At 39.8% G+C, this 288,358-nt stretch overlaps 1 protein-coding gene and 1 long non-coding RNA gene across 4 annotated transcripts; one reads left to right on the top strand and one right to left on the bottom strand.

Moving 5' to 3' along the window:
* Positions 1-5,404: 5,404 nt before the first annotated feature.
* CDH20 (cadherin 20) lies at positions 5,405-204,860 on the top strand. 3 transcript variants are annotated; one of them, XM_070630225.1, is made up of 14 exons: positions 5,596-5,987; positions 133,047-133,135; positions 134,650-134,740; positions 147,886-148,285; positions 156,432-156,726; positions 157,266-157,385; positions 159,853-160,020; positions 167,158-167,345; positions 175,946-176,199; positions 182,505-182,641; positions 184,743-184,864; positions 193,993-194,110; positions 199,076-199,327; positions 203,264-204,860. In XM_070630225.1, exons 4-14 carry the CDS (start codon positions 148,040-148,042, stop codon positions 203,767-203,769), a joined length of 2,406 nt encoding a protein of 801 aa, XP_070486326.1. In that variant the 5' UTR covers positions 5,596-5,987; positions 133,047-133,135; positions 134,650-134,740; positions 147,886-148,039; the 3' UTR covers positions 203,770-204,860. The 3 variants fall into 3 exon arrangements, with proteins under 3 accessions (XP_070486324.1, XP_070486325.1, XP_070486326.1); XM_070630224.1 differs by lacking the exon at positions 134,650-134,740 and having other exon boundaries at positions 5,456-5,987; XM_070630223.1 differs by lacking the exons at positions 133,047-133,135; positions 134,650-134,740 and having other exon boundaries at positions 5,405-5,987.
* LOC103559667 (uncharacterized) lies at positions 117,348-203,756 on the bottom strand. Its single transcript, XR_547028.2, has 4 exons — positions 203,608-203,756; positions 202,224-202,308; positions 123,277-123,388; positions 117,348-120,989 (listed from the first exon to the last, which is right to left on the bottom strand). It is a non-coding gene; the product is annotated as an uncharacterized lncRNA (long non-coding RNA).
* Positions 204,861-288,358: the final 83,498 nt, after the last annotated feature.

Below are 288,358 nucleotides of genomic sequence, written 5' to 3' on the forward strand. Positions count from 1 at the left end.
AGAGAGAGAAAGAGAGAGGGTTGTTGAGACAGAAGCATCCAGGACACGTGGAAAAATTATGCCAACGTAATATTGAAACACACGCTATGATTCTTTCCTATCCCTACTCCCCTTTCTGGTCCTGCTGCCACATTCCTGCTTCAGGCCATTATCACATCTTGCTTCAGCTACTGCAAGTCTCCCAGCTGGTCCCCATCCCTTCAGTCTCCCACCTCCGAAACATTACACATTCAAATATAAACACAGCTGTAGTTGTGTCACTCCCTGGCTCAAAAGCAACACCTTCTTCATTGCCTACAGAATAACACATACATTTCTCCACACGGTATCCAAGGCCCTCTGGGCTCCACCTACCTTCCTAGTTTTATCTCCTTTTAATGTCATGTGTGCTTGGGCTGATTGCAATCACAGCAGTCCCTCAAAATCAGGCTGTGCTTTCCCAGCCCTCTACCTCTGAGCACGGACGATCTCTCTACCCTTTCCCTCATAGCCAAATAATATCCACTCACAGAATCCAGACCAGCCATCACTCCCACCATGAAATATTCTCCTATCCCTTCTCCACTGAAAGGAATCTCTGTCTACTCAGGGTCCTCACAGCACTTCATTCTTGATCCTTTAATAGAAACTACCCATTTCTGCCTTAGATCTTGTATTTGCTAAGTATTAGGGCCCGTCTCCCAGATTATAAACTCCTTGAGAGTAGTCACTGGTTTTATTTCTCTTTGAAACATCTACAACAACTAGCAGGGCACCTTGCCTATAGCAAGGAGACTGTATGGAAGTTTGTCAGATTCAACTGAGTGGATGAGCAGTGTCAACTTTCAGAATATTGTCACAAGCACTGAATGTTTCTATGGCGAGTTCTCCTTGGAGGTGATGGTGGTGGGTGCATTTTTCTCTATTATATTCACAAACACAATGAAACAGACAGGAATTGACAGACATCAACAGTGAGGAAACTGATTTCTTCTGAGGATGACTGGAAGTCACTGATTAATCCACAAATTCAAAAGAGAATGCATGTATGTTACACAAAAGCAAAAGTAAGGTAACAGAGAATTCTAAATGGCCTTAGTAAAATCAGTCTAGAAACATTACCCGACTTGTACATCAATGCTACAAGAAAATAAAGAACCCGTAGATTAACAGGAGTTCCTGATTTTGTGAATGTTCGCATGAGAATGTTTTTCACCAAAACAACTGTTCCATAATGAATATGGTAAGACCGGCTATGAAGCCATGAAAGTGTTTTTAGTGTGTCATTGTCATCAGTCTACTAAATAATTATCATTACAAGTCCAAAAATATCTTGAATGGATATGCTGAATAATATAGATCATGAAATTGCATTAGAAGGATATTAGCTGACTCAGGAGACTAATTATAATGAGGTATTGAGCTGCTTATCGCTCATCTCAATTGTAAAACCATACACCACACCGTACGGGCAGCGGCTGCCCATCAGGATCAGCATCAGGTAATGAAAATAACCTTGAACCAGGGTCAGGAGCTCCAGCTCTCTTGTTAACTGTGACCTTGGGAGTTCTTAATAAAGATCATCCCATAGGAGGAAAGTAGATCCTTTCCTTAGAGAAATATGGTTGTACCAGTATCTGAAGCTGCTCATTCACAGAAAACTCTCAAACTGCAGAAAGATCGCACACACGCACACACGCACACTCACACACTCACTCACCTTTCCCAGACTAATAACTTCTTGCTTAATGGGCCCATTTAGTACTACTATTAACCAGATGATTATAATTTGAGCAAGTGTTATCCATCCATGTCCTAAATAACTGTAGCTGACATAAAAATTATCAAACTGCTTTCTCACCCATATAATTTATCAGCCAGAGGTCAAGGCTAAAATTATTATTTTCATTTCTGAATCTACTTTTGAACAATAATAATAATAATAATAATAATATCATTACACGGTGTTTTTAAATTTCCAAAGCACCTGCCAACTCTTTCATTTAATCCTATTAGCCCAGTCAAGTCAATGGAACACATTTTCAAGAGTGTGCAGAATTAGTGTTGCTGCGCTTTCTGAGCACCTCCCACTAAGCTCAATTTGGGGATACAAAAATGATGAAGACAAGCTTCCTGACTTCAGGTTGCTTTTGGTTAGTGGTAGAGACAACACATTGTGTTCTAATTGTTTCTTTATGCATCTTGGAAGTCCTAGGGGAGCACAAAGGAGGGGATTGTATTTCTACTGGAAAAAGAAGAGTGTGTGTGTGTGTGTGTGTGTGTGTGTGTGTGTGGCAGGGGAGGGGGCTGGACAGAGGAAGATGTCAAAGACGGCTTCACTGAGAAGGTAACTTTGTCATTGGATTGAAGTCCCTGTTCTATTGGTTCCTAGGAGAAGTTCTGAGTGTTGCTGAATCTCTGTGAACTTGTGATTCTTCAACAATTAAATCTGGATAACAAAGCTGACTTCACAGGGTTACCAGGAGGATGGAATGAGATGGCATACTGGAGAGCAATTTGTAAATAGCAAAGCACCCAATAAATATGGTATTATCATTTCCACCTTGCAGAAGCACTAACTAGGTTCCCTCCAAAGGTGAATGGTTCAATCCAAGATTGCCCCACACTTCGTATCCAGTGCCAAAGTCTCACCTCGGACTCTCGTGGTCCTCCCCCGACACGCTTACTGAAACTCTGGAGCATGTGGAGAGCGCTCATCCTGATGGCATTTTTATGGGCCCTAAAATCATGTTAACATTTTCATATAAGCAAACATTCCAAAGTCCTGAAGACTTTTTGGGTGAAATGTTACCTAAAAATCCTAAGAAGATACTCACCGTGAAAGAAGGATCCAACAGAGCATTATAAGGGAGGAATCGTGACGGGGAAAATATTCAATATTTAATACAGGCATAAAACAATATGTACGTTTTCCCAAAGGGTTTTTAACTACTCGGTTTCAGAGAATAAAACAACTGTTTTGAGTGATTTAACTGCGAACTTCAAAAGAAAATGTTTGAATAGAAATGTGCCTTGCATTTAGTAGATTCCCAACAACTGCTGAATTCAGAGATTTAACCTGCTCGTTTTTACCCCTAAAATTGTAGTAGACTAAAATTTCTCTTCTCATATGATATCTATAAATCTTGCTTTAAGCCAATCTATTATAGTCCATTTTTCAGTTCTTCAAAGATAAAATTTGATTTAAATCTGATTGTCTCATCCACATAAATAATATATATATATAACTGTTCCTCCCTTATTAATAATAGGTTTGGAAAATCTTAAGTAAAAAATTGTATCTTATTGTATACCATGTACCGGACAATGTGTTGGGAGATGGAAATATTCAGGCATTCGTGGGAAATTCACAAGTAATAGTATTTACTGAATGTATCCAACCGTACTAGTCAGGGTTCTCTACAGAAACACAACCAATAGGAGACAGATAGATAACAAGGAATTGGCTCATGCAGTTATAGAGGCTGGCAAGCCCAAAATCTGTACAGCTCATGTCCCAGTTCCAAGGCCATCAGGCAGGAGTATTCTCTCTTTCTCAGGGGAGGGTCAATCATTTTGTTCTATTCAGGCCTTCACTTGATTGGATGAGGCCCACCCACACTGAGGAGAGCAATCTGCTTTTCTTACTCTACCAATTTAAATGTTAATCTCATCCAAAAACAACCTCACAAAAACACCCAGAATAACGTTTGACCAAATATTCAGGCACCCTGTGGCCCAATCAAGGGGACACATAAAATTAACCACACCTAGGGCTGGCCCCATGGTGTAGTGGTTAAGTTCAGTGTGCTCTGCTTCGGCAATCCAGGGTTCACAGGTTGGGATCCCAGGCACGGACCTACACCACTCGTCAGCCATGCTGTGGCGGCTGGCAACCAAGATTGGCTCAGGGCTAATCTTCCTCAAACAAAAGAAAAAGAAAGACTGGCAATGGATGCTAGCTCAGGGCTAATATTCCTCAGCAAAAAAAAAAAATTAACCTCATCATCCAAAAATAAAACTAACCACACCATCCAAAGAAAAACCTCTTTTTTTCCTCTAAAGTTTGATAAAGAATTAATCATCAAGGACAAGTCACTTCAACAAAACACCAAGAGACTGGTTCTCTTTTTAGATGAGGAGGCACTATGGGCTGCTAGTGACCTGAAGGTTCTGGCATATTGATTAGACTGCTTTGGGTCAAACTTTATCTCTACCACATATGAGCTAGGTGACCAGGACACACTGTGTACCTGTCTGAACCTCACCCTCCTCATCTATTAAAATGCAGAAATAATAGTATGTATTGAATAGAGCAGTTGGAGAGATTAAATGACATAACTAACCTAATGCACGTCTGTCACATAAGTTCTCAATAAACACTAGCTGCTCTAATGTTCATAATTACTGTTCTGTGAGTTCCAATTCTAGGCCTTGCCGAAACCTATTAAAATATGCCACAATTGCTTTAACTAGGATATTTATTCCCATTGGCACACATGTGGGAATTATTGGTTACTTAAACGCATAGTTTTATCAGTTGTTTATACACATAGATCATTTGGCCACAAGTACAAGTAGCTCATTTAGTAACCAATCAATTCAATCAAAATAACTTTCTGTATTTAGAAAATTAGTGATGGGGGAGGAAACCCAAAAAGCACCCCACTTGGGGTTTATAAAGAGATGTGATGCGGAACTAGGCAAAGATTTCCCCTCCTCCCACTGGCTACACCCAAGTTGTAATCAGTAACTGTGAAGAACTCGGCATTCCAGAGTAGGAGACAGGACAAGAGAGAGGTTGTCCCTCCTGTGGATCTTGCCTGTTTGACCTCAGAACAGAGAATCTTGGACCATAGTCGGGAATTCCCTTCTGGAATGGCTCTGTCATATTTACTGTGTGACTTGGGGGTCTCTCTTCATGCAGGGGTGGTCTCAGCTTCCCCCTTTGAAACTTCTGACCTTGGAGGTACCTCTGTCCCATCCCTACTTCACCCAGAGGCTTAAGACCCTATGGTTTTGCTATGAGGACAAAGGAAGGCAATCTGAGCATTTGGAGGAATTCTTAAGAGCAGATGACTGGGGCTTCCTTCTCCGCTGTCTCTCCCCAGCCCTCCTATTGAAAATGAGTCCTCTTCATCCTCAAGGTCAAAGTTAAACCCAGGTTGATACTCATCTCCTTTCTGATCCTGTTCCCCGTTTTTGTTCTCATCAACTGCCTCTTCCAGAATCCATAATCTGTGCAGAATAAGTCATTTCAACTTGAGGGGGAGTTTGGGGATAGATACGCCCCCCCTACGCCTACCTACCCGGTTTCTTGTCGCACCCCCTCAACATTTTCTTACTCTCTCAGCCAATAAAAGAGTTTAAACATTTAAATACGGTATCTAAACTGCATTTAAAGAATTAACCCATTTTGCCCCTCACTGATCTAAACCACAGGGTGCCAACCGGACGCTAATTGCTTTCATCTGCTGGGGCTCCAGACAGCTCCTCAGAAGGAAGGAGCGCACATTCCTGGCACCAATTGGCTAATTCAATTTACTTCAACGGCATTAGCCTCTGTCAGAATATTCATGAGCAGGGGAATGAGGACCCGTGGCACAGGCAGGCGGCAGGCACTCAGGCTAGAGAAGGCGCGAGGGAGGGGAAGAGGACCGCGCGCCGCGCTCGGGGGACGGTGACCGCGACGAGGTGGCTCTTCTCCCCGGCCGGCCGAGCACAGGGCGCCGCGGGAAGGCGGGACAGGCAGCGGCGGGGTTGGCGCGCCTGCCATTGCCGCCCAACTCCTGGCGACTGCGCGGACTTTGCGAAATATCCGAAGGCAGAAAAGCTGTGACACTTTTGACAGAGGGGGTAGGGGGGTGGGGGGCGGGGGCAGCACCGAGCGGGGGCGAAGGGACCCGAGGGACATCGGCTGCCCGGTGTGGGAGGCAGCTATGTGAGCTGGACGCCCGCCCCGGACGAGTCTGGACCAAACGTCCCCAGAGAGTCAGCGGCCCTGCCAGGTAAAGCGGAGAGCTCGGGTGGGGCCCCGCGTGTCTTGTTCCCGGGCTCCGGGAGGCGCGGGGCGCCGGGAGCCCATCCTCAAGCCGCCTCCGGGCGCTGCGCGCCGTCCTGCTCCGCGCTGCGCTCTCCTCCCAACTAGCCGCGGCCACGGCGAGCCTGCGAGCCGGCCGGAGTTGGACTTCCTCGGACTTCGCGGGGAAGGGGACGTGAAGGGGCTGCCTGGGCTGGGGAGCTGCTCTCAGAGAGAAGGAAGCTGGGGCGCAGCGGGGCTGGCGGAGGACGCAGCGCGCTGGCAGCGGGGACTGCGCGCGCCGAGGGATGGGGACTGCGCGCGCCGAGGGATGGGGACCGGGGACCCAGGAGCGCGGCTCGCGGGGGCGCTCGGCCCAGTCTTCGCCCCTCGCTTGCCCCGCTGGCGGCGGCGCCTCATTCCGGCTGCCGAGGGCAGAGGGCCGGCTGCGTCCCCCGCGCGGGGATGCGCGCCGGGAAGCGGGACCAGAAACCAAGGCTCCGGGGAGGCGCGGGCGCCTGCGGGGCTGATGCCAGTCCGCGCCTCGCGCCGTGTCCCCACCCGAGTTCGGCTGTGGGAGGAGAATGTGGTGATGACTCGCGTCCCCGCCACCTGCCGGACATCGCCGGCTCCCCGGATTTCCTGTCTCCTGGCCCTGACACTCCCAGGGAAAGCTCTGAATTGCGCTCGGGTTGTTTGGGCTTTGCTTGTTGTAGTTGCCGTGCGGGGACAGCCGGGGTGAGGGGGCGGCGAGGGGGTCAGATGGGGTGAAAGTTGCAGAATTGTAGAGGAAACCCTACCGCGGAGTCCCAACCTGCCCTTAGCAACAGGAGAAACTGTGGGGCTGGACTTAGGCTGAAGCAGAAGCCTCTGCCTGGCGATCCACCTCGGGGGCGGGGGTGGGGGCTGGAATCTGGAGGGCAGCCCCGAGGCAGCGCCAGAGCCTTTTCTCTCCTTAGACCAGGCAGAGAGTAGGAGGGCTGACAGCAGAGCACTGAGGGGTTGGTCGCCTGGTAGATTCGGAGTTTCCTGTGTCATTACTATTGCCATTATTGTTACTGTTATTAATGCTGTTGATGTTATTGGCACGAACACCAGGAAGGATTTTGTCTTGATTGTTATAGGTCGCCTGGAAACTGAATCTGCCACTCCGCAAATAAAATGTCCCCTGACCCCCTCTAGTCTCTGATGTGTATCTCTACCAAAGGAAATTACCCCCCAGAGCCGTGGCAGTGTCAGGGACCCAGCTAAGGAATTTGGATCTACCTAAGGACAACAAAAACCACAAGAAGTCCTGTCTAACGTGCTTGCACCCAAGCTATGGATGAATATTAAATTTCTATCAGCTTGCCTTCCTCAGCCTCCTCTGGCTCAGAACTGTGCAGGCATTGCCAATCTTGAACCCCATACTTGACCTAGCTTTTTCCTTTCATGTATTTATACAATCTGGACATTTATTTTTCTCTTAGTGTGACCCTTGCTGTCCTACTGGGCATGTTACCTGCCACGGGCAGGCTTCAGTTCCCAACACTGGAGGCAGCCACAAGGGCACCTGCCGTTGCCTCCTCTTGGCTCGCGCCCCTGGTCAAAGCTGTTCCAGGGCGCAGGCTTGCCCAACTGATGACACAGAAAACAAGACAAGAGAGTGGGAGAACAGCATGTCAGAGTTGAGCCGAGTACAGGGTGTAAGGTCAAGCCCCCTGGCGGGCCACATCCCCTCCTGCCAGAGAAAACAGAGGCAAAGGAAGAGCAAGTGGGAAGTGGTATAAATTGGAAGCAAGCTCTCAGAGTCTACTTCGGCTGTTACCACTGACTTTGGTGTGACCTTTCCTTTCCGGTGCTTCTGATTTTCCCTATTTGCCAATGCACAAGCAGCATGCCTTTCTAATAGGACATTTGTCTTGAGATGATCTGATTTTGTATCCAAAAAATGCTTTGAACATCCTGGGAAAGGACAGTCTACAAAATACGCGATTTTAATGTTTTGTGAAAAGTTTGCTACACTGCAGGTTAAGGAGATCCATTTTTAGCATGTGTGCCATGTGGCAGTGTAAGATTAAAATGGAGAAGAAAAGTATGAACATAAAAATGACTTAGCATTCTTGACATGCTCATGCATACTTGTAGAAAAATTATCTTTCATTTGGGGAGAGTTGCCCGGGAATTTAATCAGTGTTTATACTACTGAAACGCCCCCTTCTACCTTTCTCCCCTGTAAAATTTTATGAGCCAGTTCTCACAGGAAAGGCAATAAGAATGTAGTAAGTGGTGGGGGCTGAGAGGCGAGAGGGAAGGGTTGTTAGGGGAACTGTCACATAGGGTTTGGAGACTGGAGTGGGAAGATGCCATCATCCTTGCAGAGCAGGGAAATGTTCTTCTGGAAAAATGGTTAAGCAGTGTAGGGCAACAGACCCAGCATTGGCTGTCTTCTGCTCTCAGATTCAGGAAAGGGACTCAATCAGATGGTCCAAAAAGGGCTAACAAAGGTGTTTTTCCCTCCTCCCTTTGGTGAACCCTCTTATCTCTGGGTTGGTGTTAACTTCTTTACCCAGATCTATAGAGTGCAATAATTTCCCCTTGCCATTTCAAAGAGATTCAGATGGACTCTCTCAGCTCTTTATCTATTTGTAAATATTCCCCAAGTTCTGAGGCTTCTCAAAGACGTGCAGCTGTTGGCGAATTTAAGTAAATAGTTGGAAGTAATCAAGAGAGCCACTGAAAAGTGGATATGTTTTCCCCTGGTGGAGAAGGTATTGAATGCCTTTTGAGCTAGAAAATTAGCAGTTTAGAAAAGCAGGAGGGATTTCCTTGACTTCCCTCTACCCATAAACCAGTAGTTGTATTTTTCTTTCCCTCATAGTAGTGAGCACTGTTTGGTTAAGCATTTTTTACAGTTTTGGACTTAAAATGGGGTTTTGCCTGGTGGTGTTCTATGGAGAGGGGAAAAATGTAAAGAGATACGGAAGGAAGAGCTGCAGTGGCTAGAACATAAATCAGCCAGAATATATGGGGGAGTGATGAGAATAGGTCTTTTCACCCTAAAAAAAAATGTCCACTTTGGAAGAAAAAGAAGTCTGATTATTGGCACCCAGGGCTGAAACCAAGGCAGCTGATGCCGAGAAGTGCCAAAGGGCAGTTCTTCTTAGTTTAGAAACAGCAAGACAGTCTCTGCCAAAGATTGCTGTAAACACGGAATAAAGATTTCATTGTGGGCTGGTGTGACTAGAATAATTAGACAGTTAATTGTTCATTCTGATCTGGTGGTGGTGCAATCAGTAGTGCAGAGCAGCAAAAATAAGAGCAAGGGGGAAATAGAAAAGTAATACATCACTTTATCTTGTTTCATTGTGATGGTACTTTGGAAAATCCTGGTTAGTTTTCAAAAAAGAAAGTGCATATTCATATCCTCAGAACACTGGGACCAGTGGAGATCTGAGATCTATTGTAGACAAAATTGCTAATCTTCTAAAAACAGCATGGGAAACCATAGTAGGAATGAATGGATTAGGTAATTTCAGTATTAATAGGTTTTAGTTAGGTGCAAACCTTAATGTCAGCTCAATCAAAATATATGCAAATAGCACCAGATTTTTGTGCTTCTCCAACACTTTTTTCACAGGCATATAAGGTCTGAGAGGTAAATATTCCATTTTTGACATTTAATTATTTTCTCTTGTGAAACAAATTGCCTAGTGATTAATCTTTCACATTTAATTGAAGAAATAGCCTCCTCTGTATTTTCATACTAATATGGAGACAAAAGAAAACGTATTTTAAGTGATAAAGGTGACTTTAAGCAGCTGAGCATCTACAGTTATTATAGACCATAAACTGTGACTTATTGTTATTTACTAAAAGATGACACTGTCATAAATTCCTTCTGAAATGACTTCTGCAAATGAAGAAATGAGTGAGGGACTATAGAGAGCATGAAGGACTTGGTGTCTGGGGTGGGGGAAAGGAAGAACGGTGCGTGTATTCATCAGCGTCAAACCCTCCCTGAATCCTGCTATTGACATGGAATATAGAGCAAAATTCTCATTATTTGAATTAAGAAAGTAACATCTTTAAGTGTCAATGTTAAGTATAATAATTCTGGGAATAAAAGCACTATGTTATAAAGAAAGCATAATAAATTACATAAGGTCATAAAGTCTCATAAAGAGAAATACTTAGTTTCTCCAAGATACTCATTTTGTCTCAATTTGTTTAAGAAGTACAAGACTATCTTTGAATAAACTAACCTTTAGTTTCTTTTATCCATCATGAATCAAAAGGGATCGCCAAGGCAGAATACTCACTGAACTGCTAAAAGGCATAAGTCATACAAAATTACGGAACTATCTAGCTTTCCGAAGGCAAAAGTCTACTTTACAAAATGCACCGTCTACAGCAATTAAAAATAGAAAATCATATTGCCACAGTAAATTATGGCAACAACCCATTTTAAAGAGAAATTTAGCCTTTTCTCATTTAATTGCTATTCATGGTTTGCTAAATAGTTTTTCAGAATAATCTGCCAATCTCTTGCTAACCAGGACTGTCTAGTTAAGAACGTTCCTAATTACATATGGATTAACTTAATTTTAGAACCCCAAGAATATTCAACTCAAAGCATTACTCAAGTGCAACGCAAAACAGAAATGGTCCAATTCCCCTCAAGATAAATGTGATTTTTTTTTTTTTAAGTTTAAGGAATCATAAAAGAGAGAACATTTGGTATGGGACTACATCAGTGAATAACTACAATGAAAGAGTAATGGAAGCTATAAACTGTTAGGTCTTTTAAAAATATGCAAAGTAAAGTCATAACAAACAATACCACTCATTTCTTCTTCCAAAGCAGTGAGGGCTGCTCACGGAAAATACCGTGCAAAGTACAGATGTCAAAGACGTGCACAGCATTGCCTGGAATGGGGGTGTTTTTGCTATTATAGGAATGTTTGACAATCTAATCAAAAGTTTAGAGCTTTTTCTGACTAATGCTATGACCATGTTAACAGTAAAGAGGTATCGTGTATGGAGCAGATATTTCTTTATACTTCTATAGCACCTAGGTGGAATCTTATAGATAGTAGATTCTCAATAAATATGTGTTGATTTCATTTTTTATAAGGAAAATAAAATTGAATTAATAAATTTCCAAGTTAGATGGATTTATAATACCTTAAGTCAAATACTTGAACCGTCTCTGTTACTTCAGATTCTTTCTCAAAACTGGCAGGATATGCCTGTGACCAATAGTAACAATCATTGGCAATAGTCTGGTGTAGGTATGAGGGAAGTAATAAAAGAGGAAAAACTTTAAAGGCTTTCCAGTTTTTTTATTGTTTTTACCTAAATATTGAATGTGTTTATGCCTGTATGGGCTGTTAAAAATGCATAGTATCTCTTCATAATAAAGATAGCACTTCACCAAATGGTTATTAGTCACAAGTCGTCACACAGATTCCACCCTTGAAGTACTGAGTATTAGACTAATTATGATTAAATGGCTGCATGTTCTCTGCTGCATCAGCTAACTAAAGGGTAATTAATAAAATAATAATTTCATTCCATAGCAATGCCTACATCTGGTTGTCATACAAGTTTGTTTGACATATGACCAAATGGTCAGGCCCAACCGTGAAACTGCAACTCTGTGTTCCACATCTGGTAGGAGGACAGAAACTTACATTGAGATTACTTGTGGCCAACACACTTAAACTTATCTGCTCCTGCACCTGATTTATCACTAAAACAAACTATGTTAACCTTCCACCAAAATGAAAAACAGATGCCCATAAGGAACTAAAATGTCTATAGGTAAATCATGCACGTTTGTTTTTTTTTTTCTTTTAAGTCTGACCTTAGTTGAATGAACAAGGTGGTCTTAGTGTCTTCCTAGAGAACAGTACATAGTGTAATACGTTGGCATAATTGGGAGCTAGTAGTCAAGAGAAAACTAGGATAGAATTAGCATGAAGATTCAATTACCCCTTGTTCCCAGAGAGAGTTGTTTACTAGGATTAGCATTAAGGTTGTGGTCAAAAAAGCATGGAAAGATGTGCAGTGTGGCTTTCTTGTTCTCTGGCTGCTATCTTTGGATGGAACCAAACTTTGGTTTCCACTTTCCACCAATAAATTAAAATACAGTTTATTCAATAGTAGCTGGTGTAGATTGTTGGATAGACATTTTAAGTGTGCACCTGAGCCTAAGTATTTTAGATGTATTTGTAAAAATCTGTGGTTAAAGCTATTGTATACATAATATTTTCCAAGGAATAGTGTACACTTTAAAGCATATTCATTATTACTTTATTTCACTTTAAAAAGTCAATGCCTTTGAACCCCTTATCAAGTCCTAATATGGGGTTAATTTGTACATATTATGAATAATTGATGAACATAGCATAATTTGTTTTTAAATCAACAAAAGTAATTTCACTTAGCAATTTAATTAGAAGTTGGCTAAAGGAATTTCATTTAGAAGTAATTTCTAAAGGCAACCAAATACGTGTTTTTAATTTGAAAGATTATTAGCACTGATAGGAATATCAAAACAGATGGAAGTGAACACCAGTCCTTGGATCTAAACTCTTTTTCCATGCAACTGTTTTGAATAGACATGTACATTGACAGTATCACCTACTTGTCACCTTTTATGATGGGGGGAGGGGAACCAACTGGACATTACAGCCATCTCTGTGCCCATCAACACACAGGCCCCAAAGGCTCCCTTATCTTCATTTTCTAATGCAAGAAACAATTCAAATTCCAAAATCTCTCTTTGTCAAGTCCCTTGATTCCCTGCATTCAAGGCCTTATCTGGAGTATGAATTTGCAAAGGCACCATCATCACTGAAAGAAGCAGCCACACTTGAGAGCATGTGTCATGGAAGCTATTATTGTATATTAAATAAGAATCTAAATCTGTGCCCATACTCGGCACAAACTGGCAAGAACTACCAAAGATGCTTATCTTATCAATAAATACTAAATAAGATTTTGGTACTATCATTAATATCACCACAAATTGTATTTAAAGCAAATAGTATCTAGCAAAGTAGATCTTCATTGACATTATAGTTTTTAAGTGTAGCTGTGTCTACCTTTACTCTTAGCCTATGCTCTCATCTCCAGAATATTTGGAACATTTATTTCCATCTAAAAATATGAAGCAAACTCATATTTGGAAATAAAATCCTCGAACAGTCATTAAAAAATTAATCCATTTGGCAGTTCAGCATCTCTGTGGAATACTTCAGGCAGTAGGCACAGAGGCTATCATCCCGGAATTCACAGGCCTGGTGAACATTTGGAGATCAAATCGGTTGTTTCTTTAAACAGAGGAAAACAACAGATTTCTTCATGATATAGAAGTGCTCTCCAGTTCTTTGGATACATCTATATAGTTCGCTTGTGTCAATTAAAATGTGTGACATTCACAGGCAAAGCAGAGAGAGCAATAAAAATAACCCCCATTTGTTTAGTCCTTGCCTCTGTGCCAGACACCGTGCTGTGCTGAGTGCTTCGCATGCATTACCTCATTAATCCTCTTTGTGAAGTCAGTATTGTTATCACCTTCATTTTGCAAATGCAGAAACTGAGGCACAGGGTTAAGTGGTTACCGAGGCCACATTTCAAACCCAGGACTCGCTGGCTCCAAGTTTGTAGTCCTAACCACACAGTTACACTGCCTCCCTTTAGGACAGGGTTTCTTAACCTTGGCACTACTGACATCTGGGGCCAGATAATTCTTCATTCTTTATTGGAGGGGTGAAAAGGGAGTTGTCCTGTGTATTTTAGGATGTTTAGCAGTATATCTGATCTCTACCCACTAGATGCCAACATCATCCACTCAGTTGTGAACACAAAAAATGTCTCCTGACATTTGCTATATGTCCCCTAGGGAGCAAAATTACCCCTGATCAAGAACCATTGCCATAGAGCAAAGTTCAACCTCAATGTATTGCTTATCAAAGCACACATTTTCAATTTAAAGATAGGTCATCCATTTTCCAAATAATAATAAAGGTAATTCTCATTGTTATTTTACCCACATTATAGATGATTTGTGGGGAAAAAGGATTAGACAGAACTTCGGGGGGAAAATTATTGTCAAGCATGCTTTCATTAATATCAAGTCTGTTCCTACTAAACTAGTTTCCTTTAGGACCCAAACAGGGTGATCAAGAGATTGCTGTGATTATATCTTTGTGCCAACAAAGATTAGTACAGTGGTTAGAAAATTTTTAAACCACAGTGCTCCAAAATACCAATTAATAGACTATCCACTAGACTCCAGGTTCAAGGAGGACAGTGATGGGAACTCTCTTGTTCATCTTTATATCCCCTGAAGCCAACATCGTGCCTAGCATATAGTCAGTGCTCAATAAATGCTTCTTTGATAAATTAATGAAATTATGGTTAACTTAGTATAGATTTTGAATGCTCTGTTGTAGGGTTCTGTTTGGACTCGACATTTAATACATTTTGCTTTAATTAGTGGCATGGATGTGCACATGACAGTATGCCAATCATATTTATAAATTTAATGACATCAGAAGGGATAGATAATTCATTAGACAAATAAATAGTATCAAAAAGGCTGATAGGATAAGCTAGATCTAACACAACGAAATTTAACATGAACAAATGCCAGTGAGGAAAACATACCATGTGGTGGTGAGTGGCATGCCCAGGCCTTCTCTCAGCTAAGGAAAGACAGACCTGGGATGCAAACTCAGGCCCCTTGATACCCACTCTTTTCCAGGGATGAGTTGATCCTGCCTTTGCTTGTCTTGGTCAGGGTGCACTGAGATGTCCTGTTCTGTTCCACTCAGCATGCTGTACCCAAGTCAGGTCTACAGAAAAATAGCCACTAGCCTATGAGGGGCTCAAAAACATGCCTTTCAAATGAGACAAGTGGTTGAAGGCCTTCAAAATGGCAGACCTGACATATAAAAGATTTAGAGGGACCATAATAGTCATCTTCAAGAATGTGGAATATCTTCACGTGAAATAGAAAATAAATTTATTCCACATTGCCATGGAGAACTGAACCAGGGCCCTTGAATGGAAACTGCAGAGTAGCAAATTTTATCCCAGCATAATGATAAGCTTCCTAATGATGAATTGTCCTACCCTGGAGCGGGCTCCCCTGGGGAGCAGTGAGCTCTCAGTCATCAGAGGGGAACATGCAGATGACTGGCCTGTGGGCGTCCGAGCCCAAACAGATGGGAGAATGTACCAGACAGTCTGCAGGGTGCTCTCTAGCCCTCAGTGTATATGCACTCTTTCTTATAGGCTATTGTTGACCTTGTAAACTACTCTGTGTAATTCTGTTAATAAAAGCCAGATCTCTGTCTTCTCTAACCCACATATTCAGAGGCATAGGGGTAAAGATGATAAGCAGGAGTGAGAATCTTCCCTTGTGCCATAGAGAATAAGAATCAGTTCTGATGTGCCAAGCACTGTGTAAAGCACATCACCAGTGTTATCCCATCTATTCCTGATAAGAACCCCATGAAGTAGGAATTGATACCATCACCACTTTGTAACTGAGGAAACTGAGCCACAGAAAAGTTAAGTAACCTGTCCAAGATCACACAGCTAGTACTTCCAGCCTTGCTATTTGAACCTGAGTCAGTCCAAAGTTACAAAGTCTGTTTTATGACTGCTACAGCACACCACCTTGCCCTTTCAGGAGGGATGCACTATTTTGTTGGAAATGTTGGCAATTCCTAGAGTTTGAGACATTTGGCTATTTAAATGCAAATACCTAAGACACCTTCCAAAGACTAAAATACACCATTTAAAAAATTATTTGCTATTTTATTTTATCCAAGATGTTGCTCCTTTCAAATAGTGCAAATTGCTATGAGTCAATTTTAAGTAAATGAGCAAAATAGGGTTTTTAGGTTTTTAAAAAAACATCTATTGAAGAAAGATTGGTAATGGCATTTCAAACACTCTTCTGAAAATTAGAGAATTAGAACCTGGGCCTCCAGGCTGAAAGGACTAGTGTGAAAACAAGATTGATAACTTTCATTTCCACAAATTTAGGAAATTCTACTGGTCAAGTGTTTTTAGAGAATTATATCATTAGAGACTGTGCTCTCTTCTGATCACCATTATCTTGTTGGATTATCTTCTGTCATATGATTATCTTGTTGGATAGTTCATAAAACCACACTGATTTTTAAAACTACTTTCTCTGCCTTCATTATTTCAGTCAAAAAGATACTGAAAATCTCCAAACCATTCTCCCAGAGAGCACTGAATGCAGCCTATTTGTAACTCTGATTTAGTTGAAGATAACTTCAAACTTTGCAAATTAAATCTGGTGGCTTCCTATTCTTAGGCAGTGCTGCTTCATTCCCACCATTCCAGATAATAATCAGCAGAAGACTTAAAACACACTTCAGCATTTGCTTTAGAAACTTATTGCTGCCCTGGTGCTTACATGCACTTCAGCGCTTATTGAAATCCATAATTCTATGTTTATTATTCTTGCAGAGCATCAAGGCGGTGGTAGGAGGGGGCCCACACACTTATCATAGGACTTAAAATGGCACCTTACACAGCTCTCTGCGGGGCGGCTGCTTCGCCAAAAGCAGGAGGCTTCCCTGGACCCTGTGGCTCACAGCACCAAGGAAGAGCCTGTTCTTCATCTATCGATGATCAGGGTCAGCTGCTGCTAATGAAGTAGGCTTGTGCTCTATGTTCACAGCCCACCCAGGCACATGTCTAAAATAACTGCCTTGCTGAGCCTCTTCCAACATTTACTCATCAGGGTACCATTCTGCCACATCAAATTGTGACTTAAGAATGTTTAAATGATTTTGTGAAGTGGAATGGAGATTAGCACACTGGTGTTTTATTCGCAGATTTCTCCCTAGATTATTACATTATTCTGTAGTGGGGAACCTTTATAAAAAAGTGTGTTCTCGATATACTTCATGGTGGGAAATATTCTAAATCAAGAACCAAGATGTCTCCTAAATGAACATGAGTCATGGGAAACATCTCTATAACTCGAAGAAGTATGGAGCATAGCGTGTAAAGCCATGAAAGCATGACTTCAATCACACGTGAGCTACCCAGAATGTAGGATCTGATAGGTTATTCAAGGGATTCAGACAAAATAAATTAGAAATTGACCTGAGAAAGAAATATCATATAAGCCTTGGGGAATGTACCAGGCAAATGCTGCTGCCAGTACCTGAACCTAGACTTCCAAGCTCCTTCAGTCAAGGTGTGTAAAAACCCATGTGGCATCAATCTCTACCCTCATTATAGTTCTGAGAAGCGTAGCTGGTCTTAAGTCTTGGCACCTTGAGAAGTCACTGGCTAAGGGATCTGAAAAACTGAGGCTGGAGTAAGTGATGTATGGACGAGAAAAAAAGAATGACCACTAAGTGATGGCCTTATTTATCACAAGGGTAGAGAGGAAATGTCATCATTAGGAGTTCATTTCCTTAGGCTATGTAGCCTTTAAGTTAAAGAGATTTGCCACCTTCCCTTCCCCATCCCAACCCCACCACTGTTAATGTCCTACAGAAGATACCAAAGATAACTACTGCATCTTTGAGATAAAAGGAAAACTTTCATACATTTGATGCTGGATAAAAGAAATATTTAAGCCAAATTGAAGGTGTCAAAAATAGGTAACTATTAAAAAGTCACCACCATATTGAACGACAAACAATTTATAGAAGGAGCCCAGAAAAAAATTGTTTTTTAAAAAATTGAAAAGCATAGCTTCTGACAGGTATTCTTTATTTATGAGTATAAGTAGAATTTTTCAAGGAACACAAAAATACTAAAATAAATGCAAGTTTGACATGCATTTCTCTTTGAGGCTTGGCATAAAAGGAAAATCTAGGTAGATATGAGGTTAAATTGCATAGTTTAATTCAATCATCATTATCTACACTAATTGAGAAGACAGAAGAGGTCAGGATTATATGAAATTGTAAATAATCAAAAATCATTTATACTTGACTAGCGAAGTGTTTTTGGCCTTTGACTTGAATACAAGTAAGGCGGGGATCTAGCAATTCAGTTTTTAAAAAGATAAGGAAGTCTCGTAAGTGAAGTCTAGATGCCCAAGCTTAGAAACGTGTCTTGTTGCCCCTCCTCCCTTAGCTCAGCTCCTCCCTACCTGCCCTGGGTGCTTGTGGGCCATCCTCACCAGACCAGTCCTAGGCTGACTTTTCTCTGCACACGCCAAATAACCTGATGGTGCATTGGTTGTACTCTTGCTTTCTGTTCCCTTAGAGCTCCTGTGAATTTATAAATGTGTAGGATGAAGGGCAAGGAGTGAGAGGAGGTACTGAGATGGTTAACCTAAGAAGTTTTTGCCCCAGTAACACAACCCCAAGTTTAACAGAGCCCAGACAGTTTACCACTATCAAAAACACAAAAACAAAAACACCATCTCTCTTAAATGTTTCTCTGGTTCCAAGGCAAGTTGGAATATGAATTGTTTCAAAAGGATTCTGTGCATGCAAAGTGAATAGCTGTCAACAAAGCTATAATTAAGGAGATGAGATGCTGTCAATAAACTTGAAATAATGATTTTTCCTTGGAGCAGCCACATTATGTCTTTTCTCTACCCTCTCCTCATATGGCCTCCCTCCAGGATAATCGAGAGTTTTCTCAATATCATTTAGGAGGGGGAACTCCCTATGTAGCTCTTTGGAGACTTTGAGAAATTCCACAGACAACATTCTTCCTTTTTAGTTGGACATGTTGCTAATGTTTTCTTAAAATTCATGATGTATTTTTGGCCAGTTATTGTCAATTGTCCTCCCTCCAGTGTTCTCTGCATTTAAAGAACCCAACATAGTTTCATTAGCTGCTGCCTACAGCAATAAATAGACTTCCTGGGTGTTAGGTGCCTTGCCTCTGCAAATTAGTTTCACATGTGCTATTTCATTTTTTCAGAGCCATCTACCAACAACCCTTCTCCTGGCTACAACTTTTTCATATTGTATTTCTTTGGTCCACTGGAACATTTTAGGTCTCAACAAATGTTTTTAAATGAAGGTATGTACTTTTTGCACCAAAAAACATCATTTTCTTTACTCTTCCACTCTTAGAAACTATTTCTGCCACAGCCTTGCTCATGTCACCCCTACTGCTTGAGGAAACCACATTTCTAATGATCTCTGATCCTTTTTTCCTAAAAAATGGCTCGAAACTTCTGCTCTTGAATGAGACCTCAAACGATTAGCCATAGATTTCTCTAGCCAACCCCCCAAGACTCTGATGCCCTGCCCTATGTTAAATTACATTCGTGCACCATGTTTGATGGTGTTCTCACCAGTGATGGTGGTTGTCTCAGGTGTATATTTTCTCTCCCTCTGACATGAGTCATAACTTCTTCAAAGCAGAGATTGGATGGGCTCATTTTCTTTGGCACAGAGTTCCCTACTCTGAATGTGGGAGCTCATCAATGCCCACGGCCTGATGCTTCATGACACCCCTGAAGCATTCCACCGTGTCAGCTCGATGCTGGGAACGTTCTTAGTCCACACTCCCGTCAGCTCATTGTCTGATCCACAGCCACACAAAGATGAGAACTCCGGATGGTCACTGCCATTTTGGAAAGAAAGGGCTGCAAAGGTGGAAAGCAAGGGGCAGAAGGGCACAACTAGAGCTGAGAGAGGAAAAGGAAAGTTAGGAAGGGCATTGCGAGGGAGCAGTAAAGTCGAATTGTGTGGAAAAAGGAAAAGGTTTTCAGCTTTTAAAAAATATGAATAGCTCCATTTTATATTTACTCCCTGGAATCTAGGTGTAGTTTTGTGGTGTGTTGGGGAAAGTAAATTTATTTTTAAACTGCATGTGGGCTGAGCTTTAAAGGTTGAAGACTGAAGGAGTTGAAACGCGTTCTCTTTAGGAGTGGCTGTGAGAAACATCGGAATTACCAGAACAACTAACCACGGCCTCCATCTCTGAATTCCAGGCACCAGGTGGCATTTGGCAAATCTGTTCTCTGTGCCCTACCAGCTAAAAAATCTTCTGTTTGACTTCCACCATCTGCCTCCTCCTAGCAAATCCAGCCCAAACCCAAAATGAACAGGTGGATTGAAGTCCTGGAGATTGGCACTTTCCCGAGAAAAACTAGAGAAATTCAATAACCGTTAGCAGTTTGAAATACTCATTTACAAGTCGAACCTAAAGCAGAGTCGTCCTCTGAATGTGTCTTCCCAGGTTGAGATGTATGAATATGAGACATCCAGGAAATAGACTCATTTAGAAGGAATTTGAGTTCTTAATGAATGTGTCCTACAGATTCCATAATGACTCCATTCTGTTTTTGCCGTGTGAAGAAGTATGCCCTTTTCACTGTTATTAGCATGAGCTTTTTAGAGATTCACTCCTACACAGTACAGTGACAATTATTTTTCCATGGATTTCTACAGATTCAGCACCTGGAGGCTGTGCACTGAGAATGAGAACATGTTCATTCAAGCCGTATCTCTCCAAACCAAGAATAAAAACCAAATGCAGCAACATCCCAAATTAGGCCGAAGTGCTCTATAGACTCCTAAATTACCGCATATATGTGGTAAAAGAAAAGAAGGGTAAACAAAATCAAAATTGGACTTTTGCTCAATCTTACATTGTAGCTTGCCACAATATAATTTAATATATCTCTCTGCAAATTAACTTGAGCTGAAGATTTAAACGGATGACTACAGAGTCAGGGCAAAGGTGGTGTCTTAGTCTGCTTGGACTGCCATAACAAAACAACACAGACTGGGGGGCTGAAACAACAGAAAATTATTTTCATACAGTTCTGGAAGTCCAAGATCGAGGTGTCAGCAAGGTTGGTGTCTAGTGAGAGCTCTCCCCTTGGGTTGAAATGGTCACCTTCTCACTGTGCACTCACCTGATGTCTTCTCTGCGCATGTGTGGGGAGAGAGAGAGAAGAAAGAGAGAGAGAAAGCAAGAGATCTGGTATCTCTTCTTCTAAGGACACTAATCCTATAGGATCAGGGCTCTACCTTTATAAGCTCATTTAACCTTAATTACTTCCTATTTCCAAATATAGCCACCCTGGGACTTAGGAAATCAACATATGAATTGGAGACAGATACATTCAGTCGGTAATTGTAACATTTCAACCAATAAAGCTTCTTAAGGTATTTGCCACATTTAGATTGACTCAAGCATTAAGGCATCCTTGAATGCCATTTGAATCCACTGAGTTTAAGTGACTTTCCCAGTGGTCACACAGTAGTTGACTAACCTGAGACTGGATTCTAGGCCCCCGTGCCATCGTTCTTGCTGGTACAATACAGTGCTTCCCCTCCCCCACCGCCCCACCAAAGTGCCTCTGTACTGCGTAGGTGGCCATTGCATTTCATGTTGTTTAGCAATGTCTATTGCTGTCTCGTCTTAAGAAATATCCAAGGAATCTAGGTTTCTCTCCATTCTACTGCTTTATGTTCTGGCCTTTGTCATTTTTACATTTCTAGCATACAATTATTGCTGGACTCCAAGTCTCTACCCTCTTCTTCTAGCAGAACACTTAACTTCTAATAAGACTGTACTCCCTTCAATAATCTTAGTTCGAGGACTGGACTCCCAGGGGTCTTGAGTTGACATATCAAGGTAGTGTGAAAGAATTTCAATCTAAAACAGAACTGGAGGATATAATATGGAGAATCTCATGCATGTGCCCTCAGGAAGACAAAACTTAAGGAGTAAGACACCGATTTCCCATAAATACCTGATTTACAGAAAACTAATAGTGTTGGAATTTTCTTGCATAATGGGGGATTGATCAGAGGTTGTCTCATATCACCCTTGGGAAATTTTACCAGAGGCACAAACGGGAGATGACCCAGGTTGGGTTAGTCTCACAAAATGGGTTGAATTGAGCCTTGTTTATGTGACTGGACTGATTTTGTCTGCTTAAGAAGTTTTAAAGCTACATCTCTGTTTGGTTTTGATTTTAACTGACTCCAACTGAACTCTCCCCTCTTTACATTCCCTGCCCATAAAGCAACCTATCCCAAACCCTCAATAGACTTGCCTGTAGCTTGCTAAGTTTGCTTGTCCCAAATTGCATTGCCTTTGCTATTCCTGAATAAACTCATCTTTTTGAGCTTGCCTCAGTTCACCTCTTTATTTAGGTCAACAGTAGTTACGTAGATGGAGGGTGAATCCCAGCAAGATTCATTCCTCGATCAAAAGGAACCATAAGTGGATGACTGGAGTTTGTCAAGCATTGGAAAGAGAAAGGGTGCAGTGTGAGGGCTCAAGGCCATTACTGTAAGCAGTAGGTAGGGTAGTATCTGCTAGCTTCTGTAACAAAAACACCAAATGTCAGTGGTTTAACACAATGATAGTCTATTTCTCACTTACATCACAGTTCATCTTCACATCAGGTGGTCCTTCTGAGTGCTTTTCCTCCGTGTCTTTTTCCTCCAAGTGACTCAGAAATTCAGCTACTTCCATCTTGTGGCTCTGCCTCACCTAGGGGTAGAAATCTTTGCTTGAAGTCAGCTGAGGAGAAAAGACAGAAAGCATGGAGGATCTTTGAGAATGCTTTATAGTCAGTAATGAAAATGGTATATATCACTTCCAGCTGCCTTTTATCGACTAGAACCCTGCCACATGACCCCAAACTAACAGCAAGGGAGACTGGGAAATATGTTCTTCCTATGTGTCCAGGAAGAGGAAATGGGACTCATTAGCATCTGGTTTGTCTCTGACACAGCTCAAAATCTTTTTTCCACTACTAAGAAGCATCTTGGTGCTTAGGTGAACTCATCTGTTTTGGTAGCATTGGGGATGGGGGAGTGGGGATGGGAGAACACCAAATAGTTGTTAGTCATTCCACTTTAGCTGTAACATGAAGTACAAACTCCTTAACAAATCTCGGGAGACACAACATAGCAGTACTGTATAATGGTTCAGTGCATTGTCTCAGGAATCAGATAACCTGGGTAGAGCTGATGTTGCTGGTCCTAGGATCACACATTGAGAACCACTGCTCATAACCCATCCCACTTTCTGTGGATGTGGATGTCGTTCTCCCCATCTGATGATTAGCTGCCCTAGCATTGATTGAGGGTTTAGCCAACAGATGTCGGAATCTGGTTGGCTTTCTATCACTGTTCCTGACTCTCCCTGAGCAAGTTACTTAAATTCCTGGGCAAGTTACTTCATCTCTCTGAGCAAGTTGACCAATTTGAAAACTGGGAGTAATAATGCCGATCTCAAAGGAACTAAATTTGATTATCTATATAAAGCATTTTGCACCTTCTCCAACATGTAGGGAACTCACAATAAATGGTAACTGCTAATATTATCAGAAGAAGATAGGGACTATGTGTAGTTTGCCTCTATACTACTCTAACAAACAAAATTAACTGCAAAATCAAATTTTTTAAAAAATGATTTTTTAGGTGATATGGGGTGGTTTAAAAAGCAGCAGATTTGGAATGCCTAAATCTATGTACAACTGTGTGACTTTGGCCATGTAAATTGACATCTTTCTTTAAAATTACTCCTGTTATCTATGTCACAAGATTGATGTCATGACGACCTATGTCATGAGATAACAGGTAGAGGCATCTAGCACGGTTCCTTTAACATAGGAGGTACTCAATGCATGTTGTGTAGCAGTTATCAAGTTCCTCTCAAAATGGTTCCACAATGTCAAGTAATGTTTCAAACTATGTGAGTGAGAAAAAGCCATCTCAAAAGGACATGTTTTGAGAGAATAAATTATTATAGTTTCAAGCACATGCTTATTAGGGTGACTTTTTGATTTCTGACCTTCCTCACCCCCACCCCCATTTAAGAAGAGCTTCTCGAGGCCTCCATTCAAATGATAATCACTGTGCAAACACTCAGTGTCTCTTCATTCAGGAACTTACAGTACACATCTTAATAAACCATAATGAACTGAAGACGTGAGAATAACTGGATAAACAGGCCTCTCTCTCCAGCTGTCATGTCTGTTTGTGACAGCAACTGGTATTTCATTGTAAGAGATGCTAATTTCAATCTGAGCTGTGGCAGTGTTGAGAGGAGCATAAAAGGAATTCTTGATTACCTATATCAGTAACTGTGGTCCCTGGGGAGATGCTCGGAAACTTCAGATCACATATGGCAAGAGTGCTGTGATAAAATATGCATCAATGAAGCGTCATGATTTATGATGATAAAGAAATGGAAAGTGTCGCCCTCTGTGATAGCTGTTTGTGGCTGGTACTTCTCTCTTTACTCTTTCTGCAGGCGTTATAAATGGCACGCTGTACTAGTTATGGCATCACCCCGACCTGGACCCCCATCTCATTTCTGTAACTGTGCTGGCAAATTCCTGGGGGCTTATCACAATACTGTTTCAACAGCAATGATTTTCCCAATCTAAATTTAAGAAATAATAATTACCTCAGCTGCTGGGCCACATTAGCTGCCTATCAGAGTTAAACAAACACTAATTATTATTTCAACTTAAATATCATTGCTTATCAACAATAACCAGGCTAGAGAGGAGAAGAGGGAAGCTGAAGTTCTCAGAGATGCATAGCACACAACGTAGAGGGTGGGCGAGAGGAGTGTGGGGGTGAAATCAGGGTGACCACTATCTTTTCTTGGGAATCGGCCATTTTTCATTTTAAAATTATGTTCTTCCTATTTTGGGGATGTTGCAATGACCTTTCTGATCTTAAATGGTGATAATACTAGATGATAAGGTTTTGTTGGGGAGGGGTGTTTAACAGTCTTACTTGGCAAAATTGAAAGTTAGTAACTCTAACTCCTCCCTTTTTCTATTTTGATCAGTGTTTGAAATCTCAAAATCTAGAAGCCAGTTGGACTCTCTATAACATCCCAGCACAAAATCCTAAGGTAACCAAGGGCTTACTTGCTATTTTACATGGTATCTCTTCCATTCCTAGAAGCTCTCATTGTTAGAAAATGACTCATTTTATTGATCCAAAATCTGCCTTCATATATTTGTAACCCTATTTCGGTCCTAGTGCTACATAAAATAATCCTCATCACTTTTGTTATATCAGCTCTTCAAATATATAAAGAAAGGCAGCATGGTCTCCCAGTTAGCATCCACTCTAGAAACTTCATCTGCTGCCCATGGTTTCTGCTCTATGGTTACCCTGCTAGCAATTGCTCTCTCACTTCCAATCACCTCCACGATGTGTGCCCCTACAAATGAAGGGTCTGACACATCAATTTCCAACTTAGACACATTCATTTAATTGTCTAGAGAACAACGCCCAAAGTTTCAGAGCGGTATTAGCCTCTCCACCATCTGGATGTGCTTCCAAACAAACCTGCTCTCCCACAGTATTCCTTCTCGTACAACACACACCAGGACACATCTTTCTATTTTTGTACTTTTCTGACTCTGGGCCTTTTCTCCTCTAGATGCTGACCTCTATCTCTCTAAGCTGACTACTCTTCAAAGCCTACTTCTTCCACAAAACCTTCACGAATCCACAGGTTGTATTCACTTCTCCATCCCCTAGATTCCCATAAAATGGACTTTATATGGCAATACCAGCACCAATGATTTATTTACTTGTGTTACTGTCGGTTTCAATAGGACGTTATAAGATCTGTAATTGCACAGACAGCCTTACTTGCTTTTGAATACCCTATGGTGTCTACCACAGTACTTTGCACATAGTTTAATGTTCATTAAAATTTTCTTTAGTTGAATTAAATGGCCCTTCAAATGCACACAACCTATTAAATACCCTTCTACCACCATTCCCAGTTTGCCAACCCCAACTCCCACTGAGATCTCTCTTGATCTCAACCTACACTATCCAGTACAGTAGTAGCCACTAGCCACATGTGGCTATTCTGTTTTAAACTTACATAATGAAAGTTAAATAAGATTAAACCTTCAGTTCCTCAGTCTCACCACATTTCTGGTGCTCAGTAGCCACATGTGGCTAGTAACTACATACTGGCCGGCACAGATGTGGCACATTTCCATCACTGCAGACAGTTCTGTTGGGGAGCATAGGTCTAGACCACTATTCCAGCAAGAGAAGCACTGCCTTCCTTGCTGTGTGATTAGAAACATCACACTGTTGGCAAACAGCATGTAAATCTGACTAATTAAAATCCCCAGGTCTTTTTTGAATGAACAGCTTCTAAGCTGAACTTTCCTCGTACTCTACTTAGATAATTACTCTGGGGGATCTAAAGGTAATACCCCCCCAACATTAAACCTTAATACATTTTATCTTTTCTATTTTATCCCATCTGTCCAGTTATCAAGATCTTTAATTTTTGATTCTAGTATGATTTTGGCTATCCTATACATTTCTACACATTTCTAAGTAGTTCTGACTTCACATTAGTTGTTGATAAAAATGTTGTCTATAAATATGGTACTATACAATTTGTCACCCAAACCAGGACACTTTCTAGAGCTGGAATGCTATAAAAAATTATTCTAAGACATATGCATTAACTAGGACCATCCAAGGTTCACCAGGATGGATGGAATTTTATCCATGAAAGTTCACATCCACAGCTATTGCACTATCACCAGAGGACATCCTCCAGATTAAAACTGATCTGGTATTCATGGGGCCAGCCCCGTGGCTGAGTGGTTAAGTTCACATGCTCCACTTCAGCAGCCCAGAGTTTCGCCAGTTTGGATCCTGGGCACGGACCTATGCACCACTCATCAAGCCATGCTGAGGCAGCATCTCACATAGAAGAACTAGAATGACTTACAACTAGGATATACAACTGCATACTGGGGCTTTGGGGAGAAAAAAAAAAAAAAAAGACTGATCTAGCCTTCAAAAACCTGTTAATATGTTGACAAAATTATATCTTATTTCAGATCATATTACTCCATTTAATTCATGAGGCTATCATGAGAAATAAAATGTCTTACTTAAGTTCAAATTATCTTACTGTTTCAGCATTCAACAGATGAATCAACACAGCATTTTGGTTTTTTTATGAAAAAGAAGAAAACAATACAAATGGAAATAAAATTGATATATACATTAGATAAATATGAGCAGAATAAATGAATTTACAAAATTTGGATATAGTATCTTCCTTATTGTTATATAAGGATCCCAGTGGTTCACAAAATCTGCCTTGTACATGATAGACTAACAATGACTTGATGCTCCATTTTAAGAATTGAACAAAAGGAATGAACGCATAGTAATTTTACTTGGGAAAGTTATTCAACTCATATCACTTTATTTGTGAAAGTGTCAATTTGGAGGAACCCTACAGCTCCTAGTGGTCATGAACTATTGTCATTCAACTACAGCAACTGGGCCAACAAAATCCTTGTAAAACCCTAAAGCACAGAGCATGGGCCCTGACTTTTAAAAAAGGTAAAGACAAAAACAAGTACAGTGTAGCACTGCCAAACCCACATAAAAGTAAAATAAAATAAAGATTTATATGAAGTCCCTTTTCATGGATTTTTATGTTCAGAAACATGAATAAATTTGGGCAAAAATTGGACGAAAGTCCCATAAACTAATGCAGCTAAAAGTCAGATAAAGGTCATAGCATAAGATTGAAGGAAAGAGATGAGAAAATAATATTAGACTGAAACCAGAAGACAGAGACACAGTTTTGGCTCCACCTCTAGCCCTGGAACCTTGGTCAAGTCCTGCTTAATCCTCATTCATTCATTCAGGAAACAATCTTTAACCCTGAGGATGACCTGGGCAGGATTAAGAAGTGACCCCACCCCTCGAAGTTTACATGGACAGACTTGAACCCAAGAGTTCTTGGGTTTAAAATTTTGCAATGCTAGGTATAAGTTAAGATGGAAACACTGATGGCTTCTCATATCCATTGAAAATATAGGTCTCAATTATAATTAAAATAAACTCTTTTTGGAGTTGTCACTTCCTTCTTGGATCTCTACAATGTGTAGCAAGTGTGTATAATCCACTTTTTCTAGTTTCAAGACATTTTTAAGGCACTATTTATTATTACTCCACTTATGTCTTCTGCCAGTTTTTTCATGTAGATTATTTTTTCTGTAATCTTGAAATCAGATATTTGTAATTAGGTATTTATAAGCAAAATATTATTTCAACAAAATTTTACTTCTATTGACCTATAATAATAGTACTAAAATGAAGACGATATTATCTCTTAAGAAAATACTTATTTTCCTCTGCAGTCTAGATATATAGAGAAAAACAATTTCCTAATCCATAATTTGTAGGATTAATATCTGTTATCATTTTACTTTGGTCCTTATTTTTAATTCCCAAACTATAGCAACTCACAGGCAGTTAAGAAACCCAATTTGATCAATTTTCTAAGTCCTTTGTTTTTCATTAGGATGATCCTAAAGGCAGGTGGCCTTCAATTAGTTTGGCTGACAGCTCTGGCTAATGTTTTAATGATCCCTAGCAAGGGAAACAAAAAAGAGAAAAAATAAGGCGATTTACAATGGTGAGGATAAGCTAGATCAGGCAGGGGCCAGAGTACATAACCACAATTAACTCTCATCATTGAAAGATCTGCACACTAAAAGGAGATACCCAACTATCCCTGCACAGCTGACAAGTCTCGAAGTATCTGCCACACAGAGCAGCCCCTAATCCTATGTTCCCGGACACAGAGGAACTTGTCAAACAGCCTAACTAGCAATGTCATTACAACATTTAATTTTTCAAGGTGTAAGTAGACCAAAATACTTGTAAAACAAATGGAAGGAACAACACCATCTCTTGCAACAGCCTTTCTAACTGTTCTCTCTGCTTCCATCTTGCCTCTCTGCTGTCTAATTTACACACAGCAGACAGAACACTCTCCAAGAATAAACTAGATTGTATCACTTTTTTGCTTAAAACCCTCTGAAGCCTTCCTGTTGCAATTAGAACAAAATGCAAAAATCTTTACTGTGGCAAATAAACCCTACATGAGCTGGCCCCCACCACTTACACTTTCAGCTGCACGAATTAGAAACCCAGCTATAATGGCTTAAACACTGTAACACTTAAACAAGCAAGAGATGGAAGCACTTTACCCTTAGCCAGTAAGAGGTTTATTTTTTTTTTCCCCCATGTAACAAAAAGTCTAGAGATTGGCAGCACAGAGCTGGTGCAGCTGCACAACAAAGTTGTTAAGGAATCAAATTCTCTCTGGTTTCCTGCTGGGTCATCCTTAGCATGTAGCTTTTATCCTCATAGTTGCAAAACCGCTGCTGTATCTCCAGGCAGTATGTCTATATTCCAGGCAGGCAGGAAGAGAAACAGCAAAGGATGAAAGTACTGCATGCCATCTGAGTCTGTCACTTTTCATCAGGAAAGGAATCATTTTCCCAGAATCCCCACCCAGGAGTCCTCATCTTATTGTTCAGGATAATGTCACAAGGCTATTGCAGGGAGAAAATCAAGTGTTGTGGGTTTTTGCTACTTCATTTCCTCATCTCGTCACTCCACTCTCCATGCTCCAGCCATGCTAGCCTCTCTGTCCCTCAAACCTGGCTTCCTCATCCCCATCTCTTGATCTTAGCACTTGCTGTTCCCTTTGCCTGAGCTTCTTTTCTCCAAAGGCCTGCATGGGCCATGCCTTCACATGAGTCAGGCCTCTGCACGTATGACAACTGCTACAAGCAGCTTTATCTGATCCCCTGTCAAACAGTCTGCACCTCACCTCCGGTCACCCTCTATCTCTTATTTTGTTTCATTTTCATTGTTATTGTGGTTACTTTATTTTCTTCATAGCATTTCTTGATATTTGAAATATTTTATGGGTTTTGTTTATGTGCCTATTGTCTACCTTCATTAGAATAGAACCTCATAATAGTGAGATTTTCCTGTCTTTTCCCTGCTGCATCAGTGCCTGAGCAGCACCCAGCACAGGGAGGGGTTGAGTTAAGAGTTCGATTCTGACTTAATCAATTTAATTCATTTAATAAATGAATCAACAGTTTCCCTGACCAGTCCTGAATTTTCAACGCTCCTCTTCCCTGCATTCTTACTCACTCTTCTTTGACTCTGAAATGAGTGCTAGCATAATGCTGCTTGATTCTATTTGAATTTTTTAATTACACTTCACATTTTCTTAAATTTCCATATTGCTTAGTTGGCTTTTGTGAGCATGATTTTCTTGGTCATAAAATGTATTTAAGGTAATGATTTCCAATTGTGCTGCATATGCACTGGACTGTCCATTCCCCCAGCATTTATAAGCCTCTGCCTTCAATTATTCTAACTATTTGTGCCATGAACAATTTATTCACATTTTTCTGAGTGACTCTGTCTGTCTTCTAGGGGATATTATTAAAAATTGCTCCTGCACTTTTTTCTTTCTTAAAGTCCAAGAGCATACACATTAAATAATTTGTCACAAACATCTCTAAATCCTTTGTGAACTAAACAATTAAAACATTCAATTTTCACATTCTACTGTCAGCTAAATCTCTAAATCTTTGAATACAAATATTTTTGAGTGTCTTACTTTCGTTCCTGATTCAAACGTGGTAGTTTATAGTGAATGACTTTGCTGTGACTCTCCTAGTCTGTCTCGTTTGTGCAGCCCCCATAATACATTTTGCAGACCATTATAGAGGGACTCGACTTTCCTTACTCCAAAGATTTTTCATTTATTATGCTTAAAGCTTCTAAAGATTTTTGAGGGCGTAAATTTATCCTTTATATTCATTTGTCCCACTGCAGGGACAAAAAGCTAGGAGAGCAGAAAAAAAAAAAAAAAAAAGAGAGAAAGAAAGAAAAAAGAAAAAAAAATGCACCAAGCTGAGAAATTTTTTTCCCTTTCCCTCATGGGCATAAATGAGAACCTTTTCATGACCAATCTTCTAGGAATTCATTTTTCTTTTCACTCTAACTTCACTGAATAAGGGTGGGGAGCATGGATTAGCTGGTAAAGTAGAATTAAAAATAGTGCTAAACTAAGATATGTCCTTGGGAAGCCCGAGGAATAGTACAATGTTTTTTTTTTTAAAATCATCAGATTGTCCCATCCCTGAGGTTTCTTTCTAAAGAGACAAGAACATCTGAAGGAGAGTTTAGCGTGTGAAAACAAAGGCTGTTCCTCATAGATGAACGAAAATTGCTCTTTCTGGCCTTGGGTTCTCTTCACTGGTGATGACCATGCACCATCTATCACTACAGCTATTTCTCGGGTGGCCCCAACTCCGTGCTAAGTGCTAGGCTGCCCTGTCGACGCCCTGGGTTTAGCATCAGGCCCTGGCTCCATCTCTGCGCACAGAGTGACAACAGACACAGCAAGGTCAACTCTTCCAGAGATTACAGAATAATTGTTAGCAACATCCCAAGGGAAAAGTGGCTGTCAAATTTTAGGGTGTGCGAGAATCACTGGAGAGGGTGTTGAAAATGGAATCATTTTTACTTTTCACTCTGCTTTCACTGAATAAGGGTGGAAGCCTGGAAGTGGAAGTAAAAATAGTGCTAAACTAAGATTGAATATTCGATAGGTGGGATGTGGAACCTGGGAACCTGCATTTAACAAGCTCCCCAGGCAGCTTTGATGTAAATGATCTGTAGGAAGCACTTTGAGAAAAAGTACCCCAAACTATTTAAAGGGGCAAAAGGGAGGGGCATGGCTCATGCCTTGACAAATTAAGCCTGTTCTCCAAAATTGAGGATAATAGATACCAGATTGCCGAATGGGGGAAAAAAGCCAGCACAAATGTATGAATGAATGAATGAAATGCTTTATTCACTAACATTTATGGAGGGAATACAAAACGAAAGAAACAATCCCTGCCCTAGAAGTACTGAATGTCTTGAATGACGCACCAGCAGCTTCCACACCCAGTGATAAGTGTATAATGGAGAAGCGCAGGCAGGGGCAATGGGGAGAAGAGGGCTGAGATTTATTGAGCATCTAGGTTCTGCCAAGCGCTGTGGAGATAGGCGCCCTGCATGCTCTGCCTGTTGGCACTGAGTCAGGCCTCACAAGGGAGATGACATTTGAAGAATGAATAAGAATTTACCTGGTGACTAACATGGGAACATTCCAGGGAGAAGGAGCAGAGAGTACCTACGCACAGCCAGGCAAAAGGATCCAACACATTTCCAACTCTGCCCCCAGGCTTGGAGCAGGGAGAGAAATGGTGGGAGACCATTTCCTTAAGTTGCTATCAAAACCACGCATGTTTTTCTACACTCATAACTCTCTTACTGTGTCAGCTGTAATTTGCAGAAATCATACCATATTAGCCACACTCGTGTTAGCAATGTAGAAGCTGCCATGATTTATGCCTCAGAATTTTCAAGCAAGCATGCATGATAAATCTCAGTCTGGGTCCTTGGCACTATATCATTAAGGTGGACAATTATCATTCCCACAGACTATTTCTCTAAATATCTAAGAAGCCCTGTATAGTGACTACAAGTATTTCCAGTTAGTTTTGGAAATTCCATTCACTTTTTCCCATTGCTTCGTGGTTACCTTTCTGCTCAGCTGGAAGCATGCTGTGTGGTGGTAACAGAAGCTTGGAGATGGAGCTAAGGACAAGGAGGTAATGCACGCACTCAAGGACATCCCCCATGCCACATTTAAAGAGTCTAGAGTTGTCAGTGGTGTAGACTTGAATGAGATTTCCAAACAAGGCAGAAAATCGTCTTTCTAGAAAATTTTACAGTGCTTCTTTTTTTCTATAAGTGCTTTTTTTCCTATTTTTTCCTATCAGTTGTTCAATTTACTTGATTTTTGTTTATGAATTTTATCATCTCTTTAAGTCCATTAGCCTCTTGAAATATGTACATAGAAAATCTCACAACTGTCACACTAAAAACAGAAAATAATTTTAAAAAAATACACTTCTCTGACCAATCATTCATCGGTTCCAGTAACCAAACCAGAAGAATCATGAGAGGTGCCGTGAGTGCCACCAAGTGCCAGCCAGTGCCATTCCATGACCACCTAAGTACAGAAATTGGGAGTAAGTGTGTACAAACATTTATAGCAACTTGACAAAAGAATATTTTGTCTATTAAATCTAAAAATAAATTTAAAATTGGGGCTTCTATTTTCAATTTTTTCCATTTCATTTTTCTAGCAAGTTACTTTTACTGTATTGTATAAAAGCATCAGAACATAATAGATTAGAAAATAAAACCAGCCAGTCTATCAGCACAGATGGTTCAAGATGCCCTGATCCAAGATAATCCTCAGATCTATAATAATAATTACAATATTAATTTACAGTTGCAAGAGCTTTGTATTTTCCAAATATTCCCTTGGTGGCATTCTTGGGATAGCAACTCTGCTAATTATTAATTTCCATTTTACAGAAGAAGAAATGCTTCTCCAGAGAGGTTAAGAGAATCATCCAAAGGTCACACAGCAAGTTTGAGGCAGACCTAGGCTTAGGACTCATGGCCCCTTACTCCAAGGAGGGTTTTTTCTTTCCTACATAACTCAAAACCATCACTTAAAAAAATGAAATTTCTGAAAACTTAAGAAAATCTAACATTAGGAAGAAATGTTTGAAAAAAATTTAGGGCATGGTTCAATGTAGTGTTTAAAACTTCTTTTGTTTATGCGTTGTTTTAATGCCAGCAGAGACATTAAGGATCTGTAATTCACATAACTCTCCTCCTATTATATGGATGGGAAACACAGACCTAAAAATATAAGTGCTATTTATCAGCAGAGCCAGGGCTAGAAGGACAATATACATCTCCTCCAAGTTCCTTGCCACTTGCAAGCACCGCCTCTCTCATTAATTTATTTGACACATACTTATTGAGTGCTTACTGTGCGCCAAAGACTATGCTAGGTATTAACGATACAAATAAACAAAAATCCCAGCCCTCTTGCAGCTTACATTCTAGTAGGGACAGACAGAAAATAAATAGACAAAATAAGTAAACATGTCAGACAGCGATCAGCACAATGTAGATAAAAAGAGGAGGAAGGGGAACTGAAAGCAAGGGAAGCAGCAGATTTAAGTAGAATAATCATGGTGACATCATACAGTAGTCTTTCCTCAAATATCCATATTTATATTATATGTATATGCATGTATAATTTATTTATTCAGGGTTTCTCAAAAATGTCGTTTTTGGCCAATGATGGAAGTGCATCTGGAGCAAAATCATAGTTTACTAACATTCACAGAAGGAAAAGCCTTTGACAAGAGACTTTGAAGATTTAAATAGCCTGGAGAAGGCCAATGTCTTGCTCTTGCCGTCTTCATGATCCAAGGGGCAGAAATGAAAGCTAAGATGCCCCTTTTATGATTAATTAATGAGTGTTTATTCTGCTCCCCTAACATGCCCAGATCTGTGCTTGAAGTGTAGAGAAAACGAAAAGAAGATATTTGTCCCTGTCTTTGGGGAGTTTACAGTCTAGCGTGGGTGATAAAAGAAGAACAAACTTAACACATCCCAGGAGCCATTTGGGATGAAGGTAAGCAGTGGTGGCTGTAGGATGGAGCAAGGCTGCAGGGCACATTGAGCTGGTGGTTTACAGAAGTTCTGGGTGTGACTCTCTTTACTGGGCAGGGTACTTTTCATGGAACCCAAAATTCTACTGAAGAATTCTACTCTCCATCAAATAACAATTGCACAAGCACACTATATAACATCCTTTCCATCGTAGCTATTTCTCAAAGATAAGAAATAAGACTAAGAAAAGATGAATAAGAGACAGCAGGAAAAATAAAGACATCGCTTTAATGTATTTGGTATTATTTTAATTAACAAATGAAAGGGTTTCCTTCAATACATTTTAACTATTTTTATTCTTTTGGCTGAAAGAATGTAAATCTTGAACATTTGTGTGAGTTAGTGATGCTTATTTTCTGGGCTTGTGCTATATGTCACGGAGGAAATAATGACTTATTGTGGATTTATGAAGAAGGTCTATAAAAATTTTATTTTATCATACTTAACACAAGAGTCAGGGAATTCATCCCACCGGATGGTAGTAAGAGTCTTTTATTACATCGAAGTTGGTGGTAGCTTACAGAGGAGAAATTGGCCTTCCATGGTGTGTAACTTCGTGACCTAAATGAAATGAGATGGATAGTCCTCCCCTGGGTGATTCTTTATATTGTTTTTTAAAAATGATCAAGAGAATGCAAGGAAAAAAGAAAAGAAAGTGCTTATAGAGCTCATCTTCATGTAGGGCAGTTCGTATAGTGCAGCCCCAAAGAAAGATCGCCTTAGGGTGGCTTAGAACCACGCCATTAGTCCAGCTAACAATGACCATCTCTACAATTACTTTAAATTAATTCGAACTCCTTAAATTAACTAGTAGGAAAAATAAGCATGATAAAGCTATAGCTATAGGAATGTTTGGAGAACGAGTCATTCTAAATAGCTAAACTAGAGTTGAAGTTTTATATCTTTAAGCATCTAAACCATTTTTATTATTTTAATTTGGATGGAAATTCCATTTTCTTAACTAAGGAAAGCCTGTGCTTCCATACTATTTTGTCTCCACTTTCAGGGCATGTAACCTATCTGGAAATTACTTCTTTTCACATCTGTCTGCCACCCCGAGAGAGGGCACGTACACTCCTCAGGAGCGGGAAGTGTGCTTCATTCACCTTTGCTTCGCAAGAAGCAGGTGATCAATAAGCTATGTGGAAGGAATCAGCAGTGCCCTTACCATGACTACTCCCAATGAAGAGTGAGGCCTCATTACGAACATCCGTTATTGAGCGGGACTATAACACAGAGATTCCCTCGGGTCCTACCAAGGATTGCAGCGCTGTTTGCCTCTATATTAACTGGTCCCAGACGCCATGGGTTTTAAATTCCTATTTCAAGTTTTGGAGTTTTAGCTATTTCTAATCTGCTGGGAAACCAGATCACCACACTTTTTTCCGATGCCTTGGCATAGTAATGTATTTCCAGTGATAGTCCCAGGAGTAAAAAGGGTCCAGTGAGTAAAACTGAGAGCTTTAATGAAAGAATTTTGTGAACTCCTTCCCAGCAACCCAGAACTGCCCCTCCTCCTCTTTCTTAAACTTAATTTTTGGTTCTCAAATATGTGTCAGAGAGATTAGGTTGTTGATTGTATAGTTTTGATGTTATATTTTCCAAACCTAAAAACTCCTGTAATTATAGCAGGTGTACAGATTCCTGGAAATCGAGTCATTTAGCCAATAAATGTTTTCTTTGAACTCATGGCTTCTACAAACTTGTAAGCTACTGAAATAGTAAAAATCACATTTCAATGTAACACGATGTTTGGCCACACACTAGATATCGCAATTCTTCAGTCTTCTTAGAAATGAGAGTTGAGCTTAGGGGATTTATGTATTTAATATTTATAAAATATTTAAAACTCCTCAGGTAAAAATTTTCTGTGGGGGCCCGGCCCCACGGCCAAGTGGTTAAAATTCTGTGCACTCTGCTTCAGCAGCCTGGGTTCACAGGTTTAGATCCCGAGCACAGACCTACTCCGTTTACCAACCACACTCTGGAGGTGTCCCAAGTACAAAATAAACAGAGGAAAACTGGCACAGACGTTAGCTCAAGGCTAATCTTCTATGCCAATCTTCCTCTAGCAAAAAAAAAAGAAGGGGAGGATTGGCAATAGATGTTAGCTCAGGGCAAATCTTCCTCAGCAAAAAAGAAGAAGAAGAAGAAGAAAACTTTCTGGGGGCTGGCCCAGTGGCATAGTGGTTAAGTTCATGCACTCCGCTTTGGCAGCCAGGGGTTCACAGATTTGGATCTCGGGGGCGGACCTACACACCGCTCATCTAGCCGTGCTGTGGCAGCATCCCACATACAAAATAGAGGAAGGTTGGCATAGCTATTAGCTCAGGGACAGCCTTCTTCAAGCAAAAAGAGGAAGATTGGTAACAGATGTTGGCTCAGGGCCAATCTTCCTCATACACACACACAAAAAAACACCTTTCTGGTAGAAATATTAGAGTTTTATTGTTACATTTATAACTTAAAAAAAAACCACTACTTGTAACATTGAACATTTTAAGCCTCTTAAGGTTTTCATATACATTATCTAATTTGATCCTCATGATGATCATTCATAAATATAGGCTGTTGTGAGATCTTTATCAATTAATCTGTGATACTAAATTCTCAAATTTCATTTCGCTCTAAACCTGGTCTCCTGAATTCTCTTATCCTAGACATCGTTCATTTCTTGTGTAAATGTCAGGGGCCAGAGAAAAATAAACTCACATCCTGCCATTTGGTTTGAAGCAAGGAATCTAGACCAACATCATTAGTGTCATCAGTATTTGTGGTAAGCACTGCAAATACTGAGGATATGTTTTAAAGCTAACAGAAAAGGGCTTCTGCTTCCCTTATGGCCTTCTTTTGACCATTCTAAGTTTCCTTAGACTTTATTAATGATGACTTCTATAATGAGTAGCCAGCATCTCTGATTTAAGTATGCCTTAATTATAATTTTAAAGCATTTCTTATACAGCTTATTCTAGAAAAATTTGAATGCTACTTGGAGATTTGTAATGTTGCTTCACACATACACACACAAAACTCTTCACAATTACTTTTTCTAATTGCATTTCCAATAGTGAAACAAAGCAGAGAGAGTGTAAAAAAGAAAGTCTTCTGGCATTGTTGTATTTTACCTGAAGGTTATCTATTAACTGTTATTTTATATAATAGTAAGTTACTGTGAAAAACTGGAATTACAGAGGAGGCTTGTGGGAATACAGAATGAATATATTAGGACTCAAACAGGTAAAATCAATTCCTACTTCTCAGTATACTAATGGCCATCTGTGGTGTGACTTAAGAGGTACATTCAGGATTGTAAAGTAATTTCAGAGAAGACAAGAGGAATAAGAAAATGGGTCTACTGTGTGCCTTAGTATAAAGGGCTTCTCTAGTCTTTTTAGAAAAGGTGCACATTTTTAAAACATTTCCTGTTATGTAGAGCAAGGGAACATCCTAAAAGAGTTTGCAATTCTTGAGAAAGTGAGAAGAGAAGAAGCACAATTTCCTTTCAAAATGTTTTACATGTTCTCTAAAATGGCAGACAAGGGAAAATGAGCCCAAAAGCTTTGAACCCAAAAGAGGTAAAACCAGAACAAAAGGAAGCCAAGCAGGATCCCAAGGAAATCAGATTTCATACCTAAGAGAAATTAAACTCACTCACTGTATAAGGTTTCAATGGCTGCTGTGACAAATTACTCCTCAGTGGCTTCAAACAATGAACATTTATTATCTTATAGGTCTGTAGTTCAGAAGTCCAAAATGGGTCTCACTGGACCAAAATCAAGGTTTCGGCAGAGCAGCATTCAATCCTTTCTGGAAGTTCTATAAGAATCCGTTTCCTTGCCTTTTCCAGCTTCTGGAGTTTGCCTGTATCGTTGGCTCATGGCCTCTTCCATCTTCAAAGTCAGCAGTGGCAGGTCAAGTCTTCCTCACATTAAATCACTCGATGACTCTTCTGCCCCCCTCTTCCACATGTAAAGGACCTGTGTTAGTTTACTAGGGCTGCTGTTAACAAAGTACCATGAACCGGTGGCTTAAACGACAGAAACTGATTGTCTCACAGTTCTGGAGGCTAGAAGTCCGAGGTCAAGGTTGTTGGCAGAGTCTGTTCCTTCTGAGGGCTGTGAAGAAAAGATCTGTTCCATGCCCCTCTCCTCGACTTGCAGATGATGCTCTTTCCCTGTGTCTTCACATTGTCTTCCCTCCGTACCTGGCTGCGTCCAAATTTCCTCTTCTTATAAGGACACTGGTCATGTCCAATTAGGGCCCACTTTAATAACCTTATTTTAACTTGATTACCTCTGCAAAGACCCTACTTCCAAATAAGGTCATGTTTTCAGGTACTGGGGTTAGGACTTCAACATATGAATTTGAGGGGACATGCTTCAACTTGTAACAGGACCTTTGTGATTCCATTGTACCTACTTGGATAATCCAGGAGAATCTCCTTATTGTAAGGGCAGCTGATTGACAGCCTTAACCTCACCTGCTTCCTTATTCCCCCTTTGCCATATAACATAGCACATTCACAAATTCTGGGGATAAGGACGTGGATGTCTTTGGGGGGGGGCATTATTCTACAGATCATATTCACTGCCTCTTTTTTATTTAATGTCAAGTATTTGTTAGGAAATCTGGTGTATTTGCTGTATGTTGAGGCCTCAGATATTTTGGATGGTTGATAAATGGTGACTATTAAAAAGAACTGCTGTTTCAGTGAGGGGTGAAGCAAAGGGCCAATATACATTTTAGGGTTAAATAAATAATTTTAAAAATTATAGAGCTGGATGTAATATATATAATATTTTTAAAAATAAGTAAAAATTTGAATGTGTGTGTATATAGCCAAAAGTCCTAGAAGACTACTTTATCTTATGTTACTATTACATCTGAAAGCTAGATAATGTTAAAAAAATTTTATTGTGTTAATATTACATATCATATCTCTTAATAAAAAATTAGTAATCAATTGCATTTAAAGCATAAGTACACTATTAAATAAACATTACTTCAGAAAACACTCTTGTGAGGAAGAAGGCAAACATTTTCTCAAGTGTCAAAAAGGAGGCAAAATTTAAAACCAAAATGTGGAGTTCACATAAAGCCATCCTGGAAAAAAAAATAAAGGAAGTAGTTCTTTTTCAGAAAAAAATAAGTTCTCAATTAGTCGGGAGTTCTGTAAATCATGTTTCCCATTCTGCTAGTCCCACAGAAAAAGCTATGCCTCACATTTAATAATTTAAAAACCTAATTTCTGATAAATAATAACTTTAATGAAAGTCAGTCATAAAATACAAATAGTTCATGGGGCCTGGAAATGTTCTATACAAACTGGGATTTGGATTCAAACAAAAGAGCAAGGAAAGAGAAGCAGTATCACTTCCTATGTGGGTCTATCATGCAGGAGATAGATGCACATATTTCAAATAACACAGCTGCAAGGGAGCTGGGGAGTGTTTTAAAATGTGGAAACCGAGGCTTAGAGAAGTTGTGTGATTTATCCAAGCTCAGACATCTCGTAGGGCAGAAGTGGAATTTGAACTCAGGTTTGTCTGACTGCAGAGCTCATGTTCTACTCTGTGCTGCGTTCCTGAATCAGAAGAAAATATACCATATGAATCTCTCTAATCTCTTCAGTTGTAGGCTATACTTTTAACAGGAGTATGTAACTCTACACATACACATAATATACACTCTAAGTATTCTTTTTAAAAATATCCAGCTTATATGTTAGTGGTTGTAGCTGAGCCTGGTAGCCTTAAGTTATATATACATATATTTTTGGGGGGCGGGAGTGGTTTTGAGGAAGATTAGCCCTGAGCTAACTACTGCCAATCCTCCTCTTTTTGCTGAGGAAGCCTGGCCCTGAGCTAACATCTGTGCCCATCTTCCTCTACTTTATACGTGGGACGCCTACCACAGCATGGCTTTTTGCCAAGCAGTGCCATGTCCACACCCAGGATCCAAACTGGCAAACCCCGGCCGCCGAGAGGCGGAACATGCACACTTAGCTGCTGCACCACCAGGCTGGCCCCGGTAATGTATTTTAAAAGGTACATATTCTATGTTTAAATTTTCATTTCCAAGACTTGTCTCTTAATTGTGAATTTTTATAACTAAGTATTTCTGCTCACATCAGGACAGTTAAAAATTTATGGAGTGCTTGTTTTGTTGTTTTGTCTATTTGATTCTCTTAGGAAGTCCTTTGTGCTTAGGAAATAAAACAACATGAAGTCTCTCATCTTGAGTATAGCGTATCTTGTCAACAAGGATGCTCTAAAGTTGATAGGATGCTTGCTGCCTGGCATGTCCTTTTCCAAAAGCAATTTGGGATGTTATTGACAGTAACTCAGATTATTTAAAAGTGGGTACATCTCTGCTTTAGGTCCATGTAAGTCTAATGCCTACTGAATGTAGGATGCTTTCCATACTGATACTATTTCATCACCATATCACTTTTCCAGTATTAACTTTTACTTTTCAATATTGGCTGTTCCAACAATGGATCCACATCAAAAGTAGCTACTTTTAAAAGTATGATCATTCAACGACAGATCAATTTTTAACTTGAAAACCATAATCAAAACATTCTTTTAAAATAACAGTAGAATTTTCTCCAACTACAAAAATGTTAGACAAGGCAGGTAGCTCCAGCAGTAATTATTGATGGGTAATAAAATCAACTGAACAACAAAATTGCCCTTGAAATACAACCGTTTATTGGTACAGCTATGTTCTCCAATCAGATCTTCTGGATTAAGAATGAATTTTAAGAACAAGAGATAGTCATTAAAAAGAGAGATCATATTTCCTTGCATCTGTGTTTTCCAGGTTTGAGAAAAAAAGGGGGCATTAGTAACCTGCAATTAACCTGCTGTATTTGTATACTTCTCATTAATCAAAGCATTTTCTATTGTAACCGATGAGATGGAGCAGTGGGGCGATATTTCTTCATTATTGCTGGTTGGCTTGTTTTTGGTTTTCGTTTCCTACTGAAAAAAAATGAACTGGTGATAATGAAATGGTGTTTGCCTTGTTGTAGGTGCTATATAGTGAATCATTACAACCTTCTTTAGGATTGCTACCCATATTATTGGAACACGGCATTTACTAAATTGAGGAGACTAGACTCAGGGAAATGAAGTCACATGTATTTTGTAACCATTTATATTCATGGATATGAAATATACATTTCCTTAGATATAAGGAGAAAAAAACCCTTTTTTTAATAGAACTAAAGAGAAAAATGAGGTATTTTCTTTCCAAAAATACCCATGCCCTATGTGTCATTACACAATAATGATTGACAGCAGCCCAGAGGGCTTAGTCTTAGGAAAGGCTAATAAATGGCCCAAAGAAAATAGCTCATTAGGAGCTAGAAAGCAATGACTTTTTATATCCTACAGCTAAATTTGTGACAAATATGCTTATTGGGCTTACATTTTCCAAATGGTCTCCCTTCTTTCATTGCGGAATAGAAATGCACACTACTGCAAGTCAGCATGTCTTGTAGATGATTCCAGTAGAGGGATGCTACCTGTAAATAGCTTGGTTACTCAGAAATGTACCTACTTCAAGAACAATATTTCAATTGCAGTCATTTTCTCCTCATAATTGAAGGTCATGTTCTTAAAAATCCCTGTAGGAGTAAAATTGCAAGTTGAGAAACTATCACTGTAGAAAAATAAAGTTGGATGTCACAGTCAAGAAAGAACCTATAAAAACTGTTATATTTTTTGCTCACTAGGTATTTGTGTGTGTGTATAGTACACACTAAGTAAAGACAACTAGCAAAGATGTTTCACTCATTTAAAAATTTGAAATAATGGGTATTATACTACTAATTTCCATTTGCCTTTCCTAATGCTCTAGAAATTTCTCAGGATCTCTTTTTTTCCCATAATTTCAATGTCCTAGATTTTGTTTTGCTTTGTTGCACAGAATTTCCACGCTAAAATGTTTTTTGTGTCTGTTGATCCATTCAGTCGTTCAACTCATTTCTAATTTGATAATGCCTTATTAGTAAAGTGAAAATATTTTATAATAAAATAGCATGTATTTCAACATGTAAATGCTCAGGAAAGACTTTACTAGAAGACAAAAACTGTCTCTTACAATTTCCTGAATGCTTCCTAAGGGATGATATCTGCCCCAACAAGAACCTCTAATTTAGACCAGAGGTCAGCACATTATGGCCCACTGCCTGCCAGCTTAAGAATGATTTTTGCATTTTTAAATGGTTGGAAAAAAATCAAAAGAAGAATAATATTTTGAGACCTTAAAAATCGTATGCAATTCAAATTTCAGTGTCCATCAATAAAGTTTTATTGGAACACGGCTACATTCATTCATTTATGGGTTGTCTATGGCTGCTTTTGTGTCACAGCTGCAGAGTTGAGTAGTTGTGACAGAATGACGGCCCACAAAGCCTAAAGTACTTCCTATTTGACCCTTTATAGAAAATTTGCTGACCCCTGATTTAGACTACAACATCCTCCAATACATCAAATTGTATGTTCTCAGGTCTGTTCATGATAATCCCAAGACCAAATAGACGTCATCAGTCCTTCTTCACTGATATAATGTAATTCTAAGAGAGGATTTTATTTTGTCTTTTCTTCTTTTATCTTGACCCAACTCAGTTGATCTAACTCTTCTGCTTTGGGGTTTTGGTATTTTTGTTTTTGTTTTGTTTTGTGTTTTTTTAATTTTCTCCAATAGGAATGGCTTTTATTGTGCATAAAACTCCTATATACCTGACTCCAGTAGAAGATTATATTTATTTTATATCTAATTACTATTGCATGAAATTCCTTCCCCTAACTGCCAAAAATGAGCCCCCATCAGATTCTCCCACTATTTCTCAGGCCACTGTCCTCAAGAGCTCCCTAGTAAGTTCCCTGAGACTCCTGTTCCACCACAGGGAGTGCCACCTTGCTGGTCAGATGTGCCTTTAATAAAGGCTTAGGGATGATGGAGAACACATAACACAACACATAACTGACAACTGCCAAGAGAATGGCTGCCTTTAAAGCCCATGGCCCCAAACCTGCTGGGACCAGAACCAGCCATATCCAGGAAATCACTACCAACCTCCTTGCCTTGGCATCTGGGGCCAACTGAGCCCTGATCAGATGTGGAGGAAGTTGCCCTCCCCAGTCCAAGGCCCACTTCACGTCTCACTCCACGCCTGGGAAGATTAACCTTCTCCCCAGACATCCATGCTCCTCAAGGGAAACCATGTTCTCAAAGACTAGGGGCTGATTCGGCAGCAAGGCCCAGAAAACAGAAGTCCAAATCTGTCAGTACAGTTTTCTCAATGTCTGAATTGTCCCCTACTCTCTGCCACAATTTTTTCTCTAAGATGAAGTGACAAGAAAAATCAGGCATGCTCTTCTCTCTGAGTCCTGTCTTAACTTATAATCCTATCTAGATCAAAACATAATTTTCAAGCATCTGTATTTAAATTTAGAGTGTGTGTGTGTGTGTGTGTGTGTGTGTGTGTGTGTGTGTAGGGAGTGAATTTTTCACCATCTATACTCTATAGGAACATAAGTAAAACAGCCAATCTCCATTATTTAACACCACTCTTAACACCTCGGTGTGAAGCATGTCTGTTGAGTGGCCTTGCTGTCAACAAATCCTGAGAGTCAGGGGTAGGTGTTTGTTTTATATCTGCATAACTAACAATATCCACCATAGTGGATCCTCCAAGAATACAAAGATGTTCTGTTCCAAACAGGGGGAAATTCTTTTAATTCTTAAGAGCTAATTTTTCAATCTACCAAAAGAGAAAAAACAAAACCATAAAACTTTAGGTCTAGTACTTTTAATAGAAACTGTAACTAAAATTATTACCATTTACAAAAAGGTATTTAGAAGCACATTGGTGTATATTACAATTTCAAAACATTGAACTCCTTGTTGGAGAGGAATATTTTTATATTCTGCTTGCATTTGTTTTTCAAAATGTTAAGAGGTCAATTAGCATTTTAAATAAAATGATCTACCCACCCTTTTTAAAACTCATGCAAAATGTTCTGTTTAAACTATTTTTAAATACTTTCAGAGTTTTTAGATTCTTGTGGACTGGAATACTTTAGCTTCTAGTTATCTGTTCAAGATTAAGAATGTCCTCGCAATTTCAGATTTGGGTCACTAGGGCCCTGTCTACACAAAGCAAGCACAACCAAAAGACATGGGTCTCAGGCATTTTGTAAAGAGAGCTGCTTCCTTGATCTGTCCACTCTGGATACAACATCTTATTTTATCATCAGTTTTGTCCACCCAATTTAGGTGTCTTTAGCAATCCTCAAAAGGTTCAAATTTAAGGTGGGCCTTTATAAAGACAGCAAAAACATTAGATTAGTTGAGAACAGCTGAACCCATAGTGTAGGATAAATGTTATATAATTTAGTAAATGTTTATAAATATATATAAATCAAGTAATATATAAATTGGTCATAAACCAATAAATACTTTCTCTAACCCTGTAACCTCTCTTTTTTTCAATGAGGAATCAGTCTGGCCTCAAATCAGATCCAGAGGCAGTAGGAAGGAGTTACCCATTGACTTAAGAAAAGTATCTGCTGAAAACATGATTTATTTGATCATATAAGAAGCCATAAATTGCATGTAAACATTTTTTTGGCCTGAATACCAAATATCATCCATTCATAGAATAGGTTTTTTAATAAAATGAAGTTCTGGAATGCAGTTCTAGCTTGCAAACATTTTAAAAAGAAGTTCATAATAGCACATTGACACGTGCCCTCCATCCCTAAAATAGAGTAAGGCCACCAAGATTCTCTGTGGGCCAATCATGAGGCGTGAAATCAGCTCACCTCCAAGTCTATTCCAGCAGATCCTGTTCACACATCAAAGGAATGCACAGATCTATACATAGCAGTTTGCTCCTTATCCTGATTTTCCTATCAAATGTATGAAAGATACAAGGCAGCACTACTCAACTCTCTAAAGGCAGCATGTTTATAAGCCAACCAATTCCTTTCTAAAGAGAAAGAATTGGGGCTATATAGCTATGTGGAATTTTTACATATACATTTTTATGGGTTTTGGTTTACATTTGGATATAAAATATCCTTATCTATTTATTATTTTTCCATCAGAAAGTCACTTTCTTTCAAACTACTAGTGGTATTTTTGACATTATCTAAAAGATAGATTTCTACATTAAATATGAAACACAAATAGATAGTTTCTTAGGTGTTGATTCTCTTGAAAATTGAAGTTTTCCAATCTGATCTTTCCCTCAAAAAAATGTTTCCTCTTGTTGGATTTGTGATTAGCTGTTCTAATTCATTATTATTAAAATACATATAGTGTGTATATGTGTGTGTGTATATGAGACAGAGAAAGAAAGAGAGAGGCAGAGACAGAGAGAGACAAAGAAAGAGAATGAGAATAAAAAGAGAAAATAAATATGCTAAAAATCTTAAGGCTTGAACTTTACTGCTAAGAAAAGTTATTCTGCAGACAGTTTTTCTAAGACTAAAATAAGTTTAGCATATATGCATGTCTTAAATGTCTCTTTGGATATGTAGCTTTACCCTATTCACAATGTTCATTGTACAACATGTGAGCTCTTTCAGGGTGTAACAGCCCCCAGAAGATCAGCAACCAGAGAGAGAATGGTTAGGAATAGGTGTATATGCAGGCAGGGAGCTGGTTCTTTATGGAGGAGAGGTATCAGAGGGGACAACTGGGCAAACCTAGGGATTCTGCTACAGTTTCCTTAGGGAGGATAGTTAGCTGTATTAGCTAGGCTGGGTAAAGACTAAGCTGATATAACAAAAAAATACAGAATAGAAGTTAATTTCTCTTTCATAACAATTATTAAGTGAGGCAACAGTGCTCTGTGAAGTCATTCAAAGACATGGATTCCTTCCAACTTGGAACCTTTAGAATTTACACAGTCAAAGTTGAGTTCACCCCCACATCTCACAGGGAAAGTAAGAAAAGGAAATCTGGAACAAGTAATTTCCTTCTAGGTAATTACTTGTAGAAGTCACACTTGGTACACCCATTTACATAACAGTTGAGAGAACTGAGCCTCGTAGCTACATCTAGCTGCAAAGGAATCTGGGAAATCTGGTCTCGAACAGAGCAGTCATGCATCCAGATAAATTCCATTACAATGGAACAAGGGGAGAACACCACTGGGAGAAACCCTGCAGGTGCTTCTTTGAGCACTGTATTACGGGTTTCCCACTATTGCCATTTATCTGTTTTTTACATTGTGGGTCTAAATCTTAAGGGAAGAAATTATATCTTGGATCTATGGTATTCTTCACCACAGAAATCTGCACAAATTAGGCTACTTACTATCTTTTGGATTAGATTGAGTCCAAGTCCAAAAACATAACAGTTACTTAGTTCACATTTTTGAAATGTGAGGTCTTCCTTTAAGGAAGAATCTGGCCATGTCATAGAGGATGTCAAAACCTAGGTATCTGTTTCTCTGATGCCCCTGCCTTCCCTGCAGATTCCCAAGAACGAATAGGATTCTGATTACATCAGAAAAGACTAAAATGCTAAATAGATTGCTCCCTATTGGTTCATTCTACCAGAATCAGATTAAATACTTTTATGAGCATTCAAAATTAAATCTTAAGGATTATTAAATAGCTTCATTTTCAAAATTATGTTGACTTTGGCTAGCTGATGTATTAGTCAGGGTTCTCCAGAGAAACAGAACAAATAGGATATATGTATATATTATAAGAAATTGGTTAACATGATTATGGAGGCTCAGAAGTCCCAAGATCTGCAGTTGGCAAACTGGAGACCCAGGAAAACCAATGGTGTAAGTTCCAGTCCAAGTCTGAATCCCAAGGCAGGAGAAAACCAGTGTCTCAGCTCAAAGACAGTGAGGCAGAGAGAGCGAATTCCCCTTACTCAGGCTTTTTTGTTCTATTCAGGTCCTCAATGGATTGGATGCCAACCCACATTGAGAAGGGCAATCTTCTTTACTCAGTCTACTGATTCAATGTTAATCTCATCCAGAAATACCCTCATAGACACATTCAGAATAATGTTTAACCGAGTATCTGAACAACTTGTAGTCCAGTCAAGTTAACACATAAAATTAACCATTATAGCTGATGACCCTCCTTATTCTCTTTAGTAAAAGCTCTCAAGTAGATCAAGTATGACAAAAATATCAGGTGGATAATGAGAAAAAAGTTCTGCTTTTTTTTTTTTTTTTAATTTCTAAAGGAGTGGTACTTGGCACTTCAGCTTAGGTGTGACTTGGGATATATTTTAAGGAAACAACCACGCTCCAAGCAGAATTAATATGACACACACAGGGCTACTTACCAGGAATAGAATATATACTGCAAATAGTCAGTCTGAGAGAGAACATGTAGCAATTTAAGAAGATCTTGTGATAAATTTGGATAGTGGCCTTTTTTTCTCCCTCTCAATAGCTTTCCCACAGTATCAAAGACTTTCTGAGATACCTAGATAAATATGACATAAAATAAAAATCTAAGAATAACATCCACAATTGGGTTTTTCCCTTATAAAATAATTTTCAGACTTTTAGGCTGTCTGTCTCTCTTGAAATGATGTATTAAAATGATAATGACTCAGACAGTGTAACACAATCTGTTCAGATAATTATGGCAAAAGAGTGGAGTTCTTTTATTCCAATTGGCTCTTTTAATTGATCAGATAAGCCTAATAATCAAGCAATATCTCCTTAATTTTTGCTAGGCACATATAATTTCAGCAGCCTTGATGCATCATTATGCTCCCTTAAAATTTCTGTTAAGGATCTTTGGGAACCTATAATGTTGCAATTTTAATGGCTTTATTGAGGACACCAAACCTTATAACATTAATAGAAAAATCTCCTCATAGTTTTGCATTCCTTTCCCTCATTTCAAGACATAGTTTGTGTATTTCTCTTTCTATTCTTCAGGCTCACAGTGTAAAGCTTAATAAGAGTAAAGGAAAACCTACAAAATATTCTTTAGGACAAAAGAGATAGAACTTCTATTATTAACTGACAGTTTTCAATACTGTAAGATAGTTCCCAGTATGAATCTCAAAGATATCAAAGTTTTAGTGTGTATTAAGTAGCTAAGAAAACATCAGAGGGAAAACCTCGTCTGCAAAACTGTCGACTTGAGATTTATATTTGTCTCCCTCATCTAGTGTCTTTGTACATAAAAATGGTTATTGTTGGGGTGTTCTAATGTGATCTGTTAGCTGACTCCAAAAGTTTTGATTAAATGAGATAACTATTACCTCTGAGAAGGCTGCCAAGAGGGAGAAAGCAGGTAGGTATGCCTTTGATGATATCATTTGGATTTTAATGTCATGAACCATTCACAGTCAGACTCCAGGCCTTATGTCTGCTCTCCATCTGCTGCTGGACCAAGGCAATGAGCAAAGTGCTTCTAAGGACTATCAGCTCCTAGTTGATACAGGCAGAGCATCCTTGTCAGAATTAGTGATGCGGGCAGAAAAGTGGATGTTTATTTTAGATTATTCATTCTGACAAGACTGTCGATTTGGAGTTGCTGCAACTGTGGGTTATGGGAAGTACTGAAAGTGGCTGCAGGCAGAGAAAGCCCCCTAAAGGGGGCTTCTGGGGAAGAGGGTCAATATCCCGATGAAAAGCCTTCTTGGATTTATCCACAATTAACTTTGAGCTTGCAAAATCTAAAGTGAAATCAAAGTGTATTTCCAGGACTTGATGCAATAAAGAAGTAACCATGGCAATTTCCTGCATTGCATTGAGACTGAGGGAAGAGAGGAGGGGAGCGTGGTCTCCAGCTGAATGTATATTATAAATACCATAGCAAAATTAAGGAAGAAAAGCACTGGGAAAAGTGAAGGATGTGAAGAACAGATGACAGGGTATAGGCTGCTTTTTTTGGTTCACACAAGTAGAAACTAAAGTTAATTCATAGTTCCCCTATTTACATTTCTGAAATTTTTGTTCTAAGAATTAACCAGACTCAGGCTCAGGGAGAATCAACACAGAAGTATTTCTTGGTCAATTGGTGGCACGTAGTGCTGAAGTAAGATAAATGGGTTCTGATTTTGAAAAGCAATTATTCTGCAGAAAGGATACAGCCATCCCTCCCCTTAGTGTGATGAACAATGTGTTTACTATAAAATGCTAATTAGCCCTTAAAGTTATTAATGTAATTATTGTTCATCTAAGGACATAAATATGACAGTCCCTGAGGACAAGGGCATTGCTCATTTTGAAGAAGCAGCTTAAGGCACCTTTTGCTTACCTATTTGCTTATTTTAAACTAAATCACTCTTAAGAGAAAGAAGAAAATAAAATACCACTAAGTTGTCAGTCATTTGAAGAGGACAGAGATGCTTGGAGCTGAAATAGGAGGTTATGAGATACACTGACATTTATGTTCATAAGTAAGGCATTATTTTGGGGGCCTAACAAGAGCAGATCATGGATTTAAAAGTATGTGCTATGGGGCTGGCCCAGTGGTGCAGCAGTTAAGTTCACACGTTCCACTTTGGCGGCCCAGGGTTCACCAGCTCGGATCCCAGGTTCAGACATGGCACCGCTTGGCAAGCCATGCCATGGTAGGCATCCCACATATAAAGTAGAGGAAGATGGGCATGGGTGTTAGCTCAGGGCCAGTCTTCCTCAGCAAAAAGAGGAGGATGGGCAGCAGTTACCTCAGGGCTAATCTTCCTCAAAAAAAGAAAATTTATGTGCTATGAAAGCCTCATTTAATCTCTGATAGGGCATCTTACTTTGAGTATCGTCTGGAAGAAACATTTGGGCAGGGAAGAAAATGAAAAATAGTATTGCTCTGTTCACTAAATATAGAAGATTTTGGAGGAAATATAAATTTATTTATATTTCTTACAGAACTTCAAAGTTATGTGTCTCTAGGGCAATATTGCTATCTTGTTTTCATTGCCTTCTTCAAATAGAGAGGTATCACTCTAATTATCGGGAGTAAATAAAGTTTCCTTGTTATGAAGATTAAAAGCATATTAGAAATTTACCAACATGTTCAACATTATTTAAATGAAAATAAGGTTAGGACTCTTTGTTAGGACAGAAAGGAGTGGGAGGTGTCATTGCCCAAATTCCCAACCCTTTTATTATAAAACATCTTCATATTGCACTTAACAGAAAATCCAGTCTAACATGGCTTAAGCAAAAATAGAAAATGGCTTTTCTTTTATAACTGGACACCCTGAGGTATAACCAGCTTCAGGTACAGTTTGATCCAGAAGTGTATAATCAAGGCTCCTGCTATGTTTCACTGAGGTTCTCACAACTATGCCCTGCTCTGTGTGTTGTCTTTGTCCTCAGGCACACTCCCTTCAGAGCAGCAATACTGGCTGCAGCAGTTTTAGAAATCAGAGCCACATATCACGTGGTCCATAAAGAGAGTGTAGGTCTCTTGGGAGAGCAGGGAGGTGGCTTGCAAGGAGGATGCCCCTACAGAGATCTATTTGTGTCTACTGACTCACATGCCCAGTGCAACAGACTCTATATGTTGCCTATCCAGTAGCTGTTATCCCCTTCCTCCTTGATAACAGAACCTTGATTTTGTTCAAGTATCAAGCAGCAATAGGTTCAGGCAAGTGGGCCATTCCCTCAGCCTTAAGGGATGAACCATAACTGGAATAAGTTAATAATAATATTACTACTGTCTCCAGTAACTGGTTTAGGGCATGGATAATTCTGGCCAATAGAATCTTTAGAGAAGCCCACTGGAGACCTCTGGAAAAGGTTTTCCTCTATAATAATAGAGAGAAATTTAGGCAGACATTCTACTCTCTCTACCCTTCTTTGGTTGTTGTTATAAAAGGAAGTGGAACCATGGCAGCCATCTTGTAACTATGAGAATCTTGGAGAGGCTGATTCAGAGACTGACTTTGTTAAGCCACGGAAAAAACCTTGGAGCTGCCTTCTTCTAGAAATCTTGTTAGTTAGGGGTAAAATAACCTCCTGGTTTTTTTACAACATTTTTAGTCAGATATCCTGTTACTTACAGCTCAAAATATCCTAATTGATATTGAAACCAATTGAACCTAATTGAAAACCAATCCCGAGGAGTCAGGAGATGGATGTGGTGGTGAGCTTAAGTTCTCAAGGCCTACCTATTGAGTGAAGGGTGGGTTATTCCCTTTCAAAGAGCTTAGCTGAGCATAGAAAAGAGGAGTTCTCTAGAGGCAAATCTAAGAGATTTCAAGAAAGGCAAAAGGGAGAGTGGGTGCTGGAGAGGCAATCCAAACATGTTTGATACACATGATAATTGACCTCCATCAAAAACACCACTCAAGTTGTTCATTAGGAATTTGTAGAATTTCTATTAACTGTAAAGATAATCAGAACACAGACCCTTATTTTCAGATGTCTGCCCATCATTTTTTCCTGGATGTCCCACAAGTTCATCACACTCAAATGTTTAAAATGAAACTCACTTCCTCCCGAAAAGTCGTTCCACTTCTATATTCCACATCTCAGTGAATAAGATCTCTTTCACCAAATGAAACTTCAAAGCCATTCTTGACCCTTCCTTCATCACCACCTCCCAATCAGGTCAAAACTGTTCATTCATATGCAGAATGTCTTTTGGCTTCCTCTCTTGCTCATCATTCCCATTTCCTTGCCCTAATCCATATCCTATGTCTCACTGCCACAATGCCCACCTGGACTTCTGGACTTCAGACACATCTAACTCCAATCCATCATCGCATTGCTATTTGAATTACAAATATCATTGAATAATGTTGAAAACAACCCTTTCAAAAATTTCTTACATTGTTCCTAATATAAAGGTTCAGGCTACTTTGTTCTCTAAGTCTATGCTTCAAAACATAATCCTAAATACACCATGGTAATTAAGCTAACAACAAGCAAGAATATTTAAATAGAAACATGTTTGCTAAAGAAAACAGAATAATAGCTAAGGCAAAGAGTTGAATGAGGAAAGCAAGTGCTTTGGGGTCAGGAAGTCCTGGACCTGAGTGTTAGCTTACTAGCTGCCTGAAAATTGGTCAAGTTTCTTAAACTCTCGGAGCCCTACTTCCTTACTCTATCAACATGGGGAGCACAGTTCCCACTTTGGGAGCTGTCAGGAGCTTTAAAGGAGGTAACAGAGGTTAAGTAGCTAGTGTAGAATGACAGTAGAGTCTCAACAAATAACTGCTATGATTGTTGCTCTTATTAGTAGGCACTCATGAAATATTGGATTTTTTTCCTTATCCAGAACCAGGACTATTGCAGAGGGTTTGAAAAAAACATCCAAAGATTCATGTACTAATGCTCGTACACTTTTCTCATAAGAGAGCACCCTAGGTTCATACTCGGTGACAATACACAATTCTAATAAGCTTTTTTATTCTGATTTCCCAAGCCAAATCCAATGAAAAGCAGCAAAATGAAAGGCAGGAACAGTGAAAATGGGGAGAAATAGCAGGTGACAACAAGGAAGCTTATGGAGACACCTTAACAGGCAGATGTAAGAACTCAAAATGCACAACAGAGCAGGGTAAATAGTCTTCACAAGCCTGGAGGGATCCACCATGAGCAGTACAGAGAAAGAGCATCTGGTGGTTCAGGGCACAGATTGAACACTACTGCAGATGTTTGAACCCCAGCTCTTCTTCTAGGTAGCTTATGGTCTCCAACAAGTTTCCCAACCTCTCTGTGCCTCAGTTTCCTCTCTGTAAGATGAAGACAATCATTGTACCTATGTCATAGAGTTGTATGTAAGTAAACGTAGAAGTAAATAATTTGAAGCTGTAAGGCACTTGGAGTAATGCCTGACCTGGCGTGAGTGACCACAGAAGTACTCTCTTCAACTGTTACAACACAGTATCCTCAACGTTGCTTATTTGAAAGACTGACTCATCAAATACTATGCCCTTGTCCTCTGTTTTTAAAGGAAGCGGAATACCTTTGAAAACTAGCTCAATCAAAAATGTTACACTCTTAAAAAGGTCTGGTGCTTATGGTGGAAAATTTTAAGTATCTGAAATATTTATATATCTGAAATTCCACTAAGAGTAACAGAAAACTGAGATACTACATTCGGATGCAGAATTTTTAACTGGATGTTATTTTCAGTATATTAAAAGAAGTATTTTCCCCCCATGCCTTTGGAATTGAAAAGAGAGACGGGGAGAAAGACAGGCTCTTTTGAAAGGAGTTCCTGAGCAAGGCCAGGGGAGGGCTCAGCCTCAGTGGAGGTTCCTGGGGTGGGGAAGCTCTGGATACAATTCAAATGTTTCTAAGGGATCGAAAGATCCCAGCCTTGCCGTCTATGAGACTGCCAGATCTCAGAACAAGGCTTCCCTACCTCCCACACAAATCCATCACACAGGCATTTCTTCTCTTTTCTGAAAAGAAACCATAAAACAAATCTTTTTATTCCTATTCCCTTAATGGAGAGAAGCAGTGGGCGTGGTTCTTGCATTTTTACAAAGAATGGGTGAAAACTGCTTACTAAATTTTTGTGAATAGATTTCTCAGGCTAGAAAATCTGAACAAAAGGCTAGGCTTTTGTGGCCAAGAAGATTTCCTGACATTGTCCTTCAACTGCAGTTGTGAGCACTACATAAATATCCGTAGATAAATCACTGAGATACTGATTTTATTTTCTTCCAGAATCTTCAGGATTCTCTTAGCATTTAGGGCTTGACTCCAAATAATCAATTGTTTAAGTTAGTAAGATCCAGCTGAAGGATTTGTAAAAGCCCCACATTAATATTTACCTTAAAAAAAACCTAGAAGCCAATCAAATTTGAGAGCGTATAAAAATAACATTCCACAACAGTCAAGTCCTTTATCCCATCAGGGTAAGAATTTATTAGTAGGCAAATAATAAATTCAATATGATTTGCTCACTAGATACCAAAAATGAATTTCATAAAATTCCCACCTCCCTAAGAATGGTAAAAATAACAGCTACTATAGATTGAACGCCTCCTATGTGCCAGGCCCTATGCTAAGGTTTAGATATATTCTCTCTTTTAACCATCTCATCACCCTATTCAGAAGATAGCATCATATAACTCCACTTAAAAATTAGGGATTAGAGATGCTGAAGAATTTATCCAACACCTTACTTCTGAACCTGGACTTTAATTCATCATAATATACTACTTACACTCTTAGTAAAAAACGAATATAAGACAACAGTCTTAATCTGAGAAACTGTATTTACCTTAAGCCAACAGCCATTATCACGTTAATGGCAAGCAAGAAATCAATGCTTAAGAATATTAAGACCCTATGTAAAAGATATTAACAATCCATATTTTAAACACAAGTAGATAAATATGTGAAAAAATATCAGCTTTACTAGTAATCAAGAGTATAATTTTAAAAAATAAGATACCTTTTATATTAATCAGAACAGCAAAGATTTCAAATATAATACTCAATATTTTTTTAAGGATATACTGGAACAATTACTGGTAGAAGGGCAAATGTCTCTAACTTCTCTGGACAAAAATGTATAATAAATATAAAGATTCCTAGACACCTCACACCTTTGTTCAAATAATTTCTACACTACACATTTACCCTAAGGGAATAATTAGAAATTTGAACAATTTATATAAAAAGACATCCTTTTTGGAGCCAGCCTGGTGGCGTTATGGTTAAGTATGTGTGCTCCACTTCAGCAGCCCAGGGTTTACAGGTTTGGATCCCAGGCACACACTTACATGGTGGCTCATCAAGCCATGCTGTGGCAGCATCCCACATACAAAATAGCGGAAGACTGGCACAAATGTTAGCTCAGGAACAATCTTCCTCAAGAAAAAAGAGAAAAATTGTCAACAGACGTTAGCTCAGGGCCAATCTTCCTCACCCCTCCCCCCCCAAAAAAGGACATTCTTTAAAATGTTGAATCTAACACTGAAAAAATTGTAACCACCCTAACTATTGAACAATAGAGGAAAGGTTAAATTAATTTTAGTTTATCCTTTTGATAGAATATTAAGCTAACTTTTAAAACGCCATTTGAGTAATCACTTTAAAATGATCTATATCAAGGTATAGGTATCTAAAGCTAAATGAAAAAAGGATGGACTATTTATATATAATACAATCCCAATTAAGCATCTATATATTAAGAGAAAAAGATCAAAAGTTAAATACATCAAAATATTAACAGTAGTTATTTATATGTGGGAGGTGTATCATTGATTTTGATTTACATCTTCATACATTTCTGCATTTTGCAAAGTCTCTCCAGGGAACTTCATAGTTTTATGATAATGTTAAAAAAAGTTGTAAAAAACAAGAGGGTCTCAACTAATAGAATCCTATACATGGAAAATTTGAGACTATCTCAGTTTTTGTCAGCAAGAAGTTCCAGTATTAGTGATCTATTTTCATCCGTAGTTTTATTCAACTTATACAAATAAAACAGCTCCTATCACACTGTTGATGTTCATTAGGGTAAATGCATACTAATGATCATCAGTGTGGTCCCGATGGCAAGTACGCCTCTCCTGCTGTTCTGGCACCTGGCTTTCTTAACCATAGTACAAACTGTCAATCTTTCCAAAAGAAGGAGGGAATGGAGGAGTAGGAAGCCTGAGGTAACAAATTGCCAGGGTTCCTGCTCAAAGTTCTTAAGGGTAATGATAAAACTGTCACTGAGTCATGGTTCTTGTCCTCATAACCCTCAGACCATTAACTGTGAGAACCTCCAGGAGCACACATTCTCCCTTTGGGATACATGTCCATTTGCTCAATTCAATCAAGAAGCAGTTCTTACTTGGCAAAAGGGGTGGAATTCATTAAACTCTGCTAAATTTCTTGATACGATTTCTAGAGTCGAGTGCCTTGGTGTAATACTTTCTAGACAAGCTTGTCCATACTTGGGAGCAAATCTCTTCTCCAGTCTAAACATTCATAGAATAATGTATGTATACATATACATAGACATAAATATATGTCTGGTAGGTGACTATACTGGACATCAAGAGTCAGACAAGACAGAAAGAGATGTACAGTTTTCTAGCACCTTCTAGCATCAACAATACCTACCCAACTAAACTCAGCATTTACGTGTCCATGGTGGGGGAAACATTAGAATGAATTATTTCGTATTCTAAACATTGATTGTATTAGGGCAATGGGTCAATGAAATGATTCTTTTTCATTTTAATGTTTCATAATTTTTCCAAATTTTCTTTCATTGATTATATATTACTTTTATAATGGGAAAAAACCTTTAAAATGCTTAATGTACTCTGCCCTTGCAGAAATTAAAACCTAGCAAGGAAGGCAGAGAGTTTTACAACTAGCTATATGACAGTATAAGGAGTGCTACCCTCACCGTGCAAAGTTTTGGGGAACCCTCATGGGAGGGAGATTAATTCTGTCCAAGAAGGAAGAGGAGCCATGAGGTTGAGTGAGCTTCACAGAGGAAGAAGCTTCTGAAATGGGCCTTAAAGGTTGAGTAAAATATTTAGCAGACCAAAGAGAGCATTCCAAGGGAGAGGTCAGCATGAGAAATTCCAGAAAATGCTGGAGGAAGGGCGGTTAATCTGGGCTGATAGCTCTTATTTGATGTGGCTACCCCAATCATCATTCTATTCCAACCCAATGTTTAACCTTGATTAAATTTTAATTCTTAAATATGCATTTAGGTTAAAATTGATTTCTTATTTTAGTATGTTTCACATTAAATAAAACTGTATGCTTCATCTGTCTCAATGTGAAGAATATTTCAAAAATGAAACTGATTTCAAAATTAAACAGATTAAGTGTTCAGTCAATTCATTTGATTTGCATTTTAGAGATTTCTGTTGAGAAATTATAATGGTTCTTCACAGCTCATTATTTCTTAGCGATTTGATCAAAGGTTCTGTAACTTAGTTAATTCAGGTGTAGAACAACATTTAGGAAAACATATTTAAGCAGTTTTATGACATATGTGAGGATGTGAATTGTAATATAAGTATACTGTAATAGTTTCTGGCAAAAATCCTTTCAGATAGTTTAACTGGAGACTCCAGTGAACCAACGTAAAGCCAGTTAGGGAAAATTATCTGATAGTGACAGAAGGACTGCCCAAACAAAGAACAGAAGATGGGGCCCTAATCCCAGTGCCTCCATTTACTAGCCATGAGATTACAGCAAATGATAAACTCTGAACCTCAGTTTCCCCATCTGTGAAAGACATAACAATACTACTATGTTTTCCTTACTTCACAGGATTATTAAAATCACATCAGAATGTACAGTCATCAGTTATGCAATTGTTAAAGACCTTAGAGAAAATCTTATTAGGCTTCTAGATTTTGCTCCAACAACCCTCATTCAGGGGCCCCTAGCAAGATGTAGAAAGGGTGAAAACAGGATGAAGGATATTGCTGCTGAATGGATAGGGTCCTCTCTCTCACATCCCCCTTTTCAGCTGAGGAGTCCTAGATTATCTGCTTTATATATTGAGCTCCAGAAAAGCTTCCATTTGAAGCAAATGCACAAAGGTTTAAAAGGATTGAAAGCCACTGATTTATTCCAATTGCCTCCTATTACAATGAAAAAAGTAAAACCCAGAGAAGCTAAATAACTTCCCCAACTTTAAGTAACTATAAGGTGGCTGGGGCAATTAATAAAATCCAGGTCTTCTGTTTCCAAAACCAATGCCTTTTCTGCTATACAACATGGAAGAGTTAAATAAACATTATGTACTGACACGGAAGGACTAAGAAGCCACATAAGTTTACATACGAGATATATGACATCACCTGTATAGTATAAAAATTCTGTTCAGCAATATAAAACTATTTCACTCACTAATCTGTAAATTTATTCAATAAATAAGTGTCAGATACACGCCAGGCATTGTTCTAAACACTAGTTTTAACAATTCAGTGTCAAGCAAAGAAGTTATGACATCCCAGCTTAACACTGGAATAAAACACTCCATTTTTTTCCTGGAATTGATGAATAATAGGCAGAGTATTATACATTTAATTATTGCTCTAATTTCACTAGTGAAATAAACCCTAATCTAGTTGTATCGGGGCCCACCCTCATGGAATTTCCTCTTATTAATTTGTTCCTTCTGTCAAAAGCTAACACTCCATTTGTGGAGTACAGTCCGCCAATTCTCACCTTCAAGGAAGTGGAACCTGCAGACACCTCCTTTCTCTTCTATATGTTTATTTTCTTCCTTCCTGATGATTGTTCTGCAACATATAAATATGCTCTAGTGTATCCCATATTAAAAATAAAACAAAAAACTTCTTTATCCCCATGACCAACTGCGACTCTGTTTTCTTTCTTCATTTCAAAGCAAATATTTTTGGAAAGAGTTGTCTACAGCCCTTGTGGCCTTTCCCACCCTCACCCTGACCCACATCACTGGTAGAAGGCAAGCTCCATTGTCTCTCCCCTCTAGAATGTGAGAAAGGGGATCTTGTCTGTTCACTGTTGTATGCCCAGCACTTGAAATAGTGCCTACCATATGTCTAATTCCATAAATATTTGTACGAATAAATCATCTAGAACGATATAGTGATTTGGTGAATTATGTAACATATAGAGTGACAATTTCTCACATATTTCTGAAGGATAGGTCACAATATATGCTAAATTTTACTTGATCCCAAATTAAATTTCTTCAACCACTATTTGAAAAAATTTGTGATGACCCATAGTGCTAGAGTAAAAGTTAAACAAATGTAATTTTATTCCTACCACAATTGCAACAGGATATTTTTGTATAACTTGGCAAAATAATTCTAAAATCCATTTTAAGAAATAAATATTTTAAAGTAACTAGGAAAATTTGACAAAGAAGAATAATATGGGTAAAATTGCACTACAAGATATAAAAATTGCGTTACAAAATAACAGTAATTAAAACAGCGTGAATCTGGCACAAGATGAGAGATCAGAAACAGTTTACAGAGTTCAGAATTGAACTCAAATGTATTTGGAGATTTTGAAAATAAAAAAGATAACGTTTCAAATCAGAGAGGGAAATAGTGGTTATTCAATAAAAGATCTTGGGACTTCTGCCTAGGTGCTTGCTAAATGAATAAGTAACCCTTCCTTACTCCTTATACTGAACTCCAAATAAATCCATAATAGAAAATAAAGTATTAGAAAATAATTTTACAGCCTTGGAGTGAGGAAGGCTTTTTGAGTATATCAACAAAACTAGAACCATAAAGAAAAACACTGACTGATGACAGACTCAACTTCTTAAAAGTGAAAAAGTATATATGATAAAAACAAAACAAAATAAACTAGAAAACCCTGTCAATGAGATTAAAAGACAAACAAAAAACTAGCAAACATTTTTGCATCATACATATGATAAAGGATTACAAAAGAGTGATGTTAAATCAAGAGAGAAAAGAACATGCCGATAGATAAAAGGGCAAAGGAAACAGATAATTCACAAAAGAATAAATATAAATGGTAAATAAACGTGAAAATATAATCTCATTACTAATCAAAAGAATGCAAGTTAAATTCTAAACTTCCTTTTCCTATTATCTTAGCCAGCTAAAAGTAAAAGTATTTGCAATATACTGGGTTGACAAGGATGGATGGAAACCAGAATTCTTATGCACTATTCTGAGAGAGTAAAGTGATACAAAGTTCCTGGGAGTTAGTTTGGCATTAAATGTAACATATCCATTAAGGGAACAACCAGGCAATTAATACATAAAGGGTATTCTTTGCACAGTCATTTATAATTGAAAAAAAAGTCCATCAATAGGAGATTATTGAATATGTCGTTATCGATCCATACAGGGAACTACTATGCAAACCTAATTCTGTGGACCTACGTTTTTGAAATGTAGAAAGATATCCACAATATGTCAAGTGGAAAAGGTAGATTACAAAACTATTCTACCTTCTAAATATTTCTTGAATCAATCCCCTCGTTTCATCTCCATCATTACTCTGGTACAAGCTAACATTCTCTCATCTTCATCCCCCAGCTTCCTCTTGGGCCTTCCTCCCATGGAATTTCCTGATGCAGTCAAAGGCATAGTTTTGCAATGCTAATATCTGATTATCTTACTCCTTATTGAAAAAGCATACTACCCCTTGCCCTATCTGGTTCCTGTTGACTCTCTCTCTTGCCTCTCTCCCACTTTGTAGGTACCCCAGCCACAGTGGCCTTCTTTCAGTTCTTCTGTTCCCCCTCACCCACTCCAATGTTGGGCCCTTGCACTTGTTCTCTGTCTGGAACCTTCTTGCCCACGCTGCACCTGCCCCCTCCACACTATGCCTCTGCACCTTTCAGGGCTGAACACAGACGGCATTTCCTCAGGAAAGTCTTCCCCGACTGCACACCCCAGGTCAGCTCTCCCTTTACAGACTCTCATAGCTCTCTTTCTTTTTCCTTGGTTACCTTATCATAGTTTGCAAATATATATTTGTGGATTATATCATTACTATCCATCTCTCTCCACAGGCTGAGGACAAGGACCATGTCCATTTTCTTCATCATTATATATCCCTGACAACTATTAAGCACAATTGAGAGACTCACATGTATCAGGCACTGAAATATCTTACGAGTGAAGGAAGGAAGGGAGGGTAAAAGGAAAGGAGAGAATAAGGATTCAGTACTCTGTTCCTTGAAAATCAGTCACATCAAGAGCTAAAATAACTTCTTGATTATTATTTTTTAAAAGCGTACATCCATCACAGATTTTGAACATAAAAGTAGTAAACAAACACGTCCCAAAGAAGATATACAGATGGCAAATAAGCCTACAGAAAGATGCTCCACATCATATGTCATCAGGGAAGTACAAATTAAAACAACAATGAGATACCACTACTTACCTACTGAATTGCCAAAAACTGACACCACCAAACGCTGACAAGGATGTGGAGCAACAGGAACTCTCATTCATTGCTAGTAAGAATGCAAAATGATACAGACACTTTGGAGGAGAGTTTGGTGGTTTCTTAAAAAACTAACCATACTCTTACCATACAATCCAGCAATCATTCTCCTTGGTATTTACCCAAAAGAGTTGAAACTTATATCCACACAAAAACCCACACACAGATGTTTATAGCAGCTTTATCCATAATTGCCATAACTTGGAAGTAACCAAGTTGTCCTTCAGCAGGTGAATGGATAAATAAACTGTCATATATCCAGAAATATAATATTCAGTGCTAAAAAGAAATGAGCTTTCAAGCCATGAAAAGACATGAAGGAAACTTAAACACATAGGACTAAGTGAAAGAAGCCAATCTTAAAAGGCTACTTACTGTATGATTTAAACTATATGACATTCTGGAAATGGCAAAACTATGGAGACAATAAAAAGATCAGTGGTTGCCAAGGGTTAGGGAGGAGGAGGGATGAATAGGAAGAGTACAGAGGATTTTTAGGATATTGAAAATTTTTACTCTGTATGATACCATAATGATGGATATGTCATTATATATTTATGTATAATGGATGAATATATATAGAATCTACAACACCAAGAGTGAACCATAATGTAAACTATGGACTTTGGATGATAATGATGTGTCATTGTCAGTTTGTCAGTTATAACAAATATAACACTCTGGTAGGGGATTCTGATAAGAGGGAAATCTGTTCATCTGTGGAGGCAGGAGGTATATGGTAATCTCTGGACCTTCTGCTCAATTTCAATGTGAACCTAAAACTACTCTAAAAAATAAAGGCTAAAAAAAGTAGTAAAACAGTCTTTTTCTACCAAATTTATCTTTCCCAAATCAGAAAACCAATGGTGCATGTTATTATTCCTCACTGCCACAAACAAGATGGTAGATTCATCTCCAGTGGCATGATCACTGCCTAAGTTACAGAACCTCAGGAACTCTGATGTCAGGAACCAGACTCATATCTAAATCAGAGCCTTGATTTCCTAACTGTCGTCAATACTAAAGCTAGTTCTTTTTTTCATTCACATACAGGAATCATACATTTTGTGTTGAATTGATGATTCTAGATTTCTATTTCTTGCTCCCTCTTGCCATGAGTCCTAATATAGTTCCACTTTCTTGGGGAAACTTCACTGTAAATCCAAAAGGAGAAGATCAATTTCTTCTTCATCTTACCTTCTCTCTTTTTTCATAGGCTTTCCACACCATATACTACAATGCCCACCAAATCCACTCCTAACCATCTAGGAAACGCAGGGCAGACATTTTGCTCCCCACAGTTATCACTTTCTTTCCATGGCTCCCAGCTCAACACTGTATTTTTAAAATTTAGAATTCCATTAGAAATAATCAGTGTTTATCTGTCAATGCAGTGAAGAATCCAGGCCTATGTGCAGAGCCCACCCATTTCTCCCAGTTAGGTTATTCTAATCTCACTTAAGAAGATGAAAGATATTGAGGGAGAAGAAGACTATAGTGGTTCAAGGTGGCTAATGGTTTTATTTTTAAAGGATTCAAGAAACTTACTGTGCATTTTGGCATCGAATACATATTATATAAATTGTGGATAACTGTAGGCAGATTGGCACCTGTGGATAGTGGGTGGTTGAAGATTTATAGTCAATATTTACTCAACAGCTCAGTCATTTTTTCCTGGATAAAAATGTCTATGACTTCTTTTAAATATTATTTTTCACTGTGTTCCTAAATTCATATAATCTTTTTCCTGACCAGTTATATAAAAATAATTTTTAAAATAATGCATTTCAAAGACATTTGACACGTAGAAAATAGGTCTGCAAGTGTGTTTACATACGTGTAATTGAAAGAACAGACTTACAGTTGGTAGATCTTCAGCAGGTCATTTGACATTTCTGGAAATGAGATTCCTTACTTATAATAAAAAATAAGCCAGATCAGCTCCAAGGCCCCACTCCCCTTTTCATATAATCTTCTAATTTATGTAACAGTCTGCTTGTATCTCACTTACAGCATTTATCAATCCTGCTCGTGTTTTAGTTATCTGAATTTTTCACACTCTACCCATTCCCTATACACCCTCCAACTCCAGGGCCTTGAAGCCAGGGTTTTGTTCCATTCGTCTGTATATTCCCTGCTGTACCTAGTAAGGTGTCTTAAATGCTCAGGTGCTCAGGACAGATATTGAATTGAATGCGAGTGGCCAGGAGTGAGCAGTGCCCCTGACATTGACTGTTATGAGTTGAATTGTGTCTTTCCAAAATTCATATTTGAAGTCCTAACCCCTAGGACCTCAGAACATGGCATTATCTTGAAATAAGCCCATTGCAGATGTAATTAGTTAAGATAAGGTCATATTGGAATAGGGCAGGCCCTAATCCAATATAACTGGCATCATCATAAAAAGGGAAAATTTGAACACAGACACACACAAAGAGGATGCCATGTGAAGATAAAGACAAAGAAGATCAGGGTGATGCTCCTTACATCAAGAAATACCAAAGATTGCCAGCAAACCACCAGAAGCTAAAGGAGAGGCATGGAACAGATTTTCCCTCACAGCCCTCGGAAGAAACAACTTTGCCAACACTTTGATCTTGGACTTACAGCCTCCAGAAGTGAGACAATAAATTTCTGTTGTTTAGGCCACTCATTTTGTGGTTCTTTGTTACAGCAGCCCTAGTAAACAAGTGCCTCCACTGTATTACCACTCACTGTCTCACTGGCAGTGCAACAAAGCCCTCAGGGCCTCCGTAGGTGTTTACCGCAGTTGCTGCCAGAAGCCCAAGCTCACTTGGCCATTATCACCAATATCCTCATCTCCATAGAGTCTGTGTATCTGCCCAGCTCCCTCACTCCGCCTATCTGTCCACCATCCCATTGGGCCTTGGAGACTTCCAACATGCTTTACCTTTTCTTAGACTGTTCCTTCTTGCCTTAATAGAAATCTGTGCTCTCCCAGGAGGAAACTGCTATCTGGAACCTGCAACCATCTTAAGTGGAGGCTGTTTCTCTCATACCTCAAGGCCAAGACTTTGAGTTATTCATGACTACTTCTTCCTCTTCCCCTTGCAAACCCTCCTGTTTCTTTAAGGGTTACACTATACCCACTGCCTCCTGTTTGCTGCCATGATTGCACTATTCACTGGTACAGCAGAGCACAGTGGTAAGAATGGACATGCTGGGGCCAGACTGCCTGGGTCTGAGAACCAGCTCTGACACTGACAAGCAACGTCACTTGGCTAAGTTTATCAATCTTGTGAGCCCCATTTTAGTCATCTATAAAATAGGAGTAATGATAATATATAAAGCTCTTAGAACAGTGCCTGCACTTGGTAAGCACTGAATAAATATTAACTATTGTTATATTAATTTTTAACTCTGAGGTGTCATCTTCATCTGCACCTTAATGACTGCCTTCTATCTTGGTGCCTACATTCATATGGATGACCCATCCCAACTCTGGACTTTCAGTTCCTTGAGCTCTTTACCTCTGATGATCTTCTCTTTTACATCATCTGAGCCACTGACACCCCAGTCATATTCCAGGCTCACCAACTCCAAAATTGAACCACCTTCAACTTCCAAAATCAAAAAGACCCCATCCTCTGATCACAACCTCCAGTCTGTTCTGCTTACTTATTCAAGTACTCTCACCATAAAAATCCTACAACTTCCTATGACTTCTAATCCATAGATGCCATTCTCATTATTAATCATCCCCCTCCTGTCTTCATTTGCCTCTAGCATTCTTCTACTTTGTGCTGGTACACAATCGGGTGAACGATGCTAGAGAAAATTATAAAACCATTTTAACTGGTACAACGGGTTTAACCTTTTCAAATACTTCTCTCCCTTCTATTAGTTATCCATATAGCAGTAAGGCTGTTCCTTTTAAATACGTTAATAGGCATGACTCTGTTGACTTTCATATAACTGGGTGTGTGAGCAGCTGTCTCTGGCTGCTGGTTCCTAATCCAACCCCTAGTCGCAGACATTAATCCCAATAATGGATGTCTGTTTCAAGAAGCAAATGGGCACCCTCCAAGCCTAACCTCCATTCTCAGGTTTTTTCCTGTGACCCTCAGAACACCCTTTATGTCTCCATTGCCAGATGTGTGATCTATTTATGAAGATAATCTATGACAAAACATTCATTTCTTTTTAAAAAAATTCAAAGTAAATTTAAAAAAAAAAATAAAAAAGGAGAACACATACTTTTCCAATAGTCTTAGGAACCATCTTCTGTGCACCAGCCTTGTAGTGAAGTCTGGTTCCCCACTCTGTCCTCAGGCATCACAGTATCTCCACCCATGTGTGTACGTGTATGTGTGTGTGCATGTGCATGTGGAAGGGTACGTCATTGGCAAATTAGAAGCAAGCATCAATGAGGGGATATTTGATTCACTTTTACCTGGATAGCCATTTCTTAGAGAGACTAAAGAAGAGTTCGCTCACTTTAGCTGGTGGTGCTAAAACTGCCCTTTCTTTTCCTGAAAGAGTAAATATTAGTTCACTTAGAAAAATCATAATCCAAGTTAGAAACCATAAAAATTATTTTCAGAACTCCCCCTTTCTTCTAAAAATCAATAACTTAATTTACTAAAAATTAAAAACAATTTTTTTAAAAACCTCTAAGAGTACTTCATCTACTCCTCTCTTTCTTCTGAAGACCACCTTTTGTCTGCCCAGAGATAAAACATTCTCTTTTACTTTCTCAAACTCAGCCTCATCATAGTCCACTGATATTTCCAAAATCAACAGTGACCTCTGCAAGTTGACTTCACTTCTGTTCAATAGTTCTCCCACAGGTTACATATGTTGTCCCTCAATGACTTGTCGGGTTTTTAAAAATTATTTTAGTGAGGTCATATTGGTTTATAACATTGTGTAGATTCAGGTGCACATTATTATATATCAGTTTCTGTATACACTGCATTGTGCTCACCACCAATAGTCTAGTTTTTATCTGTCACCATACATATGTGGCCCTTTACCCCTTTAGCCCACACCCTCTTCCCTTCTGGTGACCACTAATCTGCTCTGTTTGTCCATGTGTTTATCTTCCACATATGAGTGAAATATGATGTTTGTCTTTCTCTGTCTGGCTTATTTCGCTTAGCATAATACCCGCAAGCTCCATCCATGTTGTTGCAAATGGGATGATTTTGCAAATGACTTGGCTTTAATCTTAGGGTTTGTAGTCAAACCACAGTGTGGATATTTGCTGTAGATGAATTTTTAGCAAATCGGAAGATAATACCACAAGAAGCAAGTAGGAGCTTCACTCTGCAAACTCAGATGTGCAAAAGATCGACTTTATTTTTCCATTATTCCACTTCCTCTGAGTCTCTGTTCTGTGAGGATAGTAAGCAACTAATCCCCAGCAATCAGCAACTCCACTGTTCCTGAGGTTGGCCTAGCTTTCTGGGGAGAGGGAACAGCTTTCACAGTAGCAAGACATTGCTGAGGATATTTGCTGTTCTTCTACCCAGAGCCTCCCCGAGACACCCCTAATGACGGTCTGAATACTCCCTTCAGGCCTGGAGGTTCTCTCCAATCTTTGTGTCCCTGAGGACCCAGGAACTCTTTGGACTTTGGTGCCATGCTTGGGTGCCAGAGTGCCTGTGAAGCTATCCATGACCCCATTTGCCTAGCTCTAACATACTGTCAGTTCGTCTGCTCAGGGAGGGGGTTGATACTTCTACGGACATCTACCCAGGGCACAGGGAACAGATCACCCCAATCTCAGCATCTTAGAGTTTCTTGATGGTTGGCCACTCCCCTAAGATTTTCTCTGGGACCCACCCACATCTCTGCATTCCTTACTTCCCCTCCATATACTTCCTCATCCCCATGCAAAGTCCCCATACTCCAAGAAATATTTTTCTCATGTGAGAGAATCGTTTTCTCTGTCTTGTACAGTTCCTTCCAGGCATTTTGTGTGGTTCCTCCTTTTCTGGCTCACTCTCCTCCTGAGGCAACAAGCACACCTTGCCTGCTTTAGCCCTCCTGGCCCCTGTTGAATTCCTTGAGCATTTGACCTTCCCTTGGCCTGGATACTCTCTCAGCCCTCCACTTGGCTGGCTCCTTCTCACCCTTCCTGCCTCAGTTTACATACCACCTCCTCAATGAAACCTTCCCTGATCACTCCAGCCACACATTATCACATTATCTAGCCACACCTTATCTTTCATCATGATTTGTTTCCTTCATAACCCTATCACAGCTCATCGTTTCTAATTTCTCTTTGTCTATCTGTTTGTTGTCTGTATCCCCTCAGGAGAATAAGTTCCAGGAGACCAGACTATATCTGTCTTGAGGTTGAGAGCTGGGATTTTGGAGTTAGCCAGCCTGGGTTCTAATCTCACCTCTGCACTTACTAGCTGTGCTACCTTGGGCAAGTTACTCTCCGTGACTCAGTTTCTTCATATGTAAAATGAGGGAAACACGCCTCATGAAGTTGTTATGACAATTAAATGAGTCAATGTCTGGGACATAGTAACTGCTATCTAGTGTTTATTAGACAAAGTACCTAGCATTTGGTATAACGCGTAAATTACATGGGACACCCAAAACATACTTGTTGAATGTAGAAGTTAAGAATGAATGAATGAATACTACAAGTCCAAACATATATGCAGTCTTACATCTATGACTCACTTGATCTGCCAGCTTAACTATAGTGCAACAAGATCAAGGTCATTTGCTTGAATCCTAAAAAGGGCAGCATACTTTATTGTTCCACAGCAACTAACTACATCTCTAAGCCTGTGTAGCTGTCCAGCAATTGAATAGTGCTGTTTTCGGCTGGAATGAATAAGAAAGTCTGAATGAGTCAATGTGTATTTGTCACCGTCAGTATTTAAATCATACATAGGACATGTCTTATTTACTATAGCTGCACAGGTTCACCTGCTTTATAAATGATAGCTCTTGTTTTTAATCATCCTATGTAAACTGTGTAATTTTGCCCACAATAATCCTAGAACCTGAAAATAGTACTAGCAATTTAATTTGGATCTCTTTAAAATTATTTATATATGTATAAAATTAATGTATCTATAGGCACAATTTACCTATACACCTGGTTATGTAGATGAAAATTTGAGTCAAGTATTTAACTCAAGGGATAGTCCACGGAAGTATCTGAAAATCTTTCTGCTGACCTACATGTTGACATTTTTTTAAAGGTCCAAAAATAAAAAAAAGAGAAAAGAAAAGCAAATGTATGTAAGAAGACACAAAATGATTCTTAAAGATGAGTCATTACTATGAGTTTGAGACCATGTGCCACATCTACAAAGCACAAGTGTTGTTTTATTGGCTTTGCGGGCTTTAAGACTCCTGCACATGTACTCTTCTCTTTGCTTTGCTTTCCCTCTGTCCACTCCAGGTCACTATGAAGGAATCATTGGCATAGAGAGTCGGTCTAGCACTGCCAGTGAGAAGGAAGATTATTCTGATATTAGAAAATAGAAAAGAGTTAGAAGGCTGGGCTTACTATGGGAAGATCCAGCCTACAAAGGCATGTCCTGGGTGGCCAGCACTCATCATCCAGGGAGGACAGGATGGTTCCTTTGACTCCCTGACAAGGAGAAAAATTCCATTTCCCCAGACCTGACCCATTATTAGCTCTTGAGGAAAGCAGGCTGCCATGGGTAAGTGAGAGTCTCTTAGTCTGTTTGTTTACATAGTACAATTGAAATTTAGTCAAGGGGAATATGAACCTTTTATTCACACAACTAATGGAATAAAGACATAAGATAGACACATTTCACTAAGACCAACCTGTCAGAGCTTGACTCACTATTCACTGCTAATCCCAGTTAGGTCCTCAGCTGGATTCACAGAGCACTGGCAATGGTGTCTAGCCTATTGAGTAGAATGTCTGAGAAGTTTTGAGTGATCAATGTGCCTAATAGCAAAATGTCCTATATTCAACCATTAATTCCATGATATACTCAAGTAGCCTAACTTCTAACACTTATCTCTCTTTTCTGCTTTCCTTAGGTGTCATGTCCCAATTTTAAAGTCTCTATGGCTATAAGGCCATATATAGAAATGCTATCTCCCTGTTACACTTGATTTTATGCCAATACCATGACTCATTTTATATAGGCAGCTCAATCTTGAATTTCCTCTCCAACCTAAAATCTCATCGTGTTTTGTTCAGCTCACTGGATCAAAAATATATTGCCATATCATTTTCCCCACTGGAAAATATTGTTACTATCATTATTTTTTTTTCATGGAAATTGGACTTTATCCTTTGCACACTGCTCCTCATCTCCCCCACCGATGCCTCTCTACCCCCTTGCCTAAAATTGTTCATCATTCCAATAAACTGATATCTTGGATTGTAAGAAATTTGGTTTCATTCTCAGGGATCCATTTATGATAATCTTAAATAAGCCTCTTTTTAATTGATGAGTCTACTGCAAATTGCATACTTCAGTTTACTCTGTAAGGAATACAATTAAACTAAGGCAAAGCTGGTTATGACTCATGTATAATGAAATGAAAACAGTATCGTCATTAAACACCAAATAAAGCCATTGATTCCGTGTATTATTCTGTCAGTTTTAATTGAATTGCATTTTCCCCCTTTCAGTTCTTAATTATGCAGTTCATGCTGAATCTTTATTTTTATGCACAGAACGGGATAATGTTCTCTTCCTCCTTACCTTAGTGTCTAAAAATATAAGCCTATTGAGAACAGAAAAGTCTTTGTTGGTCTTAATTAAAGCCAAACACCTGCTTTTATCCTGGGAGCTGAATGTGTTGCTGTACTGTGAGACTGTTACCAAGTGAGGGGACAATAAGGCTGCTTCCTAGTGCATGTCCCTCTCCCTGACCTGTAGTCTCAGCCTCTTTCCAAATTCTATCAGAAGAGGGAAGCCATGACATCACACTACCCAGCAAAGAAGATCCAAGGAACCTCTCCAGCCTGCTAATGAGCATTAACTCTGTTTAGACTGTCAAGTCTAGATAGTACAAAGTGACGTAGATGCTGTTTAACATGGAAGGAGATATGGTTAGTGAGATAATAATCTGAAAAGTCGTTCTTTTGTTCAGTTAACTTGTGAAAGATTTAATGGCAAAAGCCAGACTCTCTTCTCTGATATGTGCCACATAACCGAGCTTATATGCAAGAGAAAATGCACAAAGGGAGATAGAATCAGTGTAGAAACCTAGATTTGAAGGAAATCCTGCCAGTACAATGTAATTCCTTTAATTCAAAAGAGGGAAAGGGAACACAGTCTCTTCTCTCTTCCCATAAGGGTGTTGGCTATTTCTAAAGTGCTTCTGCCAGATTCAAGTACGCGTATCACTCTAATACCAACACAGTTTTATTTCTAAGATTCAATTCACAGGGACCAGATGTTCTTGTCTAGAGGTATCAAATGATAGTGAGTAAAAGACAAGTTATTTACCTTGGAGCATGTGATAAAGGCAAAATTGTGTATTCAGCTAGGACAGTGACCCAATAGAAACCCAGCTTGGTGAATAAACTCAGAATTGAGACTCAAAGAGTAATCTAGGGTCAGCCTTCGATGTCCCAGTGACATTCAATGTGAATTGAGTAAATAAAACCTGAAACATTATTATGATAGTTCAGAAGCCCAGATGACCAGGGCCTCAGTCATGGGGAGAGGAAGTGACCGCCATTTGGACATATCCAAACAGAGTTGAGGGACTGGCCTTGGACTGAGAACATCTGATCACCGTTGAGGAGCTGGATCACCCTGGGACATCTCCTAGTTCTGGCATATCAGACTCTGCCACCCGAGCAGCTGCATCTCCAGTATCCATGCTAATAGAGAAAGCTGTCTTGGAACGAGAAGAGGCACTAATCATTCTTGAACTCATTTTACCCATGTTGAAACCCATCTGCCAAGATTTCCTTGTATGATGCACTGCAAGGCATTCTAATAAGTTTATTTCAACTCCATCTCCTTTTTATTCTCAACCTACCTTTTGATGGAAGAGAAAGGAAAGTGCCCAAGAAATGAGAAGGGGGATGTAGGATGGTCTGAGGGAACTCGCATTTATTGAGTTCCTTTTATGTTATAGGTACTGTTTGGTTTTTTATATCAGTAACCAGTTTTGTTTTATTTTCTTTTTTTTACATCAGTGCTAAGTTTTTTAAATATAATTTTATGTGTAGGATTAACAGAGAAACAAGATAATGTCACTTAGATACTGGACAACCAAGGGTTAAATGTAAATGCGGGACATGGGTCTACATATTTTATAATATTCCTGACTCAGATTCTACAGTAATAGGTAGCTGGTAAGTCCATAAATAATGTTGATTTTCTATGTTCATTGTTCCTAATGTCGCAAACCAATGCTTATGCCATGGTAACATCTATTTCAAATCAATTTCCTGCAAACATCTTTCATAACTATATTGTTTTTATTAATAAATTAAAACAGCATATTTGGGGAATGTATTTTTTTTGTTCCACACAAATTCGAAGAGATCCAAAAAGATTATGAAGGAGATAAAACTGTCATTTACAGAGACTCTCCTTCAGAAGGGTTTATGAAATTATCCTTTCACCATTCAAAATGGGAAATCATAAAACAAGGAGATTATAATGAATCCTGGGCATAAATTCACATGAAGTCTGCCTGCCAATATTTTAATTAAGGAGAATAGGTTGGCTTATCAATCGTAGTTGAGCGAATATTGACCAAAGATTGGTTTGTCTAAGGGGCAGTTGATGGAACATGAGGTTCTAGACACTGCCTTCTCACATTCCCCCTTGACATCTTTTGAAAAGGAACATTCTCCTTAACCTTGTCTTCCAAAAGCTGAAACAGTTAAATGGAAATGCCTGGCTGAATCTGACAGCCAGGCTCTATGGAAGTATAAAGCCTCTGCTGCTGAAGGAACTTTTTGAAGTAGACACCAAAGGGATTCCCATGCCTTTGGGGATCAAGTAGTATTCCTGTGCCGGAGGATACATGCATCACCCTGGCTGTAACTTGGGCCTCAGCAAATGCTCTGATCAGATTTGCTGAACTACTTGTGATGCAGAATGACATGTATTTACCGTGCCAGCACACAGGAATAACTTCTTGAGATTAAAAAACAACATATATTCAGGGCTGGCCCAGTGACTCAGCGGTTAAGTTTGCACGTTCTGGTTCGGCAGCCTTGGGTTTGCCAGTTCAGATCCCGGGTGCGGACTTATGCACTGGTTGTCAAGCCATGCTGTGGTAGGCATCCCACATATAAAGTAGAGGAAGATGGGCACAGATGTTAGCTCAGGGCCAGTCTTCCTCAGTAAAAAGAGGAGGACTGGCAGCAGATGCTAACTCAACCTTAATCTTCCTCAACAACAACAACAACAAAAAATTTTTTAAAAAACCCAAACATATATTCAAGAAAAAGAACCAGACATCAACTGACAAAAATACCCTGTGAAATACATTCCCTTGATTCCTTAATGTCATCCTCTTTACAAGCCAGATTTTCTCATGGCCTAAACTGCTGCCTGATTGTAAATTAAGCACCATACTGATAACCTGCTTGACAGTATTCTAGTAATCTAAGGTTAATGTTTAACTATTAACAGAAAATAGGATTCCAGGTAGTAGGGCCTAGGAATAGTACCACTTAGCAAATTCTGTTTAAGTCTCATCATAAAGAAGTAACGTAAGTACTGGAGGAATCTGAGCCAATGAAGAAATTGATGTGAAAAGAATCTGTCCCTAGGCTGGGGTATTTTATGTTTCAATATTGAAACTTGAACATTTTTTGCATCAGAAAAGTTATTCTTAGTTGTTGGCAGAGTAAATCCATGTTATCCTGCATTCCGAAGCAGTTCAGCTGAATCTAATTAGAACATCTGCAGATTTATGCAGCTTTCTGTATATTAAAGTTCCTACCCTTGTGAAATAAATATTTCTCCTCAATCCTTTATTTTTACCCATCACAGTGTTAATCAGACTAATATGGTATAAATTTTAACAACCACATTTATGATCCTAGGATGAATGGTGCAATACAAGTCTAAAATATCAAGACCTTATAAATAGTGTCAGTGTGCACTGGATTTCAATGCCTTCCTACTGGCCATCAATTTTGGCTTAGAGAAAGGGAAACAATTATGAACTCAGTCATTTGCTTCTTGCCATTAGTTTTTCAGAGAGTTTCAATGTGACCCATACATTTCTGGGATATTAAGGAGAATCTCCTTGGTCTCAGTGTCTCTTGACAGAATTCATTGAACATGTAGGCAATTAGACAAAAAAAGTCCATTTGTTTTGCAACTTATTAGATAAATTACTCAGACTCATATAGAAAATGAGTGTTTTTCTGGAATTAACTTTAAAATACTCCGACCCCCTTGGTAAATCAGTCCACCATCTTTCTTGGGTAACAATGCACCTAGATGCTATACTTCACATTAGGACATTTTTTTTATTTAATCTAACCAGCCTTCTCTGTCAGATCAGGCTTACTTCAAGCTAATGAGTGATTTCCATCTTAGTCTTATAACACCTCAAGGCATTTAAATTAGTCTTACATTAAAATTAGTTTGAATTTTCTCAGGCTGAGAAGCAGCATAGTGAAAAGAGACCTAATCCTGGAGTCAGATAGCCCTGTTCAGATTCCAGCTTTATCACTGACCATACGTGAACCATTGGGTAGTAATCACACCACTGTGAAGCTTAAAATTCTTCTTGGGTAAAATGGAGATAATAATATTTACCTTTGTACACGATTATAAGGATTAAATGAAATAATGTGTGTAACTAGTACATGCTCAATAAATAAGAGCTGAACTATAGAGATGGGGGCCTGAGAAGGGGAGCCTGCAAAAGGGGACCATTTTTCTTGGCAATTAAAAAAACAGTAACATTTGTTTAATTTTTTAAAACAAGGCATTGTCAACTCCCAAAAGAATGTTATAAACAAACTCCATTAGCTTCTTCTAGTCATGCAACACTTTAAAGCAGTCAGTCTCAAAGTGCAGTGCCTTGGCCAGCAGTAACAGGATCACTTGGAAAATTGTTAAAAATGCAAATTCTTGGGCTCCGCCACAAGCCTACCAAACTGGAAACTTTGAGGGTGGGGCCCAGCAACCAGTTTTAAATAAGCTCTCTAATGTATGCCCAAGTTTCAGAAACACAGTTTTAAGCCTTCCTTCAAATGTCAGCATAACCTCTAAGGCTTCCTCTCTAAGGAGGTGAAGATTGCTAGTAGATTTGCTAAATGATGTGAATCCTCACTTCCTCCCTCTTGGCATTCATCTCCTGCTCTTTATTTGGGACTAATTGATGTTCACACTGGCCAATTAGTCAATGCTACAATTCAAATGGCCCCAGCTGTATCCAGAATTAACATGAAAGATTTCCTAAAATATTTGAGTGTTTTTTTTAAAAAAATTGCAGATTTTCCCATTTGAAAAACAAGCATTTGACCTATTTTTATTCAATATGAAGGTATATTCATGTATCGCACTCATCTATTGTTTCCTCTATATAATTATTTTACACATTCATTAAATACAAACACTGCTAAAACTAGTTTTTTAAGACTTCTCCAAGTTGAAAAGGAATGTGATTAAAACAGATGTATATCTTCATTATACAACTACCCTGACTGGCTGATCATGCCTATCTTATTCATTCATCGATTGGTTCATTCCACAAACATTCATCCAGCACCTATTAGGTGCCAGGCACTGTTCTAGTATAGGGCATTCTGCTGTAAACAAGACAGAGGGGTTGGGGGTTGGAGGAGAGTCCCTTCCTCCTGGTTTGCACTCTAATCAAGGGAAACACACTATAAAAAAGTCAGCAAGTAAATAAATACAGTAAGTACAGATTGTGTTAAGTACTCTGCAAGATATAAGAGGCTGATGTGCTAGGGAGTTCCTGAAAGGAGTGGCTTCCTTGGACAGGGTGGTCAAGAAGGGCCTTTTTAGGAAGATCACCTCTGAGCTCAATCCTGAAGAAGGGAAGGAACTGCTTATATAAAGTGGCGGAGGAAGGTGGAGGATTTCAGGCAGAGGTTAGTTACAGCAAGTAACAGCTTGGTGTGTTTCAAGACACAAAAGAAAGCCATAGTGAGTCACTGGAGAAGAGTGTTGGAGAAATATAATTAAAAACAAAATCTTCTCCCAATCCAGAAAAACCTCTCCACAAACTTAGAAGAGAAAGAAACAATTTTATTATTGAATAAGCATTAAGCCAGAATGTGATTCTCATTACAGGCAATCTGCTAAGAGATTACAAAGACTGAAAGACATCTCACCCTCTTATATAGCCAAACAGCTACAATCCATTATATACATGTTCTCAGATAAACAATAACTAGTCAAGGAAGAGGACCTGACAGCACCATTTGTCATATACAGTTCTTCCTAAATTTACTTAGTAGTTGGGGTGACCATCTGTGTTAGCTAATTGGATTTATCCAAAGGAAAAATAACTTCTCTTTATGACGAAAAGCAGTTTTGTAACTTGGAGAGAGGCATTGGCTGAACTTAGGCTCCTACACTCCCACTAAAACTGGGCAAAGGGGCTCTATCTTCTGTGATGATAACATTTTAAAGAGATGGTTCCCAGGTCCTTGAGAAAGACATTCTTGGGTCCTAAAGCTGGCAAGAGTCAATGTAGCTTTTACGAAAGATTTACATACATTCCAAAGAGAGAGCGAAAGAACTTACAAGCATTCTAAAGTAAATGCTCTAAGAATAGGGAATGGGAGGAAGTCTCTTCTCTTATTTTCAACAGGGAGAATTAAGGCTCTTACTTTTCATTTGTATTCATCCTGACAAAGAGGCATGAATTAAAGTACACAGGGTCTAGGTTCTGTACACAGACTAGATTCTGCAGGGTCTTAGAAAACTTTGTATTTGACTCTCAGAGAAACGGAAGCCCACTGAAGATTTGCGACATGATCTAATTTATATCTTTAACAAGACATTTAGCCCTCCTGATATGATGTACTGAGAAGGGGACAACGTCACTTTTATGATAATTCTTGCCAAAAATACATAACCTCAATCTAATTGTAGAAAACAACAGACAAACCTAAACTGAGAGAAGTTCTACAAAAGAACTGACCAGTACTTTTCAAAAATGTCAAGGCCATAAAAGAAAAGGAATGAGGACCCATCACCAATTACAGGAGACTAAAGAGATTTGACAACTAAATGTAATGTGGGATCCTGAATTGGATCCTGGGCCAGAAACATTAGTGGGAAAACTTGTGAAAATTGAATAATGTCCATTACCTTCATTAATAGTATTGCACTAATATTAATTTCCTGGTTTCCATAATTGGTCATGTAAGACATTAACATTAGGGTAGAATGGGTAAAGGATATACAGGAACTCTTTGCGCTATTTTTCAACTTTTCTATAGGTCTAAAATCATTTCAATATTTAAAAAATTTTTAATTCTAATTTTTTTTAAAAGATCATTTAAGTTAACTGAGTTAATAAATTGATGGTGGGGCAGTAGGAATAGAAGTGGGAAAGCCAGTTAGGATGCTAACAAAAAAAAGTCCAGGTAAGAGATAATAGTTTGAAGATAGTGGCAGCAAAGATGGAGGAAATTAGGAATCAAGGTGCATTTTTTAAACAGAATTGCCAACATTTGGAGATCTATTGAACGTGAGAAGTGAAGGACAGGGTCATTTCTAGTTTAGCTTAAGTAATTGTTTGGTATGCCATTTGTTCAGATAAAAAGAACTAAAGAAGACACAGGGTTTTAGGCAAAATAGTCTGTAGTTCCAACCTCTCCTCTCAAGGGTCACCTCATAAATCCAGTTCCCTGCAAATGAGCAGGGGGCACTGATCAATGTTATGATGGTCCGTATATATTATTCTAATATTCTAACATTCTAATATTAGATACTATTATATCTAATATATCTAATAATATCTAATATCTAATAATAGAATATATCTAATATTCTAATAATTCTAATATTATTCCTCATAGAGGTAGCTACAGACACTTCAAATCCCAGTTTAGACCCATGTACAAATCACAACCTGCAAGTGTAAGACTTGTTTCTTACCAATATTTAGTTTTGGATTCATCTTCTTTCCCTCTACTCCTCCCCAAATTACCCTTAAATCTTAGATAACAAACTAGTAAGAAATAAAGGGATAACAAGAACCCTAGGTGAACCTTTTGGTCTTCTTAATTTAACCAATTGTGGAAGCCAAAGGATAATCACCATCTATCTTTTATTTAAAGAGTCATATTGCATCAGGTGGACTTACCTAGTTTTAACTAAACTTCACAAAATTTCCGAGTGCAGATAAAAGATAACACTAAGAAAAATGACATAACTGACATTTCTAATTCTTGATTCAGCTCTTCATCAGATACATTACAACTTAGAAGTAAGCATAATTAAATCAGATAAAGCAGTAACATACCACTCTGTATTTTTTAAAAAATAAATAAGTAATTACAACCTACTCCTTTCTAGGTAAGGATGTCTTTTTACAGAGACTGAGAACGTTACTACTTTACACAACTTATGTTATGCCTCCATAGCATATTGAGCATTTTGAAACGGTTGCTTAGAAATGTTTTCAGTGATACTGATTTTGTCACCAAAAACAATGCCAGTCTTCCTCACAGTTCTACTGTGGAGAAGCGAGGCCCCCACAGTGCTTCTGAGGCAGCATTCTCACCTCCACTTTCCCAAAGACTTTAAGACTCTGATTCAAGAGAAAAGCAACTGTTTCTGTCTTTGTTGGTCTGACCCTGGGGCAGACTCCTTCAGCAAGTGTCCATGGCTGTCCTGGGGGAAAGGACAGCAGACTCAGGAGACCCCTTGTGGAAGCTTTTGGACTCAGAAGTCACACTGCCTGAATTCACACCCTGGCCTGGCCACTTACTAGCTATGTGGCCTTGGGCAAGTTGTGTGCGTCCTTGAGCCCCAGTTCTTCATTAGAAAGCAGGGATTGACATAATGCCTCTCTCATCATGTTGCTGAGAGGATTTAATAAGCCAAAGAATATAAAGCTTTTAGAACAGAGCTATATAAAGGTTGGTTACTATTATCCTGGTCTCCTTGTGATAGAAGTTCCTTAGTTCTTGGTTTCAGAATTGTCCTGCTCCTGGATCAACCATTATTTTCTCCTTCATTGAGGCATGAGCTGTTACTCAAACATGCAGATGCCCTAATATGAGCACATTAAACCGAACTGAAAATAATTGCAAAACTAAATAATTATATGAAAAAAGAGTTCAGCCTTACTAATAATCAAAGATACGTACCATAAAGTTTACTCATTTACTCAACTTGTGCAAAAAGACATATCTCCAAGGACGATTATGGCAGTTTTGTTTATAACAGGAAAATAAACAGGAATAGCCCGACAGTCCATCAATCAGGGAATATGGGTGGGGCAGAGACATAGTGATTCAGCTGAAAGGGGCTTAGAATCAAAAAAACGTCTTAAATAGCAATAAACAAAAATAAGATAAATGTCATAATCAAGCTATTGCTTTAAAACTTATAGTTCATCTATAAAGAAACACTTTACAGTCATTAAAAATGATGCTTTAGAATATTCACTTAAACAAGAAAAGGTTCATTGTATACTGATTAGAATGAGGTTAGAATATCACTATGTTCAATATGACCCATTTTTGCAGCATATATACTCCAAAAGAAGGATGCACACCAACATATTAACAACGGACATCTCTGGGTGGTATAGGAAAGGGCATTCCAAGGTGGTTAATTTATTCTTTTTATTTTTATTTTCCAATATCTTCAATAATCACAACTGACTTCTGTAATCAGGGAAATAAAAGTGTAACAAGAACAACAACATGAAGAGTTAGGAGAGGGAGAAGAACTCATGAACTAAGGCGGAATGTTTTATTTTCTCTTTCTCCCCAAACTCCAGCTACCTAAAATGAAATGCTTTACATTTATTTTCTACATCTAAATAAAAAATGTTTTCATTTTGTCTCAAAAGCATCCATAGTACCATCCAGATCCACATCTGCTATTTGGGGGGTTCGGGAATTTGTATGGTGGGATCTATGAAGTCTACATTCTGCTGCCAATCTTAACACCAGGGGTTTTAGAAAGTAGCATGAATGAAATGTGCTAACTCTGGCCTTGGGATAAAACGATGCTACAAAACATATTTATTTTTTATTTTTTTAACCAAAGAATGAATACATGTTTCAGCTGCTATATATAAAAATATTCACTTTTCAATATGAAAGCTCAGCTGCAATGGGAAGAGAATATAATGCATTGTAAGAGAAATTTAAAGTTATAAGCTTGTGTGGCCATGCATAAAAACTCCTGAAAACTGTGACCATCCAAGGGTTTCTCTCTGAATGGGTCTTTTATTCCAGTGAGTTGGCACAGTGAAAGATGCACTGCATTGTTCTGACATCACACCAGGGTGAAAACACACAGTTCTGTTGACATCAATACAATGCACTACAATATATTTTTTATATCCTCTGTAGGTGTTCTGAAAGGACCCCATTGGTGGAATGTTTTTTTAAAAAATTGCAGGAAAATCCCTGCAATGAATAGAGCACAAAAGCATTTCAATTTCCCAGGAAAAACTGGAGTCTAGCTAAAAATGTGCCGGTAACATTAAGCATACAAATACAAAGAAATTTCAAAGGGAATATATAAAACGCTTTTCCTGTGTCACAGTTCATTATGCAAACTCCATACATCTTGGTATAATGCAGTATACTTAAGACAATTAGTTTATGAGGAAACTTGCTCATAATAAACTTCAATAGCTCAAATGAAACTTAATTTTGATGTGGACTTGGTTTTATCTCTCATTGTGCTGTTACTCTCATGGCTCCTGGTCTTAATTAAAATGATCTTTATTTGAATTTTCATAAATGAGTCTTCCTATGGACTTTATGACCCCTCCATCAAATTCCAGAAACTAAAATATAAAATATTATCAGATGTATGTGTAGGTGGTAATACAGATAGTGTGGGGTGAAATTAAACCAGTGGAAAATCACACAAGTAAGGAACAGATGCAAAGTTTGGACTCTAGTGGGTCTTGGATACTGAATATTCAAATGTAAGAAGAACTCAGCATCTCGTTACATGCAGCTTGACTCAGAAACTGGAGAAGCACAAAGGGGACTACTCAGCAGTTAAAGCGTCTCAGCCATATATATGTAGTAGCCTCCTAAGACCTCGCCTTGTACAAAAAAATTATGAGAATTTGGGAACTGAATCATTTGCTAGTTTAATTAGATATATATAAATTATAGATATTAATTGAAAATAGTATAATATAGTGTGCTTCAATTGATACAGGCTCCACTGTATACAAGTGTCCAAATGAGTGATGTAGGATTCTACATGCTGTATCCCCTTTCTTATATAAGCATATCCATACAGTACAATATCCATATAATAGTTACTCTTTCCAAAAACATGTAGAACATCCAAAATAAAGGCATAAGTAAGAATGAAACCAGTCATAAATGAAAGCATTCTTTTGAAGGCAATTTGAGTTTTAATTTGATTAACATACATGACTGTCAGAAGAGAAGAGGCAAGAAATTTTTAAATTTTTTAAATTTGTGGTACAATATAAATAACATAAAACTTACCATTTTCACCATTTTTAAATGTACAGTTCAAAAGCATTAAGCATATTCACAGTGTTGGGCAAACATCATCACCATTCATCTCCAGAACTTTTTCATCTTCCCATACCCATTAATAAACAATAACTTATCGTAGTAAAAAATTTTAAATAGAGGAAAAATATCAACATGTGTACAAAAACATCTTTTGGGATGTCCAAGTTAGAATAAATAAAACAGGTTTTGATGTGATGTTTCCCAAACTATACATGTAATAACCTCTTTTGTGATTTTTTTGCTATATTCTAGCACTTACATTAACATGTACTTTCTTAACTTAATATTTATCATCTAATTTACTAGCTATCCCCACTTAACCCTCAGTACACCAGAAAAATAGCTATCATCATTTATGATCCGAGTCCAATGAGCCTTTTTATTTTTTATGTTCTAAGTTATTTTATAAACAATTTGTAGAGGAATAAATAGATAATGAAAAACTTTATTTAAAATTTTATAAGAATTTAAACATAGCAAGCCTTGTTCGATCAAGTAAATTTTGGTGCACAAGCATCATAAAAGATGAAATAGTATTATCACACATCCTTTTTGTGAGTTTTGTTGCAAAATATTGACATACTGAAGTCCTTCCTGGTTGAATGACAAACTGAGAATGCCATATTTTCTTTTGCATCCTTGGAAATATATCATTCACTCATCATTTTTTGAGTCTGAGAAAATTCATGCTGGACATCTCCATCTGAAAACTCATAATCTCAAATTTTGCTTATATGAGCATTCTCACCACCATCATGCAAGACTAGAATGCTGCTATCTGCCTCTTTGCCTTTATCTTTTGATTCATCTTATAATTTTGACCCAGCTTCCTCTACCTATTTCTTCCCTTTGCCATTTTGGGCAGAAAATGTAAAATTCTGAATTATCAACTGTTTCAAGGAAAGCTAAAAGCAGACCACAAAGATGATGTCTCAGTCTTCTCTTGAAATATGATACAATACTTTGGGCAACATAATAAGAAAGCTGAATAATGGTGATTTATTTTACTGTTATATCATTCTTCAGAGGGCCTCGAATTTAGGGGATTACATCACCCTTACATTTTCTTATTATTTCAGTCTGTTTGGCCTAGCTGTTAATAATTGATGAGTAATGATTAAATAATTCCTAAGATGAACTAACAAAATGTTCCAAGATATAAAAAATGTTAATTGTAAAATCACTAAGATCTCATAACGTATCTTAGATTTACAAATGGTTTAATGGACCCATATAGTAAATGCAAGGTTGAATGAGTTTTTCTTATTTAAAAGAAGTGCCTATTTTCTCTTTGTTCTTTGGAAGGCTTTGAAGAAAGAATAAAAATCATGGGTATCAGTCCTTACAAATAGTTAAACCTGTTCAAAACATAAACTCCAAAACTAAAATTGGGTCCAATGGACCCTGATGGTATACCAATGAAATAAATTTATTGTAGAAGTATATTTTATATCACTGACATACTTAGAATACAAATAATACTTGCTCTATCAGTTAGGATTGTGTTCCTTTCTATACCTGCCTAAAATAACAACAGCCTAAACAGATAAACTTCTCCTGCAAAAGTAGTCAAGAGATCGGCAATCCAATCTTAGCAACAGTAGTATCATGGTTACTGGGGACTAGTATCCTTCTATTTTTCTGCTTTGCCTTGCTTAGCATGAGTCCTTTGTTCTCAAGATTCTGTTGTGGTTCAATTAAGCTGCAGTTGCTCCAGCCATCTCATCTATACAAGAAGCGGGAAAGAAGAATGGGGCTAGGGCAGAAAGTGTGCATCTCTCAGATGGATCAGTTCTCTTTAAGCATCCTTCCTGGATGTCAAACATGGTATTTCTGCTTATCTCACTGACCAGAACTAAGACACACGACCACACTTAGTTGCAAGGAAGGCTAGACATTATAGTCTGTTAGCTGCGTACATTGCCACTACCAATAATAAAGAGCTTCCTTTAGTAAAGAAGGGATGCAAAGTAATGGATATTGGGTAGGTAACCAATAGTTTATGCCAGAAATACCAAAAATCAGAAGGCAACCACAACACATAAATAAAAAATAATATTATTAAACTATAGATATATATTGTTTATCACTGAAATTTAAAGCCCAAGTTTCTCTCAATTGGTTAAAAGGGGAAAATATCAAGTGCTAGAAAATGTTAACAATTTTCTCCTTGATTCCAATCAAAAGCATTGAAAAGGGCGATAGCTGTTTACCCCCAATGAGTTGATAATTCAGTGACTCAATATTATTTAATGCCATGTTTATGTAGCACTTAAAATCACCTCCTGAACGACCAGTGGTGTGCCTCCCACACTTTGGGAAAAGCTGGCCTAAAATGAAGAAATCATGAAAGGAAATAAGATTATAGAGATAAATTGAGGATAGGGAGAGATAAAAGACTGGTTGCTAGATCAAGGAATTCTAAATCAGAATTGCGGTATTTATACCGTAAAGGGCACTTAGACATTATCTAGCCATAGAATCATAAACTCACAAAATTAAAAATTATTTTAGAAGTAATCTTTCCCATTGAATGGGACGGTTTTTTTTAAAACGTCTTTGGAGCTGGTTATCTAAGCTTTATTTCAACCCTTCCAATGAGGATGGTGCCAATAACTGGCAATCAATTCCACTTTAGAACATTTCTAATCCTAGAAAATACTTCCTTACACAGAATTAAAATAAGCCGTCTGATACAACTTCCCCTGTTTTTTCTCTGGAGCTATATAGAAAAATGAATTTAACCATTTTTCCATATGTAAATACTCTAAAATTTTATTTATTCACTTTTACTCATTTATAACTTCCACTTATTGTTTGTTCTTATTTTTAAAAACCACTTGAATATGTTTTTATATAAAAATTAAAATTTATACAAATAAAGAGTCCCTTAACCCTCCCTGAATCAAAGATATTTTGCACGTCAGAGCCCATAGATCTACCTCTTTCATTTTAACTGCTGCATGGTATTCCATAATTGTATCAAGGGTACAATCTGACTATGTATAAACCCCTAGGATATTTCTAATTCCCAGCAATAATAAAACTGCTAGAGTAAACCCTCTTGTAAATGTCCTTGTATATGTCCTTTGTGCGTATGTACTTGTGTACAAAATTTCTCTAAATTACCTACAAAATGTGCATTTTAAAAAAGTTGAGCAGGCCAAACTGCCATGCAATACATCATACCATTTCACACCCACTAACAGATTATTAGATTATTAGAATCTCCATTTCCTCACATTCTCACCAGTATTATCTGAAACAACCATTTATTTTTTTGTAGTCATATGCAGTATCTCTAAAATCTTTTCTTTCCAAGCCTAGTCCTCCAGTTCCTTCAATCAAGATTTTCAGACCTTTCACTATCCCACCGCCACTCATGAAACGTATTTCCAAGAACTGATTATAATGGTACAACTGTACTTTGACCTGACTTGTGTACAAAATAGGATTGTTACTTATCCTCTTCTGAACTTGTAGATCTTAACATTATGTGAGTTGCTGTTCTCATTAAGAATCTAATAAAAGGTCTGAACACTTTCTCCTAAAAAAAAAGTACACATACACGCATTATGTATACAATGTCAGAGGTTTCATGAACCACAGACCCAAAGTTAATCATTTATTAATGCAGCCCCAAATCACATTTATATTTTAGTAGCCACATCACATTATTGTTGATTCACATCGTTTGCAATTAACTACATCTCATCTAATTTACATTGCATATTTAACTACTAGAAAATTACATTTTTGTCAGTCTCTATCTTTTATACTTTTTGAACTTAGCTGCTGAGTATTTGCGTTATCCTTTTAACATTTCATCTTTTTATTTCGTATCTGTTCCATCAGCCCATCGAGCTCTTGGTGAACTCTAAGTCTGCCGTCACCTAATTTGTGGATGTCTTCATTCATCTGAAGGAAAAAAATTTAGTAGGAGCGCAATACCATGCCATACAGCTTCTCCTCAGAGGCTTTTCCTTTTTTTTACCAACAGATATTTTTTGAGTGACCACTGTGGCCCAGGTTCTGAAGTAACTAAGTTGTAATCTAACTCTATTGTCTTCTCCCAAAAGACATTATATACAAATTGATCAATATCTTGCTAAAATCCAGGTATACTTTATGCATCATATGCCATAGTCTACCAAATTGGGCTGGAACTACAATGGTACACACAACAGAACGATGCCTCCCTATGGAGTCTGTGGTTGGGTAGGGGATTGCAATGGTCACACTGGCTCCAAGTCATCCTCACATCCTTTGCTGAGTGTTCAAAAATTTCTATTAAATAATCCATTCTAAAGTTATGCCCATTGTAGGAAACAAAGGATCAGGGGAATTTCTTGATCTTTCCAAACTTAAATAGCTAACGAGTGACTAAGTTTGGCATTATTTGATCAACAGTAAGAATGGTGAGATTACCAAAATGATATCTAAAAAAAATTCAAGAATTTTTTTGTAAGTGAACAAAGCAGAGTGGAAAACAGAATAGCAAGAAGATTGCAACAAACTCAGAACATTAAAAAGTAGGGTAGGGGCAGGCCCAGTGGAGTAGCAGTTAAGTTTGTGCACTCCACTTTGGCGGCCGGGGGTTCGCCGGTTCAGATACCGGGCACAGACCTCTATACCACTTATCAAGCCATGCTGTGGCATGTGTCCCACATATAAAACAGGCACGAATGTTAGCTCAGGGCCAATCTTCCTCAGCAAAAACAGGAGGATTTGCAGCAGATGTCAGCTCAAGGCTAATCTTCCTCAAAAAAAGTACTGTAATCTAATCCATTGAACATGAAAATAATCTCACTTAACATAATTCATAATATACTCTCTTATTATCTTTGCAAATTCACTCTTATCACCAGAGGCTTAACTCCTACTTGAACATTCCAAATGGCAGTCCAGGATCTAAATCTCTGAGTCTCTGGCAATCAGGCCTAAACGTTTCACTGTTTCATCATATAGTCGATGATGATGAAAATGCCCAGCTATATTCCTGGATTTGTGGGTGTCTCATAAATGTTAACTATCATAAGCGTTGCTTCTTCAAAGGGGCACATGGTAACACAGAATTAAGAATTCCACTGGACAAATTGAGTTGGGATTCTTTAGTGTCAATGAGTAAAAAAACAACAGTAGTTTTCATCTGAATAGTCAAAAAATTCCATTTTCAATAGAGTCCATATAATAAAATGAGCTCATTTTCTAAGCCACTTTTCAAAAATCTATACACTACCACACTTACTGTGCTTAAAATCAAAAATAACAAAAGAAACATATTGATTTGGGATTAATATGGTTTTAAGTCCATGCATTCACGACCTTAAATCAGGATGGCAATTTAAAAAAATTCATGAAATGCAGTGTTAAATTAATACAAGTAGTTCTTTAGCTCCGTAGGACAGAAAAGTGATTTCCTACATAAGCTTAAAGACATAATTAAACATATACTTCATTTCTCATTCAAGAATATTCTTTTGAGCACGTCTGATAAAGCTGTGCAGAAAGTAATTGGCAGCTTCCAGTCAAAAGGAAAACTTTTGGTTCTTTATAAGCTACTTTATGGCTTTTCAAATTCTCTTTTTTTGTCTCTTTTTTGTCTCTCCACCTCATCTTCCTCTGCTTGATGTTATTTGTTAAATTAGCAATCAGTGTTTTACTGGAAAAAATAATGTTGCTATATTAAGTAAAAAAATTTAAATAGCCAAATTAATGAGAATTTCTCTAATTGCTTTCTGGTTAGCCAGGCACTTCTGTTGACCCTTGCTCTGTGTTTTTGAGAGAAGCTATTACCAGAATAAAACTACATAGTTATAACTGCAGATTACATTTTTAAAAAGTTCAAATTATGTCTACATCTCAGAGAAATATTATTACTCAGCATGGGAGCCAGGATTCTGAAAGAGATCATCACACTGGGAATTTGGATTTTGTGAGATTTAATAGAAATTACTCACAGCTTACATCACAAATAAGAACAAAAATATATATTTGTTAAATGTTATATTTATACAAGTATATAGTAAACATATAAATATGTACTTATATATTTATAAATATATATCATATATATGAATATATTTCAAAATACGTGTTTATATAAATGACCATATTTTATAAATATAACTAGTAATTGTGAAAGGGCCTATAATTCATAAACAAAACTTCCAATGACTCATCTATTTAACATAAACTTACCCTATGAAAGTGTAGGGAAAATATGTTCCAACGATTATAATGTTTTGTTTTTGACTATGTTCAGATGGGGATTCTCTTTTGCACAGAGAGCAATGTGTCTTTCTAATACTCTTGCTTCTTTTTTACCCTGAATCTTTAAACATTATCAATTAACAAAGGAGGAAATATTTTTTGTGTATTTAAGATATTTGCAACTCTTCTTTCCTTTCTTCTAGGCAAATTAACTTTCCCTGAAGCAGCAGGAGAAAAGAGGAAAACATACAACTGTTAATTTTGTAACTTAGGATAAGTCTTATGGATAGGTGACTGGCTTACCTACCAACTAAAAGCATTTTATAATTATCATTTGGTTTTATTGCTTTCTGTTCTTCCCTTTTATCCAATATCACAATCAGTATTAGCTACTACACACAATGGTTTCCCACAACATGCATCTTAAGCAAAATTATGAAATTGATAATCATGTTTTATACATGGAAAAATGTGTGAGCAAGTCAAAGCTTAGTAGGCCAGGCAACTGCTAAAACTAAATCATCAAGCATGGAGGATATGCAATGGCTTGGTCCAATAGGAGAAGTAGGGACAAGGGCAAATCCTGAGCAGGTCAAGAATCACCACAGAAGAAGAGTGGACCACAAAAGCTGTGGTCAACAGGCTCAGGTCAGCATCAAAGAAGCAAAGGGATGACATATTCAGAGCATAGGGAGAATAGTTTTGAGAGGGGCCGCTACCCCCTTGGGCTCCCTCTTGTCAGCCCTGCCAGGTCAATGTCCATCAGAGCACTTAGTGGTGAGACAGCCTTGATCTTCTTCCATCTCGAGCTTCTCTAAGTGTGTCTAAGGATTCATCCCCTGGTGTAGAGAATCCACTACCCTGTGAATTATGCTCTGACAGTACAATCCCATTAATCTGTATGTCAGTGACCTCTGCTTCAACCACCAGCACCAAGATCCTGTCTTCCCTCTACCTCGACTCCCCTGAATACGATAAGTTTGAGGATCTACAAAGTCCATACTGATTCTCTCCACAAACTTCTTTTTCTTTTAAACTTAATAGATCTATTGGCATTGTAACATCTAGCCAATAAGAGCCACTGTTTAATCATAATGTGTTTCAGACTCCTCAGTCCCTGCTCCTCCCTACCTTTCTCCCCATAAAACTCCCTAAATTCAAGGCTCTGTGATCTGATTCTACAAATCTGAAGTTCTTTAGAATTCTTTTACTTAATATAAATTGTCCATATTTCATTTCCAAATGCCAGAAAAGGGGTTGTCTGTGTTTCACTTCCAAATGCTAGATTAAAATTCTTTCAACCTGACAGTGCTTTATTGTTTCCTGAAGTATCAAAATTAATTAAAGGAGTAACATATGTACAGAGATGGCAAACTCACTTTCAAAGATTTTAATCATGTCTGAAAGTTTATAATTTTTTCCAATTTTATCTTTCTCCTATTCTCTGGAAAGTATACCCTTTTTAACCTAGTCTTCCTATATTCATCAAAAAACGGTGGGGCAAGACAACCTCCAGAACTGCATCCAATGCAAATTTGAATATATACCAGGGTTTTTTCAACTCATGTTCACAGTGTGCCAGAGACACGGAAGACTCACCTGCCATCTTGTACAACATTTAACTAAATGGGAGGCCAACTGAAACAGAAAAATCTTATTTTTCTAGGCATTGGGCAGCATGGCAGTATTAGCACTGATTATTGTTTATGTCTAAATTAGATTTAGTTTGTTCGAGGATAGAGAAGATGCCTTCCCAATCAATGTAATATCTATCACACTATGGAAGCTTATAAAATATACAGTGATTACTCTACTGAGATCTCATCCATCTAGACTTTTTATATACTAATATGTCAAATAGGATTGATTTAAGATTAGTCATTGTAGTCTGTGAAAAAACATTTCCCAGAATGCACTTTTTTTGACAGTTGCTTTTAGGTAGCCTTCTTAGTATCACTGGAATAATACTGGGATCTGACCTAATCTAAGAATCTACTTCCTGCTTATATAATTTTAAATCACATATTTCTTCTTCTTCCTTCAATATTTTTGCTTTCCAAGAGTAAAAGAAGTGGTACAAGGATCTGGCCCTTGGCCACAAACCATTTTGGGGAATTCCTCAATATTCTCACCCCAATTTTTGGACAAGCAATGAACAAGCTAATCAATGGTAGGGTTAATAATGAGACTTCAGAGCTTCTCAAGTATCTCCCATTACCAACTGCCCATTTCTCTTTCTCTCCCTCCCTCCTCCTTCCCTTCTGAAAACATTTTACTGAAAACTCAAGACAAAACTGAGGATTGTATTTCTGAAGGGAGAGCCAAAGTCCTAGAGATGCTTATGTCAGACTCTAGGTTCTGTATTTACAACTCCCCCAACTTTATTGTTCAGATTTGTTGTCAATTAGAGGAAGATGGAAAGGAAGTGGTGGGAACTTCCAGTGATGACCCTGTCATTGTCCCATAGAATAGAAAGTATAATACTATACTTTCAGATAAGAGGATGCTCAGAAGGAGACAGAGAATGAGGAAGAAGGGGCGTAAGGGACAGCTGAGGGGCAGAGGCATGAGTGGCACCTAGCACCTCCCTTGCTGCCCCTCAGGCAGTGGTGAGCAGGTGGTTCCAGCAGATGCCTGCCTGGAGCATGTTCACCATGCCACTAACTGCATCGTTCTGTATCCCAACTTACCATAAGGATAAAGAGAACTTCCTTTCCAGGATGGTTGTGAGGATTAAAAGAGTTACCATACATAAAGCTCTTAGAAAAGGGCCCAGAACACAATAAGCCCTCACTAAAACATTTTTTAAGAAATACAACATGGTGTACAAGAGGTTCAAGGACATAAAATTTAGAAAGGGTTTGAAAATGGTTTTTCAAAGCCTTGGGGAAGAAGAGGAATTATATGAGGAAAATGGCATTCTTTATCTTCTCGAAATATAGAATTTTTTAATAGGCCTAGTAAATGGACAAGGACCAGTTTTTTTATTTGCTTGTTTTGTTTCTTCACAAAACATGACTCTCTAACTCCAGTCTTATAGCAAATCAGTTCCTTCATATGGGCAGAGTATGAGGAGAATTAAAACATCTTGTCCATTGTCTCCACTGTTTTTTCCATGACAGGTCAATATGGCTTGTCCACAAGGGCTGACTTAATGGCCTGCGGCAGCAGCAGATTGTGATTCATTTTCTTTGCAGGAAAGTCAGTCATCATTTTCATAAACGTTTGCAGCCACTGCTCATCTTTGCTGCAGCGTTCCTATGACATGTCCTCATTGTTGTAGTTAAGCAGCAGAGTCTGTGTGCTCTGTGAGGATACCAGTTAGCCCTGGTAATCTCTGTGGTGACTCCAGCAGGGACATTAAAGCCCCCAAACACGGGAGGGCAATGATTCGCTCTGTGGTCAGACAGGGACCTGACTGAGGCCACAATGACTAAAACATGTTTTAAGAATAAATAGTGTGAAGGGGGCACAGAGCAAATTAGGTGTCAGAGCAGAGTGAGAGGAGAGCATGCAAGAATTGAGAGAATATTATTATTGTTAGTAGGGGGTGATTTGGGATAAAGAGAGGAAATAGTGAGAAAGAAGAATCTGTTGAGATGTGTGGGGATCCAGACCTCTCTTTCAGTAGCCATGTAAGCTCAACCTACTCTCTTCACTTCTCTGAGTCTGTTTTTCATCTGTAAAAATAATAAAGGCCAATAACTGTATAACATTTACTACATGGGAGGCCCTGTTCTAACTACTTTACATGTGTCAACTCCTATCATCACAACAACCTGAGGAGGGAAGTACTAAAAATTTTGTCATTGTGGTAAACCATTTTACAGAAGAGGAAACTGAGGAACGGAGGTTAAGTAATTGCCCACTAGAAAGCAGAGGAACCATGATTCCCACCTGAGTAGCCTAGCTCCAGGACGATGTGCTCAACCATTATGCCATCCTACCTCTCTGAAAAGGTAGAGAACTCAACTACAAATGTGTGTCTCAAACTTTTGTTTGAGACAGATAAAAAGACAGACCTTTTTGTTTCTCTCATTTCCAATCCTTCATACCAATACTATGATAATATTTTTAAAATAGGAAGCACTAGAAAAATGATCATGGATTGGATGTTCCTGCAGTGTCAAATTACCATAAAAGTTTCAAATGCTTTCCATTTCTGTACTTCTCTTATTGCAAACCGATAAACAGTTCATGGACGAGCACCGGTCCATAGACCATGCAATGCACAGTACTACACTGATAATCTTTAAACCCCAGCTCTGTGCTTCTGGAGGGAAAATTTTGAAAAGCTGTCCAGGTTTCCCCTTTCTCTATAAAAACTCAATCCCAATACAGGTTAAAATTAAACCTAAATAAAACACCTAAAATGGTGCCTGCTCTAGGTTAGGTACCTTCCATTCATTTACAAGCATTTGCTGAGCACCTGCTTTGTTTCTGGTATTGTATCACATGTCAAGGATTGAAGGACAAAGACACAGTCCCTTCCACAAACTTAGATTCTAGAAGGGAGGACAAAAAAATACATCAGATGCTATAAGATTGCCACAAGTGTTGATGGCGTTTATAGCTATAAAGGCAAAAACAAGAGACATTCCTTCCTCTCTACCTTCAGCACCTTTCAAGGAATGAAAGGAATGAAACCTGTGTTTCCCAAGCCATCCCTTTTACCAGCTGAGTATAGGGTGGGGAGGTGTCAGAGTGGTATAAAACTGGAATCTCCAATCAAGGAAGAGCATTAATTGGGCTCTGGCCTTACCCAAAACTACTGCACCTCTGGCCCTCTCTCTCTTTAATATTACTACCAAAGAGGTCTGAGTGGCTCCAAAAGATGTCTTATGTTTACTCCATAACTAGTCTTCTTGACTCCCATGCGACATGATGGGCCATTTCCCTTCTACTTTAATCTGGCTCATGGTGGTGCTATCTCTTGCATTGCAAAATAGATAAGTGACTGCCCAGCCACTGATGGTCACTAAAGTCTTCTGAGCCCAAGAATGAGGGTCCTGCTATAGGGTCAAGCACTCCATTTTCCATCACAACAGAAGAGACCCATCAAGGCTAATGCCCTGTGTCTCAGTATCTCAATTCTCCTAGCTTCCACCTTTTCTTCCATTGTGCTTGCTTCATTTCCTTTGTACACAGCTCAAGTCTGAGTTCACAGGGCTGGGGTTAGAAAGACACTAATGGATTCTTCACAGAATCACCTCAGCTCTCAGACACTAGCCCATGGCTCTCTGTGAGATGTTCATTTCACCTCTCCCTCTGAGAAGAAATCATCCCAGTTCCCTTAATTCTTTCCAGTAAAATGGACCCATAATGGGCCCAACCACCAGTCCTCCAGACATGACTGATACAGGCTTAAGCTAGAACACCTGTTCAAGAATATGCCTGTGACTCCACAATATGACTCCTCTCCTTTTCTTTGTTTTTAATGATCACCACTTGTCTATGCTACAGTGATTCCCAACTTCAGTAAGCCTCCATGACACCATACCCAGTAATATATCTTAGTGCAAACAACGGTGGAGAGTGTTATATGGGAATTTCTGGGTGGTGACGGGGGTTTTATCTGATTCTCTGGGAGGTATGGAGGTGCGCAGAGAATCACAAGTCTGATTTTTTGTTATACACAGGCAAACAAGGGGATTTTTTTGGAAAATCATAATGTACTAGATTTTTTAAATGCTAGTTCACATGTCTTTTAACTTTTGTTTCTCCATTGTTCTTCCAAACACAGACCATTGCACTGGATGTTGATTCTGGGACTACATTTGGGAATTTTACAAGATGCCTCCTACATCTTCGAGTTGTATTTCTTCTCTCAGTTGTTCTAACTTACCTAAAGCTTGGCTTCATTTTTTGCGTCTTCTGTCCTTTCAACTGTGTATTACCTCCAAATAATCACAATTATTATGTTTGTTGTTTGAATAAATAGCAAGCTGACTCAACATCTCCCATGACTTCTGCTCCCAAGGGAAATCCTGGTTTTTCAAAAGTAGCCACAACTTAATTAAAATTTTTTAGCTTTTTCCAAATTTGACTTATCTTCCCCAAACCACCTGGAAGATGTGCAGAGCACTCTTCCCTCCTCTTCATTCCAACATACCTGGACAGCCTCGCCTCCTGATTCTCTCCCGCACAAAAGAGTTAAACCACCATGGCAATTCTTTCAAAGTCTTAGCAACATGCCTATCAAATCAAGAGCAGAGAGAAGCTTTGGGGAGTTATTTTGAGAAGTAATTCTTCACTAATCCCTTCTCAGATAAACAGTGATGGTTTACAATTATTACTTCTTGTTTGGAATTATAGTTACCCTTCTCACTCTCTCTTCAACAGACTATGTTCCTTTGTAGTTGATACTTTGAAAAAGAGACTATGGAATCCTTACACTTCAGCTCCCGTTTGTGTCACATAGCACATATGTAACTGTAGGAAGCTATAACTTCAGAGGTGACTCACACAGGTGTCCTGACAGCACAGGGCTCCTGGAAGGGCTCAGAAGCAACAGCAAAATATTTGGCTCCTGCTTATTGCCCACTCTCCTTTTTTTAGGATAATGCCTGAGTTGTTTTGCAGGTTGGTCATGCTTACTGGCATAAATCTCACATAAATCTCACAGTATCTATCTCTCCGGGAATAGAAATAGATCTTTTTATTCTTTCAAACAGTGATGAGTAGATAATGGGTTCTCAACAACCATCAGTCAGTTGACTTCAGAGTTAAACCATGAAGAAATCCCTTGGGAAATGTCAAGAAAACACATCTGATAAAGAACTGAATCTGCTGCTCCACCCATCGAATGTTTTGTTTCCCCATTGCCATCAGCTACAGGTCCCCAGGCAAGGTTTGATAACAATATTGGCTCTCACCGGAGCACAGGGAAGAATGAAGGGGGCTGAGTTTGAGTTTATGTGCTGCCCCTCCCAGTTCCACTGCCTTCCTCCTCCCTGAGGCATATGCTCCTACTCTCCTTGCCTTTGTTCCTCTTGACTGAAGACTGGACTTTTGACCCTTTGACCAGTTGATTTTTATTTTTTTAAAGATTGGCACCTGAGCTAACAACTGTTGCCAATCTTCCTTTTTTTTTTCCTTCTCCCCAAAGCCCCCCAGTATATAGCTGTATATTCTAGATGTGAGTGCCTCTGGTTGTGCCATGTGGGACACCACCTCAGCGTGGCCTGACAAGCGGTGCCATGTCTGTGCCCAGGATCCAAACCAGCAAAACCCCAGGCCGCTGAAGTGGAGTGCACGAGCTTAACCACTCTGCCACAGGGCCGACCCCACCCCAGCTGATATTTTTAAAACTCTTGACCTAACTGCCTTCTGCAAAAGTTGTACCAACACTCCCACCAACAGTGCAAAAGTGCCAATTTTCCAGCACTTTCACCAAAACTGAATATAAGGAAATGGATGGCACGTGATAGAAGTTTCCCACTGTTGGAATGAAAAGTTACAGATAGGCAAAGTGAGAAGCTAGAACAGACCATGCGGTACTGGATGAGAATTGGAAACATGGGTATTAACTTATGTTTAGCTTAATACAGATACAGATGAACAGACACAAAGAAATAATTGTAGATCCACTGGTATACGTGAGTTAGCATATACACATATATCTCCTAAGTGTGTTCCCTGAGTGGGCCTAGAAATAACAACATCTCAGTAACAACAAGCACACCTAGGGCCCAGGTCTTGGTTTCTAAAACCATTCTCCAATAAAAGGAACCAGGGATCCTTGAAGAAATGGCTAATTCTGGAACTGAGGCAGGAAATACACAAGATGAGCCTGGAGCATCTTGTAATGCCAGGAAGTAAGAAAGTGCTCATAAGACAAATGATGGGGACCTGTCAGAGGATCACAGGAGCCAACCTGAAAGAGCTCCCAATGGCCAAAAATTTAACAATTTGAACAACAAAATAAATAACATAGTATTGGATTATAACCCAAAGTATAAGATAAATATCTGAGTCCATACTGACATAAATTAATGGTTAAATAAATAACTAAATGAGGGAGAAAAGACAAATCTCTGTGCAGAAGAATTCCAAATAATTTATGTAGGTACTCCATCCTCAAGGAGGTGGAGCATGACTCCCCATTCCTCAAATGTGGGCTGCTTAGTAACTTCCTTCCAAAGAGTGCAGTATGGAAAGAGGAGAAAAAGAGTTACTTACTGTGAAGAAAACTGGCAATACTACCTCAGCCAGGTGACCCAGGTTAACATCAAGAGTGATAAGCCATGTTGATAGCATGTATCTGGACATGATGCAATGAGAATGGTACTTTACCTCTGTGGTCTTCTTCCCAAAAACCCATAACCCCTGTCTAACCATGAGAAAAATATCAGACAAACCCAAATCGAAGGACATTCTACAAAAGACCTGACGCATGCTCCTCAAAATTGTCAACGTCATCAGAAACAATGAAGTCTGAGAAACTAAGGAGACATGATGGCTATGTAATGTGATAGCCTGGATGGGATCCTAGGACAGAAAGAGCACATTAGGTGAAAACTAAGGAAGCCCAAATAAAGTATGGACTTTAGCTAACAATAAGGTATCAATATTGGTCCTATAGTCACGACAAATATGCTATAACAATGTAAGAGGAACTGAGTACAGGGTATATGGGAATTCTCTGTAATATTCTTGCAGCTTTTCTGTAAATCTAAAATAAAAAGTTAATTAAATGTTTTTTGTAAAAAGGCCTAGAAAGTACCTGACATACAGAAGTTCAATAAATGGTATCTCTATTATTTTTTAAGATGATTTTTGCCATTTCAAAAAGTGAAAGGAAACATTTTTATTGTTTTAATCTGAATATCTTTGATTACTAATGAGGCTGGACTTGTAAAAAAGTTTGTCTATGCTTTTTATATTCATGTTCTTTCTCTGGTTTTTGTAGCTTCTTGTTTCTTCTGATTTATCTGGCTTCTCTAGGGTGATCAAACTTTCCAGTTTGTCAGGGACAGTTTTAATTTATGCCTGCTGTCCCAGCTAATGATTAATATGAACTGTTTTAATTTATAAAGATAAATGACATGGTCACTCTACTATGTTCCATTGCTGCCCTCATGTTTTTTGTTTCTTCTTTTTGTTTCCTCTCCCACATGCCCCACAACTCCAGCTGCTACTCCTTACTACTGTCCCTTTCCACTGCTGGTGCCCAAAACATACCTTCGCAATTAAACAGGGTAAATTTTTTGATAGATAGCTAATACTCTTCTACTAAAAAAACTCAAAATATTTTTCTAAATGACTGCATTTTGTAGAAGATATGGTCTTCAACATAAATTACAACTCAGTTCAGTATTGCAATACTCAACTTTCCACAGCAGGAAAGAACACAGTAAATGTGTGGAGGACCCTTTCCCAAACCCTTGAGCTTTGAAGGACATTCTCCTCTGCTCCTGTTCTCTGTGCTGGACTGCATTCAATGCCACCCCCAAAAGGAAGCATGATGGTACAGAGCTGTATACACACACCATCTTAAAGTCACCTTACAAAAATGGCTCTCCCTGTCTCCCTCCCTACCTCCCTTCCTTTCCTCCTTCCTCCCTGCCCTTCCCTGTTTCTTCCTTCCTTTTCTTATCCTACTTTCTTTTTACTTTCCCTCCTTCTTTCCTTTCTCCCTTTACCACCTCCTTCTGATTTGGTAAGGAGGAAGTTGTTTATGGTTCAGTTTATCTCCTCCCTTTATTTATTATGCAAATAAACTCTTTGAAGAAAATTAGAAAATACAGATAGGCTAAAAGAAAAAAGTCCCACATCCACCGATAACAATTATTAAAATTGTTATGTATCTTTTCCTATATCTGTTAAGGGCAGTGTACCAATGTGCAGAGCACGGTGGAGTCAAGAGCCTCCTGGCTCTTGCATATACTGGCTATGTGAGCTTGAACAAGTTGCTTAACTTTTCCAAGCCTCGGTTTTCACATCTATAAAATGAGGATAAATGGTATATTATTTATTATTAAAATATACATTATTATGTCATGATTAAACAAGATAATCTATGTAAATCACTTAGCATAGCCCAAAACAGAATAGTGCCAAACACAATAGCTCAATAATTGGTAGGTGTTATTAAAAATACATGTTTTGTCAAACATGAGATTATACCAACATTCCAAATTTGGTATCTGGTGTTTTGCTCAACAAAATACAGAACTTTTTGTGATTAAATATAGATCTGCCTATCATTTTTGGTATTTACTTCTTTGTATTGTGTTTTTATTTTGAAATATGAAGAGGAAAAGTATATGTTAAAAAAATAATTGACATATATTATTACTACTCTAGAAACTCCCTTGGGATTATCATTTCCCTATGAATAATCACTGTTTTTAAAATCTCAGTCTCACACATGAAAATGGGGCCACTTCAAAGGAGCAGAAAGGCCGGACCGATGATGTCTTTGGCAGCCCCTTGCTCTCAGAGCAGCAGCTCCTCAAACCAGATGCACCATCGGGGACGGGGACTGAGCCAGAGGCCTAATGAGCTAAATACAGTGTTGATCGCCAAAGTGTGAATTTAAGGTGGTGTTTTCATAATTTTGTTTGAGCAATGCCTCTTCTGGGGTTTGCTGTTCTATTTAGGGGATTGTTGTTTGCTTGTCATCACTGCTGTTGTTGTTTATGTTGTTCAAGAGCAAGGGGTTCGGCTTATATTGGCTTTTATAATTGAGAAATAAGAAACCGGAAAACAATAGAGAAAATGTGATTTCTACTTACTCTTAGAAAATGGAACCTTAGAAACACACTCAGGGGTAGAATCAATACAACACAAAGAGAAGGTATGGAGTTCCTCAGTATTTCACTAGATTTTCCCTGGAGAAAAGTCTGGGAGGGCTAATTATTTGGGGACACATATGCATAGGTATATTCTTTTAGGGCTCTGACATAATAGCAGTAATAGCCCTTTGCACTATGACATATGCTATGTTTCATAAGTAGTCTGGACATTTCTGAATTCATATTTTCATATGGCATCCTAGTCTAAAAAAACCCAAACCATGATGCATATGAATCAATTAAAGGAGGCTTGATGATATAAATCTCCTTGTCAGCTAACTGGCCCATTTCATCTATTAGAAGAAGTCCCTGATAGGGCCAGCTAGCACAGTGCCTGGCATTATAGGCAATGATAAATACCTATTGAACTGATTTGAAGGTAAATTGCTATAAAATGTGACATGGAACTCTATATTTGGTTTACAGGTTATGTGGAGAAAGTGGTGTCTTCAAAGCATCCTCCAGCATAAACTCAGCATTTATTAAGGGATTTTTAAGCACCTGTAGTAAGTGTTTTACATGCTGAAATCACTTTATCCCCTTAGACACCTGTGAGGGAGCTGTTATGATGACCTCTTACAGATAGGGAAACTGAGGTCTGGAGAGGTTACATAACCAACTGATGGCCCACACGCTAACAGGCGGCAGAGTGAGACTGACACAAAGCCCCACTCTTAACCCCCTCTCTCCACCCTGTTACTCGTCCTGCAGCATCTGTGGGCAGAGTCACCGGGATCCACCCAGGCAGCCAGAATCAGACCCTCCTTTCTAATCTTCATTTGTCACACAGTTTCCCTCCTGCAGCTCACTAATTATTGAGCTAGGACTGAAGAAAAATATTAATATAACACATTTGAAAATCATCATGTATGCGGACATTCTGACCCATAAAGTGAATAGTCATTGAATTTATTCCAATATTTATACAATTTCATAGTTCTTTCAGAATACTTTCTCTTAGGTGTTCAAGATAAGGACTGAGAGAAAACACAGTAGAGTTCCTGTGTTTACCTCTTACTGTGATAGTGTCTGGGGACAGGACTGAAAGTCATAATAGTATAAAAACAACAATAACAAAGCATTTTCACATTACAGACAACTTTATATACATTCTCATTATATCTTCACAATTCCTGGAAGTATTATTATACTTTTTCTACAGATCAGGAAATTGATAGACTCACAGAGGATGGATAATTATTCAAATCACCCAGCTGGGTTCACAGCCTGGCTTCACCACTTACTATCTCTGTAACTTTGAACAAAGCTCATATTCTGTCCATTATATTACACTGCCGCTCGCGGAGCTGCTATATACTACACACAGGCCAACCACAGACAACTGTGACATAAGCAGGATGCCCTCAGTACCTCCTGTTATGCTGTACCCTCCTCTTTTCCCTCCTTTCAATGAGCCCACTTCTCCCAGGTTCCCAGGGCTCCCATCCTGTCCGCATTCTCCTTGGCATGGAGGAAAATGCTATCATCCTCCCCGGGATAATTCACATCATAAAGAGGACCTAATATGGCCAGGCATGATGCTGGGTGCAGGTGGATAAATACAAAATAGGAAGCTGGCCCTTGCAAAGAACATGCAGTACAGCCAGGGAAGGCAGAAGGGATGCCATTATCCTAGAATGAGGAAATAGGTGGAACAGCACAGTTTTTTAAAAAGCTATATAACAGCTTTATTGAGATATAATTCCCATACCCTATAATTCACCCACTTAAACTGTACAGTTCAATGGTTTTTAGTATATTCACAGAGTTGTGCAACCATCACCACAATCAATTTTAGAACATTTTAAACACCCCAAAAAGAAATCCTGTACAGATTAGCTAGCACTCCCCATTTCCACACACCTCCTACACCAGCCCTAAGCAACTACTAATCTACCTTCTGTATCTACAGATTTGCCTATTCTAGACATTTTATATAAAAGGAATCATATCATATGTGGTCTTTTGTAATTGGCTTTTTCACTTAGCATAATGTTTCCAAGGTTCATCCATGTTGTAGCACATACTAATATTTCATTCCTTCTTATTGCTAAATAACATTCCATTGTACAGATATACCACATTTTGTTTTTCCAGTCATCAGTTGACCAACACTGGGTTGTGTCCACCTTTTGGCTATAATAAATAATACTGTTATGAACATTCATGTACAGTTTTTTGTGGACACATGTTTTAAATTCTCTCGAGAGTATGACTAAGAGTAGAATTGTTGGGTTATATGACAACTCTACACTTAATCTTTTGAGGAAATGTGCTCTTTTCCAAAGTAGCGGTACCATTTTCCATTCCCAGCAGTAATGTATGAGGGTTCCAATTTCCCTCTATCCTCATCAACACTTGTTATTGTCTTTTTTATTCTAGCCATCCTGGTGGGTATGAAGTGCTATCTTATTGTGGTTTTGATTTACATTTCCCATTGACTAATGAAGTTCAGTTTTAGACATCTTGAATTTGAGATGCCTGTGAAACATCTAGAAAGCTTTTGGAAATGCAGCTTTAAGTTTAGTAGTAAGGCTGAACCGGGGAAAGATGCTGGATTTACACTTGGAAGTCATCAGTGTAATAATCTAAAAGAAAGCATTTCTATTTGTGAGATTTTAGGCACAATGGCATTAAGTGGAAACTACTTGGGACATAGGATTCTCCCAAGAATTACAAATTGTACCACATAGGTAACTACTAACTCTACTCATACCCAAGACTAGCCTTAGCTAAGCAAATTATAATCAGGCTTTTCCTGTTTCATGTTACGTCTGGAGACTCTGATGGCAGGGGAAGCTATATAGCTAGGAGCTAAAAACTCAGCCTATGGGTTTAAACCCTGACTTACACACACATTGCTATGTGACTTAGGGACATTTTACTTAACCTCTCTGTATTCTTTGCTGTAAATGAGGTATAAACATGTGCACCTACATCCTAAGGTGATTGTGAGGAATAAAAAAGAAAGAAAACTGAGCCTGCCACATAGTAGGCACTCAATGAATAATGGTTGAATGAATGAATGACAAGTACTTAGCACAATGTCCTTCACTTAGTAAGTGTTCAACAGTTACTATTAATACGTGCAAGCAGTAAAGATTAATGTGCAGCAAGGGCAAACATTCCATTACTACGATCATGCTTTGACCAGAACAAAACAACATAAATGGTAGATGTCTTTATATGTTCTGCCCAGTTGGCAGGTGGCTCCTTGCAGGCCTGTCAGACAGGAAGAATTCATGTCCACAGTCACTCAGCTCTCTCAGCCGAGTAAATGTGATTTGTGAGCCACCATGCTCATCATCCTCTTCCATCAGGCCATTTATGGCCCTTACAATTTCACTGTTGATGAGAATGCATAAAATATTATTGGCCCTGTGTGCTTACCGTATAATATACGGAACTTACAATAGACATTATTAAATATTGTTAAACGAAGGGCTGAACGGGCACACTAAAATGACTGCATGTTGAAAGGATTCATTAACCCCACTGATGCCACAGAAAGTAACTGACATTTCTCTGATTTCTCCTTGCACAAAAATCATTGTGAAATGGTTCAAAGGGGCCATCCAGAAAGGAAGTTCTGAGTTAAGAGTGCTGGCCCAGGGGTCAGGCGCCCGGGTTCAAATATTGGCTCTGGCATTCACATTACCTGAGCAAGTCACTTTACTTCTCTGGACATGTTTCATCTATAAAATGAGAGGATGGGAGCCAGCCCTGATTACCTACTGGTTAAAGTTCGGCGTGCTCCACTTTGGCAGCCCAGGTTCGGTTCCCAGGTGCAGAACCACACCACACATCTGTCAGTAGCCATGCTGTGGTGGCAGCTCATATAGAAGAACCAGAAAGACTTACAGCTAGAATATACAACTATGTCCTAGGGCTTTGGAGAGAGAAAAAAAAGAGAGAGAGAGAGAGACAATAAGATAGGCCAGAGATGCTAGCTCAGGGCAAATCTTTCCCAGTAAAAAGAAAAAAAAAAAAGAGAGGTTGGGGAGTACAGTGTCTAGGCTCCTTTTCAGCTCTGGCCATTCTTTGATTCCATAAAAATATTCAGTGTAGAATTTATTTGTACTACTCTTTTTTCCCCCTCAGTGAATTTTCTGTTCATTTTATCCACACTGTTTTTTCAGGTTGGGTTGGATGAAATGTTAAACACAGAAGATCTCAAGGTAGAACTGCCTAAATTGCTAAATTGCATACTGTAAAATCCTACATTGTAAATTGCTTCTACTTAGCACCGAAGCCCCAACCAAACACAGAGGACTTGGGCAGTAGAGTGAAATGTGTGGATGACCAATAATAAATATTTTGAAGCTGGAAAGTGGGATCAATGGCATTTCAACAGGTACATTTCAGCTCAGCTGGCAGGTCTCCACCTCCTCTGCATTCAAACCTGCTTATGTCTCTGTGTCCACCTATTCCTTGTGCACTGGTCTCTGCACTAGTGCTCTATTCCTTAACTTCTTTCTGTCTGTATCTCTTGCTTTCTTTCCTCTCAACTCCTCCGACATTGATTGCTCCCAAAAGACATAAGAGATTTCTTCTCTGGTATCATACGTGCTGGATGTGTGAATGGTGACATGGAAGAGAGAGGGGTTGATTCAGAGAAGATATGGGAGGTGGAGAACAATTCTGGAGAGGACCCTGACTCTCTCCCAACCACATGTGTTCCTGCCAGAGGTGCCCCAACACATTCAACACAGGAAGACAGACAGACAGGCTGAGGTCACCTTTAAAGAACACATCCTTACAGCAAACTGACCAAAAATATGTACAGTACTTCGATTTTTTTTCAGTATGTTATTTCAAATAAATTTTCTGATAAATCATTGTAGATACTGAGATACTGATATATTTTCATTTTTAACAAAGAAAAACGATTTTGTGACTGTCTTACTTCCTAAATAATAAAGTGGCAGTGTTCAAGGGAAAACCTATCAATGAAAGAAGCAATGTTAACAGTTAATCACAGAAATCAATGTCTGGATTCTGAGACTCTCAAACAGAGGAGTGTGACATGCCACATAAAATAGAGTGTTTCGAGCAAGTTTCTATGTAACCTGTTATGTGCAAGGTAGAGTCCTGCAATCCTATAACAACATGAATTTATTCTCTTAATTAGTTGTTTCAATTCATTTTATAGTTCAATCTAAAAAACAGTTTTATAATTAGAGTGCATACTAGCCCACACTCACATATATGACTTTTTGCTGGCTCCACCACTTTTTCAGTAGAAGATATTTTCCTATTTTTACAATCCTGAAAGCCCAAGAAAACCTCACTAAAAGGTGAATAGATAAAATAATAAAACCAAGAGAAGGAGAAATATCGCATAACCCCCAAATGTAGTAAACATAAAGAGGAACTGATAGGTGCAGTGACCAAGAAAAATGAAAACGTCTCTGGCATATTCTTATTCCAAATAACATATGTTTCAGGGAAAAAAATTCTACATTCCTACTAGTGTATTAATTGCCACAGGTCTTTAATAGATTGTTTTGACTTTTTCTGGTGCAAACTCTTTATTGCATTAATGAGTTTCATCAAGTATTTCAGGAAATGGTTTCCCCATTTGCCTTCTGAATAGCTCTCCTTGTGGTCAATTATTGTTCCTAATTCTTCATTTTTACTTGAAATAGGATTATACATCATTCCCTTTGCCATGTGACTTTGCAGGGGCCTTTGATTTTGTAGTGTTGGCAAACTATACATTGCCAAATTGACTTTTAGCTTGGCCATGTAACTTCCTTTACCCAAAAGAATGCTCGTGGACACGATGCAAACAAAGACTTTAAATTCACTTGCATAATTTAGCTTGACTCTTGTGTTTCTGCCACCTTCATAAGAAAACCATGTCCTGGGTAGCCCCTGATCCAAAATGAGAGACACATGGAACAGTCCTGAATCCTACCCTCAGCCTGAAGCAGCCAACCTCAAATCTATGATGGAAATAAAAAAGAAAAATAAATACTGTAAACCACTAATATTTGGGAGTTGTTTGTTATACAGCTTTATTGTGGCCAATGCTGACTAATACACTCCCTCTATATCACTTATCTATGCCACAATCATGCTGTGTAACAAAGCAACACAAAACTTATGGCTTAAAACGACAACCACATATTATTATTCATAAGGCTAAAATCAGCTGAACAGTTCTGGCCTCAGCCTGGTTCAATGAAATTTACTCGTGCCTCTGTAGTCAGCTTCAAGCCGGCTAGGAACATTTTCTGATCTTGGCTAGATTCTTCGACATATGTGGGAGCTTGGCTGGGACAGATGGGCTTACTCAGCTCTGCCCCACAAGGTCTCCCATTCTCCAGCAGACGAGGCTTGTTCTCATGGTGTGGCTTAGTGCTGAGAGAGAGAGAGGAAACACACACAGTATCCTAAGGCCTAGGCTTTAACTCCTGCTTGAGGCCACTGTCACTTCTGCTGCATTCTACTGACCAAAGCAGGTCACAAGATCACCCAGATTCACAGTAGAGGAAGTTGACTCCACCTCTTGATGGGCACAGTTGAAGTCACATTACAGAATGTGTGGCTACAGGGAAAGGCGGAACTTAAAGAACCAAATTAAGGGCTGGAACTCATCCAGGTACTGTCTGTTCTTTTTATTAGGTGAACCAAATAAGTAATAAATAAGAACTGTGCACACAGAAGGTGTTCAATAAATTACACTGAAGATGGTGAGACAAAGAAACACTGAATGGTTTTTGTGCCCATAAAATACAGTCATGCTGATAGCAATGGGACCTAGTACCTTTTGCAAAGCCACCTTCCTTTAAGTATTTAATAGTACCCAACTTTGATTTCTCTTTTATTTTATGCCCCTTCAACATTCCTATATTCTGTTTATATATAGAATATTTTACATTTAATGAAAATGTCTTATTTTCCATTTATACACACATGTTCCCAAGAGTGTATGATCTAGATTTATTATAATGTGATTGTTAACTTTTTCATGTACACAATTCCACATTCTCTGCCAAGCCACCTCCAATTAGGGTTCCTGTTTATGTGAAGCTTACAAACTGTATTCTTTTTGTATTCTCCCACACACCATGCCTTGCTTAAAATTCTAAATTTAATTGGTTTTAGATTGAGGAAGAAATGAGCCCAGCCCCAGTTCTCCTCCCATCCCTCTCAGTTTAGGAGTCATAAAATCTTATGATATTGTGTATCAATTAAATAATAAAAACAAAAAGATGCAAACAAAACTCAGAAAGCACCAAGTAAAGTGCTGGTCAAAGGGATTTGCCAGGCAAGGTATCTGTCTTAGTGTATCACAGTGGTTTTCCAGAACTTTACCCCAGTCTGGCTAAATGAAGGCTTACCCAAAATAAAATCTTATGCATCACAAGTACTCTCTAACAATTTTCAATTTCAATTAATATACTTTATACAGCACAGGAAAATATATTCAAGGCTTTAAACTGACAAAAAAAAAATGGCATCAAGAAATCTAACTAAAACTAGAGACTATTGTGTGCTTTCAGAGAAGTCAGATCAAACATCACTTTATAACATTTGTAAGGATTAGAGGGAGCAGTGAAATAGGACTCTTTGTAATAAGAATATTGTTGAACCATTAGAAAACCAAAAGGCACTTTCTAAAGCAGTACTTTGATATCACCTCCTCTCTTGGGAAGGTTAACAGTAATTCATCTCTGCACAGTTAGCGATGATAGTGGGGCCGGCCCTCAGAGACACCCTCTTACCCCTTGCTGATTTGCCCTCAGGTCTATAGATCTATGGCTCCCCAGGTTCCTGGAAAAACCATACTTGACAGATTGGAACTGTGACTTTGCTGTGCATGAAAGAGCATATGCATATTCACCTTTCCTCCACTCTCCTCTCCCAATCTCATCACTAAGCAGGTTCAACACAGTAAGTTTTGAGTGCTTTTATGAAGAGGGCACAAGGGAAGACTCCATGAATTGATGGAAGAATGAAGGAAGGAAGAGGAGGGACATTCTTAATCACACCCTGACCCAGTTGTTTTCCCTCCTGGGGCTGAGCTACAATCACCCTTGTTCAGTAACCCCCAGGATTTTTAGGGTTATGAAATCAAATGCCTCGAGGGTCCAGTAAGCAACATAAATAAATGAAGTGGGCCAAATGGGTCCCTTGGGCTCCTCGAAGGTACATGCCCTATATTAAAGGGATAAGTCACTTCCCCGTTCCATCTGACTGCTGCCATGTAGGAATGTGCAACCCCGAGTCATCACATGTTGAAGGGATGGAAAATAAAGGCATGTGCTGGAAATGTGGAATTTTATGCAAAATATTTTCATTTTAAAATGTTGACAACAGTGTGCAGGCCAAAGAAAACATATCTGCAGGCTAGATGCAACAACTTGGACCCCCAATTTGCAATCTATTCTTTAGAGCAGTGCTACTCAAAGTTTGCTCCACACTTTGGTCCACAGATAGGCACCTGTCTACAAACTATTTGTCCCCAATGTATAACAAGATAGGGAGCCAACACTAGAATGTAAATCAAATGCATCACTAAGTATACCGTTTAGTTCAGCTGATATCTTTTCCATTGTGAGATTTTTCTTTCTAGAGGATGCAGGGCATGATTTCCATTCTGGCACAAACTCCTTATTTCGGGTGGCATTTTGGGTAGGACTGCTCCCAAGAGAAACTTTCCTGGACTCTCTTCATGGTGCTGTCTCAGAGACTTGAATGGACAAGCAGAATCTACTAAGGGATGGAAAAACAGTAGAATTCCAGGAGGGTCTGGGAAGTTGTGGATGGCCCAAGACTAAGCCAGCATTCCAGTGGATCCGATGCACAACAGATGCACAACTGCTGCCTAGGCGGGCAGTCAGCCATCCAGGTCAATTACTCTTTCCCCTCCCTTGACATGCCCAACACCTGTACTCTCTCAGGCACCTAAGAGTTTTGGGTTTGTAACCGGTCAAGGTATACTGCATGTCATGGATGCTCTTTCTAGTGGGACTTGTTTGTTTATTGTCTATCTCCTCATCACTGCCACCCCCTCCCCAGCCCCCACCACAGATTGTAAGCTCCAGGAGGATAGGGGGTCTAGACCAGTGTCTAGTACATGGCAGACACTCAGCCAATATTAGATGAATGAATGATGTTACAGCAAATGTGTAGGTATATAAGACAGGTGCACATATCATGCCAAATAGATAAAACAATGTTTTCCTTTTTTTTTTTTTTTGAGGAAGATTAGCCCTGAGCTAACTGCTGTGCCACTGGGCCGGCCCAATAAAACAATTTTTTTAATGTTTCCAGAGGCTTACATTATACCTTTCTCAGGAACTTTTGAGTATAACTTGTTTTCATGTCCAGGCCAAAAGGGATGTTCAATGGCCATTAAATATGGTATGGGAAATGCTTGAAGGCCAAGATTCTTATAAAAAAAAACAAGTTGGCAGATATGGGAAGAATTCAGAGATGACGGTTCCCATACATTGAGCTAGTCAATTACTGATTGATAATCTTTTAAGGAAGGAACAGATTAATCTGTCTGAGGAAGTTCAAGAGAGATTCAGCCCAAGGCAGAGGACCAGTGGATGACCTCAAGTCCTGGGCAAGCCTATGTGTGTGGCTAATGTTAGAGCAGCAAACAGAGTGATGTTGTCTGTTGAGCTGAGTGATGGAGAGCTTGAAATCTCCCTCTTCTTTACAAAACTTCCTAAAACTAACCCTCCTTATCAATATTCCTTCTCTTTAAGTTTCTTGACCTCTCTGTTCTTTCATAATTTCAATCCATTATGTTAGAGTTTTGTGGCCTTTTCTAACATTTAGAAACTCATTATTTTTCTAATATCCTTAGCCTATTTGCTCCTATTCTCAGTACTAGTAGAAGAAAGGGGTTGCTCTAAATGCTTTTTCTAAGTCTTTATTCTATTCTCATCATTCAAAAGTTCCTTCTTTTAAAACTTATGTCAATTATTAATATCTTCCTTTCTGAAACTTCATCACCATCTTCTACTAGAACCTTCCTCCAACTTCCCCAAAGGCTTCAGTGCTTGGCTCAGAATTTTCTAGTCTGCCCTACTCCTGCTAGTAGCCATAATAAGTTCAGGGCTATACTACTTATATTTATTATAACTCCTATTTATTGAGTGCCCACCATGTGCCAGTCACTATTCTGTATCTTATAGACACTGTTTCTAATCTAACAACCCTGCAAGGTAGGTTTCATCCTTCATTTACACAAGTAGAACAGATGATTCAGGGAAGTTACATGACTTGCCAAAAACCACACAGTTAGCAATGACACCAGAAGGTAAACACAGATATAACTGATGCCAAAGTCCAAGCTCCTCCCAAATTTCCCTAACAATAAAAAGGGCAGCTACCATTTTTTGAATGTCTACCACATAACAGCCATTGGCTTTATACTGTTTATTTTGAAGTTGCATAACAACCCCTGAGGTCCACATCATTCTCACTTTAAAGATAGGAAAAATGAAGCTCAGAAATATTACACAACCTATTCCGAGGCACACTTACGGTCAAAGATTTGAACTGTGATCACTCAAAGTCCAATATTTTTTCTCTTTGGACAGACCACACAACAGACACAGAAATATCTCTGTTGATTACGTTGCTAAAATGCAATTCCAGTTTTCTGTTGCTGCAAACAAACCACCCAGATTTAATGGCTTAAGACAATAGTATTCATACATCTTCTTCACAAACCTTCAATTCAGGTAAGCCTCACTCAGCAGGGAAGGCTCTTCTCTGCTGCTCCACGTGGCATCAGCTGGAGTGGTTCAACCAAAAGATGGAGGAACTGCATCCCAGATGGTTCACTTCCAAGTCAGCCAAGTTGGTGCTGCATTCTGGCTGGGAGTTCAACCTAGGCTGAGGGTCACAGGCCTAAGTGCCTCTCCATGTGCACCTTTCCACGTGGCCTGAACTTCCTCAAAGCATAGTAGCTGTGTTCCAGAGGCAAGCACCCCACCAAAGAGCCAGATGGAAGTTGTACTGCCTTTTATGACCTAGTCTCAGAAGCCACACAGCATCACTACCATTGCATCTTGTTAGAAACCAATCACTGAGGCCAGCTCATACTTAAGGGGAAGTGTATTAGACTACAACTCCTAAGAGAAGAATATCAAGGAATTTGTAGACGTGCTTTAAAACTCTCACACACTGTCCCATAGTTTCTCACCCATTTCCCCTCCATTCTGCAAATCTACCCATGAAAACAACACTCTTCATCCGCCTCAGCCTCGCTTGTAGCTGTTTCCTGCTGTCTTCTCTCTCACTACCTTACTGCCCCTGAAGACCTTCTCCATCAAGAACTCTAATCCTTTCCTCCAACTCTAATCTCTCAGTTTGGGCTCTGTGCTGCCCTTTCTAGCACCTTATAATTCTTCACATCCTCTTCATTATCTACTCCCTTTTTATCATCCTGTAGTCTGTCTTCCTCTCCCACAATCCTCCTCAAATTATTCACTCAAAAGTTACCTATTACCTAATTACCTTTTCCCTTTTCTCATTGTCCTTTTTGTTTCTGTGTCCTTTGATTTGTTGCCTACTCTGTCCTTCTTTAAGCTCTTCCCTCTTTTCTTTTCCTGGGATATGTTTGTCCTTACCTCAATTCACTTCAGTTTCACAGAGTAGCCCAAAACACACTGACAGGAAGTCCAGTCCTGAAAACAGAACTGAGTGTAAGCGAATGATGAAGCATGGTATAGTAAAGCAAGTTGCCATATGTGTCAACCACGTAATTGTGTTAGCCCCACGAGAGGCACAAGATTGAGATAAAAATCTTGCAATAGCCAACACTTGTAATCTGCACAAAAGGATCTGCCCCAACCACTGGATCATGATTCATGGGAAAGAGTTTTATCTTAGGAAGAACGCACAGTAGTTCTAAACTTTCCTTGGGTCACGGAACTTTTAAATTATCTAATGAAATCTAGACCCTCCCTTTGGAAGAAAAATATATAGAGACAGGGAGACAAATGTTTGAATTTAGTGGCTTAGTGTGCTCAGTTGGGGCATCTTAGACTCACTGAATTTGAGGTGACTGCAGGACTCCAAAGTGGAGTTTACTAGGAGATAGTTGGACAGAGAGTTATGACGCTCAGGAGAGAAATTTAAACTGAACTAGACATTTTGGAGGCTATACACATAGGATAGCTAATGCCATTGGGTGGAGTCTATAATCCCTAAAACATAAGTATGGTAAATTGGTATGTATGTTAAGGGTAGACTCTTGAGAAATCCCAGGAGGTCAAAGAGAAAGTAGAACACAAAAAGAGATTGGGAGGGGCAGCCAGTGAGTGGGGAGGAAAACCTAGAGAGTGTGTTTCCATAAATGTCAGAGAATTTCAAGAGGAAAGGGGTTTGTAACATTCAATAAATATTCATTAATTGCCTTCGTATTATGGGTTGAGGATACAGCAGTGAAAAAGGTGAGCAAAGTCCATGACCTACGGGGTGAACGGACACTTAATTAGTCATTACAAGTGTGATGAGCTAAACCAACACTTCTCATTTGGAAGAGAAGTTTAAATCTAAGTTCACGTCCTGCCTTTTTCCATTCTGACATGACTCCTCTGCTTCCTTACACAGCCAGGCTGAAGCCGCAGACTCACACGTACATAAGCCTGCTCCTTTACTCCCAACCTGCTCATTCCAATAACATCCTACCACCCCAATTTATATTTCACTCTTGCCACTACAATATGTCCTGAGCAGCCGGTTTCTGCCATTTGAGTGCTTCTCTCAGCAATCCTGTTACTCCATACTTGACAAGAGCTAACAACCAGCATTGGCTGCTTTAAATCCAGGCTCCACCACTTACTAACTCCATAACCCTCAGCAAGTACCTAACCACTATGAACTTCAGGTTTCTCATCTATAAAAATGAAGATGATGCTACCTATTCCTATTGACATTGTGGGGCACTAAATCAGATAACACACATAAAGCATAAAACACAATTCTTGGCCTAATGCTCACTAAATATCAAAACAAAAAAGGAAAAGAAGACTGGAGACATGTTTAGCACAATTCAACCTCCCTTGACTTAGAGGGAAAGCTATGGAAAGTCCAGCCCTCACCTTATCGCACCATTTAAGGGAACAATGGGAAACTGTGTATTTCAGATACAGCAGAGGTCAAATAATATAAGTCTGAAAAGTGTCCACGGCCTGGGCAAGAACACCTTGGGTGAGTTTCAAAAGCCATTTCGACTGATTAAAGAAGGCAAGCCAGATATGACTAGGTTGCAGAGTGAATGGGAAGTGAGAAAGTGAAAATTATGTAATGTTCCCTTTCCAGAAGTGTGGCTACGGCAGGAAGGAGAACTAGGCACTATTTAATTATAATTAGCTTGTGCTCCCTACAATCACCTGAATTTTCCCTGAATAGAGCTGAATTGGTCTTCTTGGCCTTATTTGAACAAAACCTCATTTATTTTCTCTCAGATATGAAAAGTGTTATGGTTGTTTTAAATATTCATCACGTCTAATGACCAGCTTTCTCTCTATCCTGCCAATTTGATCCTATCAGGAGGAGTGGCTAAATCTCTCTTCTGGAGGTGTTTAAGAAATGGATAGACATTATCGTTGAAAGGATTAAATTTTGGTTCAAACTAGGTGACTTCTGAAGTCCCTTTCTCAATAGCAAAAGTTCATGCTCTTTGAGTTCCTTGATCTAAAATCAATTCTGAGCAGTTATATCAATCTTTTGACTGAGAAAGGACTGATATGTTCTTCTACCACATTCCCTTTCTGATGATATCACCTGTACACCCTGACTCCAGGTACTTAAAGAGGCTACTAATGGCTTTCAACTTCATTGCCCCATTTAGATTTTGCTTTCAGTGCCAAAAAAGTCAAGAGAACCATATTCACATAGCACTTTTCTCATTAAAGCCAAACATGAGCCTGAACCCCCTCACACACACTTTTACCACTCAAACCAATAACGACCTCATTTAATTCCAGCACAGGACAATGTCTTTCACTTAAAATTAATGTCTTGTCCACATAAAATTGAAATACAGAATGCAGCCTTCCTGATGATAAGTAGAAAGCATAAAGGTGACTTTTAAGAAGATAAATTTGTTCTGCCAGGGAAGGAATAAAAACCTTTTGCTATTCACCTGTGACTTGAACACTCCTAAGCAATGAGTTCTTCCCTTATTTGTAACTAAATGTGGTCTGTCACTCAGCCTTCCCTTGCTGTCATGTGTTAAATTAAAATATATCATTAATGTATACATCGTTTCTGATCCTCACATGGTTAATGGCTCTGTATTAAAAGACCAGGCAGTGTGTTGGCATCTGATAGCCGGGTACACAGACTAATATACTACACAAATGGATAGGTGGTAGGGAACATGGCACTTTAAATTATTTAAAATGGCATAACTGTATCATCTCCATTTACAGAGGACATCAGTGAGGCAGCACAAATTATTTTGAGTTAGTGGAATAATAAAGAATTACAATGATCCAATAAAGATTTCTAAAAATAAAATTGTATAGAAATATTTGTGTTGTTTAATATGACAGTCCAGAGTTTAAAAGAGGAAAATATATTGAATATTTGAACAGAAAAGGGGTATTTTCCTCAATGACTAAAAATCAAGAGTCTTGCATTCAATGTTCTGTTACCTATTTTCTAGATATGACATGAGATAAATAAATTATATTGGCTATTCTCTTGAAGAAAACTTACTCAGGCTGTGTTTTTGTTGTACTACTTCCAGTGTAGATGCAACTAGCATTTGGTGAATATTTACTAGGTGAGAAGTATTTTATTTAATTTGATGCCCACAACAAATCTTCAAGATTTATTTTAGCATCATTATCATCATCCCATTCTGCAGATAATAAGAATAATAAACACCTATTAAATACAAGACATGTATTTTAATTCATTTAATGCAACAGCTCTATAAGGTAGGTATTACTATTACCATCATCATCATTATTACCATCATTTCCCAGCTTGAGAAACTAAACAAAACAGAAGATTTAAGTAATTGGTTCAGTCACCAGTGAGTAAGTGGAGACCACGGATTAGAACACAGCCCATCCTGCCTCTCAGATAAGGAAAATAGGGTCCAGAGTGGATAATTATCGCAATTAGGGTCACACAGAGAGAAATGGAGCTGAAATTCAACGCCCCCCCTTTTTTAAACTTTTTACTTTTTATTATGCTAATTTCCAAATAGATACCCAACTAGACAGAATGGTATTATGAACCCAAAACAAGACTTGCAGCTCCCAGTCTAAAGCCATTTTTCTAGAACATGTTTCATCTAGAGATAGAAGCAGTTATCACAGCAATTTTTAATGCAAAGAGCTTTACTGTTATTTCTAATTTCAGAGGTAACATATTGTCCATTATAAAACCATTCATTCAGAATAGAAAAGTTTGCCTCTATTAATAACTTGTGCATATCCTTCCAGACTTTCTCTACACATATATGTATAGAGATATACTTATTTTTTACAGAACGGAATCATATTACATACACGCTTAAAAACTGCTGACTTGGGGCTGGCCCCGTGGCCGAGTGGTTAAGTTTGCGCACTCCACTGCGGCAGCCCAGGGTTCGGATCCTGGGCACGGACATGGTACCACTCGTCAGGCCACGTTGAGGTAGCGTCCCATATGCCACAACTAGAAGGACCTGCAACTAAGATATACAACTATGTTCCAGGGGGATTTGGGGAGATAAACCAGAAAAAAAAAAAATATTGGCCACAGTTGTTAGCTCAGGTGCCAATCTTAAAAAAAAACAAAAAAAAAACAAAAAAACTGCTGATTTTGCTCTTTAAAGGTGCCATGGACATATTTCCATTACCATAAACATTGATCTACAGCCTCATTCTTGATATTTACATTGTTTTCCTTTATCTCAATGAACCATCATTTACTTAACCAATCCCTTGTTGACAAACATTTATGTTTTTTCTTAACAATGTTTTGTTAAGAAACCATTGTGGCAAATCTCCTACCTTATACATCTTTATATGCCTATAAAATTAATTCTTAAAAGTTCCTGGCACATAATAGGTTCTCAATAAATTTACTGAATTGATGGATGAATGAAAAGTGAAATGGTTTGGTCAAAGAATTGGTGAATCTTATATTTTGATATGTATTGCTAAATTGCCTTCCAGAAAGGCAATTAATCCATTTTCTGTTATTTATATTTTATTTTTTTTAACTCTGTCTATGCTTTAAACATTCAGGAAGTTTCAAATATTTTACTTTGTGGTTCTGTCCCAGGGACAGTGATGTGTAGAAGTAAGAGCCCAACAGCTTAATGAAAGCCAATTGCCAGATTTTCTGGAATTTTGAGAACCAGTTGTAAAATGTAGCCATTATTAAAAAATCATGTAAACTTACAATTAAATAATTTATAGTTAAAACAAAGGTAATAAATGCACAAAGTGCCCTACTTCCTAATTATTTTACTAAACTTTACAATTATCCATGCTCTTGAAGTCAACTATGACCATCATATCTGGATAGTGGAAATAGTATATAGTGGCTACACCACATCTCTTCCCAACTCCTCCATCAGTGACTTTACTTTGGTAGCTTAAAATTGGTCGTGGTGGGAGTATTTACACCATAGAAATCAGCAAGCACTATAAATCAGCGCTTGATTTACTGCTGAAACTGGAAGGGTTTTTAGTTTAATCAATAATTTACACGAGGGTGAGAAGAAGTTTAACAATAAGCCACATATCAGATTTACTGACTATCAATTTGTTGGGAAAAGAGCAGACGAGATGCAACTCCATTTGTCAAATCATGGCTGAATACTGACTACAAAGTTAGGAAAAAATCAAGGAAAGCATGCTGAGAAAATCAATTGACTATACGGAATTACATTTATTTACAATAAAAAGCATTGTGCATTTTTTATTTGTAAATTGTGTGCTATGCATCCTTTATATTAGTGAAATTTGTAATAAATTTATACACACATATGTATATATATTTGCAGACATTTTTTTCAGAGAGCTGGTTGTTAAACATTTAATGGCACATCACTGTTTAGAGGCCACATTTTGAGAAGCTTTCCCTTTATAAAAACTGAAATACCACATGTACTATATTCTATCTAAGTTCCTATGTGTAGTTAGCTATTTCTGAAATTTGTCTTCTGTTTCATCGATCTTTCTGTGTTATGGTCTTAGTACTACAATGATTCAATAATTATAGCTTTAAAATGCATTTAATATCTGGAAGGGCAAATACCACTCACTATTTCCCCCGCCCCAACCACCCTATCCTAGTTATTCCAGATGAACTTAAAATCTCTTTCAACCTCCCTTCCAATAATATTGCAGTGATGTCTCTTCCTTTCATTCACCTCTTATTTCACAGTCATCGTTAGAATCTTATAATTTTCTTTATATATGCCCTATCCATTTCTAGTCTTCATAACTCTACATATTTTATATTTTTGTTTGTATGTACTTTGTGAGATTTTTTATATTGTATTTTTTAATTATTATTTATCACAGGTTTTTTTACCACCAGTTAGAATTATTCCAAAACTCTTCCACCAAAAATCAAGTTAAAAAGAATAGTTGTAAACCAATTCCAACAAGAATGATGGTTGGATCATTGTTCATTTGTTACCATCCTTCCAGTAATTCTCAATTTTTTTCCACCTGGAAACTGGTTTTGGTTATCTTTTTTAAATTTCCTTATAGAAAGAAAAAGTTTGGATTGTTACATTAGAAGGTGAGTTCTAGAATGCCAACCAAAGTTCATAATATCAATAAAAGCGTGTGTGTATTTGTCTATACCAGGAACAGTCCTATACAAACAGGTATAAATATAGCATCTCTAATACTTTACCATTTTTATACTGTAGAGTATGAAAATAATATTAGCTCCCAATATGCACGGTCCTTGAATTACTTGTATTTTTGCTTCTACAGCTATGTAGCTGATTCACTTTTCCCTCTTGGCTGTGACTGAAACGAAGTACAGAGCAAATTTTGTGTCTTAACAGTTCCTTAGTTAAGATGCACACACTATTTTATGTTCTTTCCTCTCTCTTTTGATAATTTTTTTTCCTTTCATTCCTTTGGTGAGGAAGATTGGCCCTGAGCTAATATCTGTTGCCAATCTTCCTCTTTTTGCTTGAGGAAGACTGTCCCTGAGCTAACGTCTGTGCCAGTCTTCCTCTATCTTGTATGCGGGATGCGACCACAACATGGCTTGATAGGCAGTATGTAGGTCCGTGCCTAGGATCTAAACCCACAAACCCCAGGCCACTGAAGTGTAGCACACAAACCTAACCATTACACCACCAGGCCAGTCCCTCTCTTTTGGTAATTTTTATTGGACTAATAATGCATGAATATCAGCTGATTAAAAAAAATTCAAACAGAAGTATTTTCAGTAAAAAGTAGACCCCTTTTCTTTCTTTAATGTCTGGCATAACCCCTTTTTTTAATTAAACTTTTTATTTTGAGATAATTGTAGGTTCACGTGAGGTTATAAGAAATAATTCCGAGAGAATCTGTGTACCTTTTACCCAGTTCCCCACATGGTAACTTCTTGGTAACTCTAGTACAAGATCACAAGCAGGACAGTGACAATGATACAGTCACAGTAGAGAACGTTTCCATCACCACAAGGGTCTTTCATGTTGCTATTTTACAACCACGTCTACTTCCTTCCTGCCTCTACCCATTCCTTAACCCTTGACAACCACTAATTGGATCTCTACGTCTATAATTTTGGCATTTCAAGAATGATCTATTAATAGATTCATACAGTGTGTAACCTCTTTGGATCAGCTTTTTTCACTCAATGTAATTCTCTGGAGATTCATCCAGGTTGCTGCATCTATCAATGGTTCTCTTCATTTCTGAGTAGTATTCTGTGGTATAGATGTACCACAGCTTAACCATTCATCCATTGAAGGACATCTGGGTTGTTTCCATTTAGGATCTATTATGAGTAAAGCTGCTATAAACATTCATGTACAGGTTTTTGTGTGAATGTAAGTCTTCATTTCTCTGGGGAAGATACCCAGGAGTGCAATTGTTTGAGAGTATGGTAACTGCATGTTTAGTTGTTTAAAGAAACTGCCAAACTCTTTACCAGTGTGGTTGTTCCATTTTACATTCCCACTAGCAATGCATGAGTAATCCAGTCTATCCTCATCCTCACCAGCATTTGATGTTGCCACGATTTTTTATTTTGGCCATTATGATTGGCACATAGTAATATTGCATTATGGTTTTAGTTCACATTTCTCTAATAGCTAATGATGCTGAATATCTTTTCATGTGCTTATTTACCATCTGTATCACTTCTTTGGTGAAATGTCTCTTCATTTCTTTCACCCATGTTCTAAGTTAATTGGTTTTTTTACTGTTTTGTTTTGAGAGTTCTTTATGTATTCTAGATACTAGTTCTTTGTCAGATATGTGGTTTGCAAGATCATTTCTCCCACTCTGTTGGCTTATGTCTTTTATTTTGGTAACTATGATAAAACTCCACTTTAACATTTTAAGTGGAAATCCAAGAAGTTCTGTTACGTGAAATGCAGAGTTGTGAAGTGCAAGATTAATGCACAACACTATTTTTTGGTCAGCCTTCCAGTACCTGTGTGTATAATGGACTGGGAGGGAGAAAAACGTGTTTTGATTTATTAGACATGTGGGAAAGAGATTGATTATTTCAAAGAAAACATGCACTGTACACGGAAATGAGAACATTCCAAGTAACAGGAGGAGTCACTTCCTACTTCACTCCCTTAAAAGACAAAAAATGTCTGCCCTTCAGCCACTCCCTTCTAAAAACAAGATCTGGGTAGAGCACTGGGACCATCTGCCAATCATATTATATCCAAGTAATCAATATTGTAGGATCTCATGTTTCTGTTTTACTCTATCTGTTCTTTTATTATAAGCTACCTCAAATTATTTTATAAATAGTCCAAGTAGACACATCAGAGCTGCATAAGCCCAGGGAGTACTGTTCACATGGCATTCTCTGTGAATGATGCCTCAGGAGCATAAACAGCATCACCAGAGTCTGTTGGCCCCCACTGTGCTAAGGTGTTGGCTAGCCAAAGACAGAGGCATCATTTGCATGATGCCTTGAAAAAGCATCAGGTGTGTGACAAGAGAACCAAGTACTAGTCCTAGCCCAGTCACTCACTAATCAACTGATCTGGAGGAAGCCATTTAAACCACAGAGGCCTTTCTTTCCATGCCAATAAAATCAGGAATTTGGACTAGTCAATAAAATGATTTCTAAGGTTGCTTCCAGCTCATAAATTCTATTATTTCCACTGAAAAGTAAGAAAATTTCACTAAAAGGTATGATTTGAGAAACCATCACACAAACCCAAATTGATGGGCCTGCTACAAAATACCTAACCAGTACTCTTCAAAGGTATCAATATCATGAAGGACAAGGGTAGCTCAGAACACTGTCACAGATTGGAGGAGATTAAAACAGACATGACAATTAAATGCAATGTGGGATCCTGGATTGATTCCTGGAATATAAAACAGACATTAGTGGAAAAAATTGAGGAAATCTAAATAAAGTCTGTAGTTCAGTTAATTAAAAAGTATGATTTATGGGTAAAAGATTTAATGGGACAGTTTGCAAGATAAAGGTTCTGAAGCTATTAATGAAATTATTTTCTGGAAAAGAGTTCAACTGTTCTTTTTAAATGTGAATATGCATTCTTACATAATCTTAAGATGAGACAGCTTTTGAATAATTTATTCCATGTTTTGGGTTTCTTCAATATGGCTAATTATAAAACCACTGAAAGGTCATAGTATTTTCTTAATAATATTCTTTTGGCCACATATTTGTCTTCTAAGAGTTCTACAAGTATACAATTATTTACCAAATGGGAATGTGAAGATGTTATGAGAACTTGAATTAGGCAAGCAAGCAAAAAACCCATAATTTACCATAAAAAACAATAACCATATAATTCTGTCCTAAATGACATCAAAAAGATGACCCTTTAATTTTACCTCAAATTAATATTTTTTATACAAAATGGTACAGTTAACATCATCTCCATGATGAGCATCCCTTTTAGACAGAGTTTTTAATAAATTACTGAAAAAAGTAAACAAAGGCATGTAAGTTTAAATTCGGGACCCCTCTTCACGATAGAACTTACCCCACAGAGTTCTAAAAAATGCACTCTTATGGTCCTATCATTTAGTAAGCTTACAGCTTGGAGTGGCCCCATTCCACAGTAAGTTGCTAACCTCAGTCCTCCATCCTATAGTTTGAATGGCCCCAGTCCTCTTATTTGCTCCTAGGTAGGTGTGGAATCCAAGTGGCTGCTCGATAATAAATGTTCGTACATTTGATGGTAACAAGCTCAAATTTTTTTATTCCTTCTTTCAGGTTATCATATGCAGAGTAAGACCTGGCCTGGGTATTCTGTGGTCTCCACAGGGTTTGGTAGATACCTCTCTGAGGTTTTCTCTGACCTATAATTGTCTTTTACTTGTTGTTCAGGAGTAACAACCCTAGATGATGCACTTCTCATGTTTGGTATAAGATCTGCAAACCAAATCTCTTCCAATGCTTAAAAGACTTCTAATCTACTTTAATAGAGCTGCTTTTATGTTTAAAAAATAAAAACTATTCATGGTTAAACAGAATATATGATTACGTATACATTAATTACGTAACTATTTAAAAATCAAAAAACAAAGTTTGAGAAGAGACATCTTGAGAGCACGACAGTTTTAACCACAAGAACCTAGGTTCGGATAGGGGACTTTTTCAATGGAAATAGTTTATCGTTAAACAAAGAAGACCCCTTGATTAATGAAGCCATTTCCGATAGAACTTCTTACAATCAGAAATTCTCCTAAACAGAACCTTGCTCTGCCTGAAACTCTTTCTTCTACTGTTGAGCATCAGTCTTATCTTTGAAGCATTCCCAGAATCTGAAAAGAGGTGGTGACCTCTGATTATGAGGCTTCACTGGTTGCCTAAGTATATTTTATTCAAATGAGCTGTGGCTATGAATCCAGAACACTTGTTCTGAATGGTTTAGTGTTCATTAATAATTAGAATAATAATAGCTAGCATTTAGTACTTAAGAGTTTTGCCAGATACTGTTCTACGTGCTTGTTGTACTATCTCATGTAATGCTGACAACCACCTTAAAAATCAGGTACTCTTATTAGTCTCCCCACTGTACAAATGAGGAAATTGAGGCACAGAAAGGTTAAATTACTTGCCCAAAATATCATAGTGGCAGAGCCACCCCATGTTCAGCCACTATGAATATTACTACTACTATCCTTTCTAGCTAGGTAATTTTCCCCAAGCAATTCAATCCCTAGTCTGTTTCCTCATCTCCCACTTGACTAGATGACATCAGTATTAATACCTGTCCCACCTACTTCACAGACTTGTTGGAAGGATCAGATATGACGGGAGGGGAACATGTTCTGGGGTTTTTTTCTTCTTTAGGGCTATTATAAAAAATATAGAATATAGAACCATTTGGCAAAACCTTAGCTCTTTGGGTGGGAATTGAGTGCTTTCTAGAGTCAAACCAACAGAGGAAACCGAGGATTCCCCAGCCTCTTTGCCCCCTCGCCCTTTTCCATTCATTAGGCCCAGAGACTCTATGGCGGTGGCAATCCACTGCCATTTCCTGGTTGACCTCACATTGATGCTGCCCCTCTTGTGTATTTTGTATCTAATTTAAAATGCAGATTCTCCAATGAACAACCTGAGTTCTTAGTTGACTCTATGAGCAAAAGAACTAGACTTCCTTCGAACACTTCTAAAGAAAACACAGATAGAGCACAACACAGATGTTTAAACAAACATGACCGTATGTCTTTCCACGTTATTATATTTCCTCTGCCTCGCTGCATCTTCTCTCCATGTCTGTGTTTCTCTTCTGTCTGCCTTGTTGTTGGTGTGAGACCATCTCCTCCGGTTGCCTTCTCATTCTTTATAATCTCCTCCTTTCGCCCCTCCACCTTCTTTTAGTTCACTGTAAGTGATTATATTATTAAACCAATATATTACCTACTATTTACTCTATCTCAGAATAGGGTTTTCCTTAGTTAAGGAGAATAGTGAAATATTCTAAATACACAAAAAGAATTTCAAAACACCTTAAGTTGTTAATGATTTATTTGGCCCTCGATCATAATTTATTAGGTGCATTCCTGCAATATTTGGGGATGACGGGGTCAGGAAAGTAGCCTGTCAAAGAGACATCTTGGAAAGCATCTCTTCTCCCATGAGGCCCACCACAGCCCCCTCCCTTTCAGAGCAAAGCAGCTGCGTCTGAGCTCTGCCAGACGAGAAGCAAGGAATTGTTCTCTACAAACCTCTTTGATTCTGCATACATCAATAGAGCCTCCCTCAGGGTTGAAGACAGGCTGAAAGGCTCATAATGTCTGTAACCTGTGATTCTTCCGGGATCTGAACAGAAGTTAAAGGGCCCATATGCAGTAACTTAACTCCAAGGTAGATTGTGCATAAGCATCTGAGAGCAGAAGTCAGCCCTGCAACGGTATGTGAATTAATGAAGGCAAATTACCCTGGGATTTGTGTTTGTTGTGTGGGAAGGTGATGGCAGAGTAAATCTTCCAAATTTAAGTTTATTTTATGTTAATTGCATAAAGTAGCATAGATTTGTTGCTTTAAATCTCATCCATGGAGAGCTAGAATTGGGCTTGTTGATTTCTTTTATTATCCACTAAAATGACTCTAGTCCTTGTTTGTATTTACTTGAGAAGCACAGATCTATTCCTGAATAGCTTTACAACTTTAAGTGTTTTAAGAAACTTCTTTTTAATACCACCTAGTTAATTGTACCACGATAGCTCCTAAGTGGAACATTATGTCTATCAGTCTTAAGTGCTGCTGTGGATATAATAGCTTCTGTTATATTATTATAATCTCTTTTATTTAGAGCACTTTGAAAGCTGAAAATTAAATATGCCTCAATCTGCTATCATTCTATTACTTACCTTAGTGCTAAGTAAATACTAATGAAACTCTATTACCTCTGGTGAAATTATATTCTGAATTCTTTGATGATGGAATATAGGTTCAGTGTAAATACACATCTTTCCTTGTTTTCCTTCTCTCTACTCAGGTAAAAGTGTTTTCTCTGTAATGGCAAGTTTCTGTGTGCACTGATTTTTGAACCCTCAGTTAGTGCACTTGGTGGGAAGAGAACTGGAATGAAGGAGAAAGGGGAAATGGTGGAATTACACCCATGTGCAGGAGATATTACTCAACACTAAGTCCTAATGCTCTCAACATACCAAGCCCAGAAATAGCCAGGTGTTGGGAGAGAGACTGGGCCAAGAAAGTGGGCCACTCCTCGCTAACTCCTCGCTACTCAAATGCGGTCCACAAACCAGCAGCTGTTTACACTACCTGAGAGCTTTTTAGAAATGCAAGAGCTCAGATCCCACCCCAGACCGACCTAATAAAAATCTGCGTGTTAACAAGGCCCTCAGAAGGTTCCTGTGCACTTCCAAGTCTGAGGAGCTCTGTCTAGATCTCATTCAGAGCCTCAACTGGGAAGACAGGGAAGTGCATCCTGATTAACCTGAAGAATTAACTAGAAATCTCTAGTCATTCTCCTTAGCAGAGAATGGTGCTATAGAGATAATGGAAAGTAAAAAGCTGCATCACTTTAAACATTCAAATCAACCATTGAGATCTGGTGGCCTGAGAGGTAGAGATAGGGAAGAGGGAAGTGTCACAGACTTAATTCCAAACAACCGTTGAAACAAAAAGCTCTTGTTGGAACTGTTTTACCCTCTCTCTGTGTGATGTTATTGGATTTGATTTCCTTTCTTCTAGAGAAGGACACACGAAAAAAAAATGACCTACATTCAGTATTCTATCCAGATGCTTTCAATTTGGCAGGCGGGAAGCAAGTTTTGCATAGAGACTGAGCTCACTGAAAGGGATTAGAATTTTGAGCTGGAAATTCCAAAGGCATTTTAAAGTCAAGAAACTGTTTAGGAAAAAATAAATACAAGTGACCTTGATATAACTCTGCAATGATATTCACATCTCAGAGCCATCTTGGAATAGTCTCCTCTGGGTACCTTTGTAACTAGTCTTCCTGGCATTGGGTTCAAAACAACAGACTTCACGCTAAATTTCACTTAGGGAAATAACAAAAAGTGGGAGGTGTAGTAGGACGGAAACACACCTCATTTAAGTGGAGGAGCCAATCACAGAAACCTCATGCAGTACAAGGAGGTCATAACATAAACAGCAATCCCCACGGCCAAGGCTGTGCTTACCCAGCTCATGGTGTCTCAGAATCGGCTGCCCTCGTTGCAGTTTAACACAGTCCTGGACCTCACACTCAAGACAGACATCCATGGGCGTGACTGGCAGCTCCGCCATCCTTGCCTGAATGAAGGTAATTTGCAGGATCAGACTGACTCTGGTCGCAAAATAAATTTGAGATTTTTGACATCCCTTGACCATATAGTGTATTTATTGCATAAGCTGTTTTGCAGAGTTTCCTTTTTCCTTAGCCATTTGTGTTTTCCTCATGTTTTTGCCATTTTTTGCAAGATACAGATATCCTAGACACCTGTAGCTGCTAACATCAGATAACATTTAAATACACTTTTTTCATTTATTTTCAAATAATTTATTGATTTACAAGTAAATATATCTTTCAATATTTTTTAATCAGAATCTTATTCAGAATATCTCATGTAGTAAGTACTAATGAATTGTATGACATTGTTATTTATTTTTTTCACTAAGATACTACAAATGAGTTTTTTAATTTTAAAAGAAAAAGCAATTCTGGCATTTCATGAAAAGTAAATTTGACCCACAGCCTATACAGACGAAATAAAAATTATACAAGTAGGGGATTTTAATTTAGTATTAATTGGGAAAATGTTTTAGTTTCTTTAATAACTATAATGACTATTCCATCTCAAACAGAAGTATACAAAACTAATGAACTCATTCAAAATTGGATCAAAACAATTACTAACTACAGAATAGTTAAGCATGGTAGTGTAGTTTCCTAGGCGGCCATAACAAAGTACCATGAACTGGTTGGCCTAAAACAACAAAAATTTCTTGTCTCACGGTTCTGGGAGCTAGAAGTCCAAAATCAAGGTGTGGGCAGGGCTGTGCTCCCTCCAAGCCGTTAGAGGAGGAGCCTCCCTCGCCTCATGCAGCTTCCAGTAGCCCCAGGAGTTCCCTGGCTCTGCAGCAGCATCACACCAACCTCCATCTTTTCAGGACCACTTTCCCTCTGTGTCTGTCTTCTCCTCTTCTTAGAAAGACATCAGTGACATTGGATTAAGGGCCCACCCTAATGGCCTGATCTTAATTTGATTATATCTGCAAAGCCCTATTTCCAAATAAAGCCACATTCACAGGTACCAGGGGTTAGGACTTCAGCATATCTTTTGGAGGGGACACAACTCAATCCATAATACATGGCTAGTATTTCCTCAGTGATGGAATATAACCCACAATCTTACCAAAATGATAGTATTATTCTATCTGCTCAAAAATTATAATTTATTTTCACTTGCCTTCAGAAAACACAAGAACAGTTAGAAATCAAGCAATAATTGCTAATGTAATACGTCCAAAGAGCATTTGATAAAAATTCTCTTAGAAAAGAGAAAAGGGCATCTAGGGCATGTCGGTGATGGCTGCACCAATAATAGGAGCGAATGACTTCATATCTTGAGATTTTCAAGTAATTCAACTGCCTACATGGCATAGGGTTTTAGAAAACAAACTTATGATAAGTTCAAAAGTTCATCAAGGGAAAGAGATAGAAGCCTGCCTAAAGTCATTTACTCCATAAATAAATAATTTAGCATGACAATTCTTTGATACCAATTGAATGTTTAGAAAACATAATTCACACTTACGTAGGTGCCATTCATGATTTAACATATTGTAGTAAACAACTTCTTTTTGTTGTTACAATTCTGTGCCTGTATTTAAATACATCACTTCCTTCCCAGACTTACAATTTTCCCACCTTCCCCTTGGAGTACCACTTCAAGGGCCCCTTCCATTGTCTCTTCCCCCTCCTCCTGTCTGAGCTTCTTTCTATCCCTTGTAGGCCATCAGGGTCACCTTCATGGGCGTCTCTCAGCACCATTCTTCTGGTTGCTAGCTTCCTTTAACTTCACCCCTGGCTCCCCACTCCTTTCCTAGTGTCCTCAATACACATCCATGCTTCTCAAACTTGAATGTGGGATCTTGTTAAAATACATACTCTGACTCAGTATGTCTTGGGCGAGGTCCGCGATCCTGCATTTCCAACAAGCCCCTGGAAGATGACCAGGCTGCTGACCATGGGCCACACTTTGTGTAGCAAGGCTGTACACCCTGACTGGCTGCCCTCCATGGCCTTCACTCTAAGCCCCACTACCTTCCCAACTTGGGCCTCCTTCCCCGACAAGATCTCATACTTCAAAATGATCTCTTACCACTACCACCCACCTTCTCTCATCAGGTCCTGTTGCCTTAAGCACATCTCAAGTAAACAAGTGAATAAAACAATCCCACTAAATAATAAATGGCTGATAAGACTCTCCTTACCCACCCTCCTCATCCTCCCAGAGGTTTTCCTTGGCAGTATGTGAATCCTAAATCAAGTTGTCTTCACTTGAAGTGTAAATATTGGTACATTTTTCTGAGGAGTGGAGTCAAGACTGTTATCAGACTTTCAAAGAATTCCCTAATCCCAAAAGATTAAAAAAAGCCATACTCTAAATACTGCAATATCAGGCACTGTCAATAAACATGTTTCAAAGGGTTTGAGAGGGGTGGGGTGGAGGGCCTCCTCCTTGTAAAGCATACCACTAGGCTCTCTTCCTTTCCCTTTGTGAGGCTGTTCATGGGGAGGAGGAGACAGCAGAGCAGGAGGCTGCAGAGGGTTCTACTCACATTCCCTCAAACTCAAAGGAGGAGTTGCCTTGGGTTCTGCTTCCTTGTAGTAAAATAGAATTCCAATCTGGAGGCTGGAGCACAGGCTGTCTGGTCAGCTCCCAGCCCTTAGTGAAACTTGAAGGTAAGATTAGATCCGATATCCAGAGCAGGAGCTATGTTCTCATTGTGTCCAACCGTGGCTAAGATCCAGGGCCCAGGGCCCAGAAAGTCCAAACTAGGGAGAGGGTAAAAGTCCCTGGACCATTAGGAAGACGAGAGCCCCTGCCAAAGAAAAGAGAATCCTGGGTCTTCCGAAGTGGCTGGGAGTGTAACTTTTCCTTCCTCCCCCGACAACAGCCCCTGGAAATCCTTGTTTAGCTGCACATTAAATGAGATAAGACATGTAAAGCGCCCAGCATGGAGCCCAGCAGATATTGGGGAGTCGATAAATACTAGTTCCCTTCCCTATTAAAAGTAACACCACCTACAATGTTCGCAATTCACTTGCCATTATTACCATATAGCACATTAAGGAGTGTGCATGTAATTAAATATGTACCACTATGGTAATTTTGGTTTTTAAATTTTATTGATAACACCATTATATGCTTTATGTAAGCTCAGAGTTTTCTGCTTATGCGGCTTGGTAATCTGTTCCTAATTTAAAAAAAGAAAAATGAAAAGGAACATCTGAGGGAAGAAGTTTAGTGGTTTAACAAGGTAAAAAAAAAAAGTTTAACTCCTCCTGCAGTGTGAAATGTCACTTTCCTCATTGTTCTTCCTGTCCTAGCCCAGTTGCGGCCCTCAACCCTAGTACTTGCCACCCACCTGCTGCCCTCTACGCTCCAAACAACAATGCCTCCTTTTGCCCTCACTGCACTGCTAGCAAAGACCAGGCAATCTCCAGGAAGATCCCCTTCCATCTGTTTTCTGATGCTTTGATTCATACACTGTTCAACCCTACCAGCCTGGAAACACCAGCTAGGACACAGCATGCAATGGGAGCTGACAGTTTCTTGTCAAAACTATCTCACTACAGAACCCCTGATCAAAACACTGCCTAGAAGTGAATGTGGGCTGTGCGTGATGCCACAAGGGAGCTGAAAGCAACCACACCCATTTATCAGGATCCGGGACTAGGAGGAAACATTAGCATCAGAGTGAAAATTGCCAGACCTCTCAAACTTGAAAGCAGACGTTAATGAACCAAACACAGAGCTGAAGTGGCAGTTGAGGTTGTAGGGAGACTAGCTGGGACCCTCCATCATGGTCTGGATATGAATTATTCTTGTAAAAACGCTATGGAGTCATTGAACATATTTAGAAAATCCTCAACAGTATCTATCACTGTATAACAATAATCTTGATTCATAACTAACTTCAGGAAATGACAATATCTACAAATGGAATCAATCATTTCAAAATAAGCCTGGTAATAGCAAACAACTTCAACTCCCACATAAATCCTAGGGAATATTTTAAACATGATCATCACAGAGCTCACTGGAAATAAATTAGTTGGCCTGTTTGCCCAAGAACATCCCCTGATATTTTTTAAAATTGAAACTGAAAATAGGGTCACTATCAACAATGGCACTGGCACTTGTTACTTTCCACATGTGTACTCCTATGGCCACTAATAAGCAAACAACACCACCAAATCTATTAAGTCTAGTCACCCTGTGGACTCCTGGCCTCTCTCAAGTATAACTTTGCATTTGACAGTTACAACCACCATTTCTTACAAAGAACGGGACCATTCTCATCTTCTAACTGTGTGGACCTTTTGCTAGTAATACATATTTCCCATCGCAATGAAGAAAATAAAACAGAAATGGCAATAAGAATCCTGGATTTGGTTAGAGCTACCAGGCTTGCAAAACTGAATCAACATTTGATCTCCAAAACATTTTTCAACTTTAATATTTTGGAAATAAAATGATTCTTAACTTTCAGAAAATGATGGCCTGGAATTTTATCATACCAGGTGAATTTTAATATCCCATTTTGAAAATTAACATTGAAATGAAACAAGAAGGATCGAAGCATCCAGAAAACAGATGGAAGGGGATATTTGTAAGTGTAAAGTCAACAAAAATTATCCTCATTCTAATTCCACAGAGAACTCCAGTAACCCACCCAGATACACGGGGATCTGCCCTGAGAAGCCGCTGTACTTGTCACCTAAACAATATAAATATAAATAAAGGCATATTCCTTAAAAGCAGCAAACAATTCTTTTCATTGTTTGAAGAGCAATCCATTACTTTCTGAAATAAATACAAATCTAAGATTTACAATAGGTAAATAATTCTCAGAGTGATTCTCTACCTACCCTTATACAAAAAAGAAAAAGAATTCTACCTTAGTTATCTCACCAATGTTCAAACTTATTTTCTAACATTTACAATAGAAACTTACTATTTCACTTAAATGCTGTATCACAGTGCATTTTCTTAAAAATCAGTATTCATAAATCCTTCTATGACATGAAGTTCCAGTAATGGAAAGTTACAGAATGTGCAGCTCATGATATCACCACCATTTCTTCCAAGGCCATCTTGTTATGACTTTATCTTCTGCAGTTCACCTTATTAATAAAGGTGCTCAAAACAATCTAGGGGTTGGGGGAGAGGATTAACTCTATCAAGATCTCAAAACTGTTTTCCCTGGATCCACAACTTGAGGTCAGTTTTCCATGAGATAGATAGAACTCCTGCTAGTAAAATTTTAGTCTGAAGGAACCAAAATTCCCTCAAGCTGATTTTAAAGAAAAGGGGGAAATCAGTGCGTGGTTACAAAGGTATGGCACAGAATCGAAAGGCAGGAGGCTCAGCTCAGCCTGCCGAGGCCCAGGAGCTGGGAGGAAGAGCCATCTCTCTTCCCCTGCCCTCCCTGGCTCTCTCTCTTCTTTGCCCAACTTCCTCTGCACTGCCTCTGCAGGACACAGCACGCCAGCCATCTTTGCACATCCCAAGTCCACATTCCCAGGAAACAGAACCTGCCTGGCCCACCTTGACTCAAATGTCCACTCTGTTCCAAACAGCTTTGGCCTGGGAGAGGGACAAAGTCCTTTGTTATAAACATGGCTGCAGGGGCCCATCCTTTGGGGGAGGGGGCCTTGTTATTAGACATCTGCTGCACTGGCACCCCAACAGGTGTTTACAATAGTTTCTTTCTTTCTGAGCTAACTGCTGCCAATCTTCCTCTTTTTGCTGAGGAAGGCTGGCCCTGAGCTAACATCCGTGCCCATCTTCCCCTACTTTATATGTGGGATGCCTACCACAGCATGGCTTGCCACGCAGTCCCATGTCTGCACGCAGGATCCGAACTGGTGAACCCTGGGCCACCAAAGCCGAACGTGTGCACTTAACTGCTGCGCCACCAGGCCAGCCCCTACAATAGTTTCTAATAAGAGGCTACATAGACAATGGCGAGTCTGCCATCGAGGAGACATATTGCTAAGATATCCCCAGTCAGATTCTATCATTAGAATTATGTGCAAAGTATTTTATTGGAAAATATATTTCATATTCTTTCTATATTTGAGAGACTTTTATGGCATAACTTTCCTTCCTCTCTTCTTGAGAATCTGACAATTTGCACATAGGCACAATGAAGGAGCTCATTTGTGGTGTTTCAGTCTGTTTTTCCCCAAAAAATATGTCAGGAATAGAGTGTCCTTTTGACAAGCCAAGTAGAATTTTACATCCCATTCTAAAAGCTTCCATTTCCTACTATCCACCAAGTACAGGGTTTGTGATTTCAATAGCTTCAGGGAAATCACCACTGCTGACCAATAACTGATGTGAAATCCCAAGTTTCATTCAAAAAAACTCAGAGAAGGTCCAAACAATTACAAGACAAGGCTAGCATTACAGTTTGCACATAGAAGTGTCATCTTTTCTACTTTGGGAAAGAATTAAACTTCTATTCATCATCTATGATGCTCCACACACAATGCTCTGCATGGTGCATGTAGAAGATGACTTACTCCTTAGAGCAAGCCTGCAACTCTGCACATTGGAATAACTCTCTGAGCTCAGAAAGATTAAATAATTTGCCACAGAAAAAAAAAAACACAGAGAAGTGGAATCTAAACCTGATGCCATAGCCCATAGTGTTTCTCTCACTAATACGAATAGCTAGTATTTATGGAGCACCGACAGTGTGCCCAGGCCCCGTTCCCAGTGCTTCACATACACTGACTTAGGTAGTAGATTATGACCAGCTGCTGCTACTGTCAGCTCCATTTTGCAGATGTGGAAAGAGACGCACAAAGAAGTTAAGTTCACACAGCCTGTAAAGGGTGGAGCTGAGATTGGAACCCAGGCAATCCAGCTGCACAGCATGTCTGACTGCCTCCAGTGGAGTTTTGATTCTGTAGATAGCACAGGGCCCTTCTTGGGGAGTGCTCTCATTAGTAAGTCCATATGTCTCAACTGTGTCTGTGAGAGCAGCCATGATTCCATCACAAGTTCAAAGTAAAATCAAGTTAAAATTGCATAGCTCCCCTTTACATTGCATGCATGGAGAACGAAATGACAGTCTTGGTAGCCAGCATTCTCAAATCCTTATTTCACCCTAAAATAGCTCTTTTTCCTTACATCTCCTAAAGATTCAAGATATCAAGGTATGCTAAGGATGTTATGAGCAAGGGAAATCTCTTTTCATTTCTATGTGCAGGGTGTGTGGGCGTGTGCGTGTGTTTGGGGAGGGGGACGGGTCAGTATTAAAGAAGATTATTAACTCTCTTCTAAGAATGTTCTTTTTCTTACCTCTCCTTTCAAGCATAAGCATATGCAGTCTCTCTCTGCTAGGAGATCTTTAAGAGACTGCATTCCTCTAGTATTCTTTTCTCCTTGCTTGCTCCATTACAAGTCTCCCAATTTCAAATCACTACAGTGCAACTGGCTTAGATAACGTACTGTCATCCATACTTCATAGATCATGTCCAGGGGACTCGCCTTACTGTAAGTGTCATTTCCATTGCAGTGAGCTGGCCATGGGCCATGACCTACGGGGGTCCCCGTGGCCATTTATTGTAAACTACAGCTTGTGGGTGATGCTAATGAAGTTCTTCAAGAAGCCACATTTGCATGACTTCACATTTGCTGTGTCTCCTTTAACACCGCTAATAAAAGACTGGCAAACGTGTTCTCTACTATTAATTTGTTCCCCTATTTTCTTCATCCCTTTCTGTTCAGGGGAAACCACTCCCATTCATCCCACTACAACATATCCCTTCATGACCACCAAAAACCAAACACCTCCCCCCCAAAAATCGCAAAAACCTAATGTGGTAATTTCCTCCAAATTTGGAGCTTTATATGCAAACTGTTTATATGACATTCACAAAACTGGGAAGGAACTGCTAAAGCATGGTGCTTCTAGAAAGATGAAGCCAATTTCAGAATCCAATTTTCAAAAGGAAATGCCATGTTTGTTTCATGTCAGCCTCTGCTTCAGATCAGAAAAAAGCCGAACAAAGCAAAACCGTTGGTCTGGCTGGTTATTTCCAAGCAAAGCAGAGGGCAGATGGAAAGCCACTCAGTTGGCCGTAGCGCCTTGTCTTGTCTACCTCCAGTTGCTCTGGAAGCAGCTGAACAAAGCTTAACCCCTGTGAATGAGAATTCACTCACTCACACACACACACACACACACACCCCCAAATGTTTATTTAAATAACATTATTAAAAATATATAGTCTCGGCTGTCACATGGACAGGTGGTCTGACTGCTTTCACGGTTCTGAAACACTAGGCTGGCTGCCCAGTTTGTTGAGGGCCCTGCCTCCCAACCGTCCTGTAGTGACAACACAGCACACAGCCTTGGTTTTGCACGTAACCCTCAAGCCCAAAATCGTCTTCTATTAAGGTGGAAGGATTTCTGGACACGAGCTTGTGGTATTTTCTAGGTTTTGAATCACCCTTGGGAGTCTGAATATATATATAAGAAAAAATCACCTCTGCTAGTACATCTGTTTTCACTTACATTTACAAATGGACATTATAGTTTGTACCTACCTACATACAAGTGGGATTAATAAATGAATAAAAACATGCAGACACACATACGTACATAGACACCAAACAGAGAGCTAGATACACTGCAGATATCACATATGAAATACGTCAATGATTCATAGAGATTCTGATAAAAATTTGTATAGGAAAAAAATGTAAGCTATTTTTAAATGAGTATTTTCCCCTGTATTCAGCCTTCTCACCAAAGACCATTTTTCTCATTGCTCCCTGCTGGAAACAATTTGAGTGTTGCCTCTGCTGGTCTCTACCAGATGCAAAAAGAATACAAGCACCAAGCAGTCACATCAATGTTTGTTCACCTCTGCAGGCTGTATGTGTTTAACTTCCACTAATTCCCCTGCCAACTGCTGCATATGCAGCTCGTAATTACAGGAATGCTCAGGGCATGTGGGGAAAACAAGGCTCGGTGAGCTTGGTGACTGTAGGGTCACATCTTATCATTCCTGTACACAATATATCCCATAACTGTTGTCTGTAGCACAAGTGGGCACTGGCTGTATCCAATCTATTTCTACGCTGTATTGTCATTGGTCAAAAATGGCCTTGTTCTCCCATTCCCTCCATTTTCCAACTGAAAAGGGAAAGGAACTGATAAGCCTGAGCTCAATTTGTTCTGGCAATTATTGCAAAGTTCCTACTGTGAGGGAGGCCCTGCCCGTTGGTGCGGAATGACACGCAGCCATCCAGAGTCCAGACAAAAGGAGACCCCGCTTTTCTCCAAGTGTATTCAGCCATGTATAGACATATTGGCTGAGATGCCTGCCCATTCACATCTTAATGGGAAAAAGAGAGAGATAGAACCTGAAAAAAAGAAAAAAAACAGGAGAATGAAAGATTATCAAGTGACACCAGACAACAAAACGTGAACTTGGTGAAGAGGAAGAAAGGGAACTATTTTGACCACAGGACAGTAAATCACTGATATAATGTGGATATATATGTTTTAGTACTCTCCAGCTAAATTATGCTTTTATTACAGATAAAGCTTACTATAATGATGCTGAAATGTGAAATTGAAGAAAGTTATGCTTGGAGGTTGGATTAAATAAGCCTCTCCTATCTTCTCTCTGTCTCTGCCTCTCTCTTTCCTTCACTAGGGTACAGCTGCACATTAATTCAACCAAACGAAACTGTTAGGATGAAATGCCACTGAGATGCATTCTGAAGTGTAATTCCTCTGAAACAAGTATGTAACTTTATTTAAAAAAACCAAAGTACCAGTCAAAAGGTGAAAAAATATATTACATTATAATGAAAAAGAGGTCATTTAAGAAAAGGCTGAAATAGCACTTCTTTTTGAAATGGCATATGGAAGCTTTTATAGCACTGGAAAAAAAGGTAACTTTTTCTGAATATTTGTCCTTATTCTCTGCTCATGAACAAAAGGAAAACGTTTGAAGATAAGGTCGCTTTAAATTCTAGGCCATGGCACATGTTCTTCTCTGGGGCTAAATGCCCTCATCTTTCCCCCTTTCAACCATATCTACTCATAATTGTTCTACTCACCCAACACTCCTGTCTACCAGGAAAACAGTTGACAAGAAGTAATGTCAGAGTTACATCTATGACATACCAGAAATCATTTATCCCAGTAAAATTCACTTATTTCAAAGGATAAGTAATGAAATGAACAGGGGAAAATTAAGCTAATTTTAAAGTCTTTTATTAGTTGCTTTTCTTTAGTCATAATGGAAATAGAGGGAAAAATTACAGATTCAATAACAACATGCATTTTTTCCATTATGGAGAATGGCTAATTCAATGGATGAATCATTAGAGAATGATCCCTCTGGCCTTATGGAACTCCAGACATAGAAACAAAAAGGAAGTTTAAGATATAAAACATACTATAAAATCATTGGGAAAAGTGAACTACAATCCCCAGTGAAATTACCTCTTATGGCAATTAAGAGCCCGTTTTTTGGAGCATTAACAGCCTCAGGCAAACTCAACAAACCCATTGCCAGCTGCCAGTAATGACAGATTTCTTAGGGAGTATTATTTAATTAACAATAATGTGAAAGAGCAGCTCAGCTGAGATACTACATTTACTTACTGGAAACTGAGATGCTGCATTTACTTACTAAGCAGCGGTAAGTGGAAAAGACATGCAATTTGTTAGCCTTCTCATTATGTATCTTTCGTTTCTGAAATACATAGTAGTTGATAGGTATTTGCCACTAGATATTCTCAGCTGTCTGTGAGGCCAACATGTCCAAAGAACTTTAGCTCTTACTGTACAAGGCTGCTAACAGTCCTTTGCCGTTTGATTCTGTTAAGAAATCCCCCAGGGCCTCAAATGTTCAGGGACAGCATTCTTTGTCCTTCCCCCCTCTAGACAAGGGCAACTGCCAGCCCGCCTTCCTTGTATACGCCAGGCTCCCTCCCACCCCCATACATCATTTGCCGCTAATCACCTAACATAAGTGATGCCTTTTGTTCTCACTTGCTTCCCAAGTAGCTTTAGGTTGCATCAGCAACTTGGTGGCTGGCTGGATCTTATCTCCCCCAAGAGATGTGTTCTCACCCATGGCACTAGCAGAGGGGGAAGGAAAGCTTTAACTGGGTGCAACATTCTCCCCTCAAAGTTACTGGACTAAATTCCCTACATCCAACAGCCTCCTTTAGAGCTGATTATAATTTAAGGACCAATTTCAAACTGGCAAAGGGAGGACCACTTTAAGTTGTTCTGACATACAGTGGGAGCTGGCAGCATGAAGTGAACTCCGCAACTAAAGTGACAAGCTCAGGAAAATGCAAAAATAGTGCACTCCGTGGAAGAAGGAGAAAAGTAAGTTATAAAACTTTTTATGTCGTCTGTTATTTCTATGACATACCTTCACAAAATTTGGTTTAAAATTGGTCAGTGACATAGAAAGACTGTCTTGGGAAAGGAATGTGTTGATTTAGTTCCTGCTGGAGCCAAACAAAGCCATCTAAAATAGTAATTTTAAATTATTATTTGGTGGCTGTTAATTGTAGTCACCAGTGTCCACTAAAATTCCTGCCAACAGAAAATCTTTATCTTGACTTGATTTGTGATAAGCCTAGAAATGAACAGTCGGTGTGGAACATGGTTATTAAGCAAAACAAATTTCTGTTCATGGCTTCTGAAAGGACAAATCTGAAATCCCAACTAGTTAGCTCATGCTTGTATTTGGGAGTAGATTAGGATGGGGTGTACATACAGCACTGGCATTCACTGTGGATTAAGACTGACTGCAGGAGCTAAAGATTTTTCTCTTTGATTCTTTAGAGTCCAAAGTAGCTTTCACTCAAATAATATCAAAGGCATCTTATTAAACACGTCTCCTAGCAGGGTTTCATCGTAGGGCAGGCTTTATTATGTACAGTATAATCAGATTGATATAATATGGCATCAGCCAGTGAATGTCTTGTTTTGGAACAACTTGTGGAAATAGATTTTTATCCCTTTCTTTAATCCTAATTTGATGCTATTAACCAATTCCATTATTTAAATTGGCTATTAAGATTGGAATCAGTTTGATTTATCAGAATGTATTTCCCATTAATAAGGCTTTCTTTGTAGCCTCTCTCTTTAAACTACATTTACTGTTAGTACTTTGAAGAGAAACATTTACAAAATCTTTTTCCTTAATATGGATTAGAGTATGTGGATTGGGTCCTGTTATACTATGCTTAGCCTTACAGTACAAGAATAAAAACTTGTAGAGTTTATATGGATTTCTTTTAACCATTCTTTACTGTAGAGGAAAGATGAAAGGGATTATAGGAGAAAGAAATAATAAATTTTGCAAATGACATATAACAGCATTTTCCATTCCAAAGAAACCCAACTCCTTTACCAAGATAGAAAAGAAATATACAAGAATTTTAACTGCTAATGCAGTTTCCACTGGTAACATTTGAACATCTTTGTGGCACTGCTATATGGTATTTAAATATCAGAAAGGGGAAAAGTGCTGGCATAAAAGCAGAGGAGGAATACAGTTTTTCCAGACAGCAGAGCTAACAATCCTATCTTGCCACAAGTGTTACCTGAGGTCAATCAGCAGGTCATTAAAAGAATGTGTTTTGTTTGTTTGTTTGTTTTACCGATACCTTACAGCAAGTAAAAGTAGAGATGGCTAGAATTAAGCATCATTATCAACTGATGCACTTTGGAGGGATCACTAATTCTTTTCACTGTGTGCTTGTAAATTCATATTCCCTAGGAAAAATGAGTGAAATGTTGTAAATGCTTACTGTGATGAAAAGTAAGCTTTTGAAAATATCGTTGTTTTATAGGATTTGTAAAAGACCTTATGGCCTTTTGGTTCCATCCCCCATCTTTGGCAGATCTACACTTAAGTCAGTGGGACACTTCCTCCCCTGCAGTCTGCTGCCCATCCTTCTCCCCCTGCCCAAGAAAGGGCAAGAGATTTCTTAATCTCCATAAGCAACCTGTTCCAGTTTATAAGCTTCACTGTCAGGAAATCTGTCTTTCTTTAAATCTCTTCTGCTACTGATTATGGCTATGTTCCTTGCTCCTGATTCCTAGGAGATGTCCATCCTTGGTGAAAACGAATTTAAAAAATTTGGATGTCTTCATTAAACTACACCTTGACTTTTTCTCCACCAGCCTTTAAGATTCCTTTTCTTTGGACACTGTAGGTTTCATCTTTAGGCCCATGTGGACTCCTCTGTACCTGCTCCAAGTTCCATCCTCAACTCCAACCCCCTTGGGGTTGTAGCTCTCAGAAACTGACAAAGAATCCCAGTCTTGCCTGGTGGTTCCTCAGGACCCTACTCTGTAACTATTACCATACAGGTGCCATGATTCTCTTTGAAATTAAATGCTGTATTGCTGAATCATTGTTCAATTTCTATTTAATTTAATTCTATTCCAAGTTCTATTAAATTCCTGCTTGGTGCCAACACTGTGCTAATTCTGAAGATACAGAGTTGAGAGTCACCACCCTCAGAGAATTCACAGGCTAGTGGGGAAAGCAGACCATGTGGGCTGTGCTGGCGGAATGGACAGAGTGGCATGAGGGCACAGAAGATAGGCCTGGTGATCAATAAATGCTTCCTGGAAGAGAGATTGCCAAGCAAAGGGCCTAGAAAAGGTATTCGTGATTGAACAAAAGAATGAAGGTGTTAAAATATAGGGTCTTTAGTTTATTTAGATGAACCAAAAAATGTGAGGGGAGAAGGGACAGGAGATGGCGCTAGAATGAAAGGTAGGAGCCAGATCATGTAGGTCCTTAAGTGCCTTGTCAAGGAATTTAGGTTTTATCAGCTAAGAAATGAGAAGCCATTAGAGAACTTTTAGCAGGTGAGTGACCTGATAAGATCCCTCTGGCTGATAACAGATTAGAACAGGGACACCAGTTAGGTTGCAGCAGGGGTGAAGGTATGAAGTTTATGGGGGCAGGGGGGGGAGGAATCTTCTGGATTTCTACTCGGATGGCTAGAAGAGCCATTCATTGCCCGGCTAAAGTAAGCAGAGACCCAACAAAGAAAAAATTAGAAGTCAAACTGGGAGGAAATGATATCCACTATGACCCACCAATCTTATTTGTTCACTGAGTTCTCATCTCCAGATGTTACTAGATTTTATTTTATTCATTATTGCTCTGTTCATATTTTAAAACTTCTCCAAAGAGCCTTGTGTCTAAAGCCAAGCCATGTCCTTTACCACCATCACTTTAATTTGTTCCACTTTGGAAAAATCCAAATGCTTAGTAATCATGACTTTAGATATCCTTAAAATTATGAATGAATATTAAACACTTGACACAAAACTTACTCCTATAAAATACTACTTGTCATTGCACTAAAGTTGAAAGTGATCCATTGATGATAATTCTCTAGTCACTCAGTACTGAACAGTCAGAGCCATATTTCTTAATTTGTTATGGCTGAGTAGGCATAATCAAAAGCTTTATATGTACAGCTTACACAGAACTCCTTCCCTTAGATACACCCGTCTCCGTCACAACATAAATAGAAATTGGCCATTCAGACAGAAATTCTTCTATATGTTTTTTAAAACCAAAGAATAGCTATTTCCATGACCTTCTAAACACAAAAACTTGCCTTTCTATTCTGAGATTACAAAAGTTCTTCCCCACTGAACTCAGTGGCCCTGGATGGCTTGGTTGATATTCCAGGCGTGGCAAAGTGTATTTTCTAAAGATGGTAACAGTAATATCTCTCATCCCCCAGGCTCTTCTGGAGCCTTGCCACTCCCCTGTCAAGAGGTGGAGTCTAATTCTCTTCCCCTTGTGAGTGCAGATTTTTGAGTGGCTCATAATCAACAGAATGCAGCAGAAGTGAAGCTGAGAGGAGTCTGAGGCTAGGTCATAAAAGATCATGCAGCTTCTACTTTGAGAATAGGAGCGCTCACATTTACCCTGACCATGTACACATTCCAACTGCCCTCCTGGAAGCCACCATGCTGTGAGGAAGCCCAAATTAGTCTGCATGGAAATCACACATAAAGGTACTAAATGAGACTGTGTGAAGAGACAGAGATGTCCCAGCCTCCAGCTGCACCAGACCTCTGCTGTCTCAGCCTAGCCACCATCTGACTGCAGATGCCTGAGAAAGCCCACACCAGAACCACTCAGCCAAGACACATCCAAATTCCTGACCCACAGAAACCATAAAAACTAATAAAATGATTGCTGTTTTAAGCTACTACATTTTGAGGTGATTTATTTCATGTCAATAGCTAGCCAGAAAACAGGAATTAGTGCCAAAATGATTCAGTAGGAAATCAAATGATGGAGGATCAGTGGATCAGATCCCCCTTTCCTCACTGCATGAGACATCTGTGCCTCTTGATCTAGGCCTCAGGCTATTTGGTGACCTTGATGCCAGGAAGCCTCGATTGGATTGATGAGCCTGAAATGACTGAGAAGATCCTGAATTCAGAACAGTTCTCACTCCCCATGAATGCCAGTCACTTCTGGGACCCATGATGGCTCCACTTTGCTTAGAAAGACCTAGTTTGGGACCAAGTTGTCTTGGGCCATTTGGGAATTTCTTTTTTTTTTATATCCCTTGTTTACATGGTGGAACTCCCCAAAAGAAAAATACTAACATAAGTATATATTCAATGATCCAATCAGAGACTAATAAAAACATTTTAAAAGGAAATGTAAATATAGTCATATGGTGAGGACTGGACTAATAAAGAGGATCTAGGTGCAAGAAAGAGGGGATTGTCAAAGGAACAGGTGCGAGTCGACCTGGAAAAGAATTAGAGAAAAAGATCTTCTCACATCAGCCCCCTTCCCCGAATTAAGGAGGTAAGAAGCTAAACCACCAGAGATAACTTCATGGTCACATGCCTTTAACTAAACAATAAAAAATATCACATAATTTTAAGTCACTGTAATTTTTCACATCCCAATTCCCTCATAAGGTTTCCAAGCATCTCTACAAAGGATTTTTCAACTTTATGTTAGAATAAGTGATGCCAAGGTCTAGAGTACATCTGATATGTAACAGTTTATTATATTTGTTGTCCAAGAACAAAAATATCATCTGTAAAAACTCACTGTTTTCTTGACTTTTGTTGCCTTTATACTGATTATCCATGCCTCTTAATACATTGCTGGTAAGAACAGATATTAAAATCAGCATTAAAAATATTAATTAACTCAAATTAAAAGCCTGAAAAGCAGAAAGAATAATATCAAACTGTTAAATACTTTTTACAGCTTAAAAATACATCAGCACTCAGGTAATATTTACTAAGCACCTATCATGTGCCAAATTCTGCACTAGTTATCAAGGATATGTGGAGAAAAGACAGGAGCTATGTCTTCAGGGAGCTTACAATATGGAGAAGGGAGAGACACGTATACAATCCTGAATAATGAAGAGCCATGACAGGAAACGCACACAGTGCTTTGAGAAGATAGATGAAAAGGGAAACACAAAGAAGTAAAAATAATTTTTTTAACAGAACTTAATCTATAATATTAGGTCATGATAATCTGTGATAAACCTTTAAAGAAGATTGTTATCATCATATTTGAGACTCAAAAAGATTAAGCAAATGCCAAGTGTTACACATTGAGTGGCAGAGCTGGAAATGGTCTTAAACCAAGATGTCCTGATTCCAAATTATGTGCCATTCTCCAAAACAGAGATTTTTTTTTTGAAAGCATGTATTGGAAGACAAGTTTCTCTTTTCCTTTAACAGAAGAAATAATAAATATCAATGAGATTTTTGTTTTGTCTTTCCTTTTTCTTGAACAGATTATCCAGTTGCCTTCTTATATTCCTTACACATTAGAAGAAAGAAAGATAAAATACCCACGACTCCAATAAGAGAGTGGGGATTCTGTAAAAGGAATAATACCTGAGAACTCAAAACAGGTCAAAAGCTCCCTGCCTGAGTTGAAGTTCCAGATCAGTTTCACCAAGTCAGCCCCAGGTCAGCAAGCGTCTGCCAGCTCCAATGCAGTGTGTGTGCTCCGCAAGAATTGTTCTAAGAGAGAGGAAAGAGCTCACATTCTTTATGCCCAAAGCTACTTTGAAGCTTTGGACTAAAAAGAGAAGGAAAGTTCTTGCCTCTTTAAATAATCAGGCATAGAAGGATGAATTTTTTATCCCTAAGTCTAAAACCAAATTTATTACCTTGCCTCTAACTAATGCCTCCTCCAGCTTTCTGCCATAACCTAAGCACAGAAGTTCCTTGTCATTGTTTTCATTTTTTCCCGCGCCCACCATCCTCCATATCTATTCAGTATGCAAGGGTTGGAGACTCTGCCTCCTCAAGAGTTCAGACATGGGGCCAATCATCTTTTCAGCCCCCAGGCTCCCCAGTTGAAGTTCTCCTTACTAATTTTCCCTGGACTCTCAACTGATCCCCCACCTCCTCTTCACTCCCCTCCAGCAACACTACTACACAGAGATTTGACTGGCTACGTTTGCATGCTCAAAAACCTTTAACTGCTCACCGTGAACAACTAAATATATTCCAGTCACTTCAGTCCAGCAATATTTAAAGCTCCTCGCTACTGTTTTTTGCCTGTACTTCCTGCCTCATCTCTCATTACTTTCCCAAATGGAGCCCATTCTCCAAGCAGATTAAATTATTCTTCTCCCAGAGAGGCCCTTTGCATCCTGTATCTGCACCTTTGCGCTTACATTTTCTTTCACTTGGAATGCCATCCTCTCTACCTTTCAAGGTCTAGTTCATATACTACCTTAACCTTTTCCTCCCTGATAGAAGTCATTTCTCCCACTTCCAACCTGGCCTAGCAGTTTGTTTTCTTGTGGCCCTTATCACAAATAGATCCGTGTTATAGTCAGTCGTCTAGGAAGCACATGCTGCAGAGTGGCTCCTGAGGAAGAATCCCAGTTCATCTGCTTTCATGATATGTCGCATTTGCAAGAGCTGTGGTGAAATACTCACACCATGGCTGAGTTCAAGGAGCTGGGAAGAGATGTGCAAATCGGCTCTCGTGACAGCCAGTAGGAGCTAACTCCAGCACACTATTATTCTTTGTTTCTTTGTAAAATGGGAAAAGAAAACCTTTTCGTGGCATTCTTGTAAAGATTAAATGACAAAGTAAATGTAAAATATTTAACACAGCCTGGCATAGAGTAAACACTCCGTGTTACTACTTCTGCTGTGATTGCTTCTGTTACTCCTGCTGCTACTAACAACACTATTGTCACCACTGCCAGTAATGGTATCATGCCCACGCCTACTCCTGCTACTACTTCTACTACTAGTATTAATGGTAGCATCGCCCCCACTAAACCCTAAACTCCTTGAAGGAGGGAAAGGGAATTAATATTTATTTAAGCACCTGCTATTTTCAAGCACGAGGCTTTAACCATCCACCAAACACTGTGCTAAGAGTTTCAGATATACTTTCTCCCTTAATTCTGACAATCACCCGGTGAGAGTCTATAATTATCTCCAGTTTTCATGTGGCAAACTGAGACTGAAAGAGTTTAATTTACTCAAGATTGCAAGATAAGAAGTGGTAGGGCTAAAACTGAAACTCAATTTTGTTTGGCCTCAAACCAACATATTAACATATTTGATTAAACATACTGGATGCTCAAGTATTTATAGAATTAATAAATTGTCTTAATTTTAGATAGCAAACTTGCTTTTGCCAAAAACCCTTCTTCCTATGGATTAATCTTTATGGTCCAGGGAAGACTATAGAATTGTCCTACCTGCCTAAAGTTCTGTACAAAGGTAAAGTTATAAGAGAAAATACCAAGTAGCAATTATTTGCAACTTCTTATCAAAGAAGAACCTTAGCCAAAGAATTACATTTAAAACACATGCTTTTTCCAAATGAACAAGCACAAATTTAATGCAATTATAAATGTCACATAAGACTAGAAATTAGTGAGCATGTGAGACAATGCTGAAAAATCAAAATTGATCATTCTTGTCTAACTGTAAGTCAAAGAAATTGCCTACAGACTGAACTGCAGTTTCATTAGCTTGATTAAAAGTGAAAACTGGAGGAAGGGTAAAGTAGGTCAAAAACTTCCCCACTCCTTGAGGATTAAAACATTTAGTAGATACTAAGTATGTGTGAAAAGATCAGTAAGAATCTATTTGCCATTCTTGGAGGATATGGAAAGAAAGACAGGGCACCCTCAACTGGAAAAATTGATTATAATGAGAATGGAAAGAAAAGAGGAAGTGGGCACGAACGCTAGCAAAAGGATTTCTAAAGTGGAAATTCCCTTATTCATGACCTGAGCTAGAGAATTTATAGCTAGAGGGTCAGTGTCTATACAGGATACACAAAGCAGGTTTTATTATGGAATTGATCAGGTTCTTCAAAGTCAGCTCTTAATTACATAATTCAAGCTTTCTACCATCTTTTTTTGTTTTACTTCTCTTCTGCACACATGGACACACACACACACACACACACACACACACATCCCTACCCTTACATAAAACCAGATATTGTTCCTAAACTCTTCAGTTAGGCCACCCTATACCTCCCCCTCAGCCACCGCCACCCCACAGTTCCATTTTTGAACTTCTTAAAACAGCACTCCCTCTCATAGACTAGTTTGGTTGTGAGAAGGAAATGAGGAACAGAAAGAACGAGTGGTGAGAAAAGGAAGATTAAGAGACTGATAATAGCTGAGTGAACGCTGTAAGAATGAACCTTTAGGCTCAGGATTTCCACAGTTTTTGAGGAACTTGGAGAAGCAGAAATTCATAGAAAAATAAATAATCAAAATTAGAATAAGCAAGAGTGATAAACACCTTTTCTAAGAAATCTCCATGGAAATTAAGTATTCTTAGTTTTTCTCTTCTGTTCAATTTTTTTTTAAGAAAAGGTAATACCATAATTCCTCAATTCTAAACACACCATCAACTTACTAACAGCTTCTCTGAGGAGTGGAAGAAGGAAATATGACCATATTAAATGTACGCATTGATTTTAAGATATATCCCACTTCAGAAATGTTAACCTTGGGGTTGGGGACAGTGTCATGAGGCAGGTGAGGTATGGAGTAGGAGAGTGGAAGTGAGAGCACAACCCAAATCCAGGAATTCTAGTACCTGGACAACCTCTTCTGGCTCTGCTGAGTTGATTGCACCTGTAGATGGGTGGCTTTGGGTAGGCTACAGAGTTGATGGCCAGAAAGGAAGTATGGACCTTCTACTCACTTAATGACTGCCCAGGAGAAAACTGAGATGGAACATCTGTAGTAAATGAAAAAGAATTCAAGTCAGAAAACTGTCTCATCTTTCAGCATACAAAACCATATTACACACCTTTCAAAACAGACCCCCAGTGGTAGACTTCGGTCAGTAGCACAGACATACACATCCAGACTCAGAAATGTTGAAAGTTTGTTTACAGAAGAACTGAAAATATTTTCTTTATGGGATTCCACAATAAGAATCTTGTTGTTTGTGAACTGTACGTCTTCAGAGATATCATCATCATATGAATTTTTCACTCCAATTCATACCCGCAACCACCTGCTCTGTTCTCTGTGGGTTCTATACTCTATACTGAAGAATTTTTACTCCTAAGTAAAATGCATCTGTTCATATTTCTCAAAAGAAACCCTTGACTGAGAGAAAAGAGAATGTTGTGACACCGAGCTGTGTTCCGATTTAATGCTGATGCACCTCACGGTACACTGTCATATTTCACTGTGATATCTAAGATCTTCACAAAGTTTCTTTTTTCTTTGTAAGTACATTTTTGAGGCTTCTTCTATAAGTAAAAGTGATAGCTTAAGAAGTTTAGCTGCCTAAAACGGCAACACCACTGTCTATATTCACCTTTCTAAAGGCATGAGGACACATCAGAAAATTAAAACACACCCCCCTTCATAGGGGGAGTCACAAGCATAGGCAACCGACTTTGTGCTTCTATAGAGATGTCATTTGAGCTTTACTGAGTAGTACTTCCATTAACCATAAAAAGCTCAGGAAAACTGGAGTAATGAAAGAAATCACGGGGAGACCATAAAAGCCCAGTTCATTTCAAGGAGAAAGCAGTAACCATCTCTTCCCCCTACATTTTAAATATCACATGAATTTAAGTAACAAAATAAACAATTCACTGAGAACACACTTTATGTACAACTTTAATTTCTTCCTACTGTGTTCATTACCAAGCTGTTTGCTTTCTTCAGGCAGGATGGGGGGAAAACTTTTAAAAGATTCATTTAACACAGAACTCTATTTCCACTAATGTATTCTTCGTGTGGCATATGTGGTTTTCCAAAGTTGATCTGTATATCCAAATAGACAGATATTAGTCTCTTCCTTTATAAGAACAACAGAAATTAGCCCCCCTTCAAACACATCATTGCTATTCTTATCTTGTAGGGAAAAAAAAAATCAATATGAGACCATATTATTTATAATAATTACAAACTGGTTAGTATTTCTGATAGAACTGATTTTCCCTTCACTTGTATAAAAACAGCTCTAATTGTGAAAAGAATAATTATAACTATTGTATAACCCAGATTTTGCTTTCTAAAAAGTTAGGCAGGGAGTATTTTTCATGCATTCTTCCCTGAGGAAGCAGGAATAAAGTGCTTTCCATCAACTGTAGTTATCAAGTTATTTCACACAGAAAGACTGTACAGGCACTGCGGGCTCTGATACCTCAAGTTTGTAGGGGGGAGAATGAGAGGGGCACACAGACCACCAGAGCTTTCACAGGATTTCCAAGGGCGCCACTGGTCCTAAACATCCCAAAGCCACTTTTGTATGTCATCAGTGAAAGAGAAGAATGTGAGGGCTTTGCACTAACGTGTGGGAGGGTAGGAGAAAGAGATGAAAGCTCTTGCAACCAAACCACCTACAAAATATTCATTGCGAAGATTCCAAAGAACGCCTTTTTTTCCCTTTAGCTCTTCAGGTCACACCTATAGTTAAAGATAGAGGGGTTTAATTGGTAAGAATGCATGTTTAGTTTGTAAGAGATGGGAGAGTATAAGGGACAGTACTTGAAATTCTTCAAAATGTCTTCAAATCTTATTCTCTCCAGAAAATGTAGACAGTGGAAATGGGAGAGGGAACCTTAGCATTCCCCCCCCACACACACACACACGTGCACCTGAGCTCTCAGAATCCAAAAGCAAGATAATAAATTAGCCAGAGAAAATAATCAAAATAATTGAAAATAATGCTTAGGCAAAAGGTACACGTGACACACAGACATTAAAGGAAATATGTTAAATCTAGTATATATACTGAGTTCTATCTTTGATAAATGCAATCCTAAAAAATTTTCTCTATCTACAGGGTTTTCTAATAGCTAGTCCTTCATTATGTTTCCTCATATGGAAAAACAGTGTTTGGTTATATACAATTAGGCTGGGCTAGAATCTTCTACTCAATGGTACTTATCACAGATGTAGAGATCTGTGACATAATACATATATGTTAAGCCTTTTCAGAATTTCGGTCAAAAAAGTGCCCACAAAATATGTTTCAGGTTCAGCTTCATTATTTTTACACATAACTCAGGTAATTTCTCCTTACATGACTGTGCAAATGTCAGTTGGCTTTTTAGTCATTTACAGAGCACTTTCACCTACATTATCCCAACAGAGCCTCACGGTAGTCCTGTGAGGTAGGGGGAAAAAGAACTATTATTGTTCCTCGCTTTCTATGAGGAAGGATAGTTCATAGAAGTGAGCAAGTCAGAGGAAATGAAGCTAGAACCACAGCGTCTGACGCAATCTAGCGCTCCTTGGGGAAGTTACAGATAGGTTTGTGTCTCACAATATACGGACTATTCCCTTTGTAGTTACCAATCACAGTATTCTGGCAATAGCTTTTTTTGGTAATGCCCTTTGTCCATCTTCTAGGTTCCTAAAAGCATAGCTATGTCTCACCAATCTTTTTCATTAGTTCATCTCCTAGGCTAGAGTTCCTTCTTCCAGAACATCTCCCCTTAGACAGAGATCAGAGAAACACGACTGGGCTTCTATCAGTCCAAAGACAGAGAGAACTGCTAATATTCGGTAACGCACCTTCTAGCACACTGTTCTTTATTAACAAACACTTCACCCTAAATAAGGCACACCTGGCTTGCTTTTACTTAACAGTCAACCTGCCTTTACAGCTAGAACTCCTAAGAGGCACAGCCTCCCATTCTGTTACAGAAATTCTATCATCTCCTCCACCTTTTTCCTCTTTATCAGTTCTCACTGAAGTGATTTCTTATGCAGAAATGAAATGGCATATTGTACGAAATGATTACATCTTTTGAATTCTTTTGTTCGTTTCAATAGTGAGTATTTGAGAGGAAGCTAAAATGAGTTCTGATGATGACAGGTGGCAGGTGGCAATTGAGTTAGCATTAATGCATTCATCTTAAACCACTTGTAGGAAGGGAGCATTATTTATTTGCATGGGTCTGAAATCCCCAAATACACACATTTGTTCTGAGAAGACGACAGCAGTTCTCCACATTAACAGTGAAAATATTAAGCCCACAGAAGACATTTTGGTTGTTTTGACAGAGTGGCTTGAGTGCTATGCCATCTCATTAAACCCAGCCAAAGTAAAGGAAGAAATGGTTGATGAGGTCATAGCTCAGGAGTGAGGTCACCAGCTAATCTGACTTCATAGCAAAAAAAGAGGTTTAACTGATGAAAAGGTGTCCCCAGGGTAGAAGTCAACATTCCTTTGCCTAAATGAGTCTTTCAGATCAGGAAAAATATTTGTTGGCTAGACTCTTACCTAGCCCACAGAAACATGTGACTAATCGCACTTTAAAGTCTGTCGTGAAGAATATAATGATTAACCGACCATTCAAACCCTACAAAGGTCACATAAGCAGCCCCTATCAGTGCTTCAGGCCAATGCAGTAAAGTGTGTAACTTGAATTTCACCATCAGCTCAGAAAATGATTAAAGTCAGAAGTGATCCATAGCAACTTATAAATGAAGTCCAGGATTCCTAATATTATCAATAACATGGGGTAGGCACAAGATAATTATAGGTGGCAAAAAAGATAGTTAGATTTTGCTTTTGGTTCTTTAGTGAGCCAAGAAAAGCAGTTGGGCTAATGAAAATACTAGTTATTAGCTGTAAATTTTGGAAATGAATGCTATTTTTAAGAGTTTAGGAGCCCGTCTGATCATAAATATTTCAAAGAGCACACTATTAATTCAAGCCAATCAATAATACAGCACAACCCTCCAGCTATATTACCAATGAGAAGAAATTTATTCACTAGTTTTTCCTGCTGAAATCCATATCCAAAGGTTTGGGATTGACTATAGCAAGATAAACTGTGTTCTTTTTATCAAAATATTATTTATTACTCAAACATTTCTAAAGCAATAACATGTTATGACTGTTTAACTCCTTGAGTAGAAAACTGAATATTTACTGACATTTCTTGAAAACTTGCTACAAGCCCACAGGAAAGGATGTGACATCATCACACTGTGTTTTCCTTAACTTGACAGGAAGTCAACTTCAAGCAGATTGACTTGAATTGGGATCTCATTTGGGAAGCATTAAGTGCCCAACACACTGCGTTGTATTTTTTCATTTGGAAAACACTCAAGTTCCAGTGGCTTTATCATCCTGTACTTTACTTCCTGAAAAACTGGCAATCCCATGTGGACTTCTGGTAGAATGAGCAATGCAAAGAGCTGGCTTGGACTTGGCATGTCCTTGTACTTCTGGGGATTGATGGACCTTACAACCACCGTTCTCTCGGGTACACCAACACCGCCAGGTGAATTAGAAGCGCTCCTGTCAGACAAGCCACAGTCACACTTGCGGACAAAGAGGAGCTGGGTTTGGAACCAGTTTTTTGTTCTGGAAGAGTACACTGGAACCGACCCTTTGTATGTGGGCAAGGTAAGAACTGCCAAACAGAAAGACAAATTATCAGATATAGAATATTGAAACAGAATATGAATATGAGTTGAATATGAAAGCTCACCTAGCCTGTGTCTGAGGCCTGAGAACAATTTTAACTAGTGGTATGTTATTTGACAGCAAGTTGAAATCTAATTTTTGCTTTGTCAGATACCAGTCAGAAAAGAAAGACTTCTTTCCTTGTTCTTGCCTCTGTTCTGAGTGGGAAAAACAGGGAATTGGATTTTGGAGGAAAAACCTCAGACCCAGCGAAAGCTATCCAAGTCCCCAAAGAGGCAGCAGCAGCCCGTGGAATGACAGGATGGGGAAAAAAGAAACTGGGAAACACAAAGGGGGAAGTAGAGGGTTTTTTGCTTTGTGGAGTTTTTTAAAGCATTTCCACAGGTGTTGCCTAAGGCCTAAATTCAATGGGGGGGGGAAAAAAAGAATAAAACATTCTTCATTTCAGAAGATCCTAGCATGTGCTAGGATAGTTAGAGACAATCGATGAATATATTTATAAACTTTATACTCTAATTCCCTTGATTTACCTATCATCATATCATTTTTAATCCAGGCTTTCTCCTATGTTTACTTTATTTGGATGTTAATCAGAGATCATTTCATGAAAGCAACCAAGTGAGAGAAAATGGGAAACAAGGAACTAATTAGAAAATAAATAATTCATTCAAATGACAACTTAAACACTTGGTTAGCACAGAGGTGAAGAGTATGGGTTTCAGAGTCAAACACATGTGGGTTCAAAATCCAGCTCTGCCAATTGCTTCCAGAGTGACTTTGGACACGTCACTAAGCCCTGTTAGCCTCCGTTTCCTCAAATGTCGAACAGGGATAATAAGAGAACTACAACTTCTTAAGAGTTGTCTACATAAGCTCTTTCCTCAACTCCCACCCACTTCTTAATCCAGTTACCTGACTTCTGTCCCCACTACTGCACTGATGTTGTGTTTTCAATGCTCCTAAGGACCTCCCTACCACCAAATCCAATGGTTTCATATTATGGAACCACCCAACAGTGGCCTTGGATGCTGCTGACTGGTCCCTGTTTCTTGATTCACTTTCCTTTCAGTTTCAAGATCTTCACAATCCCCTTTTTCCTCCTTCCATCTCAGCCTCTTTGCTGGTCCTCTTCCTCCACCTCATCCCAATTGTTCATGGTCTCGTAAGCTTTGCCCTGGACCTCTTCTCTATCCACGCTGAGTGGATTTGCCCTCCTATAGTTTTAAACACCTCCTCTAAACCAGTGAATCCAAACTCTCCATCTCTGGCTCAAACCACTTGTCTGAGTTTCAGGCTCATAAACCCTATTGCATAGGTGATAGTTCCACGTTTACGACTCACAGAACTCCCCAGTGCAGCGTATCCAATAAGGAACTCTTGCTTTTCCTCCCAAATTGAGTCTGCCCCCAGTCTTCCTATATTAGCATTGCCATCTCTCAGTTCCTAAAAGCAGAGATCTGGTGATCATTCCTCCCTTTCTCTTGCCCCCCCCCCGCCCCCCCCCCCCCCCCGCCACACACACATTCTCTCCACCTGCAAATTCTGTTAGCCCTATGCCAAAACAAATCCCAAATCCTTCATTTCTCTCATCTCCTCTTCCACTGAAATCTCTCACCTGTGCAAATACCTAGACTGCCAACCAGTCCCCTCACTTCTACCCACACTTCCTTCCAATCCATTCTCCATACAGGATCTTTTTAAACGTGGGTCAGACCATGTGACTCTGCTTACATCCTTTAGTGTCTTGAGGTTGTACTTTGAATCCTCAAGTCTCCTCCCCACAGTTTACAAGGCCATTCCTCTCTGACTCAGCCTGCCTCCTGGCCTCCCACCACATCACATGCTACTCTTTCTTGCCCTCACTCTTGTGTTCCAGGGATGTAACCTTCGGTCAGTTCCTACAACTTGCCAAGTTTTGCCTTGTTGTTCTCCCAGGATGAAATGCCCTACCCCTGGCTTCTCTCAGGGTTGGCTCCTCCTCATCCTTTAGGGCTCATTTGGAATCTAGGTCTTCCTTGACCAATCTCTAAGGCAGGCAGGCCCCTCTGTTAGATTCTCTCACTACCATTATTTTTTTCACAGCTCTAATCACAACCCATAATATCTAACTTACTTTTTTATTTACATTGTATTGTCTGAAACCCCAGACTAGACTATAAGCTCAATAAGGGCAAGGACATTGCTCCCATTTTATCCCCAAGGCCTAACCCAGCACCTGTCACACAGAAGGTGCTCAAAAAAGATATTTAATGAATGAGTACTCTATGGTGTAATAAGGATGAAATAAGCTAACACATGTAAAGTGCTTAGTGCAGTGTCTGGTCCAAAGTAAGATCTAAATAATCATTACCCTGTAGCAGTAAGAAATAGTAGTAGTAGTTGTTGTTGTAGTAGTTGCCATTGCCATAGTAATTGTAGTAGTAGTAACAGTAGCAATAATTGAGTAGTTGTAGTAGTAGCAGTAATTTTAGTAGTAGCAGCAGTAGTCATACAGTAATGCATACCTAAGGCAGCTGCAAATCTCTTGGCCTCAAAAATCTGTGAGATTTCTTTGACTTCTCCCTTTCCTTCTCTCCTTCCTTCTTGCCCAACCAGTCACCTCATCCTGTGAATATCTCCTTGCCAATTTCTCTCAGATTCACCTCATCCTCTCTAGCCTCTGTCATTACTGTGGTCCTTCTGTTCTTCATGATGAGATTAACTAAGTAGATGCTGCCTGTGTCCCTGTAGAGAGACTCTTCCATCCCTTCCGCCAGAACTCAAGACACTTATCTCCTTGAAGCACACTTTCCATCATGTCGCTCCTCTGATTAAGAAAGCACTGTAGCTCTCCAATGCTTATCAGAGCTCTTAGCATATGGTTCAAGGACTTCCAGAAAAGGACTCCTCCTCCCTTATCCAGCCCCTCCTACAATTTCTCAAATCTGGTCCTGATCTCAGCCAAGCTGTCTCTCCTTACTGGCCCTGATACATAAACCACGTTTGTCCCTACCCCAGATGTATGCCCATGCTACTGCCCTGCCCAGGACACGCTGTCACCTCCTCTCTGTTCCATCACATTCAAATTCCTCAGAGCCCCAGCTTAAAAGCCACTTCCATCATGAGCACATCTTCCATCTATTCAGAATTCCAGAGACTTCTAGCTACTCAACATTTTAAAAACATTTCTTTCAACTAGACATACATAGCTACTGCTAAAAAAAGTTTAAGAAAATACATTTGTATTCAGTAATTGCTTTATGTGCATGTACAATTTAGAACCCTCTTCCTCTTCCAAGGGTAGAAACTGAAACACCGTCCCTGCCTTCCCTAAAGCTGGCCAACACTGAGTACCAGCACAGAACTGGACATACAAAAATGCAGAAAGACATGGGTACCTAACATTTTACTGGGCTACCACAGTACTATGTGCCAGTCACATTCACATAGAACAGATCATGTAATCATCGTAACAACACTGTGAGGTAAGTATAATTCACCACTTGGGAACTAGGCTCAGAGAGGTTATGTTTGTTGCCCAAAGTTACACAGAAGGTAACAGGAAATCTGACACTGAAGCCATGGGCTTTCCTTTATGTTGCCCCCCATGTGGCCATGACTTTAGACTTAGCACTGAGAAATACACGGAAGGGTCAATGGTTTTAGGGTTGGAACCAGGAATCTAACCAAGCCTGACTGCTTCCTGACATTGGGAGTACTTAGCTGTGTAGCACCCTCTAGTACTCACAATTAGTGCTCACCCTTCACTAATTACCTCAACTCAGGACACAGGACACCCTGTGCATCTCTACAGTCATCCTGTCCAACCAACACACCAGCAACCAGTGAAAGTTTTTACCCTGAATTGGGTGTGTTACCTCCACATGAGGAAGATAATTACATATTTACTTACCCAGGCACTTTTCCCCCTTACTTTCTTTTGAAAGAGAATTCATCCACCTTTCATTCCCTCTCCCCCAGGGGCATTCAGCTTGTCACCTTGAGCTCTGGAAGATGTCTGTTTAGAGAGCCTGCCTGAGTATTTGCTTATTTCAGAAAGGAGTATGGTAACAATTATCAGCTGTAATTGGTATGGCCTTATAAAATCCACACTGGGCTTTCCAGGGACAAGGCAGTGTCTAGTTAAAGCTGGATTATATTGACATATGCAAAGAGGGGGATGCAGAGGGCTTGTGCTTGTGCACGAATCTGTGGTTCCAAGTCATTCTGAGGTTAACAACCACAGGGAAGCTGTCTAACCACAATTTTACACTTACTGCATTCCTGGAACTATACAAGGCACTATGAAAGATGACAAAAGGAGTGAAAATCACCCTTGTTTTTAAAATCCTAAATCAACTAAGATTTTTCATAATCTGCATGTACTTTCCATCATTCACTACTTCTTTGGCTGAAGATTTTATAGACTAAAGAATTATTAGGATAAGTAGGATATCCACCTGTCTTATTCTGTCTAGGAGATTTTTGGAGGAAAAAAAATGTTTTCCCAAAATATACATAACTATGTGCTGCCAACTCCACTCCAGAAGCTCCTTACCTTCCTCCAAAGAGCTGATGCTCAATCAGTGTTAGTTGAATTAAATATAGATAAATATAAAACACATTTTTATTAAACTGCCAATTTGCTGAGAAAAGCTGTTACTGTCTCTTCTTTGCAATTTTCACAACCAAATGTGTATTCAGTGGTTGGGAAACCCTGATATTAAATGAGCAATACTGTGCTGGTTATTAAGCTAGTGTCTCTCAGCAATATATTCACCTTTCCATACTCCACTTTGTGACACTGGTGCTGGGACTCTGCAAGCCACCATTTCTCCTTTTCCAACTATCTCCCTGATTGGGTTCAGACAGTAGAATGTACTAGAGGGAGAACAGGAGGCAGGAGGAGAGGGAAGGACCTTGCTCCTTTTACCTGGCCAGCAGTTGGTTCCAGTTTCTGGGTTTTTTCCACACTCCCAGAACCAGCCTCACCACACCCCCTCAGAAATACCAGCACTACTGGATGACACCTCTTCTCAGAAGTCCGAGTCTCAGTTCCATGGGAGCTGGGTGCTGAGGGGCACCTCCTCTAAGCTCCTGAACCCCCAGCCCCAGAGGACAGCACTCTCTCCTCAGAGGTCTCAGGCCTGCCTCCTCCAAACATCTAGGTCCCAAGAGCCCCAACCTTGGCCCTCCGTTCCCCCAGCCAGAGGGGCACTAACTGTTTCCTGGAATTACTACCTCTCTTATTCCTCAGTGTTCCCTTTTTGCCTTTTCAGGCTTCCTTATTAAATTCTCTCTGCTACAATAACTGGTGTAGATCTTGTTCCCTGACTGCATCCTGAACTGATACAATTATACTCCTCAGAAATCAGCTTTGTGTAAGCAGATCCTGGCCCCTTTCATAGCTGGTACTCTTCCTGTTCCTGAGAGGCCCCATCTGATTCTCTGTGGACATCCTCTCGCTCTCTCCCTCACTCTCTCCTTCCCCTCCCCCTCCCTCTCCTGCACACACACATGCATGCACAAAAGCATGCAAAAACACACTCAGAAGCTACCTGAAAGATTCTTGCTAGCCCTTTTCAAACAAAGGTAAAATGATTTCACAAAAAGCTTTAACACTAATCCTACACCCTACACCATTCTTTCACTAAAATTTTTTTGAACATTTACTACATGTGAGACCCATGCTAAGATGAAAGCCACCTGGTTCTTGACTTCAAGGAACTCACAGTCCAGAGTTCCTGAAATTCTTCTCCCAATACAGACGAAAACAAAGACAACAGATCTGAGGTTCAGCCCAGACTCTACTGACATCAGCCAGCTGGATGGCTCCTGAGAAACCAGAATCTCCTGCTGTAGAGGAGATTTTTAGATTTTTAGCCTTCTGTTACTTATTAAGCACTCTCCATGGGCAGAGCACTAAGGATCACAAGTATGCTTAGCTTTTTCAAGGTTCATAGGACAAAACTTTTTAGATGACAAATAGAACACCTCAAAACACCTGGGTACTTTCTTTATGTCAACTTCTATTCTTTCTTTTTCCCCTAGATAATCTGCCATGCCCTAAATTAACCTATTTCACTCTAAGTGAAAGTCCTATGCCACACACCTTAAAATCACATATATTTGTATCTATCTATATATATGTAAACACACAAATATACATATTTTTAATTTTAAAAAAATCCTGAGATCCTTGTCCTCCTCCTTCCAATTCCATTCCTCTGCCTGGGAACACAGTTCCAGACAGAATGGACTTTCATTTCTTTGTGGCCAAGTCCGAATAAAATGGCTTTCTATTCTATACAATAAAAGCTGGGCACCTCTGCTTTTTTAACTGCACAAATAGATGATTTGGATTGTGGGGCAAAAAATAATAATACTGTATATGGAATGAGGAAATGTGAGAACTTCATATTCTAAATAGAATTCTTTAAGTAGAAAAAAATCCACAGTGATTTTTTTGGTCAATTTTATTCTCTTATTTCCCTTCTCTAGATAAGACACAGCTGAATTCCTCTAGGCAGCAAAATGGTCGCCTGTGTGATTTGGCTGAGAGTCAATTTGAGATCAGCTCAAAGCCAGCCACAACCTCCAAACCCATCCTTGTCTGAGGATGTTGCAAATACATTTTCAGGTGTCTTCTTAGTGTCTGTGCCATTTAATCCTCAGACTAACACTGTCCCAGCAAAGCTTCAGGCAGCCTTCTGCAGCTTTTACCATTGGACTATGCACAAGAAAAAAGGCAACAAGTTGTTTTCGCTATCTCTGCTACACTCCTGGAGGCTTGAAGGGAGCAGAGAAGAGCTGGGCGTGTTAGTACCCTTTTCTCTATGCACGCATATCATCATCATAATTGACCCCATTTATAGCGTTCTTATTATGGGAAAGACACCGTGCTAGGTGCTTTACAGACATTAGTTTCTAATGATCCTGACAACCTTTCAAAGTAAGTATTAATGTTCTCCACATTTACACTTTGAGGAATTTGGGAGTAATAAACATTAAATAATTTGTCAAGGGCACTCAATTTATAACTCACATAGATAGTGTTCAGATCAGATATATTTGCCTCCCTAACCTAAGCCTAACACTGGTTGTCTATTTTATAAACTAAATCTTAGGAACTTCGACACTGAACTATGCAAAGTGCCAAGCAGGCAACAACAGTTAGTGGGGGCTGACTAACTGTAATTAATTTTTTGTTGCCCCCTTTAGAGAGAGACTGTTATTTAAAAGATAGCACAAAATTCCAGGATTCTTGACACCCATATACATTGTCTATAACTAGAGATGCAGAAATGTATTTCTAGGCTTAATATAAAAATAGTGCCCCTGGACTCCTTTTGAGAATCACTACGAAGTAATTTGGGAGGAAATATAGTTGGATGGGTAGATGAAAGCATGTCCCTAACTCAACCATCCATATGTAGATTTGAATGATAATTATGAGCCCAGGTCCCACCAAAAGGAAAGACACACTGATGCAAAGAATAATACCTAGCAGTGAAAGTCTGTTTTGACACCTGAAACAAGCAAGCATAGTCCTACTGAATGAAACAACGGAATCAGGATTACAGAGTCAGAGCTGCAAGAGCCCCTGGAGGTCACTGACTATTTCCCGTACACTGGAGTAGCCTATTTATTAATCATTTCATTAGGTTTTCAGCCAACTTGAATGGTCATGAAGTTTTTAAAACTGCAAAACCTAATTTATATCAACACTTATTTATTTTAATATGTTTAAGCCTGTCCATTTGTTTTCTTAAGTGGAAATGTTGGGTTCCTCCTTATCAGGCTTGCTCCTCTTCTCACGATGGGGACCTACACTTTCCAGAAGTCCTGTTCTCTATACTTCTCAGGGAGAAGAATTTAAAATAATAGTAAGTTCAGAATACTGAATGTGACTTGGAAAAACTTTACTTATTCATCAAGTAAAGTAACAAACTTTACTTATTCACCTATATTTGTTCTTTGATACAAGCATGTTCAAGTATATTAGTTCTTTGTAGACAGACGTTTTAAACATTTAAGTGAAAAAAAAAATCTTACTGTCTGAAAGGAGGTCATAAGTTGGGACCAAACTGAAGTTATTCCAACACCTATTCATCTCCATAATGAGATTTCGGTGTTTTTTCCTCAGCTCCATTCAGACATGGACAGGGGAGATGGATCCATCAAATACATCCTCTCAGGAGAAGGCGCAGGTGTTGTGTTTACCATCGATGACACCACTGGAGACATCCATGCCATCCAGAGGCTCGACAGAGAGGAAAGAGCCCAGTATACTTTAAGGGCTCAAGCCCTAGACAGGCGGACAGGCAGGCCGATGGAGCCAGAGTCAGAGTTCATCATCAAGATCCAAGACATCAATGACAATGAGCCCAAGTTCCTAGATGGACCTTATGTCGCCACTGTGCCAGAAATGTCACCAGTGGGTAAGGTGGAGATTCACTGATTCTCACAAACAGCACTTGTTCTACAGAAGATCCTCCTGTACATATGCAGAAAAGGAATGTGCAGAACAGCTCACAAATAATAAAAAACAAAAATGACAACCAAGTCCTTAGGCAGGAAGCTACTTAGACATTGGAATCAGCCACAGTAAAAGATAATAGTAATAATAAGCCTAGTATGGTTATTCAGTTCTGATTCTTAAAAGTAAAACAAAAGATAGATGATAGATAAATGATCTATCACTCATGTTTGATTCATAAGCGAGAAGCATTTTAGTATGATCCAAAGGGTAATGAAAAGCCCAAAGGCTGTGTTGTCTTTACTGGTTATTAAGAACTTAAAACACAAGTAGTTCCCATTACAGAGGTACAAGAGAGTTGTTATGGAAGTTTGACCTAGAAAGGGGACCCTCCCAAGAAAGCAAACATAATATCTGCAAATGCTCTAAGATTGCCCATTCAGGATTGCATCCAGCCTTTAGCAATTCAACTTGAACAGGCTTCCTCCATCTCTTCCTCAGGGACCTCTGTTATCCAGGTGACAGCCACAGATGCTGATGATCCAACCTACGGCAACAGTGCCCGGGTCGTGTACAGCATTCTCCAGGGCCAACCATATTTTTCTGTGGACTCCAAAACAGGTATTTGATGCAACAGTCAAGTCAGAAGTGTTTGCTTTATTCCTTAATAATTTATAACTGCTACTTATGACAGACCCAACTCTCCTTTTCAAGGACTCTCCAGGGAGAGTATTAACCAGAGGTGATTGTTATAAGCTTTAGGATTAAGAGAGCAAACCAGCACTGCCCTGGTGGGCAAGAGCAGCACCATGTATAGGCAGTGTACAGGGTCTGACTGGAGAGGCCAGAAGGCCTGCCTCCACAAAAGTACCTCCTCACCAGCCTTCAAAATGTCCTCTGGTTGTACTTATCCCCAGGGATTAAGGTCTTTTATCACTCCAAGAAGACCTGAGAAGATTGACACATTAACCTGGACTCACAATAGAACTGGAATCATTGATTCTGAAACTGGAAAGAGCCTTAGGGGAGTCATCCAGTCCCTCACCATTCACTTAATGGATAAGGAAACTGGGACTTGAGACCTAACAAGTGCATCTAGTTGTAGATAAGTCCCCTGATGTGTGGTCTGATGTTCTTTCCCCTGAACCACCCTGTACTAAGCAGAGAATGAGGCTAGAATGAACGGGTGCTGGGACAGACAGGTTTTGAGGAGGGAGGAAACAGCACAGAGCACGGGATGTGGCCCCCAAAACAGACAGGTGCTGAGTGGGAGGCTCTAACTGGGAGGACAGCATAGAGACCCAGATGGGTAAGGGAGCAGTGTGGCAGAAAAGGGCAAACCAACAGAAGTTTGGTTTTGGTTTTTTGTTTGTTTTATTTTGTCTCAATTTTACTAGCAAGCTTTAACTACAGAATATGCATGTTTTATCTATGAAGAAGTCCCTTTAATACTTTTGAGTTGGGCAGAGTGATAATTATATCATTATTATCTTGCATTGTGTCAGGCTTTCTCTGTTTCCACAAACAATACCATATTTGAGCCTGCCAATAATCTTGTGAACTCATGAAATATATGGAAGTAGTTATTCCAGTTTTACATACAGGAAAACTGGAAACCTAAGAGTAATTAACAGAGAACTTGAGTAAAGAAATTTACAGGCACAGAGTTAAAGTCAATGGTGAACACTCAAAGTCACCTCTAGTTGAAAGAGGAAAAATATATTTCTTACTAGCAATCTAATAGAACTTTTTTCCGGAAGTCCTAAGGGGAACCAGGCATTTAGAAAATTATATCATAAAAGTAGAAAGGGAGGGAGTGCATATTAGTAGGAGGAAAGAAAAAAGATTGAAGTTAGGGACTTCCATAAAACAGTAACTTTAACAATTCTACAAATGGGGAGAGGGAGAGTGAGGGGGTGCCCACAGGCAGGAAAAATATAGACAGGAAGAGGGCAACATGTCCTTTATATCCTCAGAGGAAACTTACATTATTTTGACAGTTCCCAGGAGGCATCTTTAGTGTTAAGGTCAAAAACACATGAAAAGATAGTTATTGCTGTGCCCATAGGGCATTTAAAAAAGAAAATGCTGCATATTTCACTTCAGAATGTTGTTACTACAGTGCAATATATACATTATAGGAGTAAACTGGGGACAGATCTGAGGCTCCCAATCCCTTCCCTTTGCATACCAAAGGTCTATTTAGCCAAGGGTCACGTTGTAAATTTACAGTAAACAAGCCTTTATTCTTTGCCTAGAGCGTATAGAAGTCAACTTTTCTAAGTGGAAGGGGTAAAAGAGCGATAAAACATTACTGCACATCCTTGGCAGGATCAAAACAACACATTTCACTGGGTTTTGATTTAGACCCCTCTTCTTAAATGAAACCGTATCAGCACTCGGCGATGCTGCTACTTATTGTCTGGGGAACTCCATCCCTTATCGTCTTAAAAACAAACAACTCACAGAGCATCTTTCATGTCCTAGCTCACAGAATTCAGTGAAGCACGGAGGTAAGCAGAACATAACAAAACAGAATGAATATATAACAAAAGGAAAATCAAATCAGAATTCAACCATGCTAACAGGTATTGGGGAAGCTGGAAAGAGTAGACTAGGAGTGAGTTGCCTAAAGAAGAGTCATTTGCACCACAAGAGCTCTAGGGGCTGAAGAAAGAAAGAGCTGCAGGAGAATTATCTAAAATCATAGCTTTGCAGACATGTGAGGCTTTGTTTTCTGGACCCAAAGCCCCAGTTTTCTTTGGTGAGACAGAGCAGCCTGAAATTGCCTGGGACTCTAGATTCCCCAAGTCTGTTAGAGAGCCATTGCTGCCACCTCCCGTTCTCTCTTGGTAATGTTGCCAGAGGAAACTGTCCCTCTAAGCTCTTCCTGCTGGAATAGGAATTATTCACCATTTGTTTAAGCACTTTTTTGAAGCTGGGATTCTGACCTCAAGTTTAATAGACCACAGGTGACTTGCATCTCAACTCTAGACATTAACAATGCACAAGGGGGAAACCTAGAAACCAATCTTAAAAACTGGCTTTGTGGTTTGTCTTTAAAATCAAAGTCATTTCTATCCTGCAGGTGTAATTAGGACAGCACTCATGAACATGGACCGAGAAGCCAAAGAATACTACGAAGTGATTATCCAAGCCAAGGACATGGGAGGGCAGCTTGGAGGCTTAGCTGGGACCACAACAGTCAACATCACCCTCTCAGATGTCAATGATAACCCACCCCGCTTTCCCCAGAGTAAGTACCTAACAGAGATCTGATCACAGGCCAGAGGGATGCAGCTGTTACAGAGGTGAAAGAGAAAGGCCAGTCTGAATTCCTCTTTAAGTTCAACGATTCCTGGATTCCTTTCCTACATTTATCATGCTATTCCCACATAACCATTTCTCTCCTGGGTCCCAACATCCCATAGCATTAAACCAGTGTTTCTCACTTTTTTCATTATCACCTCCCTACTGGGCCCTTTTAGACTTTTTTCTCTTGAACCCCATGCCCTGCACCCCACCCCCATAAGATTAAATACTAAAGAATAAGATTTTCTTGGGTGGGGTTGAACTTTAGAGAGCCACAAACTATTGTAATATTTAAGATTTTTCACCTCTGCCAGCCACAAGAACTAATTTCTGTCCCCTAAGGAGTGATATTGCCCCTGTTGAGAATGCACTCAGGGACATTAAGCCAAAACTGTAGGTGAATATAGTGACCCATCTGACCACTTTAACCAATCAATTCACAAGCAGGTACCGAGCATCTGCTTGTAAGGGAACCAGGCATGAGGGACACAAGATACTTGAAACCCAGTCCTTGCCCCTGTGAAGCTTAAAATCCATTTGGGGAGTACATATTCTATACTCATAAGAAGTAAACCAAGAAGCAACACTGGCTGTACCACTTGGTGAGTGCAGAATGAAGCCTTCCAACTAAGATGAATGAAGGCTTCATAGAAGGAGGAGACTTCAACACAGGATTGAAGAATATAAAGGATTTCAATAGGCAGAAAGGAAAACAATCCAGAAGGGAAGCCGTTCATCCATTCAAAAAGTATTTGTTTCAAGTATCATTCTAGATATGAGATATAGAGCAATGTACAAAACAAATGCAATCTCTGCTCTCCTAGAGCTCATTTGAGTAGAAACCTGAATGTAAGAAAAAATAAATGTATATAAAGACCTGAAAATAAAGTTGCAAAAGCAATTTTATGTTCAAAGACCCCTAAAATGGGTAACACCAATGGACAGATCATCCAGACAGAAAATCAACAAGGAAATTATAGAATTAAATGAAAAATTAGATCAGATGGACCTAATAGATATATATAGGACACTTCATCCAAAAACAGCAGGTTACACATTCTTCTCAAGCGCGCATGGAACATTCTCAAGGATAGACCATATCTTGGGAAACAAAGCCAGCATCAATAAGTTCAAGAGGGTTGAAATAATATCAAGCATCTTTTCTGATCATAAGGCTATGAAACTAGAAATCAACTACAAGAATAAAGCTGGGAAAGGGCCAAAAATGTGGAGACTAAACAACATGCTACTGAACAAACAATGGATTATTGAAGAAATTAAAGAAGAAATCAAATATTATCTGGAGACAAATGAAAATGAAAACACACCGTACCAAATGATTTGGGACACAGCAAAGGCAGTCCTAAGAGGGAATTTCATTGCAATACAGGCTCACCTCAATAAGCAAGAAAAATCTGACATAAACAACTTCAAATGACACCTAACGGAATTAGGAAAAGAAGAACAAATAAAGCCCAAAGTCAGTAGAAGGAGGGAAATAATAAAAATTAGAGCAGAAATAAATGATATTGAATCAAAAAAAGACAGTAGAAAGGATCAATGAAACAAAGAGTTGGTTCTTCGAAAAAATTAACAAAATCGACAAACCTTTAGCCAGACTCACTAAAAAGAAAAGAGAGAAGTCTCAAATAAATAAAATTAGAAACGAGACAGGAGAAATCACAACACATACCGAAGAAATACAAAGGATCATAAGAAAATACTATGAAAAACTATATGCCAACAAATAGAACAACCTAGAAGAAATAGATAAATTCCTAGACTCATACAACCTACACAAACTAAATCAGGAAGAAAGAGAACCTGAATAGACCAATCACAAGTAAAGAAATAGAAACAGTAATCAAAAACCTCCCCAAAAATAAGAGCCCAGGACCAGACGGCTTCTCTGGAGAATTCTACCAAACATTCAAAGAGGATTTAATACCTATCCTTCTCAAACTATTCCAGAAAATAGAGGAAGATGGAGCACTCCCTAATACATTCTATGAAGCCAACATCACCCTGATCCCCAAACCGGACAAGGACAACACAAAGAAGGAAAACTACGGGCCAATATCACTGATGAACATAGATGCAAAAATCCTCAACAAAATTTTGGCAAACCGAATACAGGAATATATCAAAAAGATTATACACCATGATCAAGTGGGATTTATACCAGGGACACAGGGATGGTTCAACATCCACAAGTCAATCAATGTGATTCACTACATTAACAAAACGAGAAACAAAAACCACATGATCATCTGAATAGATGCAGACAAAGCATTTGACAAGATCCAACATCCATTTATGATAAAAATCCTCAATAAAATAGGTATAGAAGGAAAGTATCTCAACATAATAAAGGCCATATATGACAAACCCACAGCCAACATCATACTCAACGGACAAAAACTGAAACCCATCCCTCTCAGAACAGGAACAAGACAAGGGTGCCCACTTTCACCACTCTTATTCAACATAGTACTGGAGGTTTTGGCCAGAGCAATTTGGCAGGAAAAAGAAATAAAAGGAATCCAAATAGGCAACAAAGAAGTAAAACTCTCGCAGTTTGCAGACGACATGATCTTATATATAGAAAACCCCAAAGAATCCATAGAAAAACTATTAGAAACAATCAACAACTACAGCAAAGCTGCAGGGTACAAAATCAACATACATAAATCCGTAGCATTTCTATATGCTAACAATGAACTAACCGAAAAAGATTAGAACTCATCCCATTCACGATTGCAACAAAAAGAAGAAAATACCTTGGGGTAAATTTAACCAAGGAAGTGAAAGATCTATACAACAAAAACTACAAGACCTTCTTGAAAGAAACTGACGACAACATAAAGAGATGGAAAGACATTTCATGCACATGCATTGGAAGAATAAACATAGTTAAAATGTCCATACTATCTAAAGCAATCTACAGATTCAATGCTATCCCAATCAGAATTCCAATGTCATTCTTTACAGAAATTGAACAAAGAATCCTAAAATTCATATGGGGCAACAAAGGACCCCGAATTGCTAAAGCAATCCTGAGAAAGAAGAACAAAGCTGGAGGCATCACAATCCCTGACTTCAAAACATACTACAAAGCTACAGTAATCAAAACAGCATGGTACTGGTACAAAGACAGATGCACAGATCAATGGAACAGAATTGAAAGCCCAGAAATAAAACCACACATCTATGGACAGCTAATCTTTGACAAAGGAGCTGAGGGCCTACAATGGAGGAAAGAAAGTCTCTTCAACAAATGGTGCTGGGAAAACTGGACAGCCACATGTAAAAGAATGAAAATCAACCATTCTTTTTCACCATTTACTAAAATAAACTCAAAATGGATCAAAGACCTAAAGATTAGGCCTGAAACAATAAGTCTTCTAGAAGAGAATATCAGCAGTACACTCTTTGACATCAGCTTCAAAAGAATCTTTTCGGACACCATAACCCCTCACAAGAGGGAAACAATAGAAAGAATAAACAAATGGGACTTCATCAGACTAAAGAGCATCTTCAAGGCAAGGGAAAACAGGATTGAAACAAAAAAACAGCCCACTAATTGGGAAAAAATATTCACAAGTTATTTATCCGACAAAGGGTTAATCTCCATAATATACAAAGAACTCACACAACTCAACAATAAAAAGTCAAACAACCCAATTACAAAATGGGCAGGGGACATGAACAGACATTTCTCCAAAGAAGATATACGGATGGCCAATAGGCACATGAAAAGATGCTCATCATCACTAATCATCAGGGAAATGCAAATCAAAACTACACTAAGATATCACCTTACACCTGTTAGAATGGCAAAAATATCCAAAAACAAGAGTGACAAATGTTGGAGAGGCTGTGGAGAAAAGGGAACCCTCATACACTGTTGGTGGGAATGCAAACTGGTACAGCCACTATGGAAAACAGTATGGAGATTCCTCAAAAAGTTAAGAATAGAAATACCTTATGACCCAGCCATCCCACTACTGGGCATCTATCCTAAGAACCTGAAATCAGCAATTCCAAAAGTTCCATGCACCCCTATGTTCATCGCAGCATTATTCACAATAGCGAAGTCATGGAACCAACCTAAGTGCCCAGCAACTGATGACTGGATAAAGAAGATGTGGTATATATATCTATATATATCTATATATATATATAGATATAGATATAGATATACACACGCACACACACAATGGAATACTACTCAGCCATCAAAAAGGACAAAGTCGTCCCATTCACAACAACATGGATAGACCTTGAGGGTATTATGTTGAGTGAAATAAGCCAGACAGAGAAAGACGAACTCTGTATGACTCCACTCACAGGTGGTAGTTAACATATGGACAAAGAGAACTGATCGGTGGTTGCCAGGGGAAAGGGGGGTGGGGGGAGGGCACTAGGGGTGAAGTGGTGTACCTACAACATGACTAATAATGATGTACAACTGTAATTTCACAAGGATGTTAACTTACATAACCTTAATAAAAAAATAAAATAAAAAATAAAATAAAATAAAAATTTTTTTTAAAAAAAAGACCCCTAAAATGGAGAACTGCTCTTTAGTGTTTCAAATGTGTTATATTTCTAATGGAAGTCATTGAAAAGTTTTTGAGCAGGAGAAAGACATACAGAAAGGCTAATGTAATAGCCATGTACAGGATGGATTGGCAGATGGGGAGACTAGAAGCAGGGGAGTTTGTTAGGAGGTGTTTAGAGTGGTCTAGATTTGAACTGATAAAGACTTAAGGAGGAGGCAGAAGGACAGGAGTGGGACAAATAAGAAAACATGGCTTTCTGCCTCTTGATTTCTTGACTAAGGAACAAGGCAGAGGGTGGAGTCAAAGATGACAATGATGTTTAACATCTAGGCTACAGGGAGAAGAATTGTACTACTGATAGAAACAGAGGATGCACAATGGAACTAGTGGCAGGGAAGGAGAAAGATAAATTCATATTTGAATATGAAGTGACAGCAGGACAATCAGATTGAATGTCCTTAAGGAAGGTAGAAATACAGAGCTATGACTGTGAAATGGAGTCCAGGAAGGGAGACGTGAATTAGAGAGGCAGATGCCTAAAGAGAGCAGTTGGAGAAAGAGTAGCAGACACAATTCCAGGTGAAAGACTTAACCAGGAAAATCAAGTTTAAAAAAAAAAAAACTAACTAAAAACAGAGACTTAAAAAAACTAAACTAAAAGTCAGGCTATTGGCTGAATTAGCTAAATTTTGACTCAGCCAGACCAAGTGAGGCATCTATTGTATCTACGTAAATACAGGGAGAGCTCAAAATATTACTTGCAAATGTTATACCCAAAGACCCCATGAGATTTCATGAATCAAAAAGGCAAGATACTAGATAAGTATTTCACAAGTGGTGCAAGCAAGTAGGTTACTAAGTCAATTGGTTCTACAGTACAGAATAGTTAGTGTGTCATGGAATGGTTTGTCAAATGCCATATAGATTGGTTTCTTATTGCTTTGCTGACCCTGTGGGTTCCATCTTTATAACTTCATGAATGGCTCACGTTGCACACACTATAGACTATAGATTTTTGAACATCCTACCCTGGATAAACTCTTCTGCATTACTAATCTTCTTATTCCTCATTGTAGAATTCCATTTTTCTTCTTTTTCAAAAATATTATCGTAACTGATGATGGAGTGTTGACAAATGACACACACCTACTATTTTATATTGAACAAGCTCAGTCACCTTTAATTGAACCAACTATAATGGAATATCAAGATCTCAGGCTATTTATTTCTAATATAATACATCATGTGTAGAAATTTTATGTATATGTTTGTTTAAACACAGAACACATAGCTTTCCTGGTGTGGGGAAAATTGCAGGCAGATACTTGTTTGTTTTTCCCAAAAGTTCTGTAATAGCAAAGTCTAATTCATCAACAACTTTGGGAAAAGAATGGAAAGAGATCTGAAATCCAAGCGCCTGCCAGCTTAGTACAGACATTACTGATTTCCTGGCTCATATTTGCAAAGAATAGGCATTATTTTTTCTCCTGTGCAAGGCAGAGCGCTGTGAGCTGGCTGGGTGCTGTCAGCCTCCCCAGATCTTTGTGAAATTCGAGCCCTCATAACCCAGGCTTCCCTGCAGCTTGCAATGCATATTAGAATAAAAGAGACCATGTACATATTGAAAATGTGATTGTATGATTTTCTTTGTTATTTATTCAGTCACATTATGATTGACAAAATAATGAAGAATGTCAGAGTTGAGCCCCAGAGAAGGTAAGTTAGTGAAGATACAACTCTGCAGAGATGAAAACGAACTAAATTTAACTGCGAATTCAGGATACCAAATTGAAAAGAACATTACCAGCTCTGAGCCTCTTACATATGTGAGAACTTTTGGGGTGTTCTATTCTGCAACAAGAGAATAAGAAGCATCAGAAGAGTGTCTATGAAGGGGCCGCCAGTGGGCAGACCCAGGTGAAAGGACACTTTGAAGGACAATACATGGCGCGGGTGGAACTTGCTCTCTGCAGCTGTTCCTCCCTGATAGATCACTGGTCGCCATTCAGTTTGGGCAGCTGGTTGTAGGGATGGACACTCAGTACACTAGCCAGACCAGGAAGGAAAATGAGGGCATTTGAAATGTGGATAGAATAAATACGTACTTTGTGATGACAGTGTGTGTTTGTCTTTCTGAGAAGGAAATAACATTTGAGGAAACAGTTCATTTGGGCAAATAGTTCATTAGGAAGGACTGAAAGATTGGAAAGTAAGGTACTTCCTACTACTTTGAAGATAGATTCACTGAGATGAGAAATATTTTTGCTTTTTTTCCTGTCCTACTCTTAGGATTATGGTCAAGCTATTTTGGCCCCTCCTTATCAAACATTCACACAGGCTATGACCTAATACCCTTTGCTCAGTTTGGATCTGTTTTTCATCTGTAAAATTCAAGTTTTAATTGCTGAAACAAGAGAGAGATGTTTTGCCCAGAATGCCTGGTATGATGTGATACTGACGAGGCATTTCTTATCGTGACAGATCACAAGAATGCATGTTCTGACCTCTCTTTACAGAACACTATCAGATGAGTGTGTTAGAATCGGCTCCCGTTAGCTCCACTGTGGGGAGAGTGTTTGCCAAGGACTTGGATGAAGGAATTAATGCAGAGATGAAGTACACTATTGTGGACGGAGATGGCGCAGATGCCTTTGACATTAACACAGATCCCAATTTCCAAGTCGGCATCATAACTGTGAAGAAGGTAATCCAACTCCTTTTTCCAAATCATTTTAATGGAGGCTTTGAATGTACCTGAGGTGTTAGTAAGGGTTGTTATACTATCGGTATGTGTTGCTTCAAATCCTCTGATAAACACTCTTTCCTATTATTAAGGAAATAAATCTCTTACTCATTTTGCTTACATGTAAACACTGGCTGTCATTGTTTTACAAAAAGGGTACCAGATCACAATAAAGATATATTCTAAATATACCATTTCTCCTAGCTCACTAATTAGCCACTTAAAGAACTATTGAAGTTTAATTGCCTAATAATGGTAATGACTTGATCAACATTTACACTTGAATAAAACCCATTTTTTACCATAGTATACTGTAAATAACAATAAAGCAAGCTATAATATTATTTATGAATCAATAAAAACAAGCAGGGATTTTTTTAATTGCTAATTGAAGATCCACAGATGCTGATTAGACTTGAAAAAGCTTTATCAAACATAGCTGCTGAGGGATGTTATCACTTGAAACTCTATGGCCTCATGATAAGTTACCAAGTTTTCTGAATGTAAGTTATCAATTCTGTGGCATAAAGCACATATGGATATATCCGCTGGAAGATAAAACTTTTTAGAAAATTGAACTTTTAACATCCTAATAACTACGTATCTGATGAAATACATTAATTCAAAAACTCATTGAAGATGATTTAATCTTACTTCTCCTCTATTTTTTTGTGGAGGGGAGATTTGCCTTGAGCTAATGTCTGTTGCCAATCTTCGTCTCTTTTTCTTCCCCTCCCCGAAGCCCCAGTACATAGTTGTACATTCTAGTTGTATGTCCTTCTAGTTCTTCTATCTGAGCCACCGCCACAGCATGACTATTGACACATGAGTGGTGTGGTCCTGTGCCCAGGAACCAAACCTGGGCTGCAAAGAGCAGCACACTGAACTTTAACCGCTAAGCCATCAGGGCTGGCTCTTCTCCTCTATTTTAAATACATTTTAAAACCCAAGATATCTTAAACTATTTGTTCAACAAACATTTATTTGATGGCTACCTATGTGTCAGGTACTGTTCTAGGCATTTAATGTAGAGAGTAAATAAAACCACCAAAACTCTCTGCCTTCATGGGGCTTACATTCTAGGGAGGGGAAGAAGACAATCAAAATAGCAAGTCAATAAAGTAGTATATTAGAAGGTGATAAGTGCTATGGGGGGAGGAATGCAATAGAACAAACATGAAATCAGAAGAGCCAACACAACTTCACATTTAAATTGGATGATTAGGATTGGCCTCACAGAAAGTGACATTTATGCAAAGACTTAAAGTGGGCAGAGTCACAGCACAGAGTGGGGCATGTTGACAGTGCACAACCCTAGGAGGTGCCCTACAAATGACTCTCAGTGAAAACTGTACACAGGAGTCCTGGAGATGAGGGATTGGGCATGGAGATATTGAAGAAAGTGTTCCAGGCAAAGGGATGGCCAATGCAAAGGCCCTGAGGTGGTACTCTGCCTGGTTTGTTTCAAGAACAGTAAGGGGGTTTATAAGGCTGAGTGGAGAGGGAGACTGGTAGGAGAGTAGGTTAGAAAGGTAACAAGGGGGCCAGATTGTGTAGGACCTTGGAGGCTGATGTAAGGAATTTGGGGATTAAAGTGGGGAAGAACTGGAGGACTTCAACAGATGTGACATGACTGCACTTTCATTATAAAATAATTACTCTGTAAGCTCTGTTGAGAAAAGACCACAAAGGGGCAAGGATGGAAACAAGGAGGCCAGCTGAGAGGCTATTGCAATAATCCAGGTAAGAGATGATGGTGACTCGGCCTAGGGTAGTGGGAATGGAGATCGTGAGAAGTGGTCAGAATCTGGATATATTTTGAAAATAGAGCCAACAAGATTTCCTAATAGATTGAGTAAGGATACCAAAGAAAGAGAGGAGTCAACTGAGCAATAAGAATCAAGTTGGCGTTAACTGAGATGGCGAAGTCTGCAAGCAGAACAGGTGGCAGGAAGTGGCAAATATTGGGATTCAATTCTGAACATGCTATATTTGCAATGTCTATCAGACACCCAAATAGAGATGTGTAGTAGATGTTGGTTATAGGAGTCTGGAGTCTGGAGAAAAGTTCTGGGCTGGAAATACAAATGTGGGAGTCAAAACCATACAGATGGTACTTAAAACAAATAAAAGAGAATGATATTTCAAGGCTAAGCATAGATGGAGAAGACGACAGTGAAGTGAGCCCTGTGGCTCCTCAACATGAAGCACTCAGGGAGGAGAGCAAGGACAAGTCCTAGACTGACAGAGAGAGACCAGGGAGGCAGGAGGGAAATCAAGGGAGTGTGGTGTCCTGGAAGACATGAAGAAGCTGTTTCCAACAGAAGGGAATGATCACCTGGGACAAACACTGCTGAAGGTCAGATAAGAACAGTGAAAATTAACCAGAGACTTTAGGAACATGGAGGTCATTGATGACCTTGACAAATAGCAACAGTCATAACTTAGAATGTGGCACAAGGTGTTTAATAATACCTTATTCTATGTTGTTTCATAGAATTGAATCAACACTGCTTTAGAAGAGAAGAGTTCACATTTTGTCCTTTATTTATGTAAGGTGCAATCAAATACACTAAAAGAACACATTTATCCAGCATTCCACCAACTAGAAATCTTTATAAGCAGCACACAATGACCTCAAAACAATGCAAAATGCTGAGATTAACTTTGGAATCATCACATAAATCTGGATGTAATTTAAATATTGCCATTTCTTATTTTATTTTCATTCTCTAAGAATTAATAACACATGCTAGAATTATAAAAGGTGACTAGAAATAATAATGCCAATTTGGTGTATGACATAGGTTTAAGAACATTCACCTATTGTGTGGCAAGCCTCAAGTTAATAATAATATGTTGCTTACCATGACTGGTACCTGTAAACAAGGTAAAATGTCAAAGTTTTGGATAATTATTGTTTCTTTAATGAAAAAATTCTCTTTAAAAAATTAAGCAGGGGGCCGGCCCCATGGTTGAACAGTTAAGTTCGTGTGCTCCGCTTCAGCGGCCCAGGGTTTTGCTGGTTCAGATCCCAGGCGCAGACATGGCACTGCTCATCAGGCAGTGCTGAGGCAGCGTCCCACATAGCACAACTAGAGGCACTCACAACTAGAATATACAGCCATATACCAGGGGGCTTTGGGGAGAAGAAGAAAAGAAAAAGAAGAAGAAGATTAGCAACAGTTGTTAGCTCAGGTGCCAATCTTTAAAAGAAAAAAAAATAAGCAATCAGAAAAAGAGCTTTTGAGATTCTCAATATACTTTAAATTTTATTTGACTCTTACAATAATATATAAGGTAATTCGAACCATAAAACAATATTAATTTGTCAAATTATTAGAACATAGCTTAGACCTTATTAAAAGCCATTCATTTAAAAAACATTAACTATTACAATTTTGTATCTGAAAGGAGTCTCAAAACGTCTTTTCCCTAGCTCCATCACCTGGAAAAAAGATTAAACCTCATACGACAGAACACTCTTTCATTGTCATTACTAAAACTATATCCACGTTTAATCAAAACATTTATCAATTTTGCCAAGGTCATTTGGATTTCTCTTCTGAACTTATGAGGTGCCAGAAAATGGGATTAAGAAAGAGGTCAATAAGTTGGGTAGATGGACAAGTCAAATATAATAAATACTTGGAGGCTATCGACTGCTCAGTCTATACCTTTGGAACAACATTCACTCAAATGCCTGATCCCCACCCATCTTCCTACTTTGTCATTAATAATGTCATATAAAACTGCAACAAAAGTTCTGCTTTTGATTTATTTCCCTAAAGTCTATTATTTGTCTAAAAAGCACATACTTTTTCAAGAAGAGAAATTAAGTCAAATTGATAGAATTGGGTCTTCATAAAACTACACTGATTACTATCCAGTACCTTGGGTCTTTTTGGCTTTTAAGTAATCAATCAATTGACTTTCAGTCTCTTAACTTAAATGCTTGAAAGATAACTTGAAATATATAATTTTCAAAATGTTCTTTATTCTATATGAGCATGATGTTATGCCATTCTCCAGTCTTCAGGGTGTCTTCCATCTTCCAGCATACAAGAAGTAATTGTTTTGAGTCCATTCTCCTCTTAGGCAGGCCACAAAAATCAAAACTTCCCTATTTCATCAAATCTAAGATGTCATGAATTGTAAATCTCATCGTTTTATATACCACTTAAAAAAAACTCTTGCCAACTTAAATGATACAATGCTTTCTTATTCCTTAATTTATAGTTATTGAAAAAGCTCTTGTAGACACAGACATATTTGCTTCACTAATATCAGATTTACTCCCTGCTGTTGTTTCCATTTCAATGTCAAGCCATAAGAGAATTTTTGAAGAAATTTTAGATGGCAATAAAGTTATTCACATGTACTACCAACAATGTGCAGAACTCAACTGAAGTACAACAGGAACAGCTTTGACCAGGTTTGGCTTGCACAAACAGTGACAACTACATCCCATCTCCTGTTGGGCCTACAGCAATTGTACAGCACCATCAGTTGGAGAAACAACTCTATTTCCAAAACGTCAAAATATGAAAAAATGTACACCTTAGAATCATTGAAATAAGGTAACATAAAATCTACACATATTTTCACTCAACCAGTACTTAATACTCACATTGGAAAAGTTTTTTGCACTCTTCAATGTAACAACATTTTTTGCTGCTTTTTTCGTTTTAGGCACTCACTGGGCACTGGGGCCAAATAAAAATCTGACCAAGTCATAGCCTTTGCCTCTGAGTCTGGTGAAAGGGACTAACATGGAAAGAAATATTTCTAATACAAAATAAGAAGAGCCATAACGGAAGCAAGACAAAGTGCTAGGGGAGCAAAGGAGGGAATAATTAATTCTGCTGAGGGAGCTGCATGATCGTTTTGTGCCAAAATTTTCATGACTCAATTTCCAAGGATATGATGGCTTTCCATTTTTGCATGCACCAACTCTAGGAAATTTTTTGAATTTGGAACTTGGCTTCTCAGATATTACTACACTTTGATTTACTATTATAAATACGGAAATAAACAATTCTTTGGAGTTAAAGAAATAAAGTACAAAAACTTTTCAAGAGAAAAGTTAAACATATATCAATTGTGGGCAATTTAAAGCTTAGGGTATTTAGGGCAATGTTTTCTTTCAATTCTTAAATAACAAAATTATTTGAGTGAGGGAGACAATCATCTTAAATAATGTAATAATCACTAGGTAACTTATTTAAAATAAATTTTAACAATAATTAAAAACTCACTCTAGTCTCTTCACCAGATGGTGCTGAAACAATTGGATATCCATATGCCAAAAAAAGAACCTTGATGCATACCTCATGAAAACAAACTCCAAATGGATAATATACCCAAATGTAGAAAACTAAAACTATAAAATTTCTAGAAGAAAACACAGGAGAAAATATTTGTGACCCTGATTAGGCAAAGATTCCTGAGATATGACACCAAAATCCCAATCTACAAAAGAAAAAGTGGTAAGACTTCGTCAAAATTAAGAGTTTCTTCTCTTGAAAAGCCAATGTTAAGAGAATGAAAAAAGAAATCACAGATTGGGAGAAAATATTTGCAAATCACCTGTCTGATAAAGGACTTGAATTTAGAATACATAAAGAACACTTCAAGAAGACATGTAAAGATATATATAGATTTATAATGATGCTCAATATCATTAGGCATTCGGGAAATATAAATCAAAACCACAATGAGATACTACTTCATACCCACTAAGATGGATAAGATCAGAAAAACTAACAAAACCAAATAATGACAAGGGTGTGGAGCAACTAGAACTTTCATACATTCCTGGTGGAGATGCAAAATGGTGCAGCCACTTTGAAAATTGGTTTGGAAGTTTCTTATAAAGTTAAAAATGCACTTACCATACAATCCTGTAATCCCACTCCTAGGTATTAACCCAAGTGAAATGAAAACCTATGTTCATACAAAAACCTCTGTGCAAATGTTCATAGTGGCTTTATCCATAACCCTCAGAAATTGGAAACAACTCAATGGTACCTCTAGCGGAGAATAGATAAATAAACTGTGCTACATTCATATAATGGACTATTACTTGGCAATTGAAAGGGACAAACTACTCATTCACACAATGGCATGGATGCATCATGCTAAATGAAAGCAACCAGACTCAAAAGACCACATACTGAATGACTGCATTTATATGACATTTTTGCAATAGGGATAGAACCAAAGATCAGTGGTTGCCAAAGGGAGAGGAGGTGACGACAAAGGGGCACAGGGCAGGGGGTATTGGGGATGATGGAACTGTTCTATATCTTGATTACCATGGTAGACACACGGCTGTATACATTTGTCAAAACCTGGAAAACTTTTGGGGCTGGCCCCGTGGCCGAGTGGTTAAGTTCGCACGCTCCGCTGCAAGCGGCCCAGTGTTTCATTGGTTCAAATCCTGGGCGTGGACATGGCACTGCTCATCAGACCACGCTGAGGCAGCGTCCCACATGCCACAACTAGAAGGACCCACAACGAAGAATATACAACTATGTACTGGGGGGCTTTGGGGAGAAAAAGGAAAAAATAAAATCTTTAAAAAAAAAAAAAAAAACCTGGAAAACTTTACACTAAAAAGGATGAATTTTAATATATGTAAATTACACCTTAATTTACAAAAACAAGTACCAAGGGCGGGCCCAATAGCTGAGTGGTTAAGTTCACGCGCTCCACGTCAGCAGCTCAGGGTTTCACCAGTTCAGATCCTGGGTGCAGACCTAGCACCACTCATCAGGCCACGCTGAGGCAGTGTCCCAAATAGCACAACCAGAAGGACCTACAACTAGAATATATAACTATGTACTGGGATTGCTTGGGGAGAAAAGGAAGAAAAATAAAACAAGTATCAAAAATCCTACCAGATTAGAATAATGACTTTAAATTAAGGGGAAAACAAATTTTGCCTAGCTCAAACCTAACATAAATAACCGTGTCCACTTAGGGTTACCCATATTTAAGGAAAGAATTTTCAAAGAATGCAATGTAATTTACCAGGAAAGATAAACATCTTGATTTAGAGAGCAAGTAAAAATAAAATAAATTGGTAGAACTATTCCTTCAAATATATTATAATCTGAGTGGCAGATTTCCCTGTTAATGAAAGCCTTGCCTTTTAACTACGAACTAGGCAGGCAGGCGGCCTGGTGGAAACGGTTGCTTGGTTTAAATGGGAATGGTTGACTCCATGAAACAAGTACAAGCTGCGGCTCTAAGTAAATGCAGAACAAGTAGTAACCAAACAACAGCAACAGAACAAACAAAAAATATTCCTATTAGAATTTGAAAATAAATATAGTTAAAGCAAATCTTACTGTTGTTTGTTTCTCAAAAGCAAACAAACAAAGGCTTAAATGGACATAAGCCTCTTTCTAACACAAAATGTGCTGATATTAGCATATTTTATGAAAAAAGCACAAGTGAATATTTAGCTAGAAAAATTTAAGTCATGGCCAAATTGACATATGACTTCTAAGCTTTAGTAACTGCTTTGCTATCCACTGTAATTATTTTACAGGACTGACTTTCCATGATTTTTTTCATTATTGATGATGTTTTGAGATAACTGTTGCTTAAAACATTTAAAGATTTTTGTCAGTTTTAAAAAAAAACATAAATGGATTACTCTGAAGAGATAGCATTCAGGTTCACTTTCTACCCTAAAGTGTTACATTAATTTTGACATACAACATCCTGAAGATAGGAACAGACCAAAAAAGGAACAACTAAAAAAATTATGTTATGACACGGAATTTTACTAGACGAAGTTAAAGTTTTGTGGATGAGCCCTGAATGAGGAATTTAAAAATCTAGAGCAGCATTTCTGCTCCGACACTACGTAACCATGGCAGCTTAGTCAGGTCTTCTCAGCTCTCTGGGTATCAGTTTCTTCAACTGTAAAATGAGGTCTTGGATTAGGTTTTTAAAAGATATTTTTAAAAGAGAGTATCTATAATAAACAAAATACACTAAATAAACTAAATATTGATCTGACACAGTGTTCTGAGAACCCTTGTAAGGTGCTTATGATAGTTTCTCGTGAAAAATCACTGTTGCCTTTATACTCAAGATTTTTTTTTTTTTAAGGAAGAAAACAGAAAAGCCTAGGCCTGAGTTGTAGGGACATTCTGAAACAGAACTTGAACTCTCTCTTAATTATCATGACGTCTTTTGAAATGAACAAGCATTTCTAAAGATAAGGTGACCATGCTGATTAAAAAGTAGATGTGTTAAAGTCAAGCTTACCCAGAGTACAGTGGCTTTCATAATCAGCTAACTAGCTTCGTTCACTATCTCTAAAGCATCTAGCATCTTCCTTACCTTCTTTACCCAACTTGAAACTGACATTAAGACCAAGAATTACAGAATAAAGGAAAAATTCCCCTTATTTTTCCCTTTGCCTCTTTTCATCCATTTTAATGAATTTGGGAATCTTCCCACCAGCCATCAATATTGGCCATCCTTTAGAACCTTGACATATATGTTCGTGGCTAATCAATTTTCTTGTCATTACTTTTCAGCCCCTGAGTTTTGAAAGCAAGAAAAGCTACACCTTAAAAGTGGAGGGAGCCAATCCTCACCTGGAGATGCGTTTTCTGAATCTGGGCCCATTTCAGGACACAACGACAGTGCACATCAGTGTGGAAGATGTGGATGAGCCCCCTGTATTTGAACCCGGCTTTTATTTTGTGGAGGTTCCTGAGGATGTGGCAATTGGAACGACCATACAGATCATTTCTGCCAAGGACCCGGATGTGACCAACAACTCAATCAGGTTTTTCCACAGATTTTGCCTTTTTTCTTATAACCTGGACTCTTCCCTTCCCTGGTATCTAATTTTCTAGCACTTTTTCCCTTTGCTTCTTCCACTTCTGGAGATTCTTCCCTTTCTTTTAAGTTCTTCCTGTTTAAAGAATATGGCCTTGTCATGTTATTTAGAAGTGAAATATCATTATGTCTACAACTCATAGTCAATTGGTTCCACAAAAAACACACACACACACACTTTAGTTCTTAATCGTGGCCCTACTGACATTTTGGGCTGGATAATTCTTTGCTGTGGGGGGCTGTCCTGTGCATTGCACAATGTTTAGCAGCATCTCTGGCCTCTACCTGCTAAATTCCAGTAGCACCCCCTGAGTTGTCACAACCTAAAATGTCCCCAGATATTGCCAAATGTCCCAGGATGGGGAAGGGGTAGGGGGACAAAATCATCCCTGGTTGAAAACCACCAATTCAGAAAAAGCACAGACATAGATAGAAAACAAAACGTTTAAAACCGTCAAATCTTAGTGGTGAATACAAAAGTCATCATTGCACTTTCTTTCAATTTTTATGAACCTTTGACTTTTTTACCTTAAAAAAATGGGAAAAGGGCCAGCCCTGTGGCGGAGTGGTTAAGTTCGGCATGCTCTGCTTCAGCAGCCCAGGTTCATGGGTTCAGATCTCAGGCACAGAACTACACCACTTGTCAGTCATGCTGTGGCAGCGACCCACATATAAAAGAGAGTAGGACTGGCTCAGATGTTAGCTCAAAGCTAATCTTCCTCAAGCAAAAGGAGGAAGATTGGCCACAGATGTTAGATCAGGGTGAATCTTCCTTAGCAAAAAAATAAAAGGAAAAAAATAACATATGCTATATATATTTCCATGTACTACAGAAAGAATACACATAGAAATTACTCCCCTTGTCCATGGCTTCCATGCCATGTAAACTGGCCAGATACGGCTTTCTAGTGAACCCACATATCAGTCTCTCCAAAATGTGTTTTGAACTTAAAGATTCCAACCAAGACGCTTCCCCCTCTAGGGAGAAAGGAGAGCTGCTCTTCCAGCCATGGCCATTTCCCATCAACTCTGGAACCAAAGTGCAAACAGCTGATGGACAGGTTGACACCTCAACCTTCCAGAGCAACTGCCAAGCCTCTGAAGCTTGACACAAAAGATCAGGATTCCAAGGCTGTTTGAGGCCATCTGTCACATTAATTGTTGAAAGCCACATGGTAGAATGGATCTGGGGCTTTAGTGCAGACAACACGTTTTAAACACACCCCAATTTATCAAATGCCTTTTCTGTCAGTAGACTACTTCCCTCACTTGGTGCTATTTTGTATTTAATGAAAATGTGCTTTTGTAGTTTAACGAGGACAGTTCTCTCCTGAGAATAACTATACTGGGGGAAATCCGCTTCCTCTAACAAATCAGCAAGCATTTAACACTTTCAGGCATTAAAATGGCTAAAATGATTTTGTTTGATTCTGATATTTGATTTTTAGAAGCCAACTAATCTTTCTCTTATGAATTATACCAACTTCATAGGAGTGATATTTCAACCTTAAGATTTTTAAATGTATAATAGGATGGGAAGAAGTTAGTGAAAATATATTATCCCCAAAACAACCACAACATAAATAAAACAGATTCTATTATAAATTTATGTTTTCAGAAGCCAAGAAAATATATATACACATATCTTCTGATCAATTAATCTATTCATATTGGAGAAGATACTGTAGGGAAAACTTTAGAGAATAACACTTTATGAGGGAAATGTTTGAAATAAAACAAGCACAAGCTTGAAAAAATCAGATCCCATTTCTAAAACAGTCAATCAGAATACCCAGTGGATAAATCCACAACTTCTTCCCAGATTCTGACTCTGGACTCCTACATGGTAAGCACTGGAAATATGCTCTGTTAGGAGTCACACTACTAAATGACAAGCAAAAGAGACTGAATGCAGTCAGGACACACACACATACCCTCCTAGAGTGTATGCACAGTATTCAGGACTAAAGTTGTTATCTCAAGACATACCTAGGAAGGAAAGAGAAATACCAGCAGGCCTGGATCCACTACTGGCAGGGAGCAAAATAAGGCACACAAAATGAAGGAATCTTGTCTGGCTAACAGAAAATGCTGCTGCAGATGATGAGCCACTGAAAAGCGTCAGTTGGCCGGCATGGCACAGCAGTCAGCATCAGGGAGGTACACAATGGAGTGCCTGTCTATTCCAATAGATCCCAGTCAGGAAGAACTCAAGAGGGAACAGGCCAGAGGCATAGACCAAGGTCCACTGGGCCTTATTCTGGGGCAGGACTCCAGGTCCTGGGAGAAAAATTGGCAAGAACAACGCAACAGCCACAGGCCTGGAGGTAACAAGACAAGCATTCAGGCACAGCGGGCAATGCAGATTTCCACTTTGCACAACTAGAGATAATTCTCCTTCTGCATTTCGGTCGCAAAGAAGGAGCAGAATTCATATCGCTAGATATAGGCTCCCTGGCTCTTTTTACTGTCCCATAGGAAAAAAGAATGGTCCCTGGAACCAGGCAGAACATCAGGGGTCCTGGACTCTCATAGGGAAAAGCATATAAAAGTCAACTCTCCAGCTATCATTTAAAAACCCATTTGGGAATTACTTTTCTGTTATCTTTCCCCAAATTGCTCATTTTATCCTTGTTTTTCCTACAAAAGTTATTTTCTTTTCAAAACAATTTGCATATTTATAGCTGCTTGGCTAATTCATCTTCTGCATTTTTATTACAAATAAATGAGATTTATATTCCTAAAAAGAAAACACCTATTTAAATCACCCAAAAATCAACATATCACCTAACGTTAAAATGTTATGGATAAAAGGCCATTTAACTTTTTAAAAAGATTATTAGGACTTTTAAAATCTCCTTTCTAGAAAGTTTATGGTGTGGTCAGGCATATAAGCTGGTCATCACGTTCTAGTAAATCCTAAAACTAAGTCTCCAAATTTAGTTATATACACATGAAAAATACACTGTTTGGATTTCCTAAATTTTTAATAAATGCTAGAGGAATTTCTGGCAAGGAAGAAACTGAACAATTTGGCAAATGAAATAGGCTTCTGCTGGTGTGGAAACAGCCTGCCCGCCTGGGCCATCCTGTGTGTGTGGATTTAGGAAGACTGCCCACAATGCCCTACCTCCAAATCTCTCCCAGATTCAGAGAACGTCCTCAGCCAAGCAAATAAGCAGGGAGCCCAATGCACACCAGCTACTGCTCACTGAAGGCAGTTTTGTAGTGTATGTTATGCCTATTCTGTCCATAGTCGGTGAGAATATTATGGTTAGAGAAAGGAAAACCACCTACATAATTCACTAGTGTGTCCCAATTTCCTCATTTTCCATCTGTATCTACACCTTTAATTTGTTCTCCCGCCTCCTGAAAATTGGCTCAGTGTCCCATTCAGAGTAATGAATGCTCTTATGGCCTCAATTCAGGCCCCCTTTGGGAAATTGGAAAGGGATTCCACTCGATGAGGGAGGCTTCTCTGAAGTGAGCTCGCAGTGTTTCCTCTCCGTGTCACCAGGCAGTACTGTCATGGGTTCTGTCAGTTAGTTATTTCTATCACTCCATCTCCCACACCATCTGTGACACTTGCTATGGCGTTGGAGGTTTGAATACAGAAAGCTGGTTCATCATAGGCTGCCTCTCCCCTCGGCATTATGCCTACAGCTTGGAGAGCAGCCATCAAGGTTATGGCCCCATGGGCCGAACGGCTGGCTTTCTCATGTGTGGGGAGCTGAAATAAAAAGCTGTCACGAGCCAATCAGTATTTTTTCCTAAGAGAAATTCAACTCATTTTTTTTTCTTTAAAGATTTTATTTTTTTCCTTTTTCTCCCCAAAGCCTCCCAGCACATAGTTGTATATTCTTCGTTGTGGGCCTTCTAGTTGTGGCATATGGGATGCTGCCTCAGCGTGGTTTGATGAGCAGTGCCATGTCCATGCCCAGGATTCAAACCAACGAAACACTGGGCCACCTGCAGCAGAGTGCACGAACTCGACCACTCGGCCACGGGGCCAGCCCTGACAAATTCAACTCTTAAAACAGCCAGTAAACATTAAAACTAAATCACTAATTATACCTAGAAAAAAAATGCTCGTTAATATTAAATGAACTTTGTAGGCATGTTTTTTATTAAAAAGTCAACTGTTTGCTAACATGGTTTAATTTATCTTCAAGAAGAATTTTAAACACTTTCATACATTCCATGTGCAGTAAGGCAGCTTGACCTGGTGGTTAGGAGCAAGAACCTGAAACCCAACTGCCTAGGCTTGATTCCCAGCTGTGCCACCTTAGGCAAGTGACTTAACCTCTCCATGCCTCGGTTGCCTCACCTATAAAATGGGGATTATAATGTCACCTACCTCAGAGGGTTATTGTGAGGATTAAATGAATGAATATATGTAAGGTGCATAGAGCAGTGCCTGGCTACAGTAAGTATTCACTAAATAGGGTCACAAAGAGAGGCATTAATTTGCTTCCTTAAATTTCCCAATTCTTGGAGAGTTAGAACTGAAATGATTCCAATTTCTTTAGCCCTTAGTGGTCACCTTTCCATTTAATTCCTAATTCTCTGAACAGCCACCCTGAATCTTTGCAGGAAAATATACATATTTGAAACAAAACATTTTACCAAATAATACATATACATGCATATACTCTATATATGTATTTATATATATTTGAAACAAAAGTTTTACCATCAATATTTACCCTTACTGCATGCAGTAGTCTGTAACGCATATATTCTTTCTATTTCATTTTCTTTCAACACTAGTCATAACTCACCATATTGATTTCACTAACCTGCAGTTTGAAAAACAATGTACTAGACTAAGGAAACTGCTTACTTCCATCAAAATGGCAATCTCCCAGTTTCAACAACTTTAAGATACAAACTGCAATTGCTGGCAATTTTAAATAGAATTTTGAATCCAATATATTACAGTAATTTATATGTGTGTATGTGTGTATGTTTCAAATCTTACCTCTGCAAATTATTAGCGGTGTAACTGTATGAAAGTGATTTAACTTCTCTCAATCTTAGTTTCCTTTTCTGCTGAGATAAGGCCTACCTCCTAGAGATGTTGTAAGAATCAAAAAAGAAGCTATAAAATGCCTGGTGTTGAATAAATGGCAGCTATTATAATTACTAGCCAGTATCAAGGACTACATAAGGTTCTCAAGGATAGTGCTCATATCAAAATCCCACATGGAGGGTTTTAAACATACAGATGTCTGAGCTTCCCTCCACACTTACTGAATCTTCCAAGATGGGGACCAGGTAAGATAACACAAAGGGTCAGATTGCCAAATCAGATTCAACAGGAAATATAGATCTTACCCAGGACCAAGGTAAATAATGACTAAAAGGATACAGACAACAGCAAAATATAAGCCAAGCACTCTTTCCCTGGAGAAGCCTGAAACTGTCAGGAGCAGGTGCCTGTAAATATCCTTCTTTCCCTGAGTAAGGATGCATACTGGTCCACATTGAACACGAAAGGTGTAAGCAACAGATGAAGTGCATTGCCTGAACTGAAGGAGCCACTTCGGTTATGGAACATCTGCTTTTATACCCCATTAATTACTTAGCTCACATGACATTTTCCAGCAAGTTACACCCCATAAATTCATAAATTCCAGGCTCATTTTCAATAAGCAACCTAGACAGACCTGGTCCACCCTGCTAAAAACATTTCATAGGTAAGGATCCCAGCTAGTAAATACCTGTATTGTGTTTGCTAGCAGGTCAGTCATTAGCATGTTTACAAAGGACCTGAAGCAAATCTTTCCTTCCCCATAGGCGATACAATTTACAGGGACTGGGACCACCGAACATACCTTTTCCAGTTCCAGTTTAGCATTTCAGAACTTACTTGAGTAAAATTTGCTCTGAACAAAGATATGTATGGGCTGATATTCACAGTGTCCTAAAAGCCTTAGGGCAGTTTTAAGCTTTAAATAGCTGAAATTGATCTTTATATAGCTTTAAACTGCCCTAAGACTTTGTTGCCGTGTTTTATTTCATTTTATGAAGTGGAAACTAAAGCAGTAATAGTTTGTTGTTGGTTTTTTGTTTGGGTTTTTTTGGGGGGGGCGGGGAGCTTGTTTTTGACATTTTAAGACAATAAATAAAGTCTTCCAAGTGTCCATAACTCAGAACTAGTCATGTTTCACATGGTATGCACTCAGTTCTCTCATGTAATGTGCTATAGCATGTCTATCCAAATAAAATGATGTATCTGTGTTTCTTCAGATATTCCATTGACAGAAGCAGTGACCCTGGAAGATTCTTCTATGTTGACATTACAACAGGTGCCCTAATGACCGCAAGACCCCTTGACCGGGAAGAGTTTGCCTGGCATAATATCACTGTCCTTGCTATGGAAATGAGTAAGTAACACAATAAATTGGTCTCCATATAGTGACAAAATATAGGCCTTGTAGAAAGTGGAACTTTATATAGCTCATTGGAACAGGAATTATATTCTTTCTGAGAAGAAATGGAAATTATGATTTATGTAAGTGAGTGGATACATTTAGTTCAAATACTTCTTGAGCATCTCCTGTATACCAAGTCCTGTGCTAAAGATAAAAACAAACAAAACATGCAAAAGCAGTAAAAAAAGAAAAAAAATAGCACCATTAAACCCAAGAGCTCAACTTCTATTGTCAAGGGACAATTCCTGAGAAATCTAAGAGGCTTTCAATCTTTAATAAGATTGGGAATGCAAAAATAGTATAAAATATTATTATTGGATGAAAGGAAGCATTTATGACATATCATCCACATATCACTTATCATATATCACATACATCCATACATCCATACAACAATTTGAGACATCTTACAATAAAAGGCAGACTTATTAACATAAACTTAAAAATAGAATGGAAAGTTAATAAAAACTAGATTAACATATTTATTATAAACTTAACAAAAATTAGATTATATACAACTACATTCAATTTTTTTTTTATAACACCTAGTGATGGTAAAGGTTCAGGGAAATGACAGACCCTAAGGTACTGGCAAAAGTATTTACAGCCATTCAGGAGGGCAATGTGGCAATTAATCTTTTGTATTAAGATTCTCCAAAATATTCATACTCTTTTTCTCAAGAATTCTAACAATTATCTTAAGGGAATAATCATAGATATCAACAAAGATTTATGTACTAAAACATCCACTGCAATGTTATTTTAAAATGGGGGGGAAATTGGAATTACTTACATGTCTAATTAATAGGAGTCTAAGTAAATTACAGTACAACCATACAGTAAAATGAGACTTTCATGTAGATATTAATACCCATGCTTTCAAGGTATATTTCAATGACACAGGATACTCTTGCCCTAAAATATTAAATTTCTGAATTCAACTTTGTTATTATGCTTAACTGCAATATGTGTGTGTGTGTGTGTGTGTGTGTGTGTGTGTTTGTGTACGTAGCTCCACATTTTTGGACACATGTATTATTACATATATCATTTAATAGGTATCTCTGGTAGTAGGACTGCAGATATTTATCCTCATGTTTTTCTGAAATTTTCATTATTCCTTCTATAAACAAGTACCACAGTTATAATAAAAAAAAATTTTAATATGTCAGCACTTTTGGTAACCAAGCAATAGAAATATTTAGGGAGAAAAACAGTACAACACAGATATTTTTGAGAAAGGAAAGGAAAAAAATGAAGCAGAAGAACAAGGCATTCTGAGATATAATAAAATTATTTACTAAGAATAATTTCTATGTCTTACAATTTCTATTTTGTCTTCTTGGGATGGTGACCAAAACTGAAAAAGACGGGAGGGGCACTACTGCAGCTGTGAAACTGTCTTTGTGTGGCAATGCCAAGCTAAAGACAGACCAAAAAGACGTATTTCCCCATGAGTGTCTATGAGAACTTCTCCTGCCCCAGCCAAAGATATGGATTTGGTGTGTGTTTGATCCTGTAATATCCCCTCAGTCCCTAAGCAGAAATAAATGTGCAGTGTTATCTGTATTCCCATGAATAACTCGAAATCTTCTGAAATATAATTCAAAGAACCGATTATTCCACAGGAAAAAAGCCAAGCAATGCCACACACATGGTATGCATCCGATTAGAAATGGGCTGTTTTCAAACCCAGAATATAGAAGTGACCTGTCTTTAATTCCAGAACCTGAAGTACGAGCCAAGTGAAAGATTCAAAACCTCTTTTTAAGATTCATTTTGTGACACCTGCTCCCCCTGGAGTCTTGCCCTTCCCGTCATCCTCCTGATATCACACACACTCACCAACACACACCTCCCTCTGTCCACTCTTCTTATGTTCTGGCCACACTCTTAAAAAGCAACACATGCATCCTATGCTTCTGTTGCCATTTCCATGTACCTTATGCATTCCTTTAAAAACCAGACCAACGAGTAAATATCTATTCTGGCAAAGAGCTGCTTTCTTGCATTACTGAACCCTCACCTTTAGTTTTCTTTGTGCTCTCTTTAGACAATCCTTCCCAAGTTGGAAGTGTTTCTGTCACAATCAAAGTCTTGGATGTGAATGACAATGCTCCAGAGTTCCCCCGATTCTACGAAGCGTTTGTCTGTGAAAATGCCAAAGCAGGGCAGGTAAGGCAGCCAGTGAGGCATGCACCTTGGTTAACCCCCAACACATGGAAACAACAGTTATAGATAACCAAATCTGCCATCAAAGAAATTTAGACTCCAGAAAGTAACAGTTTACAAAACGAGTCCTCAACTCCTGTATGTCATGTTGCAACAGTTTATTTGCTAAGACACCTATCCAGAGCCTGCATTACATTTTATGATCTAAAGAACATGAATGGTGGCTTGATTCACAGGCTAGCCTGTAATAAGGTAGCTACCCACCTTGTAACTGACCTGTTATGGTATCAGTTGTAATAACATGCACCCTGGGTCCTGGAAGTGAGAGACCCATGAAGACCAGGAGAAGAAAACAAGAGTCTTCTCTTTTCCTGCACTAATCCCTGAAAATATGTGCAGTAGAGAAAGTTTATTTTTTATATTTTCCAACCTCCCTTTCTTAACTTCTGGCAACAGGTACCTTTTTTATTATTGAGTTCATAATAGTTTAGGTCATTGTGAAATTTCAGTTGTACATTATTTCCTCTGTCACCACATAAGTGCTCCCCTTCATTCCCTGTGCCCACTCCCCACACACCTTCCCCTGAGACCACTGAACTGTTTTCTTTGTCCATGTGTTTGTTTATATTCCACATATGAGTGAAATCATATGGTGTTTGTCTTTCTCAGTCTGGCTTACTTCACTTAGCATAATTCCCTCCAGGTCCATCCATGTCGTTGCCAATGGGATGATTTTGTCTTTTTCTATGACTGAGTAGTATTCCATTGTGTGTGTGTGTGTGTGTGTATGTGTGTATGTGTATATATATATATACACATACATACAATATCTTTTTTACCCAATCATTGGTTGATGGGCACTTGGGTTGCTTTCATGTCTTCGTTATTGTGAATAGTGCTGCAATGAACATAGGGGTACATATGTTACTTTGGATTGTTGATTTCAAGTTGTTTGGGCAGATATCCAGTAGTGGGATAGCTGGGTCACATGGTATTTCTATTTTTAGTTTTTTGAGGCATCTCCATACTGTTTTCCATAGTGGCTGCACCAGTTTGCATTCCCATCAGCAGTGTGTGAGGGTTCCCTTTTCTCCACACCCTCTCCAACATTTGTTCTTTTTAGTCTTAGTGATTATAGCCATTTTAACAGGCATAAGGTGGTATCTTAGTGTAGTTTTGATTTGCATTTCCCTGATGATCAGTGATGATGAGCATCTTTTCATGTGTTTGTTGGCCATCTGTATATCATCTTTGGAAAAATGTCCGTTCATATCCTCTGCCCATTTTTTGATTGGGCTGTTTGATTTTTGTTGTTCAGTTGTGTGAGTCCCTTATATATTATGGAGATTAACCCCTTGTCAGATATATGATGTGCAAATATTTTCTCCTAATTGGTGGGTTGTCTTTTTGTTTTGATCCTAGTTTCTTTTGCCTTGCAGAAGCTCTTTAGTCTGATGAATTCCCACTTGTTTTTCTTTTGTTTCCCTTGTCTGAGAAGACATGGTATTTGAAAAGATCCTTTTAAGTTCAATGTCAAAGGGCGTACTACCTATATTATCTTCCAGGAGTTTTATGGTTTCAGGACTTATCTTCAAGTCTTTGATCCATTTTGGGTTTATTTTTGTGTATAGTGTGAGATAATGGTCTACTTTCATTCTTTTTCATGTGTCTGTCCAGTTTTCCCAACACCATTTATTGAAGAGACTATCATTTCTCCATTGGTATGTTCTTGGTAACTCTGTCGAAGGTTAGCTGTCCGTAGATGCGTGGTTTTATTTCTGGGCTTTCAGTTCTGTCCCATTGATCTGTGTGCCTGTTTCTGTACCAGTATCATGCAGTTTTGATTACTATGGCTTTGTAGTACATTTTGAAATCATGGATTATGATTCCTCCAGCTTTGTTCTTTTTTCTCAGTATTGGTTTAGCAATTCAAGGTCTTTGGTTGCCCCACATGAATTTTAGGATTCTTTGTTCTATTTCTGTGAAGAATGTCATTGGAATTCTGATTGGGATTGCACTGAATCTGTAGATTGCTTTGGATAGTATGGACATTTTAACTGTGTTTATTCTTCCAAGCCATGTACATGGAATCACTGTCCATCTCTTTAAGTCATCACCTATTTCTTTCACTAATGTCTTATAATTTTCATTGTATAAGTCCTTCACCTCCTTGGTTAAGTTTATTCCTAGATACTTTATTCTTTTTGTTGTGATTGTAAATGGAATTGGATTCTTGAGTTCTCTTTCTGTAAGTTTGTTTAATTAGAGTATAGAAATGCAACTTGTTTTCATAAGTCGATTTTGTACCCTGCAACTTTACTGTAGTTGTTACTTATGTCTAATAGTTGTCCAATGGATCTTTTGGGTTTTCTATATATTAGATCATGTCGTCTGCAAACAGCGAGAGTTTCACTTCTTCACTCCCTATTTAGATTCCTTTTATCCCCTTCTCTTGCCTAACTGCTCTGGCCAAAACCTCCAGTACTGTGTTGAATAACTGGTGATAGTGGGCATCCTTGTCTTGTTCCTATTCTCAGCAGGATGGCATTCAGTTTTTCCCCATTGAGTACGATGCTGGCTGTGCGTTTGTCATATATGGCCTTTATCATGTGAGACAATTTCCTTCTATCCCCATTTTGTTAAGAATTTTTATCATAAATGGCTGTTGAATCTTGTCAAATGCTTTCTCTGCATCTATTGAGATGATCATGTGGTTTTTATTCCTCATTTTGTTAACGTGGTGTATCACACTGCTTGATTTGCAGATGTTGAACCATCCCTATGTCCCTGGTATAAATCCCACTTGATCGTGATGTATGATCTACTTGATGTATTGCTGTATTCGGGTTACCAATATTTTGTTAAGGATTTTTGCATCTATGTTCATCAGTGATATTGGCCTATAGTTTTCTTTTTTTGCGTCATCCTTGTCAGGCTTTGGTATCAGAGTGATGTTGGCCTCGTAGAATGTGTTAGGAAGTGTACCATCTTCCCTAACTTTTTGGAATAGCTTGAGAAGGATAGGTATTAAATCCTCTCTGAAAGTTTGGTAGAATTCTCCAGGGAAGCTGTCTCGTCCTGGGCTTTTATTTTAGGGAATGCTTTGATTACTGTTTCAACCTCTTTACTTCTGATTGTTCTATTCAAATTATCTATTTTTTCTTGATTCAGCTTTGGGAAGTTGTAACAGTCTAAGAACTTATCCATTTTCTCTAGACTGTCCATTTTGTTGGCACATAGCTTTTCACAGTATTCTCTTATAATCCATTGTATATCTGTGGTATCCGTTGTTATTTCTCTTCTTTCATTTCTAATTTTATTTATCTGAGCTTTCTCTCTTTTCTTCTTTGTAAGTGTGGCTAGGGGTGTGTCAATTTTGTTTATCATCTCAAAGAACCAGCTCTTTGTTTCTTGATCCTTTCCAGTGCCCTTTTTGTTTCAATAGCATTTCTTTCTGCTCTGATTTTTATTATTTCTCTCCTTCTGCTGATTTTGGGCTTTGTTTGTTCTTCTTTTTCTAATTCAATTATGTGTAGTTTGAGGTTGCTTATTTGGGATTTTTCTTGTTTGTTAAGGTGAGCATGTATTGCGATGAATTTCCCTCTTCATATAGATTTTGCTGCATCCCATATGAATTGGTATGGTGTTTTCATTTTCATTCGTCTTCAGATATTTTTTTATTTCTCCGTTAGTTTCTTCAATGATCCACTGGTTGTTCAATAGCATGCTGTTTAGTCTCCACGTCTTTATCCCATTCTAAACTTTTTTCTTGTAATTAATTTCTAGCTTCACAGCAATATGATTAGAAAAGATGCTAGTTATTATTTCAAACTTCTTAAATTTATTGAGACTTGCCTTGTTTCCCAACATATGGTCTGTCCTTAAGAATGATCTATGCACTCTTAAGAAAAATGTGTATTCTGCTGTTTTTGGATGGAGTGTTCTATATATGTCTATTAAGTCCCACTGGTCTAGCTTTTCATTTAATTCCAATATTTCCTTGTTGATTTTCTGTCTGGATGATCTACCCATTGATGTGAGTGGAGTGTTGAGGTCCCCTACTATTATGATGTTGTTATTAACATCTTCTTTTAGGTTTCTTAATAGCTGCTTTATGTACTTTGGTGCTCCTGTATTGGGTGCATAGATATTTATGTGTTATATCTTCTTGATGGAGTATCCCTTTAATCATTATATACTGCCCCACTTTGTCTCTCTTTACCATCTTATCTTGAAGTCGACTTTGTCTGATAGAAGTATTGTGACACCCGCTTTCTATTGTTTGCCATTAGCTTGGAGTGTCATCTCCCATCCCTTCACTCTGAGCCTGTTTTTGTTCTCAGAACTGAGATGTATTTCCTGGAGGCAGCATATTGTTGGATCTTATTCTTTAGTCCATCTCACCACTCTGTGTCTTTTTATTGGAGAGTTCAGTCCATTTACGTTTAGGGTGATTATTGATATATGAGGGCTTAATGCTGCCATTTTATCACTCATTTTCCAGTTCTCCTGCATTTCCTTTGTTTCTCATCCTGTGTATTTTGGTCTACCAATTCAGTTATGTAGTTTTTTTATGTTGTATTTCTTTGTTTCCTCCTTATTTATCATTTGTCTCTCTGTTCTCCTTTTTTGTTTAGTGGTTACCATGAGGTTTGTATTTAAAATCTTGTAGATAAGATAGTCCATTTTCTGATGGCTTCTTTTTCCTTAGACTAAACCGTTTCAGTATCCTTCCTCTTCCCCTCTTAAGTTGTTTTTCTCACATCTTATTCCATCTTGTGTTGTGAGTTTGTGATTAAAATAACAAGATTATCTTGGTTTTTGGTGTTTTCCCTCCCTTTATCTTTAATGCTATTCTTGAGTATTTACTAACTTGTTCTGAAGTATAGCTACAATTACCTGATTTTGTCTACCTATTTATCTCCTTATTTTGTGCTTCATAACCCCTTTCCCCCTTTTTTTTCAGGTATCAGGGCCATCTTGAGTATTTGGGGTGGGAGGGGGGTGTCTCGTGGCTACGAACTCCCTTAGCTTTTGTTTATCTGGGAAAGTTTTTATTTCTCCATCACATCTGAAGGATACTTTCATTGGATAGAGTATTCTTGGCTGAACACTTCTGTCCTTCAACAATTTGACTATGTCACTCCAGTCTCTCCTAGCCTGTAAGGTTTCTCAGAGAAATTTGTTGAAAGCCTGATAGGGGTTCCTTTATAAGTTATTGTCTTCTGCTTTGTTGCCCTTAGAATTTTTTCTTTGTCATTCACTTTTGCCAGTTTCACTACCATATGCCTTGCAGTAGGTCTTTCTACATTGCCATATTTAGGACATCTGATAGCCTCTTCCACATGGATTTCCATCTCCTTCCCTAGGTTTGGGAAGTTCTCTGCTATTTCTTTGAACAAGCTTTCTGTTCCATTCTCCTTCTCTTCTCCCTCTTGAATACTTATAATTCTTATGTTGCATTTCCTAGTTGAGTTGGATATTTCTTGGAGACTTTCTTCATTTCTTTTTCGTCTTAGTTCTCTCTCCTCCTCTATCTGGAGCATTTCAACATGTCTATCCTCGATTACACTGATTCACTCCTCTATAATGTCTGCTCAAGCGTTCAGGGAATCCATATTTCATTTCCTCTCATCCACTGTGTTTTTCATCTCCAATATTTCTGATTGATTCTTCTTTATAGTTTCAATCTCTTGTGAAGTAGCTCCTGAACTCATTGAATTATTTCTCTACATCCTCTTTTAACTCATTGAGTTTTTTGATGATAGGTATTTTGAATTCCATCCATTTAGTTTACATATTTCTGTGTCCTCAGGACTGATTTCTGGGTACATGCCATTTTTCTCTCTGGTCTGGAGACTTAATATAATTTTTGATATCACTAGAGGGTGTGCACTTTGTGAAGTGCATATCTACAAGGTAAGGATTTATGATTTGGCAATTCAGGCCTTCTGACTGTCATGCAGCTTTCGCTTTTACTTCTCTCACTCACCTGGAACATCACCTCCAGCTTCTTGCTGCACAGACAGGCTATGTCTGTACAACGAAAATGTACATTAAGTTCCTGAACTCACCAAAGATTGACTCAACATATCTCTGCCATTCTACTCAAAGAAAAAAGTGATTCCTATCCCCCGGGGAAAAAATGTGTCCTATACTGATTCTGATCTAAATTATCTCATCCATTGATTCTTGAACTCAGTTCAATGGTCTATAGCACTCCTAAAAATTTTTTTCAACAAGTCTAGGATAATTCTACTTCCACATGTACTGAATTTCTAGTCTAGAAGGACCTGAAATATTATGCAGCTAATAAAAGTTACAATGAAGACTTTACAGCATAAGAAATGATCCATGTTATTACAAATAACAAAAGGAGGTATAAAAAACTACAGTATACGCTTGCAGTTATGTAAAATTATGTCTGCGTGTGAACAAAGATTCGGAGGCAGGATACAAAAATAGTAATAGTTACTGTGTTAAGGTAGTTGAGTTCTGAGTGAGGGAGCTTGGGACTTTATTTCAATAATTTTTGTTTTATACTTTAATATGACAATTTATATATTACATAAAATATACAAAACTTTGTTTTACAAGATTATATGACAAATGCATAACTTTATATTATAACATGACAAGAGGATAATTTTTAATCTAAAATATAAAGTGATAAATAGTACAGTAAATTAAACTTGCTCTCCCCACAGAAATGAAACGTTTTCTTTCCTAAAGGGCTTCAGAATAGAAGTTGCATTCTGACAGATTAACAGCATTTTAATACCTCTTGTTTTGGGAGCACGTCTCCCATTTCTGCATTTCTAGATACATCTTTTAATGGTCTATTATATAGTCCTTTGAAGCACAGTTTATCTATGACTTAAAGATCAGGTCATGAGTCACAAGTCTGTCATACTTGTCATCTTTAGCCCAAAATACTGAAAATGCTACCTTTTGATTTTGGCTGTGGGACATGTTTTGAAGATTTTCAAAAGCATGCAGCTCAGCAGGTATGTCTGGTTTATAAAGAATCAGGCCTCCTTGTTTCAGATTTGTTGGACACTGTCGTCAGCTTTGTGTCTGCCAAGTCAGGATTTGTGCTTTCCTCTTAGCAAGCAGCCATGAAGGAAGCCCATAAAGAAATCAGATGACATACTTGTGATGGCTGAGGGCAGAATGAAACCTGCTGAGCAGAATACTGCATGGCAAGTGGGGCTGAGAAAGAAATCTGATCTGCTAGGAGACAGGTGCTCCTGACCCAGACCCACGAGGCAGTGTCTTCGCTTACTCATTCTTTAAAGCCCCGTAACCAACCAGTCCTAAGCCTCAGGCCCCTGCTTCACTGATATATGCACGATTCCACAGGTCAGGTCTTCTCAAATGACTTTTCCAACTATGTTTGCAAAGTTATACATAATCACCTATTTATAATATTCATCAAGAAATACGTTATGTTATATATGTTTATATGTTTGGCACTATGGGCAAGATGGAAAGTTCAGGATCTGTCTCAGCAGGGATGCTGCAGTGGGATGACACTAGTGTGTGAGTGGCACTGACACCAGGCTAGGCTGTGGGGCGAGTTCATCTTCAGTACTCTCCTGGCCCCTCTCCTTTATTGAAACTCCTTTCCCCCAACTTTTAGATTCAACAGTGGCCAGTTACCAGTGGGTTCAACAGGAGGCATACCCTGAGATGGAGTTCTGGTACAAGATGTTTATTAAGGAGTGCCCTTGGGGCCAATGCCCGTGGAAGGGAAAGACTTTTGCAGGACTGGCCAAAGGAGAAGTCCAGCTGCAAGGCAAACCCACTAACAGCCTTGGCTGACTTCATAAAGCTCTAAAACTAGAGTCTTCGCAAGTTGAGATGGGATGGCCAGGGCTTTACACTAGTGCATCACTCACTGGATGTGAGTTGCCCTGGAAGGACGTGGTAGGTGACTCTCAGCAACCAACACAATCCCTGAAGAGACACACAGGTGAAGGCTGGGGCATCAAGTCCTTCGCTGAAGAGGGATCTGAGCAATACCATGCCCCTTGCTGGAGCTTCCCCCTCTGTTATTTAATCTTCAGCGTACTGAGAGGGTAGCATTACCTCCCTTAATTTACAGATGAAGAAATAAACAACTAAGCAAGCCCACCTGGGCCCTCCAGCTGATCTCTGATGTTCCAGTTTCTACCCAAGAAGAAGCATAGCTGGTCTCTAACAGCAGGAGCGTTGAGTCTACAGGGCCAGGCCCAAGAGGGGTGGAAGATCTCTGTTATTGGCTGGTAGAGGAGGAAACACATAGGAAAGAGACTACCTTTTCTGTCTCCTCCAGGCTGCCTGTTAATGTTGCAATTGTATATTTCACACTACTTATTTAGTAGCTTTTTCATCACAGTCTTCATAACCATGAGGCAACTTACTACTTTGAAAAGCATTGTGGAAAAGGCAAAGTTGTGGCCAAAGAGCTCAAGAGGAAGCTACCCCACCTCTTGCTCTCCCCAGCTCCAAGCTTTGCTTCTGACTCTAGTCTGTTCTATACATCCCATCCTGGGGTCTTGTGCTCTACATCTTGTCTAGTTCTCCTTCCTGCCAACAAAGACTGACTGCTCTGTGACCCATTCACTCACATCTGTTTTCCATTAACCTGACATAGTTAATGTTGATGTGTCTGCTTACTTCCTTTCTAAGTACTGGTCATTTTTAAACAGGTGCTTCTCAAAGATAGCAATTCGACCCTGAAATATTAACCCAAATCATGAGATTAAGTAGGTGAGGTGGGAGGATGAAAAACTGGGAGATAAGCAGGATCTTGTGGCACCCCAGAGTTGTTCTACTCATAATTTTCCATTTAAACTGCCTAAAAATGGCTAGCCTTGGTGTGAAAGTATGTTATGTCAATGTCTAACATCTGAGGTATTTAGTAACACTCACCCTGTGCCTGTTAATGTACTCAGGTCCAAAAATAAACCAAAATCAAATCCTGAGTTTTCTCCATGATGGCATGGGGACTTTCCAGGTAAGTTTCAGGATGTCCTTCTCATTAAATGAAACAATCTGCTATTGGATTTCAGGGTTTGGGATTTCACTGGACCCTGAAGCTTTTCCTTTTGGCTCCGACTCACCTTGATTTCATGTCCCTCCCTCAGCTGATCCAGACAGTGAGTGCAGTGGACCAAGATGACCCACACAATGGTCAGCACTTCCACTATAGCTTGGCTCCCGAGGCTGCTAACAACCCCAACTTCACCGTAAGGGACAACCAAGGTAATCACGGGAATAGTTGACTACCAATGCTCTTCTACAGCTTGGGTTGGATACTTTGGGTTAGTATACCACGTAAACAGCATCAAAGGTGACCTGCTGTTTAATAGCAGAGAACACATTAATGCTAATTCGTAGTGTCTTTTAAAGCTTTGTTTCAGAACAACAAAGACAACCAATATCCTCTGCTGATTCTGTAACTTTCATTCAGTTTACAAATGTTTGTGTGCTTGCTCTGCCCTAGCCACTGTGCAAGGCACACAAGCAAAAGCCTTCCTTCATTCCCACAGATAGCAGCCATGTTTATATGTTCTGCACCCATGGGAAGAATCTGAGAAAGATGATAGACGTTAAACTAGATAAAGAGAAAAACTTGAGGGAACATTTCTAAGTAAGGATCAAAGGGTGCAACCATGAAAAGCTCCCAAACAAAGGCTAAGTATCAGAGCTAGCAAAGGGCAAATATGGCATCACAAAGAGGAGTTCCAGCACTGAAACAACTTTATTACTTTAGAATAATTTAGAAAGACACAGCCAGGTGGGGTTCCTATTCTAGAAATTGCTCCCCTCTACGGCTTTACTGGAAAGGAATTCTAGATCCCTCTTCTCCAATAAGCATTCAGATTAGTTAAAGGGTTTATAGACCTAGCACACTCTTCACAGGGCACAGATGGGAAAAGGAGGGACTTTTGTTCTCTAGCCAGACGATTTTCAAAGAAGGGTCAGAGCAAGTGAAAAACAATTTAAATCTGTCAAGTGTGAACCCCTTCTGTCACTAACTCTGCTACAAACTAGCCATCTGACCTTGGGGAGGTCATTACTTCCCTGGGCTGCAGTAGCCTCATTTTCATTCCACTTCTAAAATATTGTCACTTTATCACAATCTATACAAAAGGAAACAAAAAGTCATGATTAGGCATGCCTAGGTCTTAGTTTCAAAGATTAATTATTTGAGACTTAAAGTATTAAATCCACCCCCCATGATATTCTTCTGCTATTAAAACTTAAGAACCTCAAACCTGTTTTCCTCTAAATGGAAAGCATTCTTCCAAGTCTTCCCTTCAACCATCTACATGTAATCATAAAATCACTATAATTCTGGATGGAAGGGCAATATAAATTATAACGGAACTACTACAATTAAATATCCTGAGATTTTTATCACGTTAAATTTTGAACTATTCATTTATCTGCTTCACAGGGAAATCTTCCCTGCAAAAAGTGGTAACTGAAACTGTAGAAAGCAAAACTACAGTACTGGCTTTACAATGGAAACTCTGGGAGAAAAAAATAACACATTAGACTGTTTCTTCAAATCTTTTTAGCTAAGTGTCACTCTATTCTTTCACTCTGGTATTTGTCAGGATCAACACAGAAACAATATGCAGCAAATGCTGCAAATTTCTTAAAGATGACTTTGGGCACCAATTCATGGAGCCAATACCTTAAAAAGAAGGGCCACCGAAACACGGTGACTACAGAAAGAAATGACACATCTCTTGGAAGGTTTCCCAAAATGGGAGTCAGCACATCTTCAACAGAAAGAATGAACTCTTAATCTCCTCATGACAATTTATCCCACGAGTATCCTTTACTAAAGCTCATTAAAAATCTAACATCTGATATGGTGGATCTACTGTCAAGCCCCCCCAATTCCCGTGACTAAAACATAATATCCTTTTATGAACACAACAGGGCATTTTCTCAAGTAAAGCCTTTCTTACTGTCTATCTCCAAAGCACTACGAAACAGACTGTGTGTACATACCACTTTACAGTTTCAAATGTATTTTCCCATACTTTGCCTTATTTGATATTTATAATAATCCTATAAGGTTTTAAAGAAGTTACTAATCCCTCTGATTCTCATTATCTCATGTGATGGATAAAAAATGCAAGATTAATGGCCCAAGATCAGAGAGTGAGTAAGCACTAAGATTGGGACCAGAAGTTGGGATGTGTTTTATCCACACACACACACACACACAAATGTTTTCTATCATCCTGGAAACAAATACTGTTTCTAAATGGGTTACTAAAACCCTAGTTATCATATTCAACAAAAATTTCCCAAGTGACTACTATAGTAGTCCGCCCTTATCCTCGGGGAATAGGTTCCAAGACCCCCAGTGGATGCCTGAAATCACAGATAGTACCGAACCCTAGATATACTACATTTTTTCCCCTACATACATACCTATGATAAAGCTTAATTTATAAATCAGGCAGTGTAAGAAATCAATAACAATAACTAATAATAAAATAGAACAGTTATAACAACATACTGTAATAAAAGTTATATGAATGTGGTCTCTCTCTCAAACTATCTTCTTGTACTGTACTCACTTTCTTCTTGTTATGATGTGAGATGATACAATGCCAGTGTGATGAGATGAAGTGAGGTGAATGATGCAGGCATTGTGACCTAGTGTTATTTTAGGACCACAACTGCCTGAGGGTAAGTGAACCTGTAGAAAGTGAAACTACAGATAAGGAGGGACTACCGTAAATGCCAGGCCCCTTCCTAGACTCAGCAATGCGACGCTCTGATCTTTTTCTTTAATCTTAAATAATTTGGAGATCAAGAAACTTATAATATATAATAGGCAGGATGCAACACTTTTATGAAATGCAGCTCTGGTCAGGCTTTCTAAGTCTCCTGACCAAGCCTGGATTAAACCAAAAAATAAAAATAAAAAATATTTGTTTATAGAATAACTCGGTTTCTGGAAAAAAAAGAAACTAAATCTAAGAAGCAGAATTAATAGCACTTAACCATTAAATCTGGACAATAGAAAAGTGGGTGGGTTGTATAGGCAGAAGTATGAATATAATCCTCAGATTGGCTTTCTCCACTGAGAAGAAAATAAGAGGAAAGTGGCCTGTACCAAAGCAGGAAGAGATTTCAATTAGCTGAATAAGTTTCGACAGTTAATGTCACTAAACTAAATAAGCAGTTACATAACAAGTGTGCATGTGTATGGAGTCAAAGAGACTGTAGTTCAAATCCCAGCTCTGCTACTAAATTAGTGACTTTAAACAAACTACATCATCTCTCTGGACTTAAACTCTCTCACTGTAAAAGGGTGAGATAAGGGGCCGGCCCAGTGGCCCAGCAGTTAAGTTCGCACGTTCCGCTTCAGTGGGGATCTGCCGGTTCGGATCCGAGGTGCGGACACGGCACCACTTGGCAAGCCATGCTGTGATAGGTGTCCCACATATAAAGTAGAGGAAGATGGGCATGGGTGTTAGCTCAGGGCCAGTCTTCCTCAGCAAAAAGAGGAGGATTGGCAGCAGATATTAGCTCAGGGCTGATCTGCCTCAAAAAAAAAAGAAAGGGTGAGATTGTCACTATTTCACCAAACTGTTGTGAAGATGAAATGAGATACTGCATGTAAAGTGTAAGTACCTGGCACATTAGCACTCAATAAACAATAGCTGCTACCATGAAAAAGCAGGAGGAGGGGGAGGAAGTAGAAAAGGTAACTAAAGGATAATGTGTTAGTTAGAATAAGCTAGGTTAAGCTGCAGGGACAACTACCACCAAAACTCAGTGGCTTAACGTAACTAAAGTTAATTTCTTGCTCTCATAAAACCAACTGTGGGTCTGAGTGACTGAAGACAGCTGTCCACGTGTAGCTCAGTGTCCCAGGCTGCTCGGATCTCCATCTCAAACATTCTTTCAGAACACGACACCAAGGCAAGAGAGCACAGAGAATGCTTCTGCCTGGAAGTGACACAAATCACTTCTGCTCATTTTTTCTCATCTAAAGCAAATCACAGAGACATATCCAAATTGAAGAGGGTAGAAAAGCATAATCACTTATTAGGTCCAAGAAGGGAAGGAGAACCAGAAATACTGATTTTGATGTTAATAACGTTTACTTTAGTTAGGCTCTCAGAATTTTTTGTGAAGTTCTAGACTCTTCTCTGTGAAATGTGAAACACATCCAGAGGACCTTCTGTTTTGATGCTATTAGCTTTGAGAGTGACTGCTTGTACGTACTACTGTCTCTCTCAAACTTTTCCTCTGCTGAAAATCATGAGCTTTGCAAAAAAAAATCTGATTTATAATTCGAATCCACTCGAGAAAACTTAAGAATACAGATTATAAAAATAAAAGGTCCCGAAATGTGACCTAAGCAAATATAAATACAAATACACACACACACATCTGCTCTGTAGAAACATATCAAATAATTTTGCTAATCTCCTTTAAAACTAAAGGAAAAACATCTAGTAGTGCTGATCAGGAGTAAGTTTTTACCAAGTTCATATTAACTGCTTAAACTTAGACCACCAAGTACAGAGAAATAACAGGGTATGTCATATGATTGGGGGATTTCAAATAAGTTTCTGCTAAATGAGCAGATTCTTCAGAAAGCACAGTAGGAGTTGGTGACTGCATTTCAGAGGCATAAAAGAAAACAGCAAAAGACATGAATCCCAGCCAAAGTGGCAAAAATAAGCAATCTGCCACAGCCACGTGGGCTCCTCAGTGTTCTTTTCCTGGAGGCACAAAGCAGCGCTGGGCCTTGGAAAGCTGCTGAGCGGGAACAAACAGGCACCACAAGTTGCCATTGATGGTTCATTTCTGTCAAGCTTTCTCAGGGACATTTCAGTTAGATCTGAAGTCTGACAGTTCGCCCTGGGCACTTTATGTCACAAAGGGTATGACAGACTCTCAAAAAGGCTTTCTCTCCTAGGCCTCAGGGTTTTGCCTAGAAGCAAGCAAAAATCTCAGTTTCTGAATCCAAATGCTGATCCAGACAAAGCTGACGTGGCTGTAGCTGAACGGCTCCAGGGAATGAATGTTCCACTAGCCTTCTCTCTCCTTGCCACACTCCATTCCTGCCCCCTTGCTTTCCCTCATCCCAAGAAATTAATTCACTTGTTGGTTCTCACATTTTCTTCTTCCTTCTCATTTTTCGTCTTCCCTTTTCAATCCTGGAACCCCTGTCTTCTTCAGATAACACTGCCCGGATTCTAACCCGGAGGTCCGGCTTCCGGCAGCAGGAGCAGAGTGTCTTTTACCTGCCCATCCTGATAGCAGACAATGGGCAGCCAGTGCTGAGCAGCACAGGCACGCTGACTATCCAGGTGTGCAGCTGTGACGACGATGGCCATGTCCTGTCCTGCAGCCCTGAGGCCTACATGCTCCCAGTCAGTTTGAGCCGGGGCGCCCTCATCGCCATCTTGGCCTGCATCTTTGTCCTCTTAGGTAAGTGGCTCCTTTCCATTCTATAGGGTCCCACAAATGCTTACTTAGATATCATTTAGTTTTCATCCTAACATCTATTCAGAACTGGTTTCCCACACTGTGCTGATTGAAAAGGTGGTAAAGCTGGGAAAAAATAAAGAAGCGAAGAAAGTCCCTTCCTTCACGGAACTCATGGCCTCTTTGGCCAGATCAAAGCCCATATATTTATTAAGCACCTAAGCCAGGGCACCATTCTAGGTGCTGGGGTTAATAAGACAGACATGTCCCAACCTTCAAGAGCTTACTTCAAAACAAAGCAAGTTCGTTTTGACATCATAGAACCAAAACGACAATTTTAGACAGGATATAATGATAGCCTCTTCTAACGCCTTCATTTCAGATAAGCAGCAGCTAAATCACAAAGACGTAGTGATAAGCCCAAGGCAAAATGTCAGACGCAGAGCTGGGCTGAAACGCAGGCAGGCCCTACATTGTGCATCCCTATACCTGGGCCATACAGCCCTTCTCCTAATTGTTCATCCCCATCTGGAAGTGGTAGGTGTTACAAAGAAGGGGAGGGGGACAGGGTATCCTCAGAGGACAGACGACAAGGGTAGGTGCCATTTTAAAGAGAGTGGTCAGGGAAGGCCTCACTGATGAGAAGACCTTTGAGCAGAGATCTGAAAGGAGTGGCAGAGTGAAGCACATGGATATCTGGGAGAATAAGCTGTTTTGGGGCATTAGCACTCCTCCCAGGCACTGTGGCCATCTGACAAGAAGCAGCGACTGAACAGGGCCAGTTTGCCTCTGCTGGTGAAATAAAGAAGTGATGACAGACTAGTGTGAGAGCACTATCGGGATAAGGGACCCATTCTTCCTCTTCTCAGATCATACTGCAAGGTAGCTACCCAGCAACCTTGTATGTAAGGCCACTCATGCAATTGTTTTCTAACTCCACACTCAAAAACAAATAAAACACCTAAACCAGAAAAATCTGTCCATATATCCCAACTCTTCTGAATTAATTAATTTACAGCATACATATTTTGCTTAGAGAAATGCAGACTCAGTAGATAGTAATATATTCAATATGAAAGAAGTTCTAGTATTGTATGAGGGAAAAGAGGAAAGCACAGGGGATTTAAATTAGAACAGACATGCAAATATCCACAGCCCTCCTGATCCCAGGTTTACCTCTACACCACAAGACAGAGTCAGACCAAAGAAAGAAGGTCCTGACTGCAAAATGTCAGCACTGGATTGCATTTTTAGGTAGATCTGTGGAATATGCTTCTCAAAAACCTTTTAAAATACAACATGTGGTTTAATTTTGTTGTTTTAGCTTAGTGCTACATGAAGGGAGAAGTAGTATAAATAAGCAACCTTTTTAAGTCCTTGGATCCCTGGATCAGAGAGAATTGTTATGGTTTCTGGTCCTTGTCTGTACTGACAAATAAAACCTTCCTGCAATCCCCTGAGTGTCCATAAGGTGGCATTGAGAGTCCTTGCGTGCACAATACGACAACCTGCAAGAGGCCTTTGAAAAAACTTGCTCCTAGGAGAAATTTCCAGACCGGCTGTCCTTACTTCTATCTTTGGAAAATGTCTATGTTATAAGTTCACCCTGGCCCACAAAGAGCAGAAGCAGCCATCATTACAGAGAGACTGATTTAAAGAGACTGGCATGGAGCAGCTCTCAAGTTATAAGTGCTGTGCAAAGAACAATTTATTTTGTGCCTCCCAAACCCACTATGTCTTGTCTTTTGAATACAGAATAAATAGACAGTTTTAAGGGGCTAAACTGAGCAAAGCTGTCAGAAATTCCTCATAGTTTTAGGCACTCTTATTTCTAAGAGTGCACATCTCACATTAAATATAATTCATAAAACAGTGTAAGACTGAACTGCAGTTGATTTGTCAACAAAATACTACATTTTGTGGGCAATTAAATAAACAGACTAATTTTGACTTTGCAGGATTTTTTTCATGTGTCAAATATGTATCTAGTTTCTAGAAAATCTCATAGGTACTATGCCTATAGTACCTAAAGAATAAATATCCCTAGAAGTGATTCTCTTCTGTCAGAGAAGCCTATCAGCTGAATAGGACCATTTTTCCCAAAATTTGATTTTCCGGGCATTATGCAACACTCTTCTTTAAATCCGATTACCTAACAAATAAGCCATGTAACAGTCTTTCTTTTTCAAGCGCTGGACCAGTTCTGTAAACTGTCTAGCTCTCCATCACCATCAGAATTCTTTCAAGCACATACTCAAAGACTTCTCCAATTTTGTTTCCTAGCATTTTCTAAAATACTACCTTCTCCATTGCTGTGTGAAGGTTTTCCCAGTCCCCTAGGAAGAATTAACCGGTCCTGCCTCTGTATTCTCTTTGCCACACTCATAACCCTCTGATAGCCTTTATCACTGCCTGACTCATATTAATCATCAGAATCTATAGTCTCCTTAGATTACAAGCTTATAAAAGCAGAAACCATGTCATGTTCAATGCTGTTTCCCCATTGCTTAGCATAGTGCCTTAAAAATATTTGGGTTTAGTAACCGTTTACTGAATCCCACAAACACAGCACGTTCACGTGGAATCCCATTTCTCTAACCTACACCCCTCCAAATCACCCTCCAGCCACCAATGCCCAGTTCAAGTCCCCACTTCTTTAGAGCTATATTAATCCATTTTTCTGAAATTCCACAGTCCTACTGTCCATGAGTCTCATTCTTGCACGCAGAGAAAATACATGGGAGAATATAAGTGTTTCACTTGTGTGCTTTTGTCACTCAAGCTATTTGGGAAAATATTAGGTATTAATATCATTAATTGCAATTTACAAACAGCACATTCTGCATTTAAATTTTAAAAATCACTACTGTGAGTTTTTTAAGTCAGTCTGTAATCTTACTGGACATATGACTGTACTCCATTTTTCCCCCCTTGGATAAACTGGGGGCTGTTTTCAGTGTTGTCAAGCTGTCACTGTTCACGAGCTGTAACAAAGAACACCAGAAAAAAAATCAATAGCAGTCTACAGCTAAAACCTCAACACACTTCCTGGAAAACATTTTCAGCCACAGAGATAAACAGTTCAATGGGATTATCTCTCTCTCTCCTTTAAAGCCCAGTGAAAACATCCTGGAAAAAAAATACATTGGTTGGGATAAAATTTTATCCAAACCTGCAAGAGCACATCTAACAGTGTGGTGCTTCTTTGACAACATGATGCATTATATATAATGTCACTGCTCATTCCCTGCCTCCCGTGAACATCATGGGATCCAGAAAGTCACAACCACCGCTCTAATGGAAGGCTTTTCTGAGGAATCTGTGTGTACTGGACAACGGTAGTCATTTATGCTCTCAATTTTTGGAGGAGGTATAAAAGGACTAAGACTTTGGCTCATACTTAGCATATGTGTCTATATGCATATACATTAAGACGATCATATTTACAGGGTAGAATCTTATTAAGATGTCACTGTAAGAAAGCACGATTCCATCCACATAGTAAGATTTTTCACATTATAAAAGGAATGTATAGCTGTCTTTATATATTAGGAAGACATGATCTGATCCTTAGCATATACTCCATGGCAGGCCATAATGCTCAGTGCTTTGTTAACGGGATTTTTCTACTGGGTGGTTGGGTGTACACAGACACAATTTCAAAGCAGCAAGTTGATACAAAGAGACTTTGTATGCAACTTCTAACTGAACCACTTGAAAAAATCTGCAGGGCTTCATTTGCCTAGGAACTCTCACTTTGACATGGCGGAATGAGTGAGAACGAGGTAGAGCCTGTGGTTTAAAACATCCAGATGCCGACTTTGGGTTCCCCACTCAGCAAACTCTTCCCGCACCTGTGATTAATCGAGACTATTTCTAGTCACGGCGCACACAGCGCGATCTCCTCAGTAAACATCCTGTCCTCTCTGTCTCCGGCAGTGCTGGTGCTGCTCATTCTGTCTATGAGGAGACACCGGAAACAGCCCTACATCATCGACGACGAGGAGAACATCCACGAGAACATCGTCCGCTACGACGACGAGGGCGGCGGCGAGGAGGACACCGAGGCCTTTGACATCGCGGCCATGTGGAACCCCCGGGAGGCGCAGGCGGGAGGCGCCCCCAAGTCGCGGCAGGACATGCTGCCCGAGATTGAGAGCCTCTCCCGCTACGTGCCTCAGACGTGCGCCGTGAACAGCACCGTCCACAGCTACGTGCTGGCCAAGCTCTACGAGGCCGACATGGACCTGTGGGCCCCGCCCTTCGACTCCCTCCAGACCTACATGTTCGAGGGGGACGGCTCCGTGGCCGGCTCGCTCAGCTCCCTGCAGTCGGCCACATCAGACTCGGAGCAGAGCTTCGACTTCCTGACGGACTGGGGGCCGCGTTTCCGGAAGCTGGCGGAGCTCTACGGGGCATCGGAGGGGCCGGCGCCCCTGTGGTGACGGAAGCCGGGAGGCAGGCGCGTGGCCAAACCCAGACGTTCCTAGCGGATGCTTCGCGGACGAGGTGCAGTCAATCCCACGAGCAATACTGTGCTGGAGAGTGAGAATGGGGGTGAGCGGGCGAACAGAGCTCTCTCTGGATCAGCTTTACTTGGTTAGATTAAGTTAAGTAATCAAAAGGAAACACAGGAAGAGGCGGGGGGGAATCTCCAATGACTTTTTTTTTAATTTTCTTTTTAATTTTTGTGACCCTATTCAAAGGCTTGGAGTCCAAGGTTAATATGGCAAGCTTGGCTGTTCTTTACCATTCACCAAGGCCTTTGCCACTTTTCCACCACAAAGAGGCTCTGATCCTAAATACAGAGGTGACAATTGAACGCAGATAGGAAGTTCTACTCTCGTATCCTTTTTTGTTTTTAATCTTATTTTATTCTCCATTTAAGAGTTTTGCTAGCTCATCAAACTGCACAAGCCAGCCCACACAAAAGAACACTGAAAAATTATTCCTCGGTGAAATTAACCTACTTGTTCTAGGATGGATGAAATTTCTTTTAACCCTTTTGAGACAAGGTTAAGGCGACTCGGCCTTGCATGGGGGGTGGGTGGGGGGTGGGAGAAGGAAGAGGCATTGACTTTGTGCTCGAGTTTAATGGCTGAACCAAGAGTCGTTGGCTTTACAACGAATCCAACTCCATCAAGTTAGAGGGCTCTTGTTCTCTCAGCTCTTTTACTGTGCCCCTGAAAAATTGTTCAGAAGGAAACCAGAAAATCTGCCTCTTTTGCACTGTAGATGTCTCTTCCGTGTGCCAAATGTGAAGATTAGATACTACAAATGAAAGCCAAATAAAAAGAAGTGTCTGATAAAAGCATGGGTTAGAGGGCTTTCCTAATCTGTGTGAGGTCAATCCAAGGGATGTTTACATACTGTAGATAACCTACTTGAACAAGAATCAGCATTATAGAGAATAAATGGATGTAAGAAAATTACATGTATAAGTTTTGTATATTTGTTAATAATTTTGGTAATAAATATGATGTACTGCATCTCAGTACCTTAGCACTTCTTTTAATAAAAATTAAATAGAAGGGAACGTCTAGTGCAAATTTGTTTAATTGCTGAGCAGGTAAAAGATGGCTTTGTGATCCTGACCTAGCCTGAGATTCTTGAGCCCGGGGCTGATTCATAAGGCAAAGGCAACTGCAAAGGATGAAGCTGCGCATCCTGTTTCAGTCAGTAAACAGGTGAACGTTATGGTTCAAACTGTTAGACTTTTCATGAACACTCTGCATTCTTCATTCTGAAAAGAGCAAAGGATGGTTTCCTTTCCTCATCAATGACACAGTGACGAATTTCACCCATACTTTTCATTTTGTGAGAGGGCTTACACATAGCCACCAAGGAGGCAGGCCACTGTGCTACCTTCATCTCTGTTCTATTGGCAAATCAAATATGTACAAATATATACCAAATATGTACACCTCATCAACACTGGAGGAGCTCACAGAAAGCTGGGACCATATTTTATTCATCTTTCCTTTCCCCACAGTAGCTAACATAGTTCTTTGCATATAGTAGCTGCTTAATAAGTGTTTAATGTAATGGATACATGATGGAAGTAATCTCTGACATCCTATTACTACAGGATATTTTACACAATTGTCCTCACAATTAAGCACAAATTGTGAACAAAATAGTTTTGTGAATGTCTTGGTTAAAGGTTCTCAAATTTTAATGTGTATCAGAATTACCTGGAACACTAGTTAAACTATAGCTTTTTGGACCTTACCCCCAGACTTTCTAACTCAGTGGCTGTGGGGCAGTTGGCATTTATAACAAGTTCCCAGGTGGTGCTGATGCTGCTGGTCCAGGGACCACACTTTGAGAATCTCTGGTACATAGTCACTGTCTCTCAAACATATGAAGTTTAGGTTATCAGCCCTCTTGCACTGGGGCCCACCTATCAGTAGAGTGGTGTTGTGAATTTCCTTTCCAATAAGAAGGACAGTTTGGCAGAATTGTGGGAGAAGGATGATGAGGCTCTGGGACCAGCAGGATGTGCTTCGTGCTTTATTATGTGGTACACTAACAGCCAGGTAGATTCTCATCTTCAGCCTTCAGCGTACTAACCCTTTCCACCCGTGAATGGCAGCTCTCACACATTCTTTCTGGGGGTAAGATACGATGTGAAAATAAATTTAGCAAAGAAAAAGAAAAAGCACGAACTTGAGTCCAAACTAGGTTCTGCAACATACCAATTATTTGAATGTGGGCAAATTAACCCTTTATAACATTCTTCCTTTCTACCACCAGCCCTGAAGATAATTTTGTGACTATGTAACTTTGTGTTGCCTGTGTCAAAAACTTGGAACAGCTATTATCCTAACCACAGGGGGTTATCATGCCCCATATCCTGATTGTGGTCCCCATGATACTAGGCATGAAGTGATTAAACAGAATCTCCTGGAGCTTCTGGTACCCTGGAGTATGTTTAATGGTGTGATACAGAAAGTGTGAGAGAAGCACAGAATAGGAGATCCATTTCAGCTCACGCTCCATGCTGAAAGACAGTCTTCCCTCCAAATGAGTTTTAAAATTTCCTTTCCAGTGCCACAGTGTACCACAAACGCTAGTTCCTCCAGAAAGAGAATGTCATCACCACCAGAAAGAATGCAGAGAGTATGATCAGGTTAGGCAAGAGAGCTGTAAAATTATTCAACCATTTCTTTGTTAACAGGTAAAGCAGTTAGCCTATCATTTACATGTTGGAGGAAACAGGGGCATCTGTAGAAATCAATTGATAAGACTCTTTCTGAAACTGTATTCTAAACAAGAACACAAGCAAAGATGGAAATTAGCAATGAATTTTCTGAATCAAAAAAGCATAATATCCCAACATGGCATATAGCAAAGACAAAGGTGAAGTGGTTCACGCAAGAAAGAATCTATAAATCTGAAAACAAAATTCAGACAAGCCAAAATGAATGCAAACACATTGATTAAGGGTTGTTACTAGTTTACTAGGGATCCAGAACCAAACTTTGATGTCAGAATTGCCCTTTACTTGCTGGGACTTCATGAACATAGGAGTCACTTCACAAGTAATTCTTATTGCAGATGGATTCATTCTCAAATCCATTTGTCATCTTCATAATAGAGCTAAAGAACTTTGAAGATATTTTTATGTATAAATACCTGGATTTGGGAGACTTCTGCTTGATTTCAAGAGTCAAGCTTATGACATACGGAGTGGGCAAAATTAGATTAAGGAATCCTCTTTTTAAAATGATCTACTGAGCCAGCCGTGATGACCAAGTGGTTAAAGTTCAGCACTCACCGGTTTGGCAGCCCAGGTTCATTTTCCAGTTGAAGAACTATACCACCCATCTGTCAGTTGCCATGCTGTGGTGGTGGCTCACATAGAAGGACTAGAAGGACTTACAACTAGGATATACAATTACGCACTTGAGCTTTGGGAAGGGGGAAAAAAAGAGGAATATTGCCACAGATGTTAGCTCAGGGCCAATCTTTCCCTGCAAAAAAAGAAAGAAAGAGAGCCTTGTATTAAAAATAAATAATAAAATGATCTACTAATGACACATATCTGTCTCTTGTGATTCCCGTTGTGCAAAAACCATGAGTATTAATTTATAGTATGTGTAATTAATTACAGCATTAACCCAAAACACAATTTTTCTTAAATCTTTCTTCCTGGAACAAGAAGCTGGCAAATCCTAACCCATGTGTTTGGCCACACTCTTGCTTTTGTAAGGACTGTCAGAGAGCTGATCATGAGAGAGTTTCTTCCACTCCAGTACTTTAGCTACTGTGACCACCTTCCTAGTACCCATGATGACAAGGGCTATTTCTCATCCCAGAAAGCCTTAGATCACTTCTCTGAGAGTCTCCACTCTTTAAAGCTAGTAAAACTACCTATGAATATTTTCTAATTTTTCAAGAGGGCTGGATCCTAGCTTTCCTTCTATTGTTTCTATTACTTCCACTTCCTCCATATCACCTGTTTCATTGCCACTGTTGCATAAAAGACACTCTAAATTTAGTGGTGTAAAATAACAACCATTTTATTGTGCTCACAGATTCTGTGGCTTGGGAATTCAGGAAGGATACACCACTGACACCTCCTCTCTGCTCCACAATGTCAAGACCTTAGTTGGGGTGACCCAAAGGCTGGGATGTAACTCATCCAAAGGCTTACTCACCCATATGTCACGTGGTTGATGCTGGCTATCAAGTAAGACCTCAGACAGAGCTGTCCTCCACCTCAGAGCTCAGATAAGACCTCCTCATGGCTGCTTGGGCTTCATCCTATCATGGGGGCTGGGATCCAAGAGTGAACATTGCAAGAAAACCAGGCAGAAGCTGAATCACCTTTTATGACTTCAGAAGTCACATAGCATTACTTCCACAGTAGTCACAAGCTTCCCCATATTGAAAATGAGGGAACAAAGACTCCATCACTCAATGGGAAGAGTGTCAGAGCTACACTGTAAGAAGAAATAATGTACCCATTGTTGGAAAGTACAATCAACCACATCATCTTCCCCTTTTTTCTTCCCTGGATACTCCCTCTGTTCCAGGAATCCCTTTGGATTCCATTCCCCATTTCCTTTCTCCCTTCCTCTCCTCCTCCTCTCTGCATAATACATTCTTGTTCTATAGGTATATTAATGCTTTCTAAATTCAGTTTTATCCCTACCACACAATACTTTCAGAAGCAAATGAATATTTTATGAAAACACCCAGCAAAATATCTGACATATAAACAGGCATACAATATTTTTATTGAAGTAGAATTAATGTACAACAAACTGAACATATTTAAAGTATACAATTTAATGTTTTGACATATATATACACCCATGACACCATCACCACAATCAAAATAGTAAATATATTCATCACCCCTGAAAGTTTTCTTGTACTCCTTTGTAATAACTCTCTCCCACCCCTGCAAACCCTCCACCAACCTCCAAGCAACCACTGATGTGCTTTCTATCACTATAGATTAGTTTGCATTTTCAGAGTTTTATATAAATGGAATCATACAGCGTACACTTGTTGTGGGGAGGGGTGAGGGGAGAGGTCTGGCTTCTTTCACTCAGCATTGGTATTTTGAGATTTATCCATGTCATTATGTGTATCAATAGTTCATTGCTTTTTGTTGCCAACTAGATTTCCATTATGTAGATATACCACAATTTGTCTATTCATTCATGTGCTTGTCTGTTCACACTGCCATAAGAAAATACCATAGCCTGAGTGGCTTAAACAGAAATTTATGTTTTCATAGTCTGGAGGCTGGAAGTCCAAGATCAGGGTGCTAGCATGGTCAGGTTCTGGTGAGGATTCTTTTCCTGGTTTGTAGATGGCTGCCTGCTCGTTATGTCCTCACATAGTGAAGTAAGCAAGTGAGCTCTCTGGTGTCTCTTCCTGTAAGGACACTAATCCTACCAGATTAGGGCCCCACCCTTATGACCTCATTTAACCTTGGTTACTTCCTACTCTAAATACAATCACATTAGGGGTTAGGGCTTCAACATACGAAATTGGGGGGCACACAATTCAGTCCATTCAATGGATATGCTGATGGACATTTGAGTTGTTTGCAGCTTTTGGTTACTACGAGGTAAGCTGCTATGAACATTTGTGTACAAATCTTTGTATAGACATATATTTTCTCTTGGGAAGATATTTAGGAGTGGAATGGCTGGAATCCTATGGTAGGTAGATGTTCTGGGTTTGTTGTTTTTTTAAACTGCCAAACTGTTTCCCAAAGTCTTTTTACTATTTTACATTCCTGCCAGCAGTGTACAAGAGTCCCATTTCCTCTACATTCTCACTAACACAGTATTATCAGTTTTTTTCATTTTAGTCATTATAATAGGAGTGTTGTGGTATCTCACTGTGGTTTTAGTTTGTAATACCCTAATGATTAATAATGTTGGGCATCTTTTCACCTGCTTATTTACCATCCGAATATCTTCTTTGGTGGAGTAACCAGATGTATTTGCCCATTTTTAATTGAGTTATTTGTTTTCTTATCGTTGAGTTTTGAGATTTCTTTTTATTTTCTGGACACAAGTCTGTTATCAAAAATATGCTTCAAAAAGATTTTTTCCCAGTCTGTGGCTTGTCTTTTCATTCTCCTAGCAATGTCTTTTGAAGGGCAGAAGTTTTTGATTTTGATGAAATCTAATTCATCAATTTGTTTTCTGATAGATTGTGCTTTTAGTTTCATTTCTAAGAAATCTTTGCCTACCCAAGGTCACAAAGATTTTCTTCCAAGTCTTCTTCTAGAACTTTTATGGTTTCAGGTGTTACATTTAGATCTATAATCCATTTTGAGTTTATTTAGTAGATTGTTAGGTATGAATTGAGGCTCCTTTTTCTTCTTTTCTTTTGGCATATGGATATCCATTTATTCTAGCATCGTTTATTGAAAAAGGCTATCCTTTTTTTACTGTATTGCCTTTGAGCATTGTTGTGAGTTGGATTGTGTCTGCCAAAAAGATATGTTCAAGTCCTAACCCCCAGAATCAGTGAACGTGATCCTATTTGGAAATAGGATCTTTGCTTACAGATGTAATCACACTGAGAAGAGATCATGCGGGATTAGGGTGAGCCCTAATCCAATGACTGATGTCTTTATAAGGAGAGAGAAATTTGGACACAGACACAGAGACCCAGAGAGAAGAATACAACGTCATGACTGAGGCAGAGGTTGGAGTGATACATCTATAAGCCAAGGAGTATCAAGGATTGCCAGCGACCCCCAAGAGTTGGGAGGGAGGCAGGGGATGAATTCCCCCTCAGAGCCTCCAGAAGGAACCAACCTTGCTGACACCTTGATTTCAGACTTCCAGCCTGTAGAACTGTGAAAGAATAAATTACTATTGTTTTAAACCACCCAGTTTGTGGTAAATTGTTATGGCTGCCCTAGGAATCCAATACAAGCCTTGTATAGTACATTTTTAAAGATCTATTTTAACATAAACAATAACAAAGTATGGATCCTTGATGTGCCCTTGTCACGTTGGCCGGATCTACAACACATACACATACCAGTTTACTTATTAATTAATTAACTAATTAGCATGTTCATTTTGTGGGATTTTTAAAATTTTGACCCAGCCATTGCACACATTTCAAGTGTATGGAGAGGGCCTCTGAAGATGCCCTGCTGTCTGGCAGGTCACAGGCAGCAGCCGTCCCCCCCAGCTGACTTGGCAGCATGTGAGCAGCTCTCATGGTTCCTGGTAGGGGGTAGAGAAGAATGAATCACCAGATGGCTGAGAAAAGACACTTCCATTCATATGACCCAACTGTTGTGAGCGATGCAGAGAGGGAGCAGAGAGTGGAGAGAGGCGTATTCTTGCTGAAAACAGCACTAAGTGCCGATCGGTCCTCAGGCACCCCAGCACAAGGACAGCATTCTGAAAGGTGTCCCCCCACTGGGCTGCAATATGGAGCATATGTACCATGCCAGTGAATTCCCTCCTGGCATGACTCCGTAGGTGAAGAGCTGCACTGCAAAGTGAAAAAATTAACCTTCAAAGAGCAGGCTGCATGGTTTCCTCCTGTCCCTCGCACTTGACATTCCCCAGCTGCCCCAGGAACTTGATGCGATCCTCTGTGTTTCCCCACCAGGCAGTGGAATGAAGTGAAATTCATTCACCCTAATTGCTATTCTTCACTAGCCTACTGAGGGGCACTAACTGTCTGGCATGGTGTTTGCCTCCAGGATTAGCCTCATCAGCCTCAAATTTTTACATCTGCCAGTGACTTCTGGGGACTTTGACTGTTGGACTACATGATGGTTGGTGCAAGGTGAGATTCTCAAAGGAGGGGCATTACCTGGGGATGAATATTAATTACAGCCAAGAGGGGACATAGGGCCTCATCAGCATGCTCCAGGCTGACAACAATGCTGCTGAGTTGCAGAGCTTAGGAAAAGGAAGGGGGAAGGAAACTGCCAACTCTTAAGCACCTAGTGTATGCAGGCACTGTTCCGGGTGTGTTCACACAAATTATCACATTGAAGCACAAGCAAAGCACAGACCTCAAAGGACATGGAGCCGTGTGTGAAACACCCGCCTCAGATGTTGATGCCGTCAGCTCCTCTGGGAATTATAATATGTAATGAGGTCTGCATACCTTCCTAACCATTGATTGCTGATATCCCTTTCATACCTTATGCCCTGGAAGATTGAAGGCTGGTCCTCACAGTGGACAGCGAAACCGGATGAGGACAGCTGACGTGTCATCTGAGAAACAGGGAGTGATCATGCTTTCAAAGTTCCAGTCACATCTTCTTTCCTGAAAGCGTAATTTCACCATATATGTAAGGATTTAAAAAAAATAGATATCGTTGGATAGAACTTCATTATCAGGGACCTTACATAACCCAGGTTTATCTCCTCTTAAAAGAGCAAGAGGCTATTTCAGGAGGACAGTGGCTCGCTGCCATATTTACAGTGTGTTCCTTCCTTACAAACTGAGTACAAATTCTCTGTAAACTCAAGGCCACTTACCACATCCAGACTCCACGTGGATCTAAACATATGCCATGTATACCTCAGGCACACTGGGCAAACAGATTATTTATGGAACTTGGCAGAGAAATCTTTATCAGGGTTTTTAGTCACAGGCTCTGTGACAGCACCCACTGGGACGGTAAGCAGGTAAAGTGAATAATAATGTATCCAACTCGAAAGGTCAATTCCTGATCATATTTCTAATTATTAAGTACACCATTATTGAGGGCCTCTCCGCAGCACAGTTTCCTACTGTGAAGAAGACTGTTCATTATTCAAAGTGGTTCTTTTGTTGCAGATGTATCGCAGCACAAGGGGAAATTGCTCTAGTACAATCCCTTTATTTTGAAGAAAAAAAAGGTTTTTGGCTTCTTGAAACAGAAAGCTAGTGCTTATTTCTCCTCTTTTCACTTCAGTGCCTTCCTCACTGTTGGAGTTCATTGGTAAATCTTGAGCCTCCATTAAAAAAAAATAACTTAATTAGGGATCATCCTTTGGCATCACCTTAATGGGTTTGTTTCCCTCCTGACTAAACCCTTTCCTCTGAAGGAAAAGAAAATGATGGGACCCTCCCATTTTATCTCAAAGAGAAAAAACAAGACACTTGAGGTTGCAGAAATAGGAACTCACGGTGTAGAAGTTTCAGTAGGCTCCCTGTGGCCAAAGATAGACTAGACTCAAAAATGCCAATACAGGAGAAAAGTAACCATCTTAATGAAGTTCACATTAATTGTATCACAGTAGGTCCTCTGTAGCCACGGGTCCTGCCTCTGCGAATTCAACCGACCACGAATCAAAAGGCCTACGGTGGTTGCATCTGTACTGAACACATACAGACTTTTTTTCTTGTCATTATTCCCTAAACAATATAGCATAACAACTATTTACAAAGCACTTACATTGTATTAGGTATAAGTAATCTAGAGATGATTTAAAGCATATGGGAGGATGCACATAGGTTATATGCAAATACTATGCCATTTTATATAAGGGACTTGAGCATCTTAGGATTTTGGTATCTGCAAGGGTTCTGGAACCAATTCCCTATGGATACCAAGGGACAACTGTACTTGACCATTCTTGGCAAAATGTTCCAACACGGCCTAAATGGATAAACTAGATAAATAGCAAGCTTAAGTAAATAGATTATTTTTATGTCCTCTATATTAACTAGCACACTTAGGGGCCTAAATTATTGAGTACTAATCATAAGACTATTCAAGGGATGACCATATATTCTTTGTCCGTCTACATCTTTGCTTATAAATGGCCTTGTTACCTATGGCTGTGTTCTAAGAGTTTCCTCAGCATTGTATGTATTCAGTTGTTTGGTCAAAGTTCCATACTGCAGGGGAGAAGTCTCCCTCTCCAAACTGCAAAGCACAGTGATGTCATTGTGTGGTAACTGTAGGGCTGAAAAAATTCGCATCTCAACGTGGTGGACGTTAGTGCTGCCCATAAATATTCCAGTTCTCCTCCTTCCAGGTGCACAGTAGGCCTTACATATCCTTTATAGTTAGACCTGGCCATGGGACTGCACTGAGCTGTTGAAACAGGAGGAGGAGCCTTCACAGCCAGCGTAGGATTTGCCACGTTCCCTGTCCCCTGCTATGGTCATCTTTAAAGTCTGTGCCAAGATGGGGCCTCTGTCAGCTTAGGTCTCTGAGCGACTGTATTGAGTAGAGTCCTCCTGCTGGCCTGTAGAGATAGAAATGAGAGCTGTTCCATGACAGAGACACCCACTTTTGTAGTACTAAGCCAATGAGATTTTAGAGTTACTTATTACTGCAGTATAAAGCCTATCCTAACTAGTACAACAATGGCAAAAATTGTTCACTTCCCTTAAGAGAAAAAACTAACCAACTGGTATGGCCAATCTGAATAGTATAATGACTGCTGATGCCTCATCACAAATACATGTCCTCAGTTGTTTTTTACATGAGTGAGAATGGATTTCATTAACCATTTCACTTCCTTCTATTTCTCCTCAAAATTAGCAGCCCCCGTTTTTGAGATTAAAGACATAAAATAGCACTGCACCTGGAGATGGACAGGCACAGAAGGAATGTGGCCATGTGAATATGACAATGGACACAGATTGGAGTCGTGCAACTGTGAGCCAATGAACGCCAAGGATTGCCTGCCACCACCATAAGCTGGAAGAGAGCATGGATAGATACTCCCTCTGAACTCCTAAGAAGGAACCACCCCTGCTGACATTTGGATTGTGGACTTTTGGCTCCAAAACTATGAAAGAATAAATTCCTGATGTTTTATGACACCCAGATTTGGGTACTTTGTTACAACAGCGCTAGGAAATGAATATAGTAACTTGTAACTATATTTTCTACCACTCCTCAGCCTGTTTAGCATTTTTATGATGAGTCTTTACACAAAGGCCCCACACACTCCTACACTCCTCGATGCTTTCCAGGCCTGTTCCTGAGATGAGCGAAATAAGGTCTGGTGTCTAAACTCTTCTTTCACCAAATAAACCCCATCAAGATCAGAAGCAATGTCGTGTTCATCTTTTAATTCCTCCTCTGACGCCTCCTCAGAACCTAGCACAGCACCTGGCCCACAGATGGGCCTCCAAAATTGGATATTACTCCTATCCTTCCTGCACCTCTCATCTCATACTAAACAGTGATTTAGAACAACTGAATTACTAAGTCTGTTAATGTTGGCTCACTTCATGGCCAATTACCAAACAATAACCTGGGTCACTTTGGTAGCCAATCTAAATTAGTCCATCCATATATGGATGCCAACTCTTCCATGGGCCATTAACGCCATTCCCATCAATGATTACATCACGGCAAGCAAAGGAACAGCCAGTCACCAGAGCCAGACTTGGGGTGTTTGAAGTAACAGAACATCATTAATCACTGCGGGCAGAACGAGAAACCTAAGACTTAAGAGGGAAAAGTAAAAGTTAATTTGAAAAAGTAAGACTCTGTGTTCATATGGACATGTCACCAATGATTGTGTACACATACCATCCCTCGACAGAATTTCTGTTTATTCATTTGTTATTCGTTTTAATGAGTTGGCTCACTGGCTTCCATATACACTTGACTCTCTTTCCAAGCCTAATGCAAAGCCAATTCTCTCATTTTGGCTGGGAAGGCATCCTAATTACCTAAGAACCAGCACATTTCCATCTCATGAGGACTAAGTTTCACTGTATTGAAATGCAACCAACATACAGATTTCTGTCTCACACACAGAGAAAGACAATTTAAGATCTTCTCCCAAACTATTTAATGCCTGGGAGTTTCCCAAGTCAACTTTATCATTTGAAATCATACCCCTTACAGGCAAACAAATGGCCCTCGAAGCATCCTTTTCACCACTAATCTCAATTTTTGGTATTTGGCAGATGTTTTAATTAGCTCGGCTGCTTTATCATTCCTTCAAGTATCTCAAGGTATCTGCTGGCTTCCTATAGGTCTTAGGAGGATGGCCCCCTTCCCTAGAGGTGGCTAGGAAATCTATATTTGCTTTCAAAGTTCTATGGTTATCTGAGACAAGTGGTTCATCTTACTTCCTTTCTACCGCTAGTCATTAAATGTTAAAGGCCTTGGTTAATTCTGGGTGCCCTAATCCACAGTAAATCTGAAACAAGGAAAATAAACTGAAAGCTGGACCATGGGTTTTCCTATACTCATTGAAGACACAGACTGGTCATATGGGTAGAGTAGCTGACTGTCCACATTGGGTTCCAGAGAGGGTCTCAAACTTCTCAGCATTTCCCCTCAGATCCTCTCTGAAAATGCAAATAACCCAAAGGAGATAAATTCTCTTTATCCATTGCAGCATTGATCAGGGCACTCAAGTGCTGACAATTTTCATAAAGCCAAGAAGAAAAGAGTTCTGACGGTGCCTGGGTGGGCACAGAATATAAAGCTAGAGAGCACCCAAAGAGAGTAGAGAAGAAAATCCATGATATCTGATCAGACAAAACATTGTTATCCCTGTTTCAGAAATAAGACAACTGAGTCCCTTAGAATTAAGAATGGTGCCCTGTTGAACAGCAAGAAAGCACTAGAGACTTGAAAATTTGTATGAGTAGAGGACAAGAGAGAACAGAAAAGGGCAGTAGGAGGGTGCAGGAAACCTAGCTGGCTCCTTCACAATTATGCCCAGAATTGCCTCCACTATGTGCAAATGCCAGTGCCACCTGTGAAGGTAACGCACTGAGTCACCACCAATTATAGCTCTGAAGAACTAGGACATGAAAGAGAGGTGTTTGCATGAGGGAAGGGCTACCTGGCCCTGGAGACATCGACGTGGGTGAGAAACAGAGTAGACAGTCAGGGACAGTGAGGGCTCTGGATATCTGGACAGGAAGCTCCTTCCTGCTTGGAATCTGGGGCGGCACTGACTGTATTTCTGCAGTCAGGACAGATCAATACATGAGTAGCTGGGGGAGATAGTGGTCAGAAGGAAGTCAGAGCAGAGTAGAAAATGAACAAAGCCAAAGATTTTCCACATAAAATCCAGTGTTCCAAAGCCTCTACAGTACCATTCCAGGTCAGAGTTCCATAACGGCCTCCTGGACCTGACCCACCCCACGGTGGACATGGCCATGTATCAGTTCGGAGTGTCTGTCTCTAAGCAGCAGGAAAGCGTGCCAACGGTGACCTAAGCAAAGATTTCTTTTTCTCACAAGTAAGAAATCCTCTGTTGCCTCAATGATTCAGTGGCGTCAGGGCCAACGTTGCTACAATTCTCAGGTCGCAAGATGACAACAGTAGCTCCAAGGAGCAGCTCTTATACTGTGTTCAAAGGCAGAAAGCTGAGGACAGGCCTGGAAAGACAGGTTCTTATCTGGACCTTCCTCCTACCAGGGAGGGAAAACCTTTCCTGGAAGGTCCCAGCTGACTTCCTATATTCTTGTTGACCTATACCACATTCCTGCCCCTTAGACTGGGGACTGCACCCAAATGTCCTAAAATTCATAGATCCCCATCGGATGCCTGTCTAAAATGAGTAGCCCTGCTCCTTCCTGTGAGTGTGGAAGATGGGGCAGTGCCTTCAGAGGGCTCTAACTTCTTTGGCAATAAAATCTGAGGGTAGACCAAGCGCTGCTGGATTGGAGCAGAGCTGTCAAGCCCAGCACAAGCAGGAGACTGCTGGGACTGCCAGTAGAGAGAAAAGCATCCGTCCCACGCAGGCGTCCTCTCCAAATTTAGCAGCAAGAACTAGCCTTCCCAGAGGATCCTTTGAAACTGTTAAGAAATTATAATTAGACTTTGTGCTTCTGCTAAGCCTTTCATCCCAGGAGCTCAGGGCACTTCCCTGCATCGTCTCATTAATCTTCACAACACCATTCGAGGCAGCTGGCATCTATTGTCATCTTTATTTTCAGGATGAAGGAACTGAGATGTAGGTACAGGTTAACGATTTGCCCTATGTCATATGCTCAGTGAGTCACCAGTCAGCTGGGGATGGGATCAAAATTGATGGGGGAAGAAAGCTAGCCCAACTTGCTGAAGACCCTGGGCTAGTATGTGGAGGTCACGTACTCACCCAGATAGCCTGAGCCCTGAAGGATGACGATCAAAGATTGTCGGGGCTCTGGGCAAAGAGGCAAGAGGAATAGCTGCAACCATGATTCACTATCCAGGCAACCTTGGGCAAGTCACTTGCACTTTCTGAACACTTTCCTTATTTAAAAACTAAAGCTAGTAACATCTACTCCATCTAATTCACTCAGCTATTTCAAAGACAAAAGAAATTTTCAGATGAAACCATGTGATCTAGGACATTTTGTAAAATCTGAGTCAGTTGAGTGAGTTCGTAGAATCAACATCTAAAATCAGCCTGCTGCCCTTGACTCACGACGACAATCCTAAAATGCAACCAGACAATTATACAGGACTCTTCCCAGATGACCAAGAAATTCCTGTTTGCCATCCAATGTGCTACGAGCCTATTTTCAGCACATACTGTGTGGAATGCACCAGGCAGGATGCAGGCATAACTAGGATGTGACCATGTCCTCCAGGAAATACAGTCTGGCTGAGAAGGCAGACCAATGAACCCTTATTCCACTGGGAGGCAAAGCGAGATAAGACTTATCATAGACAAGGAGGTTAAACGAGGGGTGGGAGGTAGAAGAGTCCAGAGGAGGTTTGGGTCAGCCAGTGGGCTGGGGGGGAAGCCAAGCGGGGAGAGCGAGGCAATGTGCAAAAGATGAAACGGGAAAAATCCTTAGCTCTTCTTTTCCTCCCCCAGCGTCCATCATTCTCCACTCTGAGAAAGGTGACGTCAAGGTGGTAGGGCAGCAGAGGCTGAAGGGTGGATTTGCTTTGTTTACATCTATGGGCAAGGATACTTGCAGAGAAAACATCTCTGCGCACCCTGGGCGCGCCTCTCGGCAGGCGGTCTTACTTTCCGCCACAGGAGGGCGCATCTCCTCCTCCGCTGGTTTCTTCATTGCAGCCAGCGCCGCCCAGCCTCCCAGCTACGTCTGCCTAAATGGGGTTGTGCCTTCAACACCTGCGGCCCAGAAGCGCTGCGCCAACAGCTGGGGAGCCTGGAAGACTGGGTCACAGGCACGTCCGACTTCCGACATTTTATCTTTTTCAAACAGCCAGGATAGATATTCAAAAACAATCACTCTCCCATCAACAATGTACGCTATGAGGACAATAAGCCCTAGAAAACCCTCAGGGAACACTATTGGAAGGCTGTCTATCAGAGAGAAAGCAGCTCAGATTCATCAGGAGGTGGAAATAGTTTCTCTGGCCCTGGCAGTGAGATCTCTCCAGTCCCAGGCTTAAAATAGGGTGGTAACCAATTGACATAGCAGGACACTCTCCCTTCCCAGGGGCATCCAGTGTGGTGCTAAGGGGGCCTAATAAAGGAGAAGAAAGGGGCTTCCAGATCTGAGACACAACTGGAGAGGAAAAACAGTCACCTGTCGTTTATTTTTGTTTTGACAATTAATTGTTAAAATACCTGAAGGAAGGAAACTATTCTGGCTGGCTCTGCACCAGGCAAGAATTCCTAAATTGCACTCACTTGGCTGCTCCCCAAAGTCCCTTTGTTCTCTCCAGACCCTCGTGTAAACATCCCCACCCACAACCACCCTGTATTATTTGTGCCCAGTGAATTAGAGTGGTGATTTTAACATAAGGCAGAATGAAACTCTGACAGCCAATCAGGAGCCTTTCACTCAAAATTCCCCTCAGAATTAATCGACTGTTTTGTTTGTTTGTTTTTGCCTCTTAAGTAACTAATTCCATGATCTAGGTTTAGCCACTGGATTGGAGCAGCTTTTTGGGTAGAAACAGCCTAAACTTTCATAAACTTTGAGATAAACAAGAACTTTCACAGCCTGTAAAAACAAAAACTACCAGCATACTAAAATGATCCTCTCCTCATAGAGGAAGAGGAATCTCAGATTATGAAAAAGGGTTTTAGAACAATCTAATAACTACACACTAACACCCAAAGTAAATCTTAATCTTGAACCGGAAGCCAACTTGCTTTAACTATACTCAGTTAGTTGTCTGTTTGTGCAAATAGTTAGATAATGCCTCACTAAAGCCCACACTATAGGTAACCACTCAGATGACGCTTGGGTCACCATGGGAACGGTGGGGTGCTTAAGTTTTTCAGAAACTGAGAGTGGACTCCTTGTCCAGTTCAGGCTGGTTGAGACCACCATCTCATCAACTGGGCCTGCACAAATGACCCATAAGTGGCCCTTTGACATTGAAGAGCTGAAAACTCCACCCTCAGACCATGGTAACACCCCCATTTTGTGACCATGTGTCCTATAAAGAGCTAAAAAGCTTGATTACGCCTGCACAGATCATCAGTTACCTCACGTCTCCTTACTTCCAATCATTTATCCCACTTCAGACAATCGCATCCCTTTATCCCACAAATATCCTTAATCCTCATTTTTCAGGGAGGAGAATTTATTTGCTCTCCCATCTCCTCACTTGGCTGCCTTGTGATTAAACCTTTTTTCTTTGCAAACTTGTCATCTCAGTGATTGGCGTAATTGTGTGGCGGCCAAAATGAACCTGGTTCTGTAACAATTTGAGAGACCCTTGAGCTAAAATATCCCATAACTTGCTCCAGAATATTTGTCAAGCCATATTCTCAAAATGTATTCTATATATATTCATAGGTGCTGTCAAGTGAGTAGATCATCATCATCATCATCATTGTCATCATCATCGTCATCATGGGATGAGTGGGTTTTCAGCCCCATGCTGGCTCAGATAGAGCCCATAGTTAAAGGTTTCTAACCCTATTTTTTTCCCTTTATTTGCTGAGCTTGCATCCCAATGTTCAGCACTCTTGCTGGGTCATGGACTGCCTTAGTGTTACTGCAGATGCTAAAGAAAGCCTCTCTCCAGTCCCTTCCCCACAGCATAACACTAGATTAAATCTGAATCAGAGCCTAAGTGGAACAGTGTTCTCATCTGTAAAACTGGGCTGAATCCATCTATGTCTGGGGACATCGCTATGGATATTATGGGCTAGTATGAAAAACAATGATTCATGCGCTTTCTATAGTGGCAACACCCTCGTCATAAGGTTTATGTTTCTGAAATCAACACCACCCACTCCAAGGAGATTTAAAGCTAGAAACATAAAGGAAAATAAGATTGGGCAATAAAGATTATGTGATGGTTAATTTTATGTGTCAACTTGGCTAATCTATGGTGCCCAGTTATTTGGTCAAACACTAGTCTAGATGCTGCTGAGAAGGCGTTTTGTAGATGTGATTCAGATTTACACTCAGTTGACTTTGAGTAAAAGGGATTGCCCTTAACAGTGTGGGTGAATCTCATCCAATCAGTTCAAGGTCTTAAGAACAAACACTGAGGTTTATTGGCAAAGGAATTCCATCTCAAGACTGTAACGTCAACTCCTACCTGTGTTTCCAGCATGCTGGTCTGCCCTACAGATTTCAGATCTCCCAGGCCCTACAATGAAACTAATTTCTTAAAATAATTCTCTTTATGCATGTTTGTGTGTGGGGTGTGTGAGTGTGTGTGTGTGTGTGTAGATACTATTGGTTCTGTTTCTCTGGGGAACCCTGACTAATACAGATTTCAAGGGAATCTATTTTATTTTTTATGCTATATAAATTAAAACAATGTAGAGGCATTCAATAATGCGATTTTACATGATATTACACATAGCATGGACTTGATTTTGTTTGGGTACCCAGCCCCTCCCCAACAGCCCACTCAGCTCACTGGAAGCTGACTGGACTCCCAGCTTCAGGGGTAGTTCTGATTGGTCTGAGGGTGAGATGTCCCCTTGCCAATGATTGGCTCAGGAGGTGTCATGTGACTTAGTAAGGGTCAATAAGATAAGAGAAGAGGTTTGTTGTAGATTTCCACTTAGGTTTGTCCTCATTCTTCTGAGAGGCTTTACAGAAGCAGCATTCTCTCTCTGCTGTTGGAAGATAATGAGGAAGCAATAGCCCTGGGTTGGTACTGGCAACCACCCTTTGGTGGGAAATAACCTGGGTCCCTGATGATGCTGTTGAGCTGGTTGGATCAGCCAGTCCTAAAGCCTGCACTGACTCTGGGCTTCCTTTTAAGTGAATCAATACATTTTTTTTTTATTGGGCAAGCCAGTTTGAGCCTGGCTTTTTGTTAGTTGAAGCCAAAGGACCAAGTCTTCTTGCCCTTAGATTCTTATCTATAAATTGGGAGAATAGAACTAGATAATAAGTCTCTTTGAGCTCTCCATATGTGTGAATCACAAATTTTGGCAGTGGCACCAACAGTATTTATCAATTACTATTTAGAGAATCTAAATATTATTATAGATATGTTTCTAAATACATCTTAATTTTTAGAAACAGCAAAATGACATGTGAATTTTAAGTCCTTAACATGTAATTTGATGCAGTTTTTTGCAGTGGCCTTAACCCTACTCAACCACTGTCAGCAATAATAACTTTCACTAATTTTTTAATATATAAAAACCTCTATTAAATGAGCAATACCTAGGAAAAGAAGCTAATAGGGAAATGGGGAAAGAATAGGAGCACACAGTTCCAGCAAAGAAACTACAAATGAATCTTAAACCCGTGAAGAGATTTTCATGTCCCTTGTAGAGAGAGAAATGCAAGGTAAAAGGACAATGAGATTTTTTTTTCACCTGAAAGATTGGCAAGTTACCCAAAAGTTTAATAACACACTGTTGGAGAAGATATAAGAAAATAGCAACATTCATACCAATAATGAGAATTATCACTGAGGATGAATAGTTACAGGTAAGGTGGAAATGGTACAACTTTCAAGAAAGGCAATTTGGCATTATCTGTCAACACTAAAAATGCATATACGCTTTGACCCAAATATTCCCCTTCTAGAAGTTTATCCTACAGTTATACTTGGTCATGTATAAGATGATGCTATTTGTAATTGCAATAATTGGATACAACTTAAATATGTATCAATGGAGAAAAGATGAAATTGTCATAGATGGATACAACAGAATAATTCCCAACTGTTAAAAAAATTAGGCAGCTCTCTATGCAGTAAAATGGAATAATCTCTAAATTGTATGTTAAATTAAAAAAGCGAGATGAAGAACAATGAGTATTGTATGCCACCATTCACATTTTTTAAAAAGAATAGCTAAATATATGTTTTTGTAGAGATAAGCTAGGAGACTACATAAGAAACTGGGAATTGTGCTTATATCTAGAGATTGTAACACAGGAACTGAAACACAGGGAGGAGGGAGAAGTTAACTTTTCATTGGTATCTTTTAAAACAATTTTTAGCATATGAATATATATTACTTATTTTTACATTAGTAAAATTGGTGGGGGGAGTAAAGTCATTGTTATAAATACACTTCCTGGTTTGCTATACTGACAGTAATTCTGAAGCTAAATTACAGGGTTTATGTCTTGGGTAAATTATAATTAATGATCAGATATTAAACAATGATTTGGTACATTTGTTCCTATTTCCCTTTCTGTCTAAATAGGGACAGTAGGAAAAGGATCTTGAATTAAGAGAGGAAATGAATCTTATCTCTAACATTTTGAAATCTAGTTTGCTAGGCATTTGGCTTTTCCGTGCATTCTACCCCTAAAGTGCCTTCCCTAGGTGTCTTCTAATCCCCTATCCTACCACTCATTCACATCCACTCATTCGACGAATGTTTACTAAATGCCCTTGGGTGTGCCAGACATCAAGACCACAAAAGAGAATGAGACCTGGACAGTTACCATCTTCATGAACTCTATTGTCATCCTTCAGGTCAAGTGGAAAGAGCAAAGGCGCAATCAATAAACTGAGAGTTGGAGATCCTAAAATATGGAGAACCCACAAGCAGAAAAGCCCACCATCTGGGGAAGAAGACGGTGAGAATTCATGAGTAACACTATGGGTCCATAGAAAACCATTCCAGAATGAATGGTTTTCCACTCTGGGGTTTCAGTGCCCCAATAAATGCTCATTTTAGGAAGAAAAAATAAGAAAGAAGGGAAGAAGGAAAGAATTATGTAAAGAATGGGCCGCACTGACAAAATAATCCTGGAGAAATAACCTCTCAACCTGGGATTAATACATTCATTAATTCGTCCACTTGTTTAACAAATGTTTACTGAGAAACTACTACGTGCTAGGCACTGATCTAAGAGTCAGAGGTGAAGAAAAAGCCCCTGCCCTTGAGAAGCTGACATCAAGAGATATAGATAATAAATCACTAAATGTATAATGTACTGGCAGGAGGCATAAATGCTATGAATGAATAAAGCAGGGTAAGGAGATAGAGTGACGAGGTCGACACTTTAGGCGGATGGTGAGGGAAGGTCTCTCTGGGGAGACACTATTTGAGCAGAGATTTGAAGGAAGCGAGGCAGCCACATGGATCCCTGGGAGAAGAGTTTTCTAGACAGAAGAAGGAGCTCTCGCATGGAAACGTACTTAGGAAGCTGAAGAATCAAGAGGAAAAGATGAGTGAATGTCCTCACAGAGTTAAAAAAACACAGCTGAGGAGCAATGTCGGTGTTTCTTCCAGCAAACACACCCAACAGTTATGTAACTCCACACAGACAGTCTTGGATCTTCTAAGCAGAAACAGAATCTTACTCAGAGACAAGGCAGGAGTCCACTCAGTGACACTTAACGAGTTGCTCTATGACCAAGAAATACTTCTCTCCACCCTGACTGATTTTTGGGTTTCCTTCTATAGGAAGCAGAACTTTGGGATCCATATTTTGAGGTGAGCTTCAAGAAGTTCATCAAAATGTAAAATGCCTTGGAAAGGGAGTGGGTTGATTTGAATTATACCAAGGTAAAAATAACCATTATCTGATCCTGCTGCGAGCAGTAGAGGCTCTGAATTGAGGGGAAGACAGGGCATTGAAAAAATTGAACACATACAACATAAAAGCTGGAAACCCCCAAATCAAGCTTCAGCTGCTGTGCTATTTTCTCTCAGACGATCAGTAAACAGAAATATTCTTCCTCCCTAGAGAAAAAAGGTATTTCTGTTAAGGTTCCATAGCTTCTTAGAAATATCCCCTGGGGACATACAACTCCCTTTGGAGTCTAATTATATATTCACCCAGTGGTGTTCTGATCTGAATTTAGCTACCTGGGAAATACCCAGGAAGAGAATGCCATTTGCAGACAGCTGCACTAGTTAAGGACACCTTGTAAATTGACAAATGTATTCTATTTTATGTAATTCCGACTCTGATGAATTTTGCAAGAGTGACACAGCCAAAGACTCAAATGGGAAACAACCTGGAATTCAAATCTGTGAACCCCTTGGGTAGACCTCATTATTCTAAAACCTTTCCAGATTTGATAACTAAGGGAATTCATTTCCTGGTTGGAGACTATGGAAGGAAGAATCCATGCATTCCACAAAAGATGTGGGTAAGCAGATACTGTGTGCAGGGTGCAGGACTTCTGAGGAAAAACAGGACCTGCCTCTTTCCACATGAGGATGCCTACATCCAGCAGTGAAGCAGAGCAGGACCAAGATCCCCAAAGCTAAGTTAATGCTCACATCCAAGATCCTCAACCACCTTTGTTTTGTTTTCACAAAGAAACTGCCATTTAAGAGTTACTGGTAGAGCTTGGATTCTGGAGCATTGGAGATGACCTCTTTGCTCTAAATAAGTCCCAGGAGTGGCCCTTTAATAACTTAAGTGTTTTAACTGCTACCTGTCTCTTCTGTTAGGGTGAGGGCTGGGGGTGGGATTGCACAGGGGAACAGGGCCTCCTGGGAGCAAAGAAATTGAGACCTCTAACCCTTCTTGTTAAGATTTGAACTGGTGTTTTGCACTCAGGATTCCCCAGCTGAGGCCACATACCAGAGGGGAAAAAAGAGGTTCAGGAAGTGAAGTTCAGCAGAAGGAGGAAAGAAGAGAGTTCTAGATGTGTGGACCAGATCCAAATATCCAGGCCTAGATGTTGATATCAGAAGGAAGGATCTAAATGAGTCTGGTTGATAGATACTTATGCTGACCCAGCTAATGTAGTAACATGGTCATGACTTAGTAACCACTGAGTGAGTGGGAGAGAAAGAGTAAGAGAACTGAAAGTGCTCATCACTGAGAACCTTGGGACCTCAGATCCCTTGGCAAAACCAAACATGAGATTGTGCCCATAAAAAATTCCCAAAGTTACCATGGCAAGAATGGCTGAGAATCATGTGTAGGCGTCTCAGCATCATTCATCTACTGCTCACCCTATGCAAGTGTTCACCACTGCCAGTACCAGGCTTCATCCTCCAATACTTCTTCCACAAAGAAAGCGGCAAGCCACAGAAACGAGCTCAGGCTAAGCCAAGCAAAAGGCAAGTTGTTGGAAGGATGCCAGGTAGCAGACAGACTCCACAGGATGACTGAGAACTGGGTTTGGACAATAGTCAGGAACCCAGCAAGTCTGGGCAACAGGAAGAATGGCTCCAGGACAGAGCTTCTGGTACTGCCTCCAGGAACACTCAAGGCCAAGGCACCGTGGACCCTGAACACCACAGGGCATTGTTCATCAGCTGGCCCTGCATCTTTACGTCAGTCCCTGGAGATTCAGGCCCAGGCTGGAGGGTCAGCCTGGCAGAGCCCCGATCCTGTCTCTCAAACTAGCTGTCAAGGGGCAAGGAGGAGGACCCTGCCTCCCTCCCCCCATGCACCAACATCCCACACCCCACAAAATACAACATGGGAGGAGGCTCTGAAAAGAGGAAGTGAGTGCAGTTTGGGGCGCTCAAAAAATGACGCTTGGATGACAGTTGATGTTGCAAGTCGATGGAGAGGCAACAAAAAGGAACAAGAGGAATAGGCTCAACAGACAGCTCATCTCAGAATCCACTCAATTCATACAGAAGCTGTCTAAATACAGAAAGATGCTGCAATGAAAAGAACAATGCCAACAGAGTAACCCTGAGGAATAGTGCTTCCTAGGTTAACTACAAGAAAGACCTCCATGGAAAACACGACAGCAATAAAATGACAGTCCCACCTTCCCTGAACCTGTTATTGAGAGATTTTGAGAAATAGGCTATCCAAAGCATACCTCAAAGGCACCTTGGAATTATAAGTCAAACAAATTTAATGTTAATTACATGTTTAGTACAGCTAGCATATTAAAATTGAGTCAAATTTATGATATAGTAAAGTTACATTTTTAATATGTTCTATAATACATTAGTGCCTATTTTATAATCAATTTATACAGCACATTTTGTGTCTATTTTATGACCTCGAACATAATTTTACTATTTATATGATTATAGAGGTTTATAGATGTTGTAGTTTTACATGTATTATATATACACTTAGTCTAGTTCATAATTTCTTTGAAATAGGAATGTAACCTTCAAAGTATTTAACACTGACCCCGCTTTCTGCAATAATCTGTTTTATAACGTAGTTTCCAGGGCCATAGAGCAAAAACTGTGGCCTAGCCATTTGCTGTACTTTTGTATAAAATTTGATTTATTATCATAATAAAATGGTTAGGTTTTTTGGCTGAGTTTTCCTTGAATTTATAACTTTTCAAAATTATACATATCTATAGATGCTTCCCAAAGCATCTATTTTTTTACATTTTCCAAAATAACATGTTCTATTAATGTTTAGGGGCAATGCCAGGCATTTCTACTGGCCAATATAGAAAGAGGCTATAACGAACGTGTCCAGGAAGAGAACACTTGTGGAGAACATTCCTGAAGCTCCATTGCTCACCCAGGTCAGCAGTTTATACCAAAGCTGATTGAGATGGAGGACTTCCTAACTGGTCTTTTCCCAACATTGCTCACCATTATGCTGCCCCCTGATGCCTGCCCCTTGACATTTCTCTACGAGCTTGATGTTCTGTTCAGTCCACATTGTGCTCTTGGTGTGAGTTGAGGATAGAAATTATTCTGAAATATATATCAAATTCATTTTAAAAAGATGATTTGCATTTTCATGATTGTGACGATCTAAAAGTCTATACTCTTGGTATTACGGACTGAATTGTGTGCCCCCAAAATTTATATGTTGAAGTCCTAACACCCAGGATCTCAGAGATTGACTGTGTTTAGAAATAGAGTCTTTAAAGTGATAATTATGTAAAAATAAGGTCATTTGGATGGGCTGTAATCCTTTATGACTGGTGTCCTTATAAGAAGGAAAAATTAGGACATAGACTCACACAGGAGGAAGACCATGTGAAGACACAGGGAGAAGACCGCCATCTGCAAGCAAAGGAGAGAGACTTTAGAAGAAACTAACCCTGCTGACACCTTGATCATGGACTTCTAACCTCCAGAATTGTGAAAAAATAAATTTCTGTTGTTAAAGCCATCCAGTCTGTGGGAATTTGTTATGGCAGCCCAAGCAAACTAATACGCTTGGATAAACTTGAATAAATTGATGCTCAGCATTAGCAGTAGATACAGGGTAAAGTCCTAAGTCCTTTGCACGGACTGACAGGCCTGAACAGTCTGAGCTGGTCCACCAGTCCCTCCCGCCACTCTCCCTTGTGAACCCACACTCCAGCTTGATGATGCCCTTCATCTTCCCTGACTCCAGAAGTAGACCAGCCCCTTCCAGCCCACACTTCCCAATCCTTCAATACTTCCAAATTCTCCTCCACATAAGGAGGAGGCCATCTGACTGAACTGTTCACACTAAGCCTTAATTCTTCCAGAAATATTTACATTGTTATGAGCAGAAACTGACTTACCCAGGTGAATCTCTAATTGGCCCCAAAGGAGAGCAGAATATGCCACTCCAAAATGTCCCACTTCGGCATGTGGATAAATTTGAGCTGAAGTCAGTCAAGATCTAGCAGACTCAAGAAAAACTTTTACCTCTCCCTTAACTATTTAAAAGAATTTAGATAGCGAGCCTGGCTTAGAGACAGAAAGCTATTACCAGAGATAACTTTATCTGAATGACCTATCTGTATGGCAGGACAAACATCTAATTACTGAACATCTGCCCTCCTTATTGTCCTGACAATTACCCTCCTCCCCTTTGAAGTCTCAGGCCCCTATCCCATTCCTTACCTCAGGATGGCATACAAGCCTCAACTGCCCAACTTACTCTTGGGTCTCATATTTTTTATGGGGCTCCCATATATACGAAATTAAATTTGTTTTTCTCATGTTAATCAGTCTTTTGTCAGTTTGATTATTAGACCAAACAAAGAACCTCAAAGGGTAGAGAAAAAATCTTTCTTCCCCTACAACCCCACGCTTCTTTTTGCCTCTTGGTCTCATACGCTTTTCCATCTACCTAAAATGGTCTTCACTCTTCCCTTTACCTAGATAATCTTGGCATTCTTCAGAGCTTGTTCCAACATTGCTACCTCAAGGAAATCTTCTTTGTGCCCTTCAGACCGTGACAGCCCCCATCTCTACTGTCACACCACTGTGTGTCATTGGTTGGTTTCCCAGGAAGCAAACTCCAACATAGAGTTTCGTGTGCAGGAGGTTTATTAGAGAGGGCTCTCAGCGTCAGTGCCCATAGGGAGCGGAAGGGAGCAGGAGTGGGCAGGGGGATACACTGAGCTGTGATACCGGCTGTGATATTGTGATTTATAATAAGAAATATATATTTGGTCTTCAGTCCAGCTTCTAGCACAGAGCTCCTAAAACTCTTGAAATTTCCTAAATGATGAGAGTAGTAAAGGAGTCTTTTGTTACATTAATGAGGTGACTTTTCGACCGCACCTAAGGAGAGAAACAACCATGGAATAGAGAATTGGAACTTTCAGTCCCAGTCTCTGATTTCCACGGAGAGGAGAAGGGCTGGAGGTTGAACTGATCACCCCTGGCCAACGATTTAATCAATCATGCCTATGTAATGAAGTTTCCATAACAACCCAAAAGAACAGGGTTCGGAGAGCTTCCTGGTTGGTGAACACATGGAGGTGCTGGGAGAGTGGTGAGCCAGGAGAGGGAGTGGAAACTCTTTACCCTTTCTCCACACCCTGCCCTATGCATCTCTTCCATCTGACTATTCCTGAACTAAATATTGTTTTATAATAAACCGGTGATCTAGTGAGTAAATGGGTTTCCTGAGTTCTGTGAGCCACTCTAGCAAATTAATCGAACCCAAAGAGGTGGTCACGGGAACCTCTGTTTTATAGCCTGTTGGTCAGAAGCACAGGTGACAACCTCGACTTGTAATTAGTGTCTGAAGTGGGATTAAGGGGTCGGGGGAGAGCAGTCTTGTAGGACTGAACCCTTAACCTGTGGAATCTGATGCTATCTCCAGGTAGACAGTGTCAGAATTGAGTTAAATTGTAAGACACCCCGCTGGTGTCAGAGCATTTCTTGGTGGTGTGAGGGGAGACTCCCCAAACATGTTGGAATTGAGTGTCAGAACCCCTTCACTGACCCAATCAGAGTGCCAGCCAATCTCATAGGGAGCTCTGCAGCTAATTATCCCTTTAGAGTTGTTCCAACTCTAAAATAGCCAGGCCTTATATTCCCACATAGATCACATCAGTCATTGGCTGTTGGCCACCCAGAGAAAGGGCATGATCTTGGGTTTTCTATTTATGTGTAACAAATTACCACAAACTTGGCAGCTTAAAACACCACAAATTTATCACCTCACAGTTTCCATAGGTCAGGAGTCCAGGAGCAGCCTGACTGGATCTCCTGCTTAGAGTCTGACGAGGCTGAAATCAGGGTGTTAGCCAGGGCTGCGGTTCTTATCTGGGATTTGGGGTCTTCCAGGCTCAATCCAGTGGATGGCAGAATTCGTTTCCATGTGGCCGTATGACTGAGATCCAGGTTTACTTGTTAGCTGTCAGTCGGGGACTACTTTCAGCTCCTGGAGGCCACCCGCAGTTCATTGTCATGTGGTCCCCACATGCAGTTCGCAGTGTGAATGTTTGTTTTCTTTCAGACCAACCAGTGCACGTCCAATTCCCCTCCAGTCAGCTACAGCAAGCTATCCCATCACCGTCTGCCATATAATGAAACCTAATCAAAGGAGAGACTATCCCATCAAATTCACAGGTTTTGCCCACACCACAGAAGAGGGAATCTTGAGGGCCATCTTAGAATTCTGCCCGCTGCTTGGGGCGAGGCAGCTCTTTGCAACTGCAACAATCTCTGAAGGGGCTGACAGCTGAAGCCTGGGTGCCACACCGAGTCCTTCACTGAAGGGGCATCTAGGAAGCAAATCACAGTGTCCACTCATCATATGCTACCTCTCTACCTTTGGGAACACCATACTTTTTGGACTGACTGCTGCCAACAGCTTGGCTAGACTTGTTGTCTTTCACAGTTTCTCTCTATCGTTATGGTAATACTAGCTCCTGTAGCATATAAACCCTGAACCTTCAGCTTATTGCAATACACGTTTATTTCTTACTGACATGAAGTGAGCTTGGGTGTCTGGCAGGTGGCCTTCCCCATGTAATGATTGAGAGACTCAGCCTCTTTCCATCTTATGCATCCATCATCCTTTAAACTTTGGAGTTCTTGTTTTAAGCAAGTAAAATAGGGGAAAGAAAGTAGGTGGAGACGACACCCATGTCAGTGTGGAAGTGACAGGCATCCCTTCCACTCATATTCCATCAGTGAGAATTAGTGCTGTGGTCCCACTTAGAAACAATACGAGCTGGCCAATGCAGACCCTGCCTAGGCAGTCATCTCCCACCGACTCTACACTACGAAAGCAAAGCACAACGCTTTGCTGGATAGCTGGCTGCCTCTGACACATTCCATTTATATCTGACCAGACTGTCACCAGCAGCTTGGTCTATTCTATTCCACTACCTCACTGCTCCACCTACCCAATCCTGCCCAGTCTGGTGGGCATGTCCAGTTCTAACACTATCCTTTCTAGGATCCTCAAGTCTTCAGGCTTCATCTTCCCGCCACCAGACTTGGGGGTGTTATCAATGTCTTCCCTTCTTCTCCTTCCTTCCCTTCTCGAAAATTCACCTTATAAATTCCATTTCTGAATTCCAAAACCCCGGGAGTTTTTCACAATGAATCTAAAAAAGGCCTCACGGTGTGGCCAGCACTGGGAATGATGAGGAAGAGGAACAGAACAGGCCGTTGTCCATATTGGTCATTTGTGATGAGGGGCTTCCCTCAGGAGGAACACACATCTCTAGATTGGTTTGACTCATTTGACACACCCTGATTAGCAACCACAAAGGAGAATAGGGACACGTCAGTGCTTTGATGAGCTCTCTGTCCAATGGGATAGATGAACTTTTAAATACAATTACAAGGCAGTGCAAAACACACCAAAATGGAAGTTCATAAAGGCCTTGAAGGATATCAGTGGAGCAGGATCTAACTTTGCCCAGAATGGTGCCAGGCTTCTCCTACTAGGCAATGTTCAAGCTGAAGTTGAACAAATGAAAGGTGAGGATACGCATTTCAGACCAAGAGTGAAATATCTGTCAAGATATGATTGCGCAAATAGCCAAAAGCTGCAAAGAACCCAGGTGTCCATCAAAAGGGGAATGGATAAACAAAATGTGGTGTCTATGTACAACGGAATGTTACTCAACCTAAAAAGGAAGGAAATTCTGACACATACTACAACATGGATGAAACTTAAAAATATTTTAAGTGAAATAAGCCAGTCATAACAGGACAAATATTTCATGATTTCTCTTATATAAAATATCTAGAATAGGCAAATTCATAGAGACTGAAAGTAGATTCCAGGTTCCCAGGGACTGGGCGAAGCTGGGATGAGGCGTTACTGTTTAATGGGAACAGAGTTTCTGTCTGGGATGATGAAAAGTTTTGAAAATAGATAGTGGTCATGGTTGCACAGCACTGTGAATGTGATTAATGCCACTAGATTGTACACTTTAAAATGGAAAGTTTTATGTTATTTATATATTTTACCACAATTTTTTAAAAAAAGATGTGGTTGCATGAAAGAGTATAGGAAAAGGGGAGAAGTTTCTTGATGATCTCTATTGTTAAACACTGAAAATCTAATTAAAGATCAGTTTGGTTCCAGGTTACAGCCAGCAGCTTCCTTTTTCTACATTAAAAGGAGAAGGATTGCTCAAGCAAAAACATCAGAATAAGAAGCCACTCTCAGAAATTCATCAGCTGGGAGAATCTGCAGACCAGCTCCAGAGAGATGTTGCCTTTTTATCAGTGGATTAGCCGTTTGTGGGAAAAGAAAAGCCCTGTGTGCTTCAACTATGACTTTCTTTTGTGTTCTTTTTATTAGGCAGCAGCCCGTTGAATTCGATTTAATTAAAGTTGATTTGATTGATGGACTAAGACCTCACAGTCTCTCCAAAGACAACATAGGTTTGTGTCATTGATCCAAAAAACACTTGCATTTTGGCAACCGTGTGGCAAAACGATTTATTTCCTTGGTAAAACCGGGCAATACCATTATTGATCTAGGAAACATCGCTTCAGCCATTCCTGTAGTGGAGGTTCTTAACTGTTATTAAATCAGCCGTTCATTGGCTGACACATCACAAATTGAAACTACACACACAAATCACACGGCTGAACTTGAACAGCCAAACCTGTTTTTATTGCACTGTGGAAACTAGAAATGGGATTTCATTCTGCCGAGGTTATCACATGGAAATAAAAAGAAATGCAAAACATCCCTCCTTTTAAAAATAATAAATGGCATAAATCATCTCGACAGCTGACCATTACACTGTGAAATTCCAGTAAGTTTTGCACTAAGAAGAAGCTGAATTAGATTAAAAACTGTGCCTTCTTCTAAGCATTTCAAGGAAATTAATTTAACTGCTTTGGAAATATTAACTACTCGATTCTTATCACCAAAAAACATTTCCTTTACACCTATTTGCACATAGAACTTTGCTAAGCACTTTCCAAGCAATTCAAACTGATGGATTATATAATCTAAAAATGCAGTTTTCCTATTAAAAAGACAACCTGGAACTTGTTTATTTAACTGCCAAGCAGCACTGACTTTTTTATTTTAAGTTGGATTATCTCTGGTTATAAAAATGTAGGGAGGTCTTATTTTATACAAAAGATGCATCTCGCAAGACCTTGTGTAATTCAAACATGCATAATTCAAGATTGGTTTTCTCAAGGGAATAAATATAAAATAAGACAGATGTGTTCTCAGGGCACATTTATAAGTTGTAACATATTTTTGCTTTAAAGCTGATTTTCCTGTTTCTGGTTATATCTAATATTTCACAGAATGGCTTCTGCACATTAACTGCACCATGTTTCATCGGGGCTGTTTGCCCTTCTTCTTGGCATCTTATCACGTATAACTTTCCTTCAAAAGCTATTGATTTGGGGGTGCATTTTTCAGCACGAGTACTTGCATCACTATTTTATGAGTACTTGAATGATATCGTTATGGATCGTAAAAGTATTTTACATGATAATAACAGTGAATGATAAAATAACAGTAAAAAAAAATCCCTTTCAGGAGTTCCACGCACATAAACAGCATTGTTTAGAGAATCTGCAAAGCCAGGTTGATATTTCTGCTTACCAGCTAAAGCGGCAAGCCAAGTTACAACAGTGTAAACAAGGTTTGTAATAATCATTCTGCCCCTCAGCTTTGAAATTACGTGAGTCTTGACAATTTTTTTTCATTTGGTGGGATTAACATATTTTTATCTTTGTACATGAATTAAGATTTTATTGCTATGTTTACACTGACAGTTTCAAGTTTACTTACTCCATAGAGCTCTTCCCTGGGGGTAGTAGAGGAAACTGGGAAGAAGATGTTGCATTAAAGACCGTGGTGGCCAATGAACAGTTTCAGGACACGGAAGAGACCCACCGTCACCTAGGAAGGAGAATTTCGTCGTGTCTACAAGGCAGGAATTGCAAAGCTCACACACTCCAGGGAATAAAGATCACTCAGAACCCATGTTCACCGTCGGCACCTTCCTCTTCCCACACTTGTGAGAGAGGTGTGGACTTAGAGTGGAGAAATGGGTCTGTGCTTTAGTCCTGGCTCAGTCACTGCTGCCCAGCTTGGGGGCTTAAGTCCCTCCCTCTGAGCCAAGCTTCAGGATCTGTGCATGGTGCTGCCCACCTCCCCCGGCTCCTCTCCTCAGCTGGTTGTAAATAGCAAATGAACTAATTACAGTCATTCTCAAGAGAGGGGAGCATGCCTATCTAGGTACTAGGGGGCTTGTGTGGTTCGAAAAAAACATATTATTCTTTCTTAAATGGAAGAGCAAAGATGGAGTTACCGCTAGAACTGGAAATGTACTAGCTTTTTTTAAAATTAACTTACAGAAAATGTGAAAAATTCCAAAGAGCATGAAGAAAAAGGCAAATAATTAGTTATTCTACTACTAAGAAATAAGCTTTCTAAAATTATGGTGCACTTTTTCCCCTCCTTTTCTCTGTACCTCTATTTCTTACATTTAATAAGACATTTACCATTTTTTAAAAAAAGCTTATTCCAGAGCATTTTTCATATCATTGTACCAGATCATTCCAAAAAGCAGCTGTAATGGCTGCTTTCTAACCCAACATTTGGATGTTGTCCTCTATTGCTGAACATTTAGACTATTTCAGAAAATCAACATTATAAACATATTATTCTCCAAGCATAGAGAACATTCAGAATTTTCCTATTTACCAAAAATTACAGCACTGATTTTAAAATTCTAAAATTAAGTAGTTTGCTATATACTAGTTAATACTCTATCACTATATTCTTGGATTGCCTACAATTATCAGGACCTGAACTTCCAGCAGTAACAAAATAACATCCCTGCCCTTATGAAACTCGTATTCTAAAAGTTTGGCAGGATAGAGGGAAAAGAGATGAAGAGGAACAAATATCAAACAAATGTGTAAATTCAGGTGGTCGGAAGTGCTATAGAAAAAATATTAATAAAGCACATAATATCAGGTGCAGAAAAGACATTTGAGTAAAGACCTGAGGAAAATGTTGGAATTTGTGGGCACAAATATGTGGGAGGAAAGTGTTACAGATATAGAGAACAGGAGGTGCAAAGGCCCTGAGGCAGGTGTTTGCTTAGAATATTGCAGGAACAGCAAGAAGACCAAGAATAGCTGGAGCAGTGTTATAGCTAGACAGTGGTCATGGGTGATAGAGAGAGAGTTGAGGTAGGGGAAAAGATTGTGTAGGGTGTTTTAAGTTATTACAAGGGTTTTGAGTTTTACTCTGAATGACAGGGAAGCCTTGTCTAGATTTTGAGCAGATGTTAGACATAATCAGACTCAAATCGTTCAAAAGATCACTCTGGCTTCTATGTTGAGAATAAATCATAATGGGACAAGGGCAGAAGCAGGGATGCTGGTTAGGAGACTATTACAGAAAACCAGGACACAAACCATGACAACCTGGACCAGGGTGATGGTGGGAGAGATGGTGAGATGGTTAGATTCTGTATATATTTTGCAGGAGATTCCAATAGGATTTTCTGCTGGTTGCCTGTGGAGTGGGACTGGAAGAGAAGAATGGGTTGCATGTTTTGAACTGAGGACAACTGTCAGAGGAGCAGGTTTGAGAGGGGATGAGAGGGTGAGAATCAGGAGTCCAGTTTTGGTTTTTGAGATACTGATTAGGCTTCTGTCTCGGCTAGATAGCACTGAATCACAAACCACCTCAAAACTCAGTAGCTTGTGAGACGTAAAAAGCACAATCCATAAAAGAAAAAGACTGGCAAATTGAACTTTCTCAAAATTAAAAACTTTTTTTTATTAAGCTTATAAAAGTTAACATTCTTGTGAAATTACAGTTGTACATCATTATTAGTCATGTTGTAGGTACACCACTTCACCCCTAGTGCCCTCCCCCCACCCCCCTTCCCCTGGCAACCACCGATCAGTTCTCTTTGTCCATATGTTAACTACTACCTATGAGTGGAGTCATACAGAATTCGTCTTTCTCTGTCTGGCTTATTTCACCCAACATAATACCCTCAAGGCCTATCCATGTTGTTGTGAATGGGACGACTTTGTCCTTTTTTATGGCTGAGTAGTATTCCATTGTATATATATACCACATCTTCTTTATCCAATCATCAGTTGCTGGGCACTTAGGTTGGTTCCATGACTTGGCTATTGTGAATAATGCTGCGATGAACATAGGGGTGCATGGAACTTTTGGAATTGCTGATTTCAGGTTCTTAGGATAGATACCCAGTAGTGGGATGGCTGGGTCATAAGGTATTTCTATTCTTAACTTTTTGAGGAATCTCCATACTGTTTTCCATAGTGGCTGCACCAGTTTGCATTCCCACCAACAGTGTATGAGGGTTCCCTTTTCTCCACAGCCTCTCCAACATTTGTCACTCTTGGTTTTGGATATTTTTGCCATTCTAACAGGTGTAAGGTGATATCTTAGTGTAGTTTTGATTTGCATTTCCCTGATGATTAGTGATGATGAGCATCTTTTCATGTGTCTATTGGCCATCGTATATCTTCTTTGGAGAAATGTCTGTTCATGTCCCCTGCCCATTTTGTAATTGGGTTGTTCGATTTTTCATTGTTCAGTTGTGTGAGTTCTTTGTATGTTATGGAGATTAACCCTTTGTCAGATAAATAACTTGTGAATATTTTTTCCCAATTAGTGGGCTGTTTTGTTGTTTCAATCCTGTTTTCCCTTGCCTTGAAGAAGCTCTTTAGTCTGATGAAGTCCCATTTGTTTATTCTTTCTATTGTTTCCCTCTTGTGAGGGGTTATGGTGTCCAAAAAGATTCTTTTGAAGCTGATGTCAAAGAGTGTACTGCTGATATTCTCTTCTAGAAGACTTATTGTTTCAGGCCTAATCTTTAGGTCTTTGATCCATTTTGGGTTTATTTTAGTAAATGGTGAAAAAGAATGGTTGATTTTTCATTCTTTTACATGTGGCTGTCCAGTTTTCCCAGCACCACTTGTTGAAGAGACTTTCTTTCCTCCATTGTAGGCCCTCAGCTCCTTTGTCAAAGATTACCTGTCCATAGATGTGTGGTTTTATTTCTGGGCTTTCAGTTCTGTTCCATTGATCTGTGCATCTGTTTTTGTACCAGTACCATGCTGTTTTGATTACTGTAGCTTTGTAGTATGTTTTGAAGTCAGGGATTGTGATGCCTCCAGCTTTGCTCTTCTTTCTCAGGATTACTTTAGCAATTCAGGGTCTTTTGTTGCCCCATATGAATTTTAGGATTCTTTGTTCAATTTCTGTAAAGAATGACATTGGAATTCTGATTGGGATAGCGTTGAATCTGTAGATTGCTTTAGGTAGCATGGACATTTTAACTATGTTTATTCTTCCAATCCGTGTGCATGGAATGTCTTTCCATCTCTTTGTGTCGTCATCGATTTCTTTCAAGAAGGTCTTGTAGTTTTCGTTGTGTAGATCTTTCACTTCCTTGGTTAAATTTATTCCAAGGTATTTTCTTCTTTTTGTTGCGATCATGAATGGGATTGAGTTCTTGAGATCTTTTTCGGTTAGTTCATTGTTAGCATATAGAAATGCTACTGATTTATGTATGTTGATTTTATACCCTGCAACTTTGCTGTAGTTGTTGATTGTTTCTAATAGTTTTTCTATGGATTCTTTGGGGTTTTCTATATATAAGATCATGTTGTCTGCAAGCAGTGAGAGTTTTACTTCTTCATTGCCTGTTTGGATTCCTTTTATTTTTTTTTCCTGCTGAATTGCTCTGGCCAAAACCTCCAGTACTATGTTGAATAAGAGTGGTGAAAGTGGGCACCCTTGTCTTGTTCCTGTTCTGAGAGGGATGGGTTTCAGTTTTTGTTTGTTGAGTATGATGTTGGCTGTGGGTTTGTCATATATGGCCTTTATTATGTTGAGGTACTTTCCTTCTATACCTATTTTATTGAGGGTTTTTATCATAAATGGATGTTGGATCTTGTCGAATGCTTTCTCTGCATCTATTGAGATGATCATGTGGTTTTTGTTTCTCGTTTTGTTAATGTAGTGAATCACGTTGATTGACTTGCGGATGTTGAACCATCCCCATGTCCCTGGTATAAATCCCACTTGATCATGGTGTATAATCTTTTTGATATATTGCTGTATTCGGTTTGCCAAAATTTTGTTGAGGATATTTGCATCTATGTTCATCAGTGATATTGGCCTGTAGTTTTCCTTCTTTGTGTTGTCTTTGTCAGGTTTGGGGATCAGGGTGATGTTGGCTTCATAGAATGTATTAGGGAGTGCTCCATCTTCCTCCATTTTCTGGAATAGTTTGAGAAGGATAGGTATTAAATCTTCTTTGAATGTTGGGTAGAATTCTCCAGAGAAGCTGTCTGGCCCTGGACTCTTATTTTTGGGGAGGTTTTTGATTACTGTTTCTATTTCTTTACTTGTGATTGGTCTATTCAGATTCTCTACTTCTTCCTGATTCAGTTTGGGGAGGTTGTATGAGTCTAGGAATTTATTCATTTCTTCTAGGTTGTTCAATTTGTTGGCATATAGTTTTTCATAGTATTCTTTTATGATCCTTTGTATTTCTTAGGTATCTGTTGTGATTTCTCCTCTCTCATTTCTAATTTTATTTATTTAAGACTTCTCTCTTTTCTTTTTAGTGAGTCTGGCTAAGGGTTTGTCGATTTTGTTAATTTTTTCGAAGAACCAACTCTTTGTTTCATTGATCCCTTCTACTGTTTCAATATCATTTATTTCTGCTCTAATTTTTATTATTTCCCTCCTTCTACTGACTTTGGGCTTTATTTGCTCTTCTTTTTCTAAGTCCATTAGGTGTCGTTTGAGGTTGTTTATGTAAGATTTTTCTTGCTTATTGAGGTGAGCCTGTATTGCAATGAATTTCCCTCTTAGGACTGCCTTTGCTGCGTCCCAAATCATTTGGTACGGTGTGTTTTCATTTTCATTTGTCTCCAGATAATATTTGATTTCTTCTTTAATTTCTTCAATAATCCATTGTTTGTTCAGTAGCATGTTGTTTAGTCTCCACATTTTTGGCCCTTTCCCAGCTTTATTCTTGTAGTTGATTTCTAGTTTCATAGCCTTATGATCAGAAAAGATGCTTGATTCTATTTCAACCCTCTTGAACTTATTGATGCTGGCTTTGTTTCCCAAAATATGGTCTGTCCTTGAGAATGCTCCATGCGCGCTTGAGAAGAATGTGTAACCTGCTGTTTTTGGATGAAGTGTCCTATATATATCTATTAGGTTCATCTGATCTAATTTTTCATTTAATTCTATAATTTCCCTGTTGATTTTCTGTCTGGATGATCTGTCCATTGGTGTTAATGGGCTGTTGAGGTCCCCTACTATTATTGTATTGCTGTTGATGTCTCCTTTTAGTTTTGTTAATAGTTTCTTTATGAATTTTGGTGCTCCTGTGTTAGGTGCGTATATATTTATAAGTGTTATGTCATCTTGGTGGAGCGTCCCTTTATCATTATATACTGCCTCTCTTTTTCTTTCTTTAACTGTTTTGCTTTGAAGTCTACTTTGTCTGATATAAGTATGGCAACACCTGCTTTCTTTTGTTCATTATTAGCTTGGAGTATTGTCTTCCATCCCTTCACTTTGAGTCTGTGTTTGTCTTTGGGGCTGAGGTGTGTTTCCTGGAGGCAGCATATTGTTGGATCTTGTTCTTTGATCCATCCTGCCACTCTGTGCCTTTTGATTGGAGAGTTCAATCCCTTCACGTTTAGAGTGATTCTTGAAACGTGGGGGCCTACTGTTGCCATTTTATCACTTGTTTTCCGGTTCTTTTGCATTTTGTCCTGATGGAGAGCTGTTACTTTGTGTTACTGTCCCTCTGCTTATCTCCTTTGTTCTGAATTTTGTAACTCCTTTCCTTTTTTTGATTTTTCAGGAATGAGGTTCTCCCTGAGAATTTCTTGAAGAGGAGGTTTTGTGGCGATGAACTCCCTTAACTTTTGTTTATCTGGGAAAGTTTTTATTTCTCCATCATATTTGAAGAATATTTTCTCTGGGTAGAGTATTCTTGGCTGCAGGTTTTTGTCCTTCAGAGTTTTGAATATTTCATCCCAATCTCTTCTAGCCTGTAAGGTCTCTCCTGAGAAATCTGCTGATAGCCTTATGGGGTTTCCTTTGTAAGTTATTTCCTTCTGCCTGGCTGCCCTTAGTATTTTCTCTTTGTCGTTGACTTTTGCTAGTTTCACTACTATATGCCTTGGGGTTGGTCTTCTTGCGTTAATAAAGTTTGGAGATCTATTGCCTTCTGTCACATGAAGTTCCATTTCTCTTCCCAAGTTTGGAAAGTTCTCAGCTATTATTTCTTTGAACAGGCCTTCTGCCCCCTTCTCCTACTCTTCTCCCTCTGGTATACCTATAATCCTTATGTTGCATCTCCTAATTGAGTCGGATAATTCTCAGAGAGTTTCTTCATTTCTTTTTAGTCTTAGTTCTCTCTCCTCCTCTGTCTGCAGCATTTCTATATTCCTATCCTCCAAATTGCTAATTCCGTCCTCCATATTATCGACCCTACTATTCAGAGAGTCCAGATTTTTCTTAATGTCCTCCATTGTGTTCTTCATCTCCAATATTTCTAATTGGTTCTTCTTTATAGTGTCAAGCTCTTTTGTGACATAGCTCCTGAACTCATTGAGTTGTCTATCTGAATTCTCTTTTAACTCACTGAGTTTTTTAATAATGGCAGTTTTGAAATCATCATCATTTAGGTTATAGATTTCATTGTCTTTGGGATTGTTTTCTGGGTGCTTATCATTTTCCATCTGTTCTGGAGATTTAATATATTTTTTCATACTGCTTGATGGCATGGATTTGTGCCTCTGCATAGAGTTTAGTCACTGCTTCCACTTGTTGTGACTGGTGTTGGGGGTGGGGGCAGCTGTTTAGACTGCCACAGCCAGGAACCCTGTCAGCTATTACTGACTGGACCTGGACCCCTCCTCATAGGCACAGTGGTCCTGTGGGGTCCCTCGTCGGTTGTGGGGGCAATCACAAGGGGGCCTCAGGCTGCTGGTGCCTACTGTTGCAGCCCACTTAGACGTGCTCCCTCCTTGTGGTCTGCAGTGGTGTTGTGGGCTTTCCCAGCAGCCAGAAGCAGGATCACCTATAATTGCCGCTTTGTCCCTAACAGAGCCCACCAGATCGCACTTGTCCACTATAGGTCCCAGCAGAGCTATAGCTATCTTCTGCAGTCTGTCGTTAGCTCACTTAGCTGTGCTACTTTTGCCCCAGGGCCTTCCCGCCTTGCGATTGCCAGTCGGGACCTCTCCACTAGTGCTGTGCAGAGGCTTTTGCTGAGGCTGCTGTAGGAACCTGGAGTTCCACCCTGGGCTATGTAGCCATTTCACCGGAGCTCCACTCTGCCCCACTCCACTCTCACGGGATCTCTGGGAGCCCCTTGCCTTGTCTGGGACACGGCCAGAGTCCATGGGCCTGGCGGTGGCTTGTAAGCTACTGCCTTGTGGGGAATTCTGCTCTAGGGAGCTTCTTGGTGTTCTGAATGCTGGGCGGGGCCTCCCTGCCAATGGCGAGCAGAGGCCCTCCCTGCTGGGGGGGTGCGGGACCCTGGAACGTCCCCCCAGGCCACAGAGCCAGGCGCTGGACCTCCAACCATGTCCCCAAGAACGTCCATGGGAAGTCCGGGCACCCCCTGCACCGACCTGTGTGCCAGAGACCATGGGCCCAGCAGCAGCTGGCTGTCTGGTGCAGTGCCAGGGAATCCGCCTGCTGGGAGCTTCCCTTTGTTCTGGATTCTGGGTGGGGTCTCCCTGCTAATGGTGAGCAGAGGCTTTCCCTGCTGGGGAGGTGCGGGACCTCGGAGCCTCACCCTGGGCCTAAGAGCTGGGTCCTGGAGCTCCAACCATGTCCCCAAGCACATCTACAGGAAGTCTGGGCGCCCCCTGCACCGACCCATGCACCGGAGACAGTGGGCCCAGGAGCAGCTTGCAGTCTGGTGCCATGCCGGGGAATCCGCCCACCGGGAGCATCCCTTTGTTCTGGATTCTGGGCGGGGCCTCCCTGCTAATGGCGAGTGGAGGCCTTCCCTGCCGGTGGGTGCGGGACCCTGGGGATTCCCCCGGGCTTAAGTGTAATCGCGGGGGGCTTGAGTAGGGCTGTTGTCACCTGTTTCCACTGCCGCTCTGCTGGTGAGTGCACACTCCCACCCTTAGCGTGTGGCGATGCTGTGGGGGAGTCCACTGGAAGAGAGCCTCCTGCAGGAACTAGGCTGTCTGGGGGTCGTGGGTCAGGGGTTGGAGAGTTTTCACCTATTTCCACCTCCTCCTGGGGGGAAGTCCATCCGCCTTCCGATGTATAGTAGCACGAGACTCTTACGCGTCTTGAGATGCTGTCTGGATATCCTTTGTTAATCGGTGAATGTCCAATTAGTTGTAGATTCGACGGGGGAGAGACAAAGAAGACCACTCACTCCGCCATCTTGGTCCCGCCTATTAGCATCAAAATTAAAAACTTTTGCTGTTCAGAAGTTACACTGGCAAACCACAAAATAGGTGAAAATATTCACAACAGATATATCTAACAAAGAACTTGTATCTAGAATATATAAAGAACTCTTACAACTCAAAAATATGAAGACAAATCACACAATTTTAAAAAGGGAAAAAATTTGAATAGACACTCACAGAAGAAGATAAACAAATGGCCAATAAGCCCATGAAAAGATGTTCAACATCATTAGTCATCAGGGAAATTAAATTAAAACCACAATGAAATACTCCTACGTACCTATGAGAATGGCTAAAATTGGAAAGACTGACAAAGCCAAGGGTGTTAGATCAACAATGTATACACAGTCAAAACTCATTGAATTGTACCCTTTAAATATATGCAATTTGTACTATGTGGATTAAATTTAACACCAATTTCAAAAGAACTCAACAGCTTAAAGCCATAATTATTTATTAAAGCTCTAGGGGTTAATGAGGGTCAGCTGCTTTAGGCTGCACTCAACTAATCTCAGCTGAGTTCTCTCATTACCTGTCTGCAAGTTACCTGTTCACAGATAAGCTGGGGATCTGCTCTAGTCTGGCTTGGCTGAGGCCCCTTAGCTGGGAAGCTCTGCTCCAAGTCTCTCATCCTCCCGCCTTGAGCTCAGAACCCTAGCCTGGCCTTGTACTTCTCATAGCACTGCCGGAAGCACAAGGAACAATAAGTGGAAATGCACACGCACTCTTGAGGAGTGGGCTTGGAACTTGCACACCCTGAATTCTGCCTCTTCCTACTGGCAAAGCAAGCAGTGTGGCTAAGGCCAGATTCAGCAGGGGTGGCAGAAGAGTAGACCTTTGCTCTCTGGTGAGAGAAAACGTAAAGTCACATGGCAAAGGGTGTGGATATTAATGCACAAGTGGAGATAATCACATCAGCAGTTGGAAATGGGTGTATGGAATTCAAAGGTCCAGGCCAAAGATATAAATTTCAGGGTTGTCAAAACAGGAAGGTATCTGAGGCCGTTTGACTAGATGAATCACCTAGAGAATGCATGTTTATAGAGATGAGAAGAGTTCCAAGGTTGGGAAGATGAAGAAGAACCAACAGTGGATACTGAAATGGGGTACTGGTGAGGTAGGTGGAGAGTCAAGAGAGAATAGTACCCTGGAAGACAAGCTAAGAAAGTGTTTTAAAAGGAAGGAATGATCAGTTGTGTCAATTACGGCTCCATGAACTAAATAAAACTGTTCTTAACTGCCGCCTGGTTCTTCTTGACGAGTCGTGTCACTGTTGGGTATATCACTGTGCTAAACTAGGATGCAGTTAGAATCTAATAAAGAAACCTCCTCTGCCATGTCCACTCCACCTGCAGTCAAATATGCAAACCAGTTAAGACTGGCTGAGCCCAGCCGAAACTAGATCTTTTGCTACATTTGTTTATTGATAAATGCCAGGGTAATTTCCAACATTAGTGAGATCTGTTGCCTAATTATTTATGTACCAGCATTTATTGGGAGCCTAATTTTGTCATATACTGCTCTAAACAATGAGACTATAACAAAAAATAAGTAGGTTTCCAGCAGTCATAGAGTTTACATTTCAAAAGAGGAAACAAACAAAAAACATAAATGAGTAAACATAAAAATTAGTAAGTAGCATCAGATAGAAGTGAGTGCTGTGATGATGATAAAGTAGAATGATGATTAGAGAGTGACTGGGCGAATTACTTTTGATCGTATGGTCAGGGGAGGCATCTCTGGGGAGGTGATAGGTGGCTGAGATCTGATTATTCAAATTAGACAAATCCTCAGGGAGTTTTGTTATCGCTCTTTGACCTTTCACCACTCCTGGGCTGCTGCACAGAAAGGAGAATCCCAGCAGCATCTTCTGTTCTCCCTCTTGGCTTCTCCCAAGCCCCCCGAGAGCTGTAAATAAAAGGGGAGAGCAAGGATGCCTGGGGAGGTATACCAGATGCCTGCTGGACCATATGCCCACAAACCCAGTCTCCTCTGGCCAAAGAAGAGTCCTTTTGGAGAAGTGGGCCCAATTAAAGCTTTTTGAAAACGGAAAGGTCTCATTTGATTCAGCAACTGTGCTTTCTTTGTGGCAGGAAAAGAAGAAAGTATTAAACTCTGAGGAAGGGAAAGTCATAATTGACCAAAGCCCCCTTGACTGGCCATTACCTTCCAGCATTCTGCTATCAGAGAAGCGAAAGGAGATGCTGAGTGATATATGTACCACATCTCCCCAACACCCATCAGCAAACTCAGATGGCAGGCATCATTCTTGGAGTGAAGACATGGCTCAGAAGGATTAAAGAACTTACCCAAGGTTATCTAGTTAATAAGAGACAAAGCCAGAATAGGAACCAAGGGCTGGCTGTTTCCAAAGCCCGTGTTCTTTCAGCTAAATGACCCTGCCAGGCTGCCAAACTGGACATCAGAAAATATAAACCACTAAAAGATACAGGGCAAAAACAATTCATTTGTAAAATTCTTCTAAGGGGAAAAAAAGAGAGGGAGAGTGAGATCAATAATGCCGTGTTGTATTTTTAGTGATGGGCAGTGAGAACAGCACACAACAATTTATAGAAACGGAAAGGAATTTGTATTCCCCAGGGCTGGAAAGTTGTTAGACATTAATAGCAAGAAAATTGTTAGGAAGCTGACAAGAGGTAAAGGAAATGTCCTTGCTTTCTCCCTGCAAAACCTCCCTGTAGGAAATGTGGAAGAGAACAGGCTCGAACATCGAAGCAGAAGATATGGGACAAAAAAAAAAAAAACGCAGGAGGAAAATATGAGAAAGTTTGAAAGAAAGCAATATGAAGTGAAAGAATTCCAGAGTAAAACGAAAAATAAGCTTAGCTGTTGTAAGAAGAGCAGGATGGTTAATTAACAAGGGAGATAAAAATGGCCTGCAGATAATATTTATCATCCTTCCCAGTTTTCCTGTGGCTTTATTTGTGCCCATCTGTCAGCTCAATCTTTTCCAAGTGTCTGCTGCCACAAACACAGGCCATTAATTTATTGAAAATATTACTGAAATTGGATTGCTTCTGGCATTCCTGTTGTTTTGTTTTTAACTTTTGAAAAAATTGTGTTTATCTGTTTGCCCATTTGTATTTTCATCTGGCAAGTGTGGGTCATGCCCAGTCTCAGAAAAATGGGCTTCTCAATCCAGAACAAAAAGAAATATGGGAAATTTCTCCGTATTCAGAAGCACGCCTATCTAAATTTGCAAAACAATTTTGCCCAGTGTACCTGTGCACGCTCCCTCTTCCCCTGGGGTAGGACATCTAAATCAGAAATATTCTGACAAAAACAAAGACAGTAATGGCAATATTGCGTTTATTTGCCTTAGCAAAAAACGTAGCTCAATGAATGGTCTTTACGACAAATGTATCCAGTTTACATTAAAAAAAAATCCATTAGACTCTCCTAAGAAATAAGTGGATGGTACATTTAGATTCTATCCATTTTTATATCAAAAACAGGGACAACGTGCCTTCCTGTCAATTCCGTCACAGGCTGATATGAGTCATTCCAGTTGAAGGCATTAACTTCCAAGGAAGACAACTGTGACATTTTTAAGGTCACATAATCAGATTTTTTAATCAGCAATCGAGGGTATATTACCAATTGCAAAGAAGCAACTCTGCAAAGGGCCTGAGGCCTTGATGTGATGTCTTCGGCTTCCCAAGGTTGCCCGCAAAGAGCAGGCAAGCCACCCAAATCCTCCAGCTTGTCAGTTCAGCTCCGGCCCCAGGAGGGATTTATGAGCGCCTCACTTCAAGGAGGACCACCCAGGCTGTTGGCGGCAATGTGAGCTGCCTATTATTTCTCCTTCATTTCCTAGGAAGTCCAGGTGATAGAGCTCCACGCCTCCTGATGGGCAAGATTCGCTGCCTCTTCGCATCCCCTTCTCCTCATGCTGAGCAGCTTGCAACTTTTTAGCTGGAGAAGCACAGCTGCTCTTCACCTCTCGGTTCACTTGCTGGCAGTCTGATTGCAAGACAGAGGGGAGAGACGGAAGAACCAAGTGGCTTGTGCAGGCTTTGTAGGGGAGGAAAAAAATTGTTTTCCTCTCTACCTATCTTAGGTTCATTGGCTGGGGCTCTCAAATCAAACTGAGAAAACACAGATTAAATAGGAAAAAAAACAGATTTAATTACATGTGTATGCACGTGAGTTTCACAAAGAAATGAAACTCAAGAAGGCAGCCAGATGACTGAGGCTTATATACCACCTTAGGCTACACGGAGGGAAAAGGGTTTGAGGCTTCTGGGTGGAGAGGCAAGTTACAGGAAGGTGACAAGTGGAAGTGTGGTAAACAAGGGTTGTTTAATATGGTTTGTTATGCAGACTCAAGCAGGTGCTTTCTCCATTGATGAAAGTCTTGAGTCCTCCTCCTCCTGGTACAGGAGAGGGAGACACTTTTACAAGTGGAAATTTCCTTTATGAATGTAAATTTCCTTTACAGAACGATAACTTATGCCCTGTTTTTAGAGCTTTTCCTGCATCTCCTGTTCTTAATGGCCTTTAACTCAGAATAGGCCACATGCCAAAAAGGGATATTTTGGGGTACCCTTCAGCTTACTTTCACCTGAAAATAATTACTTGAGGGAGAAAAAAATGTTTTAAAGGCTGAGGGACTGGAAAGTAAGCAATTAGTTCCCACAAAATAAAAAAGTATGTATTTCAATTACAAAAGTCCAAAAACAAAATTAAAGTGGCAGAAAGTGTGCTGGTGGATTAAGAAGGGGAGGAGAGTTCCCCAAACAATATGAGTGGACACCCCTGAGCCTACATACAAGGGGGAAAAAGTCAGAAAATTGTGGCAAATTTGCCCCAAATGTCCCTCAAGCTCACTTCAAAGAGTCATTTCCCTTTGTGTTTAAATGCCTCTGGATGCCCTTCTAATCTGAATCTCCAAGAGCATGGTGGTATGCCGTGGAACCAGTCAGTATATTCAGAAGGAGACCAGGCCATTCTAAAATATTCCTCTTTAGCAAAATGATTATTTTGAGCCAATTATTTAAGACTCAGCAGACACAAAGGAAGCTCTGAAGACAAAACACAAGTTTCCCTTTTGTAAGGGAAATTTACATTGTCAACGCAAATAATCCATAAGACATCTATCAATCAAAATTGGGATGAGTTTATCATAGGAGCTAGTTTTGATGACTATAGTCTGGGAGAGAATCTTCACCAAGGAATGCAGGGGAGGAAGAACTACTCCTCTTCCCTCTAGGTTCTTCTGGCTGGTCTAACAACTAGATTGACATGAGACAGAATAACAGGAGAAAAGCAAACAAATTTAAAAACGTGTCGACACGGGAGAAACTAACTCACCAAAATGGCTGAAGCAACCACTTTAAATATCATCTTTAGTTGAAGACAAAGGAGGATGTTGGGGGTAATGGTTTGGGACTTCGAAGGAGAGGAAGGCAATTCACATGGAGATGGAAAAACAAAGATTTCATAAACAAATGTTTGCTGGGTCATCCGCGATAAAAATAGGCCTTTCCAGATGCCTTTCTCTCTACCACACCTGGAGTTATCTGTGGTGATAGCTCCTTCCTGGGACAGACCTTCAGTCTTAAATTTTTTTAGGCGGTTAGGGGAAAGGTCAAAGTTTCTTCCTCAATCTTTTGTTCTTAAAAATAATCAAGCCAAAGAAACACATTTTGGGGTGGCAAATTCTGATCCCCAACAGTGGGAAGCACTGCAAAGAAGCAAGGTGTAGACGTGGTTGTATATCATCTTTCAAGGGGTGCAGCATGGTTATATATCATCTTGGAACAGGAACATACATCAAATATGACAGCTCTTTTACTGCAGTCACAAGATATTTTGCTAACACTGGTCACAAGATGAGCACAGTAGGTCAGTAATTACTCCTTAGTTTCTAGGAAAAAATGCTTATCTTTAAAGAAATACTGATATGGGAGCGAGGCATACATCCCTATCTTTAAGGGCATCATTCTTGGCTTTGGGACACTGTAAATGTTTAAAGCAGATGTACAATGCATGCTCGAAAGGCCACATCAGGCCTTTCTGGAAAAACAAGATCAGACTGAATTAGTTTTAAACCAAATGGCTTCCTCGTACCTCAATATATCTTATTGTTTTTCATTTATTCATCAACATCTATAGAGAAAATCTCCATTTTTAAGGGTATCTCCCTCTTTGTATCAGGAAGAGGAGAATGACTCATCTCTGGGTACTCCCATGTGTTACTTGCATAATCCACATGTTAACAAACTCCTACTTGTTTTTCTCCTGTTAATCTGTCTTTTGTTATAGGGCCCCAATTGAGAACCTAGAAATATATGTCAATAACAAACTCTGTGCACTGAGTAAAACAAAGCAGAAAGATGAGTTTTTTTGCGAGGGTTTTGACCTGTAAGCACAAATACTTAAGGCTATGGGAGCAATGAGCTCACACACTCAAGGGTTTTCATGGGGTAAATGCGGAAGTTATTTGGCCTTTTCATTTCATTGGTTGCCTGGTGATCTTCCTTATTTGGATCAGTTAGAGGAACGAGGAAGCCCAGTGATGGCATGAACAGACTTGGCATTTAGGGATTGGCTGACTGGACGTACCGTGTTTCTGGTCTAGTGGAGCATTTACAGGGATATGAAAGCTAAGTTTCAGTTTACAGATATTGCCCACCCCACCCCCCAGCAAGAGCGGCTCCATCTTGGGCCTAGAAATTCATTTCAATAGGTAGAAGGAAAAAAGTGCTTTCCCTCCCCCATGGAACCAAAGGAAATAAAATCAGTTTCTGAGGTGTGATGGTTCCCTAGGCTCAGGCTTACTACTGTCTTTAGGGAGGAAATTCCCCCCAAAAGGATTCAGCACATTGAAAACTCTTGGTTCATGATAGTAACTGCCTGATAACAGCCCTGAAGAAGCTTTAGGAGTTGGCCAGAGACTTCCAGCTTGGGGTTTGCAGGGCGACCCTCAAATCAGCCACAGGTCCAAATTTTAACAGAGGCCTCTTATGTACTTAGCTAGAGGAAGAATTCTGATTCGAATCAAAGAAAGAGATTTATTCAACAGGGAGACCAAGAAGCACTTCTCAAGTTCTGGCATCAATCCTTTCAGACAGCCCGGGTCTCAACCTGGCAGTGCATTAGGATCCTCTGAGGAGCATTTAAAACATGTCCACAACCCACCCAAGATTAACTAATTCAATTATCTGGGGGCGGGGCCCAGGCATTCCAATTTTTTTTAACTCCTCGGGTGATTCTAATATACAGCCAGCTCTAGACCAACTCTGTGGCATCTAGGTTACCCCTACGAAAGGGGTGGGGTGCCCTCGACTTAGCTTCAAGCGTTCTCCCTCATGTGGGCTTAACTGGGGTTGTAGACGTGCTGATAGAAGATGATGCAGCTCCTGAGTCTGCTGAATAGACTGATTGAATAGACAAGAATTCATTGCTGCAAGGGTCAAATGATGACATTTCCTTTGCTTAGGAAAATGGAAGTAGGCGGCTGCCTCCCCAGCCTCTCCTTAGGACGTCTCCTTGAAAACACAATAGCTCCAATTATAGGCCTGACCTTTTGATTTTGCAATGCAAGGTCACAGGCCTTCTGACCCTTGCAACTACAAACACTTACCTCTGAAATTAACTCAAGCGTCCTTCCTGAGGAGTACGGGAGACTAACGCAAGGTCCATTCATTTGTCTCTGGAGGAGATGAGAGAAGTGTTAGTTCTTCTTGCTTCTGCTTTATTGTATAAATCTGTGTGAAATTCTGTGTAAACTTAGTTGTCTCTTGCAGATTGCCTGCATGCATGTAATCTGACATGCATACTCAAGAATAAATCATGTTGTTTCTCTATCTTCTACATCCTTATAGAGGGGTCTTTTCATTGGCAGAATTTTTAATTTCCCCAATGCTCAGGATGGGAGGTGCAGGTTAACATGGGAAGGTGGTTGGCAGAGATACCATGGAAGCAAAGGACAAAATGAGGGTCAGAGTCCATGGATTAGGCCAAATCCAAGTGCACAGACCTAGTTGAAAATGGTTAGTGACCAGAGCCAGCTGTGACCTCACATTCTTGGCTTTCATTCTCTCCTCTTGAGCCCTCATGATCTTGGATGTTTGGCAGACTGCAGACTCTATCCTGTCTCTGTTCTCTGGAAACAGGTGGCTCCCTGACCAAGAGGTTGGAAATTCCTCTTGTCCTCTTAGTGCCCTTAAGACAAGGTTGTAGTCTACTTCAGCTGCAACAAGAGGTGGACAAGAAAGAGGAGTGAGTGATAAGACAGGGCAGGAAATTGGGGCTGGGGTCTGGATGAGAGATCAGACTGGTGACAGAAATGGGATGGGATGTGAGACAAGAGGCAGAATCAATAGGACTTGACAACTGGTCAAGGATGAGGAGAAAAAAGACTCAAAGGAAGACCATACAAGATTTCAGATATGGATGACCAGACCGGAAGGGCCACTGAGCTAAGGGCAGACGAGGAATCAGGTGAATGAGAAGGGGGCAGGGACTGGGGTGGAGGTCATCGGAAATTAGTTTAGTTTTAGACAGCGAATTCAAGATGGTGACAGACATCCAGGCTGAATATATTCCACAGAAAGTAAAAATGTTAGACACGCTGAGGAGAAGTTACATTTTGAAATTCATTCCATTTGTGTTGATGTAAGACCTGAAAACTTAGAAATGAGTAAGAGGACCAAATATGCAAATAAAGAACCTAAACTCAGAAGTACAAAATCCTTATCAACACTTAGCATTAGGGACCAGGAGGAGGAAAAGGAGCCAGAGAAGGAATTAGGAGAAACTGGCAGAGAGGGGAATAGAGAACCAGGACCCTGCAGGATTATAACATTTTAAGGATTAGTACATTAATTTCCTAGGGCTGCCGTAATGAAATGCCATAAATTGATGGCTTGAAACAACAAAAATTTACTGTATTACAGCTCTGGGAGCTAGAAGTCCAAAATCAAGGTGTGGGCAGGGCCGCACTTTCTCCAAGCCATTAGAGGAGGATCTTTCCTTGCCTCTTCCAGCTTCTAGTAGTGGTGGTCGATCGCTGGCCTTCCTTGGCTTGCAGCTGCATCGCTCCAATCTCTGCCTCCATCGTCCCATGGCCGGTCTTCTCCCTCTGTACCTCTGTCTCTTTTCTTATAAGGTCATCAGTGATATTGGATTAGGGCCCAATCTAATGATTTCGTCTTAATTTGGTTATATCTGCAAAGATTCTATTTCTAAATAAGGTCACATTCACAGGTACTGGGGTCAGGACTTCACCTATCTTTTTAGAGGACACAATTCAACCCATAACAGTTAACAGTCTTAAAGAAGGAGAAAGTGATTGGTATTACATGCTTTTAAGGAGGCCGGGACAAAGAGAGGGTTGTTTTGGGAGCTGGTGAGTGAGTGTTTCAGTAAAGCGGTAGTGATGGAAGATGGCTTTCATGAGCTGAACAACAAAGTAAAAGAGACAGCAAGCATCCCCTGCAGTTTAGAACATGGGTGGTGAAAGTAGTGGGTTAGGGTTGGCAGCATGAAGAAACTAGTGTTCACTTCTCAATGCCGCTGTGGCCCTGACCACAGAAGCTCCCTTACCTGGATCCTTTCCACATTGCTCTATTTCCCTGCCTCAAAGTCTGTGCACTCCTGGAGGCCACCCACCGACATCCTGTTTCCTGTCTGAAGGATGCTCTAGCTCATCTGCAGGGCAAAGATAACTGATGTGCCAGTGAATGATGAGCCCAGGGACTCAGCCACCTCCGCTTTCCTGAAAGGCTTTCTGATGACTCACTGCTCTGGTATTACCAAAGAAGGTGGGAAGATTTTCCTAAGGTTATTAAATTGCATGATTAAGGTTCACACAGGAGAACTATGTAACTAAGGGTACACACCTTTAAATGGTAGAACAATTTAACAACAAAAAATTCCTGTAGAGTATACAAGGAAAGCTAATCAGATGTACAAGCCAAGAAGAAGATTTAGGAGGTGACGAGGACCCATTCCAGGGAGAAGTAAAGTAGGACACACTGGCCAGCTCACTCAAGCCTGAGGACTCAGACAGCGACAGATCCAGGCAAGGCAGCTGGGCCAGTGCCCATGGGCTTGGTACAGATGCTGTCCACAACAGGATCCCTCTAACATTAGAGAATGGATTATGGGTTTAGTCCAAAGAGAGTCTATCCTCTGCCCCAGTTTTCTTCCTCTGTGACCTAATTTGTTATACATCTTCTTTATTCTAGAAGGGCAACCCTACTGATACACTAGCCCAAAATGTGTGCTTATTCTCTTCACATAACATAAATGTGTGGTAACGAGGAACACATATCTTGTATATGCGGAAGACTCAGAAATGGAGAGCTTTGAGCTGGATCAAACCTTGCAGATGTATAGGTACAGAAGGGGTCCAGAATAAGCTACTGTGGCATAAAAATTACTTGGGCTAAAGGCATTTGAGTTCCTAAAATCCCTTATCTGCCTAAAAGCAGAGCCAACCAAAAGAACTCAATTGTCGTAAATCCCATCCCCAGAGTATCTCTGATCTTCTCTTTTCGAAGAGAAGTTGGCACCACACCCAAAAAGACATTGCCACAAAACTATCATATCTCCCATATATTTTCCCAAGAGCCCAATTATCTTTCCAAAAAGTCATTTGTTTTGCCATAATTGCCCTTTATCCACCCCCCCCCACCGAGGTCATTTGTTCTCCCAAAAGTGTCCCTCTGCCCTCCTCATTTCCCATTAAGATAGTATATAAGCCCCAAATTTTGTTTCCTTGAGTCACATTTCTCTGAACTCCCATGCACACATATGTAATTAAATCTGTTTTTTTCTCTTGCTAATCTCCTTTGTTAGATTAATTTGCGGGCCCTCAAGCACAACCTACGAAGGTAGAGGAGAAAGTTTTCTTCCTCTACTGTACTTTGGAAACATATTTGCGTTTCAGACCATAATAAAAGATGGCTGCTCCTGGCCCAGGTAACTCCAGAAATAGAGTTAAACCAATTTAGGGAAAAGCTCAGGAGCTGATCCTCAGAGTGGATCAGATTTCCCCCAGAGAAAAAGGGCATATTACTATCACTCTTGTCCAAGACCTCTAGACCCTCCCAATCTTACAGCAACTGTATATGATTCGTCAGCCGCCTTGGTTAACCAAACAGTGGCAGGCTGAAAGATTACCCCAAAAGATATCCGGGTCCCAACCCCTGGAACCTGCTGATGTTACCCTGTATGGCAAAAGAGTCTTTGCAGATGTGATTAAGGATCTTGAGGTGGGAAGATTATCCTGGATTATCCACATGGGCACTGAACGTAAGGTGTCCTTATAAGAGGAAGGCAGAGGGAGCTCTGACTACAGAAGAGCAAGAAGGTGAGGTGAGGATGGCAGCAGAGATTGGGGTGATTACAACATCTAGAAGAAACAAAAGGCAAGGAATGAATTTTCCCCTGAAATCTCTAGAAGTAACCAGCCCCACCAACACCTGATTTTAGTCCCATAAGACTCATTTCAGACTTCTGACCTCCAGAACTGTAAAAAAATAAATTTGTGATGTTTTAAGACATTAAGTTTGTGGTAATTTTTTATAGCAGCAATAAGAAACTAAAACACACACCAACCTCCTACTTGGAGGCCCCCAAAGTCATCCTGAATGCAGCTTGGGTTCTCCTTGTATGCCATCACCTGACTGTGCCTCTTTAGGTTAAATGTCAACAATTTCTGGTGCTTTCACTCCTGCTCTGGTGGAGGCTTCTCCTTCTCACTCTTCCTGTTGTGTCTTTCTGATCCCACCCCACTCATCCTTCATCTCTTCTAATGCAAGAGAAAAAAAAATCTGTCTCACTTAGTTGAGAATGAGGACAGCAGAATAAGGACAAGCAAGAGGTAGAGTGAGTTGCCCTCAGGATGCTATGAACCCAGAGGGGATGGTATTAGTACATAAGGGCTTTCTGGTAAATGTTTTGGCACATTAGTGAGACTTTGGCAGGCTTACTACGTTAATTACTGTATTAAATGCTGTGTTTTATAATGTTCATAAAGAGGGGTGCCATTTAAACCTTGCCAGGACCTCTTCTAAGAAAGCTGTGAGTTTTCAGATTTTTGTAAAAGGCTTCTCCCAAATTTCTAAGCAAAACAAATTGAAGAATAAAACAGCTGCCCAGCTACCTAACTTTTTGGTTTCTATTCACACCTTCTGGCTCTATAGGTTTGTGCACAGGAGTCAAGAGTCAATATCTTAGATCAGTGCCCGGCCCATATTAGCACTGATTAAATGTTAGATATTATTATTATCATTATTATTTGAAATATTTTCTCTGATGATTCTGAATTAGCCAAGTCTCTCCTCCTTTCCAAAGAACCTTCAGGAATGTTAGAAAAACCAAAAGGAGATGCACAAAGGTCTAGCTAGGCTTTGCTTCTCTTGGGAATTGCCTCCTGCTTCAAGTACAACTTTTTACATATGCGTCCTGCATTAAAATGGGATTTTCTTTCTTTCATCTCTCATCTCCCTGAGAACAAATGAAATAAATCTGTTACCCTGGCAGAAATACTTAAATTGACCTTGGCCATGGATCAGTCCAGACCTTTCCAAGGGACCCACCTTTCCCACAGGCAAATCCAAAGGATTGATTCCAGGTGCAGAGATAAATATGATGGAGATTCGGATTTGCCTGAAAATCCTAGAGGGAAAGCTTAAGGAAGAATGTTCTCCTCTTGCTGCATCCAGGATCAAGAATCATTGGGATATAGGAAAACCCAAGTAGCCTGGCCTCACACCTTAGACGTGACCTCACATCTGATCATGCTTTCCCATCCCTTTGCAGTCTACCCCCACATTCTCCCTGCCCTCACTATTTCAGGATCTTTCCTCTCTCTGCACACTCCCTTCCACAGGAGGCCTGACTTTCCCACCTTCACCTTCACAGTAGGCTTCCCTGTGCCTTGTTCGTTTTCCTCTGAATGGAAGGAGTCTTGGGAAAAGGAACTCTAAATAGACAAAGCTACAAACTTCAGATTCACTTTTGAAAACTGTACATGCATGTGTGCATATAAAATCAAGGCAGGGAATAGAGTCACAAAGAATGATCTTCAAAGCAAATTGCAGATCTTCTGTAGCTGGAATCAACTTATAAACTATAAAGAAATAAATTAACTTGTGTTTTTTTTATCCCTTCATCCTTACCCACCTGGGTGTCTAACAGCCAGGAAATGTCCAATGTGGAATTTTAACGTGCACAGGCCATTTCATGTTATTAAAGGACCTAAAGTTTATACACAAAGGTGAGAATCTCAGCAGTCAGCTCTTTTGCTGCCTTATTCAATCTCAGCCTCCTTTTCCTCTGAGGCTCCGATAAAGCCAGCTCTCCAGTCTGGAAATATAATGTCAGCTCACGATCTACCCCAGCAACTATTGCTGCACTTCCAGAGCACACCAGTGGGAGCAATTATTTGTATTTCCAAGAAACCATATTTGTCTGGGAAATCTTCACATCTATTTTCTCAGCTAAAAACAGTGAAAATGAATTCTGAGTGGAGAAGTGACCACTATCTTTCAGTCTGCATCACCCACTTTATGTTGTTACATACTTACTCAAGCATGACCATCACAAGCACTGTTTGTTTTGTAGGAAGCAGTGTTGTTTACTGGCCGTGACTTTTAATGGGGTAAAAAAATTCTCTATAGGAGACATAGAAACAAACAATCACTGATCTGGCCATTCCACTACTTCAAGACAGAGCTGTATTTATTTATTTATTTTATTTTTTGAGGAAGATTAGCCCTCAGCTAACATCCACTGCCAATCCTCCTCTTTTTGCTGAGGAAGACTGGCCCTGAGCTAACATCCGTGCCCATCTTCCTCTACTTTATATGTGGGACGCCTGCCACTGCATGGTTTGACAAGCAATGCATAAGGTCTTATCCCGAGATCTGGGCCGGCGAACCCTGGGCCACCAAAGTGGAACGTGTGAACTTAACCCCTGCGCCACTGGGCCAGCCCCAAGATGGAGCTGTATTTAAAACTTACTCCATAACTTGCTAACACAAAGTGTTTGCAGTACTCAGTACTCGCTAATATGTTAGAAGTCTGCCTGGTTTGTACTGGCCCTCCCTTGTGCCCGTATCAAAGTCTATTTCTGAATATATTATTTATTAATAATGGAGTAAGCTGAGTAAGCTTTCTTTAAGTCTAATTTAAATAAAGCAGAAGATAAATGAACTATGTCCTTGGATTTTATGCCACGTTGAATAAATAACCATATATAAACCTTCAGGAATACATCTAAATAAAAGAATGAATACACATTCCCAAAGAAGACTCATGGTTGTCCTTGACAATCATCTCAAAAGCTTAAGAGCACACATCAAATCCCAAGACTCACCTGTCTTCAATAATTCAGCTCAGTAAACCTTTATCAATCATTTATCATGTACAAGTGACTGGGCTTGTCATTTCCACAGGCACAAAGATAAATAAGACATGGTACTTGCACCAGAAGAACTTAATCATTTCTCACCCATTAAGTTATTGACACCTTTTTAGTACCTAATTTTATTTCTGTTCCCAACAAGATTCGCATTAAACAGAATCAAAGTATGTCCTTCCTCTTGTGGCACGAGTTCAACCTGTAGTCAAAATGCCAACGCTAAAATGAAGGAGGAGGAAAATATTAATAATTTTTTCTAGGAAATAAATTTGTGTTGATTGGAATCTCTTTTCCCAGAGCAGTTTTTTCCAAAAATTTCTTAGATAAGTTCTCAAATATTTGTTCTCATTGTAATTTTGCTTCTGCTTTGCTGTAAGACCTATAGTGAAAATCCTATGCTTTATTACATGAAAGCAAGGGAATCTAGCTTCTTTCTTCTCTGCAAAACACAAAACTAGTGAGATAAGGCTGTTGAAAGAATGAACCCCATCAGGTCTTGTGCAATTTAGTGAGTTCCTCTTAAGCTGAAATTTTGAACACGGACAAAATGCTGAATAAGTAGTGCCCAGAGGCAACCAATTCTACTGAGCCCTGTGGAGATGTAGTATTTGAATTCACATCAGCAGTGTGAGATAAAGAAAATGCCACCTATGTCAGGAGGGCTGGCGCTGGAACAGGCAGCAACTTTTTCTCTGATATCCTGGAGTACTCGGCCTGATCCAGCCAAATGGTCGGCCAAGGCACTGTCATCTGAGGAAATGCTCCAGCCTGTGTCTGGACTTGCTTGGAGGCTACATAAATCCTAGCAAAGTTTCTGATGTATAGGGGAGGAAAATAATTTCCCTTCTATCTTTCTTAGTTCTCATTTGGGGCCCTTATAACAAGAGAAAATCAAAAAGAAATTTAATAACATATATAACTCATGTATACATAGGGGACACCCAGAAAAAAATTAGTAGCTCCAAGAGGTGGCTTAGTACTCCAGCTTAAATACCATCTTCAGCTAAAGACAAAAGAAGAAAGGTGTGGGGAGGGGAGGCCAGTTATGGAGAGGTTCCCAGGAAAGGCATGGTAAACAAGGGTAAGGTTTGTTATTCTATGCCTTCTCCACTGATAAGATTCTCTTGTGATTTAGAGCCATCCTCTTCCTGAGACAGAAAGAAAGATACTCTTAAAAATAGAGATTTCATTTGTAAATGTAAATTTCTCTTACAAAAGGGTAACTTCTACTGTGTTTTCAGAGTTTTAAAAAAAAATATTGTTACCCGACAACCTTTATTCAGGGAGTGAAGAGGTAACACAGAAACATTTCTTCATAAGGTGTGTTATACAAAACCTGTGTTTCCAATATGTGTGCATGGACTCTGTCCCAGTCCTGCACTCCCACTCAGGCACCCTATTAAGATGTCATCCTTTTGCTCACAAAATGGTGGTAACCTTTAGACAATTTTTTTTTTAAGATTTTTTTAAATTTTTTCTTTTTCTCCCAAAGCCCCCCAGTACAAAGTTGTGTATTTTTAGTTGTGGGTCCTTCTAGTTGTGGCATGTGGGATGCCACCTCAGCATGGCTTGATGAGCGGTGCCATGTGGGCGCCCAGGATTCCAACCAGTGAAACCCTGGGCCACCCAAGCAGAACGCGCGAACTTAAACCACTCAGCCACAGGGCCGGTCCCAAGACAATTTTATTTTTACTTGGGTAGAATGACTCAAGAAGGCATTGATACTTCATAAATCAGGCAGTGTGCTGAGGTCTCAGATCCTTGTTCCACATATTGTGCTCTCCAGTGGATGATCCCAGCTTGTGTTTGACTTAGGTGCACAAAAACAGGTTGTGGGCCCCCCAGAGCACCCCTAGTTTGGGCAGCAAATGGTCTGCTCCACTTATCATGACAAGATTTCCCACCCTTCCTCCATGCTCTCAAACATAGTAGAAAGATCTGTGTTTTCAGAGCTTCTCCTGTGTCTGCTGTTCCTCAAAATAACGCTTATGCCAAAATGTCATCCTTTGGGATGGTATATTCTGCTACCATCCAGATGGTACCTTCTTTCTCTGTGCCCTATGACGTCTCTGAATGTGTTCCGTCTAGATTAGAGGGAAGGTAATCATGCTAACATAAACTAAAAGCTTCCCTCACCTGGGCAAGATTGACAAACCTCTGGGCTATCTGACTTCTTGGGGTACTTCGAGCTTACACAGTTGAGAAAGCTCTGTACATTCCTTCGGCTCATGTTTCACCTAACACCCCGTGCCTCCTTTCTGCCTTATACCACCTATCTCCTCAACTCAAATTCAAAGAAGCATTTAAGACCTTCAAATAGGATTTGAAAGGATGACATTTTGAAATGGACCTTAGTAGTGCAAAGATCACCTACCTTTAAGAAGAATTTCCTGCATAGCAAATTATTACATTGTACAAATAAAATTTAAATACCTCACAATTTTATTTGTCAATTATACCTGAATAAAACTGAGAAAATAACAAAATTTATTTAAAAATCTAGTTAAGTATTTAAGTCTACTAAAAGAATAAGTAAACAACAGTTCATTTATTATAAAATATTACCAAAGCTGTTATCCAAAATAATGCATTGGGATTAATGCAGTAAAACATTTAGGAGACTGGGTTGAGAAGACAGAGGGTAGAGAAGACAGCAGTTTTGAAATGATCAAAGTTCTACTAAGGAGGCTAGCATCCTTCCAATTCTCCACAAGTTTATTTGATTTGGAAACTCTTTTAATGTAAAAATGGTAGACATGAACCCTTTTCTGCTTTCAGTTTAGCTTCTCCCAATGTGCAACTCAACCATATACAATACTTCATGATATAAATTATTTTTCAACAATGAGAACAAAAAAATAAAGGGAAGAGCCATAAAAGTAAGAATGACGGTTGCTATAAATACATTTGCATATATGATCCATGATACTTGATCAATAGGACTGCATTCATAACTGGAAGTGACCTTAAAATTTTTATTGCAACTATCTCCTTTTATCAGTTTAAAATACCAAAGTTCAGAGAAATTAAATTGTCCTCATCATGTCTCCAGTATGTGGTAGAAACTGCAATAAAAATTAATTAATTGATTGAAATAAAACCATTTTCCTAACACATATGCTACAACCTGTTTACAAGGAGAATAACATTGCCAATATCACAGAGATTTTGTTATGCTCAAATGAGTTAATTAGGACATGCTTAGAAGAATATCCTGCTCTGAGAAAAGTCTGAATACACATTAGAGTTAACGATGGAGATAATGATGATGTTGATGATGATCAAAATGATGACAACTATGAGATACAATCCTGTCACAACAGAAATCTCCCTGCTCATATGCTATATCAATCAATATACCTGATGCTAATGTGTGTATGTGTGGTAAATTGCTTAATGGCAGCAAATGCCTTCCAGCCCAGTATGCATGCCACTTTGCAATGTGACGCTGCTCATCCTCCCATCCAGTAGGCAGGCCTTGTGATTATTTTTTGATCAACTAAATGTGATGGAGTTGACACTGTGTGAGTTCTGGAGTCTAGGCCTCAAAAGACCACTTGGAGCCTATACATTAAAAAAAAACAAACAGAAAGAATTTCTCATTTACTAATAAGCTGCTAAAGTGCAAGGGTCATATTTTATTGATATTTGTGGGTTATTTCCCCCAAGCCCTAACCCCAGTCCATAGCGCTATTCTGAGTCCACAATAGCACAGCGGGAATTCAATTAATGAAGACTGAACTGAATGAAACACTACCAAGAGAACAGTTCCTACTTGAGATAAACTAAATAAAATACTTCCCAGGCTGATTGCAGTAAGATTTAATCCTTTCAACAAGGCTCTGAATTTAAATTGTATTGGATGGAGGCTACTGATGTCTTTTGGATCATAGCTGCAAGACCCAACAGCTCTGCCTCAGTTCCAGGCCTGGCCATTTGACCAAGACGGTGACAGACTCACTCCCCACTCAAGATTTTTATGCCAAAGCAGAGGGTTTTCTCTTGGTTTTGTGTTATTGTTTTGCTTTGAAATTTAACTTGACTGGGAAAATAAAACTACTTGGATAAAGATTATGAAGGCATGGATGGGTTTAGAAAGCACCGATTTTGTGGACAACTGTTTTATCCAAGTTTACTTAGTAGTTGGCTGTGTAGGGGAGGAAGACATTTCCTCTTCCCAAATGGGGGCTTCGTCTGGCCGGAGGACGAATTAAATTCACATGAGACAGAATAGCAAGAGAAAATTAAACAAAGCTTTATGAGAAACCATGGCCCGGGGCCTTTCTTCCCGAAGGAAGAAAGGGCACCCAAGAAGTGGGGTGCACATAGTGGTTATATACCCCCAAACAGAGTGTTTCACATGTGATTGAAATGTCCCTCCCACAATAGTCACAAGATTGCCCTGTCGGCACATTGCTTGATGGACACACCAGGCAATGGTCTGCTATCTCGGAGGGCGTAGCAGGAGGCAAGTCTATGTCTGGAGCTGGGCGGTCACAGGTGAGCGCAGCAATCAGTTCCTAGCCCAAGGAAAGATGCTTAATCCTTAAAGAAATGCCAACGTTGGGAAGGGGAGGGAAGTTAGTTACAGGAGGTTACCAGACAAGCACAATAAAATGCAGATTTTAAGTCCTTGCCTTTGGTACTGATTAAGAGTTTTTAGAGAGAAGGTCATCTCCTTTCTTCTTCCTGGTACAGAGAGGGAGGCACCTTTTACAGATAGAGATTTACCTTACAAATGTAAATGTGTCCTAAGGAAGGGCAAGTTCCATTCCTCAGAGCCTCCTTCCCTGTCCCAGTTTATCAAAAGCAATCAGCCTCAAATAATCCTGATGCCAAAGAGACATATCTTGGGGTGGCCAATTTCAGGTCCCCACACTCCAGTCTCCTCCTAGAGCTCCGGAACAGGAAGAGGTCATCAATAGAAACAGAAAGAATGACAGGCATCCTCCTCCTCCTCCTGTCTCTCTCCTAAGAGAACTAAAAATATTATACATGTCAGAAATTGACAGGAAGTCCCTTTGTGTGGTACTCTGCTTGGGGGCTGCAGGTGACACCAAAGGATAGGACTGGAGGGGAAAACAGGGACTGGGAGCATAAAGTGGGCCCAGCAGCCCCTGTGCTAACCAACCCCAATGGGCACTATTCACAGTGACCCTCAGAGTGAAGCAATGGGGACAGATTGTGTTTCTGTGGAAACCTATACATAGTCTAAACTCTAGAAGACCCCTCTCTGAGTTACATGACTGCACAGGAGTTATTTTACAAGTCTATGAATTGTATATGACTGATAGCAATGCAAAATAATTCTCGGCTATAGACATGCAAATTCTGTCCTCTCCCTACAGGTTCCATTGACTTCCTTCTCCTAAGGTAACAGCTAGGCTGGGGTAATTTGCGTATTCATTTCAACATTCCTGTACTCCATAGGTTGGTGCTTTTTTTTCCTTTTCCATTGAACTGGTAACACCTCAGCTTTTTGAGTTAAGTAAAATCTTTAGCATATGTTCAACTTTATATCTGTATGAGTTGTGATTTTATCCTTTTATGAAAATTATTATTCAAAAGTCCAGAGTAAGAAGCTCCCTGGGTCTTTCCTTGGGATCCAGGCACAAGCATCGATAAATTTGACAAAAGGGAAGCCATAGCTGAGAACTAAATCTTCGCACCTGCTCAGGGTACATTAGCATAACCATAGACGCCTCACTGCAGGGGCCCAGCTTTTTTCCTTTCTTCTCTAGGGCTCCACAGAGGTGAAACCCTATTACCCCAGGGAGAGTGTTTTAATTCACATCTGAGTGACTGGACCACAAACTGGGTTTGCATCCTTAATCCACTGGAGCCTGGATTCATTTGCAAGTAAATAAAATTTAACTTTCCTTTTCTAACAGTCCTGAATGTCACTGACAACAAGAAGCTATGGTGAAATTTTCGTAACTAAAGGGCAAGCTTTGACTTTGAATGCTAAGTAAGGCTCTTTAAAGCTAAAAATCAAAACCCTGGCCCTGTTCCTGCAACATATAACTCCCCAATTCTTCTTTTTCCCCTGCTGCCCTCCCTCTATTGGAAGGCACAGTATTTTTTGTATCTTCACCAAAATGTGTGTATTTCATACCAAAACAGACCAAAGCTCTGCCGGGAATCGCAGCCTGTTGGAGCTACATAGGCGTTCCTGGATCTTTTATTTTGCCAGAACTCAGCATCTCAGAGGAGATGATACAAATCAATACGTAGAGAACCAGGATCTAAAATTAGTGGTTCCAAATTCATTGCTTTTTTTCCTACTACACTTTAAACCCAGGTCAGCGGTGTCCAGAGTAAAGTGTAGGAAGGAATTATTCAAACTTTTATTTTTCTTTATTTTAATTTGAAATTCTTTTAATTTTATTTATTTTTAAATATTTTATGTATACTTTACGATATAATATGGCAGGACTACAGTATATGTATATAATTTGCAAATAAATGAATAAACAAATTTGTCAGGGGCTGTATGCTCAAAAAAATTTATGATAAAGATGACCAATAAAAATAATGTCGACGTCTTGTCTTTAGTGATGATGTTGAACTTTAAGCCCTGTCTTCTCTGAAAGCAGGGAAGTAGAGGAATTCTCCCACCATTTTGTGTTCTCATAAAACACAAAGGACCACAAAGGTAAAAGCCACCGCCACCATTCTTCATTTATTTAGGGGCTATAAAATAATGGATAGGACCAACTAGAAAGAATTAGAAAAATTAGAGCAAGCAAAGGCTGGCTCTAAGACAGTCAGAGCTGGTTGACCCTTAGAATTGAGTTATCTGTTGTTATAGACTGAATTATTTCTCCCAAAATTCATACATTGAAGCTCCAACCCACAATCTGACTGTGTTTGGAGACAGGAACACTAGGGAGGTGATTAAGGTTAAATGAGGTCATGATGGTGGAGCCCTAATCTTATGGGACAGGTGTCCCCATAAGAAGAAGAAGAGACACCAGAGATCTCTCTTCTCCCCCTCCCCACTCACATGTGAACACAGAGAAAAGATCATTTGAAGACAGTGAGAAGGTGGCCATCTGCAAGCCAGGAAGAGGTCTCACTAGAAACCAGCCCTGAGGGCATCTGACACAGGACAGATTAACAAGAGAAAAACAAACAAAGGTCTATTAACATGTGCATCGCACACACACATGAAAGTACCCAAACATGAGTAACTCAAAGGGATGGTTAGAATTTGGGCTTGTAGAGCATCTTGACAAAAGAACATTAAGTTTTTAGAGAAGTAACAAGACAAAGGAAAAGGACTTTGAGTTTCTAGGGCAGCAAATTGTGGGAAGGTAAATATACAAGGAAACTAATGGGAGATAAGGGCTAGTTATTAAATTTCACTATGTAGATTCCTTTGGTACCATCTCCAGTTGTCTCCAGTGATTAACTTTTGTCCTCCGTGGTAGAGAGGGGAGATACGACATCTTTGCAAATTTATGTCCTGCTTTTAGACAAACACAGGAGGGGCAGAGAACTTTTCTTGTATCTGCTTCTTCTCAATTGCCCTCAGCTCAAAACAATCCTTATGTCAAAGCAGCATAGTTTGTGGTGGCATATTTTGTGGTGACATATTCTGCTACCCTCCACAGGGAAGTCTCTCCATCCCCAAGAAAAATTCATAGAAACTCACTTCAACCTCCCAACTTCTAGCCCATAGTACAAGACACTTGTTACCTTACTTTTAGTAATTATAAAGTCACTCCATCCTGAATGATTCCTAACATTAAATTAAAAAGTAGGAGTCCTGAAAGTCAAAAGAAGAATTCTCTTTTAAACTCTAGGAAGATATAAAGAAATGACATGTACATAATGTGTATTTCTTTAAAAATATCTAAGCTGACTAAACCTAGACCTTTTAGCTTCTATCTCTCATTTGGGGTTTACTTTTTCCTATCTACATCTACCCAGGACTTCCTCACTGTAGCCCCCATGGCTTCCTAGTTTCTCTTTGCATGTTACTTTCTTGCTCAGAATTTTTTAATGACTCAAAACTTTTACCCTGGCACTTGATACCATCTCCAACTATCTTGTCTCAAAATCCATACTTCAAATCCCACTTTATCAAGCCTTCCTTGACCTCGCTCTTCATTCCTATAGCACACGTGTATTAAGCATTGGGCTGTCTTAATCCATTTGGGCTGCTATAAAAAATGCCACAGACTGGGTAGCTTATAAACAACAGAAATTTATTTCTCACAGCCCTGGAGGCTGGGAAGTCCAAGATCAAGGCACCAGCATGGTCCTGTTGTGGTGAGAGCCCTCTACCTGGTTCATAGCTGGTGCCTTCTTGCTGTATTCTCACACGGTGGAAGGGGCTGGGGATCTCTCTGGAGCCTCTTTTATAAGTGCACTCAGCCCCTTCTTGAGGGCTCTACCTCAGGACGTAAGCATCTCCCAAAGGCCCAACCTCGTAGCGCCATCATCTTCAGGGTTAGGATTTCAACATGTAAATTTTGAGGTGATACAAAATCTTTTCACTGGCCTCGTGATTTCGGATAGAATCATTGCAAATTGGGGAGAGAGTATCCACAAGTGGCCCAGAGTAGCGTGCTTAGACAAACGATTGTATTGCCCTGAGTTTAGACAAGTACTAAGCTTCTGGGTAAGCAGAATGGTGAAGAGGCAGGAGTGTAGGAGAAAGGGAACAAGCCTCAGACACAAGCAGTCCGTCTCCAAGCCTAGTCTCTCTCATCTAGTGACCCACTTTCGAGGATGGTGTGATATCCATTTTAACAGCACTCAGCACTAATCTGGGCCTCCTTTCTTATAGTCCTTCTTGATCCTAACATTCATAATGTCTCATCCTTTGGATTAAATTGTTCTTCATTCCCTAAAGAGATTTTCTATCACCAGTATAAAATATCAAGGTGGAGGCTAAGGGCCCATACAGTCTAAGTAGCTGCAGCTCCGGGAAGATGATGATATGAGCAGCTAAAACCTAAAATGAGAACTAGATGCTTCACCCAGGACCCCTCTTGAAAGGATGACACCCAAGTCACATGACCATGCTGTGCCTCAATCTTCCTATCCTTAAGAAGGGCACATTCACCCTTGGACTGGAAGGAATTTTATAGGCTTGGGTTTGCCAAGCCCATTTGACAGGGTTAATAATTTACCCTGCGTACCCTGTTATCCAGGTACATGTTAGTGCTTGCGCATGGCTTTCAGTCTCAGGAGCCTGGCTGTTCACAGTTATTGCTAACGACACTGAAAATATTACCTCACAGGACCTGTGAATTTTACATTGACTTTTGAGCTTCTGAAATAGAAGTTGATAAACAGATGTTGAAAAATTACCTAAGATAGTCCCAAGAATTTCCATTCCCAGTTTTCAAGAGACAGAGAGAGAGCCTCTACCTGGTTTATTCTGTCTCCCTTCAAACTCTTGCCTGGAGACTGCTGCAAAACAGCCTTAGCTGGAGCCAGGCTACCGTACAATGCTGCTGTTGCGATTGCCATGACCTTAATTACTACTGCCTATTATTCAAAAACACTAATTGAGTCATGGTCCCATTGCAAATGTGAGTTAACTTGCTGTTTTACTGCTTGCTCAGGCACTGCAAATAAAAAATAATGGCAGTTGTAATTAACTCAGAACCAGCCATATAACCTGCCCCTCAGCCCGTGACGGGTAAAAGTTCAATTAAAAAGTAAAGTTATTAACAGAGTAAGATTTGGTCACACATCTGTCATAAAGAGTGTGACAGGACACAAAAATTATCCCACACCACCAGAGAGGGAATCACTAGGGACCTGTGGTAAGTTTATTTTTGGACTTTCAAAGATAACAGCTCCATAAATAAAGCAATTAAAATTACTCCATATATGGAGTTATATAATTAGTTACTTGCTTAAAAAGTCTAAATAGAAGTGTTTCTTTTAAAGTCATAAAAGGTATAGTAGTAGTAAACTACAAAACTAAAAGAAAAAAAAGGATCATGAAGCAATGTTAAGAAGAATAGAAGAACCTTACAGAAATGTCTGCAAACTACCCAAAAGGTTAGTTATTAGAAACCTTCAAAAAGATATTTGACACAATGAGACACTGCTCACATCCACTAGGATGGTTATCATTAAAAAGAAAGACAATGAAAAATGTTGACAAGGATGCAGAGAAATTAGAAAACCTCATAGAGTGCTAGTGGGAAAGTAAAATGAAACAGCCACTAGGAAAACAGTTTGGATGTTCCTAAAAAGTTAAACATAGAGTATCCAAATGACCTAGCATTTCCACTTCTGGGTATATACTGAAGAGAGTTAAAAACATTTATCCACACAAAAATTTGTACAGTCATGTGCTGCATAATGACATTTCAGACAACAATGGACTGCATATATCAATGGTGGTCCTGTAAGATTAGCACCATGTAGCCTAGGTGTGTAGTAGGCTATACCATATACCATCTAGGTTTGTGTAAGTACACTCTATGGTTTGCACAGTGACGAAATTGCCTAATGATGCATTTCTCAGAATGTATCCCTGTCATTAAGCAACACATAATTGTACATAGATGTTCACAGCAGCATTATTCACAATAGCCAAAAACTGAAAATAATCCAAATGTCCACTGATTGATGGATAGATAAACAAAATGCGGCATATCCATACAATGGAATATTTTTCAGCCATGAAAAGGAATGAAGCACTGAAAACTGCTACGACATGTATGAATCCTGAAAACATTATGCTAAGTGAAAGAAGCCAAACACAAAAGGCCACACATTGTGTGATTCCATTTGCATGAAAAGATCAGAATAGGCAAATCTGTGGAGACAGAAAGTAGATTAGTGATTGCCAGTGGCTGGCAGATGGGAATGTAGAGGAGGAAAAACGTTTTTCATTGGCTAGGCCTACAAATCATATTGACAAAAGACATTCACAAGAGAAAAACAATTTAATTACATATGTACGCTCAGGAATTTCACAAATAAATGAGACTCAGAGAGGCAGCCAGATGATTGAAGTTTCTATATCATTTTACTCTACACAAAGGAAAGGGGTTTTGGGCTTCAGGAAGAGAGTGGCAAGTTATGGGAAGGGGATGGGAGGAAATGTTAGTAAATAAGGTAAATATTGGTAAATAAGGGTGTTAATGTACAAAAAGGAGGTTCTCTGTCTGATGCACATAAAAAGCCAATAATTATGTCACCAGCTTTTGAGGAAAGAAAAGGCTTTATTGCGAGGTTGATCAGCAAGGAGATAGGAGGCAAGGCTCTCAAAGATGCCTCCCTGATCCAGGGCTTGGGGCAAAATTTAAGAGGTTGGGGGAACAGGCTGGTATGCAGAAGCACTGGCAGGGCAGGTTTTGAGTGGAGGGCTTTAGACGTTTGCGGTAAAGTGTGGAAGGAGCTCTAACACTGGATCTTCCTAGACAATGGACCCCTCACTTCTGATGAGAATCTAACTTTCAAGTTCCAGTCTTGTCCTGGTCCTTGGTTCCATGTCAGGGAGAATTTTTGGTTCCAGCTGTTATTTCAGGTCAAGATTTTCTCCTCTGTGCGTCCTCTGGCTACATGACTTGCATTTTTTGGCTTGCCGCTGATAAACAACTTTAACCTCCTGTTGATGAGGTGGGGTCAGTTTGAACTGATCCTTGAGGGCCCATGGTTACAAGGGTTGTCTTGTTACGCAGGTAAGAGTCTCTCAGGTCCTAAGAGTTGTCTTTGAATGTAGCTCTCTTCCTGGTCAATAAGTACTTTCACAAATGTAAATTTCCTTTACAAAATGGAAAATTTATAGTTTATTCTTAGGCAGTTGGGAGGGGATGGTAAAGAGCTTTTGCTGCTGGTTCTCAATCGTCTTTAGCCTGAAATAATCTTTATGCCAAAGGATGTTGTCATTGTTTGGTTTACTCTTCATTCGGTCAATCCAGCGGCCCCTCTACGGCAGCTTCTCTCTTAGTATAGACAGCTACTGCCTTGAGGAAGTGGTGAACACCAGCAAAGTAAATAATTGAGACAATAAAGACACAACTCAGAGTAAAAACGGAAGAATTGGTACAGGCATGGTCCTTGAGGTATTTGCTTGGGTGTGTGTATTGTATTGGGATTACAAACTTTAACGTGCACATAGGGAAAATATATTTTTTATTGTGTTCGTAAGTAATCTGGCCTCCCTCCCATGATTTTTAGGATAGAAAAAATTTTAACTAAATGTCCAAACCAGTTTAAAACTAAATCCAATCTGATAATGTAAACAATGGTTTAGGAAGTGTCCAGTATCTCTTGGATAAAGGTACTCAGCTCTCAGATAGCCTCAACTTCCCCAAGCTTCTGCCCTGTAGACAATGCCTGGACATCTGGGGGGAGGAGTGTGTGAATGCTTGCTTTGCCAGCATTTTCAGGTGAATTCTGCAACTAGTGTAAACTGTGGTCTGGTCTTTCCTAGTTTGGGCATTGCTCTGGTGGTACACTCTAGCTCCCCCTGCAAACTCACTCAACCCTCACTGCTATAGACCCCTGAGTCTCTGGCCCTTCCCCAGCCAGTCTGCTGTCCTGGTGGTCCTCTACTCTCACAGATCTCCACTATTTCCAACCTCAGCTCTGATGTCCTTCACCCTACCACTGTGGGTCTGAGGAAGGTCCATGACTCTCGGCTCAACATCCTGCAGTGTGGAATCCTGGGATAGTTCAACCCAGAGCTTCCCTCTCTAGTGAAATTGGCATGGCTGCCTCCCAGACTGAGCTGAGCAGGTCTGAAAATTGATCCAGAGAGATTTTCAGGGTCCTTGAGCATCTTGGTTTGATAGAGTCCCTCCTCTGTCCTTGGCTTTTCCCTTTCCTTACTAGAGCCAAAGCCAAATGGACAAAAATCTGGGCACACACAACCCATTCTAGGTCTCCTACCTCCCTCTGCACGCCTCTTCTCCACAACCCCCGGGGCTGGAAGAAGCAGGCTTTCCCCACTTCTATCGTCTGGCCATAAATCTCAGCTCTCACTAGCATATCATGTCTACCTTCCCAGTAAGTGAACTGTATGAGCTGGATTATCCAGGATTGGCCTTACTTTGTTAAAGGAAAAAGGGGGGAGGAAAGTGGAATGAATTGGAAAAGTCTTCTTTTAATTCTCTTTTGCACGTCAGAGGCTGAAAGCTATCCCATCTTGCCCCGCACTCACACTGTATTATGCAGAATCTCCCAGTCCCATACAATCCCTCTCCCTCGACCCAGGGCAAATGGATGCTTGGAACCATCTAAGCCAAAGCCGGGTTCTCAGAAAGGCAAAGGAAAAATGCACGTGGATACTTTTCAAAACATTCCCTTTGTCATATATGTACACACTATTTGATGGGGATATCTAGTAGTTATGAATATTAAGGAATCCTGGAATAGTTTTTTTTTTTTTAGGAAGATTAGCCCTGAGCTAACATCTACTGCTAATCCTCCTCTTTTTGCGGAGGAAGACTGGCCCTGAGCTAACATCCATGCCTATCTTCCTCTACTTTATATGTGAGACGCCTGCCACAGCATGGCTTGATAAGTAGTGCATAGGTCCGCACCCAGTATCCAAACCAGCAAACCCTGGGCCACTGAAGCGGAATGTGCAGACTTAACTGCTGTGCCACTGGGCTGGCCTGGCTGGAATAGTTTTGAGTACTCAAGTACTCAAAAAGTGATACCATTGGAGGCCAGCCAGGTGGCAAAATGGTTAAGTTCGTGCACTCCACTTCGGTGGCCGAGGCTTTGCTGGTCCCGATCCTGGGCACGGACCTACACACTGCTCATCAAACCATGCTGTGGAGGCATCCCACATACAAAATAGAGGAAGATGGGCACAGATGTTAGTTCAGCGGAGATCTTCCTCAAGCAAAAAGAGGAAGATTGGCAACAGAGGTTAGCTCAGGGCTAATCTTCCTCACCAAAAAAAAATATGACACTATAATATATCATTTTTCTAGATTAAAAAATACATTTTTATTGTGCTAACAGCAGATGCTCTTACACCATGATGAAAATAGGTGCGGATAAATGGGAGACATATAATGTAGGGGTCCATAAAAGTGCTCTGGAACCAGACAGCCTGGATTCAAGTCCTGACCCTACCACTTACCTTGGGCAAGTTGCCTAACCTATGCCTTCATTTCCTTATTTGTAAAATGGGGGTGATGGGGTTCAGGATAGGCCACCTCAGAATATGCCACTTTGGCATGTGGATTATTTCAAGATGAAGACAATCAAGACCTAACAGACTCAAGAAGAGCTTTTTACCTCCCCCTTAACTGCCTAAAAGAATTTAGATAGGGGGTCTCTACCAGAAAGAGAGCTATTACCAGAAATAAGCTTTTACATCAGAAAGACTCATCTGCATGGCATGGCAAACATTTGTTTACCAAACATTTGCCTTTCCCATCTTCCTAGGAGTTATCTTTCTCCCCTTTGAAGTCCCAGACCCCTACCCTCTTCTCCTTAGCTCGGGATGGCATATGAGCCTCAATTGCCTGATTGTCAGGGGGCCTCACGTCTTTGTGGTTCCTGTATGTACAAAATTAAATTTGTTTTTTTTCTCCTGTTAATCTGTCTTACTGTCAGTTTAATGACTAGACCAGCCAAAGAACCTAGGAGAAAAGAAGACAAAAGTTTTCCTCCCCTACAGGGGTAATAATTTATAAGTTGTGTGTGAAGAATATGTGAAATAATACATATGAGGTACTTAGAACAATTCCTAGCTAGTAGTAAAAACGAAAGAAATGTAATATGTGCATATATAATTATGATATGCATGTAATTGTGATATGAATCTGACTCCCATATATATCCCAATAAGTATGGGTCCGACGCTGTGCTAAGTAGTAAAAATTTATTGTTGAACAAGACAGACACAGTGTTTCCCTTGTGTGGGCGTATCAGAGCTGAAGACAAAGACCCGCCCTAGCTCCTTGTACATAGCTAAGATCAAGGTTTTCTCACTGAGGGAATTCCTCGGTTAGCCAGAATTGTTTGGCTTCCCACATGCCAGCGAGCCCACTCCTTCTGAAATGTTGCCCCAGTTGGCATATATGTCCTTTGCCAGCACTATTTAATCAACAGCCTTTCAGCCCCATTCACAGCTCTGTTGGTATATCAAAAGGTGTGTGGATGACCCTCGGACTGAGTTCTTCCACCAGTGAAACACAAGGGGGCAGTAGTGGCTCTCGGGCTTTAAGGTGATGGGGGATCTTAAAATAGAGCCCTAAAAAGAAAGAGCAATAAAATGATGGAAGGCAAGGAAGGAGGGAGGGAAGGATAGAGGATGAAAGAAAGGAAGGAAATAGAGGGAGAAAGAGAGAGGGAGAAGGAAGGAAAAGAAGCTCAGTGTGAGAAGAGCTGAGGACAAATTTTAATGTTTTGGCTCAGGTCCTTGCTCCCTTCTCAACATCAGGTAAAGCATGAGATTAATCCACCCAAGTGCATAGTGGGGGAGAAGGTCTTAGGTGGAAGGAGGAGCAGAGGCCCATTGACACTGGAGCCCTGTCTAAGAGAGCTCGGCTGAGCGACCCTAGGCTGAGGATCTCCAAGCCTCAGGCCACTTAGGGCCCAGAGCAGCTCCTTCAACACCCTGTTCTTCCTTTCCACTGGCCCACTAGCTAGCCTGGAGCCCGTGTTCCCTTTTTGCTCCAGGCTGCCATCTACCACTCTGGCCTTAGGGATTTCCTCTCTTCCAGGCCAGCTGCAGAGGGAGCCCCGGAGTCCCACTCACCACACCCTACCCAGCCGAGCAAGCCCAGAGTCTGTTTTCTTTCCAGGAGATTTACTACCAGGAAACAGATAAGAGGTAACAAAAATAAGCGAGAGGGAATTACTAAGATAAAAGCAATCTTTTACCGCCCCTCTAGTAGAACCTCTAGGTTATTTTCTTTTCGAAACAAGGTTGAATTGGATGCTTTGCTTTTTCCAAGAGAGCTAAGGTGACCAAAAATCCAGGGTTGCCCAGGATGGAGGACAGTCCTGAGACAGGAGGCCTTCAGTGCTAAAGCTGGGAGAGTCCTGGACGAACCGGAAAGAGCTGGCCGCCCTGCAGGGGGCTCAAATATGTCCCCTCCTTGCCCTCAAAGTTTCCTGACTAAAACCTGTGGAAGGTACCCCTATCAGGGCTGAACAAAAGGGGGGAGTGCCAGCTCCGCTTCAAGACCATTACTAGGGACTCATTGGGCAGGCGATTCGGTCTCCTAGGACTCCGCACTGCGGGCGTCTGTTCTCCTGGTCGGCTTTCTCACCCGGACTGGAAGGAAGAGTAGGGCAGGGTTCTGTTGGGTGCTCACCTGGCCATTTTTTAGGGAGTGGTTACTTTCTCAAAACCAGGAAACACTCCCATCTCCAACCCCCCAACAGCATTTGCAAACTGCTATTTCCTAGAAGGCTATCTCATAAACCATCTCAAAGTTAAACCAGTTTCTTTGCTGCAGGACTTCCATCACGGTGATATGCTAATGAACACCACGCATTTCCTAAAGGGATGCAAAGGATGCAGTCCCTCCCAAACTATTTGGACCACAGACTTTCCGAAATCCCTTTTCTTCAGGGAGTGATTATGAGTAACTTTGGGGAGTTCTGGAACATGTGTTCTGAAGAGCACATGACCCTAGAGGCTCTGTTTGATCCACCCTAAGCAGCTTTGGGCTCTCTCCTAGTGACAGTGCTATTTTCATGGAGAAATCATGCGGAACACAAGGAATTTCATTGACGTGGGCTCAGTGCCAGTCCAGCCATGCCAAGCTGTGTGCAGGGGTGGGTGTGTGCGCACGCGCGCTTCTTGGCAGGCTTCCCTATTCAGTTCTTTGCACCTCAACCCAGGTTGCATATGTCATCTCTGCCAGCTCCGAGAGGGTTGCTTAAAGTCTGTTTAAAGGCCACTGTGCCTGCATGACTTCTTACACTTCCTAAAAATAATGGATCCAATTGGTCAAATTCCAGCCAATACAGTTCTTGGGTCCTCTCTTCCTCGTGTTTCAGCATATGGAGGATTCACGTCAGGTTACTGTAAACAAATGGCAATTTTGTTATAGTCTTGCTTAAACGTACTATTACATAGGCATATTTTATGTTTTCTAGTAGCATAGAAGACTGTGGGATTGAGACTAGCTACAAGAAACACATATATAATAGTTTTTTTCCCAAATGATACATCATTTTAATTTTTTTCTACATTTTGTTTTTGCCATTTAAAACAAGTGCTGATTTCTATACTGAAAACAGTGTCTCTGAAGTAAATTGGGAAATGAAGTTTGAATTCCTTAATTTATTTATTTTCCCCTCAAGCTAAAGTTGCTGGTTTGTTATTGTGAATCTGAGTGCTGATGCCAAGAAAGAAAAAGGGGTGCCCTCCTGCGGGGCATTTGTCACCTGTAAATTTCCATGAGAAGCTGTGCCTCTAATCTCTGAGTTCTTTTTCTCCAGAGCAAACTGACTTTCACTGGGATGACTTCGGAGCCAAGTAGTTTTACAGGCTCAAAGAAGCAAACTCTGCGAGCCGCCCTGTGGAGTGCCCCCACCCCCACCCCAGAGGGGAGAGGCTGCTCCACCACGCCCTCCCCTCAGTGCTGGTCCACGGTGCAGTCGCCCAAAAAACAATCCAAGCTGTTTAATTAAAAGGTTTCCAGCTCGGTATTTCCTCAGGGAAACAGAATGGTGCGTGCCCCTGCTGTAACGTAAGTAATGGAGATCAGTCTTCTCTCACACATCCTGGTGAGGGAAGTTGCTCTTAGAAGAGTTGTCAGCCTTTCCCATGCAGCACTCGGGGCAGAGACGCACACAAATGTGTTATTAAAGTTGATTTCTGGCAAGTGCTATTAGTGATATTTATTTAAAAGAAGCCAAGTATTTAAATAGAGTTGAAACAAACAGGCCTTTCACTCTCCTCTCCCCAAACTACAACCTTTGGCTCAACCTTCTCTGTGTTTTGTTTGCATTTTTGCAAATTGACAACACCCTTTAATAAATTCTCCCCTTCTGTACCAACTGGTCTCAACTGGCATTGGAAACACTGAAATGCCAAAGAGAAGGTTGAAGCTATCTGAGTGGCAGCTTCCTAAGAAAAATTAACCTCCCTTGTTCTCCTTCCTGGAGTTTAGACCAATTGAGGTCACCTTTTAAAGAACAAGTTGTCCACTCTTTCCCCCTGCAAATGATGCTGATTCCTACCAGCAGCTCATGTTCCTAACTGTGGCAGCAATGCTCAGGGGGGCCCTGGTGTCCTGCTGGCCCAGAGAGTTGATGGAGTTAAGGTTGCAAGTTGAATTTCAATGTCAGAGAATGTGATAGGCAGAAGGCACCTTGGAGAAGATGAATCCCCTTACTTACCTGAAGAGGAAGCCAAGGCCCGAGACAAACCAGTCCAAATAGCTATAGGGTGAAGACAGGGCAGGCCCAGGGAGGACTGTAGGCTTCAAAATGTGTTTTCTCTGCCTTCTATTTTATTTTATTTTTCCTTTTTTTGGACATAATGTGCAAAGGTTTGAGTTAATTATGCTTCTCAGTTCATGGCATGCTATCATCTTTGTCCTCTCAATGGTCCTCTGTTGCTTTGTTTATTTATTCTCATTGTCTCCAAAACTCATTCATGTCCCATCATAGGCAACCATTCTAATCTGTTTAACACGTATCTTTTTATTTGTATTGTGTTCTTCCAAAATGGTATTATTGTGTGGCATTTATGGATAGATAGGGAGATAGATAGATAGAGCACCATTTCGATGATATATATGAGCTTTTTATTTTGAAAAAGTTATAGATACACAAGAAATTGTAAAAAAAAAAAATAATAAAGAGTATAGAGAAGCACATGAAAAGATACTCAGCATCATTACTCATTAGAGAAATGCAAATCAAAATCACAATGAGATACCACTTCACACCCATTAGAATGGCTATTAGTAAAAGCAACAACAACAACAAAAACCCAGAAAATTACTAGTGTTAGTGGGGATGTGGAGAAATTAGAAAGCTCCTACAAGGCTGGGAGGGACATAAAGTGGTATAGCCACAGTGGAAGACAGTTTGGTGGTTCCTGAAAAAGTTAAACATAGAATTACCAGGTGATCAAGTAACTCCACTCCTAGGTATATCCCCAAAAGAACTGAAAGCAGAGATTCAGATACTGGTACACCAAATGTTCGCAGTAGCATTATTCACAATAGCCAAAAGGTGGAAACAACCCAAATGTCCATCAACAGATGAATATGCATTTTAAAAAGTGTGATCTATGCCTACAGTGGAATATTATTAAACCATAAAAAGGAATGAAGTTTTGATCCCACACCACAAGGTAGATAAACCTTGAAGACGTTGTGCCAAATGGAATAAGCCAAACACAGAAGGACAAATATTGTGTGATTCCACCTATAAGAGATACTTAGAATAGTCAAATTCATAGAAACAGAAAGTAGAACAGTGGTTACCAGGGGCTGGGGGAGGGGGAAATAGTTATTAATAAATTGGTACAGAGTTTCATTTTGGAGTGATGGAAAGTTCTGGAATTGGATGGTGGTGAGGGTTGCACAACACTGTGAGTATACTTAATACCACTGAACTATCTACTTAAAAATGGTTAAAATGGTAAATTTTAGTTATGTACATTTTATCACATACACAAAAATACAACAACAAAAAAATAGTAGACAGATCTCATGTAAACTTCCCCCAGTGGTAACATCTTTTATAACTACCATGCATTCTCAAAACCAAGAAACTGACCTTGGCATAAAACAATGAACTAGACTACAGACCTTAGGCAGATTTTGCCAGTTTTTGCATGCTCTCTTTTTCCTTTTTTGTTTGTCTTGATGTATAGCTCCATGACATTTTATCACTTACATAGATTTTTATAACTAGCACCACAATCTCGATATATGTATATATTTTTAATTTAGCTAAAAATTATTGTGTTATAGTTCTCATTCTGTTTCTAGTTTATTTATTTATTTTTCACTAATACTAAACTGTTAAGATCTGTCCATGTTCTTAGGTTATTTGGTATGTATCCAATCCATTGCTTCTAACTTGCCTAACATCCATATCATTTTTCCATCACAATTTATTCTCATTTCCTTCAGTGGACATCCAAGTTATGTCTAATTTCTTGCCACCAAAAATAAGATTACAGTAAATATCTTTGGGCCTTTTCCATGAAGGCGCTGTGTGAGCATTTCTCTCGGATATATCCTTAGTAGCCGAATTGCTGGGACATTTTTAATTTAACCAAGGACTGCCAGGCTGCTCTCTGGAATGGCAGCTCCGGTCTACACTCCCTCCCACCAGGAGAGCACAAGGATTTCTATGTGTTCACATTCCAGCCAACACTTGGCATTACCACCTTTCTAATTTTTGTAAGGCTAATAGGAAGAAAGCGCTGCTTTAATTTGCATTTCTTTCATTGCTAATGGCCTTAATCATGTCTTCATAAGCTTATTAGCTTTTTGAAATTCTTCCTCTGTGTAAGGGGTTTAATCGTGTCCCTCCACAAAAGATATCTTGAAGTCCTAACTCCCAATTCCTTAGAATGTGACCTTATTTGGAAATAGAGTCTTTGCAGATGTCAGCAGGTTAAAATTAGAGTGGGCTCTAATGCAATATAACTTCTGGCCCTATAAAAAGGGGCAATTTGCGCACAGAAATGGATCTACACACAGGGTAGGCTGTGCATAGAGATGTGGGAAGAACGCCACGTGAAGACTGGAGTGTGCTCCCACAGCCATGAGCTTCTGGGGCTTCCAGAACCTGGAAGAGGCAAGGAAGGGTCCTTCCACTGTAGGCGTCAGAGCGAGCATGGCCCAGGTGACACCGTGATTTTGGACTTCTAGGCACCTGACCTGTGAGATAATAAATTTCGGCTGTCCTAAGCCACCCAGTTTGTGGTATTTCGTTATGACAGCCCTGGGAACCTAACACCCTCTGTGAATTGCCTGTCCACATTATTCGCCCATTTTTCAGTGGGGCTCCTGCTTTTTCCCACGAATGTGCAGAAGTTCCTTGTCTGCTCCAGATTCACCTTCAGTTTTTGCCCTTCTCCCTCCCTCTCTCACCCCCATCTGCTCCCCTGGAGCTATTTGAGAGCAGAATTTCAAGGAGCAGGGTAGAACAACCCAGCCAGCTAGAGGTGAGAGGGAAAAAGGGAGCAGGGGTAATTTTAGGCAGAGGCAGCTTTGTGACGCCCCCAAACAGAAGTGGGAAAGCAGTTCTGGACTGGAGAAGAATCAGCCTGGAGACACGGAGAATCCTCCATGATTCCTAGTTGCCTTGAACTCTTAATTCCCAGAGCCTCTGATGCTCATTTATGGCTAAGATCAGTAAGAAAGTCTCAGCTAGATCTTCAAGCCATTTTTGGACGAGGTCTACAGGTGCTTCAGGCCACCCAGGGCCACCTTCAGTGACGTCGGCAGTTTGCCTCCTGCCCACACACATGGGGCCTAGTAGGACAGGGACCCAGTGGGGAAACCATGCAGTAGGCCACTTTAGGCCTTCTGAAATTCTGTCCTCTGATTTGGTTTTTTTGAGCCCTTGAGAATATCCAAGGAGGAAGGCCATAAAATATTCAAAGCTCTCTGCTTTAAAAGGTACTTCTGTTGCCAAAGCCGGACAACGTTGACAGGAGAGGCTGAGGCCGGCTGGAAGAAGGCAGCTTCGGCAAGTGTGGGCAGGGCCAGGGCCACAGGAGCGGGAGCCGAGGAGTTTGATTCTGCCCAGGATGTGGTTTCTAAAATGAGCCAGTTTCATCCATCGTTAATTTTTACTTCCCTGAACTGTGCCATCTTATCGCTTTCTCATGGAACCTTCCCTGAGAGGCCTCTTAGACTCCCTGAGTCCCCAAACCACAGCACCTGGATTCCCAGCAACACGTCTGGGAACACTCACTAGACAAACCCTGCCCTGGATGTGGTGCGGGGAGGAAACCAGATACGGAATCCTGCATGCAAGGAGCTCACCATCTACTTCACACCAAAAAAAGCAAGAAGACTCCATCTGTATACCCCTTGCACCTTAAGATTTTAAAAGGATTTTGTTTTCAAGTTTTCTCTCTTGAAAAACATCAGATGATGTGATTGAGAACACTTACAGAGCTATTGCAAGTCTGGAGACTCAGCCTAGTGTCAATGGTTTGATAAACAAACCTTCTTTTAAAGGATATCATTCAACAGTTTAACAAGCGTGTATTGCCTATTAATTCAAGGCCCTTGGCGGCTATATTTTTTTAATAAAATATTATTGCTGAACCAAACTGAGTCACCCCTATATATATGAAATTTAAGGTTCTGTATTGGGTTTTATAATCTTGGGGTGGGGAGGGGGCCTTCACAAACAAGACATGAAGTTCAAGAGCCACAAAGAAAAACGTGCAGATGTGAATATATAATAGTAATTTTTTAAAAAACTTCTGCCCGACAACATAAATGAGGCAAACAAAATCAAATTAAAAGACAAGATAGAACAGGAGGAGATATTGTATCATGTGTAAGACATTAGGTCAATGGCCATCCTACTCAAAGACCTGTACAAAGTTAAGAAAAGACAAAAAACAACACGAAAAAAAGATGGGGAACGCAGACTGGGAATTCAAGGAGGAAATACAAATGATGAAAGAATACGTGAAAAGGTATTCAAACTACTAAAGAAATAAAAATCTAACATACCACATTTTCTCCTCACATTGATAAACAAAATTTTAAGTGTGAGGAGGAAGATGGAAATTTTATATACTGTTAGTTGGCACATAAATTGGTACAGAAGTTTTTTAGAAGGCATTTTTGCAGGGCCTCTTATACTTGAACATAGGCATACCTAGTGATGTAGCAAGTCCACATCTAGAAACTTATTCTACAATAATGCTGGCACACGTGTACCCTGATAGGGATACAAGGGGAATGAGCAAATAAATTCTGATACATCCATTCAGCCAATACCATGTACCCCCTAAGAACAATGGAGTGTCACTATAAATACTAACCTTAAAAATGCCTGTGCTATATCATTAAATGAAAAAGTCAAACTGCAGAATAAAATATACATATGTAACAATTCTTTTTTGTAATTGCAGTAACATTGGTTTATAATATGTAAATTTCAGGGGTACATCGTAATATATTTTGAATTCTGCGTAGATTACATCATGTTCACAGCCAAAGACTAATTACCATCCATCACCACACACTTGTGCCCAATCACCCCTTTCACCCTCTCCCTTCCCCTTCTTTCCCTCTGGTCACCACTAATCCAACCTGTTGCTATGTGTTTGTTTGTCATTGTTTTTCTCTTCTACTTATGAGCAAGATCTATTTGACTTTCTCCCTCTGACTTATTTCACTTAGCATAATACCCTCAAGGTCCATCCATGTTGTCACAAATGGCCAGATTTCATCATTTCTATGGCTGAGTAGTATTCCATGTGTATATGTACCACATCTTCTTTATGGATTTGTCCCTTGCTGGGCATGTAGGTTGCTTCCAAGTCTTGGCTAATGTGACTAATGCTGCAATGAACATAGGGGTGCAGGTAGCTTTATGCATTTGTGTTTTCAAGTTCTTTGGATAAATACCCAGCAGTGGAATAGCTGGATCATATGGTAGATCTATTCTTAATTTTCTGAGGAATCTCCATACCGTTTACCATAGTGGCTGCACTCCCACCAGCAGTGTACGAGGGTTCCCTTCTCTCCACATCCTCTCCAACACTGTTTCCTGTTTTGTTAATTATAGCCATTTTGACCGGAGTGAGGTGATCTCATTGTAGTTTTGATTTGCATTTCCCTGATAGTTGATGATGTTGAACATCCTTTCATGTGCCTGTTGCCCATCTGTATATCTTCTTTGGAGAAATATCTGTTCAGATCTTTTGCCCATCTTTTAGTTGGGTTGTTAGGTTTTTTGTTGTTCAGATGTTTGAGTTCTTTGTATATTTTGGATATTAACCCTTTATCTGGTACGTGGTTAGCAAATATCTTCTCCCAATTGTTAGGTTGTCTTTTCGTTTTGTTGATGGTTTCCTTTGCTGTGCAGAAGCTTTTTGGTTTGATGTAGTCTCATTTGTTCATTTTTTCTCTTGTTTCTGTTTCCTGGTCAGACACAGTATTTGAAAAAATGTTGCTAAGACAGATGTCGAAGAGCGTACTGCCTATGTTTTCTTCTAGAAATCTAATGGTTCCAGGTCTTACATTCAAGTCACTAATCCATTTTGAGTTAATTTTTGTGTATGGTGTAAAATAATGGTCTACTTTCATTCTTTTGCATGTGGCTGTCCAGTTTCCCCAACACCGTTTATTGAAGAAACTTTCCTTTCTCCATTATGTTCTTGGCACCCTTGTCAAAAATTAGTTGTCCATATAGGTGTGGGTTGATTTCTGGCCTCTCGATTCTGTTCCATTGATCTGTGTGTCTGTTTTTGTGTCAGTACCATGCTGTTTTGGTTACCATAGCTTTATAGTATATTTTGAAATCAGGTAGTATGATACCTCCAGCTTTGTTCTTTTTTCTCAGGATTCCTTTGGCTATTCGAGGTCTTTTGTTGTTCTGTATAAATTTTAGGATGCTTTGTTCTACATCTGTGAAAAATGTTGGAACTTTGATAGGGATTGCACTGAATCTATAGATTGCTTTAGGAAGTATGGACACTTTAACTATGTTAATTCTTCCAATTCAAGAGCACAGAATAGCTTTCCATTTCTTTGTGTCTTCTTCAATTTCTTTCAACAATATTTTATAGTTTTCAGTGTACAGATCTTTCACCTCTTTGATTAAGTTTATTCCTAGGTATTATATTCTTTTCATTGCAATTGTAAATGGGATTGTATTCTTAATTTATCTTTCTGCTACATCGTTGTTAGTGTATAGAAGTGCAACTGATTTTTGTATGTTGATTTTGTATCCTGCAACTTGACTGTATTCATTTATTAGTTCTAAAAGTTTTTTATTGGGTTCTTTAGGGTTTTCTGTATATAAAATCATGTCATCTGCAAATAGTGACAGTTTTACTTCTTCATTTCCAATTTGGGTCCCTTTTATTTCTTTTTCTTGTCTGATTTCTCTGGCTAAGACTTCCAATACTATGTTAAATAAGAGTGGTGAAAGTGGGCATCCTTGTCTGTTCCTGTTCTTAAAGAGATAGCTTTCAGTTTTTCTCCATTGAGAATGATATTAGCTGTGGGTTTGTCATATAAGACCTTTATTATATTGAGGTATCAAACTCCTTTTCTTAAGTTTAGCCTAAGATGGTATATAAGCCTCAATCACCTGGCTGCCTCCTTGAGCCCCATTTTCTTTGTAAAACTCCTGTGAAAAGTACATTATTAAAATTGTTTTTCTCTTGTTAATCTGTTTTCAGTTTGATTCCTCCTAAACACTGAACCTAGGAGGGTAGAGCAAGGATTCCTCCCCTACACATCTAAGCTGAGGCATAAGGGGCACCGAAGAGGTAGCCCAGGGAGAGTAGATGGGGAAGAGAGGCAGGCAGAAGGAAGAGCACAAGAGAAGACTCAGAGGTCAGTGAAGTATTAAAAGAAATTGTGGTCGGCCTTCAGGTTGAAGAAGAAAGAGTGTGGGAAACAGAGATATGAGCAGGGCCCAGCTAACAATATGTCTTAAAGGCCCAACTTCTTAACACGGCCAATGGTCTAAGGTGATGCAAAGCCTTTGAGGAGTTTTAAGCAGGAAATGGAAAGGATGGGCTTTGTAGGGTAGGGAGCTCTGGTATGTAGAATAGAATGTGGGAGGGGTGGGGGGCACCAGGTTGGAGACAGGGCATCAGTTAGGAGGCTATTGCAGATATCTATGTGAAAAATGCTAGGGACCTGAACTGGGATAGCAGCACTGGGGTTGCAAGGAAAAGACAAATTATTTTTTATTTTTATTTTTATTTTTTATTTTCTATTTTTTTAAAAGATTAGCACCTGAGCTAAGAACTGTTGCCAATCTTTCTTTTTTCCCCCTTTCTTCTTCTCCCCAAAGTCCCCCAGGACCTAGCTGTATATTCTAGTTGTAAGTGCCTCTGGTTGCCCCATGTGGGACACCGCCTCAGCATAGCCTGATGAGTGGTGCCATGTCTGCGCCCAGGATCCGAACTGGTAAAACCCTGGGCCGCTGAAGTGGAGCATGCAAACTTGACCACTCAGCCATGGGGCTGGCCCCATATTTTTATTTTTTTATTTTATCTTTTTTTACATCCATCATCTCGAAAGCTTCATTGGATTTTTTTTAATTGAGGAAGATTGGCCTTGAGCTAACATCTGTTGCCAATCTTCCTTTGTTTTTCCTCCCCAAAGCCCCAGTACATAGTTGTATATCCTAGTTGCAAGTCATTCTAGTTCTTCTATGTGAGATGCCACCACAGCAAGGCTTGATGAGTGGTGCTTAGGTCCATGCCCAGGATCCAAACCTGCAAACCCCAGGCCACCGAAGCAGAGCACACGAACTTAACCACTTGGCCATGAGGCCAGCCACAGAAAGAGACAAATTAGAGACGTTTAAAAGGAGAGAACCATCAAACAAAATGAAGGACAAGAAGCTATAAGTGAGAAAAAGGCAGTATTAAAAGATAATTTTTGGAAAAAAAGATAAAATCATGACTCAGAGGGATATAAAATGAACACATGTTAAAGATTTTATTTTACTCATAAAGAAGGAATCAGGCAGATGTTATAACTTGTTCAGGGGAGAAATTGAAAAACAGACACATTTGTAGACGAGGAATATTGAAATGAATGTGCAAATAGAGGCAAAATAGCTCCTGCCACCATGAGGAAGAGGATTCAACCGAACCTCTACAAGCTAGGACAGAATTTGCACATCTATGGCTAAGAACTATTTTGCATTCTATCAGTTACAGAGATAATTTACAGAACTGGACAATAGCCCCCATTTATCGGAATACTCAGAGGGGTGTCCTCTAGGCAATGCATAGTTTTCCATGGAAGCACAAATTTTTCCTTTCAGCAGGATGACCCCATGATGTCTGACTTGGGCACCCACGGGGATGATTGTGACATTCACTATACAGGGAATATGGGAAGAGAGGAGGTTCTAGGGGGCTGAGAGAAGAGAGGATGATAAATTGACTTGGTTACATTTCAGTAGCTAACACTTCCACCCGATGGAGGTGTGGCTGGGCAAATGTTTGAAAATATTAAGGGGCATTTCCCCACTCAAAAGAGGGGATGCTATTCAAAGGTGGGGGGGGGCCTAAAACTGGACAGGCATGAAAGGCCAAACGTCGAAGGCTAGTGGCCCTACCTTGGGCAAGGTTGGTCCTGTTTTGACTTCAGGGATAAAGTAACTTGAGTTCAGTGACTTCGCTTTTGGGGGAGGCATTGCTTTAAGAGCCTCCCCTGCTCTCAGCCACATTTGACACTTACTGAGCACCATTTTACAGAAGGCCCTGTGTACAGCCCTGTGGTGTATTCCAAACAGATCTTGCTTGGAAGGAACTTCCAGTGTAGCTGTTTCAAATTTGGAATGCATTTTTCATTAGAAAAAATGTTACCCATGTGACCATTTTCCAAACCCAACAACAACGCTCTTTTTTAAGACTCCTCAACACAGGGACAACTTTCCAACCCAAAAAGTGGAAAATGTGAAGTGCAAAGGACTGTCTTTCATTTGTCAATTTATAGGAAGGGACATATAAAAATTCTTTTAAAAAATTAAGTTGGTTTTATGACTTCCATGCATTGAAAACAATAAAATCGATTGCAGCTCAGGGCTGCCCTGGACATTTCAGAACTTACGATTAGAAGATCCAGGATGCAGTTTAAATAGACTATATTAGATTTTCTTTTTTACTAAGTAAGGCAATATGGTATACGAATAGTAATTAAATACAACTGGAAAATAGTGTTAAAACATAAACTGAAGCATATTAAAATTTTTAAGAGTTTATTTGAGCAAAAATCGATTTGAATTGGGCAGCCTCCAAACTAGCAAACAGAAAGGAGCTCTAAGGAGCGTACAAAAATAAGAACTTGTATGGGCAGAAGGGAGCAGGAACAAAGAAATTATACTGGCAAAAAAAAAACCTGACAGTTATTGCAAGATTAGGTTCCTTTAGGGAGTGGCAGGGGTCTATTGGGCAGATTATCTAACCAGTGCTGATCAGGTGATTCTTGACTGATTGGTTTGAGATTCCATTTCTGGGAAAGCCAAAACTGTAATTAAATCTTGGTTTGGTGATGTTGGGCTTAGCTTAAGCAGCTCCATTTGGAGCCTGTTGTCTTGTTTTTTAACAATAGAAAGCTGATACAAGAGTAGCAGTTGTTTGTGCAGATTCTGGAAAGAATTCTGTGTTTCTCAGCCCCTGCCCTTCTCCCTTCCTCACAGCAAGTGATATCTGACCTTTACCTACACATCCAGTCCCAGCTCCAATCTAGGAAGCTCTTAAATAGAGGTGTTTAGGTACTTGTAGGTGGCAGTGATAAATTCTGGGCCTAAATCCTGCCACATAGACCTGAGTTTCAGAGGGACTGGAGTTCAAGGCCTGTAAACAAGACCTGCCTTGCTCCAGCCAGTCCCTTTCTCTAAACCCAAGCCCAGAGATTAGGACCCTGATCCTTGTTGATGCACTTCTCCGATGTCAGCTGCCAATCTTTCTGGACTTTGAGTACTGCCTCCACCAGATTCCCTGCTGTTATGCTCTGCCTGCCTGTTGGAACATCCTGTCCTCTGGAGTCAGGCCCACCCACTCACCCCATGCTGAGTGCTGCCAGACTCTGGCCCTGGAGGCTCTGCCCTGGATTCCACACCAAACCTCAGCCCAACAGCAGCTACAGGGCTGCCGCCAAGCAGCTACACTGCCACATTCACCAGTCTCATGCCTGGCCCTGTCCAGCCTGCTTCTCTGTCCACACATCACTGGGCCATGTCTGTCTGCACTCTGAAAATCCAGTTAATTTAATGCCCAGCTGTGATCCTGTCTAAATTTACCTTAAAACTGGGTCTACCCTTTCTTCATAGATTCATTTACCATGGAAACATCAAAGGACCTTAAGAGCCTCTGGTTCAAGTCTGCTTATTCTTTACCTAGTCATCCTTCTGACAAACTGAAAATTTGATCTCCAGAAATTGTCTTATACTGCCTGCTCCTCTCTCCTGCTTCCACTCTGAAGATCCCTGCTTTTTTCTGCATTTTTCCAACATCAAAACATTGCTGAATTTTATTTCCTCCAATTTGTGTTACATACAAAATGTATTGTTAAGTTTTATAAAAATAATTTTGGACCAAATATTCACCCTTCTTCTCCCCAACATTAGAAATCACTGGGGCCGGCCCGGTGGCACAGCAGTTAAGTGTGCATGTTCCACTTTGGCGACCTAGGGTTCAGCAGTTCAGAGCCCAGGTGCGGACATGGCACCACTTGTCAAGCCATGCTGTGGTAGGCGTCCCACATATAAGGTAGAGGAAGATGGGCATGGATGTTAGCTCGGGGCCAGTCTTCCTCAGAAAAAAGAGGAAGATTGGCAGCAGGTAACTCAGGTTTAATCTTCCTCAAAATAAATAAATAAATAAAAATCATTAACCCTCGTGTATGGATACATGTGCACACATTTGTGTGTATGTGTGCTTGTTGAAATAAATTACACTGGGGGTGTAATTCATCTCCCCTTAATCTTTCCTTCCATAATAATACCAGGAGACATTTACTGGGTGCTTACAATGTGCTAGGCATTGTGCTAAGTGCCTTATATGCACTCTCATTCAATCCTCCTAACATTCCTATGAAATAAGACCTCTGATTAATTCTAATTGTTAGATGAGAAATCTGAGACTTAGAGAGAGAAGGTAATTTGCAAGCTTCACAGTTAGTATGGAGCACAGCCAGATTTGAATCCAAGTTGGCTGACACCAGATGTTCTAAATGTCAGCGTCATCTTTGCACCCCAGCCCCTTGGCACGATACTGGGCACATAGAGGGCCTTCAATGCCTGTTTCTTGAGTGAATGAATGCTTAACCCCTCCTTTATTTAAGATTCAACACCAACTGTCACAGATTATATATCTACTTTGTATCAGCCACTGTGCTTTGACATGAAGAAGGAGTTAATAGTCTATCTAAGATAATACCCATAATTAGAAATTAGAAAACTTGGCAGAACCAAATCTAGAATGGATATTGTTTTGATAAAACTGTATCACTGACTTTTTTATCAGCCGTGATGACTCTCCTGCCCTTTTTGGATGGAGAAGTCATGATAAAGATGAAGTTGGAGAAAAGGATTTCTTTTTTAATGTAACTAAGGAAAACCAAAAAGAAAAAGAAAACCAAAGAGGATGTGTAGTAACCCACAGGATGTTAGACTGGAAGTGATTAAATTTAGTTGGGCTTCCAAGGCGGAAGTTGCTGCTTCCTTCTCAGGTGGTTTAAAATGCCCCTTTCCTTGCCAAAGCACATGATGATCATAGATCACACCAGAGAGTGGCCACTGAAGAGAACATCAGCCAGAGGACTCAGGTTACTGGGAGCATCCCTCAGCCACCCAAGGCAATGGCCAAGCTCCACCTGGGTTCAGATTCCATCTCCACCACTCACCTGCCACATGACTTTGGGTGAAGGACAATGACTGCCACCACATGAGATTATGTCTAAAAAGTACTAAGCAGAATTTCTGGCACTTAATGTGTAGTAGCTATTATATTTGTTATTAATTGTGATTATTTACTAATAAAATATACAGTGAAATTTTAAAAGCATTTCGAAGAGAAACAAAGCCTCCTTGGAAGTCCACTGACAAAACCTCATTGTTCAAAGTACACTTGACTTACTTGCGGAGGCAAAGAGAAAGGAGTCAATCCTAGGAGGCCTAAAACCAAGAAATGGATATTCCTTC

Source organism: Equus przewalskii, chromosome 7, assembly GCF_037783145.1.
Source record: "Equus przewalskii isolate Varuska chromosome 7, EquPr2, whole genome shotgun sequence".
NCBI lineage: Eukaryota > Metazoa > Chordata > Mammalia > Perissodactyla > Equidae > Equus > Equus przewalskii.

Excerpts from the sequence above, each read along its gene's own strand:
- CDH20 (XM_070630223.1), top strand. The coding sequence starts at position 148,040 with ATGTGGACTTCTGGTAGAATGAGCAATGCAAAGAGCTGGCTTGGACTT. Across the intron at positions 148,286-156,431 it reads ACCCTTTGTATGTGGGCAAG|CTCCATTCAGACATGGACAG; the intron begins GTAAGAACTGCC and ends TTTTTTCCTCAG. Across the intron at positions 167,346-175,945 it reads GCATCATAACTGTGAAGAAG|CCCCTGAGTTTTGAAAGCAA; the intron begins GTAATCCAACTC and ends ATTACTTTTCAG.